Source organism: Lutra lutra, chromosome 17, assembly GCF_902655055.1.
Source record: "Lutra lutra chromosome 17, mLutLut1.2, whole genome shotgun sequence".
NCBI lineage: Eukaryota > Metazoa > Chordata > Mammalia > Carnivora > Mustelidae > Lutra > Lutra lutra.
Genome location: NC_062294.1, coordinates 12169092 through 12423499, shown reverse-complemented (window position 1 = coordinate 12423499; position 254408 = coordinate 12169092). Strand labels below are relative to the sequence as shown.

At 41.3% G+C, this 254408-nt stretch overlaps 4 protein-coding genes and 1 pseudogene across 5 annotated transcripts; 2 read left to right on the top strand and 3 right to left on the bottom strand.

Annotated features, from left to right (window-relative positions):
- Positions 1-12288: 12288 nt before the first annotated feature.
- GLG1 (golgi glycoprotein 1) lies at positions 12289-172227 on the bottom strand. Its single transcript, XM_047709814.1, has 26 exons — positions 171769-172227; positions 74806-74838; positions 58071-58157; positions 54346-54561; positions 48824-49027; positions 47900-47971; positions 46773-46956; positions 43902-44116; positions 39677-39798; positions 38113-38214; positions 36177-36330; positions 35271-35408; positions 32971-33057; positions 31612-31674; positions 30744-30857; positions 29601-29689; positions 28585-28702; positions 26655-26747; positions 24999-25136; positions 23262-23385; positions 22418-22560; positions 22127-22228; positions 21056-21163; positions 19392-19512; positions 18697-18803; positions 12289-17326 (listed from the first exon to the last, which is right to left on the bottom strand). The coding sequence occupies exons 1-26, from the start codon at positions 172207-172209 to the stop codon at positions 17159-17161; spliced, it is 3543 nt and encodes a 1180-aa protein (XP_047565770.1). The 5' UTR covers positions 172210-172227; the 3' UTR covers positions 12289-17158.
- Positions 89352-90390, bottom strand: LOC125088619 (STING ER exit protein-like; annotated as a pseudogene).
- On the top strand, positions 103833-104289 carry LOC125088620 (cytochrome b-c1 complex subunit 7-like). Its single transcript, XM_047709815.1, has one exon. The coding sequence runs from the start codon at positions 103848-103850 to the stop codon at positions 104178-104180; it is 333 nt and encodes a 110-aa protein (XP_047565771.1). The 5' UTR covers positions 103833-103847; the 3' UTR covers positions 104181-104289.
- A 15635-nt stretch (positions 172228-187862) lies between the features above and the next one.
- On the top strand, positions 187863-189076 carry LOC125089125 (S-phase kinase-associated protein 1-like). The gene has a single exon (XM_047711024.1). The coding sequence runs from the start codon at positions 187894-187896 to the stop codon at positions 188383-188385; it is 492 nt and encodes a 163-aa protein (XP_047566980.1). The 5' UTR covers positions 187863-187893; the 3' UTR covers positions 188386-189076.
- Positions 189077-193227: 4151 nt separating this feature from the next.
- RFWD3 (ring finger and WD repeat domain 3) lies at positions 193228-254087 on the bottom strand. Of its 2 annotated transcripts, XM_047711023.1 has the most exons (14): positions 253876-254087; positions 250904-250988; positions 234659-235184; positions 224349-224551; positions 219566-219636; positions 217927-218118; positions 217736-217827; positions 206234-206348; positions 205491-205719; positions 202234-202384; positions 200878-201054; positions 198911-199125; positions 197839-198050; positions 193228-195709 (listed from the first exon to the last, which is right to left on the bottom strand). In XM_047711023.1, the coding sequence occupies exons 3-14, from the start codon at positions 235180-235182 to the stop codon at positions 195566-195568; spliced, it is 2325 nt and encodes a 774-aa protein (XP_047566979.1). In that variant the 5' UTR covers positions 235183-235184; positions 250904-250988; positions 253876-254087; the 3' UTR covers positions 193228-195565. The 2 variants fall into 2 exon arrangements, with proteins under 2 accessions (XP_047566979.1, XP_047566978.1); XM_047711022.1 differs by lacking the exons at positions 250904-250988; positions 253876-254087 and adding an exon at positions 240692-240843.
- Positions 254088-254408: the final 321 nt, after the last annotated feature.

Below are 254408 nucleotides of genomic sequence, written 5' to 3'. Positions count from 1 at the left end.
CAACTCTTTCCCAAAGTGTACTTTTTAAAAAAAAATTGTCATCAGCGTTATATACAGATTCCAATGTTCCTACCTCTCATGGACACCGAAGCGCCTGTGTCTTGGCTCCCCGGTTGATGAGGGCTGGCAAGTCTGGAATCACTGGCACCCCCCCCATGCACATTTCTGAGGTCAGCCAGATTTGGGTGAGTTTTCACTGGAATTAGGCATCCTCCTTCTCTGACCAATCCTTTCTCAGGCTCCTCCTCACTCTCTAGCAGCCGGGGTCCTTCTGAGGAAGGACTGGATGGGTTTTACTCTTGGAGGTTCAGCACTGGGTGTTTCAGGTTGCTGCTCCGAGTTTTTACTCCCCTCTAAAAATTTCCTGCTTTGTTTCACTCTTCAGAGCTCTCAAGTCACTGTGTTCTGTATTTTGTCCGAAGTGTATAACTGTCATTTGCTGGAAGATCCATTTGTGAGGAACCTTCTCCTCCATTAGGGAAGCTCGGCTTTCATGTCATTAACCAGAGTTCAATGTTTATTTAAAGGTGGCTTGTTGGGGGCGGATGGGGGTACATTTACTCACAATGAAAACTTTATGTGTACCATTTCTTTTTTTATACAATTCTTGGGGACATAATGTATGTGTGCTTTTTTTGTTAAAGCGATGTTTTTTAAGTTTCTCTGTTTAAAAAATGAAAACTGCTTTTCTTCCTCGTGGGGTTTGGGCTGAAGCTCTAATGGCTGCCCAAGATCAGGGCGTTAAGCCACTCGGTTTTATCTGCGGAAGGATCAGCTAGAACAGCTCCGGGCTGTGGGTTTCCTGTTTCACACCTGACACTGGTCCTGTCTCAGAATCTTCTATTCCCTTTAAAGGTAATTTTATCCGTGTCCCTGGTGCTCCTCTGAGCACTTTGAGACACTTGGACAGTTATGTCCATAGTGTGTCATTGAGCAAAATCTGTTTCATCTTCCCTTTGAGGATAGCTGCTCTCACCAGACAAGCTGATGCCCCACGTTGAGAAACTCCTACATCAGAGTTAGGGCGGCTCTTTCTTTCATTGTTTCCTAAGTCTCTTTCCATGCACAGCTAAGTGACTAGACCTAACCTTTTCAGAAAGACTCAAAAATGCGGCCATAATATTCTCCCTGCCCTCACTCCACACACGCACGCAGTGCCTGAGGCCCGCGGACGTCTGCCTGTTGGCCTCGAGAGGACCTTGTTATGGAATAACCATGGCTTCCCTCACTTTTTTTTTTAATTAAATATTTTATTTAGGCTTCCCTCATTTTTGATATGAATCTGGTGCTAACCAGATTGCCAGATAACCCTAACTCTAACCCTAACCCTCACTCCATCTTCTCCTCTCTAGCAGGGACATTCATAAGCCCTGGAGGTAGAGTGTTATTTTGTTGTCGTTGTTTGTTTTCCAGTTCCCTGCAAGGGGCAGGGCCTTCGGGCAGAAGGGCCCTGGTGGGTGACTGGGAGTTGGGAGAGCCTGGGCCACTACTGTCCGGAGGCAGGTCTTTGTCTGTCCCCATTCAGTTTCCCCAAGTGCAAAATGATGGGGCCAAGCCCACCCCCGCCCCACAGCTATGTAATTTTTTTTTTTAATGTAACTGTCAGGGCGTCTGGGTGGCTCAGTGGGTTAAAGCCTCTGCCTTCAGCTCGGGTCATGATCTCAGGGTCCTGGGATTGAGCCCCGCATGTCAGGCTCTCTGCTCAGCCGGGAGCCTACTTCCCCTGCCCCCTGCCTGCCTCTCTGCCTCCTTGTGACCTCTGTCAAATAAATAAAATCTTTTTTAAAAATGCAGTTGTTTCTGGTAGCTGTTTCTGGAATACTTGGTTTGAATTTCTGTAGGGCTAACAGGAAGCAGGCTGTAGCAGAGACATGGTCAGAAAACTGAGCTCTCACCAGCGGCCACGGTCACATGTGGTATGTCTGGTAGAAATGAGTGAAGAGTGTCAGGAGGGGGGGTTTGAGGACTTGTCGTAAAGCTGTTTCATTATTTAGGGGGAAGGGGTGGATGGAGATTAAGGGGTTGCTAAAGCCCTCCCAAACTTCCCCAACCCTATGGATGCCCCCATTTGGGTTCTGGGGATGGGGCCACTGCTCATGTGAGACCCTGAGTTACGGGACCTGGGAGAGAGCGGGGGTGGTGGGTAGTTGTCGGCACCTCAGAAACAGCCAGCTCAGTCCTAGACATGACTGCTGTCCAGGGGATGGGGAACCAAGGAGCAAACATGGGAAGGTGAGGAGGCTAGGACTCCTTGCTGGAACACTGCCTGGTGAGATGCCCCATCTTCAGAAGCCCAGGGGGATCAGGCATGGGCCAGTTTCTCACCAGGAAGCTACTCCCAGCCATTATGTCGCCTGACCACCAAAGCACTACTTACCCAGAAAGGAGACGGTGGGTGCAAGGGAAGGCCATGGGTTCTGGAATCAGGCAGACGTGGGCTCTCATCCTGTTTTGGCTTCAGCTGGCTGTGACTGGCTGTGACTCAGTTTCTTCACCTATAAATTGCGATAAAAGTATTTATGTGGCACACAGTGTATCAGGTTTAAATTTTGATTAATAAATTTATTGTTATTAAAATTTATTAAAATATAGATTTAATTTTTAAAACAATATAGGTCATCCAAAAATTTAAACGCTCCAAAAAATATACATTAACAAGTCAGCCCCCACCCTTGTTTCCCTTCCAAAATAATTAGTTACCTGCTGTATCACAGGGTAAATGTTACTAGTGTTAACTAGTGTTAAGTAGTTAAATGTTACTAGTGTTAACTAGTTTTAATTTATCAGGGACCTGTGTCAGGGTGGTGCCTTATAACATATCCCTACATTCACCCCTGTTTGGGAGACAGCGTTACCCCCATTTCGGGGGACAGGAAGCTGGCTCAGAGGGGCGGAACATTTTGCCTGGCAATACATGACCTGTAAGGAGAGAATCCAGATTAAAAAAAAAAACAACCCAAGTGGTTTTATGTCTGTAAAACATCTAGAACAATCGACTCCTCCTGCCACATGCTAGAGGCTGTTCCCCCAAGAGCTGGGCAGACAAGCCCCCTGGGAGGGAACAAGAGGAGGGTATGTTTATATCCAGACGATCCTCAGACAGCACTAGTAAAAATAACAGCAGCAGGGACCAGGCTAAGTTTGCTAAGTTCTTTACACAGATCGTTCTAGACTCATAACTACTCTCAGGGGAGTAGCTGCAGTTCCCATTTTGTAGAAGATGAAATTCAGCCTCAGAGAGTTTAAAGAATTGGTTAACTTCTTACAGTTTAGAAATCACAGAGACAGGATTCAAATCCAGGCAGCCCCACGGGAGAGCCTAAGCTCTTCCACACCTCTACCCTGGCTCTTCAGAGAGGTGGCTAAGAGAAGGTGATGGGTCCGAGGGTCGAAGGCAGAGACCTGACCGGAGAAGCAATGAAAGTCAGAAGCCAGGCTCAGGGGTTGGATTCCAGAAACGAAGCGTTGATGTCTGTCTTGTAGGAGCTGCGAGTTTGTTGAAAAGACAAATACAAACCCATGGGTAGATGAACAGATCTAGGTCAGTGGTGATATGAGCATCACACCCAGTGGACTCACTGTTTTGGGTATCTACCACAGCACACCTCCCCAACAGGGATTTAAGACACCAGTCATCTGTTTTACTCAGGAATCTGTCATTTGAGCCAGGCTTGGTGGGGTCAGTTCGTTTCTGCTCCATGGGGCACCCATGGGAGTGGCCTGAAGGCTAGGGGCTGGAAGCACCTGAGGGTTACTTACATGTCCCCAGCGGCGGCCAGTCATCAGCTGAACCCCTGCACATAGGCTCTGCTTGCCACTGCTTGGCTTCCCCCCAACATGGCAGCCCAAGCACATCATTAGTTGTTAGATAATGCGAATTAAAACCACCCCTACCAGAATCTCTAGACAAAAAGACTGAATATACCCAGTGTTGTCAAGGATGCTCTCACACAGCCATTTTGCAAAAGGGCTGGGCAGTTTCTTCGGAAGTGAAATATCCACTTACCATATGACCCAGCCATGCAACTCGGAGGTAACCGTCCGAGGGGAAGGAAAGTGTATGTTCACAGCAGCTTTATTTGAACTAGCAAAAATGAGAAACAACCCAAATGTCCATCAACAAGTGAACAGAGAAGTAAATTTGGTATACAGTGACATACAATTCATCAATAAAAATGAACCAGTGATACATGCAACAGCGTGGACGGCTCTCCAAGTTATTAGGTTCAGTGAAAGAAGCCAGACAAAACAGTGCAGGAACAGTGTGATTCAATTTATATAAAAACCTAAAGAATAGAAACAAACCTGTGATGACAGAAAGCACACCAAAGTTTGCAGGAGGAAACTTTCAGGGTTGATGGATATGTTCAATATCTTGATAGTGGTGATGGTTTCACAGGCATATACATGACAAAATTTACCAAACTGTACACTTTAGATACATGGAGTTTACTGTGTGTCAATTATATCTCAACTTACAAAACAAATACTACAGTGAAAAAAAGGAAGGGTGTGTAGGGTGAGATGCATTGTGGCCGCCATCTTGGCAAATACAACTTACCTCATTCAGCAGGTGTTTCAACCAGGTGTGTGCTAAGTACTTTACAGCAGGCGGTGCTACATCCACCCAGGAACCCAACCCGAAGGCAAGATGAGGGAGTGACCAACTCCACTGTTATCTTGACTGTGATCACAGAGCCATGAGTTCTTGGTCTCTGGGAGGGAAGGGTGCCTCAGGGCTCTGGTGAGCAGGACATCAGGCCTTTTCTCCCTGAGCCACAGGAGAAGCTGCTCCCCACTTCTTAAGACACATCAGAAAGCAGAGGTGCCCTTTAGAGAGCAACACAATGAGGTGGAGGTTTTGTGGGTGGGTGTCGGGACATGGCTAGTGAACTGAGAAGCAGGAAGGGGCCTGCAGAGGGGCCTCTCTTGGGCAGGAGTGGTCCCTCCTTCTTTGCTACATAAACCCCTTTGGACAGGTAAATGCCTACCCAGGACCCTCTGGGAATTGTATCCAGCTTTCCTCGGAGAGCCACCATCTTATGACCTGAAGTCCTCAAAAGATCAGCTGAAATTGCACCCCCCACCTCCACCCCTAGCCCCAGCTTCCAGAGAGCCCGGCCAGCCCACTGATCACAGTGATTGGCTTGAGCAAACGCATGAACCAGGCTAGGTCAACCAGTATCAGCCTTGGACCTGGGCTCTAAGTAATAGGAAGGAGAATTTTCCTTTTCCCTGGAGTGGCTATGTAGACCAACGGGAGCCTTGGGTGCTGGTGGGCATCTGTCCACCACATGTGGAGAGCCTGCCTGAGAACCAGACCGAAAGATGGATGCAGAACTAAGAGAAAGAAAGGAGAGAAGGAAAATGTGTTTTTGACATCACGTCCAGGCCTGCGGATCCAGCCATTCCTGAAGCTGGGACGTCCTCAGGACGTGTTTTAGGGGCCATCTCCTTTGCTTAAACCAGTTGTATCTGGGTTTCTGTTTCTTGCAAACCAAGTAATCTTCTAAGCTTCGACCTAACACTCAGATGCCCCACCCTCACGCCCCCAGGGGCTTTCCGAGAGACCCGGATATTGGGGTTGGCCCGCAATTGCGCTGCGCCTGTGTCTGCCCCCCACCCTCCAGACCTAGGGAGGAAGCAGACCCCAAGCCCCGGCTCTGGGGCCTCAGGGAGCGCTCGGTCAGAGAGGCGCTGCAAGCTCCATTCAGAGCCAGGGGGGTTACGGAGATGGCAACCCGACCAGAGCTTCTGAGCAGGGGCCCCGCGTCCTGGCGGGGCTGCGCCCTGTGTGTCTGGCTACTGCTCTCTGTCTCCGGTGAGGTCGCCCCTTCTCCCTGTCCCAGAGCCTACTTAGGTCTCTCTCTCCGTTTTAGAGGGGTGGAGGGCTGCCCAAGGGACAGACCCTGGTTTCGGAGCTTAGAAGAAGTGGGTTGTGGGTGGGAGGGCGGCTGGTGCACAGCCCCGTGGACCCCGCACTCCCAGCGCCTGTGGTGAACCGAGGCCTGAGTGACAAGAGGGCTCCAAGAAGGTGGGGGGGCGGGGTGAGAGGGTGGCTGGGGGACAGAGAGCCTTGGGAAGGGCAGTTGATGGATGAGAGGGTCTGGGCCAGTACTTGGGGGACGGATCCCTTGTGGGGTGCTGTCCAAAGGAGCTGAACAGAAATAGTAGAAATTCGTGACATTGATTAAGCAGTCGTTGTATGCTAGACTATCTCATTTAATCTTTATGGTGATTCTGTGGGGTAGCTTCTACAACCCTCACTTTTCAGTGACTCTGAGGCTTACCTAAGGTGTCCATGGTCACACAGCTAGCAGATGGGGAGCTGACCTGGGAGCTGCTGTGGATCTGGTGGCAGTGGTGGAGTTCCTGGCAGGAGGATGGGCTGGGGCAGGACAGAGGCATCAGCAGGAGCAGTGGGAGGCTGGGGGCCATCCCGGAGGCAGGAGGTGACCCAGGCTGGGGAGGCTTTGGTGGGAGGGAGGAGAGCTGGGTGACAGGATTGGCAGAACCTGGAGATGGAGACTTGTCTGCAGGCTGAGGAAACTCCAAAGTTGGGGAATGGAGGCAGTGGGGAATCTTCCTCGCACTAATTGTGGAAAGGAGAGCAGAGAGAAACTGAGTCCTCAGGGAAGAGCTACCCCAGGTGCGCTGCACAGGAGCCAGGAGCGAAGGGGAGGGAGAGACGGGAGGGACTAAGTCAGAGGCACCGGGAGGACTGATGGGAGGGGAGAAGAGAAGGGCAAGGTGCCGGTGCTGAGGGCAGACAAGGCTTTGGCACAGGAGTGGTCAAGGTCAGTGCTGCAGAAAGGTTGGGAGAGATGAAGGCCAGGAGATCCTATTCCATACTAGTTGTGGTCGTCGAGTGTGGTGGGAGAGAGGGGCTTGTTCTTTTCCAAATGTGAAACTTCATTTCTGACTGTAAATGACTAGTAAAGCCTGAAAAATACAATTAAACGGGTAGAAATATTAAGAGGTGTAAGACCTCCCATGATTCCAAACCCACACACTACTGCTATTAATGGTTTTAAAATTTCCTTCAGATTTGGGGATAAGAACCGAGACAGACACATACCTATGGAAGAGAATTCTGATTGCTACACATCTTTGACAAAATGAACCTTTCGTTTTAGCCATTCAGGTGTCTGATCTCATTGGAGTCTTAATTTCTGTCTCCCTGATGAAGAATGGGAGTGAGCGAGTTTTCACATGTACTGACCTTTAGGACATCCTGTTCTGTGAAGGGCCTGGATTTTTGTTTGTTTATCTGTTGGTTTGTTTGACTTCTTGTTAATGGTTTGCAGTTCTGTATATAATCTAAATAGAACTCTGTTGGTTATATATGTGAGTATCCTCCGTTCCGTGGATCTTTTCACTGTCGTTAATGGTGTCTTCTTATAAACAGAGCTCCCAATTTTAATGTTGTTTGAATAAATGTTTTTCCATTATAACTGACTTTTTTTTTTTTTGGCATTGTATTTAAGAAATCTTTGCCTACTAAGATTTCTCAGATTTATGCTGATATTCTTCTGTATTTTCCTCTAAGCTTTACTGGTTGACCTTTCAGATTTAGATATACAATCCAGCTGAAACTGCTTTTTCGTTGTAATCTAGGAAGAATAGAGGTTAGAATTCACTTCTTGTGCATATCAAGTTGACCCAGCACCATTGATGGAAAGGACCATCCCTTTTCCGTAGCCTTGCAGTATCCCTTTGTCATAAAACTCTATACGTGTTTTGGATTCCGTCCCATGTTCCACTGACCCCTTGTCTGTTCTTGTACCGGTAGCACAACCGTTCGCACAACATCAGTCCTTTAAAGGTTTGATTCCTGGTAGTTTAAGTCCTCCAGCTTTGCTGTTTTTCAAGATTGCCCTAGAGATTCTAGAACTCTATACTTCCATAAAAATTTTAGAATGATAAGCCATCATTTTCCACAAAAAGACCCGCTGGGGCTTGATTGGAACTGTTTTGACACTGTGTACCAGTTTGGGAAGAAATGACCACTAAAATACTGAATGTTTCAATACACACACATAGTGTATCCCTCCACTTATTTACATTTTCACAATTTTTTCAATAATATGTGTAGATTTCAATGTAGAGAACTTGCATATTTTTATTAGATTCTATCTAGGTATCTGATGTTTTAATGTTATCACAGGTATTATTTTATTAATTTCACTGTCCACTTGTATCTATTGTAGAAATACAATTTATCTATCTTCACCATATATCCAGTGTCCTCACTAAACTCATTTATTGATTCTAATAGTCTATACACTTAAAAACTTAATATGAATACTACTAGGTTGTCTACAAATAAAATGTTATTTCTTCCTTTCCAGTCCTTATGTTTTTTTAATTTTTATTATTTATTTATTTATTTGACAGAGAGGGAGGTCACAAGTAGGCAGAGAGGCAGTCAGAGAGAGGGGGGAAGCAGGCTCCCTGCTGAGCAGAGAGCCCAACATGGGCCTTGATCCCAGGACCCTGAGATCACGACCTGAGCTGAAGGCAGAGGCTTAACCCACTGAGCCACCCAGGTGCCCTCCTTATGTGGTGTTTTTATTTTTTATTATTTATTTATTTATTTTTTAAAAGATTTTATTTATTTATTTGACAGACAGAGATCACAAGTAGGCAGAGAGGCAGGCAGAGAGAGGAAGGAAAGCAGGCTCCCTGCTGAGCAGAAAGCCCAATGCAGGACTCCATCCCAGGACCCTGGGATCATGACCTAAGCCGAAAGCAGCGGCTTAACCCACTGAGCCACCCAGGTGCCCCTATGTGGTGTTTTTAGAAACAACTTCTGTGAAGTATACATGTTAGACAATTCACTCACTTAAAGTGTACAATCGAGTTTTAAAGCATTTTTTTGAAAGGGTTAGAGATATGTTATTTTCCAAACATTTGGAAACTTTTCAAATATCTTTCTGTTACTGATTTATAATTTAATTCCATTATGGTTCAAGGACATTATTTGTGTGACTTGAATCCTTTTAAATGTATTAAGACTTGTTTTATGGCTCAGCATGTGATCTACATTGATAAAAGTTCCATGGACATTTGAAAAGAAAGTGTGTTTGGCAGTTGTTGGGGTGGATTGTTCTATAAATAGCATTTAGTAAATCGGTTGATGATAAAGAAAAAAGTTGTTTGATGGTATTATTCAAGTCATCTTTATTCCCAGTGATTTTCTGTGTACTTCTATCAAATATTAAAATATGGGTGTTGAAATCTCTGGCTTTTATTGTGAATCTGTTTGCCTTTCTTTGCAGTTCTATTACTTTTGCTTCTTTTATTTTAAAACTCCATTATGTGAATAACTGTTTAGGATTGTTAAATTCTTTTGTTGAATTAAGTTCTTTAAAATTATGAAATAAAAGTTTTTATCACCAGTAATAGTCTTTGTCCTGAAATCAGCTTTATCTTCTTTTGAAACTGCCCCTTCAGTTTTTTTTTTTTTTTTTTTAAATCATAGTAGCATAGTATCTCATTTCCATCTTTTCTCTTTTAAAATATTTTTGTCTTATGGGGCACCTGGGTGGCTCAGTGGGTTAAGCCTCTGCCTTCGGCTCAGGTCATGATCCCAGGGTCCTGGGATCGAGCCCTGCATCGGGCTCTCTGCTCTGCAGGTAGCCTGCTTCCTCCTCTCTCTCTCTGCCTGCCTCTCTGCCTACTTGTGATCTCTGTCAAATAAATAAAATCTTAAAAAAAAAATAAAATAAAATATTTTTGTCTTTAAGTGGGTTTCTTGTGATGGAATATAGTTGAGCTTATTTTCTTATCTAATCAGACTTTCAGTTGAGGTGTTTAGACCACTTACATTTAATATGATTATATGATATAGCTGCGTTTATGGTAGAATGACCTCTTTATATCATTAAATGTACATCTTTATCTCTCATACTATTTCTTGCCTTAAAGTCTACTTGGTCTGATAGTATAACTATACCAGTTATATTAGTATTTTTACTTTCAATGTTTTGATGTCCTAGTATTTAGGGTGTATCTTTAGTTTGCAGGTTATAGTTGTTAGATTCTGATCCATTCTAAGTCTTTTAATCATAGAATTTATTCCACTTATATTTAGCATAATTACTAATATATTTGGGTTTATATCTACTCTATTGCTTGTTTCTTCTTCCTTTTTCTCCACTTGTCTTCTTTTGGATTCTTTTAAAAAATATCATTCCCTCCTCTAAAAACTTGCTAATTAGGGGCGCCTGGGTGGCTCAGTGGGTTAAAGCCTCTGCCTTTGGCTCAGGTCATGATCTCAGGGTCCTGGAATGGAGCCCTGCATCAGGCTCTCTGCTCGGCGGGGAGCCTGCTTCCTTTCCTCTCTCTCTGCCTACTTGTGATCTCTGTCCAATAAATTTAAAAAATCTTAAAAGAAACTTGCTAATAAATAAAATCTTTAAAAAAACTTGCTAGTTACACATTCTTTTATTATTCTTTTAGTGGCTACTCCTACAGGTTAAAATATGCATTTCTGACTTCATGATCTAATATAACATTATGTTGATCACGTCTCCAGTATGGTGAGGATATTAGAGTACTTTAACTTCACTTGTATCCTCCCACCTTTTGTGTTGTTCTGGCAAGACATTTTAAGTCAATATATATTTTAAAGACATTTGTAGTGCTTTGTGCAGACATTGTTTCTTATATTTAACTACATATTTACCTGTGCTAGCGCTCTTCATTCCTTCATGCATTTCTTTATTTCCGTCTAGGATCACTTTTCTTTTGCCTGAAGATTACCCTTTAGGATTCCTTTCGTGAAAGTCTCATAGTGACAAATTTTCTCAGCTTTTATCTGAGAATACCTTTATTTTAGAGGCAGTTTTCATTAGGAAAACAAACAAACAAACAAAAACCTATGTTGGCAGGTTTTTTTTCACCCCAGACTTTTAAATATGTCTTTTCACTGTCTTCTGGCTTTCATTATATCTGACATCAGTCTTAGTGTAACAAAGTTAGTACATTAATCAAGATTTTTTTTTTTTTAATTTATTTGACAGAGAGAAATCACAAGTAGGCAGAGAGGCAGGCAGAGAGAGAGGAGGAAGCAGGCTCCCCGCTGAGCAGGGAGCCAGATGTGGGGCCCCATCCCGAGACTCCAGGATCATGACCCGAGCCGAAGGCAGACACAACCGACTAAGCCACCCAGGCGCCCCTTCTTATACCCCCTTTTGAGAACAAATGCCAAATGCCTCTGAGGATTAAAGCTGGTCAAGGATCCTTTTATCAGAAATATTACACAAAATCTTATGGTAGGGGAATTCGATCAGACTGCTAAGGCAGCATGGTCCCCATGACCATAGTAGTGTCCCCTCGAGGGGCCAGGTGCAGTGGGGCAAGGTAACCCACTTCTCTGTGGGAATACCAGTGACAAGGAGCCTGAACCCAGCTCCTCATTTCCCACGCTTACACCACAGGGGGGCAGCCTTTCCAGGACTCTAGAGCATCTGGCCCCAGACTCCTCCCATTCAGGGTGATGGCTGCCCAGAGCTCCCTACATAGTGTTTGTAGTTCAGGCTCAAAGGCCCCCAAGCCCTCTTCCGCCTTTCTTTTACACTTCACCTTCTCCTGGCCTCTAAGCTACACCTTTGTGGCACCTGCCAAAAATGGATCTGAGAAGAAACCCTGGTCCCAGGACCCCCCAGTCATCTCACTGCGCATCCCAGCACTTGAATCCCAGTACACACATGTCTACTTTGAGAAATCCTTGCTATCATGCCAACTCCTTAAAGCGAGGACTCCATAACACCCTGATGCAAATTAGCTTTGCTGACAGTGGAGGAGGCAGAAGGCTCAGGAATAGGGTCACAAAGGTCACTAGGCTGTTGGGATGGGGAGGCGAGTGCTGACCAACGGGGACCGGGTAGGGCACGGAGAAGAAACACTGCCTAGTTCTAGCCCCAGCGGGAAGGTGGCCGTGAGCCACTGGTGCTATCCACATGTGCCATCTGTAAGGCCAGGTCCCGGCTATGAGCTCTCCCCAGGAGAGCCTTAGCCTGTGCCTTAAACACATTCGTCAAGTGAATCATTCCTAGCACCTCAGCCCGACAGTCAGAAAACCTTGGATCTAGCCTCTGGCTCTCCTCCAAAGGTCCTGCGTCCTACTCTGCCTAACCTTCCCAGCCGAGGAGACAAAGGACGCCAGCGAATGCGGTGAGTCAGCGGCGAGAGCAGTGAGTGCGCACAGCACAGCTGCGCTGCCGTTCCTGGCAGAGCAGGGGGCTTGGGGGTCCTCCCAGTCACCAGAGAAGATTTCACAAGTAAAAACCTGCAAACTCTTTATTAAATTCTCCCATTTCATCTGTACAGAAAAAAATGCACATTATGTTCAGGATCTCAGTAACATCTCAAAATTACACAGCATGAACATGTAAAAACAAGGAACTGCCGGGATTTTATACATAGAAAGAAAAATCATTTACAAAAGAGGCTTGTTAATTTTACTTTTTTTTCTCTTTCTTAAAAAAAAAAAAAAAGTTCAAGGCCTAAGATCTCGCACAGCATCTGCTGTTCAGTCTGTTTTCCTGCTTGGGACTGACCTGGGCACGCTGAGCCACGGGAGCCGCTGGGGAAGCCTGCCGTGGCCCAGCGCTGCCGCGGCCACTCCGGCCCATGTGCGGCAGCCTGCCCCGGAGGCCCGCTCCTGCCTCCCCGGCTCTGGCATAGGCCTGCTGGGCTCTGGGGTCCAGGTGTCAATTCCATGATGGGGGAAGGCAAAAACAGAACATAGAGGCACTATCTGAATTTTCTCCTTGCCAGGTTTCTCTACTGCCCGTATCCCAACATCCCTAATGGTGTGTGGTGACAGATCTTGGGAGAGGGGAGGAGAGGAAACCGCCATCAGGATCCTGTCACCCCAGTCCAAGCAGAGAGTCCCACCTTGTGCTCTGGACGAGAACAGTCTCTGGGTCTCCACGGTGACCTCACTAGATGGCTCGGCGAAGCTGGTCACTCTGAAAAGTCAGTCTGGGTTTGTAGGACTTATCTGTTGTCTGAGGTCAGGGCAGGAAGGGGGCTTCCCCTTTGAACTCGACTGCTGTTAACAGATGACCCTGGTCCTAATGGAGAGGAGGACCAAAAGGAGAGTACTAGAGAGATGGCTGACCGAAGACAGATGAGAGAGGGAGACAGTAAGAAAGAGGCAGGCCAGAACATCAGGTCTGGGTCCACAGCCCCTGGGAATCGAGACCAGGAGAGAAGAGGTGAAGAGAGGGGAGTCCCTAAAGGCCCAGGAGAAACTCGGGCTACTGGAGCGCTGCACGTGCTGTCCAAATGGTAAGAAATAATAAGGATCTGCCAGGTTTCTCAAATTTGTAAGAATCTGAAATATAAGTATTATATCCCTAACTGCACACAACTCAAAGAGCCGCCTCCTCTTTGTTCTATGGCAAAATTTAGGTTGAATGTGTCGGGCTGGGCTGGCTGGCGTTGTGGCTCTCCATTATCTGCTCACTGAACATAAGCTGTACTCAGGGTGTGGGTAGTTTTTGGTGGGAGAGGGCAAGAAACAGGAAATGAAAGCCTTTCCTCAGAAGAACTTGAGACCAGCTAAGTAAGGAGGCTGTCCCACGAAGCAATCCACCTCTCCCTGGATGACTCACTATAGTGGGGTCTTTGGGAAAGAAGCTGTACCACAGTCTGGGGGTGGGGAGGATGGGAGACATTTCTGGAAGTCATACGCATACATGAAAGTGAATCTTCTCTTGGGAAAATAGAAGTCGGCATAGAAGTTCCTTCCCATTTTGTCTGATGATACAAAAACGGGTAATACAGACCTCTTTACTACTGGATTCTTTTATTACGTGAGTGACTTCGGGAAATGGGAGGAAGTGAAATCTGATCATTCTGTCACCTCTTCTAGGAAAGCAGAATCTCCCTCCCCCTCCCCCCACAGAGCTGCTCACTGTCCCCCAGAAAAGAAGTGCAGGATATAAGACAGCGGAAGGCCTGCAGGGAATTCAAGCCGATGCCTGCCGAGTACCAGAATCCCTGGCTTCCAAGGACAGGCCGGCTCAGAACAAGCCGACTGGACACACAGCACAGGGAGTGGCAGCCAAGGGGTGTCCGGGGAATGCAGAAGACGAAGGCTTTCCTGCTGGGGTGAACCTTTACTCTGGGTGAAAGGGTGAAGACTTTACTCTGCTCCCGCCTCAGCATGTCTTGCTAGCAGACTTTTCTCAGGACAGCAGCAAGAGCAGGAGGAGGCCAGGGACACACCAGAGTAAAGGTCTCACCTTAAGAGCTACCCTTCTGTGAGAGACACTCAGAGGGAACAGTCTTGTTCCTGACGGCCTGCCCGTATTTCTGATTTCCTGTACCGCAGAGCCTCCAGCCCGGGAGAGTAACCTCCTGGCTCTCGAGAGTCGCGGAGCACACGAAGTAGGACTCCCTGAGACACCAGAGTGAGTTGACAAGGCCAGATGAGCTACCTGGCTACTGTAATTTGCAGCAACTGCCCGAAGCCTTGACCTTGGGGGACATCCCCCGCCAATCACCCGATGCTTGTTACCATCTGGGCTAGACACCAGAAGAGATGAGGACAAGGTCCATCATCGGCTCCTCCACTAGGGCCACGGCTTCCTCTTCTTAACTACTCTCGACTGGCTGATTGATCCACGACTGACCCATAAGGGCCGCAATCCATGAAGCACAGCACCTGTGCTGTTCCACTGAAGGACAGAACGTAGACAGCTGAGCTATAGGTTCGGATGGTGCTGAGACCCCTGGAGGTAGAAACTGCTCAGGACACTATCTGGGACTCTGAAAAACGGGTCACCTGAAACTACTCCAAGCAGGATGGTGAAATGCTTTCTAGCAACAAGCAACTGAAAACACTGGCAGAATTATCCCTTTTATTCTATTTCTAAATATGACAAATGCTTCAAGAATCAAACTCCTCAGGCTTCCAGATTTGCTGTAGACAACTAAGACAAACCCAAAATGTCAAGACATATTAAACCGTGGAGATGTTTTACACACATTGGGAGGGAAAATGTACAGATGGAGAGCGGCACCCGCACACTCACCAAACGGTGAACGTTTATTCTATCCTGCAAGCCATGCCAGACACGTTGGTGGGGGCCTGCGTTTAGACGACATCCCCAGTTCTCATTCCCAAGCTCCCACAGCTCAGGTGGGGACTCCTGGAGGTGGACCATGCGGACCAGCCCAATTCAGTGCCACAATGGTGGCAGTAGGGGGCTTCTGCCCGGACTCCAAGAGTTTCAATCCCAGGACAGGTGCTGAGAATCAGGAAGACCCGAAGAGCATGAATGAGGGGACCAAGCAGCTTAGCAGCTCCCCTTGGTGACTTAAAGTACCCCAGGCAGGGGAACAGAGCTGGTTTCTGGACCCCACTGCCGCCAGGAAGGGTAGCAACAAGAAAAAGAAGAAAACCACAGTATTCAAATACATGTCAGTCAGATTAGACAAGAAGTAATTTGAATCCACTGACCCACACACTGACCCACTTTGTATCGAACGCATTTCAGGGGAGACAAATGTGGTGTAGGTCCCGCAGCCCACATGGATGGTGGCAAACGAGGGGCACGCAAGGAAGGGCGCCATGGTCTATGTGGACAGTTTAGGCACGTGATTTATAATACTCTGTGGACGTCTAACAGGTTAATAAAATATATATTATATAAATATATCTCCTCCTGTACATGCCGCCCCCTTGTGCAGCCACTGTGACTCCAGGCCCCAAACTCAAGCCAAGGTGTGCCAGGCTGCACCCTGATGCTTGCATCACTCCCCTGTACACGCTAAGCCTGTCATCCCACACTGGAGGGACGAGGGAGGACGGCCAGGAAGACTGCTTCCATCAAGCTCAGATTCTGGAAAGACTGATGAATCATCAAAGTACAACATTTGGCCAATGCCTACTACAGTGGGTGTACACGGCAAATGGACAGAAAGGAAAAAAACCACGGAGAACAGGCTCCATCTTTTAACACAGTAACTTTCCAAGTCCTCTCCACAAAGAGGCATGAGGGAACCTGTCTGGGAAGATGGCCTTGAGCCTGCAGAAGGGTCAGGTTGGACGGCCAGTCACACCCTGAGACCACGCTAAATCTTTATAAGCCACTGTCTCGACCTGCACTGTTGCCTGAAACATAAAGCAAAGTGAATCTATCCCTGCCCCTCTTTCCCGCCCTGAGCTCCCTCCTGTGGTGTGGTCACTGCCTGCCGGCAGGCCTTCTAAAACAATTGCTATCCCCCAGCAGGGTCAGTCCAAATGTGACTGAGTCCTGTGCTAGCCTGGAGGAGGAAGATGCCTGGGATCCTATCCTGCTCCCTGGGACTCAGGGTCCAGCCTCTCGGCACAGATCAAGTGACTAACCAGCTTCACACACTTTCAATCTCCTCCCCAACCCTTCACCCTTGGCCTGGGGAAGCTCATGCTTGCTTTACTTCACTGAAGTGAGGAGATCATAGGAATACTCATGGCCGAGGTGTCTTGACCAGCAGTGGCTCTATTAAGGTGGGAACTGGAAGGCATCACTGTTTCAGCAGAAGAAAACAAGACCCAGAGCAGGCTGGTTAGTGGTTTCCCACTCCTCGGTGAAGTCCATGGCCCCCACATGGTCCAAAGGTGCTTTTGAGAAATGAGCAAGACATCCCAGTAACAGCATACTGGGTGGTGTGTTTTCCCTTAAAGTCCTGCCTTCGCTTTCCAGTCGCACAGAAGAAATAACCCCACTGCCCAAGTCATGCCTGGAGGAGATGTGTTACTATATACATTTTTTTCTTTCTTTAAAAATTTTTTTTTTTTTTGGTGTTTTTGTTTAAAAATCATTCGAGTTGCAGGTCAGGTAAGTTGGTTCTGGAAGTACTGGTAGTTCCATTGGTATGAGAGAGACTTGCCTACGGGCAGGCAAACCCAAATTTACCAATACAGGCAATAACCCAAGCGGCCCGCTGCTGTTGCTGCACGAAATGGTCGAGGAGGAGGAGGGCACCACGGACACGGGTGAAGTCGGAGACGGGACAATGCAGAGGACACCTGCGGCTGCTCTAACATGGGTGTTGGTGCCACCTCTGAGAAGAACGAGGTGAGTGGGTACACTATACAGGAGGGCTGTACAAACCGGGCACTGGACAGGTAGTTCCTCTGGCGGTCAAGGTGGCTCTACCTGTCCTTGAGCTCTCGTGTTACTCGCTTGGTGATACGTCCACACATTAGGCCGATCAGGAACAATATACAGATGCTCCCACTGATCACAGAGAGGATGTAGTTCTTTGACGGAGATGTCATCACTTGCATGGCGAGGTCAGAGAAGCCATCTGCTGGGGCCACCTGGAACGACACACCGCAGCATTGGCCTCCGAGAGAACAGCGCTGGGGCAGTGCTAGCTCTAACTTGCCCCCCTCAATCTTTAGTTGATGCCCTTTCTTTTGGGGAGAGAAGACGAGGGACAAGAAAATCAAACACAGAGCGACAATTCCTTTCCCTGGTTGTAATATGGTGCATCTCTACTGATAAAATTAGAAAACACAGACAAACACGAAGAGGTGGGATCTCATATGGTCCATCATGGTGATCTCCACCACCAACCTGGCGGCAGCCCTCACACTGGGGACCTCACTGCAGGTGGGGCCCTGGCAAAATGCTCCAAATGGTTTTGCTTTTTTTCCAACGAGGTTCCATACCCGGCGTGGAGCCCATAGCGGGGCTTGAACTCATGACCTGAGCTGAGATCAAGAGTCGGCTGCTCAACCGACTGAGCCACCCAGGGGCCCCACTTACATGTTTTCAGTCATTTAGTCCTCAAACCAATCCCACATTACAGCTGAAGACCCAGAGGCCCAAGGGGTACGAGGTGGTTACTTGTACAATGTCGCAAGTTCTTAAGTATTCAGATTTATTTTTATAAACAGAGAGAACAGTTGAGAATGTGTTGGATGCTGCTTCTGTATCTTAACTTCCTTTCACTCACCATTAAATCGTGAGCGCTGCCCCCAGTAGAAACACTGTGTAAACATGACTCAGGCCGACTGAACGCACAGCACCGCTCCCACAGTCGTGGACCTGCAGTCTAGCCAGTTTCCATCCCAGGCTCCTCTCTGCTTTCTCGAATGGACGTCTATGCAGCCCACAACAGAAGAATCAGGGCCCAAAGGCTCCCCAGGTGCACAGGGACACGGACCTGCTCTTTTCAGTTCTCAACTTAGCCTGGGTACCCGAGAGGGTCTGCCCAGACACGTGGCTATGTCTATCTGCTTCTCTACTCATCGCATAGCACAGGGAGGTTTCAGATGAACATGAATCTGAGCACTGACATTTGCCAATACGAAGTGATCAGCAGTCACTGCAGCAACTTAGCAACTGACCCGTGGAGACGGCGAGCGAGGAAGAGACTAACATGGCGCTCTCTGCTACCGCACTGAACCAAGGGCTTTCAAGCCGACTATGTCCTTTGGAAGAACGGGTGAGGGACGTGCTTGCTACTTAGACAGCTGTGATCCCTTCCCTTCCATCTAGGTGTGAAGACTTTTCATGGTCCTTCCTGTCTGCCTGTCTGTGGTCAAGCTGGGCAAGCTTCAAGGACAGGGACAGACTTTTCGAGTCCCCTCCCTGCTGGTCTCGCAGCAAGGACAGGAAAGCCGGTGGAGTATGTGGGGAACCGACAGAGGTGGTTGTTTCAGGAGACTCTCTCAGTCCTTACCTTTGCAGCGTAACTCCACATTTCAATCCGGTCATTGAGGCGTTTTTTGCACTCGGGTTGTAACCTCACCCGCTTATCCTCCAGGGCCTCCATGAGGCAGGACATTTCTGTGGAAGAAAAGGGGTAAGAAGGGTCAAACTGTCCAGAACAGAAATTTCCGTAAGGCTGGGGAGAAAGGGACCTCACCACCAGAGAATGCAGATTTGGAGGCTATACAAAGTTAAATCCATTCTAGGAAACTTGAACCAAGATTTCACATGAAGAAGAATGTTGAACTTCCAAGGCCAGCTGCCCAGCCCTTAAAACCTCTCTCATTTTTACTGGGCACATCTGGCTCACAAACAACTTTCTACCAGGATTTGCCCAGTGTGGCCACTGGGAAAGCTGATGAAGCTGCTCTAGTTTGGAAAAGGGGGAAGAGAGCCGTGATGATGACTAAGTTTTGCTTTCCTGATAAGTAACTCAACCCTCCCTTTTCATCAGATGCGTACATCTGGTCATGGCTAGGTCAGTTCAAACCTGCAGGATTATTCTTAAATTCATTCTGCCACAAAACCCTAGTCGCAGCATCAACCAGGCCCCCAGAGGACGTTGTCTGTGGCTGAGCTGCAGCTGTAGAACGGAGCGGCTGTGAGCACTCTCAGAGGGGAGTCTGAGCGAGAGCTCAGAGAGGGTCAGAGTGAACAGTGACTTACGACGCCCTCGGCCAGGGGTAATGGCTGCACAGTGGTGTTTAATGTCCAAGGCACACGCTGTATGAAGGACTGGGTCCACAAAGATGTCTGCTTTGCTCTCTTTCAGCATGTTTAACACTTCCTAGGAAGGGAAAAACATCGCAGAGAGAGCTTTTAGAGAGGAAATGCATCAGATCTGTTATCTGCATATACTTTATATACAAATAAAAAAGTCAAGGAGGGAAGGTTGAGGTTAACAACAGAACTTGTTGAGATAGGTGGCAAACTGGTGATGATGCAAAGAATGTAGACTTTTAGCAACTGATTTGATTCCATAAATACACTCAGAGACCTAGTGTAAGCAAAGCCATGTGTTAAGTAAAGCAGGGGGTTATAAAATCACATTTGGGTTTTGGCAGTCTGCTATGCCATATTATTAAATACTAAGTGTTGGTATTTAGAGTGGTATAATATAGCTATTTCCTTACTTTAAGAGGACTGAAAAATGTGAAATCTGATAATCAGAATAATATGCTATCTTAAAATTCCCAAACAATGGTCAATATTTGCAAAATGTTTTTTACCTCTATTATCCTCAAAAGAAAAGAAAAAAAAGACTGAGAGAGCATAAATTTTACTGCAAGAACAATTCTTACTGAGTTTAAAAATGTTCCGAACAAGAGGAATATAAAAATGACGGAACTGAAATCAGCTCTGCAGTCTCTCCATTTATACACGATGAAACAGGAGGTAAAAATAGGCCACCAATGTTTTTTTTTTTTTACTTTTAATTAAATTTATTTATTTACTTGAGAGAGAACGAGAAAGAGAATCTCAAGCAGACTCTATGCTGAGCCTGACATGGGGCTCAATCTTATGATCCCAAGGATCACAGCCTGATCTGAAACCAAGAGACACACACTCCACTATACCCCAAGGCACCCTCAGAAATGCTTTCTTAAAGAGTTTGCTTTCAATGGAAAGACTAAATATAGTCTCTATAACACAACAATAACCAAAACAAGAAAACAAAAACCAAAACTCAAATATTGTTCGAAAAGTCCTCCTCAAGGTTAAATGGGATCATCTGATGACAAAGTAGTCCAAGGAAAGTATCTGGATTTAGCTTTACGCCAAATCCCCTTATTCCTCAGACCATGTGCAACTGGAAGCATTTCAGCAGATGAAAGAGCTGTGTACAAAGTCACAGTGACTCAACAGTGACATCACTGAAGCACTTATCAAGAAAAGAAAAAGCTTTTTGAAAAAGATCAAATAGATTATCTCAGTAGCAATTCTGCAAGATAAGGTATGTTTAGCAGTTATATTTTGTTAACTTTGTTTTTATGTGCTGTTTCTGAAATGATTTTCATGGATGCGGAGTATGTACTGATATGTTGGACTTGACATTTTGCTCTTGGCCGTGTACTCATGGTGCCCCTCAACAACAGGCTGGCCATGGGGATGAGACCTATTCGCAAAAAAGTAGGACATGTGAAAGAATATTTAAGTTATAGGCAATGAATTGTCAAGAACCCAATTAAGGTTTCCTAAGAGGTAACAGTGTATAATTCGGGGGAGGAAGGTTTCGATGTTATCACTGAGATGTCAGAGGACAGCATTGGAAGGAAAAACCAAAAGGAGTGAAAGCAACAGGAGAAGAGGCATCTGATGGTGGTGGTTACCTTCTTACAGGTGTCTGTCTTGATTTTGAGCAGGTTGACTTTGAGGCACTCTTCTACTTGACCCGTCTGCTCCTGGGCTGCAGCTTCCTCAGCACACAGATTAGAGATCTGTCAGGGAGACACGTGAAACACAAGGCTGTCTCTACTCTCAGCAGAAACCTTGTCTCTGCAGCCTGTAGACTTGGTGATCCTCCCACGTGAGGCCACAGGTCCTCTCCAAGACTTTCCCAATGTACTTCATTCCCCTCCCTCCTGTACGAACTACCAGACCCCATTCTCCTTTCCAAGGACTGGCACACAGAGTTGAAAGCCAGTCAGTGTACCCATCTTTATGCTGTCAACCCTGAAATTAGAGACAAGACTGTCCCAGGACTGGTCACAAAGAAGGCAACCCTTGATGACACAGGAGGAAGGTGATATAGCCAAGTGAAATACTAAAAGCAAATGCTTTACAAAGGTTGCAGGGTCAACCCAGACTCACAACTTGGCAATATACACACCAACACATAAAGGCGTTCTAAAATACAGTCCACACCAAAGATTAAACACTTAGCCCTCCTTGGACAACTTTATGAGTAAGCTTCTTGTAAAAATCTTTAGCTATGATCCCCTAAAACTGACATATATTGAACAGTTTTTCACATGGCCTTTTTCAAGCTACAAAGTCAAATAATTTCCAAGGACAGGCATTTCTTTGGTGCTATTCTAAGAGCACTTTATCCTTCTGGCAAGTCTTAGGGTATTCTAGGTTTACCATCAGAATGAGGGGAAGGGAAGAACAAAGGGAAGGGAAGAACAAACTATATGGAGACACATGTATGCATGACATATAATAATAAAGGAGAACTAGTACAATAGAGAAATACGGAATCAACACTACAGTGACAGGACCAGTGCCAAGTCTAATTCAGTGTCGCAGGGAACCAGAAACTCAAACAATGGAGAATCCAGAAGTCGGGTCTTCAACTATCCTGCATTCAAAGCTGAAGGGAAAGACAATACAGGACTTTTTTCCAATAAACATTTCTCCGAAAACCTCTGTTTGTAACCAGTTTCATACCCAAACCCTACCTCGTCTGAGCAGTGCAGCTGGAGCTGGGGATCGAGTCGGTAATCCAGAGCGGACTCCTGGATAATGATCCGGATCTGGTCTTCACAGTCTGAAGAGAGCCGCTACAGGTGACAAAGGGAGACTTCATCAGCCTATCGGGCAATTTCAGCTTTTTATTTGGCCCCTGATTTGGGAAAGTAGGAAAAAGGCTTTGGGAAAGCAGGAGCAAGCTTGGGACTTCCGAAGGAAAAACTATGGGGGGTCGAGAGTCCTCTACAAACACACCTCTGTGAGCGTCCAAGCCAGTTTACCTGATCAGCATATCTCAGCTTGAGGCAAGAGATGACTTGACCTTCCAGCTCTGAATCATCCTTGGCCTTAGTCAGGATACCATGGCAGAATTTAGGAATGTCAGCTTTACAGGCTTTCCTTAACACAGGGTTTAAGCGGTAATCTAGAGAGGAAAGTGATAAGTACCTGATCAAATGTTCCACCTGGATTCTACAAACATAAAAAGGGGGGCCTGCCTTTCGAAGGGGGGCATATTATGTCAGTGACCACAAATGAACCACTGATTCGTTTATTTGCTAAATGTTTACAGAGCCCTCACTATGCTGTTTTCAATCAGCAACAGAATTTAATGACAGAGCAGAGGTGGAGACAGAGACCCCAGGAATTCTACTTTGCAGCGGCTCCGTGCGCTCTGCTGGCACCAGTATTCTTGCTAGTTGTCACGAAGACCAAGCTGCCATCACCAACCTTTCCTATAACAGGTGCTTTGGACAGCACTGAGATTACCTGACTCATCTTACCCATTATGTTACAAGGTCTTGCAACTCAGAGCCGAAATTTCACTCTTCTCAAAGACATTACCCATACATTCTCCTACCACATGCAGGAAGTTTTGTTAAGTCTCTAGACTTTTCAAAGAACTCTAGTCCTGACTCCTTCTGTCTCCTCCTTCCTATGACTTCCATTCTGTTCTCCCAGCTACTCTTTGAAGGAAGAATAAGTCATTTTGCTTATTGCATCCAGACTGTTCCCTGAAAACCCAAGGCCAACAAAACACCTGTAGTTTAATGAGGCAGGTATATGTCAACTCAGCTGCACGGAAGCCACACTCAGCGGGACGGGGAAGCCAGGCCACAAGGCTACCTGTGTTCTGGGTGATCTGGCGCTTGGTTATCATCTGTTTGCATTTGGGATCCATCAATTCACTGTTTTTATTTTGCTTCAAGCACTGCAACATGGTTTTGGAATCTGCTTCTGGACAGAACCTCTGAAAGAAATAAAGTTTTACGAAAGTAGTTACCCAAATACGGCAATTAGCAGTGCCCATATCACTCTTCCATCGACTGGTGTGCTAATGACAGAATCGGCTTGAAGAGACTGTGGTACAAGAGAAACAGCTAAGTCTGAATCTGCACCCAGCCTCAACTTCCCCTTTCTTCATCTCTTCGCTACTATGTTGCTCACAGTTCTACTACCCCATTTCCTACTTTACATAGGACAGACTCTGTACGTACATGGCTATGTTACATGACATCTCCTGAACTTGTACATGGCTATGTTACATGACATCTCCTGAACTTAAGTATTGTTTAAGTATGAACGTAATGCCGTAACAGGTGGCCAGATAGCCCTCAAGGCGTACCCAACCCAAACGGGAAACTTAAAAATTACCCACCAGCCAACATGAACAGGTATGTGGGGAAGGGACCAGGCTAGTTCATCTTTTGACTACGGGGGCTATAATCCTATCAAAGTTTGTCCAGCTAGCCTCTGTACACTTTTTAGTGTCCTTGAAGTCAGAGAGATCCATTTTGGACTAAAAATAAATACCACCTCTATGTGCTAATCAACAGTCTATCTGCTAATCACAGTCTACTGATATCTTAACTCAGATTGCTGAAAAAGTCATCAAAATCTTACAAAACTCCCACAAATCAAAGCCTGACAGGTTTTTTCTTTTTTTTTTTAAGATTTTATTTATTTATTTGATGGAGAGAGAGAGAGAGAGAGAGAGAGATCACAAGCAGGCACAGCAGCAGGAAGAGAGAGAGAGGGGGAAGCAGGCTCTCCACTGAGCAGAAAGCCTGATGCGGGGCTCGATCCCAGGACCCTGAGATCACGACCCAAGCCAAAGGCAGAGGCTCAACCCACTGAGCCACCCAGGTGCCCTGACAGTTCCGCTTTTACATAGGACTCAAATCTACCAGGCCCAGCTAAAGACACTTCTAACTTTCACAATTCTCTTTGCTATCTGATAGAGTAAAAAATATCATTTTGTTTTAAAGTAGCATTTTATTTTTTAAGTAAATTATAATAAAGCATTTTGTTTCATTTTATTTTAAATAAGGCATGAGAACTTCAAATTTAATCTCTTCATATATGGGGACAGATCCAGGAACTGGCATCTAGGTTCTCAAGTCAGCCCTGCTATAGAGAATGCTCACTGGAGAAGTGTATGAAACAGAACTTATAGAAGAGAAAAACTTTGATTGTGGAAGGACGCCGATCAGGACACTTGGTGGTGGTTTTTTCAGTGTACTTACCACTACCCACCCTCAAAGACTAATCATGTATTTACTGGGTATCTATTCACTCATGCCTTAGGTCAAGGTGAGCTCAGTTAGCTTAGCTCGGTGGTTCTGAAACTTGAGCCAGCACCAGAATCACCCGGAAGGCTTGTTAAAACTGACAGCTCTGCTCAGAGTTTCTGATTCAGTAGATATGGTGATGCTAAGGGACCACACTGTAAGAACCATGGTCTCATCTGTATAGAACAGGTTGAATGGTAAGATTATACAAATTTGTTTCGACGTTTAAAGAAGCTTATGCTGTTGTTTTTACCGACCCTGTGCTTACCACCCCTTGTTTGGGGTCCCTTACCTTTATCATCTGCTTGCAGACTCTCATGAGAGTGTAATCTAGTTCTGGGTCCATCATCTCTGTCTCCTGTAGCTTAAAAACTTTCTGGTGGCAACGGGTACTTAGCTGCTTCTTGTTTTCTTTCAGACATTCGATAATCTAGGGCACAAGAATTATGGTCGTGTTAAGGGGTGTATCCCGGCGTGATAATGCATGTGTTCTGACAGCAGCCTTCGGTTCTTAGCGCATCCCCCATCTTTTGCTCTATTCTGAATTCCTAGGCAATAGGAATCAGAATTTGCTCACCAAGGAGAATTATATTTATAGATTTACAGCTTCAGGGCTAAGAGTGAACCAGACTATATAAAAATAATGGATGAGTTGAGCAGGCTGCACTGGAGTCTAAAAGGAAGGAAACCCACTCAAGATTCCTAGTTTCTTCTGCCTTTCTCTGGAGCAAGAGCCCTGACTAGACAGTGGGCACAAGCTAGGAGGTTCAGTTCAACTCACCATTTACCAGATGCATGAGAGAGACCCAGTCCTTACCCCTGATAAATAGTCTCACAAGGCAAACTTTTATAAACAAATAACTACCAAAAAAAGAAAGAAAGAAGGGGGGAGGGGCCTAACATAAAAGCATGAAGTGCCACATGATGGATTTTAAGATAGTGAATTAAAGGTATCCTGGAACCTGCCCTTCCCACACCACTTTATAGATATTATAAACAAATGATGAAGGGAAGCAGATGGGAAACTGAAATAACTAGGGCTGTACATAAAGTCAGGAGACTTCCAGGAAATCCTCAAGGAACAACCAAGAATCACCAAATAACTGAGAGGGAAAAGTAACAGAGCAATTTAAAAAATACATTTAAGATCCTTAGAACAATACAGAAAGAAATGGTAAACCAGAAGCAAGAACAGATGGTTGTGAAAAGAACCAATTACAGATCTTGGGAACAAAAAATAAAACCAAATCGGTGGTCTCTGTAAAAAGAACGGACAGAACTGAAGAATACATTTTTACACCGGGAAGTGGAACTAAGGAATTACTTCAATGTAGTACAAAGAGCAAAGACATGGAAAAAGAGACAAGGAGGACAGATTCAGACACTCCAGCCATCTGCTACGAGTTCCAGAAGGAAGGAAAAGGCAGTGTTTGGAAAAACAGCAACTGCGAGCAACGCACCATGGCAATGCCCCCGACTAGAAAAGGCAGCTGAGTCGCTGGAAGAACACTGACGGGAAAAATCACGTGCTTGCACTTCATTCCTGACAGTTCTGGGTAGGACCCTGTTCTGTGCGTTAAGGAAACAAAGTTTCCCAGGTGACTCTTATGTTAAGAAAAAGAACTAGTCAAGAACTTCTGTGTAATGGGCATGGACTAAGGGAATAATCAGTTTTGGAGGTGCATGGTGTTAGGAAAGCTATGGAGAGGAGGAAGCATGTCTCAGGAAGACATGGTGGGGCAGGACAAGGTAACCTGAAAGAGGGAAGACAATGAACAGGAGACCAAGACGAATGCACATAAGGAACTTACTCTGGGAGAAGTCTGGTATAGCTTAGGAGGGGATGTTTAGGCTGGAGAGAATGTGAGGAGGCGCATCCCACCACCAAAGAATTATTAAAATGTTACCCTCCCATTTTCACAATTAGAAAATAAAAAGAGACAGTCACCTGAGCATTGCCATACTGCACAGTGGAACAGTAGTTCTTGATGTCAGTCTTGCAAGCTTCATACAGATCTGGTTCCAGACGGATGTCCTCGGTCTGCACGGGAGGGAGCCAGCACGGAAAAGTGAGCTTATTCTAAACTGGCTATGTCAAATGTTCTACAGACGCAGGTGCTGACTAGATCTTATCTAGTGACCACAACTCACACCCAGCAAAGCAGCAGCAGTGTGGCCACCGCAGTACGAGGAAAGCTGGGATTTAGTTTCAATCCTGCTGCTAACTAGCTAGATGGCCTTGGATTTTCTTTGCAAAACAAAATGTGGTCACCTGCCCGGCCCCTTCACAGCACTGCTGTGACATGAAGTTAGATCATATGAAGCGGAAACTACTTCAGAAAGTCAAAACCATTACATAAATGTAGGATCCTACTTTTATTATTATTATTTTACTGAAGGAGCAAGGTTCAAAGCTAGGGACCCAAAGTCTCAATTATAAGAGGACATCAACGCTAGCTCCAGTCAAACATAATTATCACTGAATCCCTCCCACCCTATGGGAAAATCTGGTAATGCAGCTTTTGCGTTATTACGGATATTCGGTATTCGTTACTAGTTTTTGCTTAGACTGAGGTAAAGTAAGTATGATTCACAATACAGAACATATTAAACATACTTTTAGCTGTTTTCTTTCTTTTTTTTTTTTTTAAAGATTTTATTTATCTGACAGAGAGAGATCACAAGCAGGCAGAGAGGCAGGCAGAGAGAGAGGAGGAAGCAGGCTCCCCGCCGAGCAGAGAGCCCGATGCGGGGCTCGATCCCAGGATCCTGAGATCACGACCTGAGCCGAAGGCAGCGGCTTAACCCACTGAGCCACCCAAGCGCCCCTGTTTTCTTAACATGGTTTAACCTCAAAAGTAAAGTAGGAGGTTTCCTTTTACAGTGCACACAGCAGCTGACTTGCCAACAGCTGCCTCACCTCAGGACCAGTCAGCTCACCCGTGCGCGGCACTCCCCTGGGGAGTGCTGCTGCTCAGAGAGCGAGCACAGATCTCAAACTGAAAGACGAAAATTGAGGGAGGCTTGCCTGGGTGGCTCAGTCAGTTAAGCATCTGATTTTGGCTCAGGTCATGATTCCAGGGTCCTGGGATCCAGCCGTGCATCAGGCTCCCTGCTCAGTGGGGAGCCTGCTTCTTCCTCTCCCTCTGCACCCCATACCCCCTTGGTGAGCTTCATGCTCTCTCAAAAAAACAAAAACAAAAAAACCAAACACACATACACACACACACACTGAGGGGGAGGACCTTGCTACAGGCCGTCAGGAAGAGAGGAGGCTTCTCCTGTTCTAGTCTGCTGCTGGACACGAATTTGGAGTAGGTGGCCCGGCTACTGTAGGCAGCCATGGTGAAGGAAACCAGGATTGCAGTAAAGATGGTGCCACAAACAGCAGAGACAATAGGGAGAGACCCTAGATCCTTGAGGGCATTACTGCTACAATGATTGTATCACATGCTTAAGGCTGAACTTTCAGTGACACGTGGTAAAAATATTTTATCACTTAGGAAAAGCGAAGCAGGAAGCTGTCACATGGTAAAATTTTAGCACAAGTCTCTAAGTCTTTTTTTTTTTTTTAAAGATTTTATTTATTTATTTGACAGAGAGAGATCACAAGCAGGCAGAGAGGCAGGCAGAGAGAGAGGAGGAAGCAGGCTCCCTGCTGAGCAGAGAGCCCGATGCGGGGCTCGATCCCAGGACCCTGAGATCATGACCTGAGCCGAAGGCAGCGGCTTAACCCACTGAGCCACCCAGGCGCCCCACAAGTCTCTAAGTCTTAACCATCACAGTAGTGGCTAAAATCTTCCAATCTGCCCTCACCCTTCACCCAAGCTTTTAGACCCCGTGTTTGTGGGCCTGGAGGCCGTGCTATGAGGCATTACCATCTCTAGCTCTTCCACCCGCAGCTGCTTGCGGCACTTGAGGGACACTCTGTGTTCCTTGGCTTCCTGGAGAGTGTCATTGCGCACGGTAGTGCTCAGGCAGATCACCACGTCCACCCTGTCAAGGAAAGGAGAAGACTGAGACTGGCTGGAGCCACAGGAGGGCAGAGGGCCCAGAGCCAGGCTGAGGCAGGGGCCACACCACCACCCCAGAGTGCATGACCCCCTTTGCCAAGCTTCTGAATGCCCTTTCTAGAAGTCTCACTGTGTTTTCAGAGCCTCGAAAGCAGCAATCTGTGTATGTTACAAACGGCTGAAGGCGGACTACATTCCTGACTGGCGGGGAGGCCGGAGGGGACATGTATGCAAGGACAGTTCAATGCTTGTTTTGTTACAAACATGTGACCAGAGAGGAATGCTGCTCTTAACTAGACTGTGTCTTTGATGAACGGTGAAATCCATTTCTGAAAGGTACAGAAACCTAAGCAAAATGGGAACTTGGTTTATACAAGGAGGATGTGTTCTAGAAATGTACCTTTGCAAAGAGTGAGATGGAAGAACTGGGGCAGCCATATTATAAAAGCTCATCACTCTCCTCATTGAGACCTGATTCTTAAAATGAATCAAGTTTTTGTTCCTTCACTAGACCTCTAAACTCAGTAAAAGCCCCTGCTGCTCTCCGGAAGAGCTGATGTAATGGGATGATGTTGGGAGGAAGTCAGTTAACCTCTCACTCACGCTGCAACTTGCTCCTCTAAGGGTGCAACCTGAATCTGCCTCCTTAGTCGGACAGCTCGAACCTGGGAACAGTAAAATCGGCCTCCAGGCCTCTCCACGGCAGAACTGCCTGGGTCCCCTGTGGCTCCAGGCAGCTGTAAAGATGATCTGGCCACACAATCCAAGTGCTTGGCCACACTACCACAGCATGTGCTGGCCTCCAAGGCTAATCCTACCAGAACACAGGGTATTTGTCCAGACTTTAAGGAAGAAGAATGAATCAAGTAAAAGCTACATACTTCTTTTTTATGTTGGGGCAAAGTTTCAACACGTCTTCCTTGCAGGCCATTTTAAACTTGTAAGAGAACCGAAAATCCTTCATCTGCACCTGAAAAAGATGATGTGAAAGAAAATTAGCAACTCTGTGGCACATTCCAATCAGCAATGCGCATGAAGACTGCAGATGCCTGCCTTCCAGGCCCTAAGCAACTCCTCTTCTGTCTCAGGCTTTAGGACTGATCCACCTCCTCATTCCTCCCTCTGCTATGGCCACTCTGGCTTCCCTATCACTCTAGTCACGCTGCTCCCTCTGCCAAAAGGGCTCTTCTTCTCCCAGATCCCCCATGGTTTGCTCTGTCATCTCCTTGGCACTTTTATTCAAACACCTCCTTCTGAAGACCCCTTTCTCCTTCACCCTCCACCCTGTCGGAGGCTTTATTTTTCCTTACAGGCCCACCTGAGACTGTATTTACGTTTAAACGTGTTTTTGTGTCTTTCTCTTACTAGAACATAGAACTGACAAGGGCAGGCTTTGTCTGCTCAAGGAGCCCACGGTCTGGGTGGGTGCCCTCAGAGGCCCTCAATATCATTTGGTAAAGGCAAATGATAAACCAAAGGCCCCAAGAAGAGATCAATTTTATACAGATGACAGATTTCATCCTCGTGGGAAGGAAGTGCTTGCTTTACCGGAAACACTTCCTTTAGATCTGTGGCAACTTTGAATATAGTTTAACCTTATTTGGATGTCAGACCTGATATGGCAATAGGATTTAAAAGAGAAAAAGTCTTAGGGTCTAGTGTACTGATAGACATTTGGACTGCTGCACTGAACAGAGACATGAAACAGCACATCCCACTGATACCAGCCATGTAAGCAAAGGCTAACACACCTGACAAAAGCAAGCAATGTCACTCATCTCTATCCCCACTGGGCTGCCTGTTCCCTAAGGGTACAGACTCCATCTTATTTAGCACTGCATTCCCAGAACCTGCCATTGTGCCTGGCCATAGTGGATAAAGACCACTGTTTTTGAGAACCAGGAAAAGGCATATTTGGAAAAACTGATTTCTCATAGAAGAGGTACTCTGACGCTCTGGAAGAGAAAGGAATTCAGAAGCATCCAGGCAGCCAAGACAGGCAGGGTTTGCCTGGCATTACTGACCAGCTGGAAGTGGGTGACTCCAATGGCGCACTTCTCATTCATATCCTTCTGGTGTTTGTTCTGAATCAGACACTCCATCAGGTCCCCAGAGTCGATCTGGTTATCTGCCACATCCTGGGGAAGGCAGTGCACATTTACACTTCATTTCTAACAATTAATGAACAAATCTTGCACCCCAGTTTATAAAAAAAATGAAAAATAGACGGACTCCAGAGCCTCCCTCAACATGATATATCATAATTTGATCAAAATCAGCCTAAGGAATTATAAGGGATAAACATTCGGTGGACTAAAAGTTGCACAGCAAGTTGCCCTACACCAAGCTGCAACAAGAACATGTCCTGTGCAGGGCTTCCACCCCCCCCAACCCCCCTCTCCCCCCGCCCCACCCCCATGCTGTCAGCAGCTGGCTTCAGGATCACACCAATGCTGCCTCCTGATTGTCAGATCCTTAATGGTTCCCACATGGCTCCACCCCCACCATTTAGCTAGTTCAACAAGTGAATAAACTAATAAAGTAACAGAATTCATTCAATTTACAAGGAGAAGCTATTGTCAGTGCTAACAAACCCTGAGCTGATGTAGCAGAAGCACCTCAGCGGTGCTCAGTGATCCACTACGGGATCCCCTATGGCGGGCATCCTGACGACTGCCGCCAACCTGCCAACCTTGTACCAGGGCACCTCCCAAGCACAATCAGATAAGGTTTTCCAGGATCGTGGCACACCCCCCCCCCCCGAGTCTGTTTACATTTTCAACTTTCACCCAGGAGTCATATATGCTGGAAAGGTTAAGTGCAATATACTTGAGGGCCAAAGTCCCAGTGAATTTGGTTTATGCCTCTTCTGTTTTTCCAGACATTACTTACATGGCAAAAATTCTGAATTATGGGCTCACAGGCTCTCATCAGCAAGGCTTCTATTTGAATGTCCTGTAGAAGATTAGACATATTAATAATTCTGCTTTAGAAGGAGCTATTTGTGGCAAGAATGACAGTTTGCGTTTCTGAATCAGTAGCAACTGATGGACAAATAATCTAAGACGTACATTTGGGAGCAATTCTAGTTTTTAGGTTAGCGAGCCCCAGCACAGACCGAATTATTCCTCCATTATATTCTAAAAGGCAAGTTTTTCTAGAGGTAGATACCTCATGAGCCAGAGCAAAAAAAAGAGAAGGCAGAATTAAGAACAGTGCAGAGGAAAAAGCATTTAACAGTAATCCTACAGTTTAGCTTTTGGACTTTTTCCAAATGGCTAAGCAGTTCAAAATGAAAATGCGGGTAACTGACATCTGTCTTCAGTTTATAAGCTCCCCAACCGATGACAAACCACTGCCTCTGGGGGATGCACACGAATGTCTTTAAGCAGATAGTACCCTCTGTGCCGCACTAGCTGCTGAAATAACAACTCCCTTTCACGAGGAACACACCCCAGAATGTCCTCCTAAGCCTAAAAGGACAATGAGAATGGGAGAAGGCAGATGATACAAGATGAAAGAAAGCAATAAACTTTTGAAAAATAGAAAGCAAAAAAAAAAAAAAAAAAAAAAAAAGACTGGTTGGGAAATGTATTTTATATATTGTCAACTTGAATGGTTCTAAAAAGCTTAAAATAAGAAAAAAAAGAGCAATCCCCCATTTCCCTGATTTCTGCCCCCATAAGACAATTTTATTAACATTTTTAGCTGCTCTCTCCCCAGTCATGCTCTCTGTATTTCTAAATAATATGTCTATGCTTACAAGACTTTCTAACTTCTTTTTAAATATTTCTGTGGGTTTCAGGATGAAACAGGGATAAACACACATATCCAGTCTTCCACGTTTAAGTGGAAACCCCAGGCTTTTATTTTATTACTGATGACACAAACATTGCCAGATGACCTAACTGAATGAGCTGAGGTAAGAGAACAGGAACAGGAGTGCTTGGACTATTCATGCATGTGATTAAGAGATCTGAAGCACAGCTGCTATCTTTTCTTAAAGGGGAGGAAAAAGATTGGTCTAATCACTGTGATAATTCTAATTTTTGAAGAAAACCAAAGGGCTAAGTGTCTAGCATATTTCTCTGGAGATGAGATTCAGGAAGGGGTTCAGGAAGTAACACAATGTACTTCTCTGTAAAGCCAATGAAGGGAATGGACACTCTCAGGGGCAGAGAAAGGGCAGGACTGAGAAGAGGACAGGCCCCTGACAGGATGCCCATAGTCCATGAGCCAGAAGTCGCTTACCTCGGATTCTAACTCGGTGAGGTTGCCGACTATATCTCTGCACTCTACAGCCAGGTCGTCAAGGTGGTCCTGGAGGCACTCAAGCTCCTGCAAATAAGAAAGCAATCCCCTGGCATTTTTCAATTATATAATTATATAAATGAACAAGGGAAGCCGAGAGAACAGTATCTATTTCCTTTGTGGTCCTCCTTATCTTTTCTTTTTAAAAACTATTTCACTGAATGGAACACTAAAGCTTTATTTATTTCCCAAACCGGGATTGTAGAGAAGATAAGCACTTGATGTAACAGGGTGGTTGATAGGGTCAAGGGGAAGCAAGCACCATACAAATCCTCCAGAAGGCCAAATCGATAAGTCCAACAAGAATCAATGTTCAGATGTCCTCAGTGTCTAAAAATTTTATCAGGCCTTTACTCTATTCCATTAACAACCTGTCATTCCATTTTTTAAATCTATGTTTTCATATCTTTGCTCCCATTTTAAATCTGCATGTCAATAATAATCAGTGAACAACAGATTCACAGTAGAATGACATGCAGTATTTTAAGATCCTTCATAAGCAACGCAGGTTGGGACCCAGTGTCCAAAATCCAGCTAGAGCTGACAGCTCCTCCCAGTCAAACCTGGGATTCTAACCCTAGCCCACACGGAAGGATCCTGAGGGAAACTGCAAAGTAAGTGAGCACACTAGGGTTCGGGCATCAAAAAGCTATCTTGTCTGGGCTTTGGAACCTGACCTGGAGTGACCTTGTACCATCAATCCATTACTATTCCTTTTAGAGATTTAGAGGTTTTAAGAAGAACAGGAGCTCACTTTCCCAAAGCAATCAACAGCTATTTCTCGGCAAAGGCTCTATCAAAGGACCAAGTTTAACTTAGTACCTGCAAGAATCTGTTTTAGAGTTAGAATCGGATTGGACAAGCAGGGTTGGAGGAGTTATACAATAGCCAGAAAGGGGGTAAAGACCCATGAAGGAACATGCATAAAACCTCTGGAGTAAGAGAAATGGCTAAGGGAAAAATCCCATTCACAGAACCCTTTCCTAACTGGAGCTTCACAGCGATGGGGGGCAATACAGTACAGCTTCCTCAATGTTACTTTGAAGGGGGTGTGAAAGGAAACTGTTCTCTGGGATTCCATATGACCACATCCTTTGTTTTGTTAGACCAAGGCAGCAGAAAGCTCAACTACAGGCATTTTCTCACAATGAAATTGACAGAACTTCAGCAGGCCCAGGCAGCAGACTGCTGAAAATGATATTGGCAGGGCCAACAGATCTGAGTAGTGAGCCAGTGCTGCTTCTTAAAAATGCCAACTCCTGCTCATGGTGAGTTGCTGGTAGTTAATCCCAGAGGATGTTCTGGAGTAGTAAAAGTGGAATCTGAAAACCTGAGTTCACACCTTGTTCTAGTAATACTAGAGCTTTAAACAAGTAGCTATTCCTCCATGCTTGGTTTCCCTGCCTTAAGACAGAAGACAAATCTCCCTCCTAATTTATTGTGCTACAATGTACTAATGTAGCTTTTCCTTTTTTTAAACCAGGCACAAAATTTTAGGAACCACTCATAACATGCATGTAATTCTTGAGAGGTTTCTTCTCTACACTCTCCTGTATAAAGAGGTTGTAAGACAATGGACCTGATGTGTGGCTAGGATTAGACCTGAGTAGGAGCTAAGGAAGTCAATACACTTCACTCCTATGGGCTTCAATTTTGTCAATTACTAAATGGAAAAAATAAACATGCACACTATTCACGCACGCCAGTATTTATTTATGTTTATGTTGATACCCTGCCTTCCCTCAAAAGGACTTTAATGTACCTTATAAAGGTGAGAAAAGAAAAAAAAAAAAGCAATATAAAATAACTTTAAAACAAATTAAAAAAAAAAAAAGGAAAAGAAAGTATGGTTAAAAAAAAAAAAGTGTGGGATGGAGCTAGCAGTAAGCTTGGTACACAAAATGCCTACCACAAAATCTTACATACTTGCTACAGGCAAGCCATAACTTTGGAGCCAGGTTTTTTAACAGGCAACACAAAGAGGGAAAATCATTTACAAAATATAGTAACCATAATATATAAACAAAACAACTGCTTTGGAAAAGTATAATTATTCCTGATAAAGAGAACAAAGGGAAAATTTTCCTTAGGATTTCTTATGAAGAAGATACTGAATTATGTAACAAAAATAGAGATACATTTTATAGCATTTGTACTCTATGTAAAGTGTTCATCATGAATGTCATTATTATTATTATTATTATTATTATAAGATAAACAGGTATAGCTATGTCAGTTACCTGTCCGGTCTCTGTTTTCTCACTGCACCATTTCCCCAGATCAATCAGGCACTTATCCTGGAGGGCAGGATCCAGCTTAACATCCATGGCACGTTGGTGTAGGATCCTCTGGACCTCAGCTCGGCACTCCCGAGACAGCTATATGAGAAAGAATAAGCAAAATGCTTTAAAAGTACCAGAACCAAAACAAAAAGACAATACATAAAGGAAATCTGTCGTTAGGAAACTAATAATGTTATAGTTACTTATACGAACTTTATAACCCAAATCTCTTCCAGAGTGAGGATTAAATCTTCTAGGAGGCTTCTACAAACCCACACCTCTAGGAAGGAGACCTTAGATTCAACGTTTTCTAATATACTGAATGAAACAACATCCTTTTCTCAGAGTACATGGATAAAAAGTGAACTGGATTTAAGTTTTTTGTTTAGGAAAACTAATCTGCTACTACTCTATAAATGTAGAGTAGAATGCCAGCTTCTGTTCAGAAGAGAACACACACCTGGGTCAGGAACATTGAATTCAAATTTACCTAGCTCGGAACAAGCCTAAAAACCATCTGTATCCTGGTGAAGAGTTTCTAATGGATCTTTAAAGCTAAATGAAGTTAGGGCAGCAATATTTAGTTGTCTCTTTGTCATTTAGATTTTAGTAATTAAAGAAAAAACTGGAAACGTCTGCTGACATTTTGTTGAAATACTTTGTTGAAAACATAAAATCAGATGGAAAGCTGGTGAAGCAACTCTGAGCACTCACTGAATGAAGTTCCTAGAAGGGCAGCAGTCCTTCCCTGCCACATACACTGATCAAGTTTCCGACGACGGCAGACATCAGAACAATATACAGCAAACTAATTCAAAAACAAATGGCGGATAAGAAGAAATGAAGTCAATATTGGGTGCATACCCTCCTGCCCTGTTCCTCAGTGCGGTAGGCGTGTCTATACAAGCAAGAAAACACAGCTCCGGGAGGCATAAGTTCACTGGTTTCATTCCAACCATGGGTGTGGCAAAGACGAGATGCATCTCCCTGGCACTTGCGGTATAAGACAGGGTCCAGCCTATAAGGGTAAGAGTTAAAAGATATTCCTGAATTTTGTTCTTCAGGAACACATAGTGGTCAACTGGTAGAAGTCTGGGGACCTTGGTGCAGAAGCTTAAGTTCTACCTCAAGGAGGCCATGTTGGCTACATAAGATGCACATTACAGCGGACTTAGCACTAACATGCCCTGGCTGAAGTGAGACAATGAGGCCTGGAGCTGTCACCAGGCGATTCACAACTCTTCACTCAATAAGGTTTCTCAAAGCATGAATGAAATTCAATCCTACCTGATATACAAGATTCAATTAGATTAGGAAATGGCAAGATAAAGAGAATCCCCCAACTCGACTTGCCTTCTAGTCAAACTGTTTCTTTTCTTCTTCCCATGCCAGGTAAGCAAATTCTATTTTTAGTTTACTTGAATATGCTTATTAACTTTAAAAAACATGACATTTAACTTTGAACTCTGGAGACAATGGATTAAGGCAATGAGCTTGCTGTTTCTCCAGATCAGACCAATGGATGCTTAATTCTATCTACATCATAATGTCAACTTTGGGGGACAGCTACTGAATGGGAGGAGAAACGCTAACACTTAATGAGTAGCTTTTAAGCCTATGAAGCAATTTGTGATCATAGGTGAAGGAGTTACAGAAGAGGAATTAAGATGATTTTGATTAGAGCAATAACCTCAGTAAACCTTGTTATTTTGGTTTAGCTGGCCTGAGAAAGTACAGAGAAATACCCACACAGTTTTCTGTAGTCCTTTCCAGAGCTAATCTGAGGGAACAGAAATAAAATACATTGAATCTGGGGTGCCTGGGAGGCTCAGTCGGTTGAGTGTCCAACTCTCAGTTTCAGATTAAGTCATGACCTCAGGGTCATGAGATCGAGCCCCACGTTGGGCTCTGTGCTCAGCGTGGAGTCTGCGTGAGATTTTTCTCCCTCTCTCTCTGTCCCTCCCTCTGCCCATGTGCGCTCTCTCTCTCAAAATAAAAATAAATAAATAAAATCTTAAAAAAAATACACTGAATCTTCTGAATCATTTCTTTTCACTGAAGTATGTGGGTAACATATTCAATCACCAGAAGACTAAAGATACTGGCTAAAACTGAGTCAGGAAGCAGCTGAGCTCCCATGGGAACAGGAGGGACAGCCAGCTTCCCAAGTGGCTCTGTACCAGCTACTCTTCAGGTGGAAGAGAAACTAGAACATGTAAAGAGGAAGGCAGTGAGGCCATTAAGTTATGCTGATTCTGACTGTAATATAAATTCTTCTCCTAGCTGACCCCGCCCCCACCTTTTTTTTGGATAACAGTATGAGAAAAGAAGAGAATTAGAGAATCAAGTTGTCACTCACTGATAAGAGCTTCTTAAGATAGAAAATTCAACAACTTTGAATAGAGAAATAAAAGTAAATTCCCATATCTAGTACAAATCAATAAAAATTAAAATGCACTATTATCTGTTTAGAGACCTATCTGAAGATGCTTCCGCTGCCCCACAGATGCCCAAGTTCTTTGAGGATGGATGTCTGTGGTATCAGAAACATCTGACTCTGATTTCCAAAGTCGTAGTGAATGGGGCACATGGGGCAGACCTGCAAGGGCTGCCTCAGCTTTTAGATACTATTCTGAAAGCAAGACGAAAGATATTATTCTTCAGAGGACTGGAACATGTCGGCACCCCAGAACTTAAGCAAAACATATTCTTACTAATTATTTCAAACCAGAAAAAAGGATCCTGACTAAACGGAGAACAGGATGAGGCTTACACTTGACTTTGGCTTCAAAATACTCACTTCCAATCTCGAGAGATGAAATACTGCAGTTCTAATAGACGGTGCTCACAATCTTCCACCATTTTCTCTGTGTATAAGTGTTCCATTAGGCACGAGAGGATCCTGGGCATAAAACAGGGATGAAATTTTAAGAACAGGATTGGAACTCTCACACCACTATTTCCTTGGTCTGTAGAAAAAGCCCTTGAGCTATTTTTGAGGGCAGTTAGGGATTTACTTCTCTGAGAATAACTCAAATTGACTTAGTCTGATAGTGACTATGCCTTCTCTCAACTTCAGGGCCACTCGGAACCTGGGACTCGGCTTGCATAAGATCAGTATGCAGTTGCTGTAACTGTTTATTAGGAAAATTTTCCAACACACACAAAAGTAAAGTATCCTAAGAGCCACTTTCCCTTCCCATAGCTTTATCAACCTATAGCCAAGTTTGTTTTAATTCTACACACTCCCCCTTGCTGATATTTTGAAGAAAATCACAGATACCATATCATTTTCTTCATAAATTCTTGAGCATGTTTCTCTACAAGGACATAATACCATAATCCACCAGAAGAAATTAATTTTAAAAATCCTTAATGTTATGTAATATCCTTAGTTTTCAAATTATTTTGCAATTATTTGGTGCTTTTCTATATGTTCAAACCACGACCCAGAAAAGGTACACACACTGCATTTGATTGATAGTATCTTCAAATGATTTTCACCTGTAGCAGTTCTCCCCACTTCCCTCCCTCACCCCTGACCCCTCATGCTTGATGCAATTATTTTTATATTGGTAAATACTCTTAATTAGTCTTCACTGTGTTTGTCTATCTCCTCCAACTGCACAAAAGCTTTAAAGAAGGATATCTTTTTTTAATCCCCTGCCACAGCCTGAACAGCAGGAGTATATGCACAGCAGTGTGATGACAAACATCAACTGTATTCATTCTCTTGCTGGGTACTGCTGACTGTGGGCTACAAAGGTTTCTGCAGAGTGGGAAACCTGTTCTTTACTTGCAACCTGGTTTTAAGAGCTGCTTTCGCATCATATGGAATAAAACTACTACATGAGATTCAAATACTGTATTATAGCATTTTATAGCTTTCCTGGATGCAACTTCGGAATTCACTTTGTCCATGATTATGTCCTCCAACCACAACACAATCACATTATTTCAACTATAATAAATGAATTTCTAACAATTATCAATTACACAATATATGTAACAAGTCACTATACAAACATGATGAAAGTATAGAGACAAAGTATGTATCATTTTATCCTGGGTGTTTCTCTCTTTGTTTATTTGATCATTAAACAGAATTATTCAGTGACCTAAGGTACAGGCCCATACACACTCAGTCACAGTCAATAAACATCATCACAATGCTGGGTCTAGTATCTACATCATGCACGAGGCAGAGCTGAAGTCTCAATTCCAATACTGGTTTTAACAAAAGTTGCTATGTGTTTCTGTTTAACACAATTTTAGTTAAGATGTTAAAACCATCCAAAAATCATTTAAAGGAATGTTCTCAATAATACACTGCCAAATAAAATACCCCAAATAAGATAACCTACATTGGGTCTCCCGATCTTATGTGTTTGCAGGCTGTCTGTATCACAGATTCACAAGCTTCATTCAGAGCTCTATCAATGCGGTAATCTGCGCCAGGGTCAGTCTCCTGAATCAGTGTTTGCAGCTGGATTAAAAAAAAAAATTAAGAAAGAAGAAAGTCACTTACACATCAGGGAAGAGCAATGTCATTTCTTCACACAGTTACTAGGTCTGGTACGTCACAGTGGACTTTTAACAAGGTATTACACTTGTCACCGGCTAAGCTCAAGAGCTCGTCCCAAATACTTTCCAACTGGTTTCTCTGTCTCGAGTGCAAGTTTTTCTGTATTAGCCATGGGGAGGATTGCTTGCCTACCTGTCTGAATTATCCCTGGGCATTTGCAATGCAAAAGGTCTTTGCAATAGAAAGTCTGCCTTTTCCTTCCTGGCTGCCTGCTCGTTAATGTTAAATCAGATTGCTACATTTGACACTCATGGCCAAGCCAGAATTGAGTGGAGAAGGGTAAATAGAAGACATTTCTAGTCAGATACCTAATTTGGTCATAAGAATCTAGAATTTGAATCTTGCTGCCAATTCACTGGCATTAAAATAAGCACGCTCTATGTTATTAAAAACAGAGGAGAGATTTCATTTAACTTGCAAGAAATATCAATTGCAAAAAACAAGAATACAATACTTATAACTCCCATTTTTCCTAAATTATTTTTTATACAACTAAGAGGTAAACCACAGCTTGCTTGTTAAACATATCCCAAAAAATACTTGTCATTATGCAGTTGAAAATCAGGGTATTTTCTTTAACATTTACTTTTCTGCCTGGTCCATTCTTCGTTATGGAATAAAGTGAAAGCATGAGAAGACGTGCCTCTACTTCTTTTTTCCTGTCTTTGAGGAGACAGCAGTTGGGGCACAGAGGAAAAAGCTCTATATTAAGATCAGAAGACCTGAGTTTTTTGTTTGTTTGTTTATTTGTTTGTTTTTAAGATTTTATTTATTTATTTGAGAGAGAGTACAAGCAGGGGGGCTGCAGAGGAAGAGGGAGCAGCAGGCTCCCCACTGAGCAGGGAGCTGGATATGGGCTCGATCCCAGGACCCAGGGATCATGACCTGAGCTGAAGGAAGCCACTTAACCAACTGAGCCATCCAGGCGGCCCCCTGAGTTCTATTAATAGTTCTGGCTCTGCCAGACATTAGCTCTGAGAGCACCGGCATGATTAACCTCTAGTTGCAGTTTCTTGAACTGAACAGGATTTTAAGAAAGAGTAATATATAGGAGAAGGTTGTATAAACAGCAAAGCATTCTATGTATGTAAAAGACCATTATTAGTACAGATGGATAGCAGATGATGTTTTGGGGTGGGAATCTTAAATAACAGAAAGCAAATTTGGAAACTATAATCCTTCTGGTTTGGGTTCCTTTTTTTCCAAGTTAAAGAACTGGAACCCTTTTCATGTCACAGATGTAGCCTCTGGAGGAGAGCCTTCTCTGATCCTCATTCATGTGACTGATATAATCCCACAGGGGCTCATATGAAAGCAATGAGCCCATCACACACTGATGAGAACACACATCAAAAGGAAATGACAAAAGAAAATCCCAATTCTCTCTACCCTAAAATCAACAATCAAGAAGAGAGAAATAGAAAAGATTTCCAGTATTCTGGGATGGAAGTTATTTATACCAATTCTTGATAGCAATTTGGAGAAGCTACAAAATGCTGTGGTTAGTTGATAGAAAGATTACTACCAGATTTAGTAACGATGGTTGTTGACAAAGACCAAAATATTTACATTTTCTTCTGAGGGAAGTCGTAAGTATCATGGGAATCTGGAAGTCTCTGCAAGAAGTGTATCAGTTAAATATCTACAAGTGACAGGCGAACCTTGAGAATTCACAATGAGTGCACCAGACTGCAGCACCTAAAGGGAGACAATGAAAGCCCTACAGACGCTAACGGGCTAACAGCTCAAGGGATCATTGCCACTCTGGAATCCAGGGACAGCAGTGTAGGAAATAAACACTAAGAACATGAATTGCTACATGACTATATAATCATTCCAGCCCCTGACTGCTTAGGAAAAACCCGGGGAAATGCTTCTGAGAAACAATTAGTCTAAGAATACACTGCACAGTCGTCTTTGGCCAGGGAGAAACTGGGCCCAGAAGTGCTCACCCATAACTGAAGAGAATTTAGTAAGTTCATGATTATCGTACATTTGGAAAAGTGTCTACTCATTAAGATAAAAAGTATCCACATGTTTCACAGTTTACTACTTGTTGAGAGATCACTGAGTCAAAGCATCACCAAGCAGGAAACGGGGAAAATTAGAGGCCAACCATAGACACGCAAGGAAGCTTACTCTATCAAGGAAGAGAACTTTGAAAATGAGAGAAAGAAACCTACTCAAAATATATTATTTCAAAAAACTCTTCCACTTGATTGAGGATGGATAACGTAGGAGAAGACGACTGAGGAAAATATTCTCCCTTCGGATCATTTACTCCTTCAATATGGGTGAGCAAAGACTAAAAATCATGGGTCCATTATAATCGAAATACAGTGTTTATTTCCCACTTGGCTAAACTTGATGTGGGTAAAACCAAATACTTCATTATTTGAGACTATCCTCTAGGTTTGGAACCACTTTTCTTCTAGGCACAAAGGATGAGACGGGCATCCGTATTTATCTTTCAAGCTGACTCACTAGTTCTTTCTAACAAACTAAATTGTAAAAAGCCCTGGAGGTAGATGCCGTGAAATAAAGTTAAACCAATTTCTCTTCTTTTTTTCTGTACACCTTGGTACGAGTGTAGCCTCAGTAAAAAGACAGTTTTATTCCTGACCACCTCCCTCTCTTTTACATGCTGCATTAAGAATGAGATGCAAATATGGGCTATTTTAATACATACTTGGTCTGAGGCCCAGGCACACACATTGTTGTAGAGGTTTCCTAGGACAATCACCAGCAAGGACTGCTCCTAAAGAAATACACTGTGCCAACTGAAGCCACAGCAGATTCCAGAAGCCCTCCTTCTAGCTGGGTTTGGGATTTTGGAGAAGACTTTATATATTTTTCTATTTTTTCCATCATAAGATGTACAATTTACTGTCTACTCTGGGTCAGGGTGAGTAAACGGAGCTAAGATGAAATTTTACTCTACATCAAAATTCTATGAGAATTTTGTTTCAGACTGTAAATTCTGATTTTCTAAAATACTCGATTTTTAATAAAAATGCCAACAAAAAGACCAACTGAATTGTGGTTTTCTAAACTTTCACTGGGTAAAGAGCCTCAATTCCCTACTGTAGGATACAAAACTAAATGCTACCTTTTGTGCATTCTAAGGGATGTATGGGATAGACTGTACAGGGTACCACTGTTGCATCTGGTACTGAGACTGTTCAAAGACTCTTATTAGTAAAAAGTAATAAATATGGACTATGGTAATGAAACAGATGCATTGCATCTATAGTATTTTATTAACTTTATATTATATCCCTGATCTGTAGTTATTCAACTGTTTGTGAACTCTGGAGCAAGAATAATTTTATCTTTAAAAAAAAAAAAAAAGGAAATAAAGAATTAACTTTCTCTTCTCAAGAAGTACACTAGTTTTTTCCAAATATCTTTATAGAACTGACGGTAGTTTGGGACAGAGAAAGAAGGGTCCTTCCATGCACAGTTGCCTTACTAACAAGAAAAATGGTGTGGTTTTTGAAAATGACATGCTCTCTTGATCCTGCAGGCCAGGAATTCATGGTATGTTACATATCGGTAATAAAAACAAACTCTTAGAAAATTTCAATTGTTACTGCTCTCTCTCAGCTTCAACTCAATCGAACCTATAGAGACAGGCAAATCCTCTTTTGGTGGAGGACGTTTTCTGATTTACCAGAACCTGGTTTTGCCTTGGTTCTGAATTTAGAAATTCCATCTGGCAAGCTACCCTCTCCTTTAAAAACTGCAGCAGACAATGCATTTCATCTATTTCTTTACGTATATAGCCCCATTTATTGTTTATGAACCAAACTTCTCCTCTGTAATCAAATTCCACGTTCTTATTAAGATATGCCTGAACAATATTCTGTGTCTGGTTCTTAGTACCCGATGTTCATGTGATGTCACAAATGATCCAGATAAAGGAAGCTGGGACAGTGTCAGAAAGAGCCTCCTCACCTGACAGAACGTAACATACAAAAGGGCAGTAGAAAATTTTTCCTTACCGCCTGCTGGCAGTTCATTCCAAGGTTCCCTTTTTCCCCACGAACTACTTTCATCAGACAATGCAGAGTTCGCCCTTTTCGATGTAATCCAGAACAGTGGTGTTCAATCTCCCCCCGACAGCTCAGGATGATCTCAGGGCTCAAAGAAAAGTCTTCCATCAACATGCGCCGGTAATCTAACATCTCCCCCTGGCACTCGCTGCTCACCTGGCGCCCTAAGTTAGGAGCGAAGTCACAACATTATGGATGGTGAGCATTATGATCAGGTATCACTGCACAGAAAAGCACACGTTCTCCTCTAGAATATAATATACCAGTCATGCCATCATCTAGACTGAAAAGCTCAGACTACAGAAAGAGCTTCATTGGCATAAAATGAGTTTAAGACTCCAGAGACTAGGGTTTATCTTGACAGTGTTCTGCATTATATAGATTTTATACTACTAAACTAAAACTGCAAATGCTTTGCCAATGGGAGTCTTATCAATAAGATAATTATGGGGTCACAACGAAAGACAAGAATAATCCCTAATGGCCTACAGAATTAAAGCCTGTGAAAATGACCACATTTCAACCATTCACTATAGCCACCCCAGCCTCCTTCCTCGAGCAAAAAATGCCAACTGGGAAAACTTAAGAAAATTAACAACAACAACAACAACAACAACAACAAACCCAACTTTACCAAGGTATAATTAACATAAAATAGGCTATATTTTCAAAGCATATAACTGAAGAGGTTTGACATATGTGTAAGTTGTTGAAGCCATCACCACAATCGAGATATTGAACATATCCATTAACTTCAGAAGTTTCTCGTGGTCCTTGAGACTCTCTCCCTCCCTCTCTATCCCAGACTCCTCCTACAGGAAAAATGAGCTGCTTTCTGTGACTACAGATTAGTTTACCAGTTTCCACTTTTCAGAAGTTGATATAGACACAGTCATAGAGTATGCACTTTTTTGGTCTAACTTCTTCCACTCAGCATAACTATTTTTAAATTCATCCATGTATTATCAACTCATTCCTTTTTATTGCCAAGTAATATGATTCCATTATGTGGATATACTGCCATGTGCTTATCCCTTCAACTGTTGATGGCATTTGGATCATTTCCAGTTTGGGGCTATTACAAGTAAAGCTCTTCTGGGTATTCATGTATAAGAGTTTATATGCATATATGCTTTTGTATATCTTAGGTAAATACGGCTGAGTCATATGGTAGTTAATATATTTAACTTTTAAGAAACTGGCAAACTATTTTCCAAAATGGTTGTACTACTTTTAAGTTCCCATGAGTAGTGTTCAATAGTCCAGTTCTTCCATACCCTTATCAACACTTAATAAGGTCAGTCTTTTTAACATTAGCAATCTGTGTAACTTTTCTGAATTATCTGCATGTAGCCTTTGGCCATGTATTTACTGAGTCGTTCTTTTCTTGTTAATTTACAGTTTAAGAACATTTTTTTAAACACCCAGATTAGATGGTATTATGTATACTATTTTATAATATTCTTTTGTAAGTCAATAAATTCTACCTTTCATTTTAGGACCGTTTTATCTAATACCCAGACCATAATCAACATTCTCCAATTGTCTCCATAACATCCTTTGTTTGATATTCAGTTCAAGACCATGCACTGTCCCTTGGTGCTACTCCACTGCTTTCAAGGTTAGGAGTTTTTCCCCACTATCCAGGTATGGAAAAAAAAAATTCATCAAAAGCTCAGAGTTTTAAGGTCCCGAGACATTTCATCTTCACAGCTTGTAGCCAATATTACAAAAGCCAGCCCCGGTCATCTATACAGCCGGTCATCTATACAGCCGGTCATCTATACAGCCGTCTCGGCTCTTTTGTCAGGGGCTGACCTGCGGACTCAAAAATTTCTAGTTTCTTTTTTTTATTTTTTAAGATTTTATTTATTTATCTGATAGACAGAGATCACAAGTAGGCAGAGAGGCAGGTGGGGGGAGGGGAGCAGGCTCCCTGCTGGGCAGAGAGCCCGAAGTGGGGCTCGATCCCAGCACTCTGGGATCATGACCTGAGCCAAAGGCAGAGGCTTTAAGCCACTGAGCCACCCAGGTGCCCCCAAAATTTCTAGTTTCTTAATATCATTAGTGTTATAACAATAATAGTACCTATCATTTATTGAATGCTAAGTGCTATTCCAAAAAACCTCATTTAATTTTCATAAACAAATACATAAATCCTCACCATAAATATTAGTTTTGATTTATAGATAAGAAAAACGAGTTTGGGGAGAGATTAAGAAATGTAAACAATGGCCACCCAGCCAGTTAATTTGATGATTAAAGCTATGTCTCTCTGACCCAAAGCTTGTATGTTAAATCATTATGCTACCCTGACGCTCCTTAAAATGTTGACTATGCATTTTAAAAAATTAAAATCACTGGATTTGAGAAATATACCTTCTTTAAAAGCGGGGGGGGGGGGGCACCTGAGTGGCTCAGTCAATTGAGTGTCTGCCTTCACCTCAGGTCATGATCCTGAAGTCCCAGGACTGAGCCCCATGTTGGGCTTCCTGCTCAGCAGGGAGTCTGCTTCTCTCTTGGCTTCTTCCCCTGCTCCTTTTCTCTGTCTCTCTCTCGCCCACTCTCCCTCTCTCAAATAAAGACATAGAAAAAAAAATTGGAGATTGTTGAGCTAAAAGAAAGAGCCTTCAAAAAGGCTTCGGGACACCAAGCCTTCAGTTCTTGGAGTTATGCTTACAAAGAAAGGTTTCTGAGTTGCAAGGCACAGGTGTGCTCAAAACAGCAAATGCAGGAAGAAAATAACATTTACAGGTACAAGAGGCTTTAGGATGTGAATCCAAAAAGGACTGAAAAAGATAAAGAGAAATGAACTCTTACCTCTATGCACGGCTGACTCCAAACACATGAGAAGGTAGGAGAGCCTGGCTTCCCGGGACCGTGGAAGGTTTTCCACATTACACCGGTATTTCTTCAGGTCACTCTTACAGGATTTGGCCAACGAATAACTGACTTTATAATCCTGGGCAATAAGCTTTTGGCGAGTCGTCAGTGCTTCTCGACACTGAATAAAGAGTGCAACAACAGAGTTGTAAGACCACTCAGGTGGCTCTGCTGTTCACAGGGACCTCTAGGGCCAGCAGAGACTCATGGCCAAGTACATGTCAACAACTGCAGCTGTCATCAAAACGCCTACCTTTAAATTTGGTTAGCCTCAAATCCAAGTGTGCGACACTAGTGTGGAGGCAGGGATGCACGGATGGGGAAGGCCTGGAATCCTACCCTGAGTCGCTGGTGGTTGCTGCAGTAGCAGAGCAGCTGTCCTACACACACGAGTCCTTGGTGGGCTCTAATACAGTGACTTCACCAAGCTCTCTTCCTTTTCCACAGTGTCCCTCAAGTCAAGTTCACACAAATCAAAGTGGCAGCTGACATAACATTATGTTATGCTGCTACATTCTGTGCTTTTAAAATAGAATTATTCAATAGTAAATGATATAAACAACTGAAACACTTCTTCAGATGTACGGGAAAGCAAATGGCAGGAGAGCAAAACCAAGAATAATTTTCTTTTTAAAAGTCATAAAGGATTCTTGCATTCATCCAGGGACAGAGGACTAATAGTAATGAGAATGCTTGATGAAAGAGCTGCTGAAAAATTAAACAGGTAATTACCTGTAAAGCACATTGGTTTGGTTAGCCTGAGCTTCCTGAGTATGAAGGGCTGGCTTTAGTGTGACTATGATACACAATTCTCCAATTTTACTCCCCAAGTTGATTCCCAATGGGCTTCCCAATGTCCAGATATTACAAAGCTTCATTTTCTTGGCTTAAGCGAAATATGCTTTGGTTCTCTACTAAGAGCCAAATGTCTTGCCTCTGAAAAGGGTAAGCTTTATCAGCCATTTCATACTCTGATACGAATTTATAAGACTGTTGTTTGAGAGGATTTAAGAAAACTTTAAAGAAATGAATAAAATATTGGTTTGTTTCAAAGTAATACTTACCTTCTCACTCATGGATTCTTCAAACTTATGGTTAAAGAGGCATTTGTACACTCTGCCTTCACCAGCTTGCGTCTGTAAGATGAACACAGACATGATCATGTGGATGACGACAATTGGCTAAGTAGTCAGACGGGGCACTATCCACAATCCTATAAAGAACTTTCTTTAAATTATTATAAATGTCAGTGCCTTTGAACAAATGGCTCAGCCATTTACAACATTTAGTAACCTTTGGAAGAAAACAGTATTGCAGACAGATAAAAAAATCTTCCCATGATGCTTGGCTATTGTCATTTGTTCTCGGATACACTGTTACTTAGGGAACCAAGAGAAGTGTCTGTGAGTCTTTTCTTACGACTTTATGCTGGAGTCCATAAAACTCATAATCAGTGGCTCTGACAGTTAAAGCTGCTAATAATTCAAGAGCAGAGGGTGGGAGTATACGCAAGTTAGTCTCAGCTATTTGTTCTAAGCATGGAGATAAGCGTTAGCAAGTCTTCTGTAAGGTCTGGAGATAGTAATCAAGGACTTAGTTTTATAAGTTAGTCACCTGCTGTTTTGTTCATCTTAGCCAAAAAGATGTAGCATGCAATTCGGCAGTTTTAGCCATGGAATAGGTGCGAGTAGGATTCCCCAGTAAAATGGGATTCCAGTGTATATATATAACACAGACTTCCAAGATCTAAAATTGAGAAGTGAGACAAAGTAGAAAAAATAATGTGTGGAGACTGTCGGAAGCCAACTGTTAACTAGATGTTCTATCATCAAGGCTGAACATCTAACATCGTTCTCTGTTATCCTGGGAACAATTCCGCCTTCCATTTCACTGCCTTATCTACATCGGAGAGTGTGCTGGCTTATTTCACTTTGCACTAGGGTATTAAAAACATTTAAAGGGGAAGAAGAGCTTCTGAGCTGACTCACGTTTTCACAAAAACGCTCCCGATCATCTCGGCAAGCAAAATATAAATGCCGGTCTAGATGAAAGTCATCTGAGGACAGCTCAGCCACCCGCAGAATGGCTTTCTTGCAGAGTTCAGAGACTTGGATCTTGGGGTCCCGCTCTTCTGCTGCTTTCACCAGGCCCCTTTCCAGACAGGACACCACCTCGCCTTGTGAATGTGCACCCTAAAACCGCAAGGGTAGTAATACTGTAAAACTCTCACCACAGGAGTTTCAATTACACATCATTTGCTTAAAAAAAACCCACCACCACCACCTCAATTCAATATATAGTTGGCTCATTGGTACTCTGCTGAGAAAGGAGGTGGGAACCAACCACACTGTGGCAGTTACAGAAAATGCCCTCAACACTCTCCTTGAGAGCAGACACTCGCATGCAACAAATGGAAAGAGAGGTCCTGGGAGATTTAAGTAGAGTTTAGTTAGCATTAGAAATAGAAACCTGAATTCTTTACGTTTAAAACGTCAGAAAAATTCTAAGAATTTACATCGGCCTAATGCTCTGATCATGGTTCATATCGATACTGAATTAACACTGCAGAAATCTCTGTAAATTGACCTCAAAGGGTGAGAGGTATTTCCCCAATAATGCTTCTAGTCATGTGAAAAAACAAAACAAAACAAACCCGCCACAAAATCCATTGAGAAAAGATGTTACAGAGACGTCTTTCTCGTTTTTCTACTCTATGCTGTCCACAAAGACCCCTATATGTATGATTTATAGCATAATACTCCCTTTGATGTGTTAGATTCATCTTAATACGATTTAATGAGATTACCACCTTTTATACAAACTGAGTTTGAGAGCTTTCCTGAAACCATCCAATTATCTTTAATTGTACATTGCATCAGCCCCATAGCAACCACAAGCATTCATTCACTCAAAATATGAGAAATTTCCCCTAAATATTTCTACTCAAGAGTCCCAATCTGCTCTACTCAGAAGACATGCTTTAAACACTTGAAAGCTGTAACTATAAATACAGCTAACCAAAGCAGCCGGAAGTATATGCGATCTCTTATTTACACACACACCATCTTGTTTTGGTAAAATACTGTGCCTATGAAATCATCGGTAGGTAATAAAAACAGTCCCAAAACCAGGCAGGGAAACATCTACTTGAAGCAAAAATTCAACAATAACAAAAATTGTATGTAGTTTTTCCCCTAAGCTTTGTTATAATGCATTTTGTTTGGTAGCACATTAATTTCTAAGTATTTCCACGAAAATGTCCAAGTTCTCTCCTCTGATACCTGTGGAAAGGGGTGAGAGCTGTGGTATCTCTTGCGCAGAGGAGTCAACACAGGCCTAAAGGAGGTTACCAACTCGTCTTGGGTTGCGGAAGGTAAGGTGCCTAGCTAACAGTCCATTATTTATTTTTCTAGACCTTGGGGTTCTAGAAAACTCCTAAAATTTGTATGCGGGTATTATACATTTTTCCTAAGGAGGGCTCACTGCTTTCATTAAATTTTCAAAAGGTGTGCTGACCCAAAAAAGATCAGGAAGCACACTCTACGAGCAGATTCTCATGCCCCCGTCCTCTATCTGCACCTGAACCTTGAACACTAGTTGTATGATTCTATTTACTGCATTAAAAACCTGAGAGGACCAAAAAGATTTTTTGGAGGGCAATTGTGAACAAGATAAACAAACTCTGAGGGACAAAGTGACAAAAAAGGTCAGAGAGAAGAGTCAACACAAACTCCAGAAATCCAGAATAAGGCTTAATTTTTCTTCCTAATTTTTGAGCGACACTCAAGTATGTCTGACTATGGCCCACTTAAGCAAGGCCTATGCATTTCCACTTTCCAAAGGAAAAACAAACATGGTAACATTTCGACAGAAACATATCAGGCACTTACTGTTTATGGTATACAAAAGATTATTATAAACATGAATTAGTTTATAAAACAACAAAATATCCTACACCAAGGTTTAGCAGCCCATGAAAACTCACTTGGACGGCTGCTAGCAGTAAGTCTTAATCGTATAAAAGGGATTGAGGGGCACCCTGGGTGGCTCAGTGGTTTAAAGTCTCTGCCTTCGGCTCAGGTCATGATCCCAGGGTCCTGGGATCCAGCCCTGCATCGGGCTCTGTGCTCAGCAGGGAGCCTGCTTCCCCCACTTTCTCTCTCTGCCTGCCTCTCTGCCTACTTGTCATCTCTGTCTGTCAAATAAATAAATTCTTTTAAAAAAAATCATATAAAAGGGGTTGAAAAGAATAATCTGACAGTCAACTCCTGATTCAGATTTAGCCGTTAGTCCTGGCACCACATGATTTCCACTTAATGAGTCTAAGTGTTTCCCTGTATACTTAGGGTCTGTAACTGTTTTAAATGTGCCACCAGTAAGAATATCTATTTAGGGCTATTATATTTCTTAATGGTTCCACATGCTTCTTCTTGGATTTAAATAAAGGCAGCATCATTGTGGCTTGAGGTCCCTTAAGGAATCTGAAATTTAATTATAATTACAGCAACTGTAGCACCACATATTGGTGCTGGGCCATACCATCATTTCCATTAGATGTTTTCATTCATGCTAACTTTAGATAATTTTTTCAAATAAATATACTTCAAGAATTCTTCTCGGTTCTCTCAAGTCTCTGAGTTCAGCTCATTTTAGTTATATAACTGAAACGTATGTAAATATTTGACAAGACTGTATGGCTAATTACTGAATAAGAATGAAAGCAAAGGAGGTAAACTACACACTGGCACACTACCTAGAGGAAAATAAAATTACTTAGATTAAAAAAGGTTAAGTTACTGATACATTGGCTTGACATAGGAATAACAAATGATCCTATAAATAGACTTAAAAGGGACTTCTACTGTGGTGAAAGAAATGTCTTTCTTAAAACTACAAAGTGTCCTGATCAGTTTTTAGCAATTTGATAGGTAATATCTTTTCTTCCCCATAAACCTTGTCCTTTTTTGTTGTTATTGTTTAAGGAACAGAGAAAAATAACACTAATCCCAAAAAGGAAGAACTCAGTTTTCATCTCTGTTATAAACCACTCTCTAGTTCAGTATTTTTGGTGTCTTCTGTGATCTTTCTCACTACAGAAGGAGAAAAAAACTGTCCAAATTATTCAAAGTAGCCAGTTAAAAGCATGGAATGATAAAATTATAGAATTACCAAGTGAAAAGTAGTAATAATGTGGGACATGTCCACAATTAAGTTCCAGTATTGGATCACACATTGTACTTTTTCTTCAGATGATGTAAATCATTTACACTTTTACTTTTGAAGATCTGTCATTTTAACTGTATTTATTTAGAAAAAAAATTATTAATATATAGTCTTTGCTCTCACATCTACATATATTAACATTTTGAAAAAAAAATCATAATTTTGACACCATGACTCCTTTACATTCATCCAGAAGCAGGGTACAAACACATTAGCCATTACCCCTCCCCTCTGACCTTGGGAAGAAGTCCGTTCAAAGCCAGTCACAGAGGAGTCTGCAAGCTTCAGTGCCAAATTTGAAATCAACAAGCAAGAAGCTGATTCATTAATTTTCAGGATAATCTGTGTATCTAAATAACTGGCCTCAGAGAAATAAACTATAGTTAGAAAAGCCAGTAAGGGCTGAAGACATGCCTCCCTCACTTTTAAACATGGCTGTAGCACCAGAATGGATTATATAGGAAGGAACATGTTTTTTCAAGAGTGCAAGCATGAATCTATCTTACTGTCCCCAAAATACAGAAAGCCTTTGTGCTAGGATAGGGGCCTGGTATAAACAGAAATTCACCTGTAGCATAAGATAAACATGACAAAAATGTGCATTTTGTGGGGTGGGAGGGTAGGTGAGCCTAGTGGGGGGTATTAAGGAGGGCACATATTACATGCAGCACTGGGCATGGTGCATAAACAACGAAATCTTGAAACACTGAAAAAATAAAAATTTTTAAAAATGTGCATTTTGATGATCCACAGAAACTTTTTTTTTTTTTTGGTTATTTTAACAAAGCTGGGCAGACAATCCTCACTGTCCAGTTCTCGGGCTCTAGTACTACTGTTTCCTGTAATCGTTTCTGGCACTAAACCTTAGTAACTCAAACGTGCAGTTGAAAGCAGGTTTTGTACTGACAATTCAGATTGCTAGTGGGAAGCTAACCAGTGACTATCTTGGTGTCAACAGGGAAAAACTACTACAAAAAGAGGTGAACTATAATGGTCTACTCTACAGTGTGGACCACTAATCACAAATATGGAGAAGTGTCATTACTGATTCCTAAAAAAAGGTGTTTGGAACACTTATGTGAAGCTTTTAAAAGGAGTGAGATACAAAATTGGACATGATCTCTAACACCCTAACTAAAGTCAGAAGAGCTTCCTGAATTATTAGGGTAGCTTAAGTGCTTTTGTGCCATTTCTAGAGTCTGCTGGGAAGGAAGAAATCTGCCTTCTTTATTAAAACTGGCCTTTCTTAAGCTGCCAAAAGCTCTATGCCAAGTTCCCAGTGCTCTCAAGACTTACCCATAGGTACCCTGTGAAAGGGCCAGAGCCCTGTGCTGGTATAAAGGGAAGGGTATTTGGTGATAGGCAGACAATAACCAGCACTAAAACCATCACCCGAACTGGTGTGTGCAGCTCTAATATTCCAACACCATGCCCCTTACCTTCTGTCAGTGACAGAAGCCAGCAAATCATGGGGTAACGAACAAATAGAGGGCAAAGAGACAAAGAATTTTATTTTCCATCATATTTCCTAAAGAGCAGATTAATGAGCAGTGGCAACTAATAGCTGAGGTCAGACATATGCCTCAGACCACCTCTCCCCCAGCATCTGTTACTTCTCAGGAGTTTTCTTTCATTTTGCTGAGCCAACAGATTTAGAATAAACCTAGCCAAACCTCCATTGTGACCTTCTGGACAACAGACTCACAAGAACAAAAATAAGACCAAACATAATTAAGACAGAAGTTGTCAACTAGGTATTTTCCTTCTTGTCTTTACTAAAACTAGTTCTTACAAGATAAAAATAGCAACAAATCACATTTATAGAGTATCTTACTTCTCACAAGCCAGAAGTACCTTCATATAACTTAAACTTTTCTAATATTTAAATCTTCTTTTATACCAATGTGTTTACTAAGTAATTTTTTATAGTAGCAAATAGGTACACGCAGAGAAAGGTTAGACAACTCAAGTCTCTGCTACTCCAACTACTTTGTCCACAAAACAACAAAATGCTCTGCTAGGGAACGCTACAGGTAACCAGCAACTGGTTTAGTATTTACTACTCTGGGCTGATGTTAATTCCTCTGTTTCCCCATATAGTACTGAAACACTATAAAGAGATGAAATGCATTCACGGGTCAACTAGCCTTAGATCTTGCCACTGACTGGACCTCCACTTTTAAGGCCACCTCCAGCCTAAATTTTTCCCATGCCAGGTATACAAAACTTTTCATTCATCAAGTTCATAGGACCCTTTTGGTGAAGCCAGTATAAACAGAGTAGATACCTTTTCTCCAAGCCGAATGCTGCCACATTTCAGAATGTTGATATCATTTTTGCAGTCATCCATGAAGCCACAGATCAGACGGTAATCACTGAAAATGATGGCTGTCATCTTGGTGATATACTGGTGACACTGATACTCAGTGATGTTGCCTCGGTGATCCACCAAGCAGGAAACCAAGTAACCTTTCCCAACCGGTTCATCAGCACATTCTTTAATCTGTTCCAAAGAAAGTGGCTGTTTTACACAAGTGGTTTTTTTTTTTTAAAGATTTTATTTATTTATTTGACAGACAGATCACAAGTAGGCAGAGAGGCAGGCAGAGAGAAAGGAAGGGAAGCAGGCTCCCCGCTGAGCAGAGAGCCCGATGTGGGGCTCGATCCCAGGACCCTGGGATCATGACCTGAGCGGGAGGCAGCGGCTTTAACCCACTGAGCCACCCAGGCGCCCCTACACAAGTGTTTTATTCTATCAAACGACTTTTACAAAAGAGAATGTCTGCTATTCTCTTATTGATTTCCCATCTATATTTGGGAGAAAAAGAGGAAAGCACTTAGACATACATTCATTATAAAGAAAATAGTGTCATACCTACTCAGATTGTTGTGGGGTCTAGGAAATATCTGATTAATGTGTTTGGCAACAAATTTCTAGAATTTCAGCTTTACTGAGATATAATAAAAAAAAAAAACTTTTAACATCTATAGCTTTAGAATGGTTCTATTGAGAAGTCCCTTTATCCATGCAAAGAATGCAATGGACAGTGAGGAGATTAATCTGGTAAACAGCCCTGGAAAACAGGTGCAGAACTGAAGTCTAGGGGCACGTCCCAAGCCAAGCCACACAGCACACTATTAGTGTCAGGTAAACCTAATGGCTGAGAGAAGGCAGGCGGGAAGGCATAATATTACTTCTCGACATGACATTAATATGTTCTAAATTAACTGTGGATTTAGACATGTGTTTTTGAACTTAGTAGAATCCCAGCTTCACCACTGTGGTCTGGAACAGAAACATGTTTAAAATGATGCTCAGTGCAGTCTGGAAGAAGTCTGAGAAAGGGGAGGCCACTGTAAGTCTAATTTGGGTGGTTCAGACACATGTTCTACTGGATCAAGCACAGCGTAATTCCACATGGTGTGGGTTCCTGCAAAGTGCATCCCAAACCACACGTGCAAATGAAGCCAATGAGCCCCCCCCAAAAAAAAGCTGAAATTCAGGCACAAAAAAGTAAAATCTACTTAATGGGTTGTAAGCTTGAATTATAAAATAGGGAAAGTTGCTTGGAAAAATCCTACTGCATTTGAAGAGATTAAAAACAAAAATGATATTTTTTACAAGAGTAAGGGGCCCAAATGTAAATGTTTATTTTTAATATAAACAAGAAGAAAATGTTTTGTTGGCTTTTTGAAACCAAGAGTAACCACTCTCTACTATCACACTACCTATCCTAAATACATACAGAAGGCAAAAAAAAATGCACACTTACTATCCTATAGCCCACTGGGTCTCTTTACGTCCAGTCCTTGTATCAAATCCAAACCAAGTGAAACACTCAAGACAGAAAATGGGGGATGCCTGGGTGGCTCAGCTGGTTAAGCAGCTGCCTTCGGCTCAGGTCATGATCCCGGCGTCCTGGGATCGAGTCCCACATCAGGCTCCTTGCTCGTCAGGGAGCCTGCTTCTCCCTCTGCCTCTGTCTGCCTGTGCTCGCTCTCTCTCCCTCTCTCTCTCTGACAAATAAATAAATAAAATCTTTAAAAAAAAAAAAGACAGAAAATGGTGTTTACTTTTCAAAGAAGCAAAGTTGAGAATTTAAGAAAATAGTCTTGCTCTGGCTTCAAGAGGCAGCAGAGATCTTCCACAATCAAGATGAATGCAACTCTTTCAACTTAACCTTGAGGGTTTTTTGTTTTTTGTTTTGAGACACCCAGAAAGAGGGTAATAAATGTATTTCCAGGAAAAGGCTTTTGTTTTGATTTTGAGCAAAATAGAGTTAAGTTTCACAAGTAAAAGGAGGAATAGTTGCTTGAAAAAATCTCAGCATTTGTAATTCAAACAAAGAAAAGTCTGTAAAAGAACACAGAGCTAGCAGTAGAAGCCTGGGTTTTAATAAAACTTAGTGAAGTGCAAGCATTCTTACTACAGCTCTTATACTGGGCAATCAATAGTTTACATATCTGAAGAAAAACCAGGAGCACATTTTAAATTGGAGCCCCAATGAGAACATAAATGTATATTTAGCTTTAATCACTTGAGGTTCTACTGAAACACAGAGATGTAGTACCTCTTTGCATTTCAGTTCATCATCAATTAGGACAGGGGGGAGTGTTTGAATTAAAAGTTGATGCTTTTCTTCAATATTCTATTAGCTAGAAGCTTAATACAACAGAAGGAAAATTTCTATGACTAACAGCAAGAAACACCATATTAAGGCATCAACATGTCACGAATAGGAGTAAACCGTGAAGTGGCCGGGGAGCAGTGCTGCCATCACTATTTCTGACATGAAGCAGAAGGAAAGCCAGCAGTATTTGGCTCAGCAATGGAGAGGGGCACCTGGGTGGCTAAGTCACTGGGCGTCTGCCTTCAGCTCAGATCCTGATCCCAGGGTCCTAGGATGGAGCTCCATGTCCGGCTCCCTGTTCCATGGTAAGCCTGTTCTCCCTCTCCCACTCCCCCAGCTTGTGTTCTCTCACTGTGTCTCTGTCAAAAAATAAATAAAATTTTTTAAAAATGGAGAGTAAATGAAAGTTTGGTTTGCAGTTTGCAGGTATTCTTGTGATGCTGTTTTTCTCCTTGCAAGCAGAATTGCAAGAAAGAGGATAGGAAAGAGAAGGAGATGTAAAGTAAAACATTTTGTTGGCAACTGTGTTCTTCCTGATATTTAATTTTCCTGACTTCAGTATAATCTCCCTCTAGGAAGGGATGAATTCTCATTTTTACTTGAAATCATTCACAAAACCACAACACCCCAAAAGGTTACAAGAGGACCATCATTACATAAACATTATAAGAAAGCCAGTTATGTGTGTGTGTATGTGTGTGTGTGTGTGTGTGTCTTTTATAAGCCAGTGAAGAGGGAAATTATTCTGATGAATCTGGATAGACCACATGACAGTCAAACTGGTATATACAACTAACTATATTATCTGTAGTTCACACTGAACCAAGACAATTGAAAATTTTCCCCAATTAGCATCTGTACAATGCTATACATTTTCATTAATTATTTTTGTTTTTATACTCAACACCCATCTATAACAATAGACACAATTCTTGTCACAAACTTTTAAAATGTCAATTCCTATTATTTGAAGCATATGCCTTTATGGTTCAACTGAACCCACTGTGTAACTTAGAAACATTTACAGGCCTCCTGGGGAGACCATTCTGAAAAGCTTCAGACATCAGCAGACTGCAAAAAGTATGAGTGGAGCACTGATGACAGAAGCAGTTGTGTCCTCTGTTTGGGGATCAACAGAGCCCGATTTTCAATCTGTCTGAATCAACAGCATCCTAAGATAAATGTAGGTGAACATTAACAAAAAGGAGGCTGATTACACTCCCCGCCACTGTGGCTTCTCTCTAAGCCAATACAGATGGGAATTCCAAGAAAAGTAAAGTAACTGAGTCCAGTCATTCCTCCCTTAATGACTGGCCAGGTCAATGGATGTAATGTTTTCTTCTAAGCCATTAAATACCCATAAAAATCTTTTACAACCTACCTCTGATATGGTAGATTTGCAAACCTCTCTGGCCACAGATTCAAATTTGGGGTCTGTAGTTAGATTCAGCTTATAATTCCACAACAACTACAAACAAGAGAAAAACAAACAAACAAAAACTCCAGTTAGAATAGTATGACATTTTTCATCGATGGTTACTATAAGTGATTAAAGTCCATTATACGAAGTCAGATAAAGCATATTCAGTTAATGAAAAGTAAGATAAAAATGTCATCGTGTTTACAGATAAAAGGAAAAAAATGGGCAGACAAAATAAAACACTACCATTCAGGCATACTTGTTTCTTTTTCCACTTAAGGACAATTTTTTTTTTTTTAACTCAAGAAAAAAGTTAAAATTAAAATCCCTGGTAAGTTTTCAGAGAAAACATTAATAAGGTTGTACAAGCCAAATTCTATTAAATCAAGAAGTCTAACCCAGAAGCTCAGACTTGGTGGGTTTACTCACAGATTTCACAATCCACAGGGCTTCCACAGATCAGTTTTATGAAGGGGAGATGCCAAACGTCTAGTACGCAGGCCTATTTATCTTCATTCCTTTAAAACCCTCCTTTGTCTTGACACATACTCCATAAGGTCTACTTTACACAACTGTTTTTTAACATGTTTTAAACTCCAAACTATCTGAAGCCATTACTATTTACAGATGAGTGCTGAATTTTACCATACCTTTTGCAGATTTACTTAAGAATTTTCAATGTATGATTCAATTTCTGAAAAGTAGCATAAATGGCCCTTATACCCAGCTCAGATAGAGAGGCAGAGCACAGACTTTGTATGATGCTGAACATGAAGAGAGTGGGGGAGGGAGATGCAGTTCCAAGCCTTTCTCTTGGCTATGCTCCAAGAATAAACAATACAATCACTCACTCACTGATGCACTGAAACGTGCTTAGCACTTACACTATACCACACACAGTCTGAACTCAAGGTCTTCATAGGCTATTAGAGGAAACAGAAAAACATGTTTGAGTTTGTACTGTACTAGGAACTAGGGGACAAAACAAAAGGAGAAAAAAAAAAGACTACACTATCCAGTGGTGGCTATGGTCAATGGCAAGCAGTGTGAGCATTTGGGTAACGACAATACAAAGTATCCCAGCAGTACAGGGGAGGAGGACCCCGGACTGCATTGGGGAGTTTGGCCAAGTAAAGTGTACTATGGAAAGTGCTATCTAAGATGAAACCCTGAGAGATTAGCAGTTAGCCACAGTAAAGGGGTAGGGAGAAGACTATTTTAGGTAAACGAAACAGCATGCATAGAAGCTCACCAAAAGGAAAACAGAGCATGTTAGAGGAACTGAAAGTTCAATGGAAGACTGATTCTGACAACCCTTGTAAGCCTTGTCTGAACTTCAACCCGAGAGTCACTGAAGGGAAATTAAGGGAATGACATGACCAGATCTCGTTGTTGTTGTTTCTTTTTTAGATTTTATTTATTTATTTGACAGACAGAGATCACAAGTAGGCAAAGAGAGAGAGAGAGATGAGGAAGCAGGCTCCCCGCTGAGCAGACAGCCCAACTCTGTAGTCTGTATTTTACAATTTTTCTGTCATTTTTTGCTGTTTATGCTATATCCTTGAGCTACCAGACAGGTTTTCTTTCTTATTTCTCCCTCCCTCCCTTCCTTCCTTCCTTCTACCTTCCACCTTCCATCGTTCGTTCCTTCCTTCCTTTCTTTTTTTTTCTTTTTAAAAAGATTTTATTTATTTATTTATTTGACAGAAAGAGAGAGAGCACAAGCAGGGAGTGCGGCAGGGGGAGCAGCAGGCAGAGCGGGCGAGGGAGAAGCAGGCTCCCTGCTCGGCATGAAGCCTGATGTGGGACTCGATCCCAGGACGCTGGGATCATGACCTGAGCCAAAGGCAGAGGCTTTAACCCAGTGAACCACCCAGGCGCCCCGCCAGATCTGCTTTTTAGAAGTATAACAGAGGCTTATATCACCTGTGTTGGGAACAACACAGAAATAAGCATTTAATTCCGTATAGGAGTACTGGGGAAAAAAAAATCTGTGAATAAATAAAATACAAAGGATGAGTAGTATTTCTTCTCTTCCCCCCTAAAGAAAAAAACAAGCCAGCAAAAAGCTCTAACCCATCAACTATCATCAATAAGTGAGTTTTTAGAAAAAAAAAACACTGGCCACCATCTATAACAAAAGCTCTAAAAGGAGCTGTGCCTTGCTCAGCACAGTGTATGCCCAGTGCCTACAAGAGAGAGTGACGGAACACACAGGCATCAACGAATATTTGTTAAATGGATGAACAAAAAAATAAATTTATACCATAATGAGTGACAAGTTCAACCAATAGGACATATGAGGCCAAACTGAGAATGTGGGTATAGGAGAAACTTAGTTCTAACTGAAGGAATCTTGGGCCTCCTGGCTCCACACAAGCAAAGACGAATCCAGTGATTCAAAAGACAAGGTTAGAATTTAGACAAACACATTTTACAATTATCTATGAATTGAGTCAGTACTACTTGGTCATTACATTTTATATTTTATTTTTTAATTTAATAAATAAAATATTTTAAAATATTATTTATTTGAGAGAGAGAAAGCATGAGCAGGGGAAGGCCAGAGGGAGAGGGAGAAGCAGACTCCCTGTTGAGCAGGGACCCCAATGTGGGGGCTTGATCCCAGGACCACCTGAGCCCAAGGCAGATGCTTAACTGACTGAGCCACCCAGGTACCCCTAACTTTTGTATTTTAAAATTAAAGCAACATTCTTCTTTTAAAATTAAGAACATTCTGTGTGTACATCAAACCAAAGACTCCTTACTGAGTGACCTATGGCTGACTTCTTTGAAAGGAAGGAAGAAAGGAAAGGTGCCTGGGTGGCTCAGTCAGTTAGGTGCCTGCCTTTGGCTCAGGTCATGATCCCAGCGTCCTGGGATCGAGTCCCACATCAGGCTCCATGCCGAGCAGGGAGCCTGCTTCTCCCTCGCCTGCTCTGCCTGCCGCTCCCCCTGCCGCACTCCCTGCTTGTGCTCTCTCTCTTTCTGTCAAATAAATAAATAAATAAAATCTTAAAAAGAAAAAAAAAGAAAGGAAGGAAGGAACGAACGATGGAAGGTGGAAGGTAGAAGGAAGGAAGGAAGGGAGGGAGGGAGAAATAAGAAAGAAAACCTGTCTGGTAGCTCAAGGATATAGCATAAACAGCAAAAAATGACAGAAAAATTATAAAATACAGACTACAGGGTGCTTCCTTACTTTATCTAACACAAACTCAGATGTCCTGTAATGGCCTAGAAACTGATTTTCTGTCAAAGCCATTTAGATAATCACTTAGAGCTTCTGAAATGTCTTTAACTTTTAACTTTGGAATATCTAATTTTTGCTTTTAATTTTTTGAGGTTTAATTCACAGACTATAAAAGTCACCATTTTAAAGTGTCCAGATTCAGCGGCTTTCAGTACATTCACACGGTTGTGCAAACACCAGTGTCTAATTCGAGGACATGCTCGTCGTCCCCAACAGAAACCCCACAGCTGTTTTATCACTCCTCATCCTTCCTCCACCCATCCTTTACCAACCATGAATCTATGTCCTGGTCTTTTTTTTTTAGTATGACCTAGTGACGCATTATTATTCTTCCAGGAATGAAAGTACAAATGGAATTCAACACAGGTTTCCACCAGTAAGTACCTTTTCTTCAAGAGAACATAAACACACATTCACACCTGATTTTGGGAGTTGATTACCTGTATCATATTTGATACCTATCCCGACCTCCTGAGTGGTTAAGTGGTTACTGTCAACTAGAAAAATAACTGCAATTTGACACTAAGTGCTATCGGTTAACAGGATGTAGTTCAGCTTCAATTTTCTTAAACACAAGATGTTCACTTATGAATCCACCCACTTACCCATCTCCCTCTCCTAGACACATACTGAGTAACTACTATAACCTGGAAACTTGCTAGATGACAACATGAAGGGTGAAGAAGAAAAAAAGCCACAGTCTCAGCATTCAAGAAGCTCAACCACAGGAGCCAAGAGACAAACAGTCAGCCTGGGAAGCAAATAAGCAATGGAAATATAGTGTGATAAATGTGACACCAGATGCATACCGGAGATGTTATGGGGATACGAAGGAAGATCATAGCTCAGTGAATGTAGAGGAGGGATACGTGGGGTGGTAGTGATTGTTATACCAGGCTCGATCCCCAGGAATAATAAGAAGGAATTTTGTCAGGTGAACTGAGGGAGACTGGGGTTCTAGGAGGACAAAGCTTAAAAGGACAGAAAGAGTAATTATAACTTCTAAGGACACCTATAGCTCAGGATGGCTGGGTTGAGGTAATGAAAGATGGGGCTGGGCTGCAAACAGGGATCAGATCACACGGAGTATCAGAGCTCACCTTAAAGTATGTGTAGTTTATCTTAAAGGAAATGGGAAGCCAGTGAACAATTTAACCAGAGAACTCAAAAGGTCAACTTCAGTCCCAGTGCAAAGAAGGCCAGACTAGGGGAGGTTAGCAGACCAGTTAAAGGCAAGATGGATGGGAGAAACGGGATGTATCTGAAAAAGTCAGGGTAGCGACAAGTTTTTGGTACGGATGGTGAAGGGAAATCCTTCCTTCATAGTCAAGCTCCTTGAAAGCCTGTATAGCTCATTTTATCCACTTACTCTTCTATTCATCTTAAAAATTTTAGAGCAAAGCTGTTTAGTCAAATAGTTCTATAAACGCAGATAAAAAATCAGACCAGTTCCCTGACAAGTCCCTTCTGAAGTCCTACCAACTCCCCAGAGACAAATACTTTAAATTCCTTTAGCTTTTTCTAAGGATAATTAACTCTACACTTTTTAAAAAAGATTTTATTTATTTGAGAGAACGAAAGCAAGAGAAACAGAGGGGGTGGGGGAAAACAGAGGGACAGGGAGAAGCAGACTTCCCACTAAGCAGGGAGGCCATGACATGGCGCTTGATCCCAGGATCCTGGGATTATGACCTGAGCTGAAGGCAAGCACTTAACCAACTGAGCCACCCAGGCGGCCCTAACTCTACACTTTTATTAAACTACTTGCTGTTTCCTGACTTGTTAGTTTTAGATATTCTGTAATAGCTTTATACTACAGAAGATAAGGAATGAACTTTAATATGCTTTTTCCTGATCCCAATATAGATAAATCACAATGCTAGATAGAATTTACATTATTGATGATGTAAAAGAGCATACATCCTGAGAAATACATAATAGTATTATTATCAGACAGAGTAGAAATGTGAAATCAGCAGCTCGAGTCTGGAGGTCTGTAGAGAGGATAGAATACAGGAACCGCAACTTGTCACCAGAGCATCACCAACTTCTCTTCAACAGAAATCCTGGCAGCAGTCTGCGTAGTCATCTGGAGGTAAGTTCTCTCCAGGTAACAGCTCAGGTGTGAGAAGACAAGACCCACAGTGGGCACTGGAAGGAGGTGCCTTGGCTTAGAAGACTCAAGAGCCATGGGAGCCACCATCCCCAGTAACAACCCTCTGGCCATAGCTTTCAGGGTCCCCACGAGGGAAATACTCAGGTACCAGTCACCACATCAGGGAAGCCCAAAGTATGGCACCCTTAGTGAGTAAGTATAATTCAGGGAGTGTGATGCCTCCATCTTTGTTCTTCTTTCTCAAGACTGTTCTTGGCTTGGAGCCTGGGTGGCTCAGTGGGTTAAAGCCTCTGCCTTTGGCCCAGGTCATGATCCCAGAGTCCTGGGATTAAGCCCTGCATCAGGCTCTCTGCTCCACAGGGAGCCGCTTTCTCCTCTATGCCTGCCTCTCTGCCTACTTGTGATCTCTGTCAAATAAATAAATAAAATCTTTAAAAAAAAAAAAAAAGACTGTTCTTGGCTATTTGGGGGTCTTTATGGTTCCATACAAATTTTAGGATCACTTGTTCTATTTCTGTGAAAAGTGCCATGAGAATTTTGATAGGCATTGCACTGAATCTATATACTGCTTTGGATAATACGGACATTTTAACAATATTAATTCTTCTAATCCATAAGCATGGAGTATCTTTCCATTTATTTGTGTCTTCAATTTCTTTCACTGATGTGTTGTAGTTTCCACTATACAGCACTTTTAGTTCCTTGGTTAAATTTACCTTACCCATTTTTCTATTCGTCTTTTCTTCATTGCTTTGTACGAATTCTTAAAATATTTTGGACATGTGGTCAGATATATGTATTAAAATGTTTTCTCCTCTATGACTTGCATTTTCACACTCTTAATATCATATTTAACAAAATAAAATGCAATGTAATGTAATTTATCAATCTTTTGCTTTATGCTCACTGCTTTTGTTTCCCATTTATTCTTTGCTAATCTCATGGTCATGAAAGTATTCTTTTATGTTACCTTCTAGAAGTTTTGTTGTTTTAATTTTCACATTTAGACCTATAAACATCTAGAACTGATTTTCTGTGAGTCCTGTACAACAGGGATGAAATTCTTTATTCAAATGTCTCTCTGTCTCTAGATATAGAAAGATACATAGATAGATCGTTTCTGGACTCACTCTGTTCCACTGTTCTATTCGTTGGCCCTTGTGCCTTTATCATTCTGCATCACTTATTGCTACTTTACATTAGGTCTTCAACCAGGTGGTGCAATTTTTTTGTGTGTGGCTCTTTTCAAGACTGTGATGGCTATTATTGGAATTCTGTGTTTCCAAATAAATTTTGGAATCAGCTTGTCATTTTAATAACAACAAATAAAGGATGGCAGAGAATCTACAACTTAATAAGAGTTCTAATATTTTTATAATACTGAGTCTTCCAACTCATGAGCATAGTATATATATTCCTTCATTTATTTAAGTCTTCTAATTTCTCTGAAAAACATTTTGTAGTTATCTGTGGAGAGGTCTTACACATTTTTTTTTAAAGATTTTATTTATTTATTTGACAGACAGAAATCACAAGTAGGCCGAGAGGCAGGCAGAGAGAGAGAGGGAGAAGAAGCAGGCTTCCCGCTGAGGAGAGAGCCCGATGCGGGGCTCGATCCCAGGACCCTGGGATCATGACCTAAGCCGAAGGCAGAGGCTTTAACCCACTGAGCCACCCAGGCGCCCCAATCTTACACATTTTTGTTAGATTTATTCTTAAGTATCTGATGTTTTTTTTGTTTTGTTTTGTTTTGTTTTAAGATTTTATTTATTTATTTGACAGAGATCACAAGTAGACGGAGAGGCAGGCAGAGAGAGAGAGAGAGGGAAGCAGGCTCCCTGCTGAGCAGAGAGCCCGATGCGGGACTTGATCCCAGGACCCCGAGATCATGACCCGAGCCGAAGGCAGTGGCTTAACCCACTGAGCCACCCAGGCGCCCAAGTATCTGATGTTTTATATGCTAAATAGTGTCACTTAAAAAAAAAAAAAACATTTATTTATTTATGGAGGGATGGGCAGAGAGTCTTAAGCAGACTTCACACTGAACTCAGATTTGGTTGTGAGGCTTGATCTCACAACACTGAGATCATGATCTGAACGGAAAGCAAGAGTTGGATGCCTGACCAACTGCACCACCCCTACACAATGTCACTTTTATTTTTTATTTTTCTTTAAGATTATTTATTCTTTAAGATTTATTTATTTACTTATTTGACAGGGAGAGAGAGAGATACAATGGGAGAGGGAACACAAGCAGGGGGAGTGGGAGAGGGAGAACCAGGCTTCCTGCTGAGCAGGGAGCCCAGTGCGGGGGCTCAATCCCACGACCCTGGGACCATGACCTGAGCCGAAACCCTTAATAAATGAGCCATGCAGGTGCCCCTACAGTGTCACTTTTAAGTTCACTGGAGAAATATGCTTGTTACTACTATATAAAAACATAATTAAGTTTTATGTATTGATCTTATACCCAAGGTCATTATTAAATTCATCTAGTGATCGTCTATCTGTAAATTCTTTTGGGTTTTCTACTCAATCATGTCATCTGTAAATAATGAGTTTATTTTTTCCTTTCCAATTGTTCTTAAGTAATCTCTACACCAACCCAGGGCTCAAACTTACAACCCCAAGATCAAGAGTCTCATGTTCCACCGAATGAGCCAGTCAGGCATCCTCCTTTCTAATTATTACCTATTTTCTTTTTTCTTACCCTACTACACATGGGCTAGGATCTCTGTGACCATGAGCCAACTATGTCTTGGTGCCAATCTTGGGTAGAAAGCTGTTAATATTTCATCATGTTTGCTGTAGGTCTTTTTTTTTTTTCAGTCTAGATGTAGCCCTTTACACTTTACTTTACACTTTATTAGACATTAGGACTTAATACATATTTAGAATTCTTTAACTTCTTCACTGCTACTAATGTGTATCAGTCTTTCCAATTACAAAAGAAAATGTATATTGCTCTTTTTTCTGCTTGTATCCCATTGGGAAGTGGTTTTTCTTTATCATTTTATTTTATTTTCATTATGACAAGTGTACTCTTTAATTCCTATCTCCCATTTCACCCATCCCCCCACTCACCTCCCCTCTTGTAACCAACAGTTTGTCTTCCATAGTTAAGAGTCTGTTTCTTAGTTTGTTTCTTCTTTTTGTCTTTTGCTACCTTGTTTTGTTCAATTTCACATAAGAACATACAATATTCGTCTTTCTCTTATTTTCGCTTAGCATTATATTCTCTATATCCATCCATGGTGTTTCAAAGGGCAAGATTTCATTCATTCATTCATTCATTCATTCAGACAGAGAGAGATCACAAGCAGGCAGAGAGGCAGTCAGAGAGAGGGGAGGAAGCAGGCTCCCTGCTGAGCAGAGAGCCCGATGCGGGGCTCGATCCCAGGACCCTGAGATCATGACCTGAGCCGAAGGCAGCGGCCTAACCCACTGAGCCACCCAGGCCCCCCCCCTTTTTTTTTTTTAAAGATTTTATTTATTTCTTTGAGAGAGAGAGAGACAGACAGACAGAGATAGCTAGAGAGAGCACAGGCAGGGAGGAGAGGGAGAAGCAGGCTCCCCGCTAAGCAGGAAGCCCGATGTGGGGTTCGATCCCAGGACCCTGGGATCAGGACCTGAGCCGAAGGCAGATGCTTAACCCACTGAGCCACCCAGGCGCCCGATTTCATTCTTTTTTATGGCTGAGTAATATTCCTATATATTTATTATATTCTTTTATGATTACCTTTTCTTTCCCATTCATCTATGTACGGACACTTGGGCTCTTTCCATAGTTTGGCTATTGTAAATAATGTTGCTATGAACATCAGGGCCCATGTATTATCCCTTTGAATTAATGTTTTTCTATTTTTTGGGTAAATACCGAGTAGTGTGATTATTAGATAGTAGGGTAGTTCTATTTTTAATTTTTTGAGGAAACTTCATGCTGTTTTTCACAGTGGCTGCTCCAGTGTACATTCCCATGAACAGTGCCCAAGGGTTTCTTTTTCTCCACATCCTCACCAACACTTGTTGTTTCTTGTGTTGTTGATTTTAGTCATTTTGACAGGTGTAAAGTGAGAGCTCAATGTAGTTTTGATTTGCATTTCCCTGATGAAGAATGATGGTGCGCATCTTTACATGTGTCTGCTCGCCATCTGGATGTCTTCTTTGGAGAAATGTCTGTTTATGTCTTCTGCCTATTTTTAATTGGATTATTTATTTTGGGGGTATTGAATTGTAATATTTCTTTGTATTTTTTGGATATTAACCCTTTATTGGATATGCCTTTTTAGCTTTGTTGATTGTTTCCTTTGCTGTGCAGAAACATTTTATTTTGATGTGGTCCCAATGGTTTATTTTTGCTGCTATTGGTCTTTTTATAACCACACATTATCAGGTTAATTAAATTAATTCTGTTCTAAGATGGGTGTTGAAATTAGAAATCTGAACTTTAACTGGCTAACTGATGATAGTAAGGAATTATGATATTTTCAGATATAACAGTATTGTGGCTATTTTTTAAATAAAGCCTTATCTTTTAGAGGTATTTAACAAAATATTAACAAATGAAATGATGTATGGGTTCTGCTTCAAAATAATACAAAAGGAGGGAAGTAAGCAGGAAGAGAGATGACACAAGATGGATCTGAATAAATAATGGAAGCTGGGTGGTAATTACATGAGGGTTGATTATACTATAATCCTGAGATAAAATTTATGTACTACTGAATTCACCCTTCTAAAGTATAATTTAGTGTCTACTAGTATATTCAGATTTTGACAACGGTCACCACTATCTAATTCTAGAATATTTTCATCATCCCAACATGAAAGTTCATGGAGTTAAAGAGTATAATGGTAAGCAAAGTCAGTCAGTCAGAGAAAGACAAATACCATATGATCTCATTATATGTGGAATTTAAGAAACCAAACAAACAAGCAAAGAGAGAAAAAAGAGAGAGAGAGAGACAAACCAAGAACAGACTCTTAACAGCAGGTAACAAACTGATGGTTACCAGAGGGGAGATGGTAGGAGGATAGGTGAAATAGGTGATGGGAATTAAGGAGTGCAACTGTTTTCATGAGGACTGAGTGATGTATGGAATTGTTGAATCACTATATTGTACACCTGAAATTCATATAACACTGTATGTTAAGTGATCTGGAATTAAATAATAATAACGATAATAAATTTTTAAAAAGAAATGCCATACCTAGTAGCAGTCACTTCCTACTCCCCACTTCCCCCAGCCCTTGGCAACCACTAATCTTCTGTTGATTTGCCTATTCTAGACATTTCATATAAACAGAAACATAAAATATGTAACCTTTTGTGTCCAGTTCCCAAGTTTCATCTTTACTGTGGTATGTTATCAGTACTTCATTCCTTTTTCCTGCCAAATATTATTCTACTATATGGCTATATCATGTCTCATTTATCCATTATCAGTTGATAGACATTTGGGCTGTTTCTACTTGTTCAATGCTTTAATTATTGCTTCTATGAACACCTGTGTACACATTTTTATGTGAACATGATTTCAACCATCTTGGGAGTCTCTAGGAGTTGAACTGATTGTTCAGATCACAACTGTTTAACCTTTTGAAGAACTACCAGACTATCTTCTGTAGTGGCTACACTATTTCACATTCCTACCAGCAATGTATGAGGATTCCAATTTCCCCATATTTTCAACCTCCGTTATTGTCTATCTTTTTTATTACAGTCATCCTAGTAGGTATAATATCTTGTAATTCTGATTTGCATTTCCTTAAGATGAATGTTGTTGAGCATCTTTTCATGTGCTTATTGGCCATCTGTATAGTTCTTCAGAGAGAGGTCTATTCAAATCCATTGCTTATTTTAAAATTTGTTTATTGTTGAGTTGTAAGAAGCTTTTTTTAATATGTTCTCATTATTCGACCCTTATTGGATATATAATTTGCAAATATTTTCTCTCATTCCGTGGGCTGTCTTTCAATTTTCTTGACAGTACTCTCTGAAGCCAGAGAAGGTTTTAATTTTGATGAAGTTCACTTTATTTTTTCTTTGGTTAGTTGTGCTTTAGGTATCATACCTTAAAAACCTTTGCCTAATCTAATGCCATTAAGATTTACATCTACAGTTTTGTCTGGGTGATTTATAATTTAGCTCTTTGATCCATTTTTATATATGGTATGAAATAGGGGTCCACATTAATCTTGAGGTATGTGGATATCAAGCTGTTCCAGAACCATCTGTTGAAAAGTCTACTGTTTCCCCCCAGTGTATTATCTTGGCACCCTTGCTGAAAATCAGTTCACTATAAATGAATGTGTTTTTTTCTGAATTCTCAATTCTATTACACTGATCTATAAATCTATCCTTATGCAAGTACCACACAGTCTTGATTACTGTGGCTCTACAGTACATTTTGAAATCGGGAATTATGAATGCTCCAACTTTGTTCTTTTTTCAAGACTGTTTCGGCTATTCTGGATCCCTCGCATTTCCATATGAATTTTAGGGTCAGTATGTCAATTTCTACAAAGTTGTCAGCAGAAATTTTGACAGGAATTGCACTGAATCTAAATCAACTTGGAGAGTATTACCATCTTAACAATATTATGTTTTCCAATCCATGAAACAGGATGTCTTTTCCTTTAAATCATCTTTAATTTTGTTCAAAGATGTTTTCCATGGAGTTCGGTATACCAGTCTTATACTTTTTTGGTTAAATTTATTCTTTTTTTTTTAAAGGATTTCATTTATTTATTTGACAGAGATCACAAGCAGGCAGAGAGGCAGGCAGAGAGAGGGGGAAACAGGTTCCCAGCTGAGCAGAGAGCCTGATACGGGGCTCAATCCCAGGATCCTGAGATCATGACCAGAGCAGAAGGCAGAGGCTCAACCCACTGAGCCACCTAAGCGCCCCATGTTAAATTTATTCTTAAGTATTTGATTCTTCTTGATGCTATCATAAATAAAGTTGTTTTAATTTCATTTTCAGATCACTCACTGCTGGTCAGTAGCAATACAACTGGTTTTTTAATCTACTAATATTGTATCCTGCAGCCTGCAGTCTAATTACTAACGTTAGAAAATTTCCCATATTAGAAGCTTAAAAAACCAGTACTGAATTTAGTCAAATGATTTAATGTACCTACTGAGATGATGACATAACTTTTTCTCCTTTATTGTAACTAACTTTTCAAATGTTAAATTAACCTCACAGTTCTGCAATAAATCAAGTGCAGTCCTGATGTATTTCCCTTCTTATATTTTAGTGGATTCAGTTTGCTACTAATTTGGTTAACGTTTTTTAATCTATGGTTCACAAGTGACACTGGCCTATGTTTTCCTTCTTGTTTTATCCTTGTTATGTGATACTAAGGTTATGTTAGCCTCATAATGAATAGAAAAACATTTCCACTTCTTTTTAATCCTTTAAAAGACTGATATTGGGGGGCTCCTGGGTGGCTCAGTGGGTTAGGCCTCTGCCTTCGGCTCAGGTCGTGATCTCAGGGTCCTGGGATCGAGCCCCGCATCGGGCTCTCTGCTCAGCAGGGAGCCTGCTTCCTCCTCTCTCTCTCTGCCTGCCTCTCTGCCTACTTGTGGTCTCTGTCAGATAAATAAATAAAATTAAAAAAAAAAAACTGATATTGGGGCACCTAGGTGGCTCAGTCAGTTAAGTATCTATCTTTTTTTTTTTTTTTTTTTTTAAGTACCTATCTTCAGCTCAGGTCATGATCCCAGAGTCCTGGTTTGAGCCCCACACTGGGCTCCCTGTTCAGTGGGGAGCCTGATTCTCCCTCTCCCTCTGTATCTCCCCCAGCTTGTGTGCAAGCTGTCTATCTCTAATAAATAAATAAAATCCTTTTTAAAAGATTCTATTTACTTATTCATGAGAGAGACAGAGAGAGAGAGAGAGAGAAAGGAGCAGAGGCAAAGGGAGAAGCAGGCTCCTAAGGTGCAGGGAGTCCAATGTGGGACTCGATCCCAGGACCCCAGGATCCTGGGATCCAGATGCTTAACCATCTGAGCCACCCACGTGCCCAATAAAATCTTTAAAAATAAATAAATAAAAACAAAATAAAAGACTGGTGATGGTGCGCCTGGGTAGCTCGGTGGCTGGGCATCTGACTTCAGCTCAGGGTCATGATCTCAGGGTTCTGGAATCCAGCGTCATGCTTCTCACTGAGCAGAGAGTCTGCCTTTTCCTCTCCCTCCCTCTCTGCCCCTCCCCCTGTACATGCTCTCGCTCTCTCAAATAAATAAAATCTTTTAAATAAATAAGTAAATAAAAGACTGGTGTTGCTTTTTACCTTCTGCTAATAAATCCATCTGGTCCTGAAGTTTCTTTATGGGATTTTTATTTAAAGCTTCATTTAAAAATAAAATTTTTAAGGGACATTTGGATGGCTCAGTTGGTTGAGTGGCTGCCTTCACCTCAGGTCTTGATTCTGGAGTCCTCAGACCAAGCCCCACATCAGGCTCCCTGCTCAGCGGGGAGTCTGCTTCTCCTTCTGCCCTTCACCCCGCTTGTTCTCTCTGACCCCACTTGCTCTCTCTGGTTCTATCTCAAATAAATAAATAAAACCTTTATAAATATATATATATTTTTAAAGTTTTATTCATTTAAGTAATCTCTACATCCCACGTGGTGCTCAAACTTAAAACACCAAGATCAAGAATTGCATGCTCCACTGACTGAGCCAGTCAGCCAGTAAAGATTTTTATTTATAGATTCATTTTTTAAAATAAATATAGGCTACACAAATTCTCTACTTCTTGTGTTGGTTTTGGTAAATTTCTTTCTCTAGTAATTTGTCCACTGTGCAAACATTTTCAAATATATTGGCCTAACAATTCTTCAAAACTAATTTTATCTCTTGCTTAACAACACTAACTCATTCCAGAACACCCCCAGTAGGTGGAAAGCTGTTTAATTTTTTAAACTTGATCCACTAATTTTAATGGGAAAGATTATCATGCAACCCATCCCAACCCAAAAAAGTATATTAGTTTGCTAGGGCTGCCTAACAAAATACCACAGACCAGTTGGCTTAAACAAGAGATTTATTTTCTCACAATTCTGGAGTTTAGATGTCTGAGATTAAGGTGTTAGCAGTACTGATTTCTTCTGAGACTTCTCTTCTTGTATCCTCACATGGTTTTCCCTCTGCCTCTGTGTCCTAATCTTCTTTTTTTGTAAGGACATAATTTCCTATTTTCTGTATACTCTTTGTCCCTATTTTTAACAGTGTCAAAACCTTCCTCTTCTCAAGCCTTTTAGGACTCCTAGGTCACAGATTAGCAACTTTCTGGGATTCCCCTATGCCAGAGTCACTTGACTGATGGATTTTGAATATTTTCCCTAATTTTCTGCTTCATAAATAATGCCACAATATCCTCTTATGGACATATTTGAATCCATTCTTTTAAGTATAACTATTACCACTTCTATTCTTAGAAGTAAAAACATTAGGCCAAAGTACATACGTATTTTAAGTTGACTGCTTTACAAAGAAGTTTTCATATTTATTTTCTTATTCACAGGCAGAGCAGAGTTTAACAACCTTTTCTGCAAAAGGCCAGAAAGAAAAATCTTTTATATTTCTAGGGACCTACATACAGTAACTGTTGAAATTACTCAATCTTTCTATTATAGCATGGAAAGCAACCAAAGATAGTATGTAACTGAATGGGTGTGGGAGTGTTCCAATAAAACTTTATGCATAAAAATAGGCAGTGGTCTGGATTACCCAATGGGTAGCAGCTGGCTAATCAGTGGGCTAGAGAAAGCTTGTATCCCCATATTCCCATCAATATTATGTACTTATCAAATTTTTTATATTTGCTAATCAGATGGATGAAAATAATGCACTCATCTGTCTTTTAATTTTCACACTTTTAACTATAAGAGACAATCAAATTTTAATGGTTTATTAGACATCTTTTTCATTACCTGTGAATAAAACTATTTATACATGTTGCCTATTTTTATTTTTTAAAAAAATTTTATTTAGGGTGCCTGGGTGGCTCAGTCGTTAAGGGGCTGACTCCGACTCAGGTCATGATCCTAGCATCCTGGGATCAAGACCCACATCGGGCACCCTGCTCCTCGGGAAGCCTGCTTCTCCCTCTTCCACTCCTCCTGTTTGTGTTCCCTCTCTCACTGTATCTCTCTCTGTCAAATAAATAAAAAAAATCTTTTTTAAAGATTTTTAAAGATTTTTTTAAAAGATTTAAAAATCTTTAAAAAAGATTTTATTTATTTATTTGACAGAGAGAGAGAGAGAAAACAAGCACAAGCATGGGGAGCAGCAAGCAGACGGAGAGGGAGAAAGAGAAGCAGCCTCCCTGTGGAGGGGGCAGTCCAACGCAGGACTGGATCTTAGGACCCCAGGATCATGACCTAAGCTGAAGGCAGATGCTTAACCAACTGAGCCTCCCAGGGGCCCCTGTTGCCTATGTTTATTATCAGCACTTTCTATTAAAGAATATAGTTTGGGGCACCTGGGTGGCTCAGTCAGTTAAGCATCCACCTCTTGGTTTCAGCTTAGGTCAGGATCTCAGGTCACCCCTATACAAATGATTTTTAATGTATTAATTCTAGTTATCTCTAGAGTGTGTGTGTGTATGTGTGTGTATAAAACCTTTAACATAGGGTGCCTGGGTGGCTCAGTCAGCCATGTGTCTGCCTTTGGCTCAAATCATGATCCCAGGGTCCTGGGATGGAGCCCTGCGTGGGGCTCCCTGTTCAGCAGGAGTCTGCTTCTCCCTCTCCCTCTCCTTCTATCCACCCACATGCTCTGTCTCAAATAACCAAATAAAATCTTTGAAAATATAAAAATAAAGTTGTAAGCATGATAAGCAGAGAAACAATTATTTTCAAATGGTAGCTATAACTGAAGTAAAAATTAAGCTTAAGTACATAAATATTTGACAAAATCTGCTTGTTTCTAGAATGGACGGGTATTTGCAGATTTACCATGGTCCTTAAATAAGTTTTATCATCCTTGTTAAGAGTAAGAAAATCTGGGCACCCGGTGGCTCAGTTGTTAAGCGTCTGCCTTTGGCTCAGTTCATGATCCCAGGGTCCTGGGATCAAGCCCCACACTGGGCTCCCTGCTCAGCGGGAATCCTGCTTCTCCCTCTTCTACTCCCCCTGGCTGTATTCCCTCTCTCACTGTCTCTGTCAAATAAATAAAGAAATAAAATCTTTAAAAAAAAAAAAAAAGAGTAAGAGTATTTAAGAAGACATGATGTTTCCCAGAACAACAGGAAAAGCCTCCTGAATCTGCCATATATATAAAGCACATATGGTGAGTTATGGAAAATCCATACTTACATGATTGCAGTCTGAAGAAATCTCATTTTCAGGCTAAAAGGAAAAAAAAAGAGAGATGATGTTAAAAAAAAAAACCAACAACCCTCAAGTTTTCAAATACCACCAAAATAAACTCAAAACAAGAAATCTGAATATTTAACTGAATATGTTTCTTCAATTTAAGAAATAAAATGGGCTTATAAGTGTTTTAGATTGCCAGGGAGGAATATACCAGAAAAGTAGATGAGACATAATCATTTTCTAATCAATCACTTTCTAATCAATGGTACAATCTGAAAATGGGGAAAATGGAAAAGAAAGTAGTAAAGAGGAAAGAGTTCAAGATGGCAGAGGAGTAGGAGACCTAAATTTCATCTGGCCCAGGAATTCAGCTAGATAGCTATCAAAGCATTCTGGACACCTACCAACTCAACAGGAGATTGAAGAAAAGAATAGCAGCAACTCTATGAGCAGAAAAGTGACCACTTTCTGGAAGGTAGGACCTGCAGAGAAGTGAATCTGAGATGTACGGGAAGACCGCAGGGTGGGGGGTACTTCTGTCAGCTGGCTACTGGCAAATGATACAGCAGCAGAGCACAAAATTGGGACTTCTGGAAGTTTGCTCTGGTGAGGAATTTAACTCTGGTGGCTAAGCAAGGGGTGGAACCCTCACCGGAACAGTGTGGTCTCAGGACTCTCGGGGTCACAGAAAGACCAGGGTTGCATGAGTGTGGCAGAACTCCAGGCATTGGAGCAGGGAAGCTGGCTCCAAAGACTGAGCCGAGGAGTGGGCTCTCAGCTCAGGATTGCCATAAACTGTGATATGCAGTACAGTTGGGCCACTGCACTTTGAGCTGGGGCCCAACACATGGCAGAACCAGAAAGACTTCCCTTCCTCCCCAAGGATGAGCGGCAGGGGAGCCCGATGCAGGGATCTGCTGGGTTTGGGGACGCCATATAGGGCCGTGTGACAGAAATAGAAACGCACTGTCACAGGCTGGGGGAGTACAGAGTGTTGCCGGAGACCAGGGAGAGAGGAGTGATTGATTGCTTTTCTCTGAGGGTGCACTAAGGAGTGGGAACCCGAGCTCTCAGCTCCTCTGGGGCCAGAGATTGGGAGGCTGCCATTTTCACTATCCTCCTCAAAAGTTGTGTGGAAAGCTGTTAGGGAACAAAAACTACAGAGAGCAAACCAAGCAGATTACTTAGCCTGGCCGCTGGCAAGGAGGATGCAATTCCGCCTGGGGCAAATACACTTGAGAATCAATGCAACGGGCCCCTCCCCCAGAAGATCAGCAAGAACATCCAGCCAAGACTAAATTTACCAAGTTTACTGCAAAACTCCAGTGCTAGGGGAATACAGCACATAGAATTCATGGCCTTTTCCCCATGATTCTTTAGTCTTTCAACTTTAATTTTTAAAATTTTATTATTTTTTGTTTCTTTTTCTTTCTTTTTCTCATTTTTATTTCCCTTTTCAACCAACTTCTTACCATTTCCCTTTTAAAAACCTTTTTTAAATTTCATTTTTGCAGTTGTATCACATCCATTCATTTTATTTAACCTTATTTTTGTATATATGTAAGTTTTTCTTTCTTTTAAAATTCTGGGATCCAGCTTCTTCTAACAGACCAAAATACACCCAAAATCCAGTATATGGCTCTGTTCTATGAAACAGCCTGATCATATTCTTCCCCCCTACTCCCACCTGTGGGTCTCTTCTGATTTGTTTTGTGTACATTTCTCTGGAGTCATTGTTACCATTTAGCATTTTGTTCTCTCATTCATCTATTCTTCTCTGGACAAAATGGAAAAACTCACCTCAAAAAATAGAGTAAGAGACAGTACCAACTGCCAGGGACCTAATCAATATGGACATTAGTAAGACATTATAACTAGAGTTCAGAATAACGATTATAAAGATACTAGCCGGGCTTAGAAAAAAGCACAGAGGACACTAGGGAATCCCTGGAGAATTAAAATCTAACCAAGTCAACATCAAAAAGGCTTTTAATGAGATGCAATAAAAAATTGAGGCTCTTACTACTAGGATAAATGAGGCAGAAGAGAGAATTAGTAACATGAAAGGCCAACTGATGGGAGAATAAAGACACAGAGAGAGAGAGAGAGAGAGATAAACAACTACTGCATCACGAGGGGAGAATTCGAGAGATAAGTGATACCATAAAGTGAAACGATATTAGAATAATTGGGATCCCAGAAGAAGAAAGACAGGGGCAGAAGTATACTGTAGCAAATTATAGTGGAGAACTTCCCTAATTTAGGGGAGGAAACAGGCATCAAAATCCAAGAGGCTCAGAAAACCCCCCTCAAAATCAATAAAAACAGATCAACACCCCGACACCTAATAGTAAAACTACGAATCTCAGAGACAAACAGAAAGTCCTAATAGCTCGGGACAAGACATCTATAACCTACAATGGTAGAAACATTTGATTGGTAGGAGACTTATCTACAGAGACGTGGCAGGCTGGAAAGGACTGGCATGATCCAGGTACTAAGCGAAAAAAATATGCAGCCAAGAATACTATATCCAGCAAGGGTGTTATTGAAAATAGAGAGAGAAATAAAAAGCTTCTAGGACAAAGAGAAATTAAAACAATTTGCAATTACCAAACCAGCCCTACAAAAAATACTGAAAGGGATCCTTTAAGCAAAGAAAGAGCATAAAGGTAACACAGACCAGAAAAGAACAGACGATATACAGTAATAGTTACCTTACAGGCAATACAATAGCACTAAATTAATATCTTTCAATAGCTACCCTAAAAGTAAAGGGCTAAATACCCCAATCAAAAGACACAGGGTACAAGATTAGATAAAAAAGCAAGACACATCAATATGCTGTCTGCAAGAGACTCATTTTAGACCCAAAGATACCTCAAGATTTAAAGTGAGGGGGTGGAAAACCATTTATCATGCTAATGGCATCAAAAGAAAGATGGGGTGACAATCAATTAGATTTTAAACCAAAGACTATAATAAGAGATGAGGAAGGACACTGTATCATACTTAAAGGTGCTATCCAACGAGAAGATCTAACAATTGTAAATATTTATGCCCCAACATGGAAGCAGCCAATTATATAAGCCGATTAATAACAAAATTGACAAACACATCAATAATAATACAGTAATAGTAGGGGACTTTAACACACCCCTCACGAAAATGGACAGATCATCGAAGCAAAAGATCAACAAGGAAATAAGTGTTTTAAATGACACACTAGACCAGATGGACTTCACAGATATATTCAGAACATTCCACCCCAAGGTTGCAGAACACACATTCTTCTCCAGTGCACATAGAACATTCTCCAGAACAGATCACATCCTGGGTCACAAATCAGGTCTCAACTGGTACCAAAAGACTGGGATCGTTCCCTACATATTTTTAGACCACAATGCTTTGAAACCGGTCAATCCCAAGAGGAAAGTTGGAAAGAACTCAAATACATGGAGGCTAAAGAGGATCCTACTAAGGAATGAATGGGTCAACCAGGAAATTAGAGAAGAATTTTAAAAATTCATGGAAATGAATGAAAATGAAAACACAACCATTCAAAAATCTTTGGGATGCAGCAAAGGCAGTCCTAAGAGGGAAGTATACAGCAATACAAGCCTTTCTGAAGAAACTAGAAAGGTCTCAAATACACAACCTAACCCTACACCTAAAGGAGCTGGAGAAAGAAGAAGAAAGCCTAAACCCGGCAGGGGAAGAAAATAATAAAGATCAGAGCAGAAATCAATGAAACAGAAACCAACAGAACAGGAGAACACATCAATGAAACTAGGAGCTGGTTCTCTGAAAGAATTAGTAAGATTGATAAACCACTGGCCAGACCTATTAAAAAGAAAAAAGGACCCAAATAGATTAAAATCACACATGAAAGAGGAGATCAAAACCAACACCAAAAAAATACAAACAACTATAAGAACATATTGTGAATAGCTATTTGCTGACAAATTAGACAATCTGTTAGAAATGGATGCATTCCTAGAGACATAAAAACTACCAAAAGTGAAGCAGGAAGAAACAGAAAACCTGAACAGTAGATCCATAACCAGCAAGGAAGTTGAAGCAGTAATCAAAAATCTCCCAACAAACAAGAGCCCAGGGCCAGATGGCTTCCGAGGGGAATTCTACCAAACATTTAAAGAAGAATTAAAAACCTATTCTTCTGAAGCTGTGAAATGGAAGGAAAACTTCCAAACTCATTTTTTATGAGGCCAGCATTACCCCACCAAAAAGAATTACAAACCAATATCCCTGAGGAACATGGATGCAAAAATTCTCACCAAAATACTAGCCAATAGGATCCAACAGTACAAAAAAGGATTATTCACCACCGCCAAGTGGGATTTATTCAGGGCTGCAAGGTTGGTTCAACATTTGCAAATCAATCAATGTGATACACTACATTAATAAAAGAAAGGACAAGAAACATATGATATTCTCAATAGATGTGTGAAAAGCATATGACAAAGTACAGCATCCTTTCTTATTTAAAACTTTTCACAGCACAGGGATAGAGGGTACATATCTCAATATCATAAAAGCCATGCAAGAAAAACCTACAGCGAATATCCTTCTCAATGGGAAAAAATTGAGAGCTTTTCCCCTAAGGTCAGGAACACGGCAGGGATGTCCACTATCACCACTGCTGTTCAACAAAGTACTAGAAGTCCTAGCCTCAGCAATCAGACAACAAAAAGAAATTAAAGGCATCCAAATCAGCAAAGAAGTCAAACTCTCACTCGTTGCAGATGATATGATACTTTATGTGGAAAACCCAAAAGACTCCATCCCAAAACTGCTAGGACTCATACAGAAATTCAGTAAAGTGGAAGGACACAAAATCAGTGCACAGAAATCAGTTCCATTTCTATACACCAACAATGAGCAAAAGAAAGAGAAATTAAGGAGTAGATCCCATTTCCAATTGCACCAAAAATCATAAGATACCTAAGAATAAACCTAACCAAAGAGATAAAGAATCTGTACTCAGAAAACTATAGAGTTCATGCATAAAAGAAACTGAGGAAGACACAAAGAGATGGAAAAACATTCCATGATCATGGATTGGAAGAATAAATACTGTTGAAATGTCTATGCTACCTAGATTGTAGAGTAATCTACATATTCAAAGCAATCCCTAGCAAAATACCATCACCTTTGTTCAAAGAAACGGAACAAACAATCCTAAAATTTGTATGGAATCAGAAAAGACCCTGAATAGCCAGAGCAATGTTGAAAAAGAAAACTAAAGAAGGGGCGCCTGGGTGGCTCAGTGGGTTAAGCCGCTGCCTTCGGCTCAGGTCATGATCTCAGGGTCCTGGGATCGAGCCCCGTGTCGGGCTCTCTGCTTGGCAGGGAGCCTGCTTCCTCCTCTCTCTCTGCCTGCCTCTCTGCCTGCTTGTGATCTCTCTCTGTCAAATAAATAAATAAAATCTTTAAAAAAAAAGAAAACCAAAGAAGGTGGCATCACAATTCCAGACTTCAAGCTCTATTACAAAGCTGTAATCAAGACGGTATGGTACTAGCACAAAAACAAATACAAAAATCAATGGAACAGAATAGAGAACTCAGAAATAGACTCTCAACTCTATATAGTCAACTCATCTTCGACAAAGCAGGAAAAGAATAACCAATGGAAAAAAAAAGGAGAGAGTTTCTTTAACAAATGGTATCAGGAAAATTGGAGAGCCACATGCAGAAGAATGAACCGGACCATTTCCTTACACCACCTACAAAAATAGCCTCAAAATGGACGAAAGACCTAAGAGTGAGACAGGAATTCATCAAATTCTTGAGGAGAACACAGGCGGCAACCTCTTCAACCTCAGTTGCAGCAACTTCTTCCTGGACACATCACCAAAGGCAAGAGAAGCAAGGGCAAAATGAACAAGTGGGACTTCATCAAGATAAAAAGATTTTGCACAGCAAAGGAAACAGTCAACAAAACCAAAAGATAACAAAAGAATGGGAGAAGATATTTGCAAATGACATACGAGATAAAGGGTAAGTAGCCAAAAATCTATAAAGAATTTGTCAAACTCAGGGGCGCCTGGGTGGCTCAGTGGGTTAAGCCACTGCCTTCGGCTCAGGTCATGACCTCAGAGTCCTGGGATTGAGCCCCGCATCGAGCTCTCTGCTCAGCAGGGAGCCTGCTTCCTCCTCTCTCTGCCTACCTCTCTGCCTGCTTATGATCTCTCTGTCAAATAAATAAATAAAATCTTAAAAAAAAAAAAAAAAAGAATTTGTCAAACTCAACACCCAAAGAACAAACAATCCAATCAAGAAATGGGCAGACAACACGAACAGACATTTCTGCAAAGATGACGTCCAAATGGCCAACAGACACATGAAAAAGTGCTCAATATTAGTCAGCATCAGGGAAATACAAATCAAAACCACAGTGAGATACCATCTTACACCAGTCAGAATGGCTAAAATTAACAAGTTAGGAAATGACAGATGTTGGCAAGCATGCAGAGGAAGGGGAACCCTCCTACACTGCTGGTGGGAATGCAAGCTGGTGGAGCCACTCTGGAAAACAATATGGAGGTTCCTCAAAAAGTTGAAAATAGAGCTATGCTATGACCCAGCAAATGCACTACTGGGTATTTACCCCAGAGATACAAATGTGGTGATCCAAACGGGCATCTGCACCCCAATGTTTATAGCAGCAATGTCCACAATAGCCAAACTATGGAAAGAGCCCAGATGTCCATCAACAAATGGATAAAGAAGATACACACACACACAAGACACACACACACAAAACACACACACACACTCACACACACAAAGTGGAATAATACGCGGCCATCAAAAAATGAAATTTTGCTATTTGCAATGACATGGATAGAACTAGAGGGTATAATGCTAATGAAGTAACTCAAACAGAGAAAGACAGTTATTGTATGAGCTCACTGATATGAAGAATTTGAGAAACAAGACAGGGGGAAGGGAGGGAAAAATGAAACAAGGTGAAACCAGAGAGGGAGACAAAGCCTAAGACTCTTAATCTCAGGAAACAAACTGAGGGCTGCTGGAAAGGAGGGGGATGGGGAGCCTGAGTGGTGGACATTGGGGAGGGTATGTGTTGTGGTGAGGGATGTACTGTGTAAAACTGATGAATCACAGACTTGTACCCCTGATCCAAATAATACATTATATGTTTAAAAAGTACTAAAGAAACAAAACAATAGTGACATCAGGATCCTTACAAGACACTTCATAATTCTGAAAGCTAAAAAGAATCAGGCACAATACAGGTGTCCTTTTCTTTAAAGACAGATTATCTTAAAAAAATCCCCCCCAAAAAACAAAAAAACCCCAGGCTTATTAAAGAAGGCAAAGAAGGTCCATCAATGATTTTAAAACTAATGTCAGGATGCCTGGATGGTGCAGTTGGTTAAGCAACCGACTGTTGATTTTGGGTCAGGTGCTAATCTCAGTGTTTTGAGACCCAGCCCAACCCACAAGGCTCAGTGCTGAGCACAGAGTTTGCTTGAGATTCCCCTTCTCCCTCTGTCCCTCCTGCTCACGTTCTCTCAAATACTTACTAATCTCAAGTCACCACTAGGCAAAGCTAGGTGATAGGTACACAGGACATCAAGTAACTTCTTAGGAGTTTATAATCTTGCATGTATATAATTTAAAATAGAAAGTTTTTTTTAAAACAGAAATTATATATATGTTTCCATGACTACATATACTCTGCAAAGCCAGGTTCTATGAACGAGAGAGCAAATGAAATTTCTATTCCGTAATTTAAAAAGTAGACTAAGTTATGTTTAATATTACATAACTTTGCAATACACATCTCCTTTAATGTTGCTTATACCTTTAAAAAAAGATATAATTGTAAGAACAGACACATTTTCTTTCAGTTTCCATAGTTCAGTTTCCAACCTGTTCAAAGGAAGTGAATTCTGTGTACCTTGGGTGTGGAGCTTACTTAAGGGGAAAAAAAAAAGAGCATTCTGGAAAGAACTTCAGAGCACTGGAGCACTTTCAAAAGAAGGTATTTAAATAATACGCAAGTATTGTCATGTTTACAATTCAGAGGACTTATATTAGTAAATTAATGGCTGTTTTAGGGGTTTGCTTCCCTACAGTAGTAGTCTGGGTTATTTCCCATTTTTAGTCCTCTTTGATAGCATCTGAAACTATAACCTTTGTCCTGTACCTCTACACAGCCTCCGGCTGTTCAATGAGTATACATCCTGCTCCACAGTTAGGCGGCTAGGCTCCTGACTTGCTTTGGCCAATGAGATTTTACCTAGACCTAATAGAAGAGGTTTTAAACTTGCTTGGGCTGTTTAGCTTTTTACTCTCACACGCCTGCCATTCTCCAAGAGAAGAACAAGTCCAAGTAGCTCCTAGCCCAAGGAGAAGGAGAGACAGGTGGGGCCAACCTAAACCTAACCTGGAGCCCAAAGCAGAGCCATTTCAACTGCCCTGCAGAGCCACAGGCAAGAAAAATAAGTATTTGTCATTATAAGCACTTGAAATGTTTGAAGAGTTTGTTATGAAGAAAAAAATGAGCAATATACCTATCAAGCAAATGAAATAATAAAAATTCTAAGATCTTTAAGCTGCAACTGGTAAAAACTACCATCTCATTTAGTGGTATGTTATGTTAGTTAATTAAGGAGTACTGCAGCCTTTTTTTTTTTTTTTTTAAAGATTTCATTTATTTATTTGACACAGAGAGAGGTCACAAGTAGGCAGACAGAGATAGAGAGGGGAAGCAGGCTCCCTGCCGAGCAGAGAGCCCGATGCGGGCCTCGATCCCAGGACCCTGAGATCATGACCTGAGCTGAAGGCAGAGGTTTAACCTACTGAGCCACCCAGGCACCCAGTACTGCAGCCTTTTATGAAGGAATGACATGAGCCATGGAGACACAAATGGACTGTATATTTGGAACCCAGTATTTAGGTTTCTGTCTCTTTTGTCAACTTAATTTGTAATTGACAATAAATTGGTCTTCTATTTTTTTCATTTTATTATTATTTTTTTTTAAAGATTTTATTTATTTGACAGAGAGAAATCACAAGTAAGCAGAGAGGCAGGCAGAGAGAGAGGAGGAAGCAGGCTCCCTGCTGAGCAGAAAGCCCGTATTTTTTTCATTTTAGATTTAATGTCTCTTTCCAGAAAGAGATGACAATGTAGGAATGCCATAAAAACAAGGTTATGATATTAAACCATTGAGACCCATAGAACTGAATAGCTATGAAGAATTTCTATGTGTAATTGCAAATAACTAATTTTAGAAATTTAAAATGGGAGGCGCCTGGGTGGCTCAGTGGGTTAAGCCTCTGCCTTCGGCTCAGGTCGGTATCTCAGGGTTCTGGGATCAAGCCCCGCAATGGGCTCTCTGCTTGGCGGGGAGTCCTACTTCCCCTTCTCTCTGTGCCTGCTCCTCTGCCTGCTTGTGATCTCTCTCTGTCCAATAAATAAATAAAAATCTTAAAAAAAAAAAAAAGAAATTTAAAAGGTCTTTAGAATCAAAGGACATGGTAATGTTCAGAGGAACTGAACAGAGACCTATCTGCAAAATATAAAAGATAAAGTAGTATGCCTAAACAGTAGGAACATGAAATAATGCCACCACCAAGAAACTCCAGAGGAAGTATAAAGAGAAAATGCTATAGTTTAGCACTCAATCTGAAGGAGTGAAAACAGATGTGGGTGCTGACACAGGTTTGATTCTCAGACTGTGTCATTCCCGTGATGTCCCAATCAAATCACTTCATCAGAGTATATATCTACTTCTGCAGAACTATAAATGCAGATAGGCTGGATTATCTTTAATCTTTGAAGATGAATAGTATGGGGAATAAAACCCAGAATTACTAAGGTAGAACAAGGCTGAGGATTTTTTTTTTTAAGTTTTGTTAAATATCCATGAAAGAATAATCTGAAATGATCCCAAGAAATGAATCAGCAAGTAAATACTGGGTAATCATGATGTACCTAAAATTGTGCAAGGCCTTGTTGTAGGATACAGAAGAATGATATGACACTGTCTCTAACCTCAGGTAGTTTACAAACCAGTTGGAGAGAGAAGATGGTGAAGTCATGCAATTAAGCAAGAATAGGGACTTGAGATAGGCCTGAAGGATTAGACAAATGATTGATGCTGCAAATGCATGATTTCCAAAGAAGTTGCAGGTTAGATGATCCCTAGGGCTCAAGAAAAAAAATTAAAGAATCCCTCTTTTTAAAAGCTCATCTTTTAATTTATATTTTAATGCTTTTATAGTGTATATGTTAAAATAGTTAGTATTTAAGATTTTATTTTTTTATTTGTCAGAGGGAGAGAGAGAGAGCACAAAAGGGGGGAGCAGTAGGCAGAGGGAGAAGCAGGCTCCCCACCAAGCAAGGAACCTGATGCAGGACTTGGTCCCAGGCCCCTGGGATCATGACTTGAGCCGAAGGCAGATGCTTAACCGACTGAGTCAAGAAGGCATCCCTAGTAAATTAATATTAATTAATATTTAAAAATAGCTATATAATATTAGGGGTATGTGTACTAATTTTTTTAAATGATAAAGAAGAACATGATCAAGACAAAGAATTAAGAGCTGAAACCTTCCTGGTAACTAGTTGAGGAGTCCTTCCCCCACTCCCACGGCTTCAAATCAGAGGCAAAGAGCTGGTTCCTAGCCTGCGGAGCATCAAATCAGAAGCTGAGCTTTTGGTAGACCATTAGCTGCTCTCCATCACTTCGAAGGTAGACTCTGGACTTCAAAAACAAGTGTCTCTTACATCAAGTGTTTCCTCATACAAAGTAAGTACTTAGCAATGGAACTGGAAGGAGAAAAATTTATGAAAAGCCTCATAAACAGCTTTCTGTTAATTTAATGACCAAACGTTGTAGAAGAAACTGCTGAAGTTGCATACATTAGTATCAATACAGAAACTATTAGGAATAAAGGGAAGAGAATGTGATACAACCGTACCCAACACAGCCGGACTGAACTAGAAAAGTTCAGATAATGCTGAATGTGCGATGTGGCAGTAAGACTCTAAAAGAGATAAGCACTGAGTGCTTGGACACACCTGCCTAACTCCAATACGGAATGTCAAGGGTACAGGAAAAGGTAAAAGTTGTCACTTAACTGAACTAGGAGCTACCTTAATTTCTTACATGATGGACTGACTGCAAGATAAATGGTATTGTGTCCAATTTTACAGAGGAAGATACTGAAATTTGGAGAAACCAAGTAAGTGACCAAAGTATATTTCTAGGACACAACAAAACTGGAGTTGAAATAATGATAATAAATGGTGACTAATGCTCACTGTGATGCTTTCAGCTTGATACCTCCAAAAAGGGTCAGTAGGTCAAGTTGAGGACAATGATGGGGTAGGGGGTATATCTTCAGGAGGTGCAAGAAAAAGAAAGGCAGACAGGATGAATAAACAGAACAAGTGCTCTAGAATGATCTAACAGCTACATGATGAATTTAGATGCAGGCGGCCCAGGAAAGAAGCTGCTGGAGTTATTAGATCAACTACAAATCTGCATTAGCCCTACGATAACCACAGCAAGTTCTAAAAAACTTTTGCTTAGTTCACTTGACCTTTTTAAATCAATGACTTAAATGTTTTGGGTAAGGACGCCTGTGTGGCTCAGTTGGTTAAGAACCTGCCTTCAGCTCTGGTCATGATCCAGGGTCTTAGGATCAAGCCATGCATCAGACTCCCTGGTCAGAGGGGAATTTGCTTCTCCCTTTCCCCTCTTCCCACTTGTGCTCTCTCTCAAATAAATAAGTAAATAAATATTTTTTCTTAGATTGAGAATGTTTTGGGTATTACTGTACTTTAATCTTGTTGGGTAAGCAAAAGATGAAATAGTTAATTTTAAGGCTTAAAACCAGTATTCCAAAAAATAAAAAAATAAAAAAATAAATAAAACCAGTATTCCTTCCTCTAAGCTCTGTAATTAAAAAAAAAAAAATTTTAAGTATAAAAAAAGTACTTTATTTGATCTATTTGAAAGAGAGAGAGAGGAGAGCAAGTGCACAAGCAGGGGGAGAGGAAGCCCAACACAGGGTTTGATCCCCGGGATCATGACCTGAGTCATGGGCAGATGCTTAACTGACTGAGCCACCCAGGCACCCCTCAAAATAGGTTTTAACTAAAAGACACAATGGTAGAAAAAGGACAAAAGACTCATGGAAATATTCAGCTACAGAAGCTGTGTGACTTTTGCTGTGTCACGTCACTTCACCAAACCCCTGAGGACAGAACAGGGATTTCTTCAACTAGGATCTTGAACTGACTTTAGGAGTAAAATTGTCTTGAAAGTGTATACAAACTTTTGTGTGTAAGTATATTTTTCTGAGAAGTCACAGCTGTCATCATAATCTCAGAAAGATCCATAAGACACCCAAAAATTAAGAAATAGTGATCTAAGATCGTTGAGATTCTCTGCAGCTTCAGGAGTCTGTAAGATCCAAGATATGGAATACAGAAATAGGGGTATTTATTGATTTCCAGGTCTTTTAATGTAGGTAATTTGCATGTTATGATCATGGTTTCCTAGTGCTTCATCTCAATCATTCTCTCCTGGTCAAAGCACAACAAACAGGTTTCAGAATAAACGACGGAAAAGCTTGAGTCTGAATGTTCTCAATTACATCAACTATCACATCCACTTAAGAGGATGGTTTTTACAGAAAGTACAAGTCTGAACTATGATTTCCCCAAGGTGAACAGGCTGAGTTAATGAGTCTGGCAGGAGAAATTAAAGGATTCACAAAACTAACTTGGAAATTGTCCCAGTTTTTGAAAAAGAAATGCTTGGGAGTTGGATTGTGTCTAAAATTGGGAACATTCTACAGTTCGATCGACTGAAGTTGAACTACCCACAAGATCACACCTGGCACTAAATTAAGTGACAGCAGATTCTGTTTATTAATCAACTGGGAGAAAACAAACTAAAAAGGTCAACAGTATCTGTGCTTTTATAGCCTTGCAAAAATCTGAAGGCTGGGCAACAACATGATGTCTCCCGGTAATCAGAAACATTCTCCGGCAGTAGTAGTAAGGAGAATCTTCTTTGGGGAGTTTAGTGTAAATTGAATCTTAACCCTCAGTCATATTCATAGCCTCTTAATGCATTATTCTGGCTCAATCAGAATTTTCTCACTTGTATCCAGGGAATGCTGCTAAGTATTGTTTTTCCAAAATGATAGTGATCAACATGGGCTTTGTGCCCTCCAACAATACTCTGCCTGATTTACTAAAGGTCTGTGCTTTTGTGTGATTCTTAAACATTCAACCATCTTTTCTTTTTTTTTTTTTTTAAAGATTTTATTTATTTATTTGACAGAGAGAGAGATCACAAGTAGACAGAAAGGCAGGCAGAGAGAGAGAGAGAGAGAGGGAAGCAGGCTCCCCGCCAAGCAGAGAGCCGGACGCGGGACTCGATCCCAGGACCCTGAGATCATGACCTGAGCCGAAGGCAGAGGCTTAACCCACTGAGCCACCCAGGCACCCTCAACCATCTTTTCAAAAAGGATTTCTAGTAAAGGTCCAGTGGGAGATTTTTTAAAAAGGGTATGAGACACAGATATAGATGTTGGCTCTCACGTAAATTAACTAGTGTGGTAGATAAAACATGAATCTATATGTAATCATCACAAAAAGAGCAAAGCTTGGGGTGGAGGGCAGGCCTGATACTTTAAGAATGAAAAAAGCCCCCTCCCCCGCCCCTCCACCATCTTAAGTTGGATGACAGAAAGGAAGCCGGTGGGGGGGTCTATTGGGTAAGGTATATCTGAGTAGAGCCTTAAAAGGAGGTTGTGATTTGGTGATGTGATGCTGTGCGTATGCTGAGGCAGATGGGTCTGTGCAAGGCAGAAGAATGCTAGCGGGCGGGAGGAATCGGAAAGCCACATTCAGTACATAGGGAAGAGATCTGAATGAGAAAGTGAGAATCCCTACAGTGACCATTCTTAGGCTTATATATTTGATGTTTCTTTATATACAGTGGGATAACTACAAATTTTAATTAAATCCCAATGCTGATCCAATAATGGTTTCCCATAATCCAAATTAGTATGTTATGCTAAACACAGTACAGAGAGTGGTGATTTAACTTACTGTTATTTACCTGTGTGCTTCCCCAGTAAGTGAGTGGGGTAATAGCTGGTAAATACTGTATTGTTACTACCACTTATTTTTTAAAAATCTTTAAACATTTTTGTTTTGAAGAAGGAATAAGAACGGTTACTTTAGAAACTGGAGACACTCAGCGCTTATCTATTCACAGAGTTTCTACACAGCTGAAGAAGCTTACATCAAATAGACAAAAAATACTACAGAAGATCCATATACAGAAAGATTTAGAAAAATCCATCTCCAGAAAGCAGATCATACAGATGCAAAGACCTTGCTGGATATAGGAGAATCGGTGGGCTGAGGCATAAAGGTAGGAGGCAGGCCGTGCAGTCCCGAAAAAGTTCTTTGGCTCCCTGATCTAAAGGTCTGCCTCCAGTATGGGTTCGGAAAAAGATCCTGATCATTTGAACTGGCTGTCAAGCAAAGTCCCCCTTATTTTCACTTTCTTGGCTTCCAGTACAGCCAGCTCTCACAGCTGTCTTTTACTCAGGACTTTACGCTTCAGCTGTTTTTCAGTCATTTCGGCACTGGGTGCATGAGTCAACAACTTCCCTAGTCTTAATCTCTTCCTCTACATCAACAGAGATGCAGTGATGAAGCTGAACTTGCCCATGTCTTTAGTCCATTTGGTTATCATTGCTTTTTAAAAAAATGTATTTATTTGACAGAGAGGGAGAGAGAGCACAAGCAGGAGGAACAGCAGAGGGAGAGGGAGAAGCAGACTTGCTGTTGAGCAGATTTTTTTTTTTTTTTTAAGATTTTATTTATTTATTTGACAGACAGAGATCACAAGTAGGCAGAGAGGCAGGCAGAGAGAGAGAGGTGGAGGCAGGCTCCCTGCGGAGCAGAGAGCCCGATGCGGGGCTCGATCCCCGGACACTGGGATCATGACCTGAGCTGAAGGCAGAGGCTTAACCCACTGAGCCACCCAGGTGCCCCTTGAGCAGATATTCTAATGTGGAGCTCAACCCTGGTACCTGACCTGAGCTGGTACCAGGATAATGACCGGAGCTGAAGGGAGACGCTTAACCAGCTAAGCCACCCGGGGGGCCCTCATCATCACTTTCTTAGGAGGCTTTTGTTTCCGAGTAAAAATACTGATTTTCCAAAACTCCAACCAAACTTGACAATGTGCTCCATCCACAATGAAGGTCACAGGAGCATTCCTCCTGGGACGGGCAGAAGAGTGTAGTTTTGCTCAACGCCTTCAGGACTCTGAAGATACAGTCTCATCCTGTGTGTTACAAAATTTATGGGCATGTTTGGCAGTATCAGTCACACGGAACCAATCTCAGGACCTCATGGGCAATCTGACAGTCCAGCACCGGGATTATCTGGCTGCACAAACAATGGTAGATACAGAAGGGTTCCCTGACATCATTCTGGTCCCAGATGTCAGTATAGACTTCTGACTGGGACATTACTTTAGGCATAGTCAGAGAAGCGAGTCCAAAATCTCAACATCAAGAATAATGTATACTTGTTACTTCTATAAGGACATGTTGAGCTTTAAAAGGGGTAAAAGATAGATTAAAAACCCCAGAGAAGGGGGTGCCTGGGTGGCTCAGGTGGATGTTTGACTCTTGATTTCGGCTCAGGTTATTATCTCAGGGTCATGAGATCAAAACCTGGTGTTGTCAGGCTCCAAGCTCAGTGGGGAGTCTCCTTGAGAATCTCTCTCTCCCTCTGTCCCCTTCCACCCCTTCACCCCCAACTCACATACACACTCTCTCTTAAATAAATAAATAAATAAATAAAATCAATCTTAAAAAAAAAAAAAAAAAAAGACCCCTACAGACAAATTAGGGCCTTGGTTAGTCTCACTTACATGCAGAGCAGTAAGGGTGCTAGGTTGAGGCTAAGCCCGGTCTGCACCTTTAAAATGAAAAATACCTTCAAATGCCCTTTAATTCTAATAAAGTAAAAGAACACACACACGCTACAGTGGGAATTAGCACACAGTTCTACTTTGTTTCAGATAGCATACTTGACCCATACAAACCAATACTCGTAGAGATTTTCAGCTTTGTCAAGTACTAATCCACTCATATGCAGTGAGGTTCTACCCCTATCCTGAAAATATGAAAACACATAGCAATCTGGCTAATTACTGAAGTCAATGGCTGGCAAAAGACAACAAATTGAGCAAATTGAGCAACTCTTCACTCAGTGATGGAATGATCTATATCCATGAAATTGCCATGCCCCCAAATTTACTTTGAAATGTTAAATTAACATATAATTTTAAGACGACTTTGGAATTAGTTAAACTGACTGAACAGAAACACTCAAAATGAATATAATTTATCATCTTCTCTGCCCAGAGCAGAAACGGCAAATACCAAATAAGAATACAGTGATCTAGCTATTGAACAAAACCTGCATAATCACATTATGGCATAATCACACAAGACTATGGTTTTATAAATCTTAAAATTTATTTTAAAAATGTAATTACAGGGGCGCCTGAGTGGCTCAGTGGGTTAAGCCTCTGCCTTCGGCTCAGGTCATGATCTCAGGGTCCTGAGATCAAGCCCCACATCAGGCTCTCTGCTTGGCAGGGAGCCTGCTTCCCCCTCTCTCTCTGCCTGCTGCTCTGCCTACTTGTGATCTCTCTCTCTGTCAAATGAATAAATAAAATAAAATAAATGTAATTACAGGGATGCCTGGTGGCTCAGTCGGTTAAGCCGCTGCCTTCAGCTCCGGTTATGATCCCAGGGTCCTGGGATCGAGTCCAGCACTGGGCTCCTTGCTTAGTGGGGAGCCTGCTTCTCACTCTGCCTCTGCCTGCCACTCTGCCTGCTTGTGCTCTCTCTCTCTCTCTCTGACAAATAAATAAATAAAACCTTTAAAAAAATAAATAAAAAATAAAATAAAAATGTAATTACAAAAACATGTAATTTCTCTATCATAAGAAATACTGTGAACTCTTTCCTCATTTTCCCTGTTTTACTATTATAAATTAAAAATAGAGATACCTATAAGCCATAGGAGAAAAGTCATCCTCAAAAGAATGTTTGGAGATACTTCTTCTCACATAAGAGCTCAACCTTTTCATCAACTTCCTATTGGGTACTGCCCATTTCAAGAAATGTAGGGATGTTTTATGATGACAAGCATTTAAAAATACAATTATGGCCTTATAAAGATTCTGCCTCATTTCCCCATTTTGAATGAGCTTCTTGAGAACTAAGCCTTCCTCATGAGAGCCTAGAATCACCAGAGAGGGAAAAGTTACCTCTCATTACTCATTTTTTTCCCCTTCTCCCTAGGAGATGATCTAGAAATCTAGAATCTAGTTTAGTGCTGGCGGGAACATTTTTACCTAATTGACGGGTGAGAGAAACAAGAGTCAGGCATTCTCACTGAATGCTTGGCTAGATCCCCATTAGCCTCAAGGGAAAGAATCTTCAACAGGTCAATCAGCATGGCTCCCAGCCCTGGCAGGCATGTAGCTGTGATGGGATAAAAGGCCTTGTTTTCCATTGCCCAGTTTCCTGGATAAAGTTAGTTTAGAGCCTTTGTTACCAGAGTGACACCAAGACCATTATCACTCAGTCTAAAGCAGCTTGCTTTAATAAACTATTTTGTAGAAAATTCATCACAAAGGCCAAACTTCCTCTGAACCGTGAAGCTGTAAAACACTACTACCATACTGCTACTATAAAAATATAGTATCAAAATTCTTCTACAATAGCTACTCATAGTACTTTTCATACTTCCTAAAAGCAGACACAGTGTAATAGATCCCCTTATACCATTGTGTTTCAGACCCAACACGGTAGTAAGAACTCTGGACTAGGAGCCAAAAGACTTGAGTTATGATTCCACTTGCACTGCATATTCATTTTGTACCACCCTTGATCAAGTCACATAATTCTTTAAGCTCTAAATTTCATGTCTGTAAACATAGATAAATCCTGTTTTACCTAATTCACTGGGCTGTTGTAAGTAGAATGAGGACTTTGAAAATTAGAGGGCCTTGCAAATATATGATAGTATGGCCTTTCATTCTCTGTAAATAATCCAATCATTTAAGCATCAAAAGTAACAGTAATGCTTTCTAGTAGGCCATAATTCATGCAAAGAATATGAATTTAAAATACATGACATAAATACTTAATTGTATGTGTATACTATCCCTGAAGAATACATAAAAAATGTATTTTCACTACATACCCTTTTGTACCTTTTGAATTTTGTGCCAAATGGAAAAAAAAAGTCAAAGATAATTCCAGTTTAAGCTTAAACAGAGACACTTATGAAAATATTTGGAATACATCTTCATGGCTGAGGCAACAGAAGGAGTTTGACAATACACTTATCACAGTCCATGTTTTTCTATTTTCCTTCTCTTCCACTGTCTATTTCAAAGAGATCGTGGGGGTATGGGGGCAGAGTATGGGAAATCCACTCTCTGGGACATGTCAAGTAGCAATCTGGCCCTCTCAAGAGTCCTAGACTGGTAGTTCTGTTCTAAGAAAAGCACGTTAACCATTTTATGGTTTAGTTTTCCCAGTATGGTCAACTTTAATGTGGGAGTTTTAGAGTGAGAGGTGCAAACAAAATTCTTTGAAAGACATGGTATGATTAAGAAACAGAGTATCAATTTTGTTATGGCACCCTTTATATTCTTTATTTGCTATCTCAGTTAATCTGGAATAGCTAAATACAGGTCCAAATTTGTCATAGCAATAGCTACTACAGCCAAATGCAAGGCGGGAAACTAAAATAGAAAATTTCCAGGCACCTGACAATATTATTAAAGTTAACACCCAGTAAATCTGGAATGATTCTGTCAATGTAGCTCAGTACCTCCAATCCAACTATGTGACTTCTATAAGTTTGAAAACATAAAACCAAAAAATGCATATAAAATTGCCAGATGCAAAAAAAGTCCCAAATGAAATATAATTTCTCATGCACTATACCCAAGTATCTAAAAATATCACATTTCTTCCATTCCGACCAGTGGTTAGTGCACTGTTTACTTTAACTTGTCTAAAGAGAAGCACACAGCGCTGAGCTGCCAGAATGCACAGAACCCTTTCCGTATAACCCAGAGCAGATGACTAGCGCTTCTGAAAGAGAAGAGCTGTGATTCAGGGACTGGACTTTCATCTGAGTAAGAGAGCCACTGCATAACTCTGAAGGATGTGCAAGTTTTGAAGCAGAAGCCGGCACAAAGACAGAAAGGAGGTTAGGTGAGAGAGATAAAGACCATTCGAATCCTGGGAAATGCTATGCTGAAATGGGGGAAGAACAGTATCTCATACCTCAGTGGACATGAAAAGTGTCAGAGCAGCAGATATTTTTATACAGATAGTCTCTCCTTGAAAGAGAGTCACGTCAAGAAACTGAATAGGCAAAAGTAATCACTACTGAACAATACAGCAGTTACGGAGAAAGATAAATATAACAGACAAATGTAAAAAAGAAAACCTGAATACAGTTAAAGATAATGACAGATACAGCTATTAGAACCTATAGAAACTCCTATAAGTGGTCCTGACCAAAAGCTATAAAGGGTATTATGTCCTAAAACTCACAAAATCGTCAGAAGGTCAAGGAATGAACATTATTTAAAGAGACTTTATCCAAGACATTTTCAAATTTGGGGGACTTCTTCCATACACCTCACAACTGTCTGAGGCACTGCAAAATGAACAACACCTATGTAGTCCAAAATCACGTCCCCATGCACCCCTGTGCCATTCTACCTTTCCACTTAAGTTAAAAATGGGGAATTTGGGCGCCTGGGTGGCTCAGTGGGTTAAGCCTCTGCCTTCAGTTCAGGTCATGATCTCAGGGTCCTGGGATCGAGCCCCACATCAGGCTCTCTGCTCAGCAGGGAGTCTGCTTCCCCACCTCTCTGCCTACTTGTGATCTCTTTCTGTGTGTCAAATAAATACAATCTTTAAAAAAATAAAAATAAATAAAAATAAAAATGGGGAATTTGTGGGTACCTGGGTGCCTCAGTCAGTTAAGCCTTTGGCTTAGGTAATGATTCCAGGGTCCTGGGATTGAGCCCCACATCGGGCTCTCTCCTCTGCAGACAGCAGGCTTCTCCCTCTGCCTCACTCTCATGAATAAATAAAATATTTTAAATAAATAAATAAATAAATAAAATAAACCCCCTTCTTTAAAAAAAAATGGGGAAGTCTTTTGCATAACGTCATATAATCATCTGCTGGCTGAATGGAATAAGGTTCCATATGAATGCTATTAAGTACAGAAAAAAAATCAAATCTGTGTGAAAACTGAACTGGGAAAACTTAGCATATCTGAGCATTGTTTTGAGATTTGAAAACACAGCTATAAAACAAATATAATCCTTCAAATATAAAAAACAAAACCAGTACCCCAACACAAAAATCCAAACTCAAAAGAAAACTCCACCTTTTCCTTTATTTTCCTGTAACTCCAATTCTAAAACCCCAAATCTAAAACCTGTCATGTCACACCTAGGAAACAACACTTAATGACTATTTTCAGGAGCTAGTCTGTAGCCAAACTGTCTTATGAAAAAGATGGTGTGTGTTTAATACCTGTGTCTCATACATATAAGTAAATCTTCTGATTCCCTATCACATCTAATCCTCTATCTACTTGGTAATGTCTCCACTTAATATTCTTCTATCTGGCATGTAACTTCTTTTGACTCACAACAAAACTACACATTAAAATTTAGCAGACCTACAGGAATATTCTGGTCAAGAACTCATCATTGGGTAGTTCCTAATGACTGGTACTGATGTGTGTGCTACAAAAGGCTGTTGGTTACCACCAGCAAACTGGACGAGTACGCGTTAGCATGGCAAAGTGATGCTGAGTCAGGGTCCATCCTGGTCCTCTGGTCCCCTTCTTCCTCCAAAAAAAATGAGACTGGTAACTTCTCTCCAGAAAGAGAAAATGTGGGCATCGGGGCTGAACTATACATTTTAAAGTGGTAAATTTTGTAAATTTTATGTTATATTATGAGTATTTATCATAAAATACCAATGCAAGAAAGAAATGGGCCTCAACGTGAGATCTGAACCCTCAACTACTCAACAGGAATTCTGGATGGTTTCCTTCTAGCCTCAATCCTCTTAAAACACACTTTATAAGTGGAGCAGAGAGTTGGGGAACTCTTATATGCTAGGGTTCACAGCTTGAAATAGGAACTAGACAATCAAAGAAATCATGAAATTAAGTAATTTGGCTGACAGACCCATAAATAAATCTACAGGCTCTGTAGACTATGGATGAAATTTGTTCTTGTTTTAATTTGGGCACTAGGCTCCTGGCTTAGAAATAAACTGCAAACTCTGATCATAATCTCTCTCTTAAATGATGGATCAGATGATCCAACAAACAAATGATCATCCCACAGCAAAAACAAGAAAAGCTGATAGATGTGGTGGATGAAATGACGACTACTACCAGAAACTGGATATGTAACCATGATTCTTTAACACAGTGGTCTACATCCAGATTGATCATGTCCCTAGGTGATTATGTTCCACTCTCCAGTCTGGGCTGAAGAAGGACCACAAGAAGGCACTGATAACTAAGACCAACTCTATCGACATGACTTAACCTGTGCTCAACATGACATGCTTGCTATTTCAGGGAATCTGTGCCCAAAAAAGAAAGACTATAAATCAGTTAATAACTTCACTATTTGATTCAGGGATTCCTAGGAGATCAACGTATCAGAATCAAGAGTCTTCTAGTCTGAGCAAATAACTTCCTTAGTGAATATGTTTATGTGTCAAGAATTGCTTTGGGACACATGGGTGGCTCAGTTGGGCTCAGTTCATGTTCCCAGGGTCCTAGGATCAAGTTCCACATTAGGCTCCTTGCTCAGTGGGGAGTCTGCTTCTCCCTCTGCTTCTGCTTGCTTGCTCTCTGACAAATAAAATCTTCAAAAATTTAAAAAAAAAATAAGAATCGCTTTAAGACCTTTACATTGAAGTGTCTACCAATCCCAAATTATTATATCACAGATCTGTCCAATGACAATCAGTTCTCTTCTTTAGAAGGCCATCTGAAACCATTTGATCTCAGACCTCAAGGCCACTAAAATATCCCAATTTTGACTTCTTCCTGTCAAGGTGGTATTCTCCTTTCTGTATTAAATTCTAATAAATTCAGCTTTGCTTTATTAACAGATTGTCTGGTGAAATTTAGGAGAGTTTATCAGGGTCTATGCCATTTGGTTCTTTAAGGTACAGCTCAAGGAAGGAAATCTACGGCTAAACTGGGAAAAAACTCAATTGATTCATTTTAAAAACTGAATCTTCGGCGAGGGGTACCAACATCATTAATGTGCATGATATAATCTAATAAAATCCTTGAAAATTTCCCACATTTTTTCTTTCTTAGAAATATCAATCTACAGTTGAGAGAACAAGGTACTACTAAGTATATGGCAATAATCACCAGTATGTCAAACTATAAATGCTGAAATGCTTAATTGAACACTTACTTTGGGAAATATTGACGGATTAACATAAACATTAATAAAGATGCAATATTTTACAAGAATTACCCATAATCTCCAGATCATATCTTTGCCTTTTTAAAGTCATAATTTTCTATTATAAAATGATTTGAGGGGCGCCTGGGTGGCTCAGTGGGTTAAGCCGCTGCCTTCGGCTCAGGTCATGATCTCAGGGTCCTGGGATCGAGCCCCGCATCGGGCTCTCTGCTCGGCAGGGAGCCTGCTTCCTCCTCTCTCTCTGCCTGCCTCTGCCTGCTTGTGATCTCTCTGTCAAATAAATAATAAATAAAATCTTTAAAAAAAAAAAATGATTTGATTTTGAAACCAAAGTGCAAAGAACAAAAGACCAGGAGGATCCTTTTAATGGTACTCCAACTGAGCTAATGATCACTATATGGCCTAAATAAGTCACAACTCCCAATGCTTCCATTGGAATAGGTGGAAAACTAAATAAAAAGACATTTTAACTCTAACTGGTTGCATACCTAATATGATTTCATAAAAACAATACTACCTTTCTGAAGAAAGGTACTGTCATACAAAAGGAGAAGTGAAAGTAAAGAAAGGGAGTAATAGTTCACTGGGAGAAGTGAAAGGAGGTAAGTGGAACCACTGCAGATCCTTCGAGAATCACTGTTTTAAAACACTTCATAAAGTGCGTCGACGGTTCAAATATGTATTACTTCTCAAGTAAAGTACATTCACCTCCAGTAACTGAAACAAAGGACACTCCCAACTATTTCTAAGCACTCATTACTATATAGTCTATAGTACTGGTTCTGCAGCATAGACTCTGGAAAGAACTGGGATCAGATTTAGGTTCTTCAAGATACTAGCTGGACTGATTTGACTCTTGTAAGCCTAAATTTCCTATCTATAAATGAGGATGAGTATTTATTATATATGTAGGAAAAAGTAAGGCAAAACGTATAAAGCACCTATGAGTGCTCACTATAAGCATATAATAAATATTATCTATAATAATATTGTTATAGTATACTTCTAGAAGAATGTTAACTTTGTACTGCCTTAACTCCAAAATAAATCAATCCCAAAAATAAGGGAAAAAATAAATAAAAAGAGGTTTTCTTTTTAAACCTCAACTTAAAAGTTTGTAGTTATATAGATTCTTAGCTATAGGAAGGCAACTTCAGTTTAAATAGTTGAATTACATTAGGATAAACTGGAATAAAGGCATAAATTTTTTTAAAAAGATTTTATTTATTTATTTGACAGAAATCACAAGTAACCAGAGAGGCAGGCGGAGAGAGAGGGGGAAACAGGCTCCTCACTGAGCAGAGAACCTGATGCGGGGCTCAATCCCAGGACCCTGAGATCACGACCTGAGCCGAAGGTAGAGGCTTAACCCACTGAGCCACCCAGGTCCCCCAAGGCATAAATTAATTTAGGAAATTATGGTAGAAAAATCTTATCCCAATGGAAAGAACAGTCTTTAAATGGCTTCATCAAGTTTACTTAGCACAAATAAGTGTGTTTAGAATTTCTGCCTGCCCCTCAACCCTAATCTCTCAATCTAATATCCATATACATATCCAAGCGTGGTATCTATTTTGAACTTCATTTAGGTTGTTTCTAAGTAAACATCAGAGGATTAAATAGTTTTGGTTTTGTTCACTCAAGTTTTAAGTCTCCAAGAACCTTTATATTTAAATCCAACTGTTCAGATGCAGTTATCTTTAAATATGCAAACAAACCAAGGCTATTAGTCACCTAATAACACTTTTCTCAATCACTTGGGAAATGTTTTTAGCCCACCACAGGCAGTCAATGCACTTTCCTCATCACATCAAACTCAAATTGATTCATTCTGTGAAAATAAATGTTACTTGTGACCAACTGGCCAACTTAATAATAAGCAAGATCAATAACTGACAATTCAATCTAAATGTTCTGCATTCATCTCGGTTTGTTATCTCAAATCACTTAACAGCCACCTGTAAACAGGTTGTATAATGCAGTGCAAAATGGTGCCTGCGTGGCTCGGTTGGTTAAGCTTCTGCCTTGGGCTCAGGTTATGATCCCAGGGTCCTGGGACTGAGTCCTTCACTGGGCTCCCTGTTCAGTGGGGAGTCTACTTCTTCATCTCCCTCTGCCGCTTCCCCCTGCTTGTGTTCATTTGCTCACTTGTGCTCTCTCTCAAATAAAATCTTAAGGAAGGAAGGAGTGCAAAAGAGATCCGGGACTATACTACCATAATTCTTCTGAATACACTCAGATCTTCAACACTATCTTTTAACATTTTGATCATTACAATTATTATTCTTCAGGAGAATATTGGGAAATGTAATGTTTAAAATACAGGGCTTTGACTAAAGGTCTTTGAATCTTTAGTCTACATCAGAAACAGAGAAGATAAGGACCAGAGGAAAGCTTGCTCTGTCGAAGATAATATATTAAATTCCAACATCTGATACAAATGAAATACCTCATAGATCACAGAAAGAGTACAGAATAAATAATTTAAGTGAGCCACAAAAAGCTTTGGAAACGTTCATTCTTCAACAGAAATCTTACTAAACAACCCACATCACAGAACTTGACTGGGCAAATGCTCTCTACATTAGGCAGAACATACCCAATTCATACACCTATTCAGAAGCAAGAGATGATACCTAATGACAGAAAACATATTTTTGTTTCAATTTCAAAAGGGAAAAAGAGATGGGGCGGAGTGGACAGTTGAAAGTCAATATGGGATTCTTCTCTCGCTCTCAAAATCTTGCTTCTGGGGCCAAGGAATTTTTTTTTTAAGCCATTTACCTATAATCTCTATGTTCCTTATTTTTACCACATTATGCAAGGGGAAAAAACTTCAAGCATTTAAATGAGACTTGCCTTTCCGTAACATGTACTAAATAAAATCCACAAAATGAAACACTCCACAACTCATTTAAAATATCCACTTCAGTTGTAAATAGTATGGTACACTTGTGTATGTCTACTGTGAGTCATTTGTGTGGTTAAGAATCTTACAATGTGGGGCACCTGCGTGGCTCAGTGGGTTAAAGCCTCTGCCTTCAGCTCAGGTCATGATCCCGGGGTCCTGGGATAGAGCCCCACATCCGGCTCTCTGCCCAGCAGGCAGCCTGCTTCCTCCTCTCTCTCTCTCTGCCTGCCTTTCTGCCTGCTTGTGATCTCTGTCAAATAAATAAATAAAAATAAAATATTTAAAAAAAAAGAATCTTACAATGCTATGATTCTGATAGCTAATTAGGGCATTAAGGTAAGGAATTCAGATGCATATACACAAACCAACCTAGGTGATCCACGACAGATTTTAAAATAAAAATAAAATTTAGGCCATACTAAGGTATCTTAGAATATTTTATCTCATTAAGTAACTTATTAAAAACCTTTAGCTAGAACTTCAATTTCTAAACTTTATCTCAAAATTAACAAATACACAAGGAGGGGCACCTGGCTGGCTCAGCCAGTGAGGTGTGTGACTTGGTCTCAGGGTTGTATGAGCCCTAAGTTGGATGTCGAGATGGCTTAAAATAAAATCTTAAAAAAAAAAAAAACTTAGCCAATGCTCATTTTAAAATATAAATACAGAGTAATTTTGGCCTCAGAGCAAGTTAATGAGGTTTCAGAAAAGTGAATACATTAAATACCTTCTTTCCAAAAGGTTTGCCACTGAATAAATGATCTCACTATCCATGACTTATAAAAATAATTTATTCAACCGGTTACTAAAATTGCCCCTGCTTCTAGACAAAGAAACAGTGTATAGAAATGGGAAGCTGACTTCCCTGGTTTAAGACAGTCTCTGGGAGCACCTGGGTGGCTCAGTTGGTTTAGTGTCCAACTCCTGATTTTGCCTCAGGTCATGACCTCAGGATCGTGAGCTTGAGCCCCATATCGGGCTCTATGTTGAGTGTGGAGACCATTTAAGATTCTCTGTCCCTCTCCCTCTGCCTCCCTCCCCACAACCCTGGCTTGCACAGACCCTCTTGAAAAATACATACATACATACATACATACTAGTCTCCTATTAGTTCACTTTAGGGCCATTAAAAACTCCCAAGTTTTTCTGGTTTTATTTTGTTCCTCTGCTCTCTAGGGGTAGTGCCTTAATTTAAAATAAACACAAGAAAATTCCTAAGTTACCTTTTCAAACTTTTCCCTGTTTCACCAATACCTTAATAAATATAATTATACATCCTAAGTCTCAGAAACACAAAAACAGAAAAAATAAGCAGCAGATTATTTTTCCAGAGATGACTAATCACCCTTGCCTTAGAATTTAAGATTAGTTTAATTTAGGATTAACTATTAACTAATTTAAGATAAACTATTTAAGATTAAATAGTTTACATCATTAATTGCCCCCAAAATAGATCAGACAAAAGTATCTTGCTTCAGTGTATTGCCTTAAGGCTACAGATTCCATATATGACAAAACTCAACTTTTTTTTCATATTCAGTTTTCTTTTTGTATAGTGAGGAAACCAAAAGACTGGGTAAGACTATGAAATTGTTAATTTCAATTCTGATTCTACCAGTTAACTTATGCTATTATTTGGGAGAAGCCAATCGTTAATCTCATCCTTTGCCATTAGAATTTTTGAATCTGAGGGGAGCCTGGGTGGCTCAGCGGGGGTTAAAGCCTCTGCCTTCAGCTCAGGTCATGTTCCCAGGGTCCTGGGGGCGGGGGGGGGGGGGGGGGGGGGGGGGGAGGGGGTGTCTCTGCTCAGCGGGGAGCCTGCTTCCTCCTCTCTTTGTCTGCCTCTCTGCCTACTTGTGATCTCTGTCTGTCAAATTAATAAAATCTTTAAAAAAAAAAAAGAATTTTTGAATCTGAACTATGGTAAAAAGAGAAAAACACATTTTTTAAAAACCATTCCCCTATAAAAAATAGACCCACCCTTTCTGAAGCCCTCTGACAATTTTGATAGTATAACTACCAACTCACAACAGCTTACGTCTGTGAAAAATATCCACTTCCAAATAAGGGGATCATTTAAATTGTCTCTGATGCCAAAAGTTGCTTTCTTTTTTTATATATACATATATATACATGGTATTGATTTAATCTACTGACGACAGCTTAAACTTTGATTTTCAGAACAGAAGAATAACTAATTCAGGATGAAAGATTTCAACTCTTGAAGTCAATATTCAGGATCAGTCTTTGAATGAGAACCTGATTCACAGCAAGTCCTGGAGCTGCTCCTCCATTCTAAAAATATCTGCCACAGGGCACCTTATTCATTCCAAACTGAATAAGAATTTCAAATCTATGTTCTAATTCTTACTTGGTGCAACCATGACATCACAGAGCAGGCAAATGCACAAGAAATTCTGCTACAGTAATTTGGCTACGAGTTTTACCTATCTTGAAATTCTTCTTTTAAACATTAAAATCCTAATGAAATAAATTCTTGGCTGATCATAAAACCCCTACTCTCTCTGGTAGTATTTTTCTTTTCAGATAACTGAGGGTAGTGGGCATCTGGGTGGATCAGTTGGTTGGTCACCCAACTTAGGTTTCTGGCTCTGGTCATGATCTCATGGTGTGGGATTGAGACCCATAATGGGTTCCACAATCAGAGCAGAGTCTGCTTAGGATTCTCTCCCTATCCCTCTCCCCCTCCCTCTTTCCCTCTCTCTGAAATAAAATAATCTTTTAAATAAATAAATAAATAACTGAGGGCAGTTCCAGGAAGGCAGTGATCACAGTTTGGGCCCTCACAACATGAGGCACACAATGGCATTCAATATACATTTATTTGGTTGACAGAAATTCTCCCATCCAAGTACTAACCAGGCCCGACCCTGCTTAGCTTCCGAGATCAGACGAGATCGGGCGCGTTCAGGGTGGTATGGCCGTAGACTGGTTGACAGAAATTCTACCTGACTCTCTAGGCTTCCAAAGGCAAGCTGTCAGTTACTGAGGTCACAATGAAATAAAGAGCTTCTCCCCAACTTCTTCTTTTGGGTCTATGTTTCAGGTTTTTATTTTTTTTATTTTTTTTTTTAAAGATTTTATTTATTTATTTGACAGAGAGAAATCACAAGTAGGCAGAGAAGCAGGCCAGAGAGAGAGGAGGAAGCAGGCTCCCTGCTGAGCAGAAAGCCCGATGTGGGGCTCAAACCCAGGACCTAGGATCATGACCTGAGCCGAAGGCAGTGGCTTAATCCACTGAGCCACCCAGGCGCCCCTGTTTCAGGTTTTTAAATTTTAACATCAGTGCACTAATACAGTCCCACATTAAGACCAAAACTATGCAATGACTTCAAGCTGGATGGGACATGAAATTACTAAATAAAGAGATCAAAGAGCACTATTCTCAGAAAATTAAGCCCACTATTTCGGTTTCTTGATGGAAAAGTACTACGACAGAGAAGAAAAGGGTTATCAAGAATTACATTTCTGGGGTCACAATGGCGAGCAGGCCTGCCGCTGTAGCATCAAGCCAGCGGCTGGAGGGTATTCGAAAGTGGTACTACAATGCTGCAGGGCTCAACGGACTGAGGTTGATGCGAGAGGATACGGTACGTGAGGACGACGATGTGAAAGATGTAAGAAGGCTTCCTGAAAACCTTTATAATGACAGGATGTTTCGCATTAAGAAGGCACTGGAACTGACCATGAGGCATCAGATCTTGCCTAAAGAGCAATGGACAAAATATGAGGAGGATAAATTCTACCTTGAGCCATATCTGAAAGTAGTTATTCGGAAAAGGAAAGAGAGGGAGGAATGGGCAAAGAAGTAATCATGGAGTTGAAAACTGGATGCAGCTGCTCTCAAAGTATTTTTAAGAAGTTAAATACACATGAAATGTACAATTTAGAACTGAGCTGCAAATGTATTGCTTTAAATAGATGTCTATTATGATTATTAAAAAAAAAAAAAGAATTACATTTCTGGAGTTCCTCTGAAGGAATTCATCACCATTATTTATTTAAATCCAATTCTCCAGGTAGAAACTGCTCATGCTTCAAATGAAGCTTTTAGAAATGACCAAGAAAAAAAAAAATCCCACATGAATAAATACCAATGGATTAGATCTGAAGGGGAAAAAAAAAAGACAACTTCTGAAAGTCAACTCATCTCATGAGACAACTTATGTTGTCTCTTTAACCGCCCCCCACCCACCGCCCCATATCTATCCTTTTAATAACTTCTAAAAATCAGGCAGAGGGGCGCCTGGGTGGCTCAGTGGTTAAAGCCTCTGCCTTCGGCTCAGGTCATGGTCCCAGGGTCCTGGGATTGAGCCCCGCATCGGGCTCTCTGCTCAGCGGGGAGCCTGCTTCCTCCTCTCTCTCTCTGCCTGCCTCTCCACCTACTTGTGATTTCTGTCAAATAAATTAAAAAAATATTAAAACAAAACAAAAACACCTAAAAAAAAATCAGGCAGATATAAACTGGTTACAACTTATGTGTAAGGTAACTTTCTGCCTCAGAAATCAATCAATCCCATGCAGAATCTTTCAGTAAACTCTGCCTCATTTCCTTCTTGTAAGCACCTATCTGGGGCAGTTACAAGACTGCCTGACTCTGGGAAGCACGTGTGAGGCACATAGCAATGCGTGTGGATGAACACAAGTCAGCCTCACATAAGGCACGGAAAGGACCTGCATTTTCTTAGTTCCATGGGGAGGGAAGAAATGTTGACAGGAAGAGGGGCTGACCAGTAAAAGAAAAAAAGAAAACAGAGCTAAAGAGCAAAATGTGATTATATCCCCAGGATAACAAATGGAAAAATAATTAAGAGGAAACCAAAGGAAAGCCATCTTCTAGAGAGAAAGAAAAACCCCTCTTCTTAGTTTCTCAACAGCTGCTTAAGGAAAGGCTTCCTGCTAGCTTCCACGGAGTCTAACAAAGCCGCTCCTATGTTCTTCCCCAACTCCACTTGGTCCGCCATCTGAGTGCCCCAGATCTAACTCAACAAAGATTCTGCATAAAAATTTTCAGTGGTCTTTATCCAACTAAAATTTGCTGCTAAATTAAAGAATAAAAAGGAACTTTACTCTTTTGTAAAGGGGAAATACATACATCACCTACTAAACAGGGAACTGTTTCCATCTAATTGTCTCAAACCACTGCAAACAGACATTCAATTTGTCATGTGAGCAGCAATTTTGTTTTGTGAGAAATGAAACTCTAAGTTATACTTCTGTTCTACAGAAAATAGAAAATTTTTCTTATAATATAGGGAGAAGGGAGATAAAAGCCAGAAGAAACTGTTTTAGCCTTAATTTTTAAAAAAGTATAAGGGGAAATACAGATGGCTATGTCTTAACTCTTGTTGAAACCATTTTTCTTCTATTAAAAAACTTTTATTAAAAAAAAAACTTGTATTAAAAAAAGAAAAAACTAAAATTAAATTATAATAAAATTAAAACTGATAAAAAGGGGTGCTCAGAGGGTTAAGCCTCTGCCTTCAGCTCAGGTCATGGTCTCAGGGTCCTGAGATCAAGCCCCGAATCAGCATCAGCAGGGAGCCTGCTTCCCCCGCACCCTCTGCCTGACTCTCTGCCTACTTGTGCTCTCTCTCTCTGTCAAATAAATAAATAAAATCTTTAAAAAAAAATTAAAGCTGATAAAAAGAATTTTGACGCTTGTTAAAGATGTTACTAATGCTGTGTTTATTCTGAACAATCTCAAAACCTGTAACTACTAGCAAGGGATAAGAATTTACTATGCTTCCCATTAAGGCCTGATCCTGACTTAGAATCTCTATATACTTTTTAAAAAAGAATCGCTATACATATTCTTGACTCAAACTACATGGCATACTTATACCCTTTAAATTTAGGTTAACTATATTCAGTGTATGTGGTATTTCGGAGGTGACTGCAGAGTTGGCAATTTACTGGTTACAATAAGTGAGGGAAAGAAGAATAAAGGATGATGGTGCCCTAGTTTCTGGGTTGGGGGACGAAGTGGGTGGTGGCAGCTTCACTGGGAAGTGAAGTCCAGGCCCAGGAGGCTTGGAGAAGCAGGTCCTCAGCTCAGTTCCAGAGCTGTGGAGACTGAAGTGCCCATGGACATCCCCCACACATGTAGTTGGCAGTATGGGTCTGGAGCTTAGAAAAAGGTTTAGGCCTATGACAGAGATATAGGAATCATCACATTTACCTGGGATGAATTCACCTCGGTCAAGTGAGAATAGAACCATGACATTTAAGCACCCGATTAAGGGGGTGACTGAGAAAGAAGAGTCTGATAGAAAAGACACAGAGAAATGTTTTTAAGTTTTTATTTTAATTCCTTAGTTAACATACAGTCTTACAGTAGTTTCAGGTGTACAATATAGTGACATAACAATTCCATACATCACCTGGTGCTCATCACAACTCCTTAATCCCCATCACCACCCCCACCCACCTCCTCCGGTAACCATCAGTTTGTTCTCTATAATTAAATCTGTTTCTTACTGTCTCTTTTTTCCCCTTTGCTCATTTTCTTAAATTCCACGTATGAAATCATATCGTATTTGTCTTTCTCTTACTTCACTCATTAGCATTATACTCTCTACAGCTCGATCTACATCATTGCAAATGGTAAGATTTCATTCTTTTTATGGCTACGTTATATTCCATCATATATATATCACCCCTTCTTTCTCCATTCATCAATCAGTGGATACTTGGGCTATTTCCATAATTTGGCTATTATAAATAATCCTGGTATAAACACTGGGGTGCATGTATCCCTTTGAATTAGTGTTTTTATATTCTTTGGGTAAATATCCAGTACTGCCAGTGCTGGATCATAGGACAGATCTATTTTTAACTATCTAAGGAACTTCCACACTATTTTACACAGTGGCCTACACAAGTTTGCATTCCCACCAAATAAGCAAGAGGGTTCCTTTTTCTACATATCCTTACCAACACACATTGTTTGTGTTGTTTTTAGCCATTCTGACAGGCATGACGTGATAGCTCAGTGTAGTTTTGATTTTCATTTCCCTGATGATGAATTATGTTGATCAATGATGTTGATTATGTGTCTGTTGGCCACCTGGATGTCTTTTTTGGAGAAATGTCCATTCATGTCTTCTGCCTATTTTTTAATTGGATTATTTGTTTTTTGGGTGTATATCAGTTCTTTATACATTTTGGATACTAACCCTTTATCAGAAATATTATTTGCAAGTATCTTCTCCCATTCTATAGGCTGCCTTTTAGTTTTGTGGACTGTTTCTTTCCCTATGCAGAAACCTTTTATTTTGATGTAGTCTCAAATTTATTTTTTGCTTTTGTTTTCCTTGCCTCAGAAGACATATCCAGAAAAAAGTTGCTACAGCCAAAGTCAAAGAGGTCACCGCCTCCTCAGAAAAATGTTTTAAGAAGGTAGTGGTCACAAATTCATGATTGTATTTACATAAAATGTCCAAAAATGGAAATTTAGAGACAGAAAGTAGATCAGAAGCACCTAGGCATGGGAATTAATGGGGATTAACTATAAATGGGCATCAGGGACCTTTGGGTGGGGGGATAAATATATTCTAAATATATAAATATAAATATAAATATATTCCCCCCTAAAAATGGGGACGCCTGGGTGGCTCAGTTGGTTAAGCAGCTGCCTTCGGCTCAGGTCATGATCCCAGCGTCCTGGGATCGAGTCCCACATCGGGCTCCTTGCTTGGCAGGGAGCCTGCTTCTCCCTCTGCCTCTGCCTGCCATTCTGTCTGCCCGTGCTTGCTCTCTCTCCCTCTCTCTCTGACAAAAAAAAAATAATAATAAAATAAAATAAAAGTGACTTACGGTGGTAGTTACATTATTCAGTAAAGTTATTAAAAAATCACTGTAAACTTGAAATGAGTGACTATGTTAAACATCCTTCAGTAGAGCTGTTTTTTAAAAGAAGAAGGTTGAGTATTGCATCTTCCACACTGTGACGCGGATACTACTTCTAGTGCGAAAAAATGTTTGGTGAGATTTATAGTAACCAAAATTATAGCTCCACACCAAGCAAGCTGGAAACCCTGTCCACAGATATCTAAGCACGTATTCTAGTTTTTTAAAAGAAGAGAGGTGTTTTAGTTGTTAAAGTTCATGGCAGCCCTCAAAGTTCAGAAAGTAAAATTTGGTACACATATACAGAGAGCAAAGAGACTATGTAATAAGTAGATGGTGTTTAATTTTTTAAAAAGGCCTCAAATGGAATCACTTGTGCTAACCCAAGACTTATCACTTAACTTTACCACAGTTTCAACCCATCTCAGGAATGTAATCTTAAACCACTCAACCTAGAATTTCCTAGTCAACACTACTAGTGAGGTAATCTACCTGGCAGACCCCCTCTGCTCCACAAGGATGAGGTACTCCACTCCTGCCTTGGTCCTGATCTTTCTGCCTATAGAAGTCTCCCATTTTGTATCGCTTTCTGGAGCTCCTTTCTATTTGCTAGATAGGATGCTGTCCAATTCATCACTGTATAAAACTAATCTGATCTTCAAATTACTCAGTTGAATTTTATTTTTTAACAGTGACCAATTCCCAATCAGGTACATTTGGAAATACGAAGGGGCACTTTTGTTTATCACACGGACTTGGGCTAACACTGACATTTGGAAGGCAATGTTTAAACTATAATTTAGGGATGCCTGTGTGGCTCAGTCGGTTAAGGCAATGCCTTTAGCTCAGGTCATGATCCCAGGGTCCTGGGATCAAGTCCCGCATCAGGCTCCTTGCTCAGCAGGGGGCCTGCTTCTCTGGGGCTCCTGGGTGGCTGAGTGGGTTAAGCCTCTGCCTTTGGCTCAGGTCATGACCTTTGGGTCCTGGGATGGAGCTGGAGTCTGGCTCCCTGCTCAGTGGGGAGTCTGATTCTCTCTCTGCCCCTCCCCGCTGCTTGTGTTCTCACTCTCTCTCAAATAAATAAAGAAAATCTAAAAAGAATAATAATAAATCAGGAATACATACTGGTATTCACTTACACTTTTTTTTTAAAAGATTTTATTTATTTATTTGACAGACAGAGATCACAAGCAGGCAGAGAGAGAGAAAGGGAAGCAAGCTCCCCGCTGAGCAGAGAGCCCGACTCAGGCTCGATCCCAGGACCTTGGGATCATGACCTGAGCTCTAGGCAGAGGCTTTAACCCACTGAGCCACCCAGGCACCCCCTGGTATTCACTTACACTGAATAAAAGCTTCCCTGGTGTTACTGGGCCAAACGGATGTAAGCAGGCACATAACTTTTTATACTAATATAAAAATTATGAAAAGGGGCTAAGTATGCTAAATGTCCTTAAATGGACAGGACAGTACTGCACACTGAGGAATGGTCCCTCCTAACCATCAAAAGCATTCCTACTGAAAAACACCGACTTAAACCATGTTCACATTAGTACCTCAAAAGATTAAGTACCTACTGATTCTTATCCTATTAAAATATTTAAATATAAGGTATCTGTCTTACCAACAAAATATTCCACTACATGCAAATTGAAAATATAATTTCCCCAAATTTTGTTTGAAAAGTCACACAACCATTAGCTATTCAAATTTTAGAAAAAACATCTACTATTTTAAGAGATATTTAATTTTTCAGTTATTTCTCACTTAGTTTGAACCAGGCTTGTAATTCCCTCTGAGCTTTAACCATTTTTTTGACAAACCAGGCAATAACATTTATAAGCACTTCTCTGTAAGGCTGAAATGTAGTATTTTCCTTTGAATCTTTACAAAGTGTAATTTCATTAGTTGCCTCAAGATACAAGGATAGTGTATGTCTTTAGTAAAGCATTAAACTGTATTACAGGGGTGCGTGGGTCGTTTGGTCAGTTAAGGATCTGACTCTTGATTTTAGCTCAGGTCGTGGTCTCAAGGTCGTGTGATCAAGCTCTGCATCAGAATCCATGCTCAGAGTCTGTTTCAGGTTCTCTCTCTCTCTCTCTCTCTCCATCTCTGCCCCCTCAGCCCCCCCCCCCAATCTTGCCTGTACATGTGCCCTCTCTCTCTAAAATAAATGAATAATTTTTAAAAATCTTTAAACTGTATTATAAAGGGTTCTGTGTTCTTGGAGGGTGAAAATCTGTCTATTCCATTTTTTTTATACACAGTGCCTAATACATTTAGTACAAATAATAGGTACTTCTATTTGTTTCAAGAATAAGTGAACAAAGTTTCTGAAAACTAATAAGCCATATGATAAGGAAAATCTACCTGTGTGCCTTTATTTTCAGGAGAATTAGTTAATTTTATATTGGAAAGCCTTAATAGTAATTTTATATGATTAAGAAACATTTGGATGAAGATCACAATGAATTAGATGACCATCCTAGCATAGGACAAAGAACAGGAAGAGCCCACTTATTTGGAAAACATAATACACCTAGTCGACAAAAGATAAAATACACAGAAGTAAGAGAAAGGAGGACAGCAATTGGTTCCTTCTATGTGTCATGTTCTGAACTCTTCCCATCACAAAGAACTACAAATTTTAGCCCATCTTCCATCACTTAACCCACACCTAGAATGAGTATTTGCAAATCACCTTCCTTCTGGATATTTGGTCAGGGGAGGAGGGTTAGCAGGAGAGGAAGAGATGATTATTCAGAGAAGACACAGTTCTGGAGGAGTACCAGCACTGCAAGGAATACGAAATTGATTGTACTAATCGTGTGCTAAAAAGTATATACTTTCCTTTCTTACAATAGTCATCAAAAGCTTTTTTCTAAAGATGGGTGAGAGATTCCATCAAGTTTTGAGTACATGTTTTTATAATGTGGCCAAACGTTAAAGCTGGTGGGAAAAAGAGCTGCAAGACTCAACTGACAGGATCCCATGATGTCCTGGAATCTTAATATATCTTGGCCAATATGCTGACTTAAAAAGATAAGCACAGGGGGAGCAGCGGCTCTGCTTCATGCCAGGCAGTGTCTCCGCAGGGTGTGGGTTTCCTAGTGTAACAGCAGTCACACCATATGGTGCTGCTTTTATTGGCAGAGGCAGGACAGAAGCTGCCAAAAATTCAATGTGCTATTTTGGGCCATGAAACATGGTAATTCCCAAATTTAAAACATTATGATTTTTAAACCAAAAAAGATCTTTTTTAAGATTTTAAATATTGGACTTTTGTAATTCAAGGCTCAACTAGGTAACAGCTGTCTTTGAATTAAGACAAAGACACAAACAAAAATCAAAAGTTGGGGAATAAGCTTGGCAGCTATTCTCTGAAAATAGTATTTTTTAAGGATTTAAACAAACTCTATAGTTATAAATGTAAGGGTGTAATGTGTAGAAACAGTTTCTGAAATACTACATTTTGAAAACACTGAACGAGCGCAGTAGATGTGAGATGGTTAAAAGACGGTTCACCAATAGGATGGCTTCTGTTCTTTCTCTCTAGCCACTTCTTTTTTTTTTTTTTAAAGATTTTATTTATTTATGACAGAGAGAGAGATCACAAGTAGGCAGAGAGGCAGGCAGAGAGAGAGGAGGAAGCAGACTCCCTGCTGAGCAGAGAGCCCGATGTGGGGCTCGATCCCAGGACCCTGAGATCATGACCTGAGCTGAAGGCAGCGGCTTAATCCACTGAGCCACCCAGGTGCCCTCTAGCCACTTCTGTAAGTTCTAGCAAAGTAACACAATTTCAACTACTCAAATAAGATGACAGAATGTTTGAACTCTGAGCAAGTCTGGAAATATTCATGTTGAATCCAACAAACTATTTAACCCTTACAAGTGCAGCCCTAGATTGGAATAATTAGGTCCAGGATTCTAAAATCAACTTCAAATGCTTTATCGAGGCTGGTAACATTAATTTCAGAAAAGCAATTTTTGAGCTTCCACACTTGTGTCAATGGTAGCCTTTTCCCCAAGCCTGCTCCTTTTTCCTGAATTAGGTTAATTATAGGTAATAAAAATAGCTCTTCATTTGCCCTGAAGTAAAATGGGTTTTAGGAGCTGCTTTACATAAAGCAAGAAAAATTTGAGAGAAGGACTAGGTTGAATCTAAAATTACAAGTGAAAACTCCATTTTCCTGCCCATCCAATACACTGCACAACAATAAACACAAATTACTGAGGTGAACTGTAAATGCAAGTAACATTCACCCAAAGAGAGCTTTGGTCCAGCAACCCAAATATGTAGAAACTACTGAGGTGTACAAGCTACTGAGGTTCTCAAAGTTCATCAACATCAGCATCTGCAAATTCTTAGGCCTCCACCACTAGATCTACTAAATCTGTGTTCTAACAAGGGTTCCAGGTGCTTCAATGGACACGAGAATTTAAGACCCACGAGGACTTTTGATATACGAAAGACAAAGTATGCAAGGCCACTTGAATGGCTCAGTCAGTTAAGTAAGTGTCTGGCTCTTGGTTTCGGCTCAGGTAGTCCTGAGATCAAGGCCCATGGCAGGCTCCGCACTCAGAGGGGAGTCTGCTTGAGATACTCTCTTTCCCTCTCTATCCTTCTTGCTCTCTCAAATAAATCAATCTTCAAAAAAAGAAGAAAAAAAGAAAAAGACAAAGTATGCCAAACACAGATTATTGCTTAAAAGCAATTCAACAACTTTCACTTGCTCTGTTAAACCTGCTGTTATAATTTCCTAAGAATACTAATGCCTAGAAGTTATATATAAATCAGAGGCTGATGACAGCAAGAAATAAGAAATTCCTTCAAGTGCTGTATCTTTTTTTTTTTTTTTCCAGTAATCTCTACAACCAAGGTGGGGCTCAAACAACCGTGACATCAAGAGCCACATGCTCCAACTACTCAACCTGCCAGGCACCCCAATGCTCTTTTTAATAAAAGAGAAGACTGCCTTTTAAGTGGAGTTGGTCAATTTGTGTGCAGGTATGTGTGTTGATGGAAAGGCGGTTGCCTTTAAGTGTTATGCCAAAGACTATAATGATGTTATACAGCTGATTTCATATGTATGAGGGAAATGATGTACCAGGAGAATTACGGCAGAGGAAGAGGAGGAAAAAGAAGACACGTCCTTTAAAATACTTGTTTTCAGGACACCTGGGTGGCTCAGTTGGTTAAGCGGCTGCCTTCGGCTCAGGTCATGATCCCAGCGTCCTGGGATGGAGTCCCACATCGGGATCCTTGCTCAGCAGGGAGTCTGCTTCTCCCTCTGCCTCTGCCTGCCACTCTGTCTGCCTATGCTCACTGTCTCTGACAAATAAATAAATAAATACTTGTTTTCAGGGCACGTGGCTGGCTTAGTCAGCAGAGCACGTGACTCTTGGTCTCAGAGTTGTGAGTTTAAGCCCCATAATTGGGTGTGGAGCCTACATAAAATAAAATATTTAAAAATAAATAAAATACTTTTTTCACCTGCAAGCTATTAAAGATCTTACACATTAGTCCAAGTAGACACAACAGAAGCTAGTCTAGAATAAGAAGATAATTATAACTAGAAGAAAATGGAAAACACCTTTCCAGTTTTTCTTTTCCTATAGTCTTTCACCCTTCCTCCTTAAGCATTAAGTTTTAACCAAAGAAGTTTGAAGTGTATATAGTTTAAACCACTGCTATGACTAGTTTGAAGTGTATGTAGTTTAAACCATTGCTATGACTATGAATGTGGAAAGTAAGCCATATAAAAACTTCCCTGAGCAATCAAAAGCATATCCAACATTTGCCTGAGACTCAGTATTGTCTTTGCTGGGACGAACTGCCATCTTTTTCTTCAAGTGTCTTGACTCAGAAGGTATGAACTCTGTTAAGTTATAGGTCCTTCTGCTTAAACCACTGTTCAATCTATGCTTTGATTCTAAGTTCTCTCACCAGTTTTGAAAACACCTGATCAACACTAACCTGTACATGAAGGAAAATAATTCTTAGGGGAATTAAACAGGGTACTGGAAGAAGACTTTGAAGAATAGTTGTCATTTGCTCTAAGCCGTGAAAGATGAGGGGGAATTTCAATAGAGGAGAAGGAAGAGAGATTTCAGGCTTAGGGAACAATGTTCATGCCTTCATTTCCTCTCGTGTAGGTGCTGGAGATGCAGTGCTGGATGAGACCATCACAGGCACTCCCTCATGGAGCTGTCATTTGAGAGCAGGGAGGTAAAGAGAAAATAGAAGACGACTAAAATAACAGCAAATTTTGTTGTGAAAGAAACAAACTAGTGAATAACGAGTAACAGTGGGAAGTTCATTTTAGATGGGGAGGGCAGAAAAAGCTCTGTCATTTAAAAGCTGAGTTCTAAAGGGAGAGGATGTGGCTATGCAAAAGTGGGTGGGGGGAGGTGGAGGTGTACCAACAGCATTCTAGGCAAAGGGAACATCATACTGGAAAGAGTCTAGCCAAGTTTTTGCAGCTAAAGATGGGTATGGACAGAGCCAGTGGCAAGTAAAGTGGCAGAAAACGCATTCAAAAAGAAAGCTGGTAAGGAGTTTGGATTTTATTAGAAATGCAATGAGAGGGGCGCCTGGGTGGGTCAGTCAATTGGGCAGCTGCCTTCAGCTTAGGTCATCATCTCAGGGTTATGGGATAGAGCCCCACATCAGGCTCCCTGCTCAGTGGGATGTCTTCATTTCCCTCTGCCCCTACGGGCACACACAGGCACACTCTGTCTTTCAAATAATAGTATCTTAAAAAAAAAAAAAAAAAAGAAATGCAATGAGAAAGTGTAAAGGATTTCAATTAGGAGACAGACACGATGAAATTACTTGTGTAAAAGAAATATTGCTTATCCATCACATTGTTCTTTTTTTATTTTTTAAAAAATTACACACACACACACACACATATTTAATTTGAGAGAGAGAGAGAGACAGCACGAGACAACACAAGTAGGCAGAGTGGCAGGCAGAGTGGTAGGCAGAGGGAGAGGGAGACCAGCAGGCTCTCCACCGAGCAGGGAGCCCGATGCAGGGCTCAATTCTAGGATCCTGAGATGGTGACCGGAGCCGAAGTCAGTGGCTTAAGGGACTGAGCCACCCAGGTGCCCCTATCCATCACATTTCAATAAAATTTTTTAAAAAAATAAACTTTGAGATATACTTTACAATAATAAAATTCACACATTTTAAGTGTACAGGCTGGTGGTGACTTTTGACCAATATATGTATCTGTGTAATCACCACCACAATCAAGATATAGGACATTTCCATCTCCTAAAGTTCACTTGTGCCCCTCTACAATCTCTTCTGTCTCCACCCCTGCCTTAGGCAGCTCATGGTCTGTTCTCTATCATAGCAGATAAATGTCCGCCTATTCAAAATTTCATATGAATGGAATCATTTCTATGTCCATTCACTTTCAATTACAAAATGTCTGTGAAGGTCACCCATGACATTCTGTATATCAGTAATTTATTCCCTTTTGCTGCTGAGTGGTACTCTGTTTTATAAGCATACCATAATTTGTTTATCCATTCCCCCATAGACAATTGGGATGTTTCTGGTTTGGGCTCTTATGAAAAAACCTGCTCTGAACATTCATGTACAGATCTTTACATGTGAGTATGTTTTCATTTGAAGGCTAGACTTTCTGGGTCATATGTTAAGTATATGTTGAAATATAAGAAAATTACAACAGTTTTCAAAAGTGGTTATACCAATTTAGACCCCATCACCACCAGCAATGGATGAGAGCTCTAGCTGCTTCACTTCCTTCTGTTCTTAATTTTAGCTCTTCAAGTGGATAGTGAGTGGTATCTCATGGTTTAAATATGAATTTCCTTGATGACTAATGATATACAGAATTCATGCATGTGATAAGTGACCATTTTAATATTTTTTGTAAAGCATTGTTCAGATCTTTTTTCCTGTTTTTGGAAATAGAGTGATTTGTTTTTTGGTTTTTTTTTTGTTGTTGTTGTTTTTTGAAAGAGAAAGAGAGCATGCATGCTGCCACAAGTGGGCGGGAGTGGGGGAGAGTGGGCAGGGGCAGAGAGGGAGAGACAGAATCTTAAGCAGGCTTCATGTTCAGCCTTGAGTGCAAAGTGGGGCTCATCTCACGACCCTGAGATCATGACCTAAGCCAAAATCAAGAGTCAGATGCTCAACTGACTGAACCACCCAGGTGCCCCAGGAGTTGTTTTATTATTAAAGACTTCTTGATTTATTCTAGACACAAATATCTTCCCCTAGTCTGTGACTTGCCATTTTATTTTCTTGATGGTGATATTTATGTATTTATGTATGTATATATGTATTTATATTTTAAAATAATCTCTACACTCAACACGGGGCTCAAGCTTACAACCCCAAAATCGAGTCACGTGTTCCACTGACTAAGCCACCTGGGCATCCCTGACGGTGACTTTTAAAGAGCAAAAATTTTATTTACAAAATCAAATTTAACCAATTTTTTTTAAAAAGATTTTATTTATTTGAGAGAGAGACAGTGAGAGAGAGCATGAAAGGCGAGAAGGTCAGAGGGAGAAGCAGACTCCCCATGGAGCTAGAAGCCTGATGCAGGACTCGATCCCGAACTCTGGGACCGTGACCCGAGCCGAAGGCAGTCGCCTAACCAACTGAGCCACCCACGCGCCCCTTAACCAATTTTTTTATGGCTAGTGTTTTTGTGTCTTAAAAAAAATCTTTCTCTATTCCAAGCTGATGAAGGATATTCTCTATTTTCTTCCCAAATTCTTATAGTTTTAGTTTAGGTCTATGATCCGTTTCAAGTTAATTTTTGTGAAGTAAGGCTGAAATTAACTTTTTTTCCAAATAAGTATAACAGATTCCTCAATAAACTGTGCTACCACAACTAAATTTTCCTTTTTGGCACCTTTGTCAAAAATTATTTGGCCACACATAAATGTAGAGGCTGCTTTTAGGCAACAGACTTAGGCAGTGAAAACTTGATCAACGCACAAGAGCCCACCATAACCCTCTAGCTGAATACAAAACAGGCCCATCGGGTGACCCGTCTCAAAATATCCAGGAGGCCTAATGAACCAGTGGGCTACTTATAACCAGGCACAAGTACCAAAAAAGGAAAATTCCCTATGTTCCCTCTATATCCTCTATACCTTCTCCTTTAAATACAGCCCCCAAACACTGCCTCACTGCAGACAATCTCCCTTTGCGGTCCTGCTCACCGCTCCCATGTGGTGTATTCAATAAACTTCTATCACCTTTGTCCTAGCTCAAGTGAATTCACTGTCTGCACCTCCAGCTTCTACCCGATCAGGCTGCCCCACATTTGGGGGACCCCATAATATGCAGACCTGGTTATGGACTTTCTATTCTGAACCACTGATCAGAATGGGACAGACAGTATTTTAGGTTTGGGGGCCATATTAATCTCTGTTATACTCAAGTTGGTAACTGCAGGTCAAAAGCAGCCTTAAGGAGTATGTAAACTAACAGGTTTTACCTCGTTTCAACATGACTTTCTTTATAAAACACACAGCCATTTTATGGATCTCTGATTTATAAAATTATCTTTCTGGCAACACCATACTATCCTAACTGCTTTATAATAAGTCTTTGTAAACTGTCTTGAAACACAAGTAATGCAAAACATCTAATTTTATTCTTCTTTTTCAGTTATTGAAACTATTTCTAGTTCACCTGCATTTCCATATAAATTTTAGACTCCGCTTGTCAGTTTCCTACTCCCTACCTTTCCTCCCCTCCCAAAAAAGCCTGCTGGGATTTTGATTGGGATTGCACTGAACTGAATCTCCAAGTCCTCCAAACCCAGGAAGATTATCTCTATTTAGTTAGATCTTTATTTTCTTTTACCAGATTTATTCCCATGTATTGTTTTGTTTTGTTTTCTTTTAAAGATTTTATTTATTTGACAGAGAGAGAGGTCACAAGTAGGCAGAAAGGCGGTGGGGGGGAGCAGGCTCCCCGCTGAGCAGAGAACTCTATGCGGGGGCTCGATCCCAGGACCCTGAGACCATGATCTGAGCCGAAGACAGAGGCTTAACCCACTGAGCCACCCAGGCACCCCCACCATGTATTGTTTTTTAATGCAAATTTTAATATCTACTAAAAACATATAAAAGCAAAGCAGACCTTACTTTTTTGTGACACAAACGATCAAATTTTCCTACACTAACTGGGTGTCAAAAAATTTAATTCTATACTACCTGGAATTAGTACACACCCCACAAGTTGAAGGGTCAGTCCCAAATGACTGCCCTCATTTCAGATGCCAGTCACGAGTCCCAAGCCCCAAGGACACTTGGCTACAAATTTGAGGGTCCTAAGACTCCCTCAATCCAGTTGTCTAACTCTCTAGACTGACTCACAGAACTCAAGAAAACACTTTATTTACATTTATATACATTATAAAGGATACAACTGAGAAATAACTAAATGGAAGAGATGCTTAGGGCAAAGTGGGAGGAGGAGCCACAGGGCTTCCAAGGACCTTCCCGAAACCTTGGTATGTTCAACAACCCAGAAGCTCCCCAGGTCTTCTAGCTCAAGAGCTTTTATGAAGCTCGACCTCCAGCCACCCACCCCCACTACCTTTTTAGAGGTGGTTGGTGGGATGGGAAGTTCCAACTGTCTAATCTCTTGGTCTTCCATCAGATGACCAGCCCCATCTAGGGGCCCCACCTTAAGTCACCACATTCACAGAGACTCAGATATAATGGAAGGAGACTTATTATACATAACAAAAGAATTCCTATCATTCAGGAAATTCCAAGGGCTTTAGGAGCTCTGTGCCTGGAACCCAGGATGAAGACCAAATATATTTTTTATCATATCATACTCTAAAAAATTAGGGAAGCTTCTTTCCTTATAAATATGCCACAAATACACCAGTGTGAAAGTGGTATATATGAGTATCACTTGGTCTGCTCTACAACTATGTTTCTATAACTCAAAATTAGCTTGGGTCATTTCAACCACAATTCTCGGGGACCCAGAGAACAGAAGTGGTTTCCAAGGAGCTGCCTTTACAGTGAGTGTCTCTGCAGCCATACCCTCAGTACAGCATGGGCTATGATTCAGGGAGAATTCTCCATTCTTCCACATAGCTCACTAAATCCAGCTTTTACTTCCTCTTCCAGGAGAGAGAAACTCCCCCTGGTAACTTGTATTTAAGTTCATGGTTGAGTCATGAAACCCTGTTTTATCTCTTTCTTCAAAATTTGACTATTCTGGGGGCGCCTGCATGGCGCAGTCTATTAAGCCAACTCTTGGATTCAGCTCAGGTCATGATCTCAGGGTCCTGGGATAGATCCCTGTGATGGGCGCTCTGCCCAGCAGAGAGCCTGCTTCACCCCCCCTGCCCCTTCCTTTCCTGCTTCCTTCCCCTCTCCCTCCCCTTCCCAACGCTCATTCTCCCTCTCTCAAATAAATAAAATCTTTTAAAAAATGAATAAATAAAAATAAATACAATAAATAAATAAAATAGGGATGGACCCCACAACAGTTTCTTTTCTTTTCTTTTTAAGATTTTGTTTATTTATTTGACAGAGAGAGACACAGCGAGAGAGGAAACACAAGCAGGGGGAGTGAGAGAGGGAGAAGCAGGCTTCCCGCTGAGCAGGGAGCCCAATACAGGGCTTGATCCCAGGATACTGGGATCATGCCTGAGCAGGACGGAAGGCAGACCCTTAACCACTGAGCCACCCAGACACCCCCCACCCTGCCCCCGCCCAATAGTTTCAACTCCAGTTGAAACTGCTATCATTTTGGTTTTCTTCTGGCTGCTAAAAGCTGAGTTTTCACTGTATACCCAAATTCCACAATGGCAAACAGCTCTTTTATAGAAGGAGCTACGTGATTACAGCAGGACTCACGTATACAAAGATACAAATTATCAATCTAGGTTTATTATGGGATTATTAAAAATTCTCAGCCAAAGCACATCCATCCAACATTCTTAACCATGGCAATGTGGCTTACAACTACAGTAAAGCTCAGTAGCAGAAGTCTTTAGAAACCAGGTGGTACAACACAGAATAGTCATCCCCAGGAGATACCTGGGAATTATTGTTCGCACAAAATCAGTCTTGAAAAAAAAAATCAGTCTTGAAAAAAAATTTTTTTTGTTCAATTCCTCAGCATTACATATTTAAACCCTACTTTGTTCTAAAATGATTTAAAAACCAGGATTCCTTCAATAAACGGGCTGGACGCCTATACTTTTCTCAATATATTGCTGTTAATTATTAGATGGTCACTTAAACTCTGATGGGACTTCATTAAATCATTTTGAAAATGAACAGTCAGGAAAAGAACAGTTACAGACAGGAATTTTGTGAAATGCATGAATAAAATCATCTTTTGATGGATTCTTATTAATATTCATTTCCTCAACTTGTAAATTCAATGATATCATTGTTTATCACTTTAACTCACTTTTTGCTCAACAGTAGACCAACTGATAGATAACCAAAGATGAGATGCTAATATAAAAAGATGTAATTTCCTTCCACTTATTTTATAAGATTTTGTTGTGAACTGTAAAAAACCCATCAATAAAAAACAATCAGTTATAGCTGTGCTTGGGTGATACTAATTAGACGGACTCTTGTCACATACTGATCAAATGACCACTGTAGTGGCTTTAAAAATATGTTCACAAATTTCAACTTTTCCTTCTTAGAAACTGGATCAAGTAACCAAACCCCCCAAATCATAATCTTTGTTTAATAGCTCTGTTCCAGACTGACAAAACATAAAATAGGTCAATTATTCATGTTGTGAAAGGAACCACCACACAGAACATTAAAAATGTAAACTTAACACAAATTTCCTTTAATTCATCAATTCCATTAGTACATTTAAAATATGATCCCATTCTCCAAATGATTTGCAACTGTTCTTATGCTTCTGTATAAAATAACCATGCATAACACCAAGATAACTGTTGATGTGCGTTAGTCAGTTTCTGTAATAGAGTGCAACAGTCGCAAAATTCTCACATACTCCAGAGGATGGTAGAAAACAAAGTCTTGCTAGCTTCTCCTTCTATGGCAAGAACTGGGATCATTTCTAGCGTTTCTCTCACTAATTAATGCTAACTAAAGAAACTGGTTTGCAATAGGTCAACCCATACTTATATTTTGCTGTGGAACATCATATGGTTTCAGTTAGCAATAGATTATTAATTATGTTTTCCTTGAGCTAAATACTAAAATGTGTCGCCCAGGATTTTAAAGATTTCTGTGGGGACGCCTGGGTGGCTTAGTTGGTTACGCGGCTGCCTTTGGCTCAGCATCCTGGGATCGAGTCCCACATTGGGCTCCTTGCTAGGGAGCCTGCTTCTCCCTCTGCCTCTGCCTGCCATTCTGTCTGCCTGTGCTCGCCCTCTCGCTCTGACAAATAAATAAATAAAATCTTAAAAAAAAAAAAAAAAAAAAAGATTTCCGGGGAAGTCAGCTCAGTTGGCTAAGCATCTGCCTTGGCTTCAGTTATGATCCTGGAGTCCTGGATCGAGCCTACATTCAGCTCCCTGCTCAATGGGGAGCTTGCTTCTCCCTCTCCCTCTGCTGCTGCTCCCCCTGCTTGTGCTCTCTCCTGCTCTCTCTGTCAAATAAATAAATAAATAAACAAACAAGAATCTTTAAAAAATAAAAATAAAAAAATAAAAGATTTCTGGGGGAAAAAATTCAGTCACTAGTTCATTCAGAGACAATTAATAAGCTAGTGATAATTTACCTACTTTGTATTACAGTAAGAGTCAATCCCAAATTCCTAAATCACTGAAAACCCCTTATCTTTTTTTTTTTTTAATTTTATTTATTTATTTGACAGACAGATCACAAGGTCACAAGTAGGCAGAGAGGCAGGCAGAGAGAGAAGGAAGCAGGCTCCCCGCTGAGCAGAGAGCCGACAAGGGGCTCTATCCCAGGACACTGAAATCATGACCTACGCTGAAGGCAGAGGCTTAACCCACTGAGCCACCCAGGCGCCCCTGAAAAGCCCTTTTGTTTTTACTACAAGACAGCAAAAACAGTTCTACAGGAGAAAAGCAAGATAAAACAAACAACAATTAAGAGCCTAGAGATTCCATCATTTTATAAAATCTGACTTTAATCATTCATTTTTTTAAAATATTTTATAAAATTTGACTTTAAATACTAGTTCTTCTACTAAAAGCTTAAAGTGTTTTACTAGGAGACACAGTCTTCTCTCCAAAAAATTTTCATTTCAGTTTGAGGATAACTCAAGCACTTTAATTTTACCAACTTTTATATAGATCATCTTAGTATGCAGATTATATACAAAATAACTAAAGTCTGGAGCCAAGGAGTAAAGTCTAGCTAAAACTAACAGTTTAACAGTGTGTAAGCTGCATATATTATATGGACAGATAAGAACAATTCTAGTAATATGACTTCAATGAACTTAATTGGATTCTCATAAAGAAAATGTATTCAGATTTTCACTGTTCAGAAACAGTGAAGAACTTTATAAAATTGGTAAGTGGAAGATTTACCCCTCATACTTTAATCAGTAGGGTGAATCTACTTTCATCACTGGGCAATTCTACTCTCACTCCAAATTGGTGCAGTTAGCAAAACTGGGTCTTTGATCCAGAAAGCAAAACTTTTCTGTAACTACATACTGTTAGGTTGTGAGTTTCCTTTCATTTTTACACATCTTTACTTACTGGATCGTTATCCATTTTACTATATAATAAGTGAACTGAAGTAAAGCAGTAAGACTTCCAGTTAGGGCAAGTTTTAATCATAGAGGTTTTTACATATTAATATAGGCAGGGCCTTCTGCTTGGGTCTAGAAAACAAGAGTATATGCTGATCTAAGTGGAAGGATTGGATGGTGGAGACAATTTGCAGATACTGACAGGCCAAAACTCTGGGCATAGTTAATTAAGACACTGTTCCTGGTTTGAACACTGTAGGAAAACAGATCAAATGCTTGAGTGAGGAGTTTTAAAACTTAACAGATAACAGGAAGCAGAGAAGGCTGAAGATCCTAGTCAGGAGACTGTATCCCAGAAGAATCTGAAAAGAAATCTAATGCAGCTATCTAGAAGCAGTCACCTTGGTTCCTTGGTAGAAACTATCCTGTCTTGACTCTGGGCTTTTAATCAGTTCTTCCTATACTAAAGGGGAAGTAAAATTACTCCTTTTTAGAAGTTATTCGGAAATTACTAGTTATTTGGAAAGAACATATGCTGAATGAACAACATTTTTAAAAATGGTAGATACGTCCTAACTTAAAGCAGTAAAACAATAAAACTCTGGGTAGTTAAGAATGTAAAAGATTTGCATTTTGGCTTACAGATGGTCTTCCATTTTCAGTCTGATTTTCATACATTATACATTTATATACCAAAGAGACTTTTTTTTTTTTTTTTGAGACTTTTAAGTAGGCTCCACGCCCAGCATGAAGCCCAACATGGGGCCTGAACTCAAGACCCTGAGAGCAAGACCAAAGTTGAGATCAGGAGGATGCCTAACCAACTGAGCCACCCAGGCGCCCCACCAAAGAGACTTTTATTTTTTTATTTTATTTTATTTTTTAAAGATTTTATTTATTTGACAGAGATACAGCAAGAGAGGGAACATAAGCAGGGGGAGTGGGTCAGGGAGAAGCAGGCTTCCCACTGAACAGGTTGCCCGATGTGGGGCTCAATCCCAGGACCCTAGGATGTTGACCTGAGCCAAAGGCAGATGCTTAACGACTGAGCCACCCAGGCAACCTCCAAAGAGACTTTTAAATGTTAGTTTCCGGGCGCCTGGGTGGCTCAGTGGGTTAAGCCGCTGCCTTCGGCTCAGGTCATGATCTCAGGGTCTTGGGATCGAGTCCCGCATCGGGCTCTCTGCTCAGCAGGGAGCCTGCTTCCCTCTCTCTCTCTCTGCCTGCCTCTCCGTCTACTTGTGATCTCTCTCTGTCAAATAAATAAATAAAATCTTAAAAAAAAAAATAAATAAAAAAATGTTAGTTTCCTATTCTGTGTTCACTGCCTAACAAACTTTTTTTTTTAATGCAAGAAATATAAATTATAATTTTTGAGTATAGTTAACACAGTGTTATTTTCAGGTCTATAACACAGTGATTCAACAAGTTTATACATTGTGCTATATTCATCACTATGACAATGTAACTACATTTCTTGTGCTGTTCCCTTTATCCCCATGACTCCATACTGGAAGACTGTATGTCCCTCTGCTCTCACCCATTTTGCCCATCCCCTCACTCACCATCAGTTGGTTCTCTGTATTTATAGGTGTGATTCTGCTTTAGTTTACTCATTCAGGTTTTGTTGTTGTTTTTTTAAAGATTCTATAAGTGTGAAATCAAATGGTATTTGTCTTTTTCAGTCTGACTTTTTTTTTTTTTTAAAGATTTTATTTATTTATTTGACAGAGAGAGATCACAAGTAGACGGAGAGGCAGGCAGAGAGAGAGAGAGAGAGGGAAGCAGGCTCCCCGCTGAGCAGAGAGCCCGATCTGGGACTCGATCCCAGGACCCTGAGATCATGACCTGAGCCGAAGGCAGCGGCTTAACCCACTGAGCCACCCAGGTGCCCCAATCTGACTTATTTTACTTAGCATAATATACTCTAGATTCATCCATGTTGTCTCAAATAGCATGATCTCATCCTTTCCTATGGTTGCATAATATTACATTGTGTATCTGTAAAACACTTTCCATATCCATTTATCTATCAATGGACACTTGGGTTGCTTCTCTATCTTAGCTATTGCAAATAATGCTGCAATAAACATAAGAGTACATATATCTTTTCTAATTAGTGTTTCATTTTCATTGGGTAAACACCAGATAGTGGAATTATTAAGTCTTATGTTATTTCTATTTTTAATTTTTGGAGGAACCTCCATACAGTTATCCATAGTAACTGCACCAATTTACCTTCCCACCAATAATGCATAAGAGTTCCCTTTTCCCCACATCCTTGCCAACATTTGTGATTTCTGGTCTTTTTTATTTTAGCCATTCTAACTCTGATTTTAATTTGCATTCCCCTGATGATTAGTGATGTTGAGCATCTTTTCATCTGACTGTTGGCCATTTCTATTTCTTCTTTGGAAAAATACCTACTCAGGTCCTCTGCTCTTTTTTACTTTTTAAAAAAATTTTTTCATTTTTAGCGAGAGGGTGAGTGCATGAGAGCAGGGGGAAGGGAGAGAGGAAGAAAGAGAATCTTAAACAGGCTCCACACTCAGCCTGGAGCTGACTGACATGGAGCTCGATCTCACAACCCTGAGATCATGACCTGAGCCAAAATCAAGAGCTGGACGCTTAACTGACTGAGCACCGAGAGGCCCCTTAAAAAAATTTTTTAAAAATTTATTTAAGAGAGAGAGAGCATGAGCAAGCAGGATGGGCAGAGGGGGAGAAAGATCTCAAGCAGACACCCCACTGTGCACAGAGCCTAATGCAGGCCTTGATCCCAGGACCCTAAGAACATGACCTGGGCCAAAACCAAGAGTAGGCCGCTTAACGACTGAGCCACCCAGGTGCCCCTCCTCTTTCTTTAATTGGGTTGTTTTTTGGTGTTATGTAAGTTCTTTGTGTTTTGAATATTAATCTCTAATAGGATATATAATTTATAAATATCTTGTCCCAATCAGTAGGTTTGCCTTTTAATTTTGTTGATAGCATCCTTCACTATATAAAATCCTTTTATGTTGACGTAGTTATAATAGTTTACTTTTTTCCTCCCTTGCATTAGGAGACATATCCAGAAAAATGTTGCTATAGCCTATGTCAGACAAATTACTGCCTGTGTTCTCTTCTAGGATTTTTACGGTTTCAGGTTTCACATTAAGGTCTTTAATTGGTTTTGAGTTTATTTTTGTGTATGGTCTCAAAAGGTGATCCAGTTTTATTCTTTACATGCAGCTGTCCAATTTTCCCACCACCATGCAGTGAAGTTACCGTCTTTTCCTCACTGTGTATTCTTGTCTCTTTTGTAATAGATTAATTGACCACAAAATCACAGGTATTTCCGAGCTCTCTACTCTGTTCCACTAATCTAAATGTCTATTTCTGTACCAGTACCATACTGCTTTGATTACTACAGCTTTGTAGTATATCTTAAGATTTGGAATTGTCAAACTTCCAGCTTTGTTTTTCTTTCTTTGACTATTTGGCTATTCAGGGTCTTTAGTGGTTCCATTCACATTTCAGTATTATTTGTTCTAGTTTCATGAAAAATGCTGTTGGTATTTTGACAGGGACTGCACTGAATGTCTAGATTGTTTTGGGTAATATGGACATTTTAATATATTAATTCTTACAATCCATGTAAGAGTGGAGTATTTTTCCATTAGCATCACTTTAAATTTCTATCATCAGTGTTTTATAGTTTTCAGAGCACAGATCTTTAACCTCTTTGGTTAAGTTTATTCCTAGATATTCTTTTTGGTGTAATTATAAATGATGCTGTTTTCTTAATTTTTTGCTACCTTTATTACTAGTATATACAAATGCTACTGATTTGTGGGTATTAATTTTATATCCTACAACTTACTGAATTCATTTATTACCTCTAGTAGCTCCTCTGAAGGATTTTCTATGTATAGTATCATGTCATCTGCAAAGAGTGAGCTTAAGTTCCTCTTTACAGGTGCCTGCGTGGCTCAGTGGGTTAAGCCTCTGAGTTCAGCTCAGGTCATGATCTCAGAGTCCTGGGATCCAGCCCCACATCGGGCTCTCTGCTCAGCAAGGGACTCTGCTCCCCACCCTCACTCTCTGCCTACTTGTGATCTCTGTCAAATAAATAAATGAATAAATCTTTTAAAAAATAATTTCCTCTTTACAAATACGAATGCTTCCTGTTTCTTTTTTTGTCTGACTGATGTGGCTAAGGCTGCCAGTACTGTGTTGAATAACAGTGGTCAGGGTGGATATCCTTCTCTTCTGCCTGGTCCTCAAGGAACACCTCTCAGTTTTTCCCCACTGGGGATGATAGTAGCTATGGGTTTTTCATATGTAGCCTTTAGGTATGTTGAGGTATGTTCCCTCTAAAACCACTCCGTTGAGTTTTTATCATGAATGGATACTGAATTTTGTCAAATAATTTTTCTATAGCTACTGAGATGATCATATGATTTTTATGCTTCATTTTGTTAATGCAGTATATCATGTTGACTGATTTGTGAATAATGAAACATTCTTGCATCCCTGGAATAAATCCCACTTGATCATGGTGAATGATCTTTTTAGTGCATTTGTGCAGTTGGCTAATATTCTGTTGAGGATTTCTGCATCTGTGTTCATCAGAGATACTGGCCTGCAGTTTTCTTTTTTCTGTGGGGTCTGTCTGGTTTTGGTATCAAGGTGTTGCTGGCCTTGTAGAATGTATTTGGAAGCTTTCCTTCCTCTTCTGCTTTTTGGAATAGTTTGAAAAGAATAAATATCAACTCTTCTTCAAATGTTTGGTAGAATTCACCTGTGAATCCATCTGGACCTGGACTCTTTATCTTTTTATTATATTTTGATTACTGATTCAATTTTGTTACTTGTAATTGGTCTGTTTGGATCTTCTATTTCTCCCTAGTTCAGTTTTGGAAGATCTTACACTTCTATGAATTATTTCTCCTAGGCTGTCCAGTTTGTTGGCATATAATTTTTCACACTCTTCTCTTATAATCCTTTCTATTTCTGTGGTGTTAGCTGTTACTTCTCCTCTCATTTCTGATTTTATTTGGGTCCTTTCTTTTCTTGGTGAGTCTTCCTAAAGGTTTATCAATTTTGCTTATCTTTTCAAAGACCCAGCTCTTGGTTTCATTGATTTTTTTTTAAAGTCTTTATATCACTTATTTCTGCTTTGATCTTTATTATTTCTTTTCTTTTGCTTCCCTTGGGCTTTCTTTGTTCTTCTTTCTCTAGTTCCTTTAGGTGTAAAGTTAGATAGTTTATTTCAGTTTTTTGTTTGTTTGTTTCCTGAGGTAGGCCTATATTACTATGTATTTCCCTCTTCAGACTTTGGCTGTGTCCCAAAGGTCTGGACCATCATGTTTCCATTCTCATTTGTCACCATTTTTTTTTTTTAAAGATTTTATTCATTTCATTTGACAGACAGAGATCACAAGTAGGCAGAGAGGCAGGCAGAGAGAGAGGAGGAAGCAGGCTCCCTGCCAAGCAGAGAGCCCGATGCGGGGCTCGATCCCAGGACCCTGGGATCATGACCTGAGCCGAAAGCAGAGGCTTTAACCCACTGAGCCACCCAGGCGCCCCCATTTGTCACCATTTTTTAATATTTTGTTTCATTGGCCCTTTTGTTGTTTAGTATCATGTTGTTTAGTTTTCATGTATTTGTGTTTTTTTCTATTTTTTTCTTGTGATTTATTTCTAGTTTCATAACATTAAGATCAGAAAAGATGCATGGTTTGACTGAATGTTCTTAAATTTTTTGAGGTTTGTTTTGTGGCCTAACATGATCTATTCTGGAGAATGCTCCATGTGCACTTGAGATTCAAGAATGTGTATTCTGTTATTTTTGGGTGGACTATTCTGTATGTATCTGTTAGGTCCATCAGATCCAATGTGTCATTCAAAGACACTATCTTTCCTTGTTGATTTTCTGCCTGGATGATCTATCCACTGATGTAAGTAGAGTGTTAAAGTCCCCCTACTATTTATATTACCACCGATTTCTCTCTTTCTGTCTTTAATTTGCTCTTTGTGCTTAGATGCTCCAGTGCTGAGTATGCAGATATTTACAATTGTCACATATCTTCTGTTGGATTGATCCCATTATCATTAAGTAATGCCCTTCTTTATCTCTTGTTACAGCTTTGTTTCAAAGTCTATTTTGTCTGATATAAGTATTGCTACCTTGGGTTTTCTTCTGCTTCCACTTGTACAGTAAGTGTTTTTCCAGCCCTTCACTTTCAGTTGGTTTGTGCCTTTTGGTTTGAGATGGGTCTCTTGCAGGCAACATATAGATGGGTCTTGTTTTCTTTAACCATTCCACTACCCTATGTCTTTTGATGAGAGGATTTAGGCCATTTACATTTAAACTTATCATTGATAGTTATGTATTTATTGCCATTTTGTTTGTTTTCTGGTTCTTTTTGTAGTACTCTGTTCCTTTCTTCTTCTCTTATTTTTTGTCATTGATTGGTTTCTGTAGTGTTTTTTAGCTTTCTTTCGCTCTCTCTCTCTTTTTTTTTTTTTTTTTGTATATCTATTATAGGTTTGGGGTCTGTGGTTACCATGAGGTTCATATAGAACATCCTAAGTAAACAGCAGTCTATGTTAATTTCATGGTTATTTAAGTTCAAACACATTCTAAAAAAAGAAAAATAACTTTTCTTTTTCCCTTTCCATATTTTTTATACTCCCTCCCTCATGTTTTATGTATATGCTGCCATATTTTACATCTTTTTATTCATAACATTTTTTAGGTCTAATATGGCCAGTCCTTTTCCACCTAAAGAAGTCCTTTAACATTTCTCATGAGGCTTGTTTAGTGGCGGTAAACTCCTTTATCTATTGTTCAGGAATGTCTTTATCTCTTTCAAACCTGAATGACAACCTTGCCAGGTGGTGTATTCTTGATTGCAGGATTTTTCCTTTCAGTATTTTAAATATATCATGCCAGTCCCTTTTGGCCTGCAAAATTTCTGCTGAAATATCAGCTAATAGCCTTATAGGTTTTCTCTTATAGGTAACTTTTTTCTTCTCTCTTGCTTTTAAAATTTTCTCTCTTTAATTTTTGACATTTTAATTATTTTGTGTTGGAGTGAACCTTCTCGGGTTCATCTTGTTTGTAACACTTTATGCTTTTTGGACTTAGATCGCTATTTCCTTCCCAAGGTTAGTGATGTTTTCAGCTACAATTTTTCACATAAGGTTTCTACCCCTTTCTCTCTACTTCTGGGACCCCCTATAATGCAAACATTTGTTTGCTTGATGTTGTTCAAGAGATCACTTAACCTATCCTCACTTTTCAAATTCTTTTCTCTTATTGGTGTTCAGCTTGTGTGCTTTCCATTACTCTGTGTTCCAGATCATGTATACATTCTTCTGTATCACTAATGTACCGCTGATTCCCTCTAGCATGTTTTTAATTACAGTTATTATGTTCTTCAACTCTGGTTCTTTTTTATATTTTCTATCTCATTAGTGGAGGTCTCACTGAGTTCTTCTGCTCTTCTCTTCAGCCCAGTGAGTATCTTTATGATCATTACTGGTGGCTCAGTAGGTTAAAGCCTCTACCTTCAGCTCAGGTCATGATCTCGGGGTCCTGGGATCGAGCCCTGAGTCGGGCTCTCTGCTCAGCGGGGAGCCTGCTTCCCCCTCTCTCTGTCTGCCTCTCTGCCTACTTGCGTTCTCTCTCTCTCTCTGCCAAATAAATAAATAAAATCTTAAAAATAAATAAATAATAAATAAGTAAATAAATAAATAATTTAATCAAGCATATTGCTTATCTCGCTTTCATTTAGTTCTTTTCCTGAGGTTGTTATTCTTTCTTTTGGAGCATTCTTCTGTCCCTCCATTTTACTTGGCTTTCTGTATTTGTTTCTATGGATTAGGTGGAACAGCTACTTTTCCTAAAGTTGAAGGAATGGTCTTGTGTATGGCCTGTCTCCTCTGTAGACTGTGTGTGCTTGGCAACTTTTACAACTGACAAACTTTTGAACAACTGAGTGGAGGAACTACTACTTGCCCACTAACATTGCACCTTTGGCACTATCACTACTTAAGATACATCTTCGTGAAATTATTAAAATCCTTAGTTGGGATTGGGGGGGAAAGGGGGTGCAAGTGCTAATATCAGCCAAAAGAAACATCTCCAATTTAACTGTTTTCTGTCTTAAGCCGGTCTTCCAGGTACTCAATTATGAAGGGTAGATAATAAAATGAAAGAATGTGCACAAATATTTGAACTATATTATTGAAGACTATACCTAAAGGAGTAAGAACAATTTAGGATTTTACAATATTTGTTAACTCACCGAGCACCTGTTTATAACATCTAAGTCTGATCTAACCTCTGTGGCTTTCATCCATGTTTCTATGGATACATGTTCATAAATCTGAATATGTGAGAATCTCAAGACATTTTTAGAGGATGTGAAGCATCTGCTTTTTTTGAGAGGAGGGGCTGTTAAACTTGTTTTATCCTCCCAAGAACTGAGGGGAAAAAAAATTTTTTTTAAGATTTTATTTATTTATTTGACAGAGATCACAAGTAGACAGAGAGGCAGGCAGAGAGAGAGGAAGGGAAGCAGGCTCCCCACTGAGCAGAGAGCCCAATGCGGGGCTCAATCCCAGGACCCTGGGATCATGACCTGAGCCGAAGGCAGTGGCTTTAAACCACTGAACCACCCAGGTGCCCCGAACTGAGGAAAATTTTATGTATTAATTAGCTATTTTGGCCCTATAGGTACTGGGGGACTGAAGTAGTCAGAGGAAAGGGTGTCTTAATAGAGGGACAGATAAAAATGCATCTTTTAAAAACTTAATCTCAAACAAACAAAAAAAAAAACCTTAATCTCAGGGCACCTGGGTGGCTCAGTGGGTTAAAGCCTCTGCTTTCGGCTCAGGTCGTGATCCCGGAGTCCTGGGATTGAGCCCCGCGTTGGGCTCTCTGCTCGGCGGGGAGCCTGCTTCCTCCTCTCTCTCTGCCTGCCTCTCTGCCTACTTGTGATCTCTGTCAAAAAAAAAAATTAAAAAAAATATAAAGAGATATGATTTCATAGAGGTTAAAAACTATTTAAATCAGCAAAACACTAAAACTGTGTTATTATAAGGTTCTTAAATTTATTGAGAACTGAGGACTGATTAACAGCTGAGATCTATAATTCATGGTATGAAACATGAGCACTGGCCTCCTGGACTTGCCTTTCAGAGAGAATTTTTTGTCCCCTTTGTTTGGTTTTTCAGTTGAAAGAACACAGTAAGTCATCTATGCTGTGAACATCTCCCTCAGCTCTAGCCTAGTTCACAGTAGTTTAGTGATGTTTGATGCCAGATCTTTAGAATGTGAAATGAGCAAAATGGCAGGTATCTCTTTATTCTAATGAAAGAAGTAAAGTAAAAACATTAGAGTTTCCTAGGACATGGAACTGATCTTGATTTGGGTCACCTCTCAGAAATAAAACTCCCAAAGACATAAGTGACTGCTTCCAATATTCAAACTCTATTATATACACTGAGCTCCTGTTTGTCTCTCCCACTTTTAACCCTACTCTATTCCAGCACTGCAGGTGGGACTTCATTCCTAGAAGGAAATCAAATGATTCCAAACTCAGACTATACATGAAACATCCTAAGTGTTTCAGGGATTCAGACAATGACAAACAATAAGACATCTGCAAATACTGCTGGCACAGATAGAGTAGGAATACAGCTACTTTGACCACCTTGCCACCAGTCAGAGGCATGAAGGAACCCAATCCAGAAGCAGAGGAAAGAGAAAAATAAGTACAGCTAAGAGGTTGAGCTCCAGTCCAAAGCCAGTATTATTCCTTATTATAGTTATATGAAGCAAATTCTCTTTTTAGCTTAACCTAGTTTAGATAGAGCTTCCTGTTACCACAAAGAATCATAACCCCTAGCTGATTTAGTGAGGAACATGTACTTCTTACTTAAATCTCACTTGGATAAAACAAAGGTGAAGGAAACATTAGAATAATTTTATTATCTTTGATCTAACCCATGTTTATTTAAAGTTGTAATGACAACACGGTAAAAGTCTCTTTCCTTTTAAAGAAATCGAAACACCACTGGATTTCTTTAAAAGAAAAGAAATGTACTAATGCTAAGTACAATGAAGTCACCAGTCAAATTTAAGAGGATACAGGAAAAAGAAACATAGTACTTCTAAGACATTAAAGCTTATTATTCTACAGTCTGGCAAATGGGCCTGTTTAATTCCAAAGAACAACTTCTGTCTAGTATCATCCAAAAGTAACAAGACATACTTTCCTATCACTTATCTTTCTAATCGCAATGGGATCTCTCAGCTTTCTAAATTACATTTTTCAGTAAGGCCTAGAAGAGTCACTAAATTTTCACCTGCTTATTTGAAGTCTCATCTGTTTTTTAATGGGAAGATGGAAAACTACTAAGTTTATATCTTATATTACACAAATTCTATTAACAGATCTCTGACTACAGCTATAGTATGCTGAAATCCCACAGTAACAGTCTCTCAGCAGAACAAATCAAATGAGTTTTTTAGAACTATTTTTTTAAAGATTTTATTTATTTATTAGAGAGATGGACAGAGAGTACAAGTAGGCAGAGCAGCAGCAGAGGGAGAGGGAGAAGCAGGCTCTCCACTGATTGGGGAGCCCGATACAGGGCTTGGTCCCAGGACCCTGGGATCATGTCCTGAGAAGAACGCAGCCGCTTAACCGACAGAGCCACCCAGGTGCCCCGAGTTCTGTAGAACTATTAAAAATAGGGGTGCGTGGGTGGCTCAGTGGGTTGATCCTTTGCCTTCGGCTCAGGTCATGCTCTCCGGGTCCTGGGCTCGAGCCCTGTGTCGGGCTCTCTGCTCAGCAGGGAGCCTGCTTCCCCATCTATCTCTGCCTGCTGCTCTGCCTACTTGTGATCTCTCTCTGTCAAATAAATAAATAAAATCTTAAAAAAAAAATAATAAAATAAAATGCCTGCCTCTCTGGAAGACCCAGAAGTTGATGATATATAAGTAACCCGAGAAGAAGTCATTCTGTTTGTCTTTCTTGGAGATAAGTCTGTGAAATGAAACTAACCAAAAAACAGTTTTGTGGCTGGTGGTGGTAGCAGCTGATGCTGTAACTACTATAGGGATCCAAGAGTTGAGAGAGAAACAAAAAAACAAAAAAGTGTATTAAACAAAAAGACAAATCTATGTACAGAACTTGCTCATATTTTCATAACAATGGGGTTGGATCACTGATGTAAAAATGTGGTTAAATGTTTATAGCCTAATAAATATTAACATGCTCAATTTTTCAATTCATAGGACTGTGAATTATTCAATGCTTGGAATAACTCCAGCTTGGCTTTATAGTGACTATCTCAGCTGACAATGATCCTTGACATAATTCACTGGGCAAAATGTAAACATGAATATTGACTTCAATGCATAATAAACCAAAGCATGTTATAAGGTACACAGAGTTGTCAAATCACATTAAGGGGCAAAAATTTCATTCCTTATGGCACAATTACATTAATTAATTAATTCTTCTTCTCTTCTTTTTGAGGATTTTATTTATTTATTTGACAGACAGAGATCACTAGTAGGCAGAGAGAAAGGCAGGAAGAGAGGGGGGAAGCAGGCTCCCCGCCGAGCAGAGAGCCCAACGCGGGGCTCGATCCCAGGACTCTGGGATCACGACCTGAGCCGAAAGCAGAGGCTTTAACCCACTGAGCCACCCAGGCACCCCTAATTTCTTCTTTTGACTTCCTCAACTGCAAGATTCCATATGAACATAAGCAACAGCTCTCAAGCTCCCATTCACCACCACACCAATCTGATTTGCTTTCTGCCATGTCTCTGACACGTTGCTCTAAACCATTTGTTTTGCTGCTCAAGAAAAGACGTATCTAATTTAAGACCACAAAGGCCAAGAATCATCACAAGAGCCTACTCTAAGTCACTGAAATATCTCTTCTTCCTAAAATACTTAAATACCTTAATTCCTAGCTTGTATATTCAATAGCAACATAATACACCATGTTCTTGAAGAGGAGTAGCAAGCAAAGCTACCTGTTAAGTGTTGTTAAGTCATTTCCCTAGCTATACCATAGGTGTAAATGTAACAGAAAATAATTGGGTACAAAAGATATATTTGTTTTTAGTGGAAGGGAAAAAATATGTATGACACAAAATAATCAGATGACATCCTTTTACATCTCACCTGTAGATTCAGACTAGAGAATGTCAAATTATAATTGCTTGGCTGCATATAAGGTAGCTTAGGAAAATGACTCACTGTAAACAAAACACCCAAACCTGAACTCTAAAATGAATATAAATCACTCGATTAAGCTTTCTTCAAAATAAGGTTGATTTAAGAGTTGAAGCTTAGGGGGACCTGGGTGGCACAGTTGGTTAAGCATCGGACTCTTGGGTTTCATCTCAGGGCATAATCTCAGGGTCTTGAACCTGAGCTCCATGTGGACTTTGTGCTCAGTGTGGAGTCTGCTTAAGATTCTCTCTCCCTCTCCCATTGCCCTTCTCTACTCCATGTGCACTTGCACATGTGCATTCTCTTTTTCTGTCAAATCTTTAAAAAAAAAAAAAAGTTGAATCCTATATTTTTCACTAGGCATGCCACAAATCACGAATACGGATGATCTTCTGTCATCCAGGCACTACAGCACCATCAATAAGGGTTTTGGTAATCATTTTCTTTTCAAACCAAACTTCGATTTTCCATATTGGTAAGCACAACTACAAACGTATCTGACCAACTCAAAAGCCCCAAAGATAACAAAAATATTGTTTCATCCTTTTACTAACTGAAGAAAATCAAGTTTTTGTCAGATGTGTGTGTTTAAACTGAAATGAACATTACACCCAATGATTTTAATGACTTTTGGGCTCTCCCTCTTAAAATGTGACTCCTACCTATTTAATTCTTATAGTTCTCCATGTATCTTCTATTTGCTTAATCAATAGTATCCTAAACCTAGTGTACAGGTAAACTAATAGGGAAGCTTAAAAAGACAACAACAGATGTGGTAATCCATTTCTTATAATGGTGGGTTAGATTATTTGGAATGATCCTGAAATTATAATCAACTAAAAATGTTAAAAGATTTAAAAATCTTCTTAAAAGCAACTAATAGCTCCAGTCATGATCTCAGGGTCCTGGGATCAAGCCCCCACCACGGGCTCCCCACTCAGCGGGGAGTCTGCTTGTCCCTCTACCTCTTCCCCTCCCCCCACAGCTCCTGCTCTCGCTCTCTCAAATTAAAAAAATATATTTAAAAAAAATAGGGGTGTCTGGTTGGCTCAGTCAGTTAAGTGCCTGCCTTCAGCTTAGGTCATGATCCCACAGTCCTGGGATCGAGCCCCAGGCCGGGTTCCCTGCTCAGTAGACAGCTTGCTTCTCCTTCTCTGTCTGCATGCCGCTCTGCCTGGTGTGCTCCTTCTCTCTCTCTCTGTCAAATAAATAAATAAATAATCTTGGGGGGCAAGAGCAGAAAGAGTTAAGCATCTGGACATAATAGAAGAGCAAATTAGTAAAGTGGAAGATAAGTCAAAAGAAATTATTCAGAATGCAGCATGAAGAAAAGTTAATAAATGTGGAGCCTATACCACAGCAGCCACGGTTCTGTGATACCCCATGGCCATGGGCTTCAACAAGGGCCACAAGAGCAAGCTGAGGCACAGCCACCACCACTCTGGACACCTCAACACGCACACCTAATTCCCAAGGGACATGATCAGAGTTATGTGGCTTCGCCTCATACAAGCAGATCACCTTGGAGCTGCTCACAGTCTCCAAGGACAAGTATGCCCTCAAGATCATCAAGAATAGAGTGGGGGGACTCCTGGGTGGCTCAGTTGGTTGGACGACTGCCTTCGGCTCAGGTCATGATCCCGGGGTCCCGGGATCGAGTCCCACATCGGGCTCCCAGCTCCATGGGGAGTCTGCTTCTCCCTCTGACCTTCTCCTCGCTCATGCTCTCTCTCACTGTCTCTCTCTCAAATAAATAAATAAAATCTTAAAAAAAAAAAAAAAAAAGAATAGAGTGGGGACACAGATCCACGCCAAGAGGAAGCAAAGGAGCTGAGCAAAGTTCTGGCTGCCTAAAGGAAACCAGCGGCCAAGGACTGAGCCCTCTCCCCGTTCTGTGTATAATAAAACGTTCACAGAAATAAAAATAAATATGGGAAAACACCAAGAAATCTAACTTAACTGAAGTTCTAAGAAGAAGAGGAGAGTGGGGCAGAGGCAGATAATGGCTAAGAATTTTCCAGAATGAATGAAAGACACTAAATCAAAAGAAACTCAACAAAGCCCAAACCGGACAAATAAAGGGAAATTCACACCTAGACAAATCACAGTGAATGAAAGAACACAAAGAAAGTCTGAAAAGAAGCCATAGGAACTGAATGCTCAACAGCAACAGTGAAAGTCAAAATGCAGCGGCAAGAAGAAAATGGGCTAAAAGAAAACATATCCCCCCCGCAAATTCCAACCTAAAATTCTATCTGTGACAGATTTTTTTTAAAGGCCATAATTCTCCCCCATTTCTTTACGTACACCCCACAGCCCTTTAAATGTGACACTGTCACTCCTCCCATCAAGAGATGGAGTCTAATTCCTCTACTCTTTGGAACCTGCGCTTGGCCACTGGGCTTGCTTTGGTCAATGAGACATCAGCAAATATGAACAAAGGCTTGAAAACTGCTTGTGCATTGAAACTTGCCTTTCTATAGCAGACCTCCAGACATATGACTGTCCAGCCCCCAGGTGACCTGACAAGTGACTACAGAGATGTGAATGAGCTGAGCTGATACCATGTAGACCAGAGACAAGCCATCCCACTGAGCTCTGCCCAAACTGCTAACCTACAGATACATGGGAAAGCAGCTGTTGTTTTTGAGTTACCAAATTTGGGATGGCCTGTTACCCAGAAATAGATAATTGATACCTAGACCAACAAAAATATCTTTTAAGAACAGGGTAGAATAAAGATCTTTCCAGACAAACAAAACCTGACAGCTGGCCACTAGAAGACCCTCACTAAAGGAAATTCTACAGAATGTATTGTAGGCAGAAGGAAAGTGGTCCCAGATGGAAGATCAGAGATTCAAGAAGGCGTGAGGAGCAAAGACAGGGATAAATACATGGGTAAAATCTATAAAAATATTGCTTTTGTAATACAATAATAATAGAGTGAAAAAAATTCAATGCCAGCTGCTTTTGTAATATAATAACTAAAAAAATTCAATGCCGGCAACCACTCCCAGACATTCTGATTTAATTTGCCAGAGACATCTGGGTACTGAGAATTTAAAAATCACCCCAGGTGCAAAGAGGGCTTGGAATCACTAACTTAAATAAAAAACTTATGTGTGTATATTTAAAGTTGGCATTAATCCCGATCCTCTTTCTACTTTTATTTGGCTTGCCTTTTTTGAAATTACTGACTTGTGATTTTCCATGGAAATAGGTATTTAAAAACTTACTGTCTCTATAATACAAAGTGGCTCACCTTGGGAGACAGTAAAGGTCTTAAAACAATTACTATATAATTTCTCATTATTTTCCAAGAACAGGATATTACCATAAATCCATAGGGTGTTCCCAGTTGCAAGCATTCAAGAAAATCTCAGCTAGGCCTAAAGCTAAACAGGTTTTCTGGTTAATGTTCTTCTACAGTCTATTCAACAAAACAGTAACTAATATTAAAGACCAGGCTACAGGCCATCTGTTAACTAACAGTAACAGATCGGGATACTGTGCTACTCAAAACACTCTATGTTGTTCATTTTCCCAAATTGTTCTGTTGACTAGATATGGTTGATGGTGTTTACAATCTAAATCAATAACCAATCTCAGAATTAAAATAACCCTCAAGGCAAACCCTTAAATGATGAAATATTTCCAAAACAATGAATTCTGCCTGCCATAGCAAAATAAGAAGGGGTGGAATTAACACAAGGAGTAAGAAAACGAAGCACCTAACAGATATTATAAATGAGTAGAATGTACAAGCCATACCTTACTGATTTTAAGATGCACCATTATTTCATGTAGCACTAGAGGAAAAAACTCTGCCAATCATGATTATGTCATAAATTTAAGATGCATCCTGATTTCAAAGACGTTAAGGTGAAAAATAAAAAGTATGCTTTACAGTCAATAAAATACGATAAATGACAAAGCATTATAACCAGGCAACCAGGCGGTTTTTGCCAGAAGCTATCAGTATTAAAACTCTCATCCAAACCAACCATACATAACCCAATTTAACATCAAAATACAGCCTCAAGGCAATAACTCTCTATGCAACAGACAACGGTATCAAAGAAAAAACCCTACACCAATGGAGAAATGACAATATTCAAACTCATCACCACCCCTAAAGCAGTATCACAAAAATGTCCACACCCTCCCAAGAAAGTAAGCCTGAGTGTGCTGGTTCACTACTTCACCACGCACATTCTTTGTCTCTCAAAAAGCTAAGCTAATTTAATGAAAGTCTGCAGTGTCATGCATACACATTTGGCCCTGATCAATAAAAGATCATATCAAAATAAAAACTGACAAATTCCATGAATTCCTACAATACATGCAGGATTATGTAAAGAGATTACAGCAAAACATTTTTCTAATTCAGATGGACTGTAAACCATTAAAAAGCTGTATGTACATCATATATTATATAATAAATTTGTCCTATAAAGGGACATATCATAACCACTGTTAGTTTTTGCAGGCCACATACAATCTCTACAATCTTGGTGTCTTCTTTTAACTATCTTCTTAAACTGTAAAAACCATTCTTACCTCCAGAGACATTTAAAAATTAAAAAAAAAAAAAAAAAAAAAGGCCGTGGGTTGGGTTTGCCACATGTGCTGCAGATTGCCAATTTCCAATCTAAGATATAAACGGGCATAAACGGGTGCTTCATAAAACAGAGTTGCTGAAGAAATTAGAGAACAGATCTATTCCCAATTTTAATTTAATAGGTTTGGCAAAATGCTTTAACAAGAACTGCGAAGCAAAAACAAAACAAAACAAAACAGAAACCAATAAAGCTTAGTGAAGAAAAACTTTATTTATTCTTTTCATTTAAAATATAATCTTTGGGGCGCCTGGGTGGCTCAGTGGGTTAGGCCGCTGCCTTCGGCTCGGGTCATGATCTCAGAGTCCTGGGATCGAGCCCCGCATCGGGCTCTCTGCTCAGCAGGGAGCCTGCTTCCCCCTCTCTCTCTGTCTGCCTCTCTGCCTGCTTGTGATCTCTCTGTCAAATAAATAAAAATAAAATCTTAAAAAAAAAAATAAAAAAAAAATAAAATATAATCTTTGACAAGGTTCTGTTAACTTATGCATAGGAACCTAAATGAGTGGCTGAAGAAGTAATTTTTATTTTTATTTCTTGGTGAAAATCATATACCAATTCTAATTCAGGAAAACAGACATTAATATCTTATTGCGGTCAAATCATTTTTTCTAATGACTTCTAGTATACTCTATATGTGGGACCCTACTGTCCACAAACCTGGGCTTCAACAAAAATACACAAAGAATAACTTTCAGAGGATTACCCTATTCACTTTGCTAATTGCAAAGCCTATACAGGCACAGGTAAGCATCAAGAAAGAGAAATGAATGTCTACAGATCAGTAAACTGCCAAGGCTAAAACAACAGCTTTTGTATTAGAGCTGCCCAATATGTACTTGTTTCTAAAAGGAAAAATCAACTCACTGGTGAGTTTTATATAAATGGTGTTTTCAGTAGTTATTAAAAGAAACTTAAAAATTGAATGCCAGTTCAGAAAAATCTCTATCAAACTGATCACATATACCCTTAGCTGTTCCTATGCAGAAGAGAACATTGCCCAATTTAAAAACTACACTCACACAAATTTTAAGTAAATCTATTTTGATAATTTGAATCACAAAGGAAATCACAAAAGGTAGACTCTAGAAATGTTTTCTAACAAAGAACTCTGCAAATTTAAAATGGGCCATGACTATGAGACCAGCAAGGCAAAATCAACACAGCCAATGGACCATAATCTGTAACAGTATCTCAAATATAACAATGAAAATTATAAAACACCAAAGTAAAGGGATCACATGTCTTGCTCTAAGTATTCTGACTTCACACAAAACATTCATATAGCAAGAGCTTAGATTTGTTCCCTGTTCTTTGTTAGAATGAATAAAACTTTAGGTTGGTTTTTTGTTTGCTTTTGTTTTTTTAACCACCAGACCTAACCAGCAATGAGTTTGATCTCTCTTTTAAAAAACTGTTTACTTATATGAGTATGCTGATGACTCATGATTGATGAATAAGAATGAGACACAGACAAAAAGGAAATGGACCAAAATTGATCTCATTAAAGTGGGTAAAAGCTTCCTGCAGAATTCAGCCAATTCACGCCAGATTCTACAGCTACAGACTTGTCTGAATACGATCTGTGGAGCAGCAGTCTATTTTACCCTGTAGCTTTGTAGGATTTCTTGCTCTATGAAGTTCAATTTCAGAGTAAATACTGCCAAGTGTGCTTTATGAGGACTAAATGTAAATCATTTGTAAGAAATCAATAGATAATGTCTAATATTAAAAAAAAAGAACAGCATAAATATTCTACTTAAAAATTAGGTAAATTCAAGAATAAAGAACTGAAAGAGTTTTCAAAGTGGGGAGAACTAAAATAGGAGATTACAGTTTTCCATTATAAACCTGGTAGCACTCTGACTTCTACAATCATGTATTAAAACTATGTATGGGGGTGCCTGGGTGGCTCGGTGGGTTAAAGCCTCTGCCTTTGGCTCAGGTCATGATCCCAGTGTCCTGGGATCAAGCCCCCCATCGTATCGGGCTCTGCTCAGCAGGGATCCTGCTCCCCCCCCACCCCCGCCCCACTTCTCTCTGTGCCTGCCTCTCTGCCTAGTTGTGATCTCTGTCAAATAAATAAATAAATAAAACCTTAAAAAAAAAAAAAAAAACTACATATGTATTACTCGAACAATCCATACACCTTCCAGGACATGTGGTATCTATGTGAGTATGGGAGCATTTTCTGACCTTGTACTCCTATTGCTGCTCTGCTGTGGGGTTCAGTACACAAAAAGTTACCTAGTCTGGAGATAATTGGTTTGGTTTGGTTTTCTTAATTCTCCCCATTTACAAAGATTATCTTGAGATCTTCAGTTAAAAGAAGATTCAAGAAAAGACCTTTGAAACAATGTTTCTGGCAAGATGGCATGGCCTTACAAGACATTTAAGTAATCCTTAACTAGTTAAAAATAGGTAAATGTGTCCTGGGCCTGAAGTTCTGTATTAAGAGCCAGCTCCTAATAATCCACGTAAATGGGTTGGGATCCTGAATCAGAGGGTTCAAGGTTGCCTCAGGAATGCTGAGTACTAATAACATACAAGGATTTGAGAAATTAAATGCATAAAGTATTTTAAAAACTCAAGAGCTCGGGGCGCCTGGGTGGCTCAGCGGGTTGAGCCGCTGCCTTCGGCTCGGGTCATGATCTCAGGGTCGTGGGATCGAGCCCCACATCGGGCTCTCTGCTCAGTGGGGAGCCTGCTTCTTCCTCTCTCTCTGCCTGCCTCTCTGCCTATTTGTGATCTCTCTCTGTCAAATAAATAAATAAAATCTAAAACAAACAAACAAACAAACAAAAAAAACTGAGGAGCTCTTCATGTAAAGGTATTAGCATAACACTTCCAGAATAGCTGAATCTCACACTGCACCATATTTTAAAAACACAGATCTAAATCCTAAAGACTTTTAAAGATGCTAAATCAAAGAACTAAATTGAAAATGTTGCTCTTAGTATGGATAAGAACAAATCCCAGTGAGGCTTTTCTAGGCCTATCTGGAAAATAGGAGATCCAGGGATTAGGTAGGAGAAAAGGAACACTTCATTACCTAGGAAGTCCTTGAAAATCAAAGCCGCACTACTACAAATGCTGTGACTGTTTTGTTTTTTAAATCAAGGACGGATTTTTGAAACAGTAAGTGTTGTTTATATATGTCTAGATTTTTTTCCTAACAAGTGACAGGTCTGTACTTCATATTACTTGCAGAGCTGTACAGGACAATCTTTTCCCAAAAATTACAACTAAGAACTACTGATCAAGAAAAATAACTGGGGTGCCTGGGTGCTCAGTCATTAAGCCTCTGCCTTCTGCTCAGGTCATAGTATCAGGGTCTTGGGATCAAGCCCCACATCAGGCTCCCTGCTCAGCGGGGAGTCTGCTTCTCCCTCTCCCACTCCCCCTGCTTTTTTCCCTCTCTCACTGTCTCTCCCTCTCTGTCAAATAAATAAATAAAATCTTTAAAAAATAATAATTATGAGGGGCGCCTGGGTGGCTCAGTGGGTTGGGCCGCTGCCTTCGGCTCAGGTCATGATCCCAGGTCCTGGGATCGAGCCCCACGTCGGGCTTTCTGCTCAGCGGGGAGCCTGCTTCCTCCTCTCTCTCTGCTTGCGTCTCTGCTTACTTGTGATTTCTCTCTGTCAAAGAAATAAATAAAATCTTAAAATAATAATAATAATAATAATTATGAAATAGTATATAATGTTTTATGACTTAAAAGTAAGGGGTGCCTGGGTGGCTCAGTCGGTTAAGCCTCTGCCTTCAGCTCAGGTCATGATCGCAGGGTCCTGGGCTCGAGCCCTGTGTCGAGCTCTCTGCTCAGCAGGAAGCCTGCTTCCTCCACCCTTCTCTCTGCCTGCCTCTCTGCCTGTGATCTCTGTCTGTCAAATAAATAAATAAAATCTTAAAAAAAAAAGTTTATGAACTTGAACATAACTTAATGAGATAAGGAGAGGCTTCCTGTTTCAATTTTTTCATGTTTAACTTTTAAAGCAGGCGGAATTTTAAATAGGTGGAATTTTTCAGCCAGGTTACATCACCCAGTAGCAGTAGCTGTGGAGTCATCTATTAAAAGGTTTTTGAAAAATCAACTGTTTGTGAACAATAAATTGTACAAAACTTCAAAAATATTTAATTTACTTCCGAACTTATACTCTGCTGGTGCAGTAACAAAAGTCAACGAAATTGCACTTCTAGAAACAGTACCTCCAACATGATGAAAGTACATAAGTACAGGGTTTTTCAGAGCAGAATTGTTCATAACTGTGAAATATGGGAAATACTTTCATACCCACGCATAAGAAAGTGGCTGAATAAACTAAGGAAGATCTCCATGAATTGATTTAAAGTGATTTCCAAGATACAACGTTCAATGACAAAATGCAAAGTGCAAAAAGTATCAACTATGGTATCTTTTGAGTAAGAAGGAAGATAAAATATGAAAATACACAGGTATCTGCTCAGTTGTATATAAAGAAACAAAGTATAAATTAAAAACTGAAATTGGCTACCCTAGGAATGTGCAGGAAAGAATGGAAGGATGGGAAGGAGTGTAAGCGTAGGAGGAAGGCAATTCTAGAGCCATGTTGTTAATTTTTTTTTTTTTTTAAGATTCTACCTATTTCTTTGAGAGAGAGAGGGATAGAGAGCAGGAGTGGGGGAAAGGACAGAGGGAAAGGGAGAAGCTGACTCCCTGCTGAGAAGGGAGCCCTTAAATGGGACTCCATCCCAGGGTCCTGGGATCATGACATAAGCCAAAGGCAGAGCCTTAATCAACTGAGCCACTCAGGCACCCCTAGAACCATGTTATTTTTACTGACTCAAAATGTTTTATATAAGCCTTTGGGCGGGGCAAAAATGCAATTAAGAGAAGAAAAATGGGAGCCCCTGGGTGGCTCAGTCTGCTAAATGCCCCACTCTTGATTTTGGCTTAGGCTGTGATCTCAGGGTTGTGAGGTCAAACCTCGATGTGGAGCCTATTTAAAATTCTCTCTCCCCCATCCCTCTAACCCCTCTCTCCCCACTCTCTCTCTCTCTCTAAAAAAATAAAAAGAAAGAAAGAAAGAGAGAAGAGAAAAGAAAAAAAAAAAGAAAAAGAAAAAGAATAAGAACCTAGGGTACCTGGGTGGCTCAGATGGTTAAGCGTCTGCCTTTGGCTGGGATCATGCTCTCTGGGTCCTGGGATCGAGTCCCATATCAGGCTCCCTCCTCAGCTGGGAGTCTGCTTCTCCCTCTCCCTCTGCTTGTGCTCTCTCTGTCTCTCTCTCTCTCTCAAATGATAAGTAAAAAATCTTAATAGAAAGAGAGAAAGAAAGAAAGAAAATAAATGAGCCTAACTGTATTTCAAATGAGCATAACCATAAAGAAGTATAGAGGAGGGAGAATAACTTGAGGTGCTCATGAACACAGTATTTTGACTATATATCCTCAGTCCAATAACAAAAAAGAGCTGTAAACAAGAACTGAACTCTAGTAGGTCTGTTTTCTCATAATGCATAGCTTAGCATTCTAAAATTATTTTAACTCTATTACAGGATTCAACAAATAAATAGAGGATGAGAGTAAACCATGTTTTCACTGTGATCAATGGAAATTATAAACATGGAAAGGAAGAAAGCTAGAATGAACCCTGTGGTCCTAAAGGCATCCATAAGAATAAAAATCACTTTTTAACATGTGTGTGTATACATATAGATATGAATAGATGTCTGAGTGTATATACACATATAGTAGATGTACATATGAATGCATTTATGTAAAACACACAGAAACACACACACATACACTTTATATATTTTCTGGCTTTAACTGCTGAAGCAGTAACACTCCAGAAGCAAGGAGTACATCTAGCATCTGGACCTTGGCTTCTAAATACCATTCTCCACTATAAGGAAAGAGAACTCCTTGGAGAAGTGAGTGACTTGAGGGCTAAGATTAGAAAAGTATAAGAGAGTCTAGGAGACTTCTGGTTTCTGGGCCAATAGGTAAAGTGCTTCAAAATCATCACTCTTATCCTTTGTTTTTTTTTTTAAGATTTTATTTATTTGACAGAGAGAGAGAGAGCACAAGCAGGGGACTGGCAGGCAGAGGGAGAGGGAGAAGCAGGCTCCCCTCTGAGCAGGGACTCTATCAGAATTAAAAACTTCTGTGCATCGGGGCGCCTGGGTGGCTCAGTGGGTTAAGCCTCTGCCTGTGGCTCAGGTCATGGTCTCGGGGTCCTGGGAATGAGCCCCACGTTGGGCTCTCTGCTTGGCAGAGAGCCTGCTTCTCCCTCTCTCTCTCTGCCTGCCTCTCTGCATACTTGTGATCTCCGTCTGTCAAATAAATAAACTCTTAAAAAAAACCCAAAACTTCCATGCATCAAAGTACACAATCAATAGGGTGAAAAAGCAACCTATGGGATAAGTCTGAAAGAAAATATTTGCAAATCATTTAAGTGATAAGAGGTTAATATCCAGAATATATAATAAACTCCTACAACTCAACAACAAACAACCCAATTAATAATGGGCAAAGTACTTAAATAAACAATTCTCCAAAGAAGGTATACACATGGCCAATAAACACACGAACATGCTTGACAAAACTAATCATTAGGAAATATAAATCAAAACCACAGTAAGGTATCATTTCACATCCATTAGAATGGTTACTATTTTTTTAAATGAAAAAAAGAAGGGCACCTGGGTGGCTCAGTGGGTTAAAGCCTCTGCCTCCCGCTCAGGTCATGATCCCGGGGTCCTAGGATAGAGCCCCGCATCGGGCTCTCTGCTCAGCGGGGAGCCTGCTTCCCTTCCTCTCTCTCTGCCTGCCTCTCTGCCTACTTGTGATCCCTGTCTGTCAAATAAATAAATAAATAACCTTTAAAAAATAAATAAATAAAATGAAAAAAAGAAAACAAAGTAACAAGTGTTAGAAAGGGTGTGGATAAACTAGAACTCTGTGCACTGTGGGTAGTAATGTAAAATGGTGGCCACTATTGTGGAAAACAGTATGCCCATTCATCAAAAAATTAAAAAGAAAATTACCATATGATCCATCAATCTGACTTCTGAGTATATATATCCAAAGGAACTGAAAGCAAGGTCTCAGTTATGTATACACACGTTTCTAACAACATAATTCACAACAGCCAAAAGGCAGAAGCAAGACAACAGGTTTGACAGATGAACGGATGAACAAAATGTGGTCTATACATGCAATGGAACATGATTCAGCCTTAAAAAAAAAATAAATTCCGGTACATGCCAAAACATGGAAGAACCTTAAAGATATTAATGCTAAGTGAAATAGGTGAGATGCAAAAGGACAAATATTGTATGATTCCACTTATATGAGGTACTAGAGTAGAAAAATTCAGAAACAGAAAGAGTGGTGGTTTCCAGGAGCTGGAGAGAGGCAGAATGCAGTTAGTGTTTACCGGGTAGGGAATTTCAGTTAGGGATGAGTGAAAGTTCTGAAGATGGATGCTGATGATTGATGGTTTAACAACAATATGAATGTACTTAATCCGTTCTGAACTGACTTAAATAGTTAAATAGTTAAAGTGCTAAATTCTATTGGTATACATTTTATTGCGATAAAAAAAAAAGAATGGGAAAAAATGAATGGCATAGTTTTAGGTTGTTCTTGAACTTGTACACTGCAGGTATAATACTAAGACAAATAACAGGGGAGGCAGCTGTGGCTCAGTGGGTTAAGCGTCAGACCCTTGATTTCGGCTTAGGTCATGATCTCAGGGTTGTGGGATCCAGCCCCACGGCAGGCTATACATTGAGCGTAGAGCCTGCTTAATTCATGTTCTTTCTCTCTCTCTCTCTCCCTCTCCCCCTCCCCTGCTCACATACATACTCTCTCTAAAAACAAAAACAAGGGGCACCTGGGTGGCTCAGTGGGTTAAGCCTCTGCCTTCGGCTCGGGTCATGATCTCAGGGTCCTGGGATCGAGCCCCACATCAGGCTCTCTGCTCAGCAGTGAAGCCTGCTTCCTCCTCTCTCTGCTGCCTCTCTGCCTACTTGTGATCTCTCCCTCTCTCTCTCTCAAATAAATAAATAAAATCTTTAAAAAAAAAAAAACAAGAACAAAAAAAAACACAAAAAACAGTAGGATAGATGCCACATTTGAAAATAAATTATACAGGGGCGCCTGGGTGGCTCAGTGGGTTAGGCCTCTGCTTTCGTCCGAGTCATGATCCCAGGGTCCTGGGATCGAGCCCCGCTTCGGGCTCTCTGCTCAGTGGGGAGTCTGCTTCCTCCTCTCTCTCTCTCTGCCAGCCTCTCTGCCTACTTGTGATCTCTGTCAAATAAATAAATAAAATTAAAAAAAATAAATTATACAAAACAAGATACTCCTTGTTTGCATTAGTGGCAGCAAAATCAAAAATAATTTTCTAACTACCCACAGCCAGTAAAAAGTTACTTTCTTTTTCCATCAAGGATTTATTGAGCATGTAAGAGGCACTGGGCTGGGAATTGGGAATACAACATTATGCTGCAAACAAGCTTATATACTCAGAGCCCAAAAAGTCAGGTCTTTCTACACAGACACAAAATCAGAAAAAGTTCAGGTTTACACAACGCGTTGAAAAAATTCTAGCTATCGCTTCTTGGCCTTTTGGCTAAGATCACACGTGAAAAACTTATAGCTATATCCAGAATGTTCACTCTTGGTAATCCTGACATTTTGCATTCTTAGAGCTAAAATTCTTCTTTACAGTAGCTACTTATGTAGCTTTTCCCAACTGTTCTGGATGGATCTACTACAAAATGGCATTTAGGCCATTCTGATCTACCTTCCTAGAGGTCATCCAGGCTTACTGAACATTATTTGTGGGGCACAAACCCCAAGTGTTTGGCCTCACCCCAAAACTACTCTGCAATATTAATCAACATAGTGACAACTTAGAAACCAGCTACACAATTATTTTGGACAACAGAGCTAAACATCTCTATTTACTTTTGCTGAAATTTAACTTCGAATAAAACAGTTCTGAGAAGGAAAAAAAGAAGAAACGCAGAGTAATTTTTACTCTGTGGATGATAGCAACCTGAGACAGCAATTCTCTTGGGAACTGGTAAGATTTGTGAAATTCGTAAGGACTGTAGCCTTTAAGTTCTTCAAAAAAAATTATAAATCATTTTTTATCACCAAACTGATTTGAATCTCCTCCCCTCCTTTCTTCCTTTATGAGCATTTATATTCATTTTCTTCCTTCTCAGCATCTCCAATCTCTCACCTTCTACTGGCTTCTTTTAAACTAAAATAGATTTCCTTAACTTTGAAAAGTCTTTATTTAACTGGAATATCCTCCCTTTCAACTATTCTCACCTCTTGTCACCACTATCAAACTCCTGAAATAGATTCAAATTTGGGTTCTATAGAAACTGTTCTATCTCAATTATACCAAAAACCATGCCTTTTCTCAGTCATTAACCATAACTATTATTCTATTTACCCTAGTGATAACTACGACATCCTTTCAAATTTCCCTTTCCTTGGCTCCCACAGCTAAAAATTCCCTCCTCAGCTTCCACAATTAAACTCTTCTAAATCTTTTAACTCTCAACCACTCCTTCAGTTCCCTATACTTTCCTCCACAAGCTTCTTTCCAACCCTCAATTGTGAGCATTCCCCAGGCTCAATCCTTGCAATCATACTCTTCTACTTACACATTCTTTAAGAGGCCTCAACCACTTTCATACCTCCAACTATAGCCTTTCAAGCTGAATGACTAAAATTTAGATTCAGTTCAAGATTTAGTTCCAAATTTATATCCTTTTACTGGAAACTGCTTGAAACACCTCGCTGTCATTTCAAATTCAACACAAGTTAAGAATTACATATTTTTGGAGGTAGCCTAACAGTTAAATTTTGACTTCTTGTCACCTGGTTAAACTCCACTATTCTTTCAGCTCAATCATCATTTTCTCAGGAAAACATTTCCTGACCCTCTGATTAACCAAATGTCCACATCTCTCTCTTTTATAGCACTTATCATAGCTATAATTTTCGATTTATTTTGTGATGTGTGTGTGTGTGTGTATGTGTGATTCTTTAATGACTACTTCCTCCACTTGATGGTAAACCTTGCAGGGATCATATCTTTTCAGAGTGGGAGGTGAAGGGTATGATAACCACCATATTCCTAGTGTCTATCATTAAGTTTCGGACATGAAGTAAATAATATTCACCCAAAATTTGTCAAATGAACAAAAGCTCCCTAAATTTCTCCTAGGTAATGAGTCTCCATCTCCTACTAGTCCAACACTGCCCAGGTCTTTACTTCACAGTTTACAAAAGCAGCTTACTCAATGAGCTCCTTCAGATTTTCCTTACTTCAATCCATAATGCACGTAAGAATAATTTCCTTAATTATTTCACATGCCATTCTCCTATCCAATAATATTCACTGACTTCCTATTTCTCTCAAAAAAAAAAAAAATCTAAACTTATACAGACATTTCATTAAAGAGCTCAATCTGCCATGAACGCTAATGTTAGCTACTCAAGGCAGCCCTTCCCAATGGCCATGGTATTCGAAAAACACTGATTCTTCTCTTTGATTCTCCTTTATTCTTGCTTGCAAACCACCACCAGTAATATTACCTTGGAAATATTACTATTAAATGCATCACAAATGCCTAATATTAATTAACCAAGTCTTGTTGGCTATAGGTTTACAAATCATCTCTTAGGATATTTCTTAGATGAGTATTATTATTTGTAACATTCTTACTGATCATAGTTTCAGGAAGTTTCATTTTATAAACTTGTCCTTAAGGGGTGCCTGGGTGGCTCAGTGGGTTAAAGCCTCTGCCTTCAGCTCAGGTCACAATCCCAGAGTCCTGGGATGGAGCCCCGCATTGGGCTGTCTGCTCAGCGGGGAGCCTGCTCTGCCTGCCTCTCTGCCTACTTGTGATCTCTCTGTCAAATAAGTAAATAAAATCTTAAAAAAAAAAAAAAAAAGAATGAGGGATGCCTGGGTGGCTCAGTGGGTTAAAGTCTCTGCCTTCGGCTCAGGTCATGATCCCAGGGTCCTGGGATCGAGCCCCTCATCGGGCTCTCTGCTCAGCGAGGAGCCTGCTTCCCCCTCTCGCTCTGCCTGCCTCTCTGCCTGCCTCTCTGCCTACTTGTGATCTCTGTCTGTCAAATAAATAAATAAAATCTTAAAAAAAAAAAAAAGAATGATATAGTAGCATAAACAAAGAATATGCTTTAAAAATGGTGCTTTACATCGGGCTTTCTGCTCAGCAGGGAGCCTGCTTCCTCCTCTCTCTCTGCCTGCCTCTCTGCTTACTTGTGATTTCTCTCTGTCAAATAAATAAATAAAATCTTTAAAAAAATAAAAAAAATGGTGCTTTAAAAATGGTACTTAATATAATCACCTCGGATAAAATCTCAAAGCAAATACAGACAGAGATCTAGGCCCTCAAGCAGTATCACAGCAAAAGGCCCCAATCACTAAGTTCTTACCACTGACATAAAAAGCAGCCTATAGAGTCTCATCCAAAGTATTAAATCAAATCTAAATTCACACACAAATATCAAATTAACTGATCATACCTTAATGGGAATACTTCCCTTAAATAATCTAAAAATAATTTTTAAATACTTGTTCATAGGCACCTGGGAGGCTCAGTCATTAAGCATCTGCCTTTGGCTCAGGTCATGATCCCAGGGTCCTGAGATGGAGCCCCGAGTCAGGCTCTAAGCTCCGTGGGAAGCCTGCTCTCCCTCTTCCACTCCCCCTGCTTGTGTTCCCCCTCTCACTGTGTCTCTGTCAAATAAATAAATAAAATCTTTAAAAAAATAAAATATAAAAATATAAAACTACTTGGTCATAAACCATTCTAAACCTTGAAGGAAAGAGCTATAATTCTTCCATGTAATGCTAAATTGACACAAAATAATCTGCCAACTTCCACAGAACATCCTGATCAGTAGTAGAATTCTTTATATCCCACAGAAAGCTTTCTAGTTCAACAAATGCTTTCAGATCTATAACACCTCACTTAACCTTTACTCCTTACAATTGCTCATTTTCATAAAGACACTGAAGCTCACCAAATTGACCAGCACAAAATAATTTAGCATCTACAGTTTTCTGACTCGAAGTTTTAAAAAATATTTATATGATGGTCATATTTAGTTAAAATAAATACTTTCCTTTACTTCATTAATAAATAAAGCATCACTAGCAGAACAGGCATATCAGCCTGAACAACACTTTATAAATTAGGTTGCGAGACATCCCAAATTGGCTATTAAGAGTCCATTTCAATGACTAACTTTAAGTGTTTGCTCAGCAATTACTCAGTTTGCTGGTGGAAAAATTTAAAACACAAATACAAATAAATACTAAATAATGGGCATCACCACTTTGAATACATGCAAAGTGACCAAATTTTGTTGCAAAAACTATACACACTACTTCTTAAATGATTTGTTTCTGTGCTGATAGCAAACATTCACCATGGTTGAGTCTGCATTCATTCTCTCGGTTGAAAATTTGATGAATTCTGAAGTGTTACATGGAAAGAAATTAACTATTTTGGGGGGAATACTGGTATTCCAATATTCCAATATTCTAAAAGTATAAATACTATACATTATATAAATGAATCTGTTTGCCTCAACAAGCAACATCATTTCACAAGTATTCTAGTTTGTAACCTAACCACGTAATAAAGAAAAAATAAACCAGGACCCAACATTTTAAATGTCCTCCTGGCAAAAAGGAGTCATTACCAACACCAACAGCATTTTAACATATATCCAACCATACTAAATTGACTTAGAAACCTCCAGCTAACAGCCAACTTCTGAATCCAAGAAATACAGGCAATGTACAGCAAGAATAAACCTATGTCTAGACTCTAGCATGTCAACAGAATTAATTTAATCACAAAAGACTGATCTCTCAATCATCCAATGGAGAAGCAAAATAATGGAACTTTTTAAAAAGTAAACTAAACACTTCAAAACGTCAACAACATCTGATACAAACTATTATAACTAAATTATTAAACAATTATTTTGAGTGATGGAGGATACTGGCTCAGAGTAAGAATTATTCTCCATTTTTGCTATATTCTACTTGCTATGGTTTTATTTATTTTTTAAGATTTTTTTTTTAAGATTTTATTTATTTATTTGAGACAGTGAATGAGCGAGTACACAAGAAGGGGCAGAGGGAGAGGAAGAGGGAGAAGCAGACTAAGCAGGGAGCCATTACCAACTAAGTAGGGAGCCCGATGTGGGGCTCAATCCCTGAACACCGGGATCATGACCTGAACCGAAGGCAGACACTTAACCAACTGAGCCACCCAGGAGGACCCCTAGTTGATATGTTCTAATTAACTTAAAGAATAAATCTATCATTATCTCACTGCAATCTACAAATCACCATCATATGGCATTGTTAAACTCTCATGCATAACAGCAAAAGTTCCAACATCTACCAATGTGGCTTGCCATGCCTTGCTGCAGTGTCTGCCATTCAGGAGAAAGCTCAATTTCCCAACTTTGGTATACGTTAAAGCCTCTGGAATTCCTTTTAGGTTATATAAACTGACACTTATAATAAGGGAAAGGACATATCCAAAAACAGGCAACTGTGAAAAAAATTCTTCAGAAACTGAGGAGAAAAGGGGATGTCTGCGTGGCTGGGTCAGCTGAGCAACGAGCTCTTGGTTTTGGCTCAGGTGGTGATCTCATGGGTCAGGGGATCGACCCCTGTTTTGATGAGTCTGCTTGAAGATTCTTTCCCTCTGCCCTTCCCCCTCCCCAATCTCTCTCTCTAATAAAGAAATCTTAAAACAAAACAAACAAACAAAAAACATGAGGAAAAAAGGAAAGTCTAAGGATATTGGCTCACAGGAGCAGAATGAAGCAGACGGTATCAGAAAAGATACGGGTTTTAAGGTGGAGGTGGGGGGTAGGGACAGAATGCAGTTGTTTTCTACTAAGATACAAGATTTTTTAAGTTCTAGAAGTAGGAGGATGTTTTGTTTTAATAAGCACAATAAAAGTTATGCACTAAAATTGACATGGAATACAATTTTTCACAAAATCATGTGTTTACTTTTTTTAAAGATTTTATTTGAAGATAGAGAGATCACAAGCAGGCAGAGAGGCATGGAGAGAGAGGGGAAAGTAAGCTCCCTGCCGAGCAGAGAGCCCTATGCAGGGCTCGATCCCAGGACCCTGAGACCATGACCTGAGCCGAAGGCAAACGCCTTAACCCACTGAGCCACCCAGGAGCCCCAAAACTTGTGTGTTTAAAACTACTATCTTTACTGATAAAATAAAGACAATAAAATGTTAATGGTAGAATTTCAGTGATTGAGTATATAAGTGTCCAATGTATGATTTATTTTCAACGTACAATTTTTTAAAACTTTTCTGTATGTTTGTAACTTTTCATAATAAAATGGAGGCCAAAACTACATAGCTCTCTTAGAAACAGTAGTGCTTCAACAAGATAATGTACACAAGCACATAGTAGTTGCCCAATAAATGTTACTCTACCTCCTTGTCCTTTTTGAACAATGTAAAAGAATGGGTTACCTCAAAAGTCAACAACTTTAGGTTCTAGAAATACATATGCTGTCAGCAAAGAACAGAACTTAAAAAGCCTTCATCAATAAACAGGATAAACAAAGTCCTTTTAAAGGCAGGGGCAAATGCAGAAGAAAAGGAGAATCCACTGGCTGCCAGGAAAAGGAGGGAGGAAGGATGGATTAAAAGCCATGGCACCTGGCACCTGGGTGGCTCAGTTGGTTACGCGGCCAACTCTTGGTTTTGGCTCAGGTCATGATCTTTGGGTCATGGGATTGAGCCCTATGTCAGGCTCCCCACTCAGTGGGGAATCTGCTTGAGGATTCTCTCTCTTTCCCTTACCCTCTGCCCACCTCCAATCACACACTTGCAACGCTCTCTCTAAAATAAATAAAATTTAAAAACAAAACAAAACAAAACAAAAAAACCCCACATGGCACCAAGAAAGAGAGGAAGAAGGGAAACTGTTGTTCATTAACCTAGGGCTTGGAGCTTAATGACAAGGGACAGGACACAAGATACTGGCCCTCAGCAAGTATTATAAAATTAGAACTGAGATCAATATGTACCGCTGAGACTGCTTTCATACTTTAAATCAAAGCGACTGTAACACAGAAAACTTATCACAAGAAAGAATCTCCCCTTCTCCACATAAAGAAAAACCTGATTATTTATCAACAACATTCACCTTCTTAGAGAAAATGGGAAGGAACATTAACTTCTTAACGTGACAAATCAAAGGCTGGCACATGAACCTGACCTGACTTGCCCAGACAGCTGAGATGGAGACTGCTAGCTGTCTGCTACAATTGTGTGCTACCCTTTCACAATGCCAAACTGTCCCTGGGAGTGCTTACCCAGTCCCGTGTAGCTAGGTGCTGCACATGAAGAGTTCTCACCAGTGGAATGTGAGCAAGACAGTCAACCGCCTCAGGGCCAGGGCTTTCAAGAGAAGGTGGTTAAAAAGGTGAATTTTATGGTATGTGAATCATATGGATGGAAGAAACAGAGGGAGGGAAATAAGGATAATAAATACATACACACATACATACAGGCAGGCATGCAGGGGTTTTGACTTTCCAGTGTGAAAGCACAAGACTCTAAGGCCCTGAGAAGCAAAAGCACAAGACAGGAGGAACCAGGGTTTCCGGATCACCAGAGGCTGATAGTCTCTCACAACTTCTCTTGTGTTAAGCCACTGATATTTTGGGGTTTACTATGGGGAGTTAGTTTTGCCCCAAATAATACATGAACTGAAAGGAAATCTTCTAAGTTAGTGAAAGGCTTGGCTCAACCCAGTTACGGAGAAGCTGACCCCTTGACACATAATGAAATTATACCTGTGGCATTCTTATGCTAAAGCAGTTTTGTTAACAAAGAGCAATAAAGATCTTTTGTTACCTTAATTTTTTTAATGTCAAATAGATAACACATAACTATCTCAAAAAAATTTTTTAATAAAAAATATAAAGAATAGGGGCGCGTAGGTGGCTCAGTGGGTTAAAGCCTCTGCCTTCGGCTCAGGTCATGATCCCAGGGTCCTGGGACTGAGCCCCACATCAGGCTCTCCGCTCTGCAGGGAGCCTGCTTCCTCCTCTCTCTCTGCCTGCCTCTCTGCCTACTTGTGATCTCTGTCAAGTAAATAAATAAAATCTTTAAAATATATATATATATAAAGAATATAGTGGAAAATTTGCCACCCATTTTTATCCCCCATTATTAGCCTAGTCTCTTCTGTCTCCTTCCAGAGCATTCTAATGCAAATATAAGCAAATAATTTAATAATTTAATAAGAGATGTTGGAGATCTTTCCACACCTGACGTAAACACCTTCTTTCCACAGCAATACAATAGCTCATTGTATGAATACACATAATACATTTAATCACTCCCTTATTGAAGGGTGTTGGGTTATTTCGAATTATTTGCTATTACCAAAAAAAGAAAAAAAAAAAAACCTCAATAAAATACTTCCTACACATTGATCATAGTGTCATATATAAAGTTTCAGAAGTAGGGCTGTTGGGTCAAAAGATATATATATTTACAATTTTAATAAATCATGATCTCCTTTTCCAACAAATTCTCCCCATTCAATCCCATTTGATAGGTCAGAAGTTAAAATTCAAGCGATGGCGATTTCTACTACTACATATGAAGAATTAGTTATTACAAGAACTGCCCCCATAGTAATTAACAACTAGACAAAATATATTAAATAATTTTCAGTAACTGGACAACAGGCAGCATAGGCTTATGATCCCTAAGAGAAGGGAAACAAGGTAAACCTAGAAACTACCCCAACTTAGTCCCTGGAGGAGGCTTCTAGACCGTAGCACAGGATGGGGGAACCCAAACAGAATCTAGTATTCTCCCTGAGTAGAGGAGAGAAACCAGAGTTCAATGAATTCAAGGCGGCTAGAACTTGCAAGATAGAGTACTAGAAAAAAGAGCTACACAAAGAACCCAAGATATCTGCAGAGGGATCCCCCAAGTGTTGTCTTATCCTATGGGTGTGTGGTGGCAAACGAAACACAAAAGCAAATAGACCAAATAATTCCTGATGCTCACACAAGGCAGGGAGCAGTTTATTCTCACCAGCCTGAAAGGAGAGACCTCATATAACTCAGGACATTGGGTAGAATCCCAGAAGAGTCACTTCTTAGTAGCAGAATTAAATTAGGCACAGACTACAGGCTGCTCTGGACTTACCCTAACAAAACTTAAAAGCAAGCCTCAAAAGGCTCAAACTGATCTGCATACAACCTCTGTGCCAGACAAAATCCAACATTCTTTAAAGGAATTCAAAAAAATTTAGCACTCAAAGATGTAAAATGGGGACGCCTGGGTGGCTCAGTTGGTTAAGCAGCTGCCTTCGGCTCAGGTCATGATCCCAGCGTCCTGGGATCGAGTCCCACATCGGGCTCCTTGCTTGGCAGGGAGCCTGCTTCTCCCTCTGCCTCTGCCTGCCACTCTGTCTGCCTGTGCTCACTCTCGCTTCTCTCTCTATGACAAATAAATAAATAAAATCTTTAAAAAAAAAAAAAAAAGATGTAAAATGGATGGTGGCCAATATCCAATAAAAAATTGCCACACATGTAGAGGGGCCTGGGTGGCTCAGTTGGTTAAGCACCAGACTCTTGGTTTTGACTGGGGTTATGATCTAGGGGGTCATAAGCTTGAGGCCCACTCAGTGGGGACTCTACTTCTCTTCCTCTCTCTACTCATGCGAGCATACACTTTCTTTCTCTAAATCTTAAAAAAAAAAAAAAATTACTACACATGCAAAGAAATAGGAATGTGACCACAAGAAGAAAAATTAATCATTAGAAAAAGACCAAGAAACTGACAACTGATGGAATTAGCAGATGAGAACCTTAAAATAGTGATTATAAATACACTCAAGACTGTAAAGAAAAGGAGGGAAAAAGTCTATGAAGAAAGCAATACCTGGCTGGCTCTGACTCCTGATCTCAACACTGTGTGCAGAAATTACTTAAAGTCTTTTAGGAAAAAAAAAAAAAAACTGTAGAGGAAAACATGCACTTAGTAATATAAAAGACCCAAATCAAACTTCTACAGATGAAAAATAAAATATCAAAAATTTTTAAAAATACACTAGATGGCTTTAATAACAGAATGAAAGTCACAGAAGAAAGAACAATGAACCTAAAGACACAGCAATAGTAATTATCCACAATGAAACTGAGTGGGGAAAGAAAACAACTGTCAGTGCGGAGGAGAGGGTGAAGAACATCTCTTCAAGACTTGAGACAATAGGGGCGCCTGGGCACCTGGGTGGCTCAGTGGGTTAAAGCCTCTGCCTTCAGCTCAGGTCATGATCCCAGCTTCCTCTGATCGAGCCCTGCATACGGCTCTCTGCTCAGCAGGGAGCCTGCTTCCCCCCACCTCTCTCTGCCTACTTGTGATCTCTATCTGATAAATAAATAAAATCTTTAAACAAAAAAAAAAAAAGACTTGAGACAATAGCAAGCAATTTAACCTATGTAAAACTAGAGCCCAGGAACAGTAGGGACAGAAAAACTATTTGAAGAAACAACAGGCACATAGTATATGTTCAAATATTTGTTGACAGATTTAAATAAAAATGGGAAAGGTTATAAAAAACAAAATAAAAATATGTATATGTATATAAATGTAAAAGTTATCAGAAAAGCAATGTGATAACACAGAAAGAGGCTTTATATTTAAAAAGATTTGGATTGGAGTCTAAGCTCTTTTTTTTTTTTTTTTTAAGATTTTATTTACTTATTTGACAGACAGAGATCACAAGTAGGCAGACAGGCAGGCAGAGAGAGGGGGAAGCAGGCTTCCCCCAGAGCAAAAAGCCCAATGCAGGGCTTGATCCCAGGACCCTGAGATCATGACCTGAGCCAAAGGCAGAGGCTTAACCCACTGAGCCACCCAGGTGCCCCAAGCTCTTTTTAATATTTATGTGATTTATGCAAATCACAATCCATCTAATTCTTTTTTTATATGTAAAATTTGTAAAATCTCTAAAATTTCTACTCTATCTATTGTATACTTTATCAAGAGATACAAATAACATAAAAAAGTGTTCCATAGGGACGCCTGGGTGGCTCAGTTGGTTAAGCGGCTGCCTTCGGCTCAGGTCATGATCCCAGCATCCTGGGATCGAGCCCCGCATCGGGCTCCTTGCTCAGTGGGGAGCCTGCTTCTCCCTCTGCCTCTGCCTCTGCTTGCCACTCTGTCTGCCTGTGCTCACTCTCTCTCTGACAAATAAATAAATAAATAAATAAATAAAATTTTTTTAAAGGGTTTCATAAATCACATATTGGGTAGCAACTTACTTGACTCAGAATTAATTAAATATTTAGGGAGAAGACTGTTAGGCCAATACTCATTTTTTAAAAAACAAATGTAAAAAAAACAAAAAACAACAAGTGTATTTGGGTAACGTCCTTTCTGATATTTGCACCTGGTTCCACATTTCCACTACTGTAAGAGTTAAGGAAGTTTTTTGGAACACATTATTTTATATGAAACAAAACCTTCAAGTCACCTTTTTTATGCCAGACAATTTTATTAATTAACCCATACAGTAAGTGCTCAGTAAATATTTTACAAATGATGAGCAAAAGTATAAGATAATCTAGGATGATTCTCTTCTTCTGGTCCTGGGGCAGATAAACCCAATAAAAAGCTCAGGGAAAAAAAATTTTAGAAAGATTCCCAAGATGGAGCTCTCCACTAAAATGACAAGTTCATCCTATCTCCTCACTCTTAACTGTAGATTTCAAGATGATACAAAAAAGCAAACAATGGAATTGCTGCAAATGCAGATATCATTTACTCAAAATCTTAACTATTAGATTGAACCACATGAAATTGCTGGTTTTATAAGTCAAATAGGCCCAAATACTGGTCACTCTTACAGTTTAATCTAATAAAAACAATGAAGCCAGAAAACCATGCCTAAAGAAGAGTTGGAGTGGCAGAGGGCCACTGGGCTATGCAAAGGGAAAGATACTGAACAACATGCAGACGCAGAAAATTCCTGAATCACTGAATATAAAATCTTTACCAACAAATACTATTTACATTAAAAAAAAAACCTCTGTTAAAAAAAAAAACAACAACTCTGTAAACTCACAAGCTGTAAGGTGGTGCTCTCTGGAAGCCTATAACACTTCACCACAAACAAGGAGGGCGGGGGACATGGGACACCAGGATGTTGTAGGAGCTGGCAAGAGCCAGAGAAGGAGGCAGAGATCATGGCACTAAAGAACATAAATCTGTCTTCAGAAGGAGGTAACCACACCAATCTCTTCTGATTTCTGTTTTCACTGTCCTAATTTCTCCTATTTTAGACCCATTTTCAGAGGTGAAAATCAATATACAATAGTATAATTTCTTGAAACTTCTTATAATAATAAAGCAACAACAACAACCAGCCACACCAAAAACTTTTATCTATACACATGGCAAACAGGGAGGTCCTAATAAATCTAATCAGTTCGAACAGTCTGAGACTGTGGAGTTTTAACTGTTTCAAAACTATTCAAAACTAACTCTGCTGCCTAATTACCTCAGAAAGAAGGCTTGCATACTGAAAATATTTTGCACTATCCTTAAGGTATGATTAATTTATGTATTGATTTTTTAATATAGATTGTTTCATGCACCAGAGAACGTTCCAACCCTAGCAATATCAAGTCCTAACATATTTCTTTCTCTATGAAAAGGTGCCAATCTTTAGGAAAATTCCAGTGATTTTTATATTTATCTGGTTTTATAAAAGGCAAAAAGAATCAATGCCTTCTTTTTCTCAGCTAATAAAAAGCTATGTTCTTAGTCATTCCATTCTACAGAGGGAGGATCTACATTAAGTAATGCTGTCTTCAGAATACAAGAACTAATTCTTTTCCTCTTCTATTTAAGAACGGGACTTTCCTTTGTCTGATAGGCAGTATATTCCAAATTTAGGCATCATTTAGGCCAAGAGAACTAAAGAACATTTGGCAGAACTGAATTCCTTTACCCAGAGAATCACTCCTTTGCACTCCATAATCTCAAAGTGCATACATTTTCAATATTCATTAAAAACTATAAATGTTCTCATGGCACCTGGCTGGCTCAGTCAGAAGAGCATCTGACTACTGATGTCAGGGGTTGTGAGTTCAAGCCCCACACTGGGTGTAAAGATTACTTAAAGAATAAATAAATAAAATCCTGAAAGAAAACTTAAAAAAAAAAAAAAAAGACAATAAATGTTCTTTTTTTTAATTAACATATAAGGACTATAAATGTTCTTGATTTTACTGTTCAAATAAGTTCAACTGAAGTTTTCATTAAGGAGCCTACCTAGGAAGTATTATATAAAATGTGTGGCACGTTACATTCATTTCACATTTCTCTTAACACAGTGAACACAAAACCTTATCTTGAATCATTTCCTCTGAAACAACAAAGAGAAAGGGAAAAGAAAGACCGTTTATGGGCAAATGCAATTTGATGCACGGTCTACATATTTAAAAATTTTTTATTCTCACCATAACCCTGTAGGAGTGGGTTTATCTGTTTTGTAGAAAATTATCTGTTTTATAGACAATTGAAGGTTGTCTATTAATTTGTCTAAGGTCACGGTAAGTGATAAATGATTTGGGATTTGAATCCAAGACTGTGATTCTGATTTTTACTGCTTACGTTAAATAGGTGTGCTCAGTAGATGGTAAAAATTAACAGAAGGCAGATATGCTCAGGATTAAAACCCTCCATTACATCCCCTTCTCCCTCCTTGAAGCTTCTGTCCACTTCAATTGCTTATCACATTACACAGCTGATTTGGACAGTGCAGGAACTTGGGAATTCTGTTGACTTTCAGGCTCTTTCTAGTTTACACTTAAGTTATAAAAGAAACCTTCCCAGATACCTTCTGTATCTTTCTTTAAACATTATTTTTTTTTCTTTCCTTTTTTGTTGTTGTTACTTTGCATCTGTATTGATTTATAGCTTGTATGCACATTCTCCTGGTTAATTTTTCCCCCACATAATTTCAATTCACTGTTTCTCTTACTTATCATTCTAAATATATATCACATTTGTTATTTTTAAGGAACACAGAAACAATTTAAGAGTTTGTTCTATTTTACAAGTGTACAGATCCAGGAATTCAAGTTAGCACTCATTTTCACTATGACTCCTCCCCCTACAAGGAGTGACACATGTTATTCGCGTCTTCATTAGAAGGTACCATAAATACTATGCATTCAATCTAACATAATTTTCTAATTTCAGTAAAGTTGTTACAGCTAAATGAAAGTAGATGTCTGGTTCTCTTAATTCATTGTTTTTAGATTCCAGTCCACACTTCTTGTTCCTCCACACTCTATTTTAATGCAGATACAAGAGTTAGCACTGGCACAGTTCTGAGGGCCATCACTTGAGATTCCTTCCTACGTTTCCAATTTCTATAATTCAACCAAATAAAGATGAACCACTTACTGACTTCCAGTTTTATAAGTACTGCTCTTCTCAAGTTGAAGGAGCGCCCCTTACAACTCATAAATTAGGCATGGGGATGGTGCCAGATTAGGAGGCATTTTAAGGTAGCTAAATTAAGAATTTTATGATACGGGGGCACCTGGCTAGCTCAGTCAGTAGAGCATGCAACTCTTGATCTCAGGGTGGTAGATTCAAGCCCCACACTGGGTGCAGGAATTACTGAAAAATAAAACCTTTAAAAAAAAAAAAAAAGAACCTCATGATATTAACAATAAACTCGTTAAAAAGAATGTAAAGTACCGACAAGCTTTTTTCTGATACTCCCAACCACTTCCTCTAGCATGTGCCCTAGCATTTACTTTTTCCTTCTTTTATAGTACTTACTATTTTATAACATATTAATTCTTTATTTTTTTTAATATTTTATTTATTACTTGACAAAGAGAACACACACAAAAGCAGGGGGAGCGGGAGAGGGATAGGTAGGCTCCCCACCAGGCAGGGAATCCAACTAGGGGCTCAATCCCAGGACCCCGAAACCAGGATCCAAGCCGAAGGCAGCCCCTTAACTGACTGAGCCACTCAGGCACCCCTATAGTAATAATTTTTAGTAAAGATATCTTTTTCTTCTTCCAGTGCAGCACTGTCCATTAGAAATCAAATGCGGGGGTGGGCGCCTGGGTGGCTCAGTGGGTTAAAGCCTCTGCCTTTGACTCAGGTCATGATCCCAGGGTCCTGGGATCGAGCCCCACATCGGGCTCTCTGCTCGGCAGGGAGCCTGCTTCCTCCTCTCTCTCTCTCTGCCTGCCTCTCTGCCTACTTGTGATCTCTGTCTGTCAAATAAATAAATAAAATCTTTAAAAAAAAAAAAAGAAATCAAATGGGGGCACCTGGGTGGCTCAGTCGTTAAGCATCTGCCTTCCGCTCAGGTCATGATCCCAGGGTCCTGGGATCAAGTCCTACATTAGGCTCCCTGCTCTGCAGGAAGCCTGCTTCTCCCTCTCCCTCTCCCACTCCCTCTCCCCCTGCTTGTGTTCCCTCTCTCACTGTCTCTCTCTCTCTGTCAAATATATAAATAAAATCTTAAAAAAAAAATCAAATGTAAACCACATCTATTATTTATGTTTTCTAATAGTCATATTAAAAAATAAGTAAAATTGATTGTAATAATGTATTTAACCCAATATATCCAAAATATTGCCATTTAAATGTGTAATCAATACAAAAAATTAATGCGGTATCTTACATTTGTTTTTTTGTACTAAGCCTTTAAAATCAAGTGTGTCTTTTACACTTACAGCACAACCCCATTCACACTTCATGCTTCAAATGCTCAAAAGCTACACTGAGCTGGTGACTACCACACTGGGCTATACTACAGGGATGGAAGAGGAATGAGCTATTTCATAGCTGGACAGACTTGCTTTCAAATCTTAATTCCACCACTTACTGGCCCAAAGGCAGTTTCCTCATTAAATAATAATAATGATACATCTCTGATAGGATTAAATGAGATAGAATGCCTAGAAAACATCCCGTCCCTTAGCACACAGAAAGCCTTCAATAAATGCTAACTATTATCATGCATTTATATCCTCTAACACTAAGCACAGTGTCTTACATATGGTAGGTATCCAATAAATGTTTGCTGAAGGAAGAAAAATTAATTTGCATGACATCCTATAAGCCATTTAACTGCTTATTTTTCAAATATATAAGTATCTTATATAAACAGGTGAAGGTAGGTTTTTTGTTTTGTTTTTGGATTGCTGCTGACTAAATTGGTTTTGGACACATTAGGAGAAGTGTACAGAAGAGAAATGTACCATTTCATCTTTTGGATTGTTCAAGTATTTTCATTTTCTTCCAAAGAACAATGAATTATTAAGCAACTATACACTATTAAGCACTCTATTAAGAGACTTCTTAGAGAAGTATTTCTCATCAATGACAGTGGAATTTTACAGGTAGCTCCCAATTACCTGCAAGGATATTTTTGTCTCAGGTTGAAAACATACCATTTCTGGGCTTTATTTTTTTTTTTTTTAATTTTATTTATTTGACAGAGAGAGATCACAAGCAGGCAGAGAGGCAGGCAGAGAGAGAGGGGGAAGCAGGCTCCCTGCTGAGCAGAGAGCCCAATGCGGGGCTTGATCCCAGGACCCTTGAGATCATGACCTGAGCTGAAGGCAGAGGCTTAACCCACTGAGCCACCCAGGTACCCCCATTTCTGGGTTTTAGTTGGAGAACGAGCCAGTGGTACATCTAAGACCCTTTATAATCTGGACTCTGAAAAAATTCTCAAACTCTCTTTTAGTCAGTACAACCCCCTAAATTGCTTAAAGTATCTCTCCTTTTCGCCTGTGCTTTTAATTTTTCATTCTCTTTTACATAACTGTATTCTTACATATCACAGAATCACAAAGTATCAGAGCTAGAAGGATCTGAAGAGATAATCCAGTCTTGGTATTTTCCAAAGCAGATACCACAGAAGGTAAGAAAGATAATTTCAGATGGTGTTAGTATTATATACTTTAATGGCCATATATTTTGTTTAATGTATATTAGAAAAATATAAGTAGCACATCAAACTCAAGAATTCATATGTATCTTCACTTATGACATGGTTCGACAGTCACAACTTAAGGGAGAAAAAACTTTTTTTTTTTTTTTTTAAGATTTTATTTATTCATTTGACAGAGAGAGATCACAAGTAGATGGAGAGGCAGGCAGAGAGAGAGAGAGAGGGAAGCAGGCTCCCTACTGAGCAGAGAGCCCAACTCAGGACTCGATCCCAGGACCCTGAAATCATGACCTGAGCCTGAAGGCAGCGGCTTAACCCACTGAGCCACCCAGGCGCCTGAGAAAAAAACTTTTTTTTAAGATTTTATTTATTTGACAGAGAAAGAGGGATCATAAGTAGGCAGAGAGGCAGGCAGAGAGAGAGGGGGAAGCAGGCTCCCGGCTGAGCAGAGAGCCCCATGCAGGGTTCCATCGCAGGACCCTGAGATCGTGACCTGAGCCAAAGGCACAGGCTTAACCCACTGAGCCCCAAGGGAGAAAAAACTTTTAAGCTAAGAGTAGCAGAACTGGATTCTACTCAAGTTAAATCCTAATTTTGTCCTCTCTTCATTGCCCTAAACAATTTACTGTCTGTATGGCACCAACAGATTAACACTCTCATGTCATAACTGTTTCTTGATCACAATCTCATTTATCAAACCAACTGTAAGCAATGGTGTTCTTAAAGCACTACTGTTCCTTCATAATAAGGGATCAATAATGCCTTGATTTTGTGGTTAGATTGCTTCCAACCACTGAGAGTTAGCATTGGAGGAAATTCCACATGGGCTCAAACAAAACAATCATAACGTATCCTAACGCCAAACAATGTCTGGATTAATTGCCTTTTGCATTATTCACATCACTATTTCCTCCCATGAATGAATAAGGAATCAGGAGATGCTATACCTATAAATCCTAAAAACTATACAAAATATACATAGAATGTAGGAAAGTTATACAGGTAAAATAACAGGAATCTTACTGGGTGCCTGGGTGGTGCAGTGGGGTAAGCATCCAACTCTTGGTTTCAGCTCAGTCAGGTCATGAGATCAAGCCCCATGCCCAGGCTCTGTATTCAGAGGAAAGTCAGCTTAAGACTCTCTCTCCCTTGGGGCGCCTGGGTGGCTCAGGGGGTTAAGCCCCTGCCTTCGGCTCAGGTCATGATCTCAGGTCCCCACATCTGGCTCTCTGCTCAGTGGGGAGCCTGCTTCCCCCTCCCTCTCTGACTGCCCCTCTGCCTACTTGTGATCTCTCTCTCTCTCTCTCTCTGTCAAATAAATAAATAAATAAAATCTTTAAAAAAAAAAAACCTCTCCCTTTGCTCCTTCCTCCTGCCCACTCACACACATGCTCTCTCTCCCTCTAATAAATAAACCTTTAAAAAAAATAACAGGGATCTTAGAAATTATACTATTACCTAAATCTCTCATTAAATACGTGAGGAAACCAGAACTCAAAGTAATGAAAAGACTTGCCCACAGTCATATGGTTAGTTAATGGCAGTGCCAGCTCTAGTCCTAGTTCACTCTTTGTGCTGTTCCACGGATTCAACACAAACAGTAGGGAAATATATATAAATTCTTCCATCATATACTAGTACAAATCCTGCCTCAGGTAAGATGGGATTTGAAAATCTTTTCATTAAGCAGAAATTCTGCTCATGATGGGCTCAAACTAGAAATTAAATTAGGTTTGTCTAATAATGCTGGTCTACCTGAGAAATCTACAATATTCAAGTGCATAGGAATTGTAGCTACCCAATTGTTCTCAGTAGTAAAGAAAAGAGAATTCTAATTCCAGGCAACTCTTCTCATTTTTTGTGTCCATTTCTGAACCCCTGGCATTCTCAACAGTCACATACCAATTTCCCTAGCTGAAACCATCCATGGTAGATTGCAAAGTGTCTGACTTTGAAATCAAAGAGAACTTACTGAATACCAGGTCTACAACTTAGGACATAACATCAAACATATTACTTCATCTCTCTGAGCCTGTTTCAACTAAGATAACAGGACATTCACCTCACAGGACTATCAAAAATATTAAATGAGAGGGGCGCCTGGGTGGCTCAGTGGGTTAAGCCGCTGCCTTCGGACTCAGGTCATGATCTCAGGGTCCTGGGATCAAGTCCCGCATCGGGCTCTCTGCTCAGCAGGGAGCCTGCTTCCCTCTCTCTCTCTCTCTGCCTGCCTCTCTGTCTACTTGTGATCTCTCTCTGTCAAATAAATAAATAAAATCTTTAAAAAAAATATATTAAATGAGGGACGCCTGGGTGGCTCAGTGGGTTAAACCTCTGCCTTAGGCTCAGGTCATGGTCTCAGAGTCCTGGGATGGAGCCCCGCATCGGGCTCTCTGCCTGCCTCTCTGCCTACTTGTGATCTCTGTCTGTCAAATAAATAAATAAAATCTTTTGAAAAAAAATTACATAAGATAATATAGAGAGTGCAAAACATGATCTTAGGATACTGTTAAATTAAAGGTTAAGAAGAGAGCAGAAGCACCTGGCTAGCTCAGTTGACAAAGTGTGAGACTCTTGATCTTGGGGTTGTAAGTTCCAGCCCTCACGCTGGATACAGAAATTACTGAAAAATAAAAATCTTCAAAAATAAAAGAATTTTTTAAAAGAATAGAATAATAAAAATGTTCATCTGTGAGTCTGAAAGGGTTTATAGGGCGCCTGGGTGGCTCAGTTGTTGGCCATCTGCCTTCAGCTCAGGTCATGATCCCAGCGATGGAGCCCCACATTGCGCTACCTGCTCAGTGGGAAGCTTGCTTCTCTCTCTCCCACTCCCCTTGGTTGTGTTCCCTCTCTCGCTGTCTCTCTCTCTGTCAAATAAAGGAATAAAATCTTAAAAAAAAAAAAAAGAAAGAAAGAAAGAAAGAAACTGGATTTATAGTTTGTAATGTTTAAATGTTAATTCCTGTTTGATACATAAAATAGTACATCTTAAATATCTACATTGTTTTATTTTTGTAAGTCCTTATCAAAGATACACATCAAAGTAGTTAGAAAGTGAAATGGAAAAAAAAAAAGCAAGTGAAATGACATGTGTCTGGGACTTGCTTTAAAATACGCCAGTCTCCCAAGTCCTATGCCAAATGAACAAAAAAATATAGAGGCAGTTGAAGCTGGGTGATACATACAGAGAGAATCACCATACTATTCGACTTCTGTGCATACTTGAAATTTTCCATATTAGAAACTTTTATGTTTTAAAACCCAACAAGAACAGGGGCACCTGGCTGGCTCAGTCACTAAGCATCTGCCTTTGGCTCAGGTCATGATCCTGGAGTCCTGGGAGCAAGCCTCCGCATGGGGCTCCCTGCTCAATGGGGAGCCTGCTTCTCCCTCTCTTCCCCACTCTTGCTCTCTCTCGCTATCTCTGTCTCCCTCTCAAATAAATAAAATCTTAAGTAAATATGTTAAAAAAAAATAAAATCTAGCAAAAACAGATTTTTAAAAAAGCCCTAAGAAAAACTGCACATCATTAATAAACTCCTCCCAAGAAAACAATGTCTCCATCCGAACTTCTAAACACATGATAATACCAGTCATTTCAGTCAAAAATACATAAGTATTTTAAAATCACTCTCAACATAAAACATGTTTTATTTTGGGGTGCCTGGGTGGCTCAGTCATTAAGGGTCTACCTTCAGCTCAGGTCACGATCTCCGGGTCCTGGGATGGAGCCCCGCATCGGGCTCTCTGCTCAGCAGGGAGCCTGCTTCTCTCTCTCTCTCTCTCTCTGCCTGCCTCTCCATCTACTTGTGATCTCTCTCTGTCAAATAAATAAATAAAATCTTTAAAAAAAAAAAGTGTGTAAAAAAAAAAAAAAGACTTAATCTAACACGGGGAACCTGGGTGGCTCAGTTGCCTCAGCATCTGCCTTAGGCTCAGATTGTGATCCTGGGGTCCTGGGATCGAGCCCTGCATGGGTCTCTCTGCTTGGCGGGGAGCCTGATTCGAACCTCTCCCACTGTCTGCTGCTCACTCTTCTCGTGCTCTCTCTCTCTCTCTGTGTCAAATAAACAAAATCTTTAAAACAAAACAAAAAAATAAACCTTAAAAAAAAAAAAGGACTTAACCTAACACTATATACCCCATGTTGTTTCAAAATAAAGATGTTTACTACCATTTAAACACATGCTTTGCCTCTCCATAATTCTAATACCAAGTACACAGAGAACAGCCTTCTCCAAATTAGTATCCAAAGGGATAAAGAAGGAAACAAAAAAAACAAAGAAAACCCAAAGGGATATAGAAGCAGATTATATCAAATTCCCTATCAAACAATACTACTTACCAAAAAACAAATGCAAAACATGTTCCATAATTTCACTTTAAATGTGCCGAGGCAGTTTCTTTCTTTAATTCAGGTATGTTCTTTCAAACACATAAATCAGATTTAACTAATTCTCAAACTAAGTGGATTTAAATGTTCTTTTGCTGTCTTTAAAGAAAAAAAAAGTTTAAAAACAGCTCCACTTGGGGCACCTGGGTGGCTCAGATGGTTAAGCATCTGCCTTAGCTCAGGTCATGATCCCAGGGTCCTGAGATCAAGCCCCGCATAGGGCTTCCTGCTCAGCGTGAAGCCTGCTTCTCCTTCTTCCACTCCCCCTGCTTGTGTTCCCTCTCTCGCTGTATATCTCTCTCTATATATCAAATAAATAAATAAAATATTAAAAAACAAACAAACAAAAACAGCTCCACCTCCAGAAGCTTGGTAGGCTCAGTCCCTACAGCATGCAACTCTTGACTTCAGGGTTGCGAGTTCAAGCCCCCATTGGGTATGGAGCCCACTTACAAATTTTAAAAAAAAGAAAGAAAAGAAAACAGTTCCACCTCCCGAAGAATATACACAGTAGTTCATGGTACTCTTTTTTCAACTTTTATGTATATAAAATTAGAGGAAAATTAACTAAACTGTAAATTTGGAAAGCTCTGGTCCCCAAAATACCCCCACCTCCAATTTATAGAATACGTTTTCTTCCTGTGGAGTATAAAACTGACTTCATTAGTATATTTATCCTCAATCTGTTGGCAATATTTATTGAGTCTCAGTACTGAATTAGGTACTCTGGAAAGTTACAAAGGAAATATAGGACCTAGTAACTACGCTCAAAGAATTTAAACAGCCATCTCCATAAAGGAGAAAAAAATGTAGTTACTGAAACAGTATCCTTGCTGAGAATCTTACAATCAAATGTGGAGCAGGGACTCCATTTTCAAGCCAGTTTCCTTGCACTAAGTAATCCAAGACAGTACCCACAAAATTAAACAGACTCCAAAAGTGATCAAATCTGTTATTTATGGATTACATATGCTGCTACACACTTCTACTGCATGACAAAGGAAGCCTGCTTCTGTAAGTGGAGGTTTCCAAATGTTCCTAAGCACACAAAGAAAGAGACATGTACTCTGAGCATTGGCCACTTTTTGCCACTTTGCCTAATAACATCCTACTTCTGCCACAAACCACTAACAAAGTGTTTGATCACCAATATTAGGGTCTTACTCTGAGGGAACATCGATTATATATCCTCAAATACCAAACAGAAAATTCCAAAAAGCCTGACAGTTAAGAATCTCAGCTGTACCTACTAGAGAAGTAGCTGAAAAATAAAGAGTAACAGTGAATCCTCCTAGTCTCTCAAACTGTAGATGAGAAGTCATCTGCGGTCCCACATTTCTGTTGGCTCAGGATATTTCCTTTCTGTCTTCAGATTCTGTATGTCTCTTCCCCTTGTGAGTTCTCTGTATAGAATACTAGAGCAGGTATCACAGTGGATGGGAGGGCAAGTGGAGTGGGGGAAATATTGCCAAGACTAGCAATTTTCTACAAACCAGTGATCTTCCCATGGTCATGAACATCTTAGGCAATTCTGATGATACAATTTCCCAAACAAAACTGTATCAAGCAGCAGTTTCATTCTATTTGTTAACCTTTAGGTCTAATTCTATACACCTAACCTTAAACAAGCAAAACAAACAAAAAAACCCCACAACCCTACCAGAGTTGCTCCCAAACTTTGAGAATTGTCAATAAAGTCCGCAGCATTAAATCTAGAGAAGACATATCAGTTAACTGACTCACATTATAGAATATCAAATCTAGATTTCATTAAAAGGTACTACTAAAATCATATTCAGACGTCAGAAAGGCAAGATCCCACAACCCAATCACAGATACTGTATAGGTATTACAGCTTCGACTGCTGTCCCAACTTTTCAAGCTTTGGGACTCTAATTTACTTGGGGTAATAGCTTGAGATTCACTACGAACTGATCAAAATAAATGAAGGGGCGGGAAGGACATATATCAGTTTCAACACCGTATTTGATAATAGGAATTTGCTAAATTACAAAAGAACGGGGTAGAGACAGTAAATTCGGTATTGACTACAATACACATCAGAACAGAACCTGAGTTACCTAAACAAACGTTATCTACTGCCAATAAACAGATCATTTCTTAACAGCTTAAGTACGCCAACCATTTTTTCATGTTTAAAAGGGCTGCTACGAACTGTCCAAGTCGAAACAAATAATCAAATTCTAAGCAGGTCTTCGGCGAGGAGCCACTGTGCTTAGAGCATCACACAAAAGATCGGAGCAAACATAAACACGCTCTGGGCCTTCGCAGACAGCGGCCAGGAGCCAAGGTCTGAATCCCAGACCCCCGCACCAGGGAGGGAAGGGGGGGTGGGGTCCTCTTCTCGGAATGCGCTGGGGAGCTAGTTAGAGACGGGGAGGGAAGGAGCGAGCGCAGTACAGAGGAAGAGAGAGAAGCAGCGGACCGGCGTCAGCGGCTTCCAAGGCCGGCAACACCCTCGGGCCCGCACCAGGCCTGGCCCTCCCGGCCCCGTCCCGCCTCCTCACCTCCCTCACGTCCTGCAGGCACTCGAGCACCGCCAGGTTGTTGCTCCAGGTGTGCTTGGGGCACACACGGGTCACGTCTTCCCTGCACGACTCTTCCTCTGCCAGCTTCCAGCCCCCGCCAGCCCCTCCGGGCCCCGCTCCGCCCCGCCGGGCCGGAGGCCCACCCGCCGGGAAAGGCGGCTGCGGCGGCTGAGGCGGTTGCTGCGGCTGCTGCTGCTGGTGCTGGAGCTGAGATGACTGAGGCAGCTGGAGCAGCGGCTGACCGGCCGGCCCGCCGCCTCCAGTCTGCCCTACGAAGGACGGAAAGTTGGCCCCGGGGCCCTGGCCCTGGCTGTGGCCGCCCTGGCCTGGGACTTTCTGGGCCCCGGCCGCCGCGAGCAGCAGCAGCTGCAGCGCCGCCGACAAGCGGAACATCCTCCGTACACGTCCACACGCCGCCATCTTGGGTCCGCGGCGAGCTCGACGCACCCGCCGGCGCCGCGTATTTAAATGAGGGGGCGGGGCTCGCTAGGGCCCGGCCGGAGCCCCTCCCCGGCCGGCGCAGACCCGCGAGCCGCGAGCGGAGCCCTGGAGGAGGCTGCGCTGGAAGCGGCCCACGCCCTGGGTCCCGGAGGCTCTTTGCCGGGGGAATTGCTGGAGCTCCTTAAAAAGCCTGGGCTGGACGGCTTTACCTCATTCCCCTGGTTGTCGTCACAGAAAAATAAAGAGGAATCGGGATTGCCACAACCAAGATGGCTGGTAGAGTATGTCGCCTGTTCAGTGACTGGGGGGAAAAAACAAAAACAAAAAACTTTGTGTGTAGAGGTGTACTATACACGACCAGGGTATTCCGAAATCTAAGAGCCTCTTGTTGCATCTCTTCCTGCTGCTTTCTACCTGCCTCAGAATCTTTCTTATCCAGGGAAGAAGGCAGTCTTGAAAAATGGTTAGGAGCAAAAGTTCCGGGATAAGAAGGGACCTGGTTATAATCTTTGCTCCCCTGCAGACTGGGCAAGTCCTTTAACTCTCTGAGCCTCATTCTTCTCGTCCCATGAAGACGAGGAGGAGCTCTAATGTGAAATATAGTTGTGAGGACCAGAAAAAATAATAAGGGAAAGTGCCTGGCCAACAATATAGAGCTCAAAAAGTTGTAGCCGATATTATTACTAAATTGGGAAGCCTTTTGTGCCGCAATCCTGATTGTAAATCAGAACTTAACCCCGTGTTTAAAGGAGGAGAAGAAAATAGCAAAACAGGTCTTTAGGTGTCAGGTCAAGTCTCTGTCTTGGGGAACTGTTTCTGCTGACCTGGGCGCAGCATCTTCAGCACATTAGGCCGGGATTGGTTGGTTGACCTCACACCCCTGTCCCCTCCCTCTCCTTAGGAGAGATGATACCTTCTCCAAGGTCTTCACATCCATTGTCATTTGAGTTTTGTATCAGGCCTGGGTTGGACTCTAATTCAACTGAGGAACGGCACAGTAATGGTAACAAGTTCTGCACAGCAGGGTTAAAAGACCTGCCCAGAGTAAACTCGACCAGTCTGGTACTAGGATCTGTGGGGCTTCCCACTGCCCTGGTGCAGTTTTATTCCACTCTATCAATACAGCATTTTGAGGAATGAGGACAGCTAGGGGTACAGGATCCCAACTGGTGATCCATGTTCAAAAATGCAACTTCTATGCTGACCCACAAATGGGCAGTGAAGATCAGACATAACTAGAGTCTAAGAAGTCCTGGGTGGGTGGTCAGGGTGCTGGGTGGCTCAGTAGGTTAAGTGTCAGACTCATTGATTTCATCTCAGGTCATGAATGATCTCATGGGTTGTGAGATCAAGCCCCACCTCAGGTTGGTTCTCAGCCGGGAGTCTGCTTGAAGAGTCTCTCCTTCTGCCCCTCCCCTCACTTGCACACTCTGACAGGCTAAGGTCAATCATGTTGGTTTTTTTTCTTTAAGATTTTATTTACGGGGGTGCCTGGGTGGCTCAGTGGGTTAAAGCCTCTGCCTTTGGCTCGGGTCATGATCCCAGGGTCCTGGGATCGAGCCCCACATCGGGCTCTCTGCTCAGCGGGGAGCCTGCTTCCTCCTCTCTCTCTCTGCCTGCCTCTCTGCCTACTTGTGATCTCTGTCTGTCAAATAATAAAATCTTTAAAAAAAAGATTTTATTTACTTATTTAAGAGAGAGACAGAGAGACCACAAGTGGGGGAGAGGGGCTGAGAGAGAGGGCGAAGCAGAAAAAGCAGATCTCTCGCTCAGAAGGGAGCCAGAGGCTGGGCTGGATCATGACCTGAGCCGAAGGCAGATGCTTAACTGACTGAAACACCCAGGCTCCCCTAAAATAAATAAATCTTAAAAAAAAAAAAAAAGAAGTTAGGTGGGGACTCAGAGACCACATAAGGAACCCCTGAGACCAAGAATATTTTGAGGGTACAAACCCCTCACTATGGCTGACAGCAGGTCTCTATCTCTGGGCATGAAGGTATGTTGGCATCTCTGCCAACACTCTCCCCACCCCGCTACTGCCATAAAATGGTCCTGAGGCTGCTGCGAAACTTTAGCATTGACTAAGGCAGCCTAGGATAGACCAGATAAACGTCCATGTTCGTTAACAGATACGTGGGATAGGGAACTTGTCAGTCAGCAGGCTGGAGACATCACCAGAAGTTCTTGAAAAGTCACTAGGAGCCATTAATTTTCAGTAATAAGTCTGCATGTGCTCAGACAACAAGTGGGAGATTATTTTAAAGTAGTTTAAGGGCGTGCCTGGGTGGCTCAGTTGCTTGAGCCGCCGGCTTTTGGCTTTGGCTCAGGTCACTATCTCAGGGTCCTGGGATCGGGCTCCGCGCTCAGCAGGAAGTGTGCTGGAGATTATCTCCCTCTCCCTCTGCTCCTCCCCTGTCCTCTCTCGCTCTCTCTAAGATAAACAAATAAAATCTTAAAAAAAAATAAACTAGTTTAAGGCTAAGAGGGCCTGGCTGTTTGGTGGGAATAGCATGCATCTGTTGATCTCAGCGTCATGAGTTCGAGCCCCACATTGCATGTAGAGATTACTTAAATAAATAAAAAAATTTTTTTAAAGGATGGGTTTGTTTTTGTTTTTGTTTTTTTTAGAGTTTATTTATTTATTTGACAGACAGAGATCACAAGTAGGCAGAGAGGCAGGCAGAGAGAGAGGAGGAAGCAGGGTCCCCGCTGAGAGCCCGATGTGGGGCTCAATCCCAGGACCCTGGGATCATGACACGAGCCAAAGGCAGAGGCTTTAACCCACTGAGCCACCCAGGAGCCCCTAAATAAAACTTTTTTTAAAAGGTTTAAATAAACTAGTTTAAGGCTAGAAATTGACAGACTGTTAAGAGAAGCCAGCAGTTGCCTATCTCTCAGCCCGGACTGAGGAAACACTAGACCCAGCCACAGATTGCCTCTGGAGATAGGGAGGAGTATATGTGCCTATCTTAAAATCACAATGACCAGGAAGCAAGAGACCCAGAGAAATCTGGGAAACTTGCCAGTTCAGGCTGTGTCAGGCAAGTCTAGACTTTATATAAGGTACAAACGCCTAAGCCAGCAGGAAGACGGTTGACCTATCTTGGTTCTCCCAACTTCAGTGACTTTTCAGTACAAAATAGACTCTCTCTGGGGCATCTGGGGGCTCAGTCAGTTAAGCAACTGAATCTTGGTTTCAGCTCAGGGCAGTATCTCAGGGCGGTGGGGGGCCCCCTCCGGATGGGCTCTGCACTCAGTGCAGGTTATGCTTGTCCCTCTCCTTCCCCCTCTGCTCCTCCCCCAGCTCACACTGCTTCTCTCAAATAAACAAAATCTTAAAAAAAAAAAAAAAAGATTTTATTTGTTTGAGAGAGAGACAGAGAGAGAGAATGAGTGGGGTAAGGGGCAGAGGGAGAAGCGGGCTCCCCGCTGAGCAGGGAGCCGGACATGGGGCTCCATCCCAGGACCCCAAGACCATGACCAGAGCCAAACGCAGATGCCCAACCGGCTGAGCCACCCGGGAGCCCCGGCCAAATAAATAAAATCTTAAAAAAAAAAAAGACTATCTCTATCGCAAACTACGATTTCATTTTACCTTTTATTGTTCCTTTTGTTTTTTGATCCTGACTTCCTTGATTCACTCAATAGATACCTGTTGAGGTTTTTGTTTGTTTTTTTTTTAATGCCAGGCATTGCTCAAAAACCAGCTTATATGCATGATAAACAATAAGACAGTAAACAAAGAGTAAAATCATTTCAGACCATACAAAGTGCTATGAAGAAAATAAAAGATATAGGGGGTGACTGGGGTAGGGAGGGGCTTTTTTTGGGGGGGGGAGGCTTTTATATAAAGGCAGCTGGGGAGAGGCTTTCTGAGTGATAATTGAACGAAGAGCCAATCAGAATGAAGTTACCAGCCATGGAAAAAAAATCTGGATCTGAAGCTGTCTTAACCTGTTCAGGCTGGTATAACAAAATACCACAGACTTGGGGGGCTTATAAACAAAAGACATTTGTTTCTCAGAGTTCTAGAGGTTAGAAGTCCAAGATCAGGGGCACCTGAGTGGCTCAGTGGATTAAGCCTCTGCCTTCGGCTCAGGTCATGATCCCAGCGTCCTGGGATCGAGCCCCACATCGGGCTCTCTGCTCAGCAGGGAGCCTGCTTCCCCCTCTCTCTCTGCCTGCCTCTCTGCCTACTTGTGATCTCTCTCTGTCAAAGAAATAAATAAAATCTTAAAAAAAAAAAAAAAAAAGAAGTCCAAGATCACAGTGCTAGCATGGTCAGGTTTTGGTGAAACCTCTTTCGGATTGCAGATTTCCAACTTCTTGCTGTGTTCTCTTACGGGGGAAGGGGCTAGAGAGCTCTATAGGGTTCTTTATAGAAACACTCATCCGGGGCGCCTGGGTGGCTCAGTGGGTTGGGCCGCTGCCTTCGGCTCGGGTCGTGGTCTCGGGGTCCTGGGATCGAGTCCCGCATCGGGCTCTCTGCTCGGCGGGAGGCCTGCTTCCCTCTCTCTCTCTGCCTGCCTCTCTGTCTGCTTGTGATCTCTCTCTGTCAAATGAATGAATGGAATCTTTAAAAAAAAAAAAAAAAGAAACACTCATCCAATCCTCTCATGACCTAAGTGCCTCCAAAAGGCTATCTCCTCATACACTCACACTGGCTGTGAGGATTTCAAAATATAAATGTAGGGGTGGACACAAACAGACCATAGCAAAAATGTTCCAAAAGCAGAGATTAACAAGTTCGAGACCCTGATGTGGGAATAAGCATGCAAAATAAAGGCCTATATGGCTGAATTAGAATGAAGAAAGAACAGAAAAAGGCATCAGAGAATTGGTCGGGACAGATCATCGAGGGCCCTTTAGGCCCTATATATCCATGTAACTGGGGGAGAATTCTGACTCCAAACAAAGAGTTTGTATTTCCATTGAAAGAAAGACATAAAAGCTAGACAAAATTACATAAAATATCTTTGAAAGGAATTAGAGAGTAACCAATGCAATCAGAAAATGAAGGGCAACAATCTTTGAGAAAAAGGAATTAATTACACAGCCCAGATTTTTTTCTGAGTTGTACTTTCTAAATTGTAGCTCAAAAGAATTGAGTCTATGCCAAAGGCAGCAATCTCATTGGGCCGAAAATACACAGGTAGGAATTCAGAGCCTCCCAGATGGTTGGGACTTAAGGGTAAAAAGACTGGAGAGAAGAGAACTGAAGAGAAAGAGCCAAAAATCTGTGACTACATTTCTCCAAGTCTCTGGCTGTTTCCTAAGCTGGGCTCCACAAACCCAGAAGAAAACGAGAGCTGAGAGAGTGATAAATCGAGAGTTCCCAGCAGCCTCATGCGTGCTAGGGAATTAGAAGTTAGAGTTTACACCCTGCTGAGGTATAGAGGTCTTGGTCAACACCCCAGGCTTTAAACTGAGGCCTCAGAAGGGTTACCCTCTGGGCACAGAAGCCAAACCCCAGGAGAAAGGACACCACATGAGGAGTGAGGGTAATGCCCTAGAAGAAAAAGCAAAACTATAAGAGTCCGGGACGCCTGGGTGGCTCAGTTGGTTGAGCAGCTGCCTTCGGCTCGGGTCATGATCCCGGCGTCCTGGGATCGAGTCCCACATCGGGCTCCTTGTTCTGTGGGGAGCCTGCTTCTCCCTCTGCCTCTGCCTGCCACTCTGTCTGCCTGTGCTCGCTCTCTCTCTCTCTTCTGACAAATAAATAAATAAAAAATCTTAAAAAAAAAAAACCATAAGAGTCCAACCCTAATAAAGCCTAAACATACCTCAGTGGGGTCAACATGACCCACTGTACTCTGTCTACAGGAAGAAAACACCATCTTTCTGAAGAGAGGTAACATCATGGAGAGCCTCTACAATTTTTAATTTGCATGTCCCAGGATTGGACAAAAAATTATGAAGCATGCTAAAACCAAAACAAAACTGAACTAAATAACCCAAACCAAAAGAAACAAAAAAGTCAGGGCCCCTGGCTGGCTCAGCTGGTAAAGCATGCGACTCTTGATCTCAGGGTTGTGAGTTTAAGCCCCATATTGGGTATGAAGCCTACTTTAAAAAAAAAGGTAGAAAAAAAAGTCAACAAAAACAAACTCTCTATGATTCCAATATTGGACTTAATCAGATATGGACTTTAAAAGAGTGGTGACTAGTATGTTATAGAAAATAAAAGATAATGGGGCGCCTGGGTGGCTCAGTCGTTGGGCATCTGCCTTCAGCTCAGGTCGTGATCCTGGGGTCCTGGGATCAAGCTCAGCATTGGGCTCCCTGCTCAGCAGGAAGCCTGCTTCTCCCTCTCTCACTGCCCCTGCTTGTGTTCCCTCTCTCGCTGTGTCTCTGTCAAATAAATACAATCTTTAAAAAGAGAAAAAAAAAAAAAAGAAAAAAGAAAGATAGAATTGGGGCACTTCGTGTGCTCTGTCAGTGGAATGTGTGACTCTTGATCTCAGGGTTGTAAGTTTGAGCCCCAAACTGGGTGTAGTAATCTTAAAAACAAAACAAAACTTTAAAAAATAGGTGAAAAATAGAGTGTTTCTGGGGTGCTCAGTGGGTTAAAGCCTCTGCCTTCGGCTCAGGTCATGATCCCAGGGTCCTGGGATCGAGCCCCACATCGGGCTCTCCGCTCTGCAGGGAGCCTGCTTCCTCCTCTCTCTCTGCCTGCCTCTCTGCCTACTTGTGGTCTCTGTCTGTCAAATAAATAAATAAAATCTTTTAAAAAAAAAAAAGAAAAATAGTGTTTCAACAGAAAATTGGATTCTTCACAAATAACAAAATGGACATTCTAGAACTGAATTAAAATTCATTAGATGATTTTTTTTGAAGATTTTATTTATTTATTTGAGAGAGAGAGAGAGAGCACCCACACAATTGGGGGAGGGTCAGAGGAAGAAAGAGAAGCAGACTCTCCTGCAGAGCAGGGAGCTCAACTTGAAGCTTGATCCTGGGACCAAAGGATCATGACCTGAGCCCAAGGCAAACACTTAACCAACTGAGCCACCCAGGCACCCCTAAAATTAATTCAATGACTTTAATAGCAGATTGGATGTCTTAGTCTGTTTGGGTGCTATAGCAGAATATCATAGACTCGGTGGCTTAAAACAATACAAATTTATTTCTCACAGTTCTGGAGGCTGGGAAGTCCATGATGGACTGCCAGCTGCTGGCAGATTCCCTATCTGGTGACTTCCACTTCCTGGTTCATAGACAGCCCCATCTTCTTGCTATAACCTCACAGGGTATAAAGGCATTAGGGAGCTCTCTGAGGTCTCTTCTAGAAGGACACTGTTCCCATTCATGTGAGCTCCACCCTCACGAAAATGAAAGAGAAAGAAAAAAATCTTAGAAACAAAGACATTATTTTCAAAGGAGCAATAACACTAATATCTGACTTTTCAGTAGAAACTATGGGGTTAGGATTTCAACATCAATTTGGCAGGGGGCGGGGACACAAGCATTCAATCTATGGCACTGGGTATGGCAGAAGACAGAATTATTGAAGGGAAACAGATGAACAGAAAATATACAAAGGAGGGGGGGTGCCTGGGTGACTCAGTCAACTGGGCATCCTGGCTCTTGATTTGGGCCCAGGGGCTGATCTTGTAGTTGTGGGATTGAGCCCTCCATGGGGCTCCATGCTTGGTAGGGAGACTTCTTGGGGTTCTTTCTCTCTCTCCCTGTCCCTCTGCTGCTACCCCTGCTTGCTCAATCTCTCTAAATAGATAAGTAAAAATGTATTTTTAAAAGATTTTACTTATTTACTTGTCAGAGAGAGAAAGAACGCGCACGAGCATGCATGTGTGAGCGCACAAGCACAATGTGGGACTTGATCCCAGCGCTCTAAGATCATGACCAGAGCCGAAGGCAGACACTTAAGCAACTGAGCCACCCAGACATCCCAAATAAAATCCTTAAAAATAAATAGATAAATAAAATAAAATTAGAAAAAAGGAAAATATCCAAAAGCAAGCACAGAAAGAAAAAAGATTTCAAAAAAGAACAGAGCATTAAGATATACGTGGGCCATAGTCAAAAGTTCTAACATATATATAACTAGAACCCCAAAGGGAGAGGAGAAAGACAACAGTGCAGCTCAATATTGAAGAGACATGCTTTGAATTTCCCCCAGCTGATGAAAGATACCAACCTAGAGATTCAAGAAGTTCCAGGAACCCTTAGTGGATAAACACAAAGAGTACTACATCACCATGAAACTGCTGAAAATCAAAAAGAAAGATAAAATCTTAAAAGCAGACAAAAACATATTATCTTCAAAGGCGCACTAACACTAATATCTGACTTTTCAGTAGAAACTATGGAAGCCAGGTGCACCTGTGTGATTGCATTTATATGAAATACCCAGAATAGGCAAATCCATAGAGACTAAAAGTAGATTAATGGTTTCCAGGAGATGAGGGAAGAGAATTGAAAAGTACGGAGTTTCTTTTTTTTTTTTTTTAAGATTTTATTTATTTATTTGACAGACAGAGGTCACAAGTAGGCAGAGAGGCAGGCAGAGAGAGAGGGGGAAGCAGGCTCCTTGCTGAGCAGAGAGCCCGATGCGGGGCTTGATCCCAGGACCCTGGGAATCATGACCTGAGCCGAAGGCAGAAGCCTTAACCCACCGAGTCACTCAGGCACCCCGAAAAGTACGGAGTTTCTTTTGGGAATCAGATAGTGGTGATGGTTGCATGACATTGTGGATATACTAAAAAAAAAAAAAAAACAACAACAACACTGAATGGTACGCTGGAAAACGGTTAAAGTAGTGAATTTTTTTTTTATTTTTTTTTAAGATTTTATTTATTTATTTGACAGAGAGAGAAAGATCACAAGGAGGCAGAGAGGCAGGCAGAGAGAGAGAGGAGGAAGCAGGCTTCCTGCTGAGCAGAGATCCCGATGCGGGGGCTCGATCCCAGGACCCTGAGATCATGACCTGAGCCGAAGGCAGAAGCCTTAACCCACCGAGTCACTCAGGCACCCCGAAAAGTACGGAGTTTCTTTGGGGAATCAGATAGTGGTGATGGTTGCATGACATTGTGGATATACTAAAAAAAAAACAAACAACAACAACAACACTGAATGGTACGCTGGAAAACGGTTAAAGTAGTGAATTTTATTTTTTTAATTTTTTTAAAAGATTTTATTTATTTATTTGACAGAGAGAGAAAGATCACAAGGAGGCAGAGAGGCAGGCAGAGAGAGAGAGGAGGAAGCAGGCTTCCTGCTGAGCAGAGATCCCGATGCGGGGGCTCGATCCCAGGACCCTGAGATCATGACCTGAGCCGAAGGCAGAGGCTTTAACCCACTGAGCCACCCAGGCGCCCCAAAGTAGTGAATTTTATGTTATGTGTATTTTACCCCAATAAAAGCTAATGCTAAATACAACTGGACCCATTTTTTAAAAGTTTAAAGACATTTTCAGGCAAGCTGAAGCTGAGACAGATAACTCATTGCCGACAGACCTGCCCTACTCAAGGCTGAGGGAAAATGACCCAATGGAAGCAATAAAGAGTTCGGGAAGGAATAAAAAGTGCTGACAGAGAGGCACCTGGGTGGCTCAGTGGGTTAAAGCCTCTGCCTTCAGCTCAGGTCATGATCTCAGGGTTCTGGGATCGAGCCCCGCATCGGGCTCTCTGGTCAGCGGGAAGCCTGCTTCCCTTCCTCTCTCTCTGCCTGCCTCTCTGCCTGCCTCTCTGCCTACTTGTGATCTCTGTCTGTCAAATAAATAAATAAAAATCTTAAAAAAAAAAAGTGCTGACAGAGTCAGTATGTGGACAATTACTGTTGCTTTAAGCACAATAATTGAGGGATTCATACCAGATGTAACAGTGAACTATATGACTCCCATAGTATATAATCAAGGATGCGAACTGTACTCTCTAGGCCCGAGAGTCTAGGGTGAACACTAGAAGAACACAAGAATGGGTATGTGTAAAGCTAATAGAAGAAACAAACAAACAAACAAAAAACCCCACTGGAATAAAAAGTCTTCCAAAAGAAGACTGAAAGGGTGGGAATAAAGTAACGAAGAACACATGGGGTACACAGAAAACAATTGCGTGAAGTTTAAGTCCAGTTAAATTTAAGTACCATGGGAGGCTCTTGGAGGGTTTTCTGTGGGGCCATTATTTAATCCCCAAGTAAGAGTTATGAAAGGTGGAGCCTTAACCCCCTCACAACTATCCGCAAAGTACTGAGCATGGTGTTGAGCACACAGAGGGCAATCCGTGAAGATTTACTGATATGGACAAGCTGCTTCTCCCATTGCTGAATGGCTGAAAGGTCCCTACCTCCAGGAAGCCCTCCAGTGACTCTCTCACCCACTGTTTGGGCAAGCAAGGTGAAAGGAGGTGACTGGGCAGAGCAGGCCCCCCTGCCCCTTCTTACTCTGATTTAAGGACTATGGCAGCTTCCAGAGTTCAGGAATACTTTCCCAAACTTGACTGTGCAGCTGAATCACCTGGAGTAGTTTTCAAACATTTCTAATTATGGTATCCAGGAATACGCTGTTCCCAACAACTAAGCCGGCACTGATCCCCGCGGGTCTCTGGCAACAGCTGCTGTCGTGTAAGACGGCATGGGTGGTCTCCCTCTCCCCAGGCAACTTCCTGACCTCTGCCAGTATCCAAGATTTCAAGATCAAATAGAAGGAACATTGACCCGTGAAGTTCTAACACTTTCATCCTAAAACTTTTTTTTTCTTATCCCTCAATGCTCATCTCAAAAGTCTCAATGTTTTTAAAGCGTTCCTGGGAAAATTAACCCCTTGTCCACATATCACTTTTATATTCATTCGTTTATGCAGCAATTATTATGTCTGAACACCTCCTATTTCGTGCCTTAGGGATAGAACTATGGGTTAAGAGAGCTGAACTAGGCTGTCTGGGTTTCTATTCCTACTATTCCTAATCTATTCCTACTATTTCTAATGTATTTGCCTACTGCTGGGTTATTCTGGGTTCTAGGAGAGGCAATCTCCAGGGATGCCCGACTGGCTCAGTTGGAAGAACATGTGATTCTTGATCTTGGGATTGTGAGTTCTAAACCCCACATTAGACATTGAGATTACTTAAACAAATAAAACTTAAAAAAAAAAAAAAACATTCTCTGTACAGGATTAGCCACGGAAGAGACTTACTAGGATGAAAGCTGCCCTGGAATGAGTCCGCTTTAGCCTCTCTGTCACACAGTCATTGGCTGGGAGTAACCCTTGGGGAATGTGGTTTCAGAGTGAACACAGTGGATTTCCGAGCACAGCAACTGGGAAAACTGGTCACTTGCACTCCCACAGTCGGAGACCTGAGAGGCAAATTTTCATGACCACCATATTTCACACTCTGGGTCCCAGACATTAATTTCTCTCTGTTTTTGGTGAATAGCTACTCTATAGTTTCAAAGGATCTCTCTCTCGGAGGAAAAAACTCCAATGAGGGAGATTAGTGGGATATGCTAACATCTATCTTTGCAAATGATCTCAGGGCTGCAACTAGTATTCGCCCTCTTCTTCCTCCATTCTGAATTTCTTTTGCCCTCAGCTAACATCTCTGAAGTCTTGGTAGATTACCTGGTAATGTGACCCAACCCTTCATTTCTGGGTGGTGGTGGTTGTTGGTGGTAGTGGTGGTGTCTGAACTTGGTCTTCATACCCTTGCCAGTCTGGTGTAGTATTGTTGCACATGTGTGTTTATAGTTACAGAGGGTCAAAGGGGAACCAGAAGGCACCCAACTGAACCACTTGGGTATTTCCTTCCTCCCCAACTTCCTCCTGTTGATCAGGGTTAGTTTCCACTGCCAGTATGGTGATTCCTCTTCTCGCCTGTGTTCTTGAGCACAAGGTCCTGAAGTAACAGTCATAACTTGTAGTTCAGGAGGACCCTTGCTGTGTCCTCTGCAAGGTGTACCCCCTGTAGGGACACAGGAGCTTCAACCACATGGAGCCCAGAGTTGTTGGAATAGGAAGCACAGAATTACCCAAGTCATTGAGTGATGGTAAGTGGGGGTCACTCCTGTTTCCCCATGTATTCCCTCTATTGGGGTTACAGTACCATATAGATGTCTCTTATTTAATACTGCATCCTGAAGAATGGCACCCTATTCTTTGTTTCTTCTCAGCTAGTGCTTCAGCTGTGCCTTTAGCAGGTCATTACCAGTATTCCATTAGCTGGCTGCTTCCGGATGGTGGAATCCCATGGTCATGGCTCACTTCTGCAATCCATTCACTGTAAAGTGGGTCCTCTGGGTGAGATGTTACGCCATGTGGCAGTCTGTGCTTCAATCAGGCATTCTGCTGGCTGAAGCTAAGAGCTAGAAAGGCAAATCCAAACCCAGAATAGGTATCTAGCCCTGTAAGGAAGAATTGCTGGCCTTTTCGGAAGGAGGGAGCACATTGCAGCTGACTTAACAGCACAAAGCTGCTTGATCTCCTCTAGAAATAGAGCCTCTCAGAGACCCAGTGTTGGTCTCTATTCCTGATATGGTGGACATTCAGAGGCAGCTTTGGTAAGTGGGAGTCCATTCTTCCATATGGACTTTGGGTCCATATGTTGCCTCCATCTCTGTCACCGTGGCCGCTCTGTTCATGTGCCCGCCTATCAAGTCTGCAGGCGCTGAAGACCAAGTCATTTTGCCTGGTTGATTGTTCAGTGCCTCTTCCATGGTGGAGCCTTTCTGGTGGGCATTGTCAGCTGATAACAATTACGTGTTATGCCTTCTTCCATATAAGTCACCTGCATCCACCAGGCCACTGAACCCTGCCCAGGAACCTGTATATCATCTCACCTTAGACCACCTGTCCCTTCCATACAAAGTGGAAAGCCAAGGGCACAGTTTGAAGCTACTCTCCTTGGGAATATCTTTCACACTGCCTCTTCCAGGGTCACACTTGCATCCTTCTGGTCTTTAATGGTGGCACTAATTGCCACCATCCTCCATCCCCCAATAAGACATTGGCAAGTGATAAGAGCAGTTTCCAAGGTTCACATTTAGCTTTTACTGTTATAATTCTTTTTTTTTTTTTTTTAAGATCTTATCCATCTATTTGACAGAGAGAGAGAGCGACCACAAACAAGGGGAATGGCAGGCTGAGGCAGAGGGAGAAGCAGGCTTCCCGCCGAGCAAGGAGCTCAGGGCTCATGGGGCTCAATATCAGGACCCTGGGATCATGACCTGAGCCAAAGGCAGATGCTTAACCATCTGAGCCACCCAGGTGCCCCTCCTGTCACAATTTTTACTGCACAGGCCAGAAACACAATGTGGTATACTCATTTCCATTTATATATTTGGGGACTGGGAAAATGATCACCGGATATGCCCACATATCCAGTGTGGGCCATGTCCACATATCCACGAGCCATACCTTAGCCAGGACTCCACTTATTACTGACCCCCAGAGGCCAGAGGGTTGACAATGCTTTCGGTCTCTTGAGTGTCAGTGTCAACTCAGACCAAGTGTCCAACAGTCCTCAACATGTTTGGCTATTTTCCTTTTGTCAGTGAATGGTCACCCAAGTAGATGGCCATGAATCTTTGAGGGAAAGACGGAATCATTGCAGGCGTATATTATCTGTCATGGTGTTGCAGGGTCTCTGTTCCTAGGCTTCTAGCCCCTTACTCATCAATGGGTTCTGGATCTGAAAATTGGCTCAGGCCTAGAAACTGAGCATGGGAGCATGAATTACTGGGGACGGCCACCCTTAGCCTCCTGCTCCTCCATTCTTCTGGGGTTTTTTGTTTGTTTGGATGTTAAAAATGGATGTTAAAAATCACCTTTGCTGGGCGCCTGGGTGGCTCAGTGGGTTAAAGCCTCTGCCTTCAGCTCAGGTCATGATCTCAGGGTCCTGGGATCGAGTCCCGCATCTGGCTCTCTGCTCTGCAGGGAGCCTGCTTCCTCCTCTCTCTCTCTCTCTCTCTCTGCCTGCCTCTCTGCCTACTGTGATCTCTGTCTGTCAAATAAATAAATAAAAAATCTTTAAAAAAAAATCACCTTTGCTGGCTGAGTCTATTTTGCCCCTAAGGATGTTAACTTTTATTAACCCTCTCTGCAACTCCCTGCTGATTAGCCCCTTGGTTGCCTCTTCAGTCTTCCTGGAAAAAATAATAATTACGGTCTCCTGGCTTCTGGCAGATAAGTACGGTGACCCAGTTTTTATTATTCTGGGGTCCCATCATACGCATCTTACTACCTGTTTTCTGGGACACTCCCAGAACTACTTCTATTAGTCTAGGTTTGCTGGGAAGCAGACAATAAAAGGGAATTGACCATCAACAAAAAACCCCAAATAATCCAATTTTTAAAATGGGCAAAGGGTATGAATAAACATTTATCCAAACAAGATACACTAGGAGTCAATAAGCACATGAAAATGTGCCCAATGTTATCTAAGAAATGGTCAAAATTAATAATAAGGGAAATGCAAATCAAAACTATGAGATACCACCTCATACCCAGCAGGATGGTTATCATACAAAAAAAAAAAAAAAAACCCCAGAAAATAGGGGAGCCTGGCTGACTCAGTTGGAAAAGCATGCTTCTCTTGATCTCAGGGTTGTGGGTTAAGCCCCATACTGGGATGGAAAGATTACTTAAACAAAAAATAAACTTTAAAAAACCCAGAAAATAACAAAAAAAGGTGGGAGAGGATGTGGAGAAATCAAAACCCTTGGACACTGGTGGTGGAAATGCAAAGCGGAACAAAAGGTATGGAAAAAGAGTACAGCAGTTCCTCAAAAAATTAAAAAAAGAATTACGGCAATCCACTTCTGGGTGAAAAAAAACCGAAAGCAGGGTCTCAGAGAGGTATCTGTACACACATGTTCATAGCAACATTACTCCTGATAGCTTAAATATGGAAGCAGCCCAAGCATCCTCTGACAGAAGAATGGATAAGCAAAAGGTGGCCTACTCCAACAATAGAGTATCATTCAGTCTGAAAAAGGAAATTCTGACATATTCTACCACGTGTGTGAACCTTGAGGAAACTGTACTCAGTGAAATAAGCCACTCACAAAAAGACAAATATTGTATGATTCCACTTGTATGAGGTGCTTAGAGCAAATACACAAGAGACAGAAAGTAGAATGGTGGTTGCCAGGGGCTGGGAGGAGGGAAGAATGAAGTGTTATTATTATTTAATGGGTATAGAGTTTTGGTTTTACAAGATGAAAAATTACGGACACAGATGTACAACAATATGAACTTAATACGTAGAGCTGTACTTAAAAACGTCTAAGAGGGTGGGATGCCTGGCTGGCACAGTCAGAAGAGCATGCAACTCTTGATCTCGGGGTTGTGAGTTCAAGCTCCATGTTGGGTGCAGAGTTTAAATAAATAAGTGTGCATTTTACCACAATAAAAAAATTGGCCAGGGGTGCCTGGGTGGCTCAGTGGGTTAAAGCCTCTGCCTTCGCTCAGGTCATGATCTCAGGGTCCTGGGATCGAGCCCCGCATCGGGCTCTCTGCTCCTCGGGGAGCCTGCTTCCTCCTCTCTCTCTGCCTGCCTCTCAGCCTACTTGTGATCTCTGCCTGTCAAATAAATAAATATTTTAAAAAATTGGCCAGAGTGGACTTGTTCTCCTTTTTTCTCCCCACGTTCCCGAGGCCGCTGTGTTTTTATCAGCCTCTGACCCGCAGTCGGCCTGAGACGGAGCACCATGCCTTCAATTAAGTTGCAGAGTTCCGATGGAGAGATATTTGAAGTTGATGTTGAAATCGCCAAACAGTCTGTGACTATCAAGACCATGTTGGAAGATTTGGGAATGGACGATGAAGGAGATGATGATCCAGTTCCTCTACCAAATGTTAATGCAGCAATATTAAAAAAGGTCATTCAGTGGTGCACCCACCACAAGGATGACCCCCCTCCTCCTGAGGATGATGAGAACAAAGAAAAGCGGACAAATGATATCCCTGTTTGGGACCAAGAATTCCTGAAAGTTGACCAAGGAACACTGTTTGAACTTATTCTGGCTGCGAACTACTTAGACATCAAAGATTTGCTTGATGTAACATGCAAGACTGTTGCCAATATGATCAAGGGGAAAACTCCTGAGGAGATCCGCAAGAACTTCAATATCAAAAATGACTTTACTGAAGAAGAGGAAGCCCAGGTACGCAAAGAGAACCAGTGGTGTGAAGAGAAGTGAAATGTTATGCCTGACACTATAACACTGTAAGGATTGTTCCAAATACTAGTTGCACTGCTCTGTTTATAATTGTTAATATTAGACAAACAGTAGACAAATGGCAGCAGCAAATCAGTTGTTTAAGCAGAATATCGTCCTCCTTGCATGTGTAGTTTGAGTACAGATTCCAAACTTATGGCTGAGTTTCTTCTAGTACGATCAAAAGTTTTTTTTCTTTGCTCTAAATAAACCTGAACTGTGAGTTCTCTGTAGAAGGTGGCATTTTGGGCTTTCCCTCTCTTTGTAAAGCGATATCTGCCTAGTTTATTGTCTAGTTAACTTTAGTTTAATGACCTTTTAAAAGTCGGCATTGTAAATAAAACAAGTTGAAAAAAGTTTTCTGAAATAGAATTAACAACGTATTATCTTTATTCATGAGTTGGAAACTGGAAAAAGGCTACTTGAGGTAAATGTTTTGAGTGGGATTATTAGGGTGTCTTCCAGCTTCCTGGAGTCAAGGAGTACCACTGGTATTGATTAGCCTGTATGTAGCAGGGCTCCCTTAATTGGATCTAAGGACTTGTTTTTGCATTTTTAATTCTCAGCTTTGAATATGTTGGCTAGAAACCAAGTTACTACTAAATTTGTGGTTCGGGGGGAAATGTAACTAGCCAGTCTGTTAGCTTTTCGATTAAAAAAGACAAATAACCCATGCGGTGTGTCATCTTTTTATAATCAGTGATCCCATGTGGGGGAAACTTCACACTACTTGCATGTAAAAAATATAATTTAACCTTTAACGTTAAAGTGTCTGGAAAAACCTAGAAAGCATCCATCACGAATGCAAGACACTTTCAATAAAAAATAAGTTATGTAGTAGGTGGCAAAAAAAAAAAAATTGGCCAAAAAGGAAGGGGAATTAGTCATGCCAATAATTTATTAGGGGCGACACTTGTGGAAAAACTGGGTGAGTCAAAGAGCCATTAAACACAACACAGGTCTGGTCCTGTGTGAAATAGGTCAGGACGGATGGATGGGCGGAAACAACTTAGATGGAACTTAAACTGCACTTAGCTCTCGAGGTTTGGGTAATGTGGCACCTGGGTGACTCGGTCAGTTAAGCATCTGACTCTTGATTTTGGCTCAGTTCATGGTCTCAGGGTCATGGGATGGAGCCCAATGTAGGCTCTACACTCAGTGGGGACTCTGCTTCTCTCTTTCCCTCTCCCTTTGCCCCCAACTCGAACTTGCATTCTCTCTTGTGCGTGCGAGTGCACGCTCTCTCTTTTTCATGCACATGTGCCCGCTCTCAAATAAATGAATCTTAAAGATTTTATTTGTCAGAGAGAGAGAGAGAGAAAGAGAGAGAGAGAGAGAATGCACAAGCAGGCAGAGTCGGAGAGAGAAGCAGGCTCCCCGCTGAGCAAAGAGCCTGATGCAGGACTCTATTCTAGGATGCCGGGATCATGACTTGAGCCCAAGGCAGCAGCCCAACCGACTGAGCCATCTAGGCTTCCCAATGAAGCTTTAAAAAAAAAAAAAAAAAAGTTTTGGCTAAGGCCATGCAGACTCCTCAAGCTAAAGCTGCCTGTTGCCTGTCAGGAGTTGAGCTTCCCCTAGAAATGGGCCTGCCTCAGTATCCCTGCTGTCGTCAGTCACTGGCTAGAGCAAGCCTTGGGAAGGAGAGCTCCTGCTGTGGCGGCACTAATGGATTTTAGGGCTTAGCAGCTGGACCCGCAGTAGCAGTCAGATATGCTTCCCATCGTTGCAAGTTCTGAGGGGCTCATTTTCAAGGCCACCACACCTGGGCAAATTCTGTAACTTGTCTGAGCGTTCCTTTCATATAAATGGTGTACCACACCATTAGGACTGAGGGGATGATAAATGTACTAACACGCTTCCAGGCACCCCCAAATTATGCAGCCAAAGGCCCTGAACATGTCTGTCACAGAAACATCAGTGATTATCTAGGCCGAAAATCTAAGACCCAGAGAGGAGCCCAGCATTCTAGAGTTGGGATGGCCCACTTCCCTTGCAACTTGCCACGTTGCACAAAATGTGGTCCCTTACTGTTAAGGAATTTCATGCCTTTTTTGGGGACAGTGGGGATCTTAATGAGAGACATGAATGTTAGCATCTGATAACGTAGGTTTCCTTTCCCTGGCTCAGGTTGCAAGTAACTCAGGTGAGCTGAGGGAAAGGGCGTATTATCTGCCTAGTACAGGACTGTCACTGTCTCAACGGCCAGGTTACCATCCTCATGAGGGGGCCTGATGTCAGGGCCAATTCTAGAGCTTCCTCTGGGGTACAAGTCAGGTGTCAGCACCTCAAAGGGCTTAAGCTGCCAGAATGGTTTCTCCTCTCCTGACCTCAACACCCTTTCTTAGGTTAGGCCTTCAATCCTTTCTATCTGGTGCTGGCTAATCTAACAATCTTTTTTTTTGGGGGGGGTGTCTTTTTCAGGGGGCATGGGGCATACGGATATGAACCAGGGACCTCTTAACAACTAATTTTCGACACCATGTTTTAGAGAAACAACTGAGCTGCACCAACATCCCCCCCAACTCTAGCTCAAGCCTAGGAATTTACCAGACTTTTCTGGAAGGACTGCTTTAACCTGGTGGTGGCATTTTATTTTGTTTTATCTTTCCCCCTAGTGGTGGTTATTTTAAGCAGATGGCAGGGTATTTACCCAGAGGCATATATTCCCTCCTTCATTCCGGTGGTCTACCAAGCCCCCACTTTCATTAACCCACAGTCCATCTGACCGTTGGCAGCTCATACACAGAGCTGAGCTTATGTAACAGAACCTCCAGGTTTTTTTATCCAATCATCTGTTAAGTGAAGTTCTGAACTTTGTTTTCCTCTCACGGGATAACATTTCCTTTGAACCAAATCCAGATATTGTTACTTTCGGCCCATGTCTAGCTTCCAGGTGAGCCCTTCTGCTAAGTGTAGCCGTATTTGGATAAAGTTGTTACTTTTCAGGGGCAAACGAGGGTTCATGGCATCCCTCCTCACATCTCATCTCCACAGCAGGCTCCTGATTCAGCCAGCCCTGCACCCGGCTTTCTAGAGCAGAAAGAGCAGCTCCACACTTCCTTTCCCTCTTCAGTTGACCTGTCCTGAGCGTGGAGCAGAGCGGTTCTAGCCAGGTGACGTGGGTTCTTACACTGGGCAGTGGTGTTCCCAGCCTCGGTATCCACCAGGGTGTAAAAGTATCATGATAATATTCACGACCGTCTGCTTTATTTTCATTTTAAACGTAGGAGAAATAAGTTGTGCGGAATCAGCCTAGGCTGTTCTGGAAATGGAGACATCGAGAGTGAAAATGAGTTTCTACCTGTTTCCCAACTGCTTAGCAGTCAGTAATGGAAAGTATAGGATGTAAATATGAGGATATTTTTTAAAAAATATGTATTTTAAAATAAAAATTAAATGAAATGCTGTCTAATGTCACTTTCCTTTAAAAGGACAGCTGTTTCTTTCCCTGTAAATTGGTATAACAATACTTATTCCATAACACTGTTTAAGAATTAAGCAATAGGGGTGCCTGGGTGGCTCAGTGGGTTAAACCCTCTGCCTTCGGCTCAGGTCATGATCCCAGGGTCCTGGAATCAAGCCCCGCATGAGGCTCTCTGCTCAGCAGGGAGCCTGCTCCCCCCTCCCCACCGCCTGCTTCTCTGCCTACTTGTGATCTCTGTCAAATGAATAAACAAAATCTTTTAGGGGCGCCTGGGTGGCTCAGTGGGTTAGGGCCTCTGCCTTCGGCTCAGGTCATGATCCCATGGTCCTGGGATCGAGCCCCGCATCAGGCTCTCTGCTCAGCAGGGAGCCTGCTTCCTCCTCTCTCTCTGCCTGCCTCTGCCTACTTGTGATCTCTCTCTGTCAAATAAATAAATAAAATCTTAAAAAAAAAAATCTTTTAAAAAATAATAAAAATTAAGCAATAGATCAGGAAGGGACTTTGTAAACTCTAAAGGGATAAATAGAAGCAATTGTTACCAACACAGTGAAGCTGACTCATCAAAAGACAAGGACACACAAATGTCTGCTTCCAGAATTTCACTTGACAGCCAAGTGGAGACGGGAAATGAGTACTGTGGAAGAGAAAAAAATGGCATTGAGTTTCTTAGTAATAATGGAGGTTCCTTCCACCCAGGACCTCTGTCATCTACTGTTGGAGCACCAGGCTCCATGACAACAGCAAGCTTCTACCTAGGGATCCGGTCCTCCTGGGATCTAGTAAAATCCCTTTGCTGTTCAGCTAGAAAACATTTTCAGCCTTTCCAATCTAATCCCAGAACCATGATTTATGGCAACAGAAATTCCTGAACTAAACAGAACAAAGACACTGAGGCAAGAGGCCAGAACTGTGCTGAGCAGGAACCCTGAGTCCATGCTTGCCCAGGGCTGCTGTTGCTGGCCCAGGGCTGCCAAAGATTAAGAGAAATAAAAGGATAAGTCTTCTCTTCCACTCCCTTCCTCCCACATTATGGTTTTCTGGATTCAAAGAAAATACCAAGGAAGCCAGTGGGCAAAGGGAGTCTGGGAAGTGTAGTTTCCGAGATTAGGCCCTTTGGATCTGAGCGCAAACAAATAACCAGTGTAGGCAAGCTCTTATGAAGCAAACACACAGCTTCCCTTTAAGCAACAGTAGAACAGAATTGCCGGTTAAATCCCTCATCATCAAATCCATCATCAAACATTTAAATGTTTACTTGAGATCCAGAGCCCATGCAGTGTAATTCAGACCCAGTACTGCATGAAGTATAGAGATCCACCAGGCTGAGAATGAACCACTTTCCCAAGAGGCAGACATGCTCTTGCCTCCAGCAGTCAAAGAAACAAAAGACACCGGGAGCTGGTACACATGGCCAACGCTTTATTTTCATATTAATATTAACACAAACATTAAAACAAAGAACGTGAACAGAGATCCCACTGCCCTGTTTGTCAAGGCAGGTACAAGGATATATACATCAACAAGATATTTTGAGTCTGCTTAACTCCAAGCCCTCAAATGGGAGAAATACCTTAGAGACAGGAGTGAGGGGACATGCAGGGGCAGAGCCTGGTGCTGACAAGAGCCCGGAGCCTGGGTCCCACAGAGAGAATCTCCTCCATGCTGAGGGGGGCTGGGGAAGGGTGGCTGGGGGGAGGGGGGCAAAGTCTTTTCCTTGGGAGCAACCAGTTGAAGTTACAAATTTGTTTCTGAAGCATTCAAATTTACTGGAGGAATGCAAGAACTGGCAAGACCTGAGAATCACCCAATCTCGTGGTAATAAGTCCCTTGGTTCCTATGCTTGGCCGGGAGCAGGGCGGTGGGGCGGGGGCGCGTGTGCGTGTGTGCGTGTGTGCATGTGTGTGTAATCAGCATCAGCTGAGTATACTTCCAGCCCTAGTCAAATCCTAACCCTGCTCCAGGTTTGTCCCTGCCAAAGACAAAGGCAGCCAGGGCCTGCCCAACTGTATCCTCTCTGGGAATCTGCTGAAACCAGGTGTTCTGCTTTTCAGTTTGAATCCCTTCCTGCCGCTGATGCTCTAGGCCCAGGCAGTCCTTCTGAATCATCGACAAAGTGAAAGGAGTATCTCCTCTGAGAAAAAGGGGCTCTTTCCCAGGCTCTAGAAACTGACTTTTTTGTAAGATGTACTAAAATAGAAGGAGGCCACTCTTTAAAAGGCACAACTAGAACTTGGAACACTGGGGAAATCTACTGCAATAACCCCTTGCTGGTGAGAAATGCTGGAAACAGCTCAGGATTTGTCAGGCCAGAACTGTTTTAAAATAAAAATAATAACATTTCCAGAACACTTAATGTCAGAAAGTCACACTGCTGGCCATTCTGCTTCTAAGAACAGAGTCCGGGCCACCGAGGCCCGAGGCACATTCTGTCATGGGCTGTGGTTCAGCAGCGCAGCCTTAGGCAGAGCAGGCACGAACCGAACCCTCTACTGGAGAGAAGAGAGCTCGCCATGCTGGACAACCCACGGCTGGAGCGAAAGCTGGTGGGCTTCTCCCTCAATCCACACAGGTCTCCAACCACTATTACCTTCCTGAGAGTAACTGTTTTTCTAACAACTTTTTTTAAAGGTTAGGAAGGGAGGCCTATCAGGGGAAGTTGAAGCCAACCACCAGTTTCATGTGAGGAAGGCTTTTCCTGGGAACTCTAAACATGCCCAAGAAAAGCCCCCCACTCTGAGAGCTTGGCTTTATTCAGATAGGAATGTTTTCAAAATGGAAAAGACAAGCCATTTTCGTTTTCACCAGTGGTCTAAGGAGTTTCTCTTTTGTAAGCCTCTCTCAGTTGGCCCTTTGGTCTGGATCTTACCAGGAGACTCAAGTATGTGTCTTTTCCTAGTGTGAGGGAAAAGGAGTGGTTTTCAGAGCACTGGCTTATATACAACCAAGCCTGAAATCCCATGCTAGCTAGAAAAAAAACGAGGCTTGCCCACTGCTCAAACTGGTCTCCTTCCTTGGCTCCCACAATGTGAACTTAACACGCTCAAAGTTAGGAAGGGGCCAGCAGCTCATCAGCCGCCTCATTCGCTGGGCTTGTCAATATCCCAGCCCCACACATCTGGAATGTTCTGGTGCTGCCACAAAGCAGACCAGATGCGCTCTACCAGACATTTCTGTGGGGATGAGACTGAGCTACTGAGAGGCTGTCAACACTCAAGGTCAGAAGTAGATCAAATCCTTCAGCAGTTGTACAGTGCCCTCTTGTGTTCGACTTAAGACTCTACTGCATCCACGAGACGTGAAGACGGGTAGGCCCTTCTGGGATAGAAGCATTTGTCCCCAAGTCACAGAGCTCAAGTGACAAGACCGCTTAGGTGGGGTCACATCCTTCAGAAAATGCTTGGTGTACACTCATATCCTAAATGACTGCTTGGAGGATATTCTCTGAGGTCCAGCAGAATGTCTGATCAGAAATAGAGTTTCTCAACAGATTCCTGAAGAATTTTAACCCAAGAAATGAATAATGTAGATGGGAGTACCAGTCACTTACTCTTTTGATGGACACTGCAAATACAGTCTGTAGTGTTTCAGTGACCCAGAGTTGTCCAGTCACATCCACCCAAAGGAATCACGATCCCAGAAGTTCTAGGCCACAGACAGTAAGCAGGGACCTTGCTCAGGGCTGCCAGCAAACATTTAATGTAAACCAGCAGCAGGCCTGCCAATTTCCAGACACAGTCACTCCCACCTATAGACGTGGACCATCTTCTCGGTTAAGGTAGCCAAGTAGCTGTTGTGGTTCACCTCAAATGGGCAGATGTCCAAGACAGGCTGATCAGCTGGCAGTTCCTGCAGCAACGAGCCCCTGCCGGCGTCCCACAGCTACAGAAGGACAGAGAGGAGCGTCAGGAGTCATTCAGTTCAGCTGGGGGACCTGCTTGCTTGATCATCAGACAACTTTGTGGGGTTTTTAAAAAAAAAGATTTTATTTATTTATTTATGGGGGGGGGAATAGAGAGGGAGTGTGAGAGGGAGAAGCAGGCTCACTGCTCAGAAGGGAGCCCGATGTGGGGCTTGATCCCAGGACCCTGGGATCATGACCTGAGCCGAAGGCAGACGCTTAACTGCCTGAGCCACAAGGCACCCTTTTGTTAAGTTTTTATTTAAACTCCAGTTAGTTAACATACACTGTTATATTACCTTCTGGTATTCAATAAAGTGATTCAACAGTCCCGTACAACACCAGGTGCCCATCACAAGCGCCCTGCTTAAGGCACTGGACAAGTGTGAAAGAGCTGCAGAGAGGGCACTGCCTGGGGAGCAAAACAGACTGTCCCTAACCTTCACAAAGTTAGGTTTGTGACCAAACACAACATAGTTTAGGTGTGGCCTCTGCTACCTTCATAAGCAATTAGTCTTCCTGTGAGTGAACCTGAAAACCAAGCCAGTATTCAGCCCCTTCCATCAAGGGACAGAAGACTCAGTAAGACAAAAAAGTCCCTGACTCTGCCTTCATGAAATCTTCTAACCAGTGCTTTCCTTTCCTCTTCACAAACTTTTTATCATGAAAATATTTTTAATAGTAAGAAGTAGGGTAGTACAACGAACTGCCAATCACCCAGATAATCAACTTTTTTTTTTTTTAAAGATTTTATTTATTTATTTGACAGAGAGAGATCACAAGTAGACGGAGAGGAAGGCAGAGAGAGAGAGAGAGAGGAAAGCAGGCTTCCCGCCGAGCAGAGAGCCCGATGTGGGACTCGATCCCAGGACCCTGAGATCACGACCCGAGCCGAAGGCAGCGGCTCAACCCACTGAGCCACCCAGGCGCCCTCAACTTTTTTTTTTTAAAAAGATTTTTTATTATTTATTTACTTGACAGATAGAGATCACAAGTAGGCAGAGAGGCAGGCAGAGAGAGAGAGGAGAAAGCAGGCTCCCCGCGGAGCAGAGAGCCCGATGTGGGGCCTGATCCCAGGACCCTGGGATCATGACCTGAGCCGAAGGCAGAGGCTTTAACCCACTGAGCCACCCAGGTGCCCCCAGATTATCAACTTCTTACCGTATCTGCTTTACTAATTCTATTTTGATTTTTTTCTTCTTACTTCATGTCATTTTACCCTTACTCTATAGTGGTGCTACCTAAACTGGTGACCACTAGCCACATAAGGCTATTTAAATTAAAATTAAATAAAAACTTAAAAATTAAGTTCTTCACTCACACTAATCACGTTTCAACTGCTTGTGTGGCTGGTGCAACCCTACTGGTCAGCCACACTTCAAAGCTTCATTAGATTTAGGTTCAAGGGCGTCTCACTGAAGGTGCCATGTGCTTCATATTATCTTACATTAAGAGGCAAATTAGTTCTTGTAAACTTACTTACAGCAATGTTAAGGTTAATCAATGCGTCCAGATCATGACAGACTGACCCTCCATTGTACAATTCCCCATCAACCATTCATTTGTTGGTTTCACCCTGAATTCATGAAACTGTTGCTTGAATCAATTATTCTATCTATTTCTTTTAAAACATTTTATTTATTCATTCGAAAGAGAGAGAGCACAAGCAGGGGGAGAAGGAGAAGCAGACTCCCCACTGAGCAGGGAGCCCGATGTATGGCTTGATCCCAGGACCCTGAGATTGTGACCCAAGCAGAAAGCAGATGTTTAACTGACTGAGCCGCTGAGCCCCCCAGGCGCCTCTGAATCAATTATTTTATAGGGGTTTCAGTAGTTCCTTTTTTTTTTCTTTTTAAGATTCACAAGATGGCCCACAGGATACTCAGCTAACATAAAAAAGAATGAGGTGAATCTACAGATATTGAAATGGAAAGATATCCAAGCTAGGAAGTTAAAGGAGAGAGGAGCAAATTACAGAGCAGGATGTAAAGTGTGACTTGTATAAAAATAAACAACGCTACACACACACATACACAGGGATGTGCAATCATGGAGAACTTCAGCTTTTTGCTCTACACACTTCAGTATAAAAAAAAAATAATATGCTCACCAGGGCAGAATTTGATGCTTCATCCCCAGTAGACACCAGGATGCTGCCATCATTCCCTGGGTTTTGGAAAATGGCACTTTTGGTCAGTAGTTTGCAAGTGGGTCCCCCGAGGAACGTTTGTACAGGATGGCAGGAACAGACCGGCTCTCCAGCATCATCCAGCTTGTAGGACATCTCCATCAAAACACTTCGTAAAGTGTTGTGATTTTTATCTACAGGACAGAGAACAAATCTGGCTTCATGAGGATGACCCAAAGAAATGAAGGGAGTACCTCAGCTGCTTACAGACCCCCCAAGTGGGAGAGCCACAATTCATCAAGCTGTTAAGAACAGCAACAAAGCAACCGTAATAACAAGAACAAAATGAAACACAGCATAACTGAAATTCAGAACCCCAGGCTAAGATAAAGTAAGTTATCTACAACAGATTTCTTTTTTCAAGATTTTATTTATTTATTTGACAGACCGAGATCACAAGTAGGCAGAGAGGAAGGCAGAGAGAGAGAGAGGGAAGCAGGCTCCCCACCGAGCAGAGAGCCCGATGTGGGGCTCGATCCCAGGACCCTGGGATCATGACCTGAGCGGAAGGCAGAGGCTTTAACCCACTGAGCCACCCAGGTGCCCCTCTACAACAGATTTTTGCCTATAAGGGCAATAATTTTGAGCGTAAGCTATCCTTTTTAGTGAAATCCCTGTATTCTGCCAGACCCCGGCTCAGGTTTTTATCTTCCTTAAGGTCAAGCAGAAGAAGATACGGAACTGCACTGAGGGTGGCTCACTGGCCTCAATTCCAGGCCTCCTCATTCCAGAACTGCCTAAATCACAGGAGCCCCTCAGGTGGCTGACTCACACCAAGGAGTACCTAGAAGAATCCGCAGACAAGTGAGAAGCAGAGACAGGCTCCAAAGAGCAATGTGGGGCCACCAGCCCCCATGTAGTAGCATGAGCCATTAGTCTGTGAGGGGCTTCCCAGTGCCACCGGAAGGGTAGGGCAAGACCTCCTGTCCTTCCCTGAAACGATCCGCTCCCAGACAAACCACAGGAGGTCCCACAAGGACATCCCAACACTCACCAGGCCTGTAGGTCACAAGACAATGCCGGGTGCTGCTCTCCGTCTGAAAGTCTACGCAGCCCCCTGGCTCCATGGGCAGCACATGAGGCCAATGAGAAAAGCCCATTCTGAGCTCCCAGAAGGAAGCATTCTCCAAGGTTCCAGCCAACACCCCACCATATGGAAATGCAGCTGAGGCAGCTCTGGGTATGTATGACAGGGATACCAGCGGGCATCTAAAGGGGAAGAAATGAAACCATGTTTCACATTCCAGTACCTGTACTGCTCCAGACCCCACTGCCAGGAGCCCAAGCACAGTCCTACCTCTATAGAAGAGGTTAAAGACCTTCCGTGGGTCACTGTCCTTTGACATTTGATAAAAACTACTAACCCTCTCTGTAGAAACAAGAGTATACCTATAATCTCTGCAGCCAATTTCAGAGGAGATATCACACATTTGAAAAACAGTGTAAAAAAAATGTAACAAAAAAAGGACTAGGAAATCTGATAGTACAAGATCACAAATACAAGGAAGAAGAAACATTGACTGTTGTTGAAGTTTCTAATAAGGGGGTTGGCCACATACACGAGTAAAGTCCGAAAGGAAATCCAGCTTACACATCGGATAAAGCTTCCAAGCTGGATCGGATAGACCCTTCAATTCAAATACTGCCTAAAGCAACTGCCTTTTTTTTTTTTTTTTTTTTAAATTTAAGTCATCTTTCCACCCAACGTGGAGTTCTAACTCGTGACCCTGAGATCAAGAGTCACATGTTCTTCCAACGAAGCCAGCCAGGGGCCCCTGAAGCAACTACATTTTAATTCAAAAACAAGACTGTTTCTTTAGAAATTTTCTAAATCTCTTTCTGCAAGCACATGACCAGAACTGTGTGCCAAGAATTCTCTCAGAAGTATCAGCCGGCGACTCTGCTCTGATGAACTTTGTTTCTGCTGCACTTGCCGAAGCGGTCGCTTTGCCTGCTTTCTTTCACTGCCCTGTCACAGTGAAGCAAACGGAGGCAGGAGTGAGCACTCCATACAAATACTTTCCTGGCTGTTTGCTCTACTTTATTTTTTGCCTGCTCTGCCTGCATCTGCTGACATCAAGGGCAGGCCCCATGTCGGCTGGGAGTTCACATCTGTCACCTTCAGGCCCACAGACCACATACTGGAAGCATGAGTCTGCCCCACCCCGATGAGAGGACGCCAGAGTGCTGACCTAGGTTCAGTAACCATTACTCTATCACTGCTATGGTGATATCTTTCTGTTTAGATCCCTATGCCCCCTTTTTAATATATGTTCACACTGGAAATGGAAATTCTCTTTTAAGATACTTCTCATTTTGGTCTAGGTCAGATTCCTCTTCTCGTTTTGAGAATTTTATGCCTTCAGGAGCTTATTACGCCCAAATGGGACCAAACACATTCTGCAGTCACAGTGGTGTTACCACCACTCACCCTCAGAACCCCGGCTGACTCTGAAAACCAGCGAACTCTGTAATGGGATTATAAAGGATTCGTTGTCGTAACATGGCATCTTCCGACCAACTTGGTCTAGCTGGAGGTTAGGGAAATTTTCAATCATTTTTTTTCAGGCCCACCCTTTACTGATCTCTTCCTGTGCATCTGACATGTGGCTATTAAAACAAGTCTCTGTAACAGGCCAAGAACTATGACCAAGGTCACACAGTTCCTATGCAGTGGAGCCGGGTCTGGAACACAGATCTGACTTCATTTTGCCACGCTGGGTGATGAGTGACTATATGAACCTGGCTATACTTGGCATCAGGGCTTCCTACCATGCAGAAATAGCATGAACACACAGAAAGATTCTTACTGAGTCCTAAGCGAGAATGCATCACCGTACACAGAGAATTGTTCTCTGTGAGGAATTCTGACCAAACATCAAACATTGTCAAAAGACAGGACTCATATGATGGTCCAAGAGAAAGTTGCTACCTACAGGGAAAACCTAAGTGGTCCCCTACCTGGCTTTCTGAGGTACTAACTCCTCAATATGACAGCTTGTGTTTCGAAGGTCATACACCAGGATCGAACCATTGACCAGTCCAGCATAGATGTGATTGCTTTCATCAAGACACCAGCAGCAGCTCCAGACAGGGCGTCCAGCATTGTAAGTCTGGACTACTGTGTTTGTCTCCAGGCTGTAGAGATACAAGACTTTTACAACAATGTATTAAGAAAATCAAATATATAACAAAGATGTAAAGATTATAATTTTAGTGATAATCTTTTAAGAACACACCCACACACCCAAACTATTTGGGATTCCCAATTTCCTGCAGGGACTGCCCACATAACCCCTTTCAATTCCAAAATATTTGTTTTGAGGGACACAGGCTTTCCTCTTGAAATGTAAGGAAAATAAAAGAATAAGTTAAAGAGGTATTTAAACAGTACATTCCCCGTTCTACCCCAATTCTCTGTAATTATCTATTATATAGGTAATCAATATTCAAGGCTGAAAAATTAGAATATACCTATGAGAGAAACAAAAACTAACACTCCAACCACCCAGAGGAAGTAATCAATAACTTTGGTCTTTAACTGGCTCTTCTTTCACCTATTTTTTTTAACACAACTAGGAAAAAATATCATTTTATATATACGTATAAAACATAACGCTACATTGAGATTCAGGGCTAATTAAGCCGAAGCATTCTTGAAAAATCAAAGGCTTATCAGGCCTGATGGTGATATCATGATGTCCTTCAGATTTAACCGTGGAACAGGAAGCCAACTATCAGATGTCTGATCAGAACTACTTTCTAAAGATGAAGGCCCTGAGACCCATTCAGATCGGGTTCATAGCAATCGCAGGGCATGTGAAAGATAAAAGGAAGTTAACCGAGGGTTACTGATAAGAGAAGTCAGGGCACCCCAGGAGAATGAGTTCCTGGAGAGTATTTTTGTTCCGTAGGATGATCCCGGAAATAGACCAGTAATAAGCAGGTCCAAGATGGTACGGCAACTCCACGGTGCCCAGCACGACAGCTTCCTCCATGCCGTCATTCGACCATCGAGGGTGTTCCTCTCATCTGTCTGGCTTAAGATGTATTTTGTAACACAGATAATTTAAAAAACCCCAAAAACCAAAAAATAGGGCATTGCACATACTGTCGTGGAACCTGTCTTATCTACTTTGAAAAGCAATACATTTTAAATTTAATGAACTGGATCTCAGAAGACAATGCCACACACACACACACACACACACACACACACACACACACGAAGCTAAGGCCATCCTAACACGGATATTAATTTCCACACTGTTCAATGCTAACCAGACTAGGCCCCAACCTCCTCCCCGAAGCACCCACCTGGTCAGTTTAACAGTGCTGTCTAGGGATGCTGAGAGCAGTAAGCCTTGGGACCTACTGCTGAAAGCCAGTCCACGGATCTGTTTGCCATGCATGGCAATGTACTGACTGCTTTTCATGTTGGCAGTACTCAACATCTTAACACCAAAGCCTGCCAAAGACAAGAGAGCGTGAAATCACTGGAAGTCAATTTAAGGCAAAGCAAACCACCTTTTCAAGTAGCTCTTTTGTTCAGCTTTCCTGGCATATAAATCCCTGGAAAACAGCCAGTCAGACAAAGAAAATAAAAATTCCCCAGGGTTATAGTTGTTTTAAAAAGTATATTCCACTCCAAATGTCCAACCACAGGTGAAGAGATAAATCACTATATTCACATATACACAGAATACTAGCCAGCAATACAAAGACATAAACTACTGATAAATACAATAATATGGACGAATCTCTGTAACTTTATGCTGAAAGAAGCCAGACAAAAAAGCTAATACTGTATGAGTACAATTATGTAAAATTCTAGAAAATGCAAACTGATGTATATTGACAGAAAGTAGATGAGTGGCTGCCTGGGGATGAGGAGAGGAGGGAGGGGCAGATAGGAGATGGATTATAAAGGGCATGAGAAAACTCTGGGGGAAAAGATGGGTTCATTATCTCGATCATGGGGATGGTTTCAGGGCTGTACACATATATCAAAATTCATCCAACTATACTTTCAATATGTGCAATTTAGTGTATGTCAGTCAAATTTCAATAAAGCTATTAATATAGATATCCACAGAGAGTGAAGATGAAGAAAAAGTGAACAATAAAGAGTGGAGATGGGTGATTTCTGTGTCAGGTGGTCAAGATATACTATATTTGTCTGAATGGAATAAAAACAGATGACACTTCAAGTATTCTAATCAATTTGCATCATTTCAGAAGAAGAAAAAAAATCCCCCACCAAAATTTGTCCTTTTTAATTTATTGATACTCTGTTCTATTCCGAGACTCTTGACAATATATAATTATCTATTATTATCCAAGTTATCCATGAACAGAATTTCTCAAATCCTAGAATCAAGACACCCTTGAGTCACACTTTAGCTTCTCTGGGGAAACAAGTGGGAAAAGTTCATTGTTTTCTCCTGAAACAGAATCAGGAGAGCCAGAAGACAAAGAGGGAAACTACAGGCTTTAAATCAACAGGAACACGAATACTGGCCTAATTCATGATCAAGGGAAACAAAGAGAAATTAGCATCAACAGGCTATCAAGAGCTGGCTGTGCTGTGTGGGATAGATGCATTAAGGAAAAAGGAACAGATCACCCCCATTCCATTGCTGGGGAAACAATTCAAATAAATAAATATTTTCCCAGTTGTAGGGAAGGCTTTTATGATACTTTATTAAAGATGTGGATGGGCTATAAACGTTATAAATAATCCTTCTATGTTCCCCTTAACTGGAGCTACTCTCAACTCCCAGCTATCAGTGAACGGAAAAATAAGCAATAATGAAGGAATGCTACTTCTAATCCTATATATACCTAAGTTAAGGGGGACACAGTTGTGAAGCGTTTGAATGAAACTTGTTAAGTGGGTAAACAGGAAATCAGGCTGAAGCAAAAGGACCTGACAGCTGGGAGAAATCACATGGTAAAAATTATGCAAAGAAACATCTAATTAGGAATGATTTAACTGGGCATGTGAGGAGATTTGGTTTTCAACATTACGACAACCTAAAATTAAGCTTTTAAAAAGGCACAAAATATGAGACTATTTAATATTTACTATATTATTATCAATATTAATCAATGTATTTCCAAATTCTTTTATTCAAAATTTCTCTGTTTGAATACTACTGAAAATAAGTATTAAATCTTGTTTCAACTTGAATTAGCCCTTGGGATAGTCTTTTTTTTTTTTTTTTAAAGATTTATTTATTTATTTTAGAGAGACAGTGAGTGAGAGAGACAGCAGGAACAAGCAAGGGGTAGAGTAAAGGAATAGGGAGAGAAACTCAAGCAGATTCCCTGCTAAGCACAGAGTCCAACTGGGGGCTGGATCCCATGACCCTGAGATCGCGACCTGAGCCAAAATCAAGAGCAGGATGCTATACTGACTGAGCCACCCAGGACAGCGTTTTTAAAAATATGTCCAGGGGCGCCTGGGTGGCTCAGTGGGTTAGAGCTTCTTTCTTCAGCTCAGTCATGATCCTAGGGTCCTGGGATCGAGCCCCAAATCGGGTTCTCTGCTCAGCTGGGGAGCCTGCTTCCTCCTTTCTCTCTGCCTACTTATGATCTCTGTCTGTCAAATAAATAAATAAAATCTTACAAAAAAAAAATTTCCAGGGATGCCTGGGTGGCTCAGTGGATTAAGCCTGTGCCTTCAGCTTGGGTCATGGTCTCGGGGTCCAGGGATTGAGCCCCACATAGGCTCTCTGGTCAGCAAGGAGCCTGCTCCCCCACCCCCCCCACCTGCCTTTCTGGCTGCTTGTGATCTCTCTGTCAAATAAATCAATAAAATCTTAAAAAAAAAAAAATTTCCAGTCTCGGGGCACCCGTCTGGCTCAGTCGGTAGAGCATGTGACTCCTGATGTCAGGGTCCTAAGTCTGAGCCCCACGTTGGGTGGAGAAATTATTTAAAAAACAAGTAAACAAACAAACAAACAAACAAACTTAAATTCAAGTCTCATACTCTCCCGACTAAGCCTGTCGGGTGCCCCCATGAATCTGTACCTTTAACAGGACAGAAAGGGGGTGCTGTTCTTCTCCTAGGACTACACCAGTAACCCATGCTTCCAAGTACCCTCCCTGCTCTTTTTTTTTTTTTTTTTATAAAGATTTTATTTATTTATTTGACAGAGAGAGATCACAAGCAGGCAGAGAGGCAGGCAGAGAGACAGGAGGAAGCAGGCTCCCTGCTGAGCAGAGAGCCCGATGCGGGACTCGATCCCAGGACTCCGAGATCATGACCTGAGCCGAAGGCAGCGGCTTAACCCACTGAGCCACCCAGGCGCCCTCTCCCTGCTCTTACTTTATCACAGGTATTAATTCGCATTTCTGAGCTCTGGGTGAATACATGTACAGAATGAAGCCAACGGACAGGTATCTCTGCAGCCCCTGCAGAGAATCGGCATTAAAGGACTAGGGAAGGTGGTCTGGCGGGCTGTGGTCAGTGTTCACCCGCTAGTGAGTCCTGGATTCTGCAAACAGGGAACAGAGAAGCAAATGAAGTCCAATAATGAACACGAAGGCTGAGGTGCTTGACCGCTCACCTGGCAGGAAGGAGGCCTGAGGAGAAGGCTGTGACACCACCAGGCAGCTCAGAGCATCACAGTATGCCATGATGCGGCAGTTTCCTGTCTGAGACACCGTGAAGGTCTTCTGGAAATGGTACTTGTGCTGGTTCTGGCTGGAGGGCAGGCAGTTCAGGGAACGTGCTTGGGAGCCCCTGGGGGGCTGTGAAATCTGATCCCGATGCTGCACAATAAGTTTCTGCAAGTCCTAAAATGAAAGCCATGTTGTAAGTGTGAAGCCTTTTTGTCTGATGCTCCCCTCCTGCACAATCCCTTCATCTGACATGGGGACGTTTTTTATCTGTTACATGGAAATGCTGACATGAGTCCGAGAGAGAGCCCCGCAGCCATTCTCCCCTATTTCAACCAGCAACTAAGCCAACAAGAGCCCAGATCAGAAAGTATGAGGGCTGGAAGTCTTCAGTGGTCATCTTGGCTACACCCCTCATTTTCTTGGTAGGTTCAGGGAGGTAAAATGACTGAGAATTTGAATTATCAGCCTGCTGTTTAATTGGTTCAAAGTTCAAACTGCTGAATTCATCCCAAAGTGTGTATACTTCCGATAAACGCCCTAATCAAAAATAGAATAAAGAGGTGGTCTTGTTTGCTCCTTGAAAAGCTTGGTAAATCCTTCTTTGTATCTGAGATGAACCGAAGCTCTGTTTAGATTCCTTCTCCACTCCTATCCCCGAAGTTCTCTGGATGAGGACCGGAGAACCTACCTGCACACGACTATGAAGCTTACTGCACTCGTCAGTGAGGACTTGAAGCTGGAGCCGGCACTGCGCCGATTCTAACTCGGCCTGCTTCCTCAGCATCTGCTCCTTCAGTAAGGAACTAGAAGGGGAAGCCAGCAACAGGGGAAGATGAGAAGGCCACAGAGACTTGCCAACAAGACGTCAGATTAAGTTTATGCTATGATAAGTTTTTGCTGTAAATACATCATGATGGTGAATAAAACACAACAAAAGAAAAAGTCTCACATCCAGAAACACTACAGAAAGTAGCATGCAGGGCTGAACTCAGGAGTCACTGGGATTCAGCGTTAACGCTGGCAGTGATGAGCAGGAATCTGGCTCTTACTAGGGAATGAGACTAAAAATGCAAAAATGCCAGATGACGGGACAGAGCCAAGCTCACTGCTAGATTTAGAGCCAAATATAAGAGTAAAATGACAATTTTTTAGAAAGATTTTATTTATTTATTTGACAGACAGAGATCACAGGTAGGCAGAGAGGCAGGCAGAGAGAGAGGAAGGGAAGCAGGCTCCCCACTGAGCAGAGAGCCCAATGTGGAGCTCGATCCCAAGACCCTGGGATCATGACCTGAGCCAAAGGCAGAGGCTTTAACCCACTGAGCCACCCAGGCGCCCCTATAAGAGTAAAATGACAATGTTAAAAGAGCAAGGCTTCCTGGCGGATTAAAAGAAAATAGTAAGTTACCAGTTCATCAGATACTGAAATTAAATAATACCACAAAAATAAGGCTGAAATTAAAAAGATAGAAGGTATATACTGGGAAAATGCTAAGACCAGTTAGAATTAGAAAGCATGAACAGGCATAAAGAGGAACAATGCATAATGAAAAAAATACCTTCACCAAGAATAAAAATTATAGATCTGCATGTACCTAAAGACACTTTCAAAATATGCAAAAAATAAAAAAAAGATTTCCACTCAGAAAACAGGATAGAAAAAAGATGAAAACTTGAAACGAAGAGATAAAGCCACCCTATTTATCTTCATGGAACGTTCAAGAGAGCCCACAAACCATTTAGCAAGGTGCTAGAATTAAGATCAAGAAAATTAAGTTGGGGCCCCTGGCTGGCTCAGTCAGAGAAACACGTGACTCTTGATCTCAGGGTTACTGAGTTCAAACCCCACAGTAGGTATACAGAATAATGAAAAAAATAAATGAACTTAAAAAAAAATTAGATCAACAGCATTTCCCATATGCCAGATAACTGGTTAGTAAATGTAATAGAAAAAAAAAATCACTCACGAGAGCAATCTAACAAGAGCAACCTAGGAATAAAGTTAAAGGGTATGAAAGACCTTTATGAAGAAAGTACACTTGTAAAAGGCATCAGAAGACAGTGAATAGTGGAAGGATATTATATAATATTCACAGCTGGAATGACTCAAAATCAAGAAGATAGAACTTCTCAAGTTACTCTAAAAATTTAATGCAATTTCCATCAAGATTTCAAAGGGAACTTTTCCTTTTGAAATCTTGATGGAAATTGCATTAAATAGAACTTAGGAAACTAATTTTAAAATTAAGAGCAAAATGCCAAGAATATCAAAGTCAATTTGCAGAACAAGGTGGGAGGAAGTATTTTAAAGTTACAATAAATTATAACTTCAGAATACTGAGGCAAGAATTAACAAAGAGACCATGGAACCTAAAACTCAAAAACTTAATCTAGGATACAGGCAGCAATGAAGACTTATAGAGGAAGAACATATTACTTAATAATTACACTGCAACACCTGGTTATCCATAAAACTAGGTTTAAAAAAATATTTAAAACCTACATAAAAAGCAATTTTTTAAAAAAGATTTTATTTGACACAGAGAGCGAGAGAGATCACAAGTAGGCAGAGCAGCAGGCAGAGAAAGAGGGGGAAGCAGGCTCTCTGCTGAGCAGAGAGCCCGATAACGGGGGTCAATCCCAGGACCCTGAGATCATGATCTGAGCCGAAGGCAGAAGCTTAACCCACTGAGCTACCCAGGCACCCCAAAAAATAAAAAATTTTGAAGAACCTTTAGAAGAAGTCGTCTTTATGAAGCAGTGCACAAACCCCACCCCCCACAAAACAAGAGATAAATAACTGTATTAAAATTAAAAACTCATGTTCAACAAAAGATAACATAAACATGTTAAAGAGACAAGCCACAGACTGGGAGATGCTATTTGCAACCTGCAAAGAATCAGTACATGTAACCCCTGAACAACATGGGTTTGAGCTGCACTGGCCCACTTACTGTGGATTTTTTTTTTCAATAAATACACTGGAAAATTTTTTGGAGATTTGCAACAATTTGAAAAAACTCATAGATAAACCTAGAAAGGTGTAGTCACATATCCTAGAAATGTGGAAAAAATTAAGAAACAGGTATTATTGTAAAGATCGAGTACGTAATACATATAACATATAAATTATATGTTAATCAACTGTTTATGTTACCAGTAAGGTTTCTAGTCAACAGCAGGCTCTTAAGGTTAAGGTTCTGGGGACTTACAAGTTATATGTGGATTTCTAACTGTGTGAGAGGTTGGTGCCTCTACCCTGAGTCAACTGTATAAGGAAGGAAAACATAATGAACTATAAATCAGTAAGAAATAAACAATGTATTTTGCTCAATATAGATGAACAAAAGATATAAACAAAATTGAGAGAAGAGTCTCATTAATAATTGAGGATATACAAATTAAGTAACTACTATTGACTCCATGAGACTGTCAAAATTAAGTCTGATAATATAAAATGGACAAGAGTATGAAAACAAAGAGAAATTTTGCTGATGGGAGTACAAATTGGAAACAGCTTCTTGGAAGAGCAATTTGACAGTAGCTAGTAAAGCTGAAATTCCATGTGACCTAGGATAAAGTATTTCCACTTCTAGGCCTAAAGACACTCTTGCCCATCTCTCTGCACCATGGCTTATATTAACAAAAACTGAAAACCACCTTAAGTGTCCACCAATACAAAACACATATAGGGAAATTTTATTATTTTTTATTTTTTAAAGATTTTTATTTATTTGACAGACAGAGATCACAGGTAGGCAGAGAGGAAGGGAAGCAGGCTCCCTGCTGAGCAGAGAGCCTGATGTAGGGCTCAATCCCACCCTGGGATCATGACCCAAGCCGAAGGCAGAGGCTTTAACCCACTGAGCCACCCAAGCCCCCCCGTATAGGGAAATTTTAAATTAGAGAACTAGAACACTCTACAGAACTAAGAATCAATAAGCTAGATGTATCCCAACCAGGATAAGTTCTCCAAACGTAATTCTAAACAAACAAACAAAAAAAAACCAAGTTACAGAGGAAAATTATAATCTAATAACATCTGCATAAAGTGTAAAAACTCTGTAAATTATACTATACATGATTTATGGTTATAGGTCCTCTGAGGAAAGGGATGAAATTAAGGAGAATGTAGTTCTCAAGGAAGCTTCCGGTTTACCTATAATGATTTTTTTTTTAAGGCCTACAGCAAATACGGCAATTTGTTAAGATCTGGTAAAGTCAAGCACAAGGGTGTTCATTTTATTAAATCTCTGTATTTATTGGCATTTTCAAAAGCTTCACATTTTCTAAAGAGGATAGGGAGCATACTGATTGATTATAGTAATCAGCAGTTTATTTTTAACTTTAATTTCCATGTAGTTAACATAGTGTTTTATTAGTTCCGGGTGTACAACACAGTGATTCAACACTTCCATGTGTTACAGTGCTCATCAAGGTAAGGGCACTCCTAATCCCCTTCACCTATTTCATCCATCCCCACACCCACCTCTGGTAACTATCTGTTTGCTCACTATACTTAAGAGTCTACTTTTTGTTTCTCTTTTTCCCCCCCTTTGCTCATTTGTTTCGTTTTTTTTTTTTTAATTCCACATAGGCATGAAATCATTTGGTATATGCCTTTCTCTAACTGGCTTATTTCACTTAGTATTACACACTCTAGCTCCATCCATGTTGTCATAAAAGGTGAGATTTCATTCTTTTCTGTGGCCAAATAAGATTCTATATTATGTATGCATGTATGTATGTGTGTATACCACCTTTTCTTTACCCAACCATCTATACCTAGTGTGCTTCCATAGTCTGGCTATGGTAAAATGCTATTTATAACATAGGGGTGCATACATCCCTTTGAATTAGTGTTTCTGTATTCTATCAGTAAACAGTAGTGTGACTAATGGATCATTGGGTAATTCCATTTTTAATATTTTGAGGAACCTCCACACCATCTTCCACAGTGGCTGTTTCGGTGTACATTCCTATGAATAGTGCGTGAGGGTTTCTTTTTCCCCACATCCTCAACAACACTTGTTTCTTGTGTTTTTGATTTTTAGACATTCTGACAGCTGTGGGGGTATAGCTTGGATTTGCATTTCTCCAATCATGAGTGACAATGAACATCTTTTCATTTGTTTCTTGGCCATCTGGAGGTCTTCTCTGGAGAAATTTGTTCACATCGTCTGCCCATTTTTTTTTTTTTAAAGATTTTATTTATTTATTTGACATACAGAGATCACAAGTAGGCAGAGAGGCAGGCAGAGAGAGAGGAAGGGAAGCAGGCTCCCTGCTAAGCAGAGAGCCCGATGTGGGGCTCCATCCCAGGGCCCTGGGATCATGACCTGAGCGGAAGGCAGAGGCTTTTAACCCACTGAGCCACCCAGGTGCCCCTTCCCATTTTTTTAAAATTGGATTATTTGTTTTGGGAGTGTTGAGTTGTATAAGTTCTTTATATATTTTGGATACTGACCCTTTATTGGATATGTCATTTGCAAATTATTTTCTCCCATTCAATAGGCTGATTTTTAGTTTTGTTACTGTTCCCTTTGATGTCCAGAAGCTGTTTATTTTGATGTTGTTCCAATAATTTATTCTTGCTTTTGTTTCCCTTGCCTCAGGAGACATATCTAGAGAGATGTTGCTACTGCTGATGGCAGAATAATTACTGCCTGCGCTCTTCTAGGCTTTCTATGGTTTCAGGTCTCACATTTAGGTCCTCAATCCATTTTGACTTTCTTTCTTTCTTTTTTTTTTTTTAAAGGTTTTATTTACTTGACACAGAGAGAGAGAGAGAGAGAGATCACAAGAAGGCAGAGAGAGAGGAGGAAGCAGGCTCCCCGCTGGGCAGAGCCCAATGCGGGGCTCGATCCCAGAACCGGGAGATTATAACAGGAGCCGAAGGCAGAGGCTTAACCCACTGAGCCACCCAGATGCCCCCATTTTGAGTTTATTCTTGTGTCTGGTGTAAGAAAGTGATCCAGTTTCATTTTTTTGTATGTTACTGTCTGGTTTTCCCAACACCATTTGTTGTTGGAAGAGACGGTCTCTTTCCCCATTGCATATTCTTTCCTGCTACATCAAAGATTTATTGATCATGTAACTGTGGATTCATTTCTGGGTTTTCTATTCTGTTCCATTGACTATGTGTCTATTTTTATGCCAGGACCATACTGTTTTGGTATGTTTTGGACCATACAGCTTTGTAGTATCACTTGAAGTCTGGAATCGTGATACCTCCAGTTTTTTTTTTTTCTTCTTCTTTTATGATTCCATACAAATTTTAGCAGGATTGTTTGTTCTGGTTTTGTGAAAAATGCTGTGGTACTTTAATAGGGATTGCATTAACTGTGTAGATTACTCTGGGTAGCACAGACATTTTAACAGTATTTGTTCTTCCAATCCATGAGCATGGAATGTCTTCATTTGTGTCATCCTCAGTTTCTTTCATCAATATTTTATAGTTTTCCACGTACAGGTCTTTCTCATAAGTTTATTCCTAGGTATTCTGTTTTTGGTGCAAATGTAAATGGGTTTTCTTAATTTCCCTTTCCGCTGCTTCATTATTAGTGTATAGAAATGGAATGGATTTCTGTATGTTGACTTTTCATTCTGCAAATTTACTACATTCATTTATCAGTTCTAGCAGTTTTTTGGTGGAGTCTTTGGGTTCTCTACATACAATATCATACCATCAGCAAATAGTGAAAGTTTTACTTCTTCCTTACCAATCTGGATGCCTTTCATTTTACTTATTTCTCTCATCCGATTGCTGTGGTAAGAGTGGACATCCTTGTCTTGTTCCTGACTTTAGGTGAAAAGCTCCCACTTTTCCCCCACGAAGGATGATTTAGCTGTGGGGTGTTTCATATAAGGGCTTTATTATATTGAGTATATTACCTTTAAACATACTTCGTTGAGATCTTATCATGAATGGATGTTGTACTTTGTCAACTGCTTTTTCTCATCTATTGAAATGATTATATGGTTTTTAACCTTTCTCTTACTGAGATGATATATCACATTAATTTACTAATAACGAACCACCCTTGTATCCTGGGAATAAATCCCATTTGATCATGGTGAATGATTTTTTTTTAATGTATTGTTGGATTTGGTTTGCTAACACTTTGGTGAGGATTTCTGAACCTATATTCATCAGTGGTATTGGCCTGTAGTTGTCTTTTTCTGTGTTGTCTTTATCTGGTATTGGTATTAGGGTGACACTTGACTCAAGGAATTAATTTCTAAGTTTCCCTTCCTCTTCTATTTTTTGAAAAAGTTTGAGAAAAATTAGGTATTGGGGAGCCTGGGTAGCTTTGTCGGTTAAGCAGTCGAATCTTGATTTGGGCTCAGGTCATGACCTTGGGGTCCTAGGGTCAAGCCTTGTGATGGGCAACACACTCAGCAGGGAGCTTGCTTCAGGATTCTCTCTCCCTCTGCCCGCCCCCCGCTAAAATAAATAAATAAATCTTAAATAAAAGGGGGGCGGGGGTGCCTGGGTGGTTCAGTGGGTTAAAGTCTCTGCCTTCAGCTCAGGTCATGATCCCAGGGTGCTGGGATCGAGCCCCGCATTGGGCTCTCTGCTCAGTGGGAAGCTGCTTCTCTTCCTCTCTCTCTCTGCCTGCCTCTTTGCCTACTTGTGATCTCCGTCTGTCAAATAAATAAATAAAATCTTTAAAAAAATAAGGTATTAACTCTTCTTTAAATGTTTGATAGAATTCATCTGTAAAGCCAACTGGTCCTGGACTTGTTTGTTGGGAGTTTTTTGAGTAATCAGCAAAGTTTTAAATATAATCATACATTAACAAACACGCCTACAAAGTTAGCTTTTTCAACAAAATTACCCTCTTCACACACCTGCCAAGTAAAAACACTAAACATTTGCTGGACCAAATAAGTTATTTGTTGGACGAAACAGAAAAAAAAAAGAAGGAAATTAAAATCATCTGTAATTCCACTACTCAGTGACTACCTGCAGTATTTACTTCGCAAAAAACATAATCACCATAATGTGCTTTTCACATGACAAAATATTACGTGCACTTTAAACATTAATTTAAATAAATGTGTAGTATCCCATCACATGGATATACCAGAGTTTACTCAACCAATTAATTCTCTCAGTTTGGATTAGCAGTGTGCTTAAATGAAAAGTCTCATGAAGTAAATCTTTTTGTTTAGAAAAATGATTCCATTTATTTACTTATTTTTATTTATTTTTTTAAAAAAGATTTTATTTATTTATTTGACAGACAGAGATCACAGTAGGCAGAGAGGCAGGCAGAGAGAGAGGAAGGGAAGCAGGCTCCCTGCTGAGCAGAGAGCCCGATGCGGGGCTCGATCCCAGGACCCTGGGATCATGACCTGAGTGAAGGCAGAGGCTTTAACCCATTGAGCCACCCAGGCGCCCCTATTTACTTATTTTTAAAGATTTTATTTTTCTATTTATTAATCTGAGAGTGAGCGAGAGAAGAAAGAACGAGGCAGGGGAGGGGCAGAGAGAGAAGCAGACCCCCTGCCGAGCAGCAAGCCTGACTGGAGGCTCTATCCCAGGACTCCAGGATCATGACCTGAGCCAAAGGCAGATGCTTAACCAACTGAGCCACCCGGGCACCCCTATTTATTTTTTAAAAGACTTATTTATTCATTTAAGAGATAGAGAGCTCACATGAGTGGGGGATGGGGCAGAGGGAGAGAATCTCAAGCAGACTCCCGCTGAGTGTAGAACCTGACGTAGGTCTTGATCTCTCAACCCATGAGATCATGACCTGAGCTGAAGCCAAGAGTCAGACACCTAATTGACTGAGCCACCCATGTGCCCCTAAGGATTTTACCTTTTTTTTTTTTTTAAAGATTTTATTTATTTATTTGACAGAGAGAAATCACAAGTAGGCAGAGAGGCAGGCAGAGAGAGAGGAGGAAGCAGGCTCCCCGCTGAGCAGAAAGCCCGATGTGGGGCTCGAACCCAGGACCTGGGATCATGACCTGAGCCGAAGGCAGCGGCTTAACCCACTGAGCCACCCAGGCGCCCCTTTTTTTAAAGATTTTATTTATTTATTTGACATACAGAGAGAGAGATCACAAGTAGGCAGAGAGGCAGGCAGAGAGAGGAGGAAGCAGGCTCCCTGCTGAGCAGAGAGCCCGATGTGGGGCTCGATCCCAGTACCCTGAGATCATGACCTGAGCCGAAGGCAGAGGCTTAACCCACCAAGCCACCCAGGTGCCCCAAGGATTTTATTTTATTTTTTTTTTTTTTAAGATTTTTTATTTATTTATTTGACAGAGAGAGAGCACAAGCAGGCAGAGAGGCAGGCAGAGAGAGAGGAGGAAGCAGGCTCCCTGCTGAGCAGAGAGCCCGATGCGGGGCTCGATCCCAGGACCCTGAGATCATGACCTGAGCCAAAGGCAGCGGCTTAACCCACTGAGCCACCCAGGCGCCCCGGATTTTACTTTTAAGTAATGTCTACACCCAGTGTGGGGCTTGAACTTACAATCAAGATCAAGAGCTGCATGTTCCACCAACTGAGCCAGCCAGGCACCACCCTCCCATTAGTAAATCCTTGTACACGTTTCTTTATAAATCATTTCTTTAGAATAAATGCCTGAAGTAGAATTACTTTTAAATGCTTCTGAAGCATAAGGCCAAGGGTCTCTCTAAATAAACAATTGTGTCAGTGTACATTCTTACCAGCACTATTATGAGAAAACCCGTATCTCTGAGATCTCGTGGTGGGTATTTTTATTTTTTTTTAATGTTCTTAAAGTTTATTTTAAGCAGTGTTATTAACAATTGTTCTTGGGCTTCCAAAATCCTGATAACTTCTTACATTGCACAACATGTGCAAAGATCCACTTAAGAATTTTCTGTGTAAGACATCCAGATGGCCAACAGACACATGAAAAAGTGCTCCACAATACTTGGCATCAGGGAAATGCAAATCAAAATCACAATGAGATACCACCTCACACCAGTGACAATGGCTGAAATTAACAAGTCAGGAAATGACAGATGCTGGCGAGGATGCGGAGAAAGGGGAACCCTCCTACACTGCTGGTGGGAATGAAAGCTGGTGCAGCCACTCTGGAAAACAGGACGGAGGTTTCTCAAAAAGTTGAAAATAGAGCTACCCTATGACCCAGCAATCGCACTACTGGGTATTTACTCTAAAGATTCAAATGTAGTGATCCGAAGGGGCACATGCACTTGAATGTTCATAGCAGCAATGTCCACAATAGCCAAACTATGGAAAGAACCTAGATGTCCATCAACAGATGAATGGATAAAGAAGATGTGGTATTATATATACAATGAAATACTATGCAGCCATCAAAATAAATGAAATCTTGCCATTTACAACAACGTGGATGGAACTAGAGGGTATTATGCTGAGCAAAATAAGTCAATCAGAAAAAGATAATTATCATATGATCTCCCTGATATGAGGAATTTGAGAGGCAACATGGGGGGTCTGGGGAGTAGGGAAGGAAAAAATGAAGCAAGACAGGATTGGGAGAGAAACAAACTGTAAGACTCTTTTTGTGTGTGTGTGTGTGTGTGTGTGTTTTGTAAGAGACTCAATCTCACAAAACAAACTGAGGGTTGCTGGGGGTAGGGGGGGTAGGGAGAAGGTGATGGGGTTATGGACATTGGGGAGGGTATGTGCTATGGTGAGTGCTGTGAAGTGTGTAAGCCTGAAGATGCACAGACCTGTATCCCTGGGGCTAATAATACATTATATGTTAATAATAATAATAAAAAAGAATCTTCTGTTGCTGTTGTGGGAGGGCTTAGGGACATGAGCAGCAAAATATGGCAACACTTGAGTAATGTGTCAGATCTTCTTTTTTGTTATTTTGTTTAAGGTATCATTAAGTCTATTATAGGGAAAAGGAGACTAAGACATGGAAAAATGTTCCAAGTGGTTATAAATTATCTACAAAGAGTAAGACAAGGAATCTCTGATTAAATGTTCATAGTATTTAGAAGCAGAGGCAGGCAGTAAATGTAAACCTTAGAGAAGAATTGGAATAAGCTCCAAAAATTCCAGGGAACCTCTCTGCCCACACCAGGTGTGAGGTATTACTGGAGGGCTGTAGGTTTCTCTATGACTTTGGATTTGGGGCGGGGGGGGGGGGGGAGCTTAAGACACCATGGTCTTGGCTTCCCTGGGTCATGTTACTGCTGGCTTAACTACCAGAGGTGATTGTGAGTTTGTGGGGATAGCTAAGTGCTCCTGCAGAAGGAAGAACTGCTCTACTCCTTCTGAATCTGCCTGCTCCAATCAGCACACAGCACTCAGGCTCGGAAAACAGAGGTTTATACGAGGCACAGAAGACAAAAAGGAGTAACTGGCATGGTCCGCCACCTGTCATCCTTCTTTTATCTTCCCCTTCTTTTTTTTTTTTTTTTAAAGATTTTATTTATTTATTTGACAGAGAGAGATCACAAGTAGACAGAGAGGCAGGCAGAGAGAGAGAGAGAGGGAAGCAGGCTCCCCGCTGAGCAGAGAGCCCGACGCGGGACTCGATCCCAGGACCCCGAGATCATGACCCGAGCCGAAGGCAGTGGCTTAACCCACTGAGCCACCCAGGCGCCCCATATCTTCCCCTTCTTTTAAGGGATTAGTTTTTCATGACCCAGGTGTCAGTCTTCCCAGAATGAAAATGTTGTATGATGAAACATGGATCAACGCTCCCTAGGTTATATGACAGAAACTTTATTTAAGCTGGCAAACAAAAACTGAAAACCAATGTATTGACTTATATAACCGAGAAATCCACTGAAGCCTAACTTCAGGCATGGCGGAACCAAGGGCCAGGAACCTCTCTTTCTCTACTTATCAGCTCTGCTTTCTTGTGCATCCAATTCATTGTCAGGTAGGCTCCCCCATTCTACAGCTGAGAAAGCACACATTCAATACGCCTGGGGCCCACAATCAGTGAGTTAGCTGAAGTCACAATTACTCGATACTCCAAAACCTCATTTTTAATGCTATATGGAGAGGAAACCATGTAGACCTCCTTCAGAAGATATGAGACATGTATTATAAATCACGATGTGGACAGATTGCCAGTGATCGCCCAGAGATCCCCCCCACCGCGCCACAGTCCAGGTAAAGCCTCAGAACCACATAAAGAGCGACTCATACCTCCTTTTCCAGACCTGTCAAGTAGGTAGATTCTTGCCGCCTACCTTTTCACGCGCTCCTGTTCACTGGTGTCCAGAGCTCTCAGGGTTCGGGCATAAAGAACAACGATGTCACTGTGCTTGGCTTTCTTGTTGCACTAAAGAGCCCAACAAGATATAATCAGCGTGGTTCTAGGAATCCTCCTGACTTAACATGTTGACTGTGCACATGCTCATTCCTTATCTATGGTTCTTACCTGGGGACATTTTCGTGCCTGGCCCTTGAGCCACTTAGAAATGCACTTATACCCAAAGAGGTGCCCACAGCGTAATGCTGAGAGTCGATGATCCCCAGCATTGGTCCAATGTTCAAAACATATTGTGCAAGTGTCCCCATCCTCATCATCCATAGAAACAGAAGGTAGAAGAGGGCTGGCCTTCTGGGGAGACTGAATGGAAACCAGAATACAATTAAATTAGAGAAAATACAGAATCAGTCTCAAAGAGGATGTGCAACTCTATCAAAGCAAAACCACACAAAAACAATACAAACCCAACTGAAAACACTGTGGGAAAACTGCAACATCTCTGAGTCACCTGTCATTCTTTGTAAAGTGCAATCTGGCTAAATGTTTCGTATAAGCCATGAAATGAAAATATTATTTCTCTTGGATCTTATGAAATTCTTGGGATTTTTTTTTTCCATTCAAATGAAGAAAAGGAGCTATCTTTACAAAGACATAAAAAAAAAAAAAAGAAAGAAACAAATCTAGTAGTTACCTGGATAACTAACAAAGGGAAGAGTAGGTTGTTAGACATTCGGTTAGGTTCATAATCAAGTCAAATAGTTATAAAATACTTGAATAGAAAATACATAAAAGAAACCCAGAAAAACAAAGAGAGGATATAAAGAGCTTACAAAAAGAATACAAATGGTTCAGAAGTGTTCATTTATAATTAAAAAATGCAAATTAAGATAAGAAACCATTTTTTCATTTATTAGATGGTATAAACTGATGTCTGATGATACCAAGCAATGTTGAGGGTTAAGGAAGAAATAGCCATGCTTCCCACTGTTGCTGCAGGTAGAAAGTGACACAAATTTTCCAGAGGGCAATTTGGCATTATCTATCAAAAGTATCTTTCCTTTCATAGAGCAATGTCTCTGGTAAAAATATATCCACGAATAGTCACAAATACTTCCAAGACATCTATACAAAGATGCTTATGCAGCATCATTTTACCAGTAGGAAGGAGAGAAGTTAGGAAGGAAGGAAGGAAGGAAGGGAGGGAGGGAGGGAGGGAGGACGGGAGGACAGGAACAACTACAGTGTACAAAACAAGAGTTAACTAAAAATTTATTTATGACTGAACACTATGCAGTAATGAGTAAGAATGAGATCCCCTTTTGTGTAAATGTAAAAAACAGAACATTTATGTACATAAATAAATTTACATGAATACAAAATTCTTCTAGAAGAGAAAAATAAAAACACGAGGTCATATAGAACTGTGGAAAAAGTAAGCCAATGATATTTTGAGATTTGAAGAGTCCACAGTTGATGTAAATAACTCGTATTAAGGACTATGTATTATCTTTGTAAATAAAAATTGTTTAACATGTAGCAATCATATTCTACCAGATATTTCATAAACTTCATTCATATCCACTATTTTAATAAAAACTTAACTTTGTTACGTAGGCAAGACAAGTCATCCTCACCTCTATCCCTGCTTTTCTAAACCTGTGAGGAAGTAGTCACATAACTGAGTAAGACGGGTTGGACTCACACCCTGACCTCCTGCCTACCACGTCTGCAAGCTTTCCACTTTAGTCCACAGCCTTTTCTCTAAAGGCAAATCCAAACATTTCATTTAAAAGGATATTCAAATTACCTGTTTGGGAAGGGTCTTTCCTCCACTGATACATGTAACTTCTTGCTCTGCTGAGGTACCTCCTACTTGCTCTGCACCAAGTCATTTCCAGGAATGGTAAGAGAGATAAGCACAAAAGAAGACAGAAGTCAGGTATGAGAGGCAAGCAGGAGAGCCTAACTCACCATAGCTTTCCATTTCTAATTGGTAATAATGTTGGAAATTTCCCCAAGTAGTAAAAGTGAATTTATTTTTAAACTTATTTTGGATACTTTCAATATACATGAAAAGTAGAACATTATAATTAACATGCAAGTACTCTCATCCAATTTCAAAACAAATCAGTATTTTGCCCATTTTGTTCTAAGCCCCCATCCACATTATTTTCTTTTGTAATGCTTAATAACTCTCTAAAATGTCACTTCACTTGTAAAAAAAATTTTTGTAATACTAGCTGATAAGGATTTTTTTTACATAGATACTATCATTACCATATTAACGGAAGTAACAATGATCCCTTCATACTAATATCCACACAGTTCATATTCAGCATTTCCCAGTTGGTTTCAAGTTGCTCTTTACGGCACATTTACTGCAATTGGAATCTAAGCAAGACCTCCACAAGCTTGACTACTGAACCTGTTAGATTTTTTTTTCACTCTATTCTCCTTCATTTTTTTTTTCTTAAAGATTATATTTAATTTGTTAGAGAGAGATCACAAACACAGGGAACAGCAGGCAGAGGGAGAAGCAGGCTCCCCACTGAGCAGGGAGCCCAATGTGGGACTTGATCCCAGGACCCTGGGGTCATGACCTGAGCCAAAGGCAGACACTAAACTGACTGAGCCACCCAGGGATCCCTCCTTCATTCGTTTTTACCCCGTCCTTGTCACTGATTTGTTGGAGGATATCTGGTCATTTGTCTTATGAAATATCCTACATCCCACATCTGATGGACTGCTTCCTTACTTGTTCTATCACCTATGTTTCCTATAAACTGGAGGTTAAATCTGGAGGCTTCAGTAGACTCAATTTTGTCATTTGGCAAAGAAGAGGGGCAGCAGGAATATGTCTACGGTTGTTTGCTTCTGACTGCAGCATAAGAGGCTCCTACAGGGTTTGGGTGAGATCAGTCTGACTCCTAGACCGATTATTAGGTTCCTCATCAACCTTTCAAAACCTCCATTTAATGGTCAAGGAGGTGATTTTTAATTTTTAGTCATTTTGCTTTTTGAGGTTCATATGATCCCATCATAGCTTGTGGGAGCTCCTTTAAACTGATTCTTTAAAAAAACAAAAACAAAAAACCCCACAAACTTTTATTGAAGTGGAATATAAATACAGAAAAGTATAACTTCAGTATCCTACTCAGCGAATTCTCACAAACTGAACTATACAACAGAACATCACCAAAAATCCCAAGAGTGCCTTTTATACCTTATGCCCTCCTTACTTCTTGGGGGTAGAGGGGAGATGATTTGCCCCCACCAAAGGTAACCACCTTAATAAATTCTAGGACCATCTAATGACTTTTGCCCATTTCTCCATATAAACAGCATGTCAGAGTTATTCAACTTTTCTGTGTCTACTAATTTTACTCTACATTGTTCATAACATTCTTCCAGACTAACATGTCCAGTTGTGGCTCATTTATCTTCACCACTGTATACTGTTTCATTGTGTAAAAATATCACATTTATCTGTTCTATTGCTGATGGGTATTTGGGTGGTTTCCAGGTTTTTGCCATTACAACGCCGTTACAGTCTTGCACATTTCTACTGAACAGTATTCCTTTCTTTGGTTACATATATAGAAGTAGAAATGCTGGACCCTAGGCTTTATACATACAGATGAGTTTGTAAAGATACCACCTAAATGACTGTACCAATGTATACTCCCACCAGCAGTGCAAGAGTGGTCTGGCTGCTTTATATTCTCTCCAAAATTTAATACTGTCAGTCTTAAATTTTAGCTTTAGTGGTGGATGCCTATTAGTTACCACACTGTGGTTTTAATTTCCATTTCCCTGATGACTAATGAAGTCTTTTTTATATATTTAGTGGCCATTTGGCTACCGTCCTTTGGCAGTACCTTTTAAAAACTTCTGCCCATTTTTCTGTTAGCCTGTAGAAATTATTTCTATAAACTAGATACAAGCTCTATTCCAAATACATGTATCATGAATGTCTTCTCCAGTCAAGAGGTTCCCATTTCATTCTTCTAATGATGTCTGTTGATGAACACAAGCTCTAAATTAAAATTCACCACCTCTGTCCTTGATCTGTTTGAGAAATCTGTCATCTGTCCTGTAAAATGTCTACCTCCTGGATTTGACAGATTGCTTCCTCATACTAACTTTTATGTACAGTAAATTTACAGAGTTGTACAACTATCATTACAATCCAATTTTAAAACATTTTTATCATGCCCTAAACATTTCTCAGGCCAATTTAGAATCATTTCCCATCTGCACCAGCAGCCACAGGCAAGCACTAATCTACTTTTTCTCTATAGATTTGCCTTTCCTAGCCATTGTATGTAAGTGATATCATAAAGCAGCTACGCTGGCGCACCGTCATAAACTGAAAAAGAATTTTCTAATGGAATTTTCTTGTATTGCCTCTAAATTTCAAAGTACTCCTTACTTCTGGGTTTTATCGCATACCTATTCTCCTTATACTAGCGTGGTTTCTTTTTTTACACAAGGTCTCTGATCCACTGATACCTTATTTTTTAGTATGAGGCATGAATCTAGTTTTACTGTTTTCCAGTTAGCAATCCAGTTTTTACAACAATACTAATTTAGAAGTCTATCTTTTCCCCACTGATCTGAGATATTCCCTTTACAATGTACTAAATTTTCTTTTCTAAGATTTTATTTGAGAGAGAAAGAGGGTGCATGAATGGGGTGAGGGGCCGAGGGAGAAGCAGACTCCCCACTGAGCAGGGAGCCAGACGTGCGGCTCGATCCCAGAACCCTAGGATCATGACCTGAGCTGAAGACAGATGCTTAACCGACCGAGCCACCCAGGTATCCCCTATACTAAATTCCCATGTATGTTTAGATCTTTTTCTAGATGTTCCGTTATAGAATGTCCCACATTTTAGATTTGAGTGGCTGCATCTTTCAAGTAATATTTACCTTGTTCCTCTACTTCCTGTACACTGTACAACCTGGTTATTGTATCTAGTCTTAAGTAAATTCAGGCTTTTTGGGGGGCAGCAACAGTACTTCCTTAGTGCTATGGATATTTTCTTTCTTTTTTAAATTTTATCTTGAAGTCATCTCTACATCCAACATGGGGCTCGAACTTACAACCTTGAGGTCAGGAGCTGCATGCTCGCGTGACCGAGCCAGTCAGGCGCCCCTCCGGGTATTTCTGATTGCAAAACATCAAAATGCATATAAGGTCCGGTGCTGCTAGCCTGGTCCCTCTATTAAAAGGAATGTCATTAACTTTTCAACCTAATGGTTTTTAGGATCCCGCTGATATTTGCCTAGTTACGTAATTTCATTAGGAGTCAGGAAATCATGACTTTTTCTTATCATTCCTGCTCTGATATTAGCTGGAATTTTTCATTTAAAAAAACTTACCTAATGATAGATGGGAGGAATGAGAGCCAGAGCAAAGAGAATTTTTAGGGCAGTGAAAACATGTATAACCTAGAGGTGAACAGTAAGGTGGACTATGGACTTGGAGTGATTATACTGAGTAACAAATCACCATTCTGGTGAAGGGTGCTGACATGAGGAGGCAATGCATGTGTGGAGACATGCCCCTGGGAAACCTCTGAACCTTCGCCATTTTGTTGTGAACCCTAAACTACTCTTTAAAAAAAAAAAAAAAGTCTTAACAACAACAAAAAAAAACCAACAAACCTCCTTCATCAACTGTTGGGTTTTCCTGAATATAGTTCACATAGGAAAATACAGGATAAATGCTTAATCCTTCACTTACCAGTTTTCAGAGTAATGAGTCAGGGCTCTAGTAACTTAGGATGCTGATAAATGAGGTTTTAAAAAGTACCTAATTATGAATTTATAGGTTTTTCACAAATTTGATGTATTTTAATGTATTTTAAATTGATGTATTTTAACCTACATATCAATCCATAATCCAAGAATACATATCCATTATTCATTTTGATGTTTCTATCATCCCATCTTATGCCACAAGAGGTCCTTTTTAAAGCTGCTCCCATGCCTACAGACACGATGACTCTGTGAGAGATGGCTTCCTTACTTTCTGGCACCATCAAATGACCTAGGTTCACCTTGTTTATCTCCTATCCTGGGTTTGGGAAGCCATTTCTCCAAGAAGCCCTGGTTCCTTTAACTGGGAAAAGACCACAGTCTGGGGTATCAGAGGGTAAGCAGGACATATGCTCTAGTGGTCTCTGCCCACTGCTGCTAAACAAAGTCCTACTTGCACAATATATAACACTATGCTAGGACGTCAAAAGTGGCAGACTAGACAGGGTACCAAATTTACAAAGCTTTTCTTTTAAATAATAGAGGGTACTTCCTTCTCAGATGTCAAACAAAATATAAGAGGATATAAAATGCTATTATAAAGTGACCAACTTACTGGGTCACAAACCACATTAAATTTCAAGTTCGAGCAAATCCTCTATAAAGGCTTGTGGCCCATGAACGCTCTGTACTAAATAAAGTAGGAATCTCTGGCATCTTGGGCAGGGAAAGGGACAGTAGCAAAACACAAATGGAGAGTTCCTCGCTTTCTGGAGGCTAAGCTTCCTGGGTGTCAGCCTCGTGAATCCAAAACCGAATAAAATACTCACCTTCTAAAACGACAGCTCTAGTTTCCTCCGCCTGGACAACACCATCTTCGGCCTCTGTGGAGCTCTCACTGTCAGAACTGGAACTGCTTGAGACCTGCAAGTCTTCAGAGACAGGATTTCTGGTCTCTGAGTCCTGAGAGGTCCTTGGCAAAGGAGGCTGGGTCCGACTCACTTGAAAGTAAGCATCCAATGGTGCTCTCAACCTATGTATGCAGAAAGACAACAGAAGTACAGTACAAGCACAGTCAAATGCCCCACCATCACAAGAAAACTACACAGTAATCTGACGGTAAATCCTAGTCAATTCAACCCATCTATAGGCCGTTAAATGCTGCTTTGACCACTGAAGCAGAAATAGTAGTTTTAAGCAGATGCTGGCTGGCCTGGATATTCTCTTTTCCACTCAGTTATTACATTAGCCACACTGGAGGCTGACTCTTGCTAAAAGCAAATTCTACTTTACTGGCTTTCGGCCATGTGTCAGTATCTTTTAATGGACGCAATGCAGCAATTTCTCCACTGGTATTAGGGGGCTGAAAGACAGTGGACAAGAAGAAAAAGGGCTCTGTTGATCAAAAATAGCCTCACAGGGTTCTGCTGCTGCAACAGTGCAGACCACCGTGTTTCGGGGTAAAAATGAAGTCTGGCTTCAGTCACCACTGCTTTACCTTACTTTAAAACATTTTCCTTTTAAAGTTTAAAAAATGTCACGTTAAGGTTAAAAACACAGCATGATATCCAAAAATAAACTCAGAATGAGAAGACCTGGGAGCAGATTTTAACACTTTAGTTGCTGCTGGCTGGTAGAGTTAGCCACACCCACAACCCTTTTGCGGCCACCCTCACATCTAAGCCAACCGACCACACCCTCCATCCAGCACAGAATGACCTTCAATATTAAAAACCAAAAAGGTGTCCAGTACTTTAGAACATACTACCTAGCTACTAATTACAAAGTACTACTGAAAGGTGATCTACTTCTAAGTTTTAATAATTGTCTTTATAGGGGCACCTGGGTGGCTCAGTGGGCTCAGGTCATGATCTCAGGGTCCTGGGATGGAGCCCCACGTCGGGCTCTCTGCTCAATGGGGAGCCTTCTTCCCTCTCTCTCCCTGCCTGCCTCTCTGCCTGCTTGTGACCTCTCTATCAAATAAATAAAAAAAAATCTTTAAAAAAAATAATAATTATCTTTATAACATTATATTATGCCCCCCGAGACATCGCTAGAGACTGCTCACACAGAAAAAAATTGATTTCTCGTAGTTTGGCAGCAATTTATGGCAAACCAGTGCTTTCAATTAAAAAATGATGACAGAGCAAAGTAAATGTTATCTGGTTTCCAACTCAACAGTTGGAGGATTCACATTTGTTTAAAAAAGAAAAAGAAAGAAAGAAATGTGAATAAATTGCAATGAAAAGCAGCAATTGTGAATCCTTTTTTTTAAAAATGATTTATTTATTTATTTATTTGACAGACAGAGATCACAAGCAGGCAGAGAGGCAGGCAGAGAGAGAGAGGGGGAAGCAGGCTCCCCGATGAGCAGAGAGCCCGATGTGGAGCTCGATCCCAGGACCTGGGATCATGACCTGAGCCGAAGGCAGAGGCTTAACCCACTGAGCCACCCAGGCGCCCCTCTTTCTCTTCTTGAAAGAATACTGATAACTAGTGTCTTCTTAGAAATTTCACAACTAGGGCGCCTGGGTGGCTCAGTGGGTTGGGCCGCTGCCTTCGGCTCAGGTCATGATCCCAGGTCCTGGGTTCGAGCCCCGCGTCGGGCTTTCTGCTCAGCGGGAAGCCTGCTTCCTCCTCTCTCTCTCTCTGCCTGCCTCTCTGCCTACTTGTGATTTCTCTCTGTCAAATAAATAAATAAAATCTTTAAAAAAAAAAAAAAAGAAATTTCACAACTTAGGGGCATGAGGTGAGTATTTGCCTTCAACTCTGGTCATGATGGAGACCCGTGTCAGGCTCCCTGCTCAGCAGAGAGCCTGCTTCTCTCGCTGCCTCTCAGTGGGTTTGTGCTCGCTCTCTCTCAAATAAATAAATCTTTAAAAACATATTTTTCTTTGTCAATTTCACCTAGGTCATCTAATTTCTTGTATAAAACTGTTCACAGTATTTCCTTATAATATTGCTTTGTTCTGTAAGACTGACAGTAATGTTCTTTCATTCCTGATTTTATTCATTTGAGTCTTCTCTCTATATCTCGGTCAGTCTACTTAGAAGTTTATCAATTTCGTTGATTTTTCAGAAAAATCAACTTTTGGATTAGTTGGGTTTTCTCTCTTGCTTTTCTAGGTTGTATTTATTTCTGCTCTAACGGTCATTATTTCCTTCTTTCCGCTTGCTTTGAATTTTGGATTTTGGGGCTTTTTTCGTTTCTTTTTCTAGTTCCTTAAGCTAGGTTACTGATTTGAGTACTTTCTTCTTCTATTTAAAAGTTTTATTTTTTTATGTGATCTCTACACCTAGTGAGGGGCTCAAACTCATGACCCTGAGATAAAGAGTCAGGTGCTTTACTGACTGAGCCAGCCAGGTGTCGCTACTTTCTTTTTTAGTGTGGTGTTGAACAACTATTAATTTCCCTTTAAGCACTGTTTTAGCTGCATCCTGTAAGTTTTGGTATGTTTTCCTTCTCATTCATCTCAAAGCATTTCCTAATTTTTCTTGAGATTTCTTCTTTGGTCTACTGGTTATTTAGGAGTTGTGACTTGTCAATTTCCCCAAATTCTTTCTGTTACTTAAGTCCAGAACAGACTTCGTATGATTTCAATACTTTAAATTTAATGAGCCTTGTTCTGTACCTGTATGTTAGCCCTAACATTGATCTGTCCTGGAAAATGTTCCATGTGCACTTGAGAAATAGGTATGTTCTGCTATTGAGTGGAATGTCCCTCAGATGTCTATTAGGTCTAGTAGGTTTATAGTGTTTTCAAATTTTCTGGTTCCTGACAGTCTGTCTAGTTATCCTCATTGTTGAAAATGGGATACTGATATCTCCTACCATTACTGATGAATTGTCTGTTTCTCCCATCAATTATGACAGTTTTTGCTTCATGTATTTGGGGGCACTGCTGCAGGTATATATAGGTTTATAATTATTACATCTTCTAGATGGATTAACCCTTTTGTAATTATAAAATGTCCTTCTTTGACTCTTATAACAATCTTTGTCTGAAAGTCTATTTTGTCTGATATTACTATAGCAACTCCTGCTCTCCTGTGGTTACTGTATGCATGGCCTATTTTACTCCATCCTTTTACTTTCAAACTATTAATGCCTTTGAATCTAAATTGTGTATCATGCAGACAGTATATAGTTGGATAAAAAAAAAATCTGTGCTGCCGACCTATCCTTTTGATTAGAGTGTTTAAACTACTTGCATTTAATTTAAGGCAGGATTTCTACCTACCATTTTGCTGTTTTCCATATGCCTATGTCTTTTTTGTTCGCATAGGAAGGTCTATTCCAAATTCTCATTATAGAAATGTTTAGGGGTGCCTGGCTGGCTCAGTCGGTAAAGTATAGGACTACTGATCTTGGTTGGGGTTATGCGCTGGAACCTCAAAGAGGGTGCAGAGATTACTTAAAAAAACCTTTTAAAAAATGTTTATTTCTCCATTATTGCCTTCTTTTGTGTTATTTTCAAGTGCACCATTTTAATTCCCTCGTTTCTTTTTACCACATCTTCTTAGAGTTATACTTCTATTCCCTCCCCACTTTTGCTGATGATTTTATGTCCATCAACTCAGACCCATAGTTATTTCTTTATGCTGCTTTTTCTAAATGAGAAAGAAAAAATTATAATAAAAAATACATGTGGGGGTACCTAGGTGGCTCAGTGGGTTAAAGTCTCTGCCTTTGCCTCAGAGGTCATGATCCCAGGGTCCTGGAATCAAACCCCGCATAGGGCTCTCTGCTCAGCAGGGAGCCTGCTTCCTCCTCTCTCTCTGACTGCCTCTCTGCCTACTTGTGATCTCTGTCAAAAAAAATAAATAAAATCTTAAAAAAAAATACATGTGTATTTTCTATTATATTTGCCTATGTAGTTATCTTGGCTAGTGCTCTTTATTCCTCCTTATGGATTCAATTTATTTATGTCTGGTGTTTTTTTTTTGGGGGGGGGGGTGTTTCTTTAATTTTGGCTTGAAGGACCCTCTTTAGTAATTCTTATAGGACAGGTTTCCTCTAAAGAAATTTTGTTCTGTTTTTTTTTTTTTTTAATCCTAGAATGCCTCGTCGTTCCTTCATTTTTGAGGGATAGTTCTGCTTGACATGGAATTGTTAGCTGAGTTTTTTCCTTTTTCGGGACGCCTGGGTGGCTCAGTTGGTTAAGCAGCTGCCTTCGGCTCAGGTCATGATCCCAGCGTCCTGGGATCGAGTCCCACATCGGGCTCCTTGCTCGTCGGGGAGCCTGCTTCTCCCTCTGCCTCTGCCTGCCATTCTGTCTGCCTGTGCTTGCTCTCTCTCCCTCTCATTCTCTGACAAATAAATAAATAAAATCTAAAAAAAAAAAAAAAAAAAAAAAAAAAAGAATATCCTTTGTACAAGGTGAGTCAGTCACTTCTTCATTGCTGATTTCAAGATTCTTTTTCTATGGTGTTAGCAGTATGATTATGATCCACGTAGCTGTGGATCTCTTTGAATTTATTTTTTAGAGTTTGTTAGGCTTCCTGCAGATTAATGTTTTTCATCAAATTTGGCAAGTTTTTGTCATTTCTTCAAATATCCTTTCTGTCTCTCCCCTCCCCTGCAAGGACTTCCATTATGCATATGTTGGCATATACCTGATGTTCTACACGTCCTGAGGCTCTGTTCATTACTCTTCATTTTTCCCCATTATCTAGACCAGATAGCCTCAATTCACCTATCTTCATTTTTGCTTCTTGACTCTTCAAAGCCAATTCTTTCTTTTGCCTGTTCAAACTTGATGAGCCCTCTAGTGATTTTTTTCATGTATTGTACTTGTCAACTCAACCATTTCTATTTTGTATATTTTTATAACTTCAATCTCTTTACTGAAATTGTCTATTTGGTGACACACTGTTTTATTTATTTATTTTTTAAGCTTTTATTTATTTATTTGACAGAGAAATCACAAGTAGGCAGAGAGGCAGGCAGAGGGAGAGAGGGGGAAGCAGGCTCCCTGCTGAGCAGAGAGCCAACGTGGGGCTGGATCCCAGGACCCTGGGATTATGACCTGAGCTGAAGACAGACGCTTCAACCCACTGAGCCACCCAGGCCCCCCGACACATTGTTTTATACTTTTAGTTCTCTGAATATATTTTAAAAAGTAGATTTAGTCTGTCTGGTAAGTTCAACATCTCGGCTTCTTCATGTAGTTCCTATTTTTTCTTTTTTTCCTATGTGTGGGCCATATTTTCTTTCCACATCTTGTAATTTTTTTCTTGAAAACTGGACATTTCAAATCCTACAATGTAGTTAACTCTGGAAATCAGATTTTTCCCCTTTTCAGGGTTTGTTGTTATTGCTATTTCTTATACTTGTTACTTTTTGTTTAGTGACTTTTCTTAAGTGATTCTGTAAGCTCTGCGTTCTTTGTTACATGCAGCCATTAAGTCTACGTGGTTAGCTTAGGGGCTAGTTCATGCCCGGACAGAGATTTGCTTAAAAGCCCAAGATCGGTAAGTCTCCTAGTCTTTGCAGATTGTGTGACTACATGTGTATATTGGGGGGACACCTTCAGGAATCAGCCAGGTAAGTGACAATTCTTCCTGATGGTGCAGAGCCTCAAGGTCAGCCAGAGTTGAGAAATTAGTGCCTTCTTAGGTCTTTCCTGGGCATGAGCACAGCCGTACACAGCCTTAGGCATGTCTGTCACCTTCTAGATTTCCAAGGATATGTCAGACCTTTTCAAAACCCCTATGAAGATCTCATTCCTCAGCTTTTCCTTTTAAGCTTTTTAGTTAGTTTAGTTTGCCCCCATATCAAAGGCTTTCAGCTTCTCCCAGGAAAACACCAAACAGAAGAAAGAAAGAGAATTCTCTGGGAATGAAGCTTTGAAGGAGCGCCAATCCCAGTCTACTCCCTCTAGTGGCTGTCAGGCCGCTGGTTTACACTGTGACTGCAGGCACTTGATTAAACAGTTACGCTGAGCCGAAGAGGGATATGGAACAGGGAATGCCACGAAGCTTACTACTCTTCTGATATTCAGCTATTTTTTAAGTACTCACTCCCTGAATCGCTTTAAGCATGTGCTTAATTTCCACAGTTCTGAAAGTTAGTTCTGATCAATTTTGCCAGTTCTTTTAGAGGTCCTCACTCCACCAGTTTTTATGTCACTCAGGTTTTCTTTTTTAAAAATGCTAACATGCAAGTTTACCAACTAATTTTGGCAAATGTGTGCTAACAGCAGCTACAGCCACCATAAGAATAGGCACAGAAGAACAGTATCTCCTAAGACCACTTTAATCAAATGAAATCCACACTAAAGTTAGGCTAATAGCTGGCTACTGACATGCATATTGAGCATTCTGCATAGAAACTGGTAAAAAATTAAGTGATTTTCAAAAAACCCCATTCATTAACATTGCTTTAATATAGCAAAAGGCATTTCCAAGGTCAGATGGGGACAAAGGAAAGGGGAGCTACCGTCATCAGAAGGCAGTCCTGGGGTTTCTCTTTGAAGTACAACCTTGAAACCCAAGAAATCTTCCTCTTTCCCTGCACTTATCGTCTCTGAATTAAATACCAGTGTAATAAGCTCTTGACCTTTGCTTACCCTCTGTAGTCCTAGATTCCATAAGTTCCATGAGAACAGGAACCTGATCTGTCCTGTCACACAATGTATCTCCAAGGCAAAGTTCAGTCTCTCACACAGCGGAGTATTAGAAATATTTGATGGGGGCGCCTGGGTGGCTCAGTGGGTTAAGCCTCCGCTTTCGGCTCCGGTCGTGATCCCAGAATCCTGGAATAAAGCCCCACATCGGGCTCTCTGCTCTGCTGGGAGCCTGCTTCCCCCTTCCTCTCTGCCTGCTTCTCTGCCTACATGTGCTCTCTCTCTGTCAAATAAATAAATAAAATCTTAAAAAAAAATTTTTTTTTGATGAATGAGTAACAACACTAACAGCGAGAATCAAGCAGCCTCAAACAAAGAAACAGGAAAGGAGTTTGTGACCTTGGCTGAGAAGCCTGTTGGGAAAAATTCCTTATTACTCAGCTTCCCCCAACTTTGGCTTCTCAGTGGAGTCTGAGGCAGAAGCTGCTCATCCTCGCCCAGGCTCTCAACACCTGATCCAGAGATAGCCTGTCAGGTGAGTAAATGCCAAACACCATAATGACAAATTCATGTTAAGAAATTCAGAAGGTATATGGGATGCCTGGGTGGCTCAGTCAGTTAAGCCTCTGCCTTCAGCTCAGGTCATGATGCCAGGGTCCTGGAATTGAGTCCCACATCGGGCTCCTTGCTTACCAGGGAGACTGCTTCTCTCTCTGCCTCTGCCTGCCACTTTGCCTGCTTGTGCTTTCACTCTCTGACAAATAAATAAATAAATAAAATCTCACCAAGAAAAGAAATTCAGAAGGTATAATAAGCAATCAGTTCTAGAAAAGCTCCTATTTTTATGTGAATTTAGTGTGGTATTTGCTTCTAACAGTATTTAGGGGGAAAAGTTTTTTTTTTCTTTTAAAGATTTTATTTGTTTATTTGACACCGAGATCACAAGTAGGCAGAGAGGCAGGCAGAGAGAGGGGGAAGCAGGCTCCCTGCCGAGCAGAGAACCCGATGAGGGGCTCGATCCCAGGACCCTGAGATCATGACCTGAACCGAAGGCAGAGGCTTAACCCACTAAGCCACCCAGGCACCGTCGGGGGGGAAAAAGTTTTAAATACCACATTTATTTGTGTCCAGAATCCATGCTTTCTCCGCTAAATTGCACAATCCCTGGCCCTTTAGGTTTATTCCCTTTGTAGAAACAAACACAATTATCAAAGAGCTCAGGTGAAATCCTTTCCCATCTATATTCCATAACAGTCCCTGAGCACAGATTCTACATATATCCAGCAGTTTTCTGATTAGAGTTTAGCTTCTGTGTGTAAATTTCTTTTAGGGGAGTCATGCTGACTGTGCCGGCAAGAGACTTTGGTCTCTGTGGCATTTCTTTTCTTTTTTTTTTTTAAAGATTTTATTTATTCACTTGACAGAAATCACAAGTAGGTGCTGAGGTAGGCAGAGAGAGAGAGAGAGGAGGAGCAGAGAGCCCGACGTGGGGCTTGATCCCAGGACCCTGAGATCATGACTTGGGCTGAAGGGAGAGGCCTAAACCACTGAGCCACCCAGATGCCCCTCTGTGGCATTTCTATTTCTCTCTGTAAACTGGCATCTGGTTTTTTTTTTTTTTTTTTTAAAGATTTTATTTATTTATTTGACAGACAGAGATCACAAGTAGGCAGAGAGGCAGGCAGAGAGAGAGGAAGGGAAGCAGGCTCCCTGCCGAGCAGAGAGCCCGATGCGGGGCTCGATCCCAGAACCCTGGGATCATGACCTGAGCCGAAGGCAGCGGCTTTAACCCACTGAGCCACCCAGGCTCCCCTGGCATCTGGTTTTTAAGTGTTACTCTCCTGTGAGTTGGGTTAACACTAGAGTCTCCCATGGAAAGCAATCAAATCTGCCTCAACTGCCCTCCCCCGAATAAGTATATGAACAACCAAGGCTGAGGAATACTATGAAGTCTCCTGGCAGTCGGCCAGTTCCTGGGGACATCACTTTCAACTCAGTCCACAGACTCTGAAAAAGGGTTCCCAAACCGCACTACAAGCTGCCTTCGCCTCTGACACAAACAGATGAAAATTACTCAGCTTTCATAATCAGATGGAATGACACCTTAAAATAAGGCTAACACGCATCTGAAACTCTTGTCAACACAAAACTAAGCACATCAGGGATGCCTGGGTGGCTCAGTTGGTTGAGCCGCTGCCTTCGGCTCAGGTCATGATCCCGGAGTCCTGGGATCGAGTCCCACATCGGGCTCCTTGTTCTGTGGGGAGCCTGCTTCTCCCTCTGCCTCTGCCTGCCGCTCTGTCTGCCTGTGCTCGCTCTCTCTCTCTCTCTGACAAATAAATAAATAAAATCTTTAAAAAAAAAAAAAAAAAAAAAAAAAAAAACTAAGCACATCATCCCTGAGAGGTCACATCCAGAAATGGCCAGACTAGAGACTAGATCCACAGGAACAGCAGCAGCCTCCCCCCCGCTGCCCCCCACACCCTCACCACCAATATAGTAATCAGCAGAATCCACGGAAAAGGATGCTGAGTCCAGGATCAGAATTCCAGGATCTGGAATCCCATTCCAGAGCTACCCTAGTCAGAACACAAATTATTGCATCAGCTTCCTCATTTGTAAAATATGGCCATCAATAGATGGCCTAGCTGTGGCTTTTTCTATCATCTCATTATTTTCATAATGTTAAGGAAACAAATGGATGTGACTGAAGCTTCCTCTATCTGCCTGGATAGAAATGAGTCAGATCCAGGCTTCACTACCAACTCAACCTTGTCCCCCGCTGTAGCTATGAGACCCTGAACAAAACCCTTTTTTAGGGTCCAACTTTCCTTCATATATAAAATGAAGATGATGTATTCAATCTGTTTAGACATTATGAAAACATTTAGAAGGCCAATGTGAAATAAAATATTTCAAATAAAGCAGGAGGAAGTTAAAAAACAGGCAAGGCATAACCGGTGGTTATTTTTTATCGTAATCTTGTCAAGGCTTGACAACTAAGCTCTTCAAAAGGCAAGTTCAAATGAAAAACTATGAAAGAAAATTATTTTCAACTCTGCAACACATTCTCAGGTGAGGAGGGGTGGAATGTTTAACCATTATCTGACCCAGAGTCAGACAAGCTCTAAATTAATTCACATTTTACTTTTCACAAGGTTTCTCTAAATCTAGCCTGCTTGTCTTCCAAAAGTCTACTGCACCATTACATGGGGTACCAATTAACGATGGATACTGGGTACATGGAGTATGGACTTTTAAGTTAAAAGAATATATATACTTTTTTGATATGCAAATGATTTAAAGAAGAGCCAGCCTCTACAGAAACCACTGCCAACAAACTACCAACTAGTTTTCAAGGCACATCAGTGTAACGTACTCCTTCAGTGACTCTGAAGTAATAAATAAGACAAGCACTTTTATTTTCATCTGACTTGTGAGGAATTAGGGGTTCAGAAAGGCTACCCGACTTGCCAAAAGTCATAGTGCCAAGCCTGAGCAGCATTAAGGGCATAACCAGGGTTCATAATTCCCCACCTGGCACCAACCCCAAGATTTTAACATATTTTTACCTGGCACTGTCTGTCCTCTGAGACCCTGCGGTTCTTGACCTGCGTGAGGCAGACCCCCTACTCCTCCTTGATCTCACTGGTCCCACACTGTGGTCTGAAGGGGGTCTCAGGAATTCCAGCATGCCATGAAGTCTCTGCAGCCCACTGATGAAGCTGTTCATTGAATCCAATGATGACACCGGGATGGGTTGGTTAACACGAGATTGCTGCCTATGTTCCTCTGAAGCCCCCGGATTAACGTTCCCTACACGATCTTCTCCCAACAGCTCTACTTCCTCTGTCAGGTCAACAGACATCTGTGTAGCAGGTGGGAGCAGGTGCAGTCCCACTTGGCTGCTGGTCCCTCCATCAGGAGCAGGCTGGTGCAGGGGTGGCTCCCTTTGGCTGCTGGCCACTTGGGTAGGTAGAGGCTGGAGCAGGGGTGGCCCCCCTTGGCCACTGACCACTTCAGCAGGAACAGGCTGTTCTGCTACGTGAAGCTCTAATTGCCCATCAAGATGATATTCCATTGCTTCCTGAGCCATCTCTGGAGAAGTATGATATGTAAAAAGTATCAATAAAAATAGATAAAACATGCCACATAGCTGATACAATCATATCTAAGTCTTCCAGAACTTCTGTTTAAGATCATTTTTGGCAAAACTGAGAATCTTAAAATAAGTAACTAAAATCTTCTCTTTAAGTCAGAAGTGTTTGGTAATCAGTAACTTTTTTCTCCATAACAATACTTAAAACTAGTTTTCCAGTTTGTACTTTTAAAACATGACAGCCTGCCACCAGAGTACTATCTTCTAAAACAGAAAGACCTATGAAGCAAGGGGAGTGATCTTTTTTGTGTCTGAAAGTGATTTCCCAGACCTCTAGCAGTTCTTTGTCGTGACCCAAATACAGGTGTTTACCAAAATATATGCTATACTTGACTTTAGCAGGTGCAGACAACATTCATCTTTCACAGCACCAAGTTACAAAGGATAAACAAAGAAAGGACGTTTTTACGCTTGCAGAATTAACTCAATACTAACTCAAAATGGAAATTTACCTAATTTCTCCAAAAAACGCTGATCAAACTTTATTTGCTCTGTCCCTTCTGGTATTTTTGTTTCCCATCTCTAATGCTACTGGTTAGGCCACTTAACAGACATTTATCAAGCACCTGGCATGGCCCCTTCATAGTTTCTTGTCTCTAATTCCACAATGTTAATCCATTCAAGAAATATTTATTAAGCACCTGTGAAGCAGATACCCCACAGAGGTAATGACAGGATAACCGTGTAACAGATTTTACATTCTAGCATATGGGAAAATAAACAAATAAATGCGGAAATTATACATTGTGATATTTGATCTTGGGAGTAGGAGTCAAGGAGCACCATTTTAGGAGCACCTGGGTGGTTCAGTGGGTTAAGCCTCTGCCTTTGGCTCAGGTCATGATCCCAGGGTCCTGGGATCGAGCCCCGCATCGGGCTCTCTGCTCAGCAGGGAGCCTGCTTCCACCCACTCTCTCTGCCTGTCTCTCTGCCTACTTGTTATCGCTGTCTGTCAAATAAATAAAAATCTTAAAAAAAAAAAAAGAAAAGAAACTCCTTCCTGAAGCCTTTCATGTTAGCGTTCTGCCTCCTCAGCCTTGTCCCATACTTCCGCTCTTCCTGTGCTCCTGGCATCCACCCTGTTTCTCAGTCGCACCAAACCCATGCTCATCAGGGGACCTCTGTACCGATTTCTTTCTGAAACTCTTCCTTGGCTCTTCATATGGCTGCCTTCTTTTAATCCTTCGTGCCTGGGCTCAATTTTCACTCCTTTTTTTTTTTTTTAAAGATTTTATTTATTTGGCAGAGAGGCTGAGAGAGAGGGAAGCAGGCTCCCCACTGAGCAGAGAGCCCGATTCGGGGCTTGATCCCAGGACCCTGAGATCATGACCTGAACTGAAGGCAGAGGCCCAACCCACTGAGCCACCCAGGTGCCCCATTTTTCACTCTTTTTGCAAGAGTATCTAAAGTAGTGCTCTCTTTGGGATGCCTGGGTGGCTCAGTCAGTTAAGCATCTGCTTTCAGCTCAGGTCATGATCCGAGCACCCTGCCCAGTGGGGAGTCTGCTTCTCCCTCTGTGCACGCTCTCTCACTCTTCCTGTCTCTCAAATAAATAAATATTTAAAATAAAATAAAATGGTGCTCCTTTTTTTTAATTGTTTTTAAAGATTATTTATTATTTATTTATTATTTATTTATTTGACACAGAGAGAGAGAGAGAGAGAGATCACAAGTAGGCAGAGAGGCAGGCAGAAAGAGAGGGGGAAGCATGCTCCCCCGAGCAGAGAGCCTGATGAGGGGCTCAATCCCAGGACCCTGGGATCATGTCCTGAGCCAAAGGCAGAGGCCTTAACCCACTGAGCCACCCAGGTGCCCCCAGGAAGGAGTTTCTTGAGCGTTAGGAATGCAGTGCAGGGGCAGCAAGACTGTCAGCAAGCCAACCAGTTCACAGGCTCCTTGTGGGGGTATAAACCAGTGGTCAGAAGCTTGGGCCAGAGTAGTAGCAGGAGGTAGAAAGTAGCAGACAACTTCAAGAACCCCAAGCAAAGACATGAGACTTAAAATCACAGGAAAGATTAAACTACTTATGGAACAGAGACAGAAGAAAAGTAGGTCAAGGACTCAAAGCTGAAACATATATTATAAAAGGCCAAGAGTTAATAGAAGAGTACCCGGAACGAAGACTGTGAAGGAGGTGGAAACCTGGGAGAGCAAGGGGTCTTGGAAGGATGTTTCAAGAATGGAATGGTTGTGTGTCTAGTACAGGAGAGTACATTTAACAACATGGAGATGATGCAAAGCCTAGAACAGAGCCGTATCTCCAAAGTGATGGGCGAGGAGGCCAGACTGGAGTGGGCCGAGTCAATACAGGGAGTTCGGATGAACATGGTGGGTGAAGCACACTTATCTTTCTCTATTCATTCCTGAAAACCCATGAGCAGGACACATATCCCCAAAGGCATTTAAGAGAAGAAAAATTACAAGACAAATTCAAGCAGGGTATGAGATAGGCAATTTTTACTGGAACAGGTAGCTTCTTAGTAGAGCTAAAAAGATCAAACCCAAGTGGCTGCAGAGAGAGGGGACCATATGCTCCCGAGAAGCAAGCTGATTCCCACTGAGGGGACTGCAGAAACTGGGCACCAGAGGGCTGAAAGATGGCGCTCAAAGAGAGGCCTGGTTGAAAGCCTCTCTCAAGCAAACAAAAGCCAGCCAAACGAACACCTCCTCCACGGATGCTGTAGAAAATTGGTGGTTTGTGCCAGACAGGCTTAACGCCAGCATGGGTATAGCACAGCAGCGGAAATAAGGAGTTAAGTGCAAGTCTACACATGGAACAGTGTGAGACCTTCCAGCTCTTCTCCCCAGCTTTTTCCTCTGCACAAATCCAGGACACAATATTCCGGTTTATACACATTCTCTACCTAAGGCAGGAGATCAGAGGACTGTTTACTAGAGAAAACCAGCTCAAGAATAAAAGATCTATAAATACTGATGTTGTGAATCCCCAATAAAATGGCAGGAGTCTCTGTCCAACCTAATTAACAGTAAAAGCCAACTCGTTGATATGGTTCAGTCACTCATACAGAGGTTCCAACCTACTTTCTGGGGGAAAGAGGGGTCCTCCTTAAAAACAAATAGCGAAGGATCAACTGACACTTGAGCAAACCCTCCAGCATGAGACCAAAGCAGACAAGCAGAAGCAACTAGAAGGGAAGAAGGGAAAACAATGCAAGAAAAACTGAAAACAAACAAACAAACAAACAAAACAACAACAATAAAAAAAAAACCCCACAAACTCCCTCAAACTTATAGGAAAAGAATGCTAGGGGGTGCTGAGGGGGATGAAAAGGACAAATTAGAAAACAAGAAAGCTCTTGGAAATGAAAAATGATAGCCAAAATAAAATATTTAATAGAAGGACTGGAAGAGGGGTGCCGGGGTGGCTCTGTCAGTTTAGCATCTGCCTTCAGCTCTGGTCATGATCTAGGGGAGTCTGCTTCTCCCTCTCCCTCTGCCTGCTGCTGCCCCCGTGTGTGCGGTCGCACGTGCACATTCGCACACTCACACTCTGTCAAATAAATAAAATCTTAAAAAAAAAGAGAAGGGACGCCTGGGTGGCTCAGTGGGTTAAGCCTCTGCCTTCGGCTCAGGTCATGATCTCAGGGTCCTGCGATTGAGCCCCACATGGGGGGGGGGTGTCTCTGCTCAGCGGAGAGCCTGCTTCTCTCTCTCTCTCTGCCTGCCTCTCTGCCTACTTGTGATCTCTCTCTCTGTCAAATGGATAAATAAAATCTTTAAAAAAAAAAAAGAGTTAGAAGATAAAGTCGAGAAACTCTTCCAGAAAACAGAACTAAAAGAGAGTAAAAAATGGCAATAATAGGGGCGCCTGGGTGGCTCAGTGGGTTAAAGCCTCTGCCTTCGGCTCATCAGGATCCCAGGATCAAGCCCCACATCGGGCTCTCTGCTCAGCAGGGGCCTGCTTCCTCCTCTCTCTCTCTGCCTGCTTCTCTACTTGTGATCTCTGTCTAATAAATAAAAATCTTTAGAAAAAAAAGAAGGACAATAATAAAATTAAAATGTCAAGCCAGGATATTTAACTGAACTACCAGAAAGAGAACTCAAGAAAGTGGAGAAGAAAGTAAAACAAAAAGACTTCACCATAAGCTCACTTCCCATTAAGAGCTCCCACACAGTAAACTTTCTTCAAAATTACATCAAACAGAAAAAAAGCAGGTTATAAAAGAATCCGCTATAATTCCATTTTCAGGACACTTAACATGCAAAACCGTGTTACTATCTGAACTTCTAAATCATACAATAATAGTACGAAACAAGCCTGGGCATGAAAAATACCAAATTTTTGTAGGAGGAGTTCAGATCCACGTGGGGCTTGAACTACACACACACACATACATACACACACACACTTTTATTTCTTTTTAATTATAATTATAGCAAAAAGTCAAGGCCAAGATTTGTTAGATCTAGACGGTGAGTGCATAGGTCTCTCTCTTTTTAAAATCATTCTCTGTACTTTTCATATGGTTAAATACTAGAACGGAAATTTCTTCCCGTCATGGGTCAGTTCTGATTAGAACAGTAAGGCAGACAGCCAAATGCGACCGAATCATCTCGGCATCCTCCACAGCAACAAGTGCACAGCAGATGCTTGAGTACCTACAGAATTATCCATCATACACCCAGAAAAGAAGCCAAAACTAAAACAACCAGCCAACCAACCACCCCCAACATCTAGGAACATAGCAACACCGGATAAAGACAGATCCCGGAGAGAGAGAACATTTTCATCCTGGCAGAAAGTTAGTTCTGTGCAACAGCGCGGTCTTGTCCTTGACCTCGGCGTGCCATACAAACGCTATCTTCTCCGTGTGACACCAGAGTGGGCGCCTCAAACGTTAACCTCCCCCTTGTCCTCTTTCCAAGCTTTGTTACTTAGATTAAGGTCCGCACCAGGCGGGACGACGGCCGCCAATCACCAGGATGAGGGGCCGCAGCACCGAGTCGAGCCGACGTCGGTTCAAATCCCCTCTCGGTGCAACTTGTTCCTTTCCAAAACCTGGATAATGAAGTATTTACGTCACAGTGCCGCCGCTAGGTAAAGCCGGTTAAGAACGTAAACCTTAGGTTCCTCCGCGATGGCGCTCAGCGGGAGGGCACTACTATTTGCACTTGAAGAGCTGGAAGCTGGGCTCTCGGGAGAGTCGCCCCGGGCGAACTCGGCTACGGCCTTCGCCACCGCCCCTCGCCCCCACCTCCGCCGCCGGCGCCCAGCAAGACCGAAAGAGCCCGGTTTCGGGCGCCTCAGGCCGGACGTTGGGGCAACCCCTTGCGGTCGAACCTCCTCAGGCGGCCAGATTCCGTGCCCGCCCGCAACTCCCCTTGTGGGGTGTCCCCAGGCCCCGCAGCCAGGGATCAAGCCCGGGAAGTTAGTTATCCCCAAGCCAGATGCCCAAGGCCTGCGCAGAGGAAGCGCCCGCCTTACCTGGGGCCGGGGGGACGCCGTGGGCTCGCAAAGTCGCCACGCTCGCGGCCGTTTTCTGGAAGAACTCCCACAGTCGCGGGCCAACACTCACTTCCTGAGCAGCTCAAGCAGCCCGCCTGAGTTGCGGGCGCGGCCTGCTCCTATTGGCCAGCGGTCCTAGACAGCGGCCAGTACCCTGGCTTCTTCTTATTTTGGTCTCCCTGATTGAAAAAGCGGCTCTCTCATTGGCTGACCCTTCGTACACTGACTGGGCGGGACCACGCAAGTAGGCCTCTTACAATTGGTAGAAACCTTCGCCAGTCACCTCTTGCCCAGCCCACAAGGAGAAAAACAGAACCAGCGTTTCACCGCTCTTTATTTGAACTTTCTGGCGGGAGAAAGTTGCACGAAAAAGATCTCTCGGATCATTCCGGAGCCTGAGGCGTGGGACAATTGCGTTCCTATACATCCTCCGCTGAGGTTGAAGAACCTCAAAAGAACTTGCCTACAACATCTCTTCAATCCCAAACTATTGCAATAAATTGCGTGCTACTACTATAACTATCGTCACATTACTTGACAGCAAACATTTTTGAAGAATCTCACTGAAAGTCGACATCTCACTTTTGGAGGAAAACCTAGAAAATCTAAACCTCAGGCAGAGATGGCACATTGCCAACATTTTATTTACTCAGCTGTCAATTTTCAGTGGAACTGATGGCATAAATAATTGAAAGTCCTGGGTAATCCAAATATTTTCTCCTCTGAACCTCTTCCCAAAGTCACTGTTAGCATTTGTACTTTTTCTTTTCCTGCCATCTAAGGGACGTGCTACTGAGCCAAAGCTTGGCTAATAGGAGAAACGAAAATTTCTTTTGTAAACAAACAAGTATGTTATGGAATAGAGTGAAAGACATCTGTATTATATAAATCCTGCATGTTCAATACAGAAAAATTGGAGGATGCAGAGAAACAAAAAAGAAAAATTGTCTCTATTCAGAGAAGTCATTATTAACTTTGCTTAAAATCTTCATCTACCTAAATACAGTGTTTTAATCTTAAAATATATATTGAATTGCTTTCCATGTCAATGCATGCATAGACACATTATCGAATATTGAGTGACTCTTTGAAAAGAATTTAAATAAAAATAGGTAATATATCACATGGTAAAAAAAATGGACTACAGGAAGGGCTACTTGGTGAGAAGTATACAGAATGTTTCTAAATGATTCTGATATTCATTCATGATCAAATCTAATGGCCATGTTTACTAGCTAGGAGAGAAATAGAATACAGACACAGGCCAGAAATTTACAGTCTGGTCTCCAACTTCCAAAATTATATATAGCTAGAGGCAAAGGTGTTGGCTGTGTTTCATTTTAGGGGTAACATTCCCGCCTTTATGGGTGATTACTTGAATACCAGTGTGTCTATTGGCTCATTTGTGAACAGACTAAAAAATAAATGCACTAAGAATCACTTCATAGAAAGTTGTTTGATGGATGTCTTTTTCTTTTTCTCCACCAAAAGATATCACTAATTAGTTCTTCTATACTGCATAATAGTAATTAGAAACTGCATGTATAATTTAAAATGCAAAATTTGAAAGAATCATCAAGGTTAAACAAAAGATGCCAAAGAAAATTTTATACTTGTGGAAAGCTGTATCCTCAGACTCTGGGGAAGAAATTAATTTTTCTCTACCATTAGGCATACCATTCATTCATACACTCTCTCATTCAGTCCACAAGTATTCGACAACTACTGCAATCCTGACTGGTCTGTATCAATGTGTTATATAAGACAGAGAAGACCTTAGGACACCTGGATGGCTCAGTTGATTAAGCACCTGCCTTCAGCTTCACTCAGCATGGAGCCTGCTTTTCCCTCTCTCTGCCTGTTGCTCTCCCTCCTTGTGCTCTCTTTTTCTCTCTGACAAATAAATAAATAAAATCTTAAAAAAACAAAGAGAGAGAAGAACTTGACCTAATAGAACTTCTATCCTCCATGGGGCAGCTGGGTGACTCAGTTGGTTGGGCTTCCAACACTTGATTTTGGCTCAGGTCATGATCTCTAGGTTGTGGGATCGAGCCCTGCATCAGGCCCTGTGCTGGGCTTGGAGCCTGCTTAAGATTCTCTCTCACCCTCTCCCTCTGCTCCACCCACACCCCCTCATGGGCACCCTCTCTCTCCAAAAAAGAAAAGAAAAAGAATTAGCATCATAAATGATATTTGGAGATAGGAAGGTAGAAACAAAACAAAAAGGTGGGAGTTTCACCCCTAAAAACAGAATAAAGACACAAGCCAAAAAAACAAAACAAAACAAAACACCCTCTATCCTCCTAAGGAGAGGCAGATCATAAACCAAAACATAAGTAAGGTAATTTCAAGTAGTATCATAAAAAACAGTAAAACAGAGGGATACGAATGGGAAGTGCTTAGGAAAGCTAGTTTCAATTGAGGGGTTCAAGCAAGGACTCTCTGAGGTGCTGGTATTAGAGCTGACACCTGACTACCTTAGAGAAAAGTTTGAGAAATGGTGTATAGTCTATAAATTACCATAATAAAAAATAGAGTAAGTTAAGTGCTGTGATAGACATGGTGGCAGCCCAGGTAATGCAACTGGATAGCACTTCAGGACAGGTGGATTCTGCCTCTCTTGCCCCAACCACCACTAATATCTACAAGGTGCGGCCCATTTTTTTATCTCATGTATTCCCGTGCTCTCTCTCTTTCTCTAAAACAAAACAAAAACAAAACAAGATGGATTAAAGAATAGAAGAATGCATAGATAGATGGGTAAGTATGTGCTAAATATAGTCTTTAATTAATTATTAATATTAATTACATTAATTTAATATCAATTATTAATATTTATTTTATTAATTGCTAGTTGTAGAGTTTAGGTGATGGGTATACAGATGTTCAGAGTATAACAGTACCGACTTTTTGGTGTATTTGAAATTTTTCATAAATAATGTTGGAGAAAAAATGAGGTACAGGGCCTTAGAAGACATTCTGTGCAAGAGAACGACCCTGAATATTAAGTTTCATTAGTTTCACAGTGAATCCACCTCTGCCTATGGGTCTGCCAGAGTATAAATAATAAATCTACAAGAAAGACTTCTGTTGCACTCCTACAGAAAAGACAACAAAAGGTTTTAGAGATGAAAACAGCGGTACCTGATAAGCTCTAGAAAACAGTAATTTTTAAAAAAGATTTTGTTTATTTGACAGAGAGATAGAGAGCACAAGTAGCAGAGCAGCAGGCAGAGGGAGAGGGAGAAGGACGCTCTCCACTGAGCAGGGAGCCTGATGCGGGACTTGATCCCAGGACCCTGGGATCATGACCTGAGCTGAAGGCAGCCACTTAACTGACTGAGCCACCCAGGCACCCAAGAATAATTTTTAAAAAGTTTTTTAAATTTTTATTTATTTATTTTTAAAGATTATTTATTTGACAGAGAGATACAGCAAGAGAGGGAACAAAAGCAAGGGTAGTGGGAGAGGGAGAAGCAGGCTTCCTGCCAAGCAGGGAGCCCAACGCAGGGCTCGATCCCAGGACCCTGGCATCATGACCTGAGCTGAAGGCAAATGCTTAATGACTGAGCCACCCAGGCATCCTATAGAATAAATTTTTTTTAAAGTAGGCTCTATACTCAGCCTGGAGCCCAACACAGGGCTTGAACTCCTGACCCTGAGATCAAGACCTGAGCTGAGATCAAGAGTCAGACATTTAACTGACTGAGCCACCAGGCATCTTAAAAAGAATAATTCTGAATGTTCAACATGTCAAATTTATTTTTCTCCATGTCTTTATTAATAGAAAAAATATGTTCTGGGTTTTTAAAAAATCAAGAACAAGTAAAAGGTAAAAAAAAAAAAAAATAGAAATCAACCGTAATTTTATTCCCCAGAGATGATTACTAGAATAGAATATAAGCTCCAAATGTGTTTTGTCTGTTGTTTCTTCAGGAACAATGCCCAGTACATGTGCTGTTGAATGAGTTAGGATGTCTTGGGGGAAAAAAAAGCAACATGTAGAGTCAAGTGTTAGTGGTGTTAGTGTACCCTAGGTAAAGCATACACCAGGAGCAAAAGTGTAAAAATATCAGAACAACTGGGGCACACGCAGGAGACACAGGAGACATGCATCTAAGTATGGCAGGGCTTAAAATTTGAGAACCCGTAGGCTAACATATTGTGTTTGTCCTCTATAGCATTAAAATAATTTTTAGATGCCAACCCTTAAAAAGATGAACAATTTACAGAAAAAAAATCTGCAATTTCAGCTTTTTTTTTTTTTTTTTTCCAAAATAAAAAGCTCTGGAAACACCAGAATCTGATTCCTATGTGATAAAAATAGGTTGGAGCAGAGTGGAGACTGTCTTTCTTCACAAAGTTCATCTGTTCACTGAAGTCCCCTCCAGCCTCAACTTCCTCATTAGATCCCCCCAGACCTTTTAGGAAACCAGCGTTTGCCATCTCGGGTAGGAGAGCTCTAGGATCTGATAGTGGAAATCAGGTTTGGGTCTGAGATACAAGGCCAACTGTATCCAAATGAAGAGTTTGCACCCCTTTCTATAGGCTAGAGGAAGGACTGAACAGTGTTCCCTCAGTTACTACCCTTGTGTAGCAATTCACCCCAAAACTTAGTAGTTTAAGACAACAGTTTACTTAGCTCATGATTTTGTACATGGGCAATGTGGGCTGCTGCCCCTGTGTGGTTCTTCCAATCTTGACTGCACTCGCTCACGTGGCCGCTGTTTGTCTGGCGTGTCCTGTACCATCTCAGCTGGAACAGGCTGTCTCTGCTCCATGCGGTCTCTCATCTTCCAGCACACTAGCACAGCTCATTCATGGCTCAGCGGGGTTCCAAGAGAGGGACTGGAAGCTTGTAAGGCCTCTTGAAGGGTAGACTTGGAACTGGCATGCCGTCATTTCTTCTACATTCTATTGGCCAAAGTGAGTCACCAGGCCAGCCCAGATCCAGTGATGGGGAGGTCGACCCCACTTCCTCATAGGAGAAGCTGCAAAGTCACATCGCCAAGTGGGCTGGATACATTTTGTAAAATACCTATCACAGTTACTCTCAGAGGTGTAATTTTGACCATATCCTTTGGAGTAGGAAGGTCTCTTTATGACAGGAATTGGTTTCTGTTCGTAACAGGGAAGTGCTGTCTTCCCGCACCCACAAATAACTCCATGCCAAAGGATATAAGACAGAAAGATGCCCAGCTTATGCTTCTTCCCAGTTTCTTGTCCAGGAACACTCCTTAGTTTCCCTTTCAAATCACAGTTTAGTAAAAGACAATTTTAAGAAAATGTTTAGAAAAGATAGACAAATTTAAAATTTCTATGAATGAATGAACAGAATGTTAGGCAATAGCAGGGAGCTGAGAGCCCAGCTAAAAACACCAAGACATTTCTACACTGCACTGTCATGTAGAAACTATGTTCCCCTTGGTCTGCCTGGAGCCTAGACCACCAACTGCGTTCATGTCTTTGTGATATGAAGTTCCTACTTACTTGACCAACTTCTTTTTTTAAAGATTATTTATTTATTTATTTATTTGACAGACAGACATCACAAGTAGGCAGAGAGGCAGGTGGAGAGAGGGGAGGAAGCAGGCTCCCCAATAAGCAGAGAGCCCGATGTGGGGCTCGATCCCAGGACCCTGGGGTCATGACCTGAGCTGAAGACAGAGGCTTTAACCCACTGAGCCACCCAGGCGCCCCTTGACCAACTTTTAAAGCACAACCAGCTTGTGGGACGGGTAAATTCATATGTTGGTATAAATTAGTCACCAGTATTAGATTCTCTAATACCAGGAAGACCCTGGATTGTAAGGGAGCCCAGAAGACGGAGGAAGAAGATGAAGGAGAGTCTGGAGGAAAGGAAGCTACACAGAAAACACTGTCAGCTTCTCTTCCACCCTGAAGGCTACTTCTTTGGGAAGCAACATTGAGTCTTCTTTTCTGCTCTGGGGGTGGCAAAGAGAAGTTCCTGAGAGAAGCCAGGCCATGATTTTGACGTTTCACTCCAAAAGGCAGGGATGGGGGCCAAGGGCAGGGAAGGACGAGGGATGAGCTACCTTCTGTTAGAATGATTCCCCATGGACCATCCAGCAGAAGGCCTTGAAGGACAGTTGTCATGCCAGAGCCTTCTGTAGATAGTGACGATGTCCTTGGAGAACTGCCTCAAAAGGCTAGATACTGTCTTTTTCTTTACTTCCTCCCTCAAGGCATTCCATTTGCAATAATCAGTGTTCTCCGCCTCCAAGGTCTCTAACTTGAGTTACTCTTACATGTATACATAATATCATTTATCAAAAGTCCTCATATATAAGAAACCAAATAATGTAGTACATCTAGGTTGTAAACATCTAGGATGTAAACATCTAGGTTGTTTACATTTACATCTAGGATGTAAATGTAAACATCTAGGTTATAAATAAATTTTTACCACTAAAGTTAGGATAGCAATTCCCTTTGGAGGAAGGGAGAGGGATGTGAAAAGGAAGGGATGTGTAGGTGGTTTCGGAGTTAGTGGCAATTTTCTTTCTATTCCCTAACCAAGGGATGGATGAGTGATGTTCTTTTACTTGAATTTTTTTGAGATTTTATTTATTTATTTGACAGACAGAGATCACAAGTAGGCAGAGAGGCAGGCAGAGAGAGAGGGGGAAGCAGGCTCCCCGCTGAGCAGAGAGCCTGATGTGGGGCTCGACCCCAGGACCCTGGGATCATGACCTGAGCCAAAAGCAGAAGGCTTTAACCCACTGAGCCACCCAGGTGCCCCTTGAATTTTTTTCTTAAAAGAAACCTCACATATACATTATACATTGGTGTAGTGTGATACAGATCACAATAAAGATAAGAAAAAAATAAGAAAAAAAAATTCTGTGCCTTTGAGCTCTGTAGTAACTTCAGTGGAAACACTTCCCCAATCCAGGGGTGCCCTTTTGTGTCTGGAGCTTGGTGGAAAGCCTGAGAGATGTGGGATCGAGTCCCCCATCCCCATCAGGCAGGCTTCCTATTCAATGGGGGTCTGCTTTTCCCTCTCCCTCTGTGCTCCCTCCCTCTCACTCTCTGTCAAGTAAATAAATAAAATCTTAAAAAAATGTCTGAGCAGGGGAAATTATCCTAAGGGTATTTTGAAAAGGAAGGAAAGGAAGGAAGGAAGGGGAGGGAGGAAGAAAGACACACACAAAGAGAGAATACAGATAGACTGGAGTAAAGTAACCTGTCTTTCCAACCCACTTTAGACTAAGCAATGACCTTAGGGCAGGGTTTCTGAACCGCTATACTAATGATATCTGGGCTGGATAATTCTTTGTCATGGGGGGCTTTCTTGTGCCTTCTAGGATGTTGTAGGATGTTGAGGAGCCTCTGTCCACTAACATGCTGGATCCTACACCACCTTCCCTGAGTTATGAAAACCAGAAATGTCTTTAGACATTGCTAAATGTCCCCTGAGAAGCAACATCACCGCTGGTTGCAAACTACAAAGGAAATCTTTCACAACCGGGAAATAACACGTGTGGCTCCTGCTCTTTAGCCCAGAAAAGTACCCCCACCATCAACAGAGCGCCACCTGGAGGGCTCATATGCCCAGCAGTCATCAGTGATCTCCTGCAACAGTGATGGGCAGTCATCATCTAGTGGTTCCTGGTGCTGGTCCATGGATGCCAGGTGGCAAATCTTAGAATCACAGCCTGGTATGAAAACAATAGCATGGGAGGCTTAAAAAGTTGCTCTGGTACTCACACATCTCTCTGGATGCTGAAGGCAGGCATCAGAACTAAGGACTCTAGGTACTGAAGAGACAAGAGCTTCCGGCGACCCCCCTGAGCAGCCCTGTGCCCACAATGAAGAACAAAGCTCCCACGACATCACTGATGGGAATTTCTAGTCTCCGGGAAGGGGAACCCAAACCCAGAACCATCTGAGCCAGCCTTCACACTAGTTACCTTCAAACAGGGTCTTCCCAGTGATGACTTCCCAGAGGGCAACTTCAAAGCCAAAAGAAAACCAAGGATCTAAACATAACCAATTCCCCTTTTTCCGTGCTCCTCTATTTCCAGAAAACTCTGTGAATTTTCTGATGATTGCCTGATTCCACTCAACAGAGTTGAGTTATGATGGTCTTCAGAGGTGATGTTTGACTTGGGATTTCCTGCTCTGTTTATCTGAGTTAGAATCTTCACGAGAACACGGACATACCTGTAGATTTCAGCTTTTATGGCATATTTATTATATACACTTTCCAGTATGCTACAGAATTGACTCTCTTTGCTTTTTTTCTAGTTCCTCAACTGATGGAAGTCTGTGACGTGGTCAACCAAAATCCTACAAGCTATATAGGAAGGTGACTTAACACAAAAAACAGTCTTGGGTGGGGGATGGAGAACGGGCGTTTGGCGCTGCACACAATTATCAGGGAATTTTTTTATTTTTTTTTTTTTTTACCTACGGGATGTATTACCTGTGGTGTCTTCTGTCCGTGTGGCTACTCTAGTGGCTGGCATTATGGGTTCTCCTTATTATAGCATAGTAACCAAGAGGAACACAAAGAGGTTTCTTCTCTACGAAACAGGGCAACGTGGATTACTTAAGAGAATGGCTATAAAGCACCTATAAGACTTGGCAAGTTGTCATTGCTCTAGTATGAGTGTGTGTTATATCCAGGGCTTGCTTGGCTGAGGACTCAACTCCCCTAAGTAAGGGTGGACAGGAGTACACGGAGCCACCACGTGGCTTGCATTCTCTCAGAAGCAGATGGAACAATGACAGGGGGCATCTCCTTGTCCCCTTTGTTCCACCTGGCCCTAGAGGATGCCCAGCCTGTTCCTTTGGATGGTATCTGACAACTATGAGTTACCCTGTTGACTCTGCTTGGCCAATGCCATGATTTAAAAGAAGCCACAGCACAATTCATGCTCTCTTTGGTCATTAGCACCACTGGTGTGCAGAGGGCTGCCAGCCCCAAGCTCAGCCAGACACCCAACTCTAGGGGCAAGATCAGGAAAAGGAGGAGACACTTAGATGGCTCATCCCTGTTTTGTTGACATGTTACTGAGCACTGACATCCTCTACCATCTGGCACCGTGCTAGATACCAAGGTTGAAAGTCTGAGTAGCGCATGTCTCCTGTCTGGTGAGAACCACGAGAGTGGTGTGGCCATGGTGTTTTGGGAGCACTTATACCACACTGGCAAGAGGGAAAGGCATCTAAAAGTCAGGAAAGACCTGTCTTGTGTTATTTAAGATTGTTTCTGACACTCACAAGGCTAGAAGAAAGCAAGCCATCTGTGGATGACAAAGAAAACATTCTTTTAGCATTTGGAAATTGTGGACATCGAGTTAAGGATGTGAGGCTCTGAGTTCCTCTTCCGTGTGAGGCTCTGACTTCCAGCTGACTTTTCAGCTCCATCCCCCTGGGTACCTGATAAAGGTAGATGGTTATCTATGCTCCCAAATAATATTGCTGCTGATTAAAAAAAAAAAAAGCCCACTAATTGGTAAATTGCTTATGAACCTGGGCAGGGGCGGGATCTGGGAACAATAAAGAAATGATTGGGATGCTGGGTTCTGTGGCTACTCTTATTACTGACATGCGCCTTGTGGGGACTCCTGAAAGTATGCCCGCAGAGCTGCTGTAAGAGACTACTGACTCCTGTGGGTCACAAGGCTTCTAGGCCTGGATGGCCCCACACCCACTGGAGGGGAGTCTCTTTCTCTAGCACCTGGGGCAAAAGCAAAGAGAATATCTCCTGGATGACTGTGGGGACTCCCACCAGAAAGAGGGATTTGAGGCTGCCCTGCTGGCAAGCTGCATGTCCTGCATGATGTCCTTCTAGGTGATTCTGAATGCCAAGTGTGGCTTATGGTAGTCCCGTGAGTCTGAATGCCTCATTGGATCTAAGGAGAAGCCCTCGTGGGGGTCGCCAGGACACAGAAGTCACGATCCGGCATTTACGTGGAAAGGACTTAGCCCATCCCCGCTAAGCAGGTGGTAAGGGAAGAACTGGAATCAGAACAGCAGGCAGGACTGTCTGTCCTGTGGTGGGCACACGGAAAGCTGTCCAGGCAGGTGTAGAGGTGAGCCCAGTTCTAAGGCGAAGGCAGAGAAACAAACAGGCACAGCCTTTCTGGGAAACATGTGTCCCTCTCCCAGCATTAGTCACACAAGTCAAAAAGGAAGGATCCCCTGGAAGGCCACACTCACCTTCATTTTGTAGCCATCAGTCAGCAGGAAGCTCAAGCTCCTGATGTTTCCATGGGGTTCTGCAGGTGCTTCCAAATGGTGCAGTCTGACACGAAGAAAGGCAGGGAGCATTAGTGACTTCTGCACAGACTTTCCTGGGGGGGCTTGACAGTCATTACCAGGATAATGAGGCTGGTTAGCATCATGCCTTCCTCATGGTAGCTCGAGGGGGAAGGCAGGTTCCCGCAGCAAGATGGGACAGTCATGTGCCATGATATAGAGCAGGCCTAAGATGCAACTCAAGTGTCCATTGGACGAGTGGTGACCCTTGCAGAGTGTGTGCGACCTGGTCAGTTTAGGCAGGGCAAGATGAAGGTGCCTCGGTAGGGCTCTGCCTGGGAAGCCCTGGACAGACCAAAGGGCTCGGAGGCACAGCTGGTTGGTTGAATCATCCCTACACCCCTTCTAGTTGAAACATAATGTGAATCTGGGGTTCCCACCCACTAAGTTACCTTCGTTTTATAGATGAAGATACTGAAGTTCAGGGAGTTTGTATTTAAATAAGGCCATGGAAAGTCTCCAAAGTACTTTCTCAAACAAAGTTCATTTCAACAACTGGATGAAGGAAGTAGGACAAGTATTACTACCATTTTACAGATCAGATAACAGTTTGGCAAAGGTAATTGGTCTGGAACCCAAATCTGGCTTTAAAGCATGAGTAGGAAACTAGCAGAAGTGAAACCAACTAAGCAACCCAGTTGATACACTTTTGTGTTTGTTGCCATAGTTACATTGATCTGGCAAAGGAAGTCACAGGTACTCTGGCCAATGGATCTCAAGCTACCCAGTTATTCCCAGTTGCTAAGCAAATTCCTTCAAGACCATTTCTTGGGACTCATGAGAGCAATGGGCTTTACACCTTCCTCTGGTCCAGTAGACCCAAGCAGATGTGAAACGCTGCTCAAGGAATCTTGTGTATTTCTACTTTCTAGCTCCAGCCTCATCAAAAAGCCATTCTCTGCAATAACTAACCATAAGCGATAGAGAATGGGAAAAAATATTCCACTCATCAAAGGGACAGTTCAGGGGCGCCTGGGTGGCTCAGTGGGTTAAGCCTCTGCCTTCAGCTCAGGTCATAATCTCAGGGTCCTGGGATCAAGCCCCGCGTCGGGCTCTCTGTTTGGCAGGGAGCCTTCTTCCCCACCCCACCCCCCCGCCCCCGCCTCTCTGCCTACTTGTGATCTCTCTCTCTCTCTGTCAAATAAATAAATAAAATATTTTTTAAAAAGGGACAGTTCAAAACAATAAATTTTACAGGAATAGTGATGGGATGGTATGAAGAAACCACACAACACAAAGCTCAAAGAAATGGGAAGATTAAAAAAGACCAAACTGACAATCCCTCCCAAATGTAAACCTAATTTCATGCAGTTCCAATAAAACTGCAAATGGTTTATTTTGGTCATTGAAACCAAACGATCCTGAAGGTCATTTGAAAGAGGAAGTTAGGGGGGTTAACCAGAACCAAAATAAATAAATGAATCAATATGGTGATTTAGGAGCACCAGGGTGGCTCAGTCGGTTGATCCATTGAGCGTCTGCCTTTGACTCTGGTTAAGCTCCCCAAGCCCTGGGATGGAGCGGCACATCTGGCTCCCTGTTTAGCAGGGAGTCTACTTCTCCCTTTCCCTTTGCTCTGTTCTCCCGCTGCCCCATCTCGTGTTCTCTCTCTTTCTCCATCACTCTCTCTCAAATAAATAATCTTTAAAAAAAAAAGGTGACCTAAAAAAATACAAAAAATACAAAAATTTAAAAAGGTGACCTTGATACAAAATATTAAGATATGTTAAAAACTGTAATTCAAAACTTTAAAAAAAAATCTTTTAAAAAATTGTGATAAGGGGCGCTTGGCTGACTCAGTGGGTTAAAGCCTCTGCCTTCGGCTCAGGTCATGATCCCAGGGTCCTGGGATAGAGCCCCGCATCAGGCTCTCTGCTCAGCGGGGAGCCTGCTTCCCTCTCTCTCTCTCTGCCTGCCTCTATGCCTACTTGTGATCTCTCTCTTTGTCAAATAAATAAATTTTAAAAATCTTTTAAAAAATTGTGATAACTAAAATATAATTAAAATTATTTAGGGCTTATTAAGTACATTATAAAGATATCAAAAAAGACAAAAGGGAATGCAAATACATATAGACTTCGACTAAACAATGTGAATTTCTAGGAATTTATGCTGTGAAAAATCTTGTATGTGTATATACTAAGATGTTTACTGCAGTGCTATTTTTAAGTAAAAGTGCTAACAACCCTAACAAGAACATGTTGATGTTACCTGTAGTAAAACAATGAAGGAAAAAGCTAATTTTAAAAGTGAAAAATCTTAAAATGGTAGTAACAATATAAATCCATAAAGAACGCTAATGCCATTTCCTTCTCCCCGCCAAAGCAATGGTATCAGACATCCCTTTGGGATTAAGTCTCCGCATGCCTAAAATGGGCCCCAGAAGGACGCCTGGGTGGCTCAGTCGGTTAAGCATCAGACCCTTGACCTCAAAGTCGTGAGTTCAAGCCCCATTGCGCTCCAGGCTGTCCTTGGAGCCTACTTTAAATAAATAAATAAAATGGGCCCCCCTGAAAAGGAATGGCACTCATCGTTAGGAACGATGGTAATTTTCCACTGGCAGCCTAGTGTTCGTCGGTCTGGGGCTGCTTCTGCTTGGCAACCCCCACCCCCCAAAACCCCCAGCCCGTTCCCCTCCTCCGCCATCCCCACTCTCCATTCCCCGACTGCCCCTTCTTTGGCGGAAGCAGGCACCTCCTCCATCAGAGCAGAGGAAAGAAAACCAAGTCGGTCCCGAGTTCCAAGAAATGAGGCTGTGGGTCACCCCACTTCCCATCCCGCGTCCTTTCCTCGCTGTCCAGGATCCAGCTGCAGCCTCCCTGCCCGGCAGCCTCCAGGCACCGTGGGCGCTCCCGGCGGACCCCAAGACTCACCCTCGTTCCTCCCGAGGGCCTCCGATCTGTCCCGTGCACAGTTCCAGGAAGACGCCTCCCGCTGCTCCGACTGCGGCTTCCCCCGGCGCCAGTCGCGAGGATCCAGGCCCTGCACCTCCTTCACTCGGTGCCCTGCGCTCTGCGCTCGCGATAGTTCCTTCGCGCCCCGCTCCCGCGGGTTCAGTTTCCGCGCGGAGTGAACCCAGGGGCAGCACGCGGCGCCTGAACACCTTCATTCATGGCCCCGCCCCCGGCCAGCCTATTGGACTGCATCCTTAGCAGGGGGCGTGGTGAGGGAAATGTCTGACACGCCTCCTCCGAGCTTTCCACATTGCTCTTGCTGCCAGCCCCCAGGCTCACAATGCCGTGACTCCTTAGAACACCTTCCTAGGCAGTTCCTAGCGAAGGCTCCTTCCTTCTTCCTGCCTTTTCCGCACTTTCCCTCACTTTTCCAAATTCACTCAGTAACTATGTATAGTATAGAGTAGTCACCGGTATCAGGCCCTCTACTGAGGGCTGGGGATTCAGAAAAA

What these genes read in the sequence shown, in the direction of transcription:
- LOC125089125 (XM_047711024.1), top strand. Translation starts at nt 187,894, where the DNA reads ATGCCTTCAATTAAGTTGCAGAGTTCCGATGGAGAGATATTTGAAGTT.
- LOC125088620 (XM_047709815.1), top strand. Translation starts at nt 103,848, where the DNA reads ATGGCGAGCAGGCCTGCCGCTGTAGCATCAAGCCAGCGGCTGGAGGGT.
- GLG1 (XM_047709814.1), bottom strand. Translation starts at nt 172,209, where the DNA reads ATGGCGGCGTGTGGACGTGTACGGAGGATGTTCCGCTTGTCGGCGGCG. An exon ending in GAATGAACTGCCAGCAGGCG is followed by an intron (nt 39,799 to 43,901) that starts GTAAGGAAAAAT and finishes TTTTTAATCCAG; the next exon opens with CTGCAAACACTGATTCAGGA. An exon ending in GAGTCACCCACTTCCAGCTG is followed by an intron (nt 29,690 to 30,743) that starts GTCAGTAATGCC and finishes CATCTTTTTCAG; the next exon opens with GTGCAGATGAAGGATTTTCG.
- RFWD3 (XM_047711023.1), bottom strand. Translation starts at nt 235,182, where the DNA reads ATGGCTCAGGAAGCAATGGAATATCATCTTGATGGGCAATTAGAGCTT. An exon ending in AGCTTCATAGTCGTGTGCAG is followed by an intron (nt 205,720 to 206,233) that starts GTAGGTTCTCCG and finishes CTTTCATTTTAG; the next exon opens with GACTTGCAGAAACTTATTGT. An exon ending in TTAGTACCTCAGAAAGCCAG is followed by an intron (nt 199,126 to 200,877) that starts GTAGGGGACCAC and finishes CTTCCCCTTTAG; the next exon opens with ATGCCCGCTGGTATCCCTGT.